General features: G+C 51.5%; 12 protein-coding genes across 29 annotated transcripts; 6 read left to right on the forward strand and 6 right to left on the reverse strand.

Moving 5' to 3' along the window:
• Nucleotides 1-4,606: 4,606 nt before the first annotated feature.
• On the forward strand, nt 4,607-49,261 carry MEIOB (meiosis specific with OB-fold; the record flags this gene model as incomplete). 2 transcript variants are annotated; one of them, XM_080702582.1, is made up of 13 exons in its annotated part: nt 4,607-4,675; nt 5,934-5,991; nt 9,744-9,875; nt 13,406-13,478; nt 16,516-16,711; nt 28,849-28,949; nt 38,681-38,733; nt 38,817-38,912; nt 40,844-40,945; nt 41,522-41,675; nt 44,885-45,068; nt 46,008-46,094; nt 49,151-49,261. In XM_080702582.1, 13 exons carry the CDS (start codon nt 4,607-4,609, stop codon nt 49,259-49,261), a joined length of 1,416 nt encoding a protein of 471 aa, XP_080558708.1. The 2 variants fall into 2 exon arrangements, with proteins under 2 accessions (XP_080558708.1, XP_080558709.1); XM_080702583.1 differs by lacking the exon at nt 46,008-46,094.
• An 8,088-nt stretch (nt 49,262-57,349) lies between these two features.
• Nucleotides 57,350-58,015, reverse strand: FAHD1 (fumarylacetoacetate hydrolase domain containing 1; the record flags this gene model as incomplete). Its single annotated transcript, XM_080702584.1, has 1 exon — nt 57,350-58,015. The coding sequence occupies one exon, from the start codon at nt 58,013-58,015 to the stop codon at nt 57,350-57,352; it is 666 nt and encodes a 221-aa protein (XP_080558710.1).
• Nucleotides 58,016-58,547: 532 nt separating this feature from the next.
• HAGH (hydroxyacylglutathione hydrolase) lies at nt 58,548-67,978 on the forward strand (the record flags this gene model as incomplete). Of its 11 annotated transcripts, none has more annotated exons than XM_080703028.1 (9): nt 58,548-58,623; nt 60,833-61,008; nt 61,559-61,623; nt 63,766-63,883; nt 64,557-64,665; nt 66,326-66,429; nt 66,677-66,778; nt 67,634-67,737; nt 67,879-67,978. In XM_080703028.1, 9 exons carry the CDS (start codon nt 58,548-58,550, stop codon nt 67,976-67,978), a joined length of 954 nt encoding a protein of 317 aa, XP_080559154.1. The 11 variants fall into 11 exon arrangements, with proteins under 11 accessions (XP_080559154.1, XP_080559155.1, XP_080559156.1 ...); XM_080703029.1 differs by having other exon boundaries at nt 67,658-67,737; XM_080703030.1 differs by having other exon boundaries at nt 67,661-67,737.
• Nucleotides 67,979-73,064: 5,086 nt separating this feature from the next.
• On the forward strand, nt 73,065-77,337 carry IGFALS (insulin like growth factor binding protein acid labile subunit; the record flags this gene model as incomplete). The annotated part of the gene is made up of 5 exons (XM_080704008.1): nt 73,065-73,262; nt 73,529-73,721; nt 74,520-74,550; nt 74,943-75,049; nt 75,521-77,337. 5 exons carry the CDS (start codon nt 73,065-73,067, stop codon nt 77,335-77,337), a joined length of 2,346 nt encoding a protein of 781 aa, XP_080560134.1.
• Nucleotides 77,338-78,553: 1,216 nt separating this feature from the next.
• NUBP2 (NUBP iron-sulfur cluster assembly factor 2, cytosolic) lies at nt 78,554-82,167 on the reverse strand (the record flags this gene model as incomplete). Its single annotated transcript, XM_080704009.1, has 7 exons — nt 78,554-78,699; nt 79,082-79,151; nt 79,287-79,397; nt 79,511-79,665; nt 80,624-80,822; nt 80,908-81,030; nt 82,072-82,167. 7 exons carry the CDS (start codon nt 82,165-82,167, stop codon nt 78,554-78,556), a joined length of 900 nt encoding a protein of 299 aa, XP_080560135.1.
• Nucleotides 82,168-83,709: 1,542 nt separating this feature from the next.
• On the forward strand, nt 83,710-87,487 carry SPSB3 (splA/ryanodine receptor domain and SOCS box containing 3; the record flags this gene model as incomplete). 2 transcript variants are annotated; one of them, XM_080704105.1, is made up of 7 exons in its annotated part: nt 83,710-83,778; nt 83,910-84,080; nt 86,086-86,263; nt 86,348-86,535; nt 86,602-86,704; nt 86,789-86,914; nt 87,144-87,487. In XM_080704105.1, 7 exons carry the CDS (start codon nt 83,710-83,712, stop codon nt 87,485-87,487), a joined length of 1,179 nt encoding a protein of 392 aa, XP_080560231.1. The 2 variants fall into 2 exon arrangements, with proteins under 2 accessions (XP_080560231.1, XP_080560232.1); XM_080704106.1 differs by having other exon boundaries at nt 83,943-84,080.
• An 811-nt stretch (nt 87,488-88,298) lies between these two features.
• On the reverse strand, nt 88,299-90,968 carry EME2 (essential meiotic structure-specific endonuclease subunit 2; the record flags this gene model as incomplete). The annotated part of the gene is given in 9 exon segments (XM_080704010.1): nt 88,299-88,469; nt 88,546-88,735; nt 88,857-88,972; nt 89,071-89,149; nt 89,327-89,427; nt 90,027-90,110; nt 90,469-90,545; nt 90,548-90,607; nt 90,743-90,968. Coding segments are annotated over 9 exon segments (1,104 nt in total).
• Nucleotides 90,969-91,091: 123 nt separating this feature from the next.
• Nucleotides 91,092-91,907, forward strand: MRPS34 (mitochondrial ribosomal protein S34; the record flags this gene model as incomplete). The annotated part of the gene is made up of 3 exons (XM_080704011.1): nt 91,092-91,412; nt 91,492-91,534; nt 91,600-91,907. The coding sequence occupies 3 exons, from the start codon at nt 91,092-91,094 to the stop codon at nt 91,905-91,907; spliced, it is 672 nt and encodes a 223-aa protein (XP_080560137.1).
• Nucleotides 91,908-92,119: 212 nt separating this feature from the next.
• NME3 (NME/NM23 nucleoside diphosphate kinase 3) lies at nt 92,120-92,961 on the forward strand (the record flags this gene model as incomplete). Its single annotated transcript, XM_080704470.1, has 5 exons — nt 92,120-92,177; nt 92,258-92,388; nt 92,471-92,572; nt 92,652-92,764; nt 92,844-92,961. Exons 1-5 carry the CDS (start codon nt 92,132-92,134, stop codon nt 92,959-92,961), a joined length of 510 nt encoding a protein of 169 aa, XP_080560596.1. The 5' UTR covers nt 92,120-92,131.
• Nucleotides 92,962-94,643: 1,682 nt separating this feature from the next.
• MAPK8IP3 (mitogen-activated protein kinase 8 interacting protein 3) lies at nt 94,644-140,142 on the reverse strand (the record flags this gene model as incomplete). 6 transcript variants are annotated; one of them, XM_080702694.1, is made up of 31 exons in its annotated part: nt 94,644-94,765; nt 94,840-94,989; nt 95,068-95,247; nt 95,347-95,385; nt 95,512-95,625; nt 95,705-95,876; nt 96,152-96,300; nt 96,445-96,512; nt 96,599-96,679; nt 96,755-96,874; nt 96,985-97,174; nt 97,252-97,434; nt 100,031-100,196; nt 100,668-100,826; nt 100,916-101,011; nt 101,404-101,530; nt 102,067-102,237; nt 102,317-102,373; nt 102,611-102,741; nt 103,833-103,914; nt 104,539-104,691; nt 105,066-105,150; nt 113,122-113,240; nt 113,564-113,666; nt 114,730-114,976; nt 118,470-118,521; nt 120,971-120,994; nt 125,654-125,745; nt 125,946-126,016; nt 127,606-127,726; nt 139,825-140,142. In XM_080702694.1, the coding sequence occupies 31 exons, from the start codon at nt 140,140-140,142 to the stop codon at nt 94,644-94,646; spliced, it is 3,942 nt and encodes a 1,313-aa protein (XP_080558820.1). The 6 variants fall into 6 exon arrangements, with proteins under 6 accessions (XP_080558820.1, XP_080558822.1, XP_080558818.1 ...); XM_080702696.1 differs by lacking the exon at nt 120,971-120,994 and having other exon boundaries at nt 118,470-118,518; XM_080702692.1 differs by lacking the exon at nt 120,971-120,994 and having other exon boundaries at nt 118,377-118,518.
• Nucleotides 140,143-147,665: 7,523 nt separating this feature from the next.
• JPT2 (Jupiter microtubule associated homolog 2) lies at nt 147,666-162,245 on the reverse strand (the record flags this gene model as incomplete). The annotated part of the gene is made up of 5 exons (XM_080702585.1): nt 147,666-147,844; nt 148,674-148,722; nt 150,198-150,340; nt 156,199-156,347; nt 162,202-162,245. 5 exons carry the CDS (start codon nt 162,243-162,245, stop codon nt 147,666-147,668), a joined length of 564 nt encoding a protein of 187 aa, XP_080558711.1.
• Nucleotides 162,246-166,148: 3,903 nt separating this feature from the next.
• Nucleotides 166,149-230,870, reverse strand: CRAMP1 (cramped chromatin regulator homolog 1; the record flags this gene model as incomplete). The annotated part of the gene is made up of 20 exons (XM_080704746.1): nt 166,149-166,310; nt 168,939-169,084; nt 170,072-170,236; nt 171,249-171,480; nt 171,936-172,004; nt 173,988-174,166; nt 174,402-174,506; nt 175,582-175,663; nt 178,843-178,917; nt 179,011-179,192; nt 182,859-183,036; nt 184,329-185,465; nt 185,960-186,041; nt 187,689-187,812; nt 189,808-189,893; nt 197,398-197,446; nt 203,571-203,654; nt 207,307-207,460; nt 216,794-216,987; nt 230,546-230,870. The coding sequence occupies 20 exons, from the start codon at nt 230,868-230,870 to the stop codon at nt 166,149-166,151; spliced, it is 3,810 nt and encodes a 1,269-aa protein (XP_080560872.1).
• Between the last annotated feature and the right edge of the window lie 3,952 nt (nt 230,871-234,822).

Raw genomic sequence — 234,822 nt, forward strand, 5'->3', positions numbered from 1 at the left:
CTGGCCGGCCGCTCCTCCTGGAGCCGGCCTAAAGGGGGCGCCCCGGAGGGCAGCCGGCCACCGCGAGCGCCAAGCTGGGTGGCCGGCGAAGGGCCCGGCGGGGAAGGGCGGGGCCGGCGGGGCGGGCTCTCGGAGGGCGGGGCCACCTCCGCGGGCGGGCGGGGCCGGCGGGGCGAGCTCTCGGAGGGCGGGGTCACCCCCGCGGGTGGGCGGGGCCGGCGGGGCGAGCTCTCGGAGGGCGGGGTCACCCCCGCGGGTGGGCGGGGCCGGCGGGGCGAGCTCTCGGAGGGCGGGGCCACCTCCGCGGGTGGGCGGGGCCGGTGGGCGGGCCGACCTCTCGGAGGGCGGGGCCACCCTGCGGGTGGGCGGGGCCTGCGCGGCGGGGCGGGGCCTCCCGTCAACGGTCGCGAGCCGGGCGCGCGGCCGGCGGAGGTGCGGCGAGCGCGCTGTGGAGAGGCGGCGGCCCGGGAGCCGCGGGGGCACAGGTGAGCCGCGCGCCGGCGCCCGCGGGCCGCTCGCTGCTCTGAGGACTGGGCCCGCCGCCAAAGGCGCCCTGGGAGCCGCGCGGGCGGGCGCGCCGGGTCCCCGAGGTCCTCGCGGCGCGCGGACCCTCAGGCCGGCGCCTCTCGTCAGGGCCCCCGAGGTCCCAGCTCGAGCCCGTCCCCGCCGGCCTCCCTCGGTCCCTTCTCCTGGCACCCCCGAGCCGCTCTTCTTGGAACCTCCTTCTGGGGCCCCTCCTTCTGGGGTCCCTCCTTCTGGGGTTCCTCCTTCTGGGGTTCCTCCTTCTGGGGTCCCCTCCTTCTGGGGTCCCTCCATCTGGAGTTTCTCCTTCTGGGGTCCCTCCTTCTGGGGTTCCTCCTTCTGGGGTTCCTCCTTCTGGAGTCCCCTCCTTCTGGGGCCCCTCCTTCTGGGGTTCCTCCTTCTGGGGTTCCTCCTTCTGGAGTCCCCTCCTTCTGGGGTTCCTCCTTCTGGGGTTCCTCCTTCTGGGGTCCCCTCCTTCTGGGGTCCCTCCATCTGGAGTTTCTCATTCTGGGGTCCCTCCTGGAGTTTCTCCTTCTGGGGTCCCCTCCTTCTGGGGTTCCTCCTTCTGGGGCCCCTCCTTCTGGGGTTCCTCCTTCTGGGGCCCCTCCTTCTGGGGTCCCTCTCTTCAGTCCTGCCTCCTCGGCCCCTCCCTCCTCTGGGGTTCCTCCTGCGGGTCCTTCCTCTCTAATCTCTCCCATGGGTCTCACTCCCTAGAAATCCTTGTGCTCTGATGGTCTTCCTTTCCATCTACGCACCCTCACTCCCTGGTAACCTTGGATCTTTTTGCTATATGCACAGTGTTGCCTTTTTCAGGATGTCATGCAGTTGGGATTATCAAAATACTCATTAAGACCGGGGTGTGGTAGCGCACGTTTATAAACCCAGCATTCAGGAAGCTGAGTCAGGAGGATCGCTGTTTGCAGACAGCCTCAGCTACTTAGTGAGGCCTTTTGCAATTCAGTGAGACCCCGTTTCAAAATAAAGAGTAAGCCGGGCGTGGTGGCGCACGCTTGTAATCCCCGCGCTTGGGAGGCAGAGACAGGAGGATCGCGCAGGTTCGAAGCCAGCCCCGCGCGCTAGTTTAGGAGATCCTGTTTCCAAATAAAAATGTAAAAATAGGTCTGGGAGTGTAGCCCGGAGGTAGAAGGGCTTCCAGGAACCCCAGTACCACAAAAAAAAAAAAAAAAAACAAAAACAAAAACAAAAACAAAATAAAGAGTAAAAAGCCAGGTGTGGTGGCACACGCTTGTAATCCCAGCACTTGGGAGGCAGAGACAGGAGGATCGCACAGGTTGGAAGCCAGCCTCAGCTACTTAGTGAGGCTCTCAGCAATTTAATGAGACCCTGTTTCCAAATAAAATAGAAAATAGGTCTGGGAGTATAGCCTGGAGGTAGAAAGCCTCTGGGTTCTACCCCCAGTATGAAAGAAAGAAAGAAAGGAAGGAAGGAAGGAAGAAAGAAAGAAAGAAAGAAAGAAAGAAAGAAAGAAAGAAAGAAAGAAAGAAAAAGAAAAAAAATTAGGGCTGGGGGTGTAGCTCAGAGGTAGAATGCCCTGGGTTCCATCCCCAGTATCACTAAAAGGAAACGAAAAAAAAAAGTTCAAACACTGAGTGAACAGAGAACATCACATTTCACCAGAGTTTAAAACAGACCAACACTTTAGATCCCTGTCTTAAAAAATTCCAAGCCCTGGGTTTGTCAGCTACCAGATGCCAATATATAAGGAGAGCCTAAGAGGATAAGTTGTTGGAAATGGTATTTGAATACATAGCATACATTTTTAATTTTTAATTTTTTTATTTTTTTGGTGGTACTGGGGGTGGAACCCAGAGGCTTTCTACCTCTAAGCTATACTCCCAGACCCCCTTTTTTAAAAAATATTTTTAAATTTGGAAACAGGGTCTCACTAAGTTGCTGAAAGCCTCACTAAATAGCTGAGGCTGGCTTTGAACCCGTGTGATCCTCCTGTCTCAGCCTCCCAAGCGCAGGGATTACAAGTGTGCGCCACCACGCCCCGCATTACATTTTTAATTTTTTAAAAGCAATGTTAAAATTTTTGAAACTATCATGAAAGATTACTAATAGAAACATACACACATACACACAAATATATGACACCATCTCAGTCCTCATAGAGTTTAACATCTAGAGGTGTGTTTATTTTTATTTTATTTATTTTGGTGGTACTGGGGTTCCTGGAAGCCCTTCTACCTCCGGGCTACACTCCCAGACCTATTTTATACTTTTTATTTGGAAACAAGGTTTCTTAAGCCAGCAAGGCTGGCTTCCAACCTGTGTGATCTTCCTGTCTCCGCCTCCCAAGTGCGGGGATTACAAGTGTGCGCCACCACTCCCGGCTAGAGGTGTGTTTAAAAATCAATACCTAAGCCCTGTTTCCAAAGAAAAAGTATAAAATAGGTCTGGTAGTGTAGCCCAGAGGTAGAAGGGCTTCCAGGAACCCCAGTAACACACACACACACACACACACACACACACACACACACACACAAAAGCAATACCTAGCTGGGCTTGGTGGTGGTGCACACTTGTAACCCCAGCATTTGGGAGGCTGAGACAGAAGGATTGTAGTTCACAGATTGCCTCAACTACTTAGGCCCTTTGCATCTCAGTGAGACCCTGTTTCAAAACAAAGAATAAAAAATAGGGCTGGGGGTATAGCTCAGAGATAGAATGCCCCTGGGTTCCATCTCCATTACCGCAAATAAGTAAAAATAACTAGCCAGTTGTGTTGGCACATGCTGTAATTCCAGCATTTGGGAGAATGAGGAGGCTGGTGGTTCTAAGACAGCCTCAGCTACTTAGTGAGGCCCTTTGCAACTTAGTGAGACCCTGTTTCAAAATAGAGAATAAAAAATAGAGCAGGGGTGTAGCTCAGAGATAGAATGTTCCTGTGTTCCATCCCCAGTACCAATAAAATAAAATAAAAATCACTACCTTTACCTGGGTATAGTGGCACAGACCTGTAATTCTAGTACTGGAAGGCTGAGACAGGAGGATCACAGCTTCGAAGTCAGCCTTGAAAACTTAGTGAGACCCTGTTTCCAAATACAAACTAAGGCTGGGAGGAGGCAATAGCTCAAAGGTTGAATACCCCTGGGTTCACTCCCCAGTACCAAAAGTAAAATAAAATCACTACCCTTCCCTACACACAGTGCAACCAAATGCATGATTTGAGATACTTAAAGCTTGCTTTATTTATTTTTTTCAATACTGGGGATGGAACCCAAGGGCATTCTAACTCTGAGCTACACCCCTAGCCCTAATTTTTATTCTTTATTTTTGAAACAGAGTCTCACTAAATTGCAGAGGGCCTCAGTAGCTGAAGCTGTCTGCAAACCTGAATCCTGTCTCAGCCTCCCAATTGTTGGGATTACAAGTGTGCACCACCATGCTTGGCTTTATTTTTATTTTAAAACAGGGTCTTGCTATGTTGATAAAAGTCTCAGTACTTGCTGAGACTGCTCTCAAACCTGCAATCCTTTCTCAGCCTCCCAAGTACCGAGATTACAAGCATGTGCCACCATGCCTGGATTTTTTTTAACTCGAGACATTATACTTCTGTGCTACACCCCAGCCCTATTTTATTTATTATTATGAAACAGGGTCTCACTAAATGACAGAAGGCCTCTCTAAGTTGCTGAGCCTAACTGTGCGCCTGCAGTCTCCCATCGCAGCCTCCCAAGTACTGAGATTGCAAGAGTGTGCCACGAAGCCTGGTCTAGTTTACTTTAAACTATTTGTTCATTGCTTCTTCATTAGAAAGTTTTACTTACCATTTCCATTAGTTGAATTTCTCCAACATAATGCAATGAAATGTACAAGAATATGGATATTACCTGGCTATGTCCTTCAAAATAATGAAAGGATATTTTGAACGTATTTTGTATAGGTTAAACCTGTGTTAATTAACATTTAACTATTACAATAAAATTTTTCCAAAGAATGAGTAAAATATCCAGTGCTTTTCTCTTTTTGTGTGTATTTAATTTTGGAATTTTTATGGTTTATTTTAGATTTTTAATTTATACATGTAAATTATATTTTCTAAAATCCAGATTAAAAAATGGCGAACTCTTTTGCATCAAAGACCCTCACTGCACTTTCAGATCTGCATCCAAATATGGCTAATCTGGTAGGTTTCAATGGAGTTGTAGTTTGATTATTCTCTAAGGAAACTTGATATGGTAACATTATGTTAGCACTATTGATTGGTTGGACATATGCTTGCATAATAGACAACTACATAGATACTCATTGCATTAATATAGTTGTTAGATATTAGGACTCCTTAAGCTTTGTATTTATGTCAGCTAAATATAATACTTTTTTGTCTATAAATTAGGAGACATATGACTAGATATGACTAGCAATTATTTATTTATTTATTGATTGGTGGTACTGGGGGTGGAACCCAGAGGCTTTCTACCTCCGGGCTATACCTCAGACCTTTTTTATACTTTATTTGGAAACAGGGTCTTACTAGGTTGCTGAGAGCCTCACTAAGTAGCTGAGGCTGGCTTCGAACCCGTGTGATCCTCCTGTCTCAGCCTCCCAAGTGCGGGGATTACAAGCGTGCACCACCACGCCCGGCTGACTAACAATTATTTAAATTGATCAAAATTGCCAGTGGTGCGTGCCTGTAATACCAGTACTTGGGAGGCTGAGACAAGAGGATCTAAGGCTTGAGGCCAGCCTTGGCAATTTAGTGAGACTCTGTTTCAAAATAAATAAATTGGGAGCTAGATGTTTTGGGCATGCTTGTAATCCCAGTATTTGGGAGGCTGAGGCAGGAGGATTTGGTTTACAGACAGCCTCAGCTACTTAGTGAGGCCCCCTGCAATTCAATGAGATACTGTTTCAAAATAAACAATAAAAAAATTAGGCTGAGAGTGTAGCTGAGAGTTAGAATGCCCCTGGGTTCAATCCCTATTACCGCCAATATAAAATGAAAGAACGAGAGAGAGGGAGAGGGAGAGGAGAGAGAGAGAGAGAGAGAGAGAGAGAGAGAGAGAGAGAGAGAGAGAGAGAGAGAAGGAGAGGGGAGAGGGGAGGGGGAGGGAAGGGAGGGAGGGAGGGAGGGAGGGAGGGAGGGAGGGTCAAACTGCATCAGAGTGTGCTTGGATGAAGTCAGCCAGGGCCACCCGCACTGGGCAGTTGCTGGCCCCCTCTGGTGGCTGAGAGAGGAGAAACAGGGCTGTCTTAATTGTGCCTTTCCTAGTAGAGTTGACCAGTTATGACATTCCTTTAGATGTTTGTCTGGAATAAATACATTTAATTGGTTCCTACTAAAAAATGTTTGCTAGGGCCAGTAAAATATAGTAAGTCTATGAAATTAAATTTACCTTCTACATCTGTGTTTAATATTATTTTTCTATACTCTTGTTTTTCAGAAAATAATCGGTATAGTTATTGGGAAAACAGATGTCAAAGGCTTTCCAGACAGAAAAAGCTGAGTCCTATTTAACTCTTTATTTAATTTTTCGTCAAGTGTAGCTTATGACTACAACAAAGAATATTTAACTGATTAATTGTTCATGCCTGTTTGACTCCTTAGGAGCAATGGTTATGTCCTCTGTTGTACGGTCAGATACTCAATCCAAGGCCATACATGTGAGGACAAGTCACATTTTTAATGATTTATTTGACATTTATCAAAAGTTTTGGTATACAATACTAAAGTAATTAAATTAGTCAGCTTAGAGCCAGCGTAGTGGCATACGCTTGTAATCCCAGCATCTGGGAGGCTGAGACAGGAGGATCACAGTTCACAGACAGCCTCAGCTACTTAGTGAGGCTCTTTCAATTCAGTGAGACCCTGTTTCAAAATAAAGAATAAAAAATAGGGCTAGGGGTATAGCTCAGAGGTAGAATGCCCCTGGGTTCTATCCCTAGTACTGCAAATATATATAATAAAAATAATTTTAGCCGGGTGTGGTGGCGCACGCTTGTAATCCCTGCGCTTGGGAGGCTGAGACAGGAGGATCGCACAGATTCGAAGCCAGCCTCAGCTACTTAGCGAGGCTCTCAGCAACTTAGTGAGACCCTGTTTCCAAATAAAATATAAAAAAAGGTCTGGGAGTATAGCCCGGAGTTAGAAAGACTCTGGGTTCTACCCCCAGTACCACCAATAAATAAATAAATAGATAAATAATAAAAATAATTTTTGTGGTACTTATTTTATTTTATTATGTATGTAAGTATATAATAAAATAATTTTTGCAGTACTTATATTTATTTATTTATTTATTTATTTATTTATTTATTTTTGGTGGTACTGGGGATGGAACCCAGGGGCCTTCTACCTCCGGTGTACACTCCCAGACCTATTTTATGTTTTTTATTTGGAAACAGGGTCTCTTAAGCCAGCAGAGGCTGGCTTCGAACCTGCGCAGTCCTCCTGTCTCAGCCTCTGAAGCACGAGGATTACAAGCGTGCACCACCACACCTGGATATATATATGTACATATATATATATATATATATATATATATACACACACACACACACACATACATATATACATATAATAAAATAATTTTTGTGGTAATATATATATATATAATTTTTAACAGTACTAGGGATAGAACCCAGGGGCATTCTACCTCTGAGGTACACCCCCAGCCCTATTTTGTATTCCTTATTTTGAAATAGGGTCTCATTGAGTTGCAAAGGGCCACCCTTAGTAGCTGAGGCTATCTGTGAACCGTGATCCTCTTGTCTCAGCCTCCTGAATGCCGGGATTACAAGTGTGCACCACCATGCCCGGCTTAAAAAAAAATAAAATTTTGAATTGATATGAAAGATGCAATATGGTGTGCCAAAACTAGCATAACACACACACACACACACACACACACACACACACACACACACACGGGCTGGGGGTGCAGCTCAAAGGTTGAATGCTACTGGTTCCAGTTGCAAAAATAAATAAAAGTGTCAGTACAGCCAGGCGTGGTAGCGCACGCTTGTAATCCCCACACTTGGGAGGCAGAGACAGGAGGATCGCGCAGGTTTGAAGCCAGCCGCACTGGCTTAAGAGATCCTGTTTCCAAATAAAAAATATAAAAATAGGTCTGGGAGTGTGGCCCAGAGGTAGAAGGGTTTCCAGGAACCCCAGTACCACCAAAAAAAAAAGCGCATCATTACAGTCAGGTGTAGGGGCACGTGCTTGCAACCCCTGTACTTGGGAAGCTGAGACAGGAAGATCACAGGTTCAAAGCCAGCCTCAGCAACTTAGGCTCTTGGAAACCTAGTGAGACCCTGTTTCCAAATAAGAAATAAAATCAAGCTGGGAGTGTATCCTTGAAGGTAGAATGCCTCTGGGTTAAATCCCCAGTAGCCCTCCCCCACCCCGAAAAAAAGTGTCAGTGCTAGCAGGACACTGGTGTGCTCCTACAATCCAGTACTTAGGAGGCTGGAGCAGGAGGGTCACGGAGTAGACAAGGGCCTCAGCAATGCAGTGAGACTCGACAACCCCCTGAGATTCAGTCTCAGACAAAAAATGAAAAAGGAACGGGAGAATAGCTGCACACACACACGCACGCACGCACGCACGCACGCAGAAAAGTGTCAGTGTTTTTTATTAAAAGGTACAGTACTTGGGAGTCTGAGACAGGAGAATCACAGGTTTGATGCCAGAGCATAGTAACTTTGTGATGTCTTGTTTCAAAATAAAAATAAAAATGCTCCTGAGGCTTAACGTGGTAGTACATACTTGCAATCTAAGTACTTGCTGAGACAGCAATTCTCCTGTCTCAGCCTCCCAAATGCTGGGATTATAAGCATGTGCCACCATGCCTGGCTCAAGACCGTGTGTGTGTGGTGTGTGTGTGTGGTACTGGGGGTGGAACCCAGAGGCTTTCTATTTCCAGGCTATACTCCCAGACCTATTTTATACTTTATTTGGAAACAGGGTCTCACTAAGTTGCTGAGAGCCTCACTAAGTAGCTGAGGCTGGCTTTGAACTTGTGGGATACTCCTGTCTCAGCCTCCCAAGCTTTGGGATTACAAGCGTGTGCCACCATGCCTGGCAAGACCCTGTCCTAAAATAAAAATAAAATAGGGTTGGGGGTATAGTTCAGAGGTAGAAAGCCCCTGGGTTAAATCTCCAGTAACACACACACCACACATACACAGAAATGCCCCTGGGTCCAATCTCTAGTACAATAAATAATAAATAAATAAATAAATAAATAAATAAATAAATAGCTGGGCGTGATGGCACACACATGTAATCCTAGTACTTGAGAGGATGAGACAGGAGGATTACACAGATTCAAAGCCAGCCTCAGCTACTTAGGCTCTCAGCAACTTAGTGAGACCCTGTTTCCAAATAAAATATAAAATAGGTCTGGGAGGGTAGCCTGGAGGTAAAAAGCCCCTGGGTTCCATCCCCAGTACCACAAAATAAAATAATTAAAAGTAAAAATATGGGAGACTGAGACAGAAGGATTGTGGTTCACATCCAGCCTCAGGTACTTAGTGGGGTCCTCTGCAACTCAGTGAGACCCTGTTTCAAAAAATAAAGATTAGAGCCGGGCGTGGTGGCGCACGCTTGTAATCCCCGCACTTGGGAGGCTGAGACAGGAGGATCACACAGGTTTGAAGCCAGCCTCAGCTACTTAGTGAGGCTCTCAGCAACTTAGTGAGACCCTGTTTCCAAATAAAATATAAAATAGGTCTGGGAGTATAGCCCAGAAGTAGAAAGCCTCTGGGTTCCACCCCCAGTACCACCAAAAATAAAAAATAAATAAATAAAGATTAATAAATAGGGCTGTGGGTGTAACTCAGAGGTAGAATGACCCTGGGTTTCATCCTAGTATCACACAAATATAAATAATAATAATAATAATAATAATAATAATACAGAAAGAAGTGGAGAATCTAAGCTAATATCTGTCAATTCAAGTCTACATGTAAGCTCCCTCCAAAGCACAGGTAAGGGGAAAAGGGGGCAAAAGGGCCAGTCCATTGTAAGGTGAGCTAGCTACACTGGCAGCTTGTTACCACTTCACCTTGAAACTCATGAAAACTTATTATAAAAACTTATTCTATAACTTATTATAGAATGTACATCTGAAATGACACTTTCTGCCATATGTTTGAATATTTTTATCATAATAATCATTTGATTAAGTAATAATTTGTTCAAAATAAAAACTTTCCACTTAAAAATAAAATGGCTGATTTCCCTTTAGATATTGGATCAGAAAGGTACACTTTCAGTTTCACCATTCGGGATTCACCAGCCCATTTTGTAAATGCAACATCCTGGGGCAATGAAGATTACATCAGATCACTTTCCGACAGCTTTAGGGTTGGTGAGTGTGGTAAGTTGGCATCAATTCCTAAACTGTGTTCTACAGTATTATTCCTGTGCTATGCTGTGGCAAATGCTCTGAGGGAGACACAATGAAACAAGACACAGTTGAGTTTCACTACTTGCTGAGACTGACTTTGAATCTGGGACCCTCCCATCTCAGCCTCCCAAGTCCTGGATTACAAGTGTGTACCACCATGTCCGGCTTTTTCTTTTTTTTCTTCCCAGTACTGGGGATGGAACCCAGGGGCATTCTACCTTTGAATTACAATCCCAGCCCTATTTTTTATTCTTTATTTTGAAACAGGGTCTCACTGAGTTGTAAAGGAGCTCACTAAGTAAGTAGCTGAGGCTGGCCATGAACCACAATCCTCCTGTTTTAGCCTCCCAAATGCTGGGATTACAAGCCTGTGCCACCATGCCCGGCTCCAAAGCTATTTTCAAATACATTTTGAAGTCCTTTCCCAATACTGGCACATTATTTATTTATTTACTCATTTATTTTTGTGGTACTGGGGATGAAACCCAGGGGCATTCTACCTCTGAACTATACCCCCAGCCCTATCCTATTTTCTATTCTTTATTTTGAAACAGGGTCTCACTAAGTTGTAAAGGGACTCACTAAGTAGCTGAGGCTGTCCTCAAACTGCAATCCTCCTGTCTCAGCCTCCCAAATGCTGGGATTACAAGCATTTGGGATTACAAACTGGGTGTGTGCACCACCACATCGGCTCAAGATACAGGATTTTAAAAACTAAAATCAATGATAATTAAGATGTAAGTAGGATTTTAGTGTGATGGAGTGATTTGACGACAGCCTCAGGTACTACATAGTGAGGCCTTTTGCAACTCAGTGAGACCTTGTTTCAAAATAAAGAATAAAAACTAGGAGCCAGGCCTGGTGGCGCACTCTTGTAATCCCAACATTCTGGAGGCTGAGACTGAAGGATCGCAGTTTGCAGACAGCCTCAGCTACTTAGTGAGGCCCTCCACAACTTAATGAGATCCTGTTGCAAAATAAAGAATAAAAAATATGGCAGGGGGTGTAGCTCAGAGGTCGAATGCCCCTGGGTTCCATATCCAGACCTGAAAAAAAAAAAAAAAAAAAAGCCAGGTGTAGTGGTACACTTGTAATCCCAGCATTTGGGAGGCTGAGACCTGAGGATCACAGTTCATGTACAGCCTCAGTTATTAGTGAGGCCCTCTTAAACTCAGTGAGACCCTGTTTCAAAATAAAGAATAAAAAAAAAATAGGGCAGGAGGTGTAGCATGGATGTCGAATGCACCTAGGCTCTTTCCCAGACACACACACACACACACACACACACACACACACACACACACACTATAGATAGATAGACAGATATAGATATATGGCTTAGGGGTGTAACTCAGAGGTTCAATCCCCAGTGCTGAGAAAAAAAAAAAAAAAAGAATTCCAATTCTAGCACTATTCCTTTCTAGATTTAAAACTTCAAGAAAAGAGCCAGGCGTGGTAGCACACACTTGTAATCCCAGCATTCGGGAGGCTGAGACAGGAGGACCAAGGTTCACAGACAGCCTCAGCTATTTAGTGAAGCTCATTGCAAATCTGTGAGACCATTTCAAAATAAAGAATAAAAAATAGGGCTGGGGGAGGTAGAATGCCCCTGGGTTCCATCCTAGTACCGAAAAAAATAAAAATAAAAAAGAAAAGAAAAGAAAAACCAGCCGAGCGTGGTGGCGCACACTTGTAATCCCTGCACTTGGGAGGCAGAGACAGGCGGATCGCGCAGGTTCAAAGCCAGCCACGCTGGTTTAAGAGACCCTGTTTCCAAATAAAAATATAAAATAGGCCTGGGAATGTAGCCCAGAGGTAGAAGGGTTTCCAGGAACCCCAGTACCACCAAACAAACAACCACCTCAAGAAAGGTATTTCCGCTCTGAGCTTCAGTTTCCTTGCAAGATGTGAGGAGACACAGGTGATGAAAGCCCCAGGGAAAATGAAGCCCTGAAGGGCTGCGGTCACCGCCCACAGCTCACTCAGCTGGCCGCTTGCTCAGTCTCTCATTGCGTTCTGCCTCCCACTGTTGTTTCCCAGGTGGGTGTGAGGCGAGCAGAGGTCAGTTGAATGTTTGTTTTACTGAAGGGCATGTTGTAACAAATCAAATACTGAGTGAAACTCAATGAGGTAATGTTTGCATTAGTTCCACGTTGAGACTCAAGCATAAGGCATTGGGAATGTCATCTAGGGTCACACTGATGGCGGTACCCCAAGATCCCATACTTCACAGTGACATGAGAAGGTACTTGTGAAGGATGTCTGAGCCACACTTAGAAATTAGAACTACTCACGCTGGGCGTGGTGGCGCAGGTTTGTAATCCCGGCGCTTGGGAGGCGGAGACAGGAGGAGTGTGCAGGTTCGAAGCCAGCCTCACTGGCTTAAGAGACCCTGTTTCCAAATAAAATGTAAAATAGGTCTGGGAGTGTAGCCCGGAGGTAGAAGGGTTCCATCCCCAGTACCACCAAAAAAAAAAAAAAAAAAAAAAAAAAGAAAGAAAATAAAAAAAGAAAGAAAGAAAGAAAAATTAGAACTACTGTGGTGCATGCCTGGAATGCCAGTACTTGGAAAGCTGAGATAGGAGGATTGAAAGTTAAAGGCCAGATTTAGCAACTTAGTGAGACCCTAAGTTTTTTTTTTGTTTTGTTTTGTGTGTGTGGTACTGGGGATGGAACCCAGGAACGTCCTACCTCCAAGCTACACTTCTGCCCTATTTTTTTTTTTCTTAATTTTGAAACAGTGTCTAAGTTGCTAAGTAGCTGAGGCTGGCCTAGAACCAGGATCCTCCCATCTCAGCCTCCCGAATGCTGGGATTACAAGCCTGTGCCACCACACCCGGCAAGTGAGACCCTATTTTAAAATAAAAAATAAGCTGGGTGTGGTGGGTGCATGCTTGCAATCCCAGTACTTGGGAGCCTGAAACAGGAGGATCGCGCAAGTTCAGCTACTTAGTGGGGTTCTCAGCAAATTAGTGAGACCCTGTTTACAAATAAATTATAAAATAGGTCTGGGAGTATAGCCCAGAGGTAGAAAGCTCCTGGGTTCAATCCCCAGTACCACAATAAAATAAAATAAAATAAAATAGGCCTGGTGTAGTGGTGCACACATTTAATCCAGTACTCAGGAGGCTGAGACAGGAGGATTATACAGGTTTGAGGCCAGCCTCAGATACATAGTGAGGCTCTCAACAATTTAGTGAGACCCTGTTTCCATATAAAATATAAAACAGGTCTGGGGGTATAGCCTGGATGTAGAAGGCCCCTGAGTTCCATCCCCAGTACCCCTAAATAAATAATAAATAAATAAATAAATAAATAAATAAATATAAACAAATAATAAAGTAGGGCTGGCAGTCTATCTTGGAGGTAGAATGGCCCTGGATTCCATCCCCAATGTCCCTCCAAATTAGAACCAATGTTAGGTTCATTGTTATGACACTTGTTTATGATTAATCTTGTTATTACTGTGTGAAGCCAACATACTTTGCTCTCTGTTTTAGTGATAATTGATAATCCCCTGATCCAAAGAAAGGACATAGAAAGAGAAGAAAAGTACAGCCCTGCCACTCCTAGGTAAGTATCTGATGAGGACAGAGATCAACAATCTTTGTGTTAGGAGAATCATTACTAACGATCCTGTATCAGATTAGCAGAGCAATGACTAAAGAAGCTCTACTTCAATCAGAAATTTAGGAGGAGCCGGGCGTGGCAGTGCACGGTTTGTAATCCCAGCATTTGGGAGGCTGAGACAGGAGGATGGTGGTTTGTAGGCAGCTTCAACTACTTAGTGAGGCCTTTTGCAACTCAGTGAGACCCTGTTTCAAAAGAAAGAATAACCAGGCCGGGCGTGGTGGCACATCCCTGTGCTTGGAATCCCTGTGCTTGGGAGGTGGAGACAGGAGGATCACATAGGTTCGAAGCCAGACTTGCTGGCTTAAAAGACCCTGTTTCCAAATAAAATATAAAATAGGCCTGGGAATGTAGCCTGGAGGTAGAAGGGTTCCATCCCCAGTACCACCAAAAAAAAAAAAAAAAAAAAAAGGAATATCCAGGCATGGTGGCACATGCTTGTAATCCCTGTGCTTGGGAGGCTGAAACAGGAGGATTGCAGGTTCAAAGCCAGTCTCAGCAGCTTAGTGAGGCTGTCAGCAACTTAGTGAGACCCTGTTTCCAAATAAAATATGAAAATAGGTCTGGGGGTGTAGCCCGGAGGTAGAAGGCCTGTGGGTTCCACCCCCATACCAAAAATAAATAAATAAATAAAACAAAGAATAAAAAATATGGCTTAGTGATTATTGATAGTTTCCTTTGATGAGAAGAAACTTTTTAGTTTGATGTTATCCCACTTGTTTATTCTTGCTTTAATTTCCTGAGCTTTGGAGGTTTTGTTGAGAAAGTTACTGCCTGTGCCAATATGTTGTAGTGTTGAACCTATGCTTTCCTCTACTAGCTTCACAGTCTCAGGTTCCTCTAATATGCCCAAACTAGGAAACACAAAGAATACCAGAGGGACTCCAGATATTGAAGGGGAAATACTAGCTAAGTTTGGATGGTAAGATAGGAGAGGAGGAAGGCCGGTCTCGATTGATGGGGGTCTACACTTGAACATGTGTAAGATTATGAATAAGACATGGTTAACCTGGACAACCATTGGTGTGTGTGTGGGGGGAAATGTGGGCGGGGGGGGGAGGGCACCAAATATAGTGTAAATGTATACTATTTATGTTCAATAAAAAAATTGTTATATATAAAAAAAATTAAAAAAAATAAAATAAAATTGTTTAGAAATATAAAAAAAATATGGCTTAGTGAGGCTCTTTGCAACTCAGTGACACCTTGTTTCAAAATAAAGAATAGAAAAATAGGGTTAGGGGTATAGCTGGGAGGTAGAATACCCCTGGGTTTCATCCCAAGTACCAAAAAAAAAAAAAAAAAGTGGGGAGCCAGGTTAGTTGGCACATGCTTGTAATCCCAGCATTTGAGAGTCTGAGACAGGAGGATCCAGATTTGTGGACAGCCTCAACCACTTAGGCCCTTTGCAACTCAGTGAGACCCTGTTTCAAAATAAAGAAAAAAAAGTAGGGCTGGGTGCCGGGCGTGGTGGCACTTGCTTGTTATCCCTGTGCTTGGGAGGCTGAGACAGGAGGATCACGCAGGTTCAAAGCCAGCTGCACTGGCTTAAGAGACCCTGTTTCAAAAAAAAAAAAAAAGTATAAAAATAGGTCTGAGAGTGTAGCCTGGAGGTAGAAGGGTTTCCAGGAACCCCAGTACCACCAAAAAAGAAGAAGAAGAAGAAGAAGAAGAAGAAGAAGAAGAAGAAGAAGAAGAAGAGGAGGAGGAGGAGGAGGAGGAGGAGGAGGAGGAGGAGGAGGAGGAGGAGGAGGAGGAAAGAAAGAAAGAAAGAAAGAAAGAAAGAAAGAAAGAAAGAAAGAAAGAAAGAGGAAAAATAGGGCTGGGGGTGTAGCTCTGAGGTAGAATGTCCCTGGGTTCAATCCCCAGTACCAAAAATAAAGTAAAATAAAAGAGTCAGTTTTATAACTTAATAATCCCACACGGCTGGAGTATAGGCCGAGCGCAAGAGCCAGCAAGCTGGAGGGAGAAGCAGCAACACTCTGCTGGCAGCATGCCTGTCACCCAAGTTCATTCCTTGGTGAGAGCCACATAAGATCTTTGAGCTGGGAGATAACATTTTCATATTTGTGGTTTAGAAAGATCACTTTGCATGTGAGGAAGGATTACATGCAGGCCGTAGTTGGGCAGAGATGTGTTGAGGTGAGTCACTAAGGCAATGGCAGTGGAAAGGAGGAGGGTCGCGTCCAGAGCTGTGGGAGCTGGCCATCACTTGGGATGAGCAAGGAGGATCTCTGGAGCTGAAATTGACTCTCCAGACACTGCTCAAAAGAAAAAGTGTTGGCATAGTGGCACACACTTGTAATCCCAGGACCTGGGGGCTGAGACAGGAGGATCACAGGTTTGTGGCCAGCCTCGGAAACTTAGTGAGGTCCTCTGCAACTTAGTGAGACCCTGTTTCAAAATAAAGAATAAAAAATAGAAAGTCGGGTGTGGTGGCACACGCTTGTAATCCCTGCATTTGGGAGGCTGAGACAGGAGGATCGTAGTTTGCAGACAGCCTCAGCTACTTGATGAGGCCCTTTGCAACTCAGTGAGACCCTGTTTCAAAATAAAGAATAAAAAAAAAAAAAAAAACAGGGCTGGGGGTTTAGCTCAGAGGTAGAATTCCCCTGGGTTCAATCCCTAGTTCCAAAAAAAAAAAAAAAAAAAAACATATTTTACTGAGGATGGAACCCAGGGGCATTCTACCTCTGAACTACACTACCAGCCCCATTTTCTATTCTTTATTTTGAAACAGGGTTTCACTAAATTGTGGAGGATCCCCTGTCTCAGCCTCCCAAGTACTGGAATTTCAAGTGTACGCTACCATATATTTTAGACAAAAATATTTTGCAATATTACTCATTGTTTCTAAGAGTAGAAGTATAAATTGTTTTAGTATAGTCTAAATTGCATCAAAAAAGGAATTGAACTGTGAACCTGGAAGTATTTTTCTATTAAAAATTGATAGGAGCTTTTTTGTGTGTTTTTGCATTAGCAACTGTAAACTATTGCTCAGTGAGAATCACTCCTTGGTAAAAGTTTGCTCCAGTTATGAAGTGGATACCAAGTTACTCTCTTTGATACATTTACCTGTTAAAGACTCTCGCGATTATTATTCATTGGGTGACATTGTTGCAAATGGACACAGTCTTCAAGGGAGGACCATCAATGTGCTTGCAGCTGTAAAATTGGTAAGTTAAAACTCCAACAAAACCAAGCGTAATTTGGTTGAGTCTGTGACCTAATTTGTATTTAGAATGTAGTGGTCAGGACCAGCTGGGGGGGGGGGTTTCTCTTTCTTTCTCTCTCTCTCTCTATATATTTGTATTTAAATAAATTCTATTTATAATATATAAACATAATATATAAATTATAAGTATGTATTATATTTACAATATACACAATTAAATATTTCATATTAAAATATTTATGTATATATATATATATATATATATATATATATATATATATATATATTTGCAGTACTGGGGATGGAACCCAGGGGCATTCTACCTCTGAGCTGTACCCTCAGCCCTATTTTTAATTCTTTATTTTGAAACAGGGTCTCACTGAGTTGCAAAGGGCCTCACTAAGTAGCTGAGGCTGTCCACAAATGGTGATCCTCCTGTCTCAGCTTCCCAAATGCTGGGATCACAAGCGTGCACCATCACACCCGGCTTGGCTTTTTTTCTATATATTTTAGTAGTAAATTCAGAAAACAGCTGAGTGTGGTGGTGCACATTTGTAATCCCAGTATTTAGGAGGCTGAAACAGGAAGATCACAGGTTCAAGACCAGCCTCAGCAATTTTTTTTTTTTTTTTTTTTTGCATACTGGGGATGGAACTTAGGGGCATTCTACCTCCGAGCTACATCCCCCAGCCCTACTTTTTGTTTTGAAACAGGGTCTCACAGAGTTGCAAAGGGCCTCACTAAGTAGCTGAGGCTGTCTGTGAGCCGTGATCCTCCTGTCTCAGCCTCCCAAATGCTGGAATTACAAGTGTATACCACTACATCTGACTCAGCCTCAGCAATTTAGTGAGGCTGTCAGCAACCTAGAGAGGCCCTGTTTCAAAACAAAAGAGCCAGGCATGGTGGCACACTCTTGTAATCCCTGCACTTGGGAGGCTGAGACAGGAGGATCGCACAGATTCGAAGCCAGCCTCAGCTACTTAGTGAGGCTCTCAGTAACTTAGTGAGACTCTGTTTCCAAATAAAATATAAAAAAGGTCTGGGAGTATAGCCCGGAGGTAGAAAGCCTCTGGGTTCCACCTCCAGTACCACCAAAACAAAAACAAAAACAAAAACAAAAAAAACAGAACTAGGTGCATAACTGTAATCCTAGTACTGAGGAGACTGAAAGAGGAGGATTGCAGGTTTGCAGCCAGCCTAAACAATGCAGGGAGGCCCTCTGCAACTTAGTGAGATGCTATTTCAAAATAAAAAATATCCGGGCGTGGTGGCACACACTTGTAATCCCCGCGCTTGGGAGGTGGAGACAGGAGGATCATGCAGGTTCGAAGCCAGCCGCACTGGCTTAAGAGACCCTGTTTCTAAATTTTAAAAAGTATAAAATAGGTCTGGGAGTGTAGCCCGGAGTAGAAGGGCTTCCAGGAACCCCAGTACCACCAAATAAATAAATAAACAATAATAAATAAAAAAATAAAGCCAGGTGTGGTGGCACATGCTTGTAATCCCAGCATTCAGAAGGCCAAGACTGGAGGATCACGGTTCATAGACAGCCTCAGCTACTTAGTGAAGCCGTCTGCAGCTTAGTGAAACCCTGTTACAAAATAAAGAATAAAAAATAGGGCAGGGGCAGTAGCTCAGAGGTCGAATGCGTGTGCGCCACCACGCCCGGCTGTTTGATACTTTTTTTAAACAAAGATAAACACAGAAAGGATAAACTTGTGAACTTGAAGAGCCATAGTCTTGATGTCCCTTGGAGAGAGAAGTTACTTAAATCAAGGAATCAGCTCTGTGTGGTGTCCTCAGAGCTGCCCAGAAATTGAGGAGTGAGAGTAGCCACTGTGCTGCCCTGGAGCTGCAGCGGCTCCTGCGGCTGGCTCGGAGTGTGCTGCCTCCTGATCATCTCCACTGCTGCTGCAAGTTCTGCGCTCTCTAGTTTGACACAGTAAGGAACTGTGCAAAGTTTAAGGTGGGCAAGGTGGCCCACACCTGTAATCCCAGTACTTGGGAGACTGAAACAGGAAAATTGCAGGTTCAAGGCCAGCCTCAGCAACTTACTGAGCCCTTGTCTTAAAATTAAAAATAGCGCACACTTGTAATCCCAGAACTTGGGAGGCTGAGACAGGTTCACAGCCAGCCTCAACTACTTAGTGAAGCCCTTTGTAACTTAGTGAGACCTGAAATGTTGAAAATAGAGCTTGGGAGTAGTGAAGGAGGTAAAATACCAGCCAGGTTATCAAAGCTGCTGCTTTATTTGGACCCGGCACCCTTGGGGAGTCAGCAGGCCATGGGGGAAGGGACCAATGAGCTACACATTTGGAGAGTTGCACGTAGTCTCAATTGGCCGGCTGAGTCACGTGGTGGATCGGAAGCACTGATGTTTTATTTTTTTATTTTTTTTTGTGGTACTGGGGTTCCTGGAAGCCCTTCTACCTCCGGGCTACACTCCCAGACCTATTTTTACATTTTTATTTGGAAACAGGGTCTCCTAAGCCAGCGCACACGGCTGGCTTCGAACCTGCGCGATCCTCCTGTCTCTGCCTCCCAAGCACGGGGATTACAAGCGTGCGCCACCACGCCTGGCAGCACTGATGTTTTATAGGCATGCTGATTCTCTCGCGACATCTGGAGTCTCGTGACTTTTGTAGTCTGTCTGGTAATGTTTGGAGTCTTGTGACACCTGGAATCTCGAGATATCTCCACTTCTGACATCAAGGATTTTGCCTCCTGTCCCCGCTGAGGGGTCAAGTGGGGAAAGGGGAGGGGAGACCCGACCTATCATCCTGGCCTTTTGGTGATAATGGGTGGAGACAGAGTCCAAGCTACTTCTTGCTGTCAGGGGGTGTCGTAGGGGCCCCTTGGCCAGGAGAGGTCGAGTCCTTTGGAAGTGGGCAGGTGGGAGTATGGCTGCAGCAGGAGTTGGAGGTTACCCTGGACAACTTGGTAATGTGCGTTCAAATAGACTTTAACAGATGAGGAGCTATTAAAAGAAAAGGCAAATCATGAGAGCGGGTCCCGGGAAAGACAGGAGCCCATCAACTACTGGCCCTTGCCTGGAAGGGAAGGAGCCCAGCAGCTGCTGGCCCTTGGAGCCCTTCCAGATATGAGGTAGACTGTAGATGTTCTGGTTGAAGCGACTTGAGGAGGACGTGATCCCCTGGCTTAAGGGCTTTGACTGTTGGGGGTGGAGCTGCTTCTTCAGTCCCAGGTTGGGGAAGATATTGGTCAGCATGTTCCCTAAGAAGGTGCCTTTCCTGATGACTGTGGTCAATATGGTATGTGGAGCTTCCAAGAAATGCCAAGGGCTTGTGCCACCTGTTGAGTAACCTTGGAAATAAAAGCTGGTCCATTATCAGACTGTAAGGAATGAGGGAGTCCAAACCGAGGGATGATGTCCAAGCATAGAACATTGGCCACCATGCTGGCAGTCTCGTCCTTTGAGGGAAAAGTTTCTACCCAACCTGTTAAGGTGTTGACCATGGTAAGAAGATATTTAGTTTTTTGTGAGACAACATATGGGTGAAGTCAATTTGCCAGTCCTGTCCTGGCAAGTGTCCTCTCATTTGGTAGGTAAGAAAAGAGGAGCGGAGGCTTCCTTGGGGAGAAATAGCAGCACAAGTAGAATAGGAGGCAAGAGAGGAGAATAAGGGATTTAGGAAAAGCTTAAGTGCCTTAGGTCCCCTGTGTAGGGAATTATGTATTAGACTAATGACCTCTTCAGCCTGAGCCTCAGGCAGGGCAGTTTTGTAATAGAGACCCTGTAGTATGTGATGATTGGCTTACCCTCTACCTTGAGAGTTACCCTGGGCTGGCAAGGAGGATCAAGTTTGAGGAGTCCAGGAGCCATCAGTCTTCGGCCAGGCCAAGTAGGGTCAGTGGTGGGGCCTAGTCTGGAAGGGTGGTCTCCCTGTGTTGAGGCACCTGGGGCTCACCGCTTTTCCAACGGCAATTACTTTTACAGTGGCCCTCCTGGCCGCACGCCGGGCATGTTCTGGTTGGTGGGCATGGCCGTGCTGCACTTGAAGCAGGTTCCTGGAGGTAGTTGTCATTGCTGTCCTCCACCCCTAGGTGGCGCTTCAGAGGGCTGAGCTGCCACCGCTGACCACAGGGCAGCTACCAGGGATCTGCCTTTTGGTGAAGTTGGAGTGTACACTCCATCTCCACCTGTTCTTCTTGGGAATTAAAGACTTTAAATGCCATGTTTACCAAATCTCAAATAGGGGTTTGAGGACCATCCTCAGGCTTTTTAAATTTTTTCTGGGGACCCCCGGAATGACCGGAGGCCCTGGGCTCCGGGAGGGGGTCGCGTGGGGCACACCTGCCCCCCAGAAGGACCGGAGGCCCGGGCCACAAAGCCCTGGGCCCCGGGCAGGGATTGTGCGTGGCACGCCGGACCTCCCCCCCCCCCGAAGGACTGGAGGCCCTGGGCCCTGGGCAGGAGTCGCATGGGGCACGCACGCCCCCCGGAAAGACTGGAGGTGCGGGCCACAAGGTCCTGGGCCCTGGGCAGGGGTTGCACGGGGCATGCCAGACCTCTGGAAGGACCAGAGGCTCGGGCCACAAGGCCTTGGGCCCCAGACGGGTGTTGTGTGGGGCAAGCCGAACCCCCCGGAAAAACTGGAGGCCTGGGCCGCAAGGCCCCGGGCCCCGGGTGGGGGTCGTGTAGGGCATGCACGGCCCCAGAAGGTCTGGAGGCCTGGGCCACAAGTCACTGGGCTCTGGGCGGGGGTCGCATGGTGCACGCAGGATCCCCTGAAGGTCTGGAGGCCTTGTGGCCTGGGGCCCCAGGTGGCGGTCACGCGGGGCACTCCAGCTCCCTGAAAGTCCGGAGGCCTGGGCCGGAAGGTCCAGTGCCCCGGGTAGGAGCGGGCGGCCCACTCTACCCCCGGAAAGGCATGGTGCCAGGCAGGAGGCCGATCCCGAGTTCCGGGAGGCCCGGTACCAAACAGGAGGCCCAGCTGCAGGTACAGAGGAACCCAGCACTGCTGTGCTGCACCAGGCCGTGGTGCGCTTAGAACAGCAGATTCTGCTCTGCGTGGTGAGGCTGTTGGACTCCACTCTTGGGAGGAAAGAAAAAAATTCATTGCTACCGAGTGCCTGATCCCACAACCTCCTCAAACCACACATACTGTCTTCTCTTATTTAAAAAAAAAAAAAAGGAAGAGAAAAAAGAAAAATATTGGAGAGGGGTTAAGATGGCCTCAGCAGCAGCCAGGATACTAGAGATGCAGACAAAACATATCCAACTGAACTGGAACTTTTGGAAAAATTCCCCGCAAAGGAGGACTGCTTCTTCTCTACATCCTTAAGAATCCTGGACATCACCTGTAAGGAGAGAGTTTAGCGGAGACCTAGGAGGAAGGCGGTGTTAGCAGTGGTTGCCGCGATGGTGGTGGAAGCTGGTATTTGGGAGAGGCAGAAATCTGATCCTACCAACCTTATCTTCTGGAGAAATTACCCCAATGGTCGAATGCTACCTTCGCACATGCTTAGGAACACTGGACAACATGCAGTGTGGGAAAAGAGCTTGGTAAAGATTTGAAATGGTGGAGGCAGTAGCAATGGCAGTGGCCAGTACTCAGGGGAGGCAGAGATCTTATGCAATACACCTGGAACTTTTGAAGAAATAACCCCAGAGGTAGAATGCTACCACCACACACCCTCGGGAACGTGGGACAACCTGCTGGGTGAAGAGGGTGCTCAGATCAGAGCCTGCCGAGGGGTTAGGCCGGTGCAGGAACCAGCGAGGCCAGAATTAGAGCCTCCCGTGAGGCAAGGCCAGTGCTGGGGCCTCCGAGGCCGGGATAGGAGTCTGCCGAGGGGCTAGGTCAGTGCCGGGGCCAGCAAGGCCAGGATCGAAGCCTGCCGTGAGGTAAGGCCGGTGCTGGAACCTCCGAGGCCGGGATCGGAGCCTGCCGAGGGGCTAGGTCAGTGCCGGGGCCAGCAAGGCCAGGATCGAAGCCTGCCGTGAGGTAAGGCCGGTGCTGGAACCTCCGAGGCCGGGATCGGAGCCTGCCAAGGGGTTAGGCCAGTGCCGGGGCCAGTAAGGCCAGGATGGGAGCCTGCCAAGGGGTAAGGCCAGTGCCAGGGCCACTGAGGCCAGGATTGGAGCCTGCCGTGAGGCAAGGCCAGTGCTGGGGCCTCCAAGGCCGGGATCGGAGCCTTCCGAGGGGCTAGGTCGGTGCCAGGACCAGCGAGGCAGGGAAAGGAGCCTGTCATGAGGCCAGGCCGGTGTTGGGGCCTCCAAAGCCAGGATAGGAGTCTGCCAAGGGGTTAGGCCAGTGCCAGGATCAGTGAGGCCGGAATCGGAGCCTGCCATTAGGCAAGGCCAGTGCTGGGGCCTCCGAGGCCGGGATCGGAGCCAGCCGAGGGGTTAGGCCAGTGCGGGGGTCAGCGAGGCTAGGATTGGGGCCTCCCATGAGGCAAGGCCAGTGCTGGAGCCAGTGAGGTCGGGATCAGAGTGGCCAGGCCACTACTGGGGCCGTCAAGATGAGATCGTCAAGATGAGATCGGAACTTGCAATGCAGCATGCACAGAGAAATATCACAGAAAATAAAAACCAGATGCTTCCCCTAATTAGCAAAAACTAGGAGGAAAGGGGTATAAGGAGGAGGTTGAGTTGTAGAAAGGGCCCTATAGAGAAGCAGTTAAGTTGACTGATCAGAGGGGGTGGGATGGGGGAGGATGGAACCTCTTTAAAACTCAGGATGTATGTAAACAAATGTATCAAAGATAATCACCAATCAAGCATGGGATCAAGGGAGGGGGAGGGAGTGGGATGGGGACTGTATGAGGGCTAATTGGATGATGTGTGCTTGTATATCCTCTCAAGTCTTGTATTCCAATGTGATGTATGATTACAATGCACCAATAAAAAAAAATAAACCTGAAAATAATTTTTTTTCTGAATATCGGGTTGATTTCCCAATAAAATGAGTTGCCAGTACCATAGATCCTACCTCACTACATGGATCTAAGAGGGTAAAGCGGGTAAAAGCCTCCTGAGTTGGTTTTTTAAGGGAGGATGGTGAAGCGGGATAGAGTGGGAGGCTGTCCTGGAATAGGATGGTGGCCGGGGTGGTGAGGAGAGATGCTGTGGATCAGGGTCCTCAGAAAGTGACGCCTGTAACCCAGCCGGGTCAGACAATGGCATCCATGTGTCTCCACAAAACCTCGACTGTGCCTGTGACTCAGCAAAATTTTAGGCTGGCCTCGAGTTAGCCTGTAACCCAGAAAGACCACCAGGTGGCATCTGTGCACTGCCACATGGTGACCAAGATGGAGACTGTGACTTCACAAGGTAGCAACAATGTGCCAACACAAAATGGTGGCTGATGGGAAAATGGCAGCTGACAGGGAAGAGTGGTCGGAGCGATGGAGTGCAAAAAAAAAAAAAGGCCTGGACATAAAGGACTTCCAACCATGTACCGGACCACTTACGAAAGTTGCTAACCATTCTTGGGCCACCGCAACCCATTATCCAAATCATATTGAGGCCAGGGCATAAGTCCTCCACTAGTTTGGAGATTTGGCTTCCCATAATTGGTTCGTGGGTGAAAACGAAGAACAGGAAACAAGGGTCCCCATTTTCCTGATCAATCGTTCAGAAACGGGAGTTAAGAGATCGGGAAAAATGTCTCAATCCCTTCTCAGACCTGGAGGACTACCTGGTCATCTGGAGGGAGGTCCCAGTGGACCAGGGGACAGTGGATCACCAAGCGCTTGGATTTTGGGGTCCCAGTGGACTGGCAGAAAGGGAGGATCCAAGTCCAGAGAGGCAAAAAGCTGTAACCTGCTGACCAAGAGAAGGGGAGTGAGCTTACCCTGTTTGAAAAACCTCTGCCGTGTGCGGGAATGCTGAGCCGGAATGGTGGCGGTGGGCGTGCAGAGAGGCCTGAGTAGCTGCAGGGGCTGGAGCGGCAGCACCAGAGTGCAGTGGCAGCGGCCGAGCGCAGCAGCAGTGGGCAGAAAGAGTGGGGGCGGCGCTGGTGCATGGCAGGGCCTGGGCAGCTGCAGGGCACACAGCAGCTGCAAGGCCCAAGTGGCAGGCGGCGCAGGCGGCTGTGGCAGTGCTGGTGGCAGCGGCAGCTGTGCACCGCCCAGTAAGCCTGGTGCGAGGCGGGTAGAGGTGCCTGTGGCGGGTGGCACTGGTGGCTGGCGGCTGGTTGGGTGGAGGTGTTTGCTGCGGCCGCAGGCAGAGGTTCCGGCGGCAACCGCAGGGCATGGAGCCCAAACGTGGCAGTGGTCTGCACTTGGTGGCAGTGGTCTGCACTTGGTGGCAGCGGGCAGAGCCATGGCTGTGGGCTGAGCACTGGCGTGGGACCTTGCAGTCAAGCAGCTGGTGGGTTGGAGATCCGGGGCTCAAAAAGAGAGAAAGAAAAAAAAAAAAAGGAAAACAAAATACAAAAAAATCGTCCACACATCCCGGGTTTTGGTACCAATTGAATGAATGAAACTAGAGCTTGGGAGTTGCGAAGGAGGTAAAATAGCAGCCAGGTTATCAAAACTGCTGCTTTATTTGGACTAGGCACCTTCGGGGAGTCAGCAGGTCATTGGGGAAGGGACCAACGAGCTATGTGTTTGGAGAGTTGCGCATAGTCCCAATCCCCGGCTGAGTCACGTGGCAGATTGGAAGCACCGATGTTTTATAGGGATGCCGATTCTCTCGCGACCTCTGTAGTCTCGCGCCCTCTGTAGTCTGTCTCGCAATATTCGGAGTCTCGTGACACCTGGAGTCTCCGTGATATCTCCACTTCTGGCTTCCGAGGTTTTGCCTCCTGTCCCCGCTGAGGCGTCAAGTGGGAGAAGGAGAGGGGAGGCCCAACCTATTGAGACCCTATTTCAAAATGAAAAATAAAGGCCGGGCATGGTGGCACACGCTTGTAATCCCAGCATTTGGGAGGCTGAGACCGAAGGTTCACAGACGCTCAGCTGCTTAGTGAGGCCCTCTGCAACTTAGTGAGACTGTTTCAAAATAAAGAATAAAAATAGGGCTAGGGGTATAGCTCAGAGATAAAATGTCCCTGGGTTCCATCCCCAGTACTGCAAAACAAAACAAAACAAAACAAATATAAGACTAAAAGCAGGTGTGGTGGTGCACACTTTTTATCCCAGCCTTTGGGAGGCCAAGATAGAAGGATCATAGGTTCCTGGACAGCCTCAGCTACTTAGTGAGGCTCCCTGCAATCACGGCTGACTGTCCTGGCCTGGCTGTGAGGCCATCAGAGGCGCCTGCTGTTGCCACAGGAGAAACCACCGGCTGCAGTTACGGCCCCTGAGTTGGCCTCTTCTTTTGGACAGAATCAGACATCAAGTCAAAGTGCTTTCCTATATGCATATAGGAACACCTTCCTCTTGTGAAGAAGGCAAAGAAGGTGCCCTATTCAGGGTGCGAGTGCATCTCATCATGGGACTGCATACGTGGCTCTATGTTAGGCATGGGGGACAGATGCTGACGGCGCACTTCGCACCCTTGAGGGGCCCACCCCAGTGCCATGGAACATTTGTCCTGGCATGCTGAAAAGACTCACAGTCTTAGCTTTTTTTTTTTTTTAAGATTTAAAAAAGTTTATTAGAAAGATAGAAATACAGAAAATAGAAATACAGCTCCGTACCAGACTGGCATGGAGGGGTGACTCGAAATGAATACACCTGACTCACAGTCTTAACTTGAAGCACAATGTCTGTGTGTCTTTTCTTTTCTTTTTTTTTTTTTTTTTTTTTTTTTTTTTTGCGGGTCTGGGGATGGAACCCAGGGGCATTCAACCTCTGAGCTACACCCCCTGCCCTATTTTTTATTCTTTATTTTGAAACCAGGTCTCACTGAGTTGCAGAGGGCCTCACTAAGTAGCTGAGGTTGTCCACGAACCGCGATCCTCAGGCCTCAGCCTCTCAAATGCTGGGATTACAAGTGTGTGCCACCACGCCCGGCGTCTGTGTGTCTTTTCAAAGTGTGTGTAACTTGCCGGGCGTGGTGGTGCACACTTGTAATCCCAGCACTTGGGAGGTGGAGACAGGAGGATCGCGCTGGTTCGAAGCCAGCCATGCTGGCTTAAGAGACCATGTTTCCAAATAAAAAAGTATAAAATAGGTCTGGGAGTGTAACCTGGAGGTATAAGGGCTTCCAGGAACGCCAGTACCACAAAAAAAAAAAAAAAAAAAAAGTGTGTGTAACTTACAGTTGAACACATTTAGTTTATATAGAAGGTGCCTTAAAATTGTCAAATACATATTAATATTAATGGTTCTTGTGATTTTAATGTCCAATTTGATACTTAAAAAGTAAACATTAAGCCGGGCGTGGTGGCGCACGCTTGTAATCCCTGTCCTTGGGAGGCAGAGACAGGAGGATCCCACAGGTTCGAAGCCAGCTGTGCTGGCTTAAGAGACCCTGTTTCCAAATAAAAATATAAAATAGGTCTGGGAGTGTAGCCCTGAGGTAGAAGGGTTTCCAGGAAACCCAGTACTACCCCCCAAAAAAAAAGTAAACATTAGCCGGGTGTGGTGGCATACCACCCTTGTAATCCCCTTGCATGAGAGGCTGAGACAGGAGGATCCCACAGGTTCGAAGCCAGCCTCAGCTACTTAGTGAGGCCCTCCGCAACTTAGTGAGACCCTGTTTCAAAATAAAGAATAAAAAATAGGGCAGGGGGTATAGCTCAGAGGTCGAATGCCCCTGGGTTCCATCCCCAGACCTGTCAAAAAAAAAAAAAAAAAAAAGTAGCCGGGCGTGGTGGCGCACGCTTGTAATCCCCGCGCTTGGGAGGCGGAGACAGGAGGATCGCGCAGGTTCGAAGCCAGCAGTGCTGGCGTAAGAGACCCTGTTTCAAAAATATAAAATAGGTCTGGGAGTGTAGCCCGGAGGTAGAAGGGCTTCCAGGAACCCAGTACCACCAAAAAAAAAAAAAAAAAAAGAGTAAACATTTAGCTGGGCATGGTGGCACATGCTTGTCATCCCAGCATTTGGGAGGCTGAGACAGGAGGATCTCAGGTTCACAGCCAGCCTCAGCTACTTAGTGAGGCCCTCCTCAACTTAGTGAGACCCTGTTTCAAAATAAAGAATAAAAAAATCAGGCTAGAAGTGTAGCTCGGAAGTAGAAAACCCCTGGGTTGTTCCATCCTCAGTACCAGAGGAAAAAAAGGAAAGTAGAGAGAGAGAGAGAGAGAGAGAGGAGAGGAGAGGAGAGGAGAGGAGAGACCAAAAAGTAAAAATATTTAAGCCAGGTATGATTGCCCACTCTTCTTCTTTTTTTTTTTTTTGTGGTACTGGGGGTGGAACCCAGAGGCTTTCTACCTCTGATTTTCCACTCTTCTAATCCCAATACTTGGATGACTGAAACAAGAGGATTGCAGGTTCGAAGCCAGCCTTGGCAACTTGGCGAGGCCCTCCACAATTTAGTGAGACCCTGTTTCCAAATAAGAAATAAAATCAGGCTGAGGGCATAACTTGGAGATAGAATGCCTCTGATTCAATCCCCAGTACCAAAAAATAAATAAATAAACATTTATCTGGGTATGGTAGCACAAAAACCTGTAATCCCAGTACTCAGGAGGCAGAGACAGGAGGATTGCAGTTCGCTAACAGCCTTAGCTACTTAGTGAGGCCCTTTGCAACTCAAACCCTGTTTCAAAAAATAAAAAGACTAGCCAGGCATGGTGGCACACACTTGTAATCCCTTGCTTGGGAGGCTGAGACAGGAGAATCACACAGGTTCAATGCCAGCCTCGGCTAGTTAGTGAGGCTCTCAGCAACTCAGCAACTTAGTGAGACCCTGCTTCCAAATAAAATATAAAATAGGGCTGGAGTATAGCCCAGTACCATACACACAAAAATAAATAAATAAGATAAAATAAAATAGCTAAAAAGACTAAAATACAGGACTGGGAATGTATAGCTCAGAGGTAGAATGCCCCTGGGTTCCATCCCCAGTACTGCAAAAAAAAAAAAAAAAAAAAAAAAAAAAGGTCTGGGGTAGAGCTTTGAGGTAGAATTCCCTGGGTTCAATTCCCAGAAACACACACACACACACACACACACACACACACACACACACACGTAAATATTTGAGTATTTCTATCAACAAATATTTAAATGTGTCTACCTCTATCAGTGAAGAATAATGATTTCCTTTCATTTTTAAGGTTGGAGAACCAAAATATTTTACAACTTCAGACCGAAGAAAAGGCCAGAGATGTGAAGTTAAGCTCTATGATGAAACGGAGTCTTCTTTTGCAATGACCTGGTAACCTCCCACATTTATTCCAACCTGTGACATCCTGCTGTTATCACAAAGTCAGAATGCTTTCCTTATGTCACTGGGTGGGGTCCTGAGAAGGTCCTCCAAAAGGGAAGGGGCCTCACCTCTGGCTCGGAGCATTGCTGTCATCAGAGAAGGATGCAAGGTCAGGTCACAGGGAGGCACATTGATTTCAGTGAGCGAAGAGAGAAGTGTACCGGGGACTGAACACAGTGCCTCATGGCTGCTACACATATGCCCTACCACTAAGCTAGGTCTCCAGTCCAATTAGGCACATTATTTATTTGTTTATTGGGGATTGAACCCAGGGAAGTTCTACCTCTGAGCTACACCCCCAGCCCTATTTTTTATTCTTTACTTTGAAACAAGGTCTCACTGAGTTGCAAAGGGCCTCACTAAGTAGCTGGGGCGGGCCACACACTGCGATCCTCCTGTCTCAGCCTCCCAAGTACTGAGATTACAAGTGTGCACCACCACGCCCAGCAATTAAAAAAAAAATTTTTTTTTTGTAGTACTGGGGATTGAATTCAGGGGCATTCTACCTCTGAACTATACCTCAACCCTATTTTGTTTTATTTTGTTTATTTATTTGCTTGTTTATTTTGTGTGTGTGGTACTGGGTCTTGAACCCAAGGGCATTCTACCTGTCAGCTCTACCCCCAATCGTGTGTGTGTGTGTGTGTGTGTGTGTGTGTGTGTGTGTTTTATTGGGAATTGAACTGAAAGGTATTCTACCTCTGAGCTATCCCTCCAGTCCTATTTTACTATTTATTTTGAAACAGGGTCTCACTAAGTTGCAGTGGCCTCGTGTTGCTGAACCTGGCTGTGACCTGAGCTCTTCCTGTCTCAGCTTCCCAAGTACTGGGATTTCAAAAGTGTGCCACCAACACCTGGCTCTCAGTTCTATTTTATTATTTTGAAACAAGGTCTCACTAAATTGCTGAGACTGAGGCTGGCCGTGGTGGCACACGCTTGTAATCCCCGAGCTTGGGAGGCGGAGACAGGAGGATTGCGCAGGTTTGAAGCCAGCTGCACTGGCTTAAGAGACACTGTTTCCAAATAAAAAAATAAAAAATAGGTGTCTGGGAGTGTAGCCCGGAGGTAGAAGGATTTCCAGGAACCCCAGTACCACCAAAAAAAAAAAAAAAAAAAAAAGCTGAGACTGTCTTCAAACCTGCAATCATTTTGTCTCAGTCTCCTAAATACTGAGATTATAGGCATGCATCACCATGCCCAGCTTATTATTTTGTTGTTATTTTGTGGTCCTGGAGATGGAACCAGGGGCATTCTACCTCTGAGCTACATCCTCAGCTCTATTTTGAAACATCATCTCACTAAGTTGCAGAGGGCCTAAGTTGAGGCTGGCTGTGAAGAACCTAATATCCTCCTGTCTAAGCCTTTCAAGTACGGTAATTTTAAGTGTACACCACTATGATCAGCACATAAATGTTTACTTTTTTTGTGGTACTAGGGACACAACCCAGGGACATTCTACCTCTGAGCTAAATCCCCAGCCCTAATTTTTATTCTTTATTTTGAAACAGGGTCTTACTGAGTTTCAGAGGGCCTCACTAAGTAGCTGAGGATGTCCACGAACCACTATCCTCCTGTCTCAGCCTCCTGAATGCAATTTATTATTTATTATTATTATTATTTATTTATTTATTTATTTATTTATTTATTTTTGTGTGTATGGTACTGGGCTATACTCCAGCCCTATTTTATATTTTATTTGGAAGCAGGGTCTCACTAAGTTGCTGTGTTGCTGAGAGCCTCACTAACTAGCCGAGGCTGGCATTGAACCTGTGTGATTCTCCTGTCTCAGCCTCCCAAGCAAGGGATTACAAGTGTGTGCCACCATGCCTGGCTAGTCTTTTTATTTTTTGAAACAGGGTTTGAGTTGCAAAGGGCCTCGCTAAGTAGCTAAGGCTGTCAGCGAACTGCAATCCTCCTGTCTCTGCCTCCTGAGTACTGGGATTACAGGTGTGTGCTACCATACCCAGATAAATGTTTATTTATTTATTTTTTGGTACTGGGGATTGAATCAGAGGCATTCTATCTCCAAGTTATGCCCTCAGCCTGATTTTATTTCTTATTTGGAAACAGGGTCTCACTAAATTGTGGAAAAATAGACAAGCCAGCCCGGCTTGTCTATTTTCTATTCTTTATTTTGGAACAGGCCCTCACTGAGTTGCAAATGGCCTCACTAAGTAACTAAGGCTGTCTGTGAACTGCAATCCTCCTGTTTCAGCCTCCCAAGTGCTGGGATTACAAGCATGCGCCACCATGCCCTATTTATTTATTTATTTATTTTTATTTATTTATTTATTTTTGGTGATATTGGGGTTCTTGGAAACCCTTCTACCTCCGGGCTATACTATCAGACCTATTTTATATTTTTATTTGGAAACAGGGTCTCTTAAACCAGCGAGGCTGGCTTCAAACCTGCACGATACTCCTGTCTGCACCTCCCAAGCGCGGGGATTACAAGTGTGCACCACCATGCCCGGTGTAAATGTTTACTTTTTAAGCATCAAATTAAACATTAAAATCACACGAATCATAAATATATATTTGATATGTCTAGAGGGACCAAGAACTGGGAAAATAGAGTTAGTCAAGAGCTTGATAGACATGAGTGTATTAAAAGAATCAGGCTGGGTGTGGTGGTGCATGCCTGTAATCCCAGTATTTAGGAGGCTGAGACAGAAGGATCGCAGGTTTGTGGCCAGCTTCAGCTACTTAGTGAAGCCCTGCACAACTCAGTGAGACCCTGTTTCAAAATAAAAATAAAATATAGGGCTAGGGATATAGCTCAGAGGTAGAATGTGCCTGAGTTTAATCCCTAGTATTGCAAAATAAAATAATCAATTAAATAAAGCTTAAAAATGATTCACCATACAGATATTTTAAGTGTTCTGTAAACCCCACAAGAAGAACTCCACCTTTTACTTCTCCGGGGTATTGCTAATCCCAGCCACTGAGAAAGGTTGTTGTTTTTGTTTTTGTTTTTTTTCCTGTACATAATTTGTCGCCATCAGATTTTTTTAAAACAAATTTTTTATTGAACATAAATGGTATACATTTAAACTATATTTGGTGCCCTCTCTCCCTACCCCCGTTCTCTTTTCCCCCTCCCACCAATGGTTGTCCAGGATAACCATGTCATATTCATAATTTTACACATATTCAGATGTAGACCCTCATTAATCAAGATCAGCCTTCCTCCTCTCCTATCTTTCCATTCTAACTTTGCTGATATTTCCCCTCCATTATCTGGAGTCCCACTGGTATCCTCTGTATTTCCTAGTTTGGGCATATTAGAGGAAACATATGTACTTTCTCCTTCTGTGCTTGGCTGATCTCACTTAACATAATGTTCTCCAGGACTTTTCATCTTCTTGCAACTGATATAATTTTGTTCTTCTTTATGTCTGAATAGAATTCCATTGTGTGTATTTCCCAAAGTTTTGCTATCCATTCATCTGTTGATGGAGATCTGGGTTGGTTCCATATTTTGGCTATTACGAATTGCGCTGCTATGAACATAGGTATGCATATGTGTTGCTGTAGTTCTCTGAATTCAACCCCTTAGGAAAGATACCCAGGAGTGGTATAGCTGGATCATATGGTGGATCTATTCCTAGCTTTCTTAGGAATCTCCACACAGATCTCCATAGTGGCTGAACTAGTTTGCATTCCCACCAACAGTGTAAAAGAGTTCCTCTTTCCCCACATCCTCACCAGCATTTCTTGTTATTTGATTTCTTTATGCTTGCCACTCTGACTGGGGTTAGATGGAATCTCAGTGTGGTTTTCATTTGTATCTCCCTGATGGCCAGTGATGTAGAACATCTTTTCATGTATCTCTTGGCCCTTTGTATCTCTTCTTTTGTGAAGTGTCTATTCAGTTCATTTGCCCATTTCTTGATTGGGTTGTTTGTTTTGCTAGTGTAGAGTCTTTTGAGCTCTTTGTATATTCTGGATATTAGCCCCCTATCAGAGTGGTAAAGATCTTTTTTCATTCTGTAGGCTTCCTCTTTAGGTTACTGATGGTTTCCTTTGATGAAAGGAAACTTTTTAGTTTGATGCTATCCCACTTGTTAATTCTTGCTTTAATTTCCTGAGCTTTGGAGGTTTTATTGAGAAAGTTACTGCCTGTGCCAATATATTGTAGTGTTGAACCTATGCTCTCCTCTAATAACTTCACAGTCTCAGGTCTAATTTCCAAATCTTTGATCCATCTTGAGTTGATTCCTGTGCATGGTGAGATAGAGGGGTTTAGTTCCATCTTTCTACAAATGGATAGCCAGTTCTCCCAGCACCATTTGTTGAAAAGGCTATCTTTTCTCCAGCGTATGTGTTTGGCCCCTTTGTCAAAGATTAATTGACTAAAGATGTGTGGGTTTGTTTCTGTATCTTCTATTCTAATCCACTGGTCAGTATATCTGTTACTGTGCCAGTACCATGCTGTTTTTACTACTATTGCTCTATAGTATAATTTGAAGTCTGGGATTGTGATGCCTCCTGCATGTTTCTTATTGCTGAGAATTGCTTTGGCTATTCTGGGTCTTTTCTTTCTCCATATAAAGTTCATGATTGATTTTTCTAGGTCTCTGAAGAATGTCGCTGGTATTTTAATGGGAATTGCATTGAATCTATAGGTCAGTTTTGGCGAATGGCCATTTTGATGATATTTATTCTACCTATGCATGAGCACAGGAGGTCTTTCCATCTTCCACGGTCTTCTTCAATTTCTTTCTTTAATGTTTTATAGTTTTTGCTGTAGAGGTCTTTTACATCTTGGGTTAGGTTTATTCCTAGGTATTTTATTGGTTTTGAGGTTATAGTGAATAGAATTGCTTTCTTTGTTTCTTTCATTGTGCATTTATTGTTGGCGTAAAGAAAAGCCATTGATTTCTTTAGGTTGATTTTGTATCCTGCGACTTTGCTGAATTTGTCAATCAGCTCCAGAAGTCTTTTGGTTGAGTTCTTTGGGTCTTCCAGATAAAGGATCATGCCATCTGCGAATAAGGATAATTTTAATTCCTCTCTTCCTATGTGGATTCCTTTGATTTCTTTCTCTTGTCTGATTGCTGCAGCAAGAGTCTCAAGCACTATATTGAAAAGGAGTGGTGATAGTGGGCATCCTTGTCTTGTTCCTGACTGTAGCGGAAATTCTTGCAGTTTTTCCCCATTCAATATAATGTTGGCTTTGGGTTTACAGTATATTGCCTTAATGATGAGGTACGTTCCTTCTATCCCAATTTTCTGCAGTGTTTTTAACATAAATGGGTGTTGGATTTTGTCGAATGCTTTTTCAGCATCTATTGCTATGAAGATGTGGTTTTTGTTCTTGGATCTATTTATGTGGTGAATAACATGTATTGATTTGCATATGTTGAACCAGCCTTGTTTTTCTGGGATGAAACCAACTTGGTCATGATGTATTATTCTCTTGATATAGTTTTGAATGCGTATGGCTAGTATTTTGTTTAGAATTTTTGCATCTATGTTCATTAAGGATATTGGTCTGTAGTTTTCCTTTCTTGAGGTATCTTTATTTGTTTTGGGGATTAATGTGATACTGGCCTCATAGAAGGAATTTGGGAAAGTTCCATCTCTTTCAATTTCTCAGAACAAGTTCTGAAGTATTGGTATTAGTTGTTCACTGAAGGTTTTGTAAAATTCAGCTGGAAACCCATCTGGGCCTGGGCTTTTCTTTGGTGGAAGAATTTTTATTGCCATTTCTATTTCTTTCATTGCTATTGGTTGGCTTAGGCTTGCTATGTCCTCTTGGTTGAGTGTAGGAAGGTTAACTGTGCTTAGAAATCTATCAATTTCTTCCATGTTTCTAGTCTATTGGAGTATAAATTTTTAAAATAGTTTCTGATAATCTTTTGAATTTCTTCACTATCTATGGTGATATCTCCTTTTTCATTTCTAATTTTGATAATTTGAGTTGATTCTCTTTTTCTTTTGGTTAGGTTGGCCAGGGGTTTATTAATTCTATTAATCTTTTCAAAGAACCAGCTTTTTGTTTTATCGATTCTTTGAATTGTTTTTTTGTTCTCTATTTCATTTATTTCTGCTCTAATTTTAATAATTTCTTGCCTTCGGCTGGCTTTGGGAATAGACTGTTGCAGTCTTTCTAGGTCCTGGAGTTGTGTCATTAGGTTCTTTACCTGGTGATTCTCTGTCCTTCTTATGTGGGTACTCAATGCAATAAACTTTCCTCTTAATACTGCCTTCATAGTGTCCCATAGATTTTGGTAGGTTGTGTCTCTGTTTTCATTTGTTTCCATAAATTTCTTTATTTCTTCCCTAATTTCCACTCTTACCCATTCATCATTCAATAGTGTATCATTCAATCTCCATATATTTGAATAATTTCTTTTGAGTTTCCTGTTGTTGATTTCTACTTTTATTCCATTATGGTCTGAAAAGATGCAAGGAATTATATTACATTTTTTGAATTTGCAGGCACTTTCTTTGTGACTCAGGATGTGTTCTATTTTGGAGAAGGTTCCATGGGCTGCTGAGAAGAATGTGTATTCTGTAGTTCCTGGCTGAAATATTCTGTAAATGTCTATTAGGTCCATTTGGTTTATGGTTTTCTTTAGTTCTAAGGAGTCTTTACTCATCTTTTGCCTTGAAGATCGATCCAGTGGTGTGAGAGGCATATTAAAGTCTCCCAGAATTATTGTATTTGGTTCTATTTGGGATCTGATGTCCAGAAGGGTTTGTTTTATAAACATGGTTGCACCCACGTTTGAGGCATAAATATTTACTATCATTATATCTTCTTGGTTTATTGATCCTTTCAATAAAAAGAAGTGTACTGATTTGTCTCTTCTGATGTGTTTTAGTTTAAAGTTTGTTTTGTTGGATATCAGGGTTGCTACCCCTGCTCTTTTTTGGTCTCCAGTAGCACGGTATATCTTTTTCCATCCTTTCACTTTCAGTCTGTGAATGTCTTTGGCTATAAGTTGGGTTTCTTGCAGGCAGCATATATTTGGATTATGTTTTTTAATCCACATTGCCAGTCTATGTCTTTTTATTGGTGAGTTAAGTCCTTTGATATTAAGAGATATTATTGAAATATGATTTTTGTTTTCGGCCATTTTGTGTTCTGTCTACTATTGGGTGGTTTTGTCTTTCTTCTTTACTTAAATGGCCCACTTACGAACTTCCTCTCTTCTCTGGTTCTGAAGTCTGCTTCTTTTTTCTTCTTTATGGTTTATTTCTTTAAGAATTTTCTCTAGTGTCGGCTTTGAGTTCATGAATTTTTTAAGATTCTGTTTATCCCGAAATACTTTTGTTTCCCCGTTGATTTTGAATAGTAGTTTTGCTGGCTAGAGTAGTTTTGGTTGGAAGTTATTTTCTTCCAGGGTCTGAATCACATCATACCAGTCTCTCCTAGCATTCCTGACCTGGGTTGAATAGTCTGGGGTGATTCTTATTGTTTTGCCTCTATATGTCACCCGTCCTTTTTTTTTTTTTGTGGTACTGGGGTTCCTGGAAGCCCTGCTACCTCTGGGCTACACTCCCAGACCTATTTTTACATTTTTATTTGGAAACAGGGTCTCTTAAGCCAGTGCGCGCAGCTGGCTTCGAACCTGCGCGATCCTCCTGTCTCTGCCTCCCAAGCGCGGGGATGACAAGCGTGCGCCACCACGCCCGGTGTCACCCGTCCTTTTGTTCTCACTGCTTTTAAGATTCCTTCCTTGGCCTCTATATTGGTCATTTTGGCTATTATGTGGTTTGCGGAGGTCCTTCTTTGGTCCTGTCTCAATGGTGTTCTGTATGCCTCTTGGACATGAAGATCCAAATCTCTTTCCATGTTTGGAAAATTCTCTGAGATTATTTCTTTGAAGAGATTACAGATGCCCTTGGTCTGTACCTCTATCCCTTCTTCAATGCCTATTATCTGTAAGTTAGGACGCTTCATATTATCCCATATTTGCTGGATGTTTAGATTTTGTTGCTGTAAAGATTTCTGTACATCGCTGACAATATTTTCGGTTTTGGATGTACTGTCTTCTAACATTGATATTCTGTTTTCCATTTCATCTAATCTTCCAGAATTTCTTTCTATTCCTGCCTTCATTTTACTTATTGACTCTTTCATTTCATTCCAGACCTCTTTCTGATTCTTTCTTAGTGTTTCCAACTCATCTTTCATCTCCTCTAGACTTGTTTTAAATCCTTTCATCATATTGTAAATCAAGATTCTGAACTCCCCTTCTTGCATTTCTTGTAGGTCAGTATTCTTGATTTCTCTCATTTCTCCGCTATTCCTGGTTCTCATATTTTCAACGTTCTCAGGCCTGTTCTTCTGTTGTCTTCCCATCGATTGTGGGTATTGTGTATAGTCCAGTCTTAGTAATATGGATTTAGAAGAGTTAACAGGTAAAGAGTACTTTTCTGGGTGGTGGGGGTTGGGTGATGGTGGAGTAGCAGGGGTCAGAAGTCAGGAACCATGAACACCCAAATTTTGTTTCTCTGCTTTACAAAATGACAATGAACAGTAACTCGCTGCCACCACTGAAGGCAATATGGCGCCGATGCCACACCCTCGGGCATGAGGCTGGCATATTTCTTTTCTGGTTTTGAGCTCCACTCTGAGTCCCTGGAGGGCGTGCTGAGCCTGGCCCCTGGGAGCTTTAGACGCTCCTTGCACCGAAAAAACTGCTGAATTACACCCGGTGTTCCGCAGCTGCTCACCTCTGCTCGCTGTCTGCCCCTCCTCTCTGGAGCCTGGTGGCTGGTTGAGTGCGCTGGTCTGGAGCCGTCCGGCAAATTCTCCGATGCCAGCAGCAGTATGGCGCTGCTGCCATGTCCAGGCCATGAGGCCAACATATCTCCTCTCCGGGTCTGAGCTCCATTCTGAGTCCCCCTCCTCTCTGGAGCCCAGCGCTGTGAGGAAAGATGGTGCCGGCGGCGCAGCTCCGCCGCCGCTGGAATGCGGGCTGGTTTCCTCTCTGGCATTGGCCGTTCTTCTAACCTGCCTTCTCTCTGTTCCTTGTACTTGCAGTTTTTATTTCTCTGCTGGTGGTGTTTTCTGGCTATGAAAAGCGCTGATTTTGTAGTAATAAAGATGGATTGTTAGCGGGATTCGTAAACGCTGCTTTACTCGGTCACCATCTTCCCGGAAGTCTGCCATCAGATTTTTCTAATGTTTTATTTATTTATTTATTTATTTATTTATTTATTTATTTATTTATTTATTTATTTATTTTGTGGTACTGGGGATGGAACCCAAGGACATTCTACCTCCAAGCTACACCTCCAAGCCTATTTTTTATCTTCATTTTGAAACAGGGTCTCATGAAGTTGCAGAGGGCCTCACTAAGTAACTGAGGCTGTCCATAAACCACGATCCTCCTGTCTTAGTCTCCCAATGCTGGGATTGCAAGTGTGCGCCACTACGCTCGGCTCTAATGTAATGTATTCTTTTTTTTTTTTTTCTTGGTGTTACTGGGGGTGGAACCCAGCGGCTTTCTACCTCCAGGCTATACTCCCAGACCTATTTTATAATTTATTTGGAAACAGAGTCTTACTAAGTTGCTGAGAGCCTCACTAAGTAGCTGAGGCTGGCTTTGAACCGGTGCGATCCTCCTATATCAGCCTCTCAAGAACAGGGATTACAAGTGTGTACCACCACGCCCAGCTTCTAATGTATTCTTGTGTCACTTCTTTTTAAACAAATACAGTTGGGATAATGAATCCATTCTACTTGCACAGAGCTGGATGCCCCGAGAAACAGGTATCTTAGTTTTATGATTGCATTAAATAGTTATCATTTATTCTCCCCTGTAATAATTTTGAAATGGCTTTTCCCCAAAACAGTAATATTTGCCTCAGATATAAGAATCAATTTCGACAAATTTCGGAACTGCATGACAGCAACTGTAATCTCAAAAACTATTATTACGACTAACCCAGGTAAAAAGCTTCTGAAGTTTTTCACCTCTTTGGAAACGACCATGCACATATTCCAGTATTTGTGTGGTGTATTTAAGAATAAAATGCATGTTGAGTTTGTTTGTTTGTTTGTTTATTATTTGTGGTGCTGAGGATTGAACCCAGGGCATTCTAACTCCAAGCTATACCCCCAATCCTAGGTTATTTGGAAGCAGGTCTCACTAAATGCTGGTCTTGAACCTGCAAACCTCTGGCCTCAGCTTCCCAAGTACTGGGATTACAGGCATGCACCACCAGCCCAGCTCTTGGTTTAATTTAACTGAAAAGGGAAAACTGATTTATATGACTTTAAAAAAATTAGAATGAAGCCAGGCGTGGTGGCGCACGCTTGTAATCCCAGCATTCGGGAGGCTGAGACCAGAGGATCGCAGTTCACGGACAGCCTCAGCTACTTAGTGAGGCCCTCTGCAACTCAGTGAGACCCGGTTTCAGAATAAAGAATAAAAAATAGGGCAGGGGGTGTAGCTCAGAGGTCGAATGCCCCTGGGTTCCATCCCCAGACCTGCAAAAAAAAAAAAAATCAGAATGAGCTTTTTTATATTTTTATTTTAAAAAATGTATAAAAATTGTGTGTGTGGGGTGATGGGGATTAAACCCAGGTCTACCTCTCAGCTACATCCTAGTCTTATTTATTTATTTATTTATTTATTTATTTATTTATTTATTTATTGGTACTGGGGATTGAACCCAGGGGCATTCTACCTCTGGGCTATACCCCTAGCCCAACTTTTTATTCTTTATTTTGAAACAGGGTCTCACTGAGTTGCAATGGGCCTCAGTAAGTAATACCCGTGAGATTCTCAACAACCTAGTGAGACCCTGTTTCAAAATAAAAATAGCAACAGGGCATGGTGGCACACACTTGTAATTCCAGCATTTGGGAGGCTGAGACTGGCAGATTGCAGTTCGAGTACAACCTCAGCTACTTAGTGAGGCCTTTTGCAACTCAGTGAAACCCAGTTTCAAAATAAGAAAATAAAAACAGGGCTGGGGGTATAGCTTGGAGGTAGAATGCCCCCTGGGTTCCATTCCCAGTATGAAAAAAAGAAAAAAAGAAAAAAATAGCCAGGTGTGGTGGTGCATGCTTGTAATACCAGTGTTTGGGAGGCTGCGACAGGAGGATCACAAGTTCACAGCCAGCCTTAGCAACTTAGGCCCTTAGCAACTTACTGAGACCCTGTTTCAAAATAAAAAATAAAATAGCGCTGGGGGTGTCACTCAGGTAGAATGCCCCTGATCCAATCCCCAGTACCATACACAAAATAAATAAATAAATAAATAAATAAATAAATAAATAAATAAATAAATAAATAAATGGAGCCAGGTTTGGTGGCACATACTTATAATCCTACTACTGGGGAGGCTGCAACAGGAGGATTATAGGTACACAACCAGCCTCCGCTACTTAGTGAGGCCCTCTGCAACTCAGTGAGACCTTATTTCAAAATAAAAGATAAAATAGGTTTGGGAGCTGGGTGTGGTAGTGCATGCTTGTAATCCCAGCATTTGGGAGGCTGAGACAGGAGGATTGCAGTTCGCAGACAGCCTCAGCTACTTAGTTAGTCCCTTTACAACTCAGTGAGACCCTGTTTCAAAATAAAGAATAAAAAATAGGGCAGGGGGTGTAGCTTGGAGGTAGAATGCCCCTGGGTTCCATCCCCAGTACTCAAAAAAAGGAAAAAAATAAGTCTGGGTATGTAGCTCAGAGGTTCAATTCCCAGTACAATCAGTCAATCAATCAATCAATCAATTAGTGGGGTATAGCTCAGATGTAGAATACCTTTGGGTTCAGTCCCCAAGACAAAAAAGAAAACATGATCATTCTGGATCCTTCACAGTGATTTAAAAGACAACCAATTTGCCTTTTCCTTATTATTCATTTTCAATTCAAGATACACCAGAAGCTAATGTCCTACTGAAGTTTATAAGAGAAAATAAAGAAACAAGTGTCCCGATTGATGAAATTGAGAGTTATTTGAAAGAATCTATAAATTGTAAGTGATACTTTATCATTTGACTTTTTGTGTGTGTAGTACTGGGGATTGGAACCCAGGGGCATTCTACTTGGATCTGTATCCCTTGGCTTGTAATCCCAGTACTCGGGAGGCTGAGACAGGAGGATCCCCGGCCAGCCTCAGCTACTTAGTGGGGCCCTCCACAACTTAGTGAGACTCTGTTTCAAATAAAGAATGAATAATAGGACTGGGGTATAGCTTGGACGTAGAATGCCCCTGGGTTTAATCCCCAATTCTGCAAAAATAAAATATAAAGATAAAATAGGGCTTTGGGTGTAGCTCAGAGGAAAAATATCCCTGGGTTTAATCCCGAGTGCCACAAAAAAAAAAAAAAAAGAAGAAAGAAAGAAGAAAGAAAGAAAAAGAAAAAAAGAAAGAAAGAAAGAAAGAAAGAAAGAAAGAAAGAAAGAAAGAGATAGAGAAAAAAATAATATAGCAAATATAACACTTTTTCTTTAAATGTTCTCTTGTGAACTTTATAGCTTTCTATTTGGATATAGTCCTTTCTAGTTCTTAGAATATATATGGAACTATAATGCTTTTCTTTATTTTTAGTAAATACAATAGTTGATATCTATACAGTCGAGCAGCTAAAGGTAAAAGCAGTGAAGAATGACAGGAAAGCCGATCCTGTCTGTGGCATTCTTTACGCTTACATTTCCACCCTGGACATTGACGATGAAACCATCAAAGTAGTTCGAAATAGATGGTAAGGAGAAAAATTATTTATGTAAGAAATAATTACTGTTAATAAATTTTAGACTCTATCAAAGTTAAAGCTATCCTTTGACAGTGTTTATTTATATGAGAGAAGTACATAAATAGAACTAGCCAGGCATGGTGGTCCATGCAGTAATACAGTGGAGCTCAGAGGTAGAATGCCCCTGGGTTCAATCCCCAGTATAACACAAGCACAAAATAAACAAACTAATAAAAAGTTTCCTCAGCAAAATTATTTATTTATTGTGGTACTAGGTTTAAGGTGATCCGCAGGCCCACGAGACTAGAGAGCTGGTGGCTAGTCCAGTTAGGGAAAGTCTATTGCAGGCGAGATTAGCTGCTGAGCTGTCTCAGAGAGCAGCAGTGCTAAGGGGAAGCGAGACGCTTTTACATCAGGGAGCAGAGCGGGAGCGCCTGGTTTAGGAGTAGCCAGCTGCTCATGGGTGGTGAGGGCTGACCTTCATGGTCAAGGTCAGAATTTTACAGTCAAGGTTGGAATACTCTCCCTGTGACTCTTTTCTTGTTTTTGTTAATACTCCTTACTGCATCAGACTGCCCTGTGTTATTTTGGTACAGCTGTGGTTGTGGAACCCACAGAGTAGTGGCTATGAAACCCGCCAGGCTTCAAGCAGCCTCTGACCTAACACTCAGGACTGAACCCAAGGTGTTCTACCTCTGAGCTATGTCCCTAGCCCTATATAATTAATTAATTAATTAATTAATTAATATTTAGTGGTACTAGGGATGGAAACCAGGGGCATTCTACCTCCAAGCTACACACCCACCCCAATTTTATTCTATTATTTTATTATTTATTTATTTATTTTTGTGGTACTGAGGATGGAACCCAGGGGCATTCTACTTTTGAGCTACACCCCAGCCCTATTGTGTGTGTGTGTGTGTGTGTGTGTGTGTGTGTGTGTGTTACTGGGGATGGAACCCAAGGGCATTGTACCTTCGAACTACACCCCCGGCCCTATTTTTTTTTTAATTCTTTATTTTGAAACAGGGTCTCATTGAGTTGCAAGGGCCTAAGTAGCTGATGCTGTCTGCGAACTACAATCCTCCTGTCTCAGCCTCTCTAATGCTGGGATTGCAAACATGTGCCACCATGTCTGGCTCCCCAGCCCTATTTTTATTTATTTTGCGGTATTGGGGATGGAACCCAGGGGCATTCTACCTCCAAGCGACACTCACAGCCCTATTTTTTATTCTTTATTTTGAAACAGGGTCTCACTGAGTTGCAAAGGCCTCACTAAGTAGCTGAGGGTGGCTTTGAACCTACACAGTCCTCCTGTCTCAGCCTCCCAAATGCTGGAATTACAAGTGTGCACCATAACACCCAGCTCCCAGCCCTATTTTTAATTTTTAATTCTTTCTTTTCTTTTCCTTTTCCTTTTCTTTTTTTTTTTTTTTTTCAGTACTGGTGATAGAACCCAGGGGGCATTCTACCTCTGAGATACACCCAGACTTGTTTTTTATTCCTTATTTTGAAACAAGGTCTCACTAAGTTGCAGAGTCTCACTAAGTTGTGGAGGCTGGCCAAGAACCCTGATCCTCCTGTCTTAGCCTCCCAAGTACTGGGATTACAAGCATGCGGCAATATGCCCAACTTTTTGTTCTTTATTTTGAAACAGGTTCTTACTGAATTGCAAAGGGCTAAGTAGCAGGGGCTGTCTGTGAACTATGATCCTCCTGTCTCAGTTTATTCTTTAATTTTGAAACAGGGTCGCACTAAATTGCAGAGTGCCACACTAAGTTACTAAGGCTGGCCATGAACCTGTGATCCTCGTCTCAGCCTCCCAAGTAGTAGGTTTACAGGCATGTGCCACCATCTCCTAATCACAGCAAACTATTTAGATTCAAAGATAATAACTAACTTTTAACATAAAATATATTTCACCCCTAAAAGATAAATATATAATACTGCCCTAAAATTTTACCAGGGATGACAAACTTTTCTTATAAATCGGTAGAAAACTGTGTTGGTAGCCAGGACTGGTGGCACACACTTGTAATCTAGTACTTGGGAGGCTGAGACAGAAGGATTACAGTTTGTGGCCAGCCTCAGCTACTTAGTTAGACGGCCTCAACTTAGTGAGGCCCTGTTTCAAAATAAAGAATAAAAACCAGGGCTGGGGGTGTAGCTTGGAGGTAGAATGCCCCTGGGTTCTATTCCCAGTACTGAAAAAAAAATAAAGAAAAAGAAAAAGAAAACAGTCTATGCTGTTGTCATGTCTTCCAGCTCTATGATGCTAGCCGTTACAAACATTATCCTCCACTGCATGAAGCATACGCCCTCCAGGCTCTCCTAGGTCAAGGCTCGTATTTGTTTGCAGAGAAAGTAAGCTCTAGTAGACTTAGCAACCATGGCCAAAGGACACCGCTTGACAAGAAATGTCTAAAATGATACTTAGACAGTTGCCCTATGGATTTTGTAATTGATTTTTTTCTTTTCTTTTTTTTTGGTGGTGCTGGTATTGGGGATTGAATCCAGGGGCATTCTACCTCAGAGCCATACTCAAGTCCTTTTTATTTTTTACTTTATTTTATTTTATTTTTGCAGCACTGGGGGTTGAACCCAGGGGTGATCTACCACTGAGCTACACCCATAACCCTACTTTTTATTCTTTATTTTGAAACAGGCTCTGCGTTGCAAAGGGCCTCATTTAAATTTAATATGAAATTGATTGTGGCTACACAAAAACCTACTTAAAATGCTAAAGTAAGGCCTCCTTCAGAAATAAGGAGTAGCATATAACCATCACTGACGAGAGGATGTGTCACTAGCAGTTCTAATAGCATTAAGATGCGAGCCTGCCTAGCCCTGTGGGGTTTTGCACATGTGCAGGACGATCATCGGGTGAGCAGTTTCTCCCCTCAACTCCCAGTGAGGAGATGGAATGACGCACTCCACCCAGGAGCAGACGTGCCCACCGTCTCTACATGTCAGCTCTTCTGGGAAGGGAAGGGGTGTGGACTGGGGAGCAGGAGAGGAAGTCTGGCTGGAAGGGAGGGACGGAAGGAGAGAGGGGGACAGGCCCCAGCCTCAGATGACCCCAAGTGCAGGGACTGAGGTGGACCGCAGAGGAAGTTTGTTTGGTTCTCTTAAGAATGCACAGGTCCTGCACTGTGCACTGCGCAGCTAGAGGTCAAATCCCTAGGACAGCAGTTTGTCATCTCTCTGTTTCTTTCCAGCTCCGGCTGTGGTTATATTGTCAATGAAGCGTCCAACACTTGTACAACTTGCAACAAAGATTCTTTGGGATTTAAATCTGTTTTTCCCAGCTTCCATATGCTGGTTGATTTTACTGACCACACTGGTACCCTCCATTCCTGCAGTCTCACAGGAAATACTGCTGAGGAGACTTTGGGCTGTACGGTAAATAACAAATAGAAAGAAATATATATGTATTGCAGTACTGGGGATTGAACCCAGGGACATTCTACCTCCAAGCTACACTCCCAGCCCCGTGTGTGTGTGTGTGTGTGTGTGTGTGTGTGTGTGTGTGTGTGTGTGACTAGAGGTGTAACCCAGGGGCATTCGACCTCTAAGCTATACCCCCTGCCCTATTTTGTATTCTTTATTTTGAAACAGGGTCTCACCAAGTAGCTGAGGTTGTCCAAGAACCACAATCCTCCTGTCTCAGCCTCCCGAATGCTGGGATTACAAGCGTGCACTACCATGCCCTGCCCCCAGCCCTATTTTTTATTCTTTTTTTTTTTTTTTTTTTTTTTTTTTTGGTGGTACTGGGGGTGGAATCCAGAGGCTTTCTACCTCCAGGCTATACTCCCAGACCTATTTTCTATTTTGTTTGGAAACAGGGTCTTACTAAGTTGCTGAGAGCCTCACTAAGTAGTTGAGGCTGGCTTCGAATCTGTGTGATTCCTCCTGTCTCAGCCTCCCAAATGCTGGGATTACAAGCATGCGACACCAGGTCTGGCTCCCAGCCCTATTTTTATTTTTTATTTTGAAACAGCGTCTCACTAAGTTGCAGGGGTCCTCATTAAGTAGCTAAGGCTGACCAAAAACCTGTGATCCTCCTATCTCAGCCTCCCAAGTACTGAGATTACAAGTCTGTGCTACCACACCTATAATCTAGAAATATTTTCAAATTGAATTATTTTCCTCAAACATAGAGTTTTATGCCAGGTGCAGTGGCATGAAACAGTGAGGCACTTTTTCAAAATAAAATAAAATAGAGCTGGGGGTTTTAGCTCAGGAGTAGAATGCCCTTGGGTTCAATTCCCCATATCCCCCCAAAAAAATAGAAGAAAGAAAAAAAGAATATGTTTGATCTTATTTATTTATTTTACCCAGGTAAATGAGTTCCTTGCCATGTCAGATGAACAGAAAACAGCACTGAAGTGGCGATTTCTTTTGGAAAGAAGCAAAATTTATTTAAAAGTTAGTGTATTTTGCAGTAATATATTCCATATATTTATACAATATGATCCAATAAGTGTGTGTGTGTGTGTGTGCGCGCGCGTGTGTATGTGATGCTGAGGATTGAACCCGGGGCCCTGCTCATACTAAGCAAATGTTCTGCCACTGAGCTATTCCCCAGCCCAGGCATTATTGTTAATAATGCCCAATTCCCAAATGTGCAGAAGGACTGGCTATCCGAGAAACAATGGAAATACTCAGATTTCTTTATATAGTGTAAAGGGAGTCTCAGACGATGCAGAAGAAATAGACCAACAAAGAAAGTATCCTTGAAGCTGGGCCTGGTGGTGCACGCTTGTGATCCTAGCATTCGGGAGGCGGAGACTGGAGGATCACGATTCACGGACAACCTCAGCTACTTAGCAAGGCTCTTCATAATTCAAAAGACCCTGTTTCAAAAATAAAAAGATTTAAAAAAAGGGCTGGGCTGTAGCTTGGAGGTACAATGCCCCTGGGTTCCATCCCCAGTACCGTGAAAGAAAGAAAGGGCCAGGCCTGGTGGCGCACGCTTGTAATCCCCGCGCTTGGGAGGTGGAGACAGGAGGATCACGCTGGTTCGAAGCCAGTGTTGCTGGCTTAAGAGACCCTGTTTCCAAATAAAAAATATAAAATAGGTCTGGGAGTGTAGCCAGGAGGTAGAAGGGTTTCCAGGAACCTCATTACCACCAAAAAAAAAAAAAAAAAAGATGGAAGGAAGGAAGGAAGGAAGGAAGGAAGGAAAAGAAAGAAAGAGAGAAAGAGAGAAAGAAAGAAAGGAAGGAGACTATCCTCCAGGTGTGGTGGCACACACTTGTAATCCCAGCATTTGGAAGCCTCCCAGAGCCCTCCCTGCAGTGCAGAGCTGCTCCTGGCTCAGTGAGGTGGTGAGTAGCGTGGGCAGTGATTAGCTTCTGGGATGAATCCCAGTCTCACCACTCATCAGCCTGCATGATGCCGGAGCTTGGTTAACCTCACGAAGCCTGTGACGGCCTATGACTGGAGAACTCTGAAGGCCCTGCCGAGCGCACACAGCGCAATGTGAGAGGATCGTAGGATCTTAGTGTAAAGGTGTGGAAAGGGATGAGAGGGATGGGAGAGAAACTCCCCTTGCTCAAGTGAGGAGAGTGAGACCAAACAGGGTCGCCATCCCCCCAACCCGGTCACATGGGGGACCGCAGCATGTGTATCTCTTCCTTCCCATGTTCACACTCCTAAAGGTTGTTGTGCTGTGGTTTATGTGAGGTGTACCTACAGATATTTACTGTCTTAGGACTTAATATTGAGAATTTATTTATTTATTTATTGGTACTGGAGATGGAACCCAGGGGCATTCTACCTCCAAGTGACACTCCCAGCCCTATTTTTTAAAATTCTTTATTTGTTTTTTGTTTGTTTGTTTGTTTTTTGGTGGTACTGGGGATGGAACCCAGGGGCCTTCTACCTCCGGGCTACACTCCCAAACCTATTTTATATTTTATTTGAAAACAGGGTCTCTTAAACCAGGTGAGGCTGGCTTTGAACCTGTGCGATCCTCCTGTCTCAGCCTTCCAAACGTGGGGAATTACAAGCGTGTGCCACCACACCCGGCTTAATTCTTTATTTTGAAACAGGGATCTCACCAAGTTGCAAAGGGCTTTGCTAAGTAGCTGAGGCTGTCCTTCAACCACGATACTCCTGTCTCAGCCTCCTGAATGCTGGGATTACAAGCATGATGTGCCACCACGCCTGGAAAAGTTTAAAACATACTGTGAGCACACGCCGTCAGTGGCCAGAACAATGTCATTTCCTGCCATGTAGCCTCAAGAAAACCACAGTATGCTGGTGAGAAAATAGAAACAAAAAGGCAAACATTGTCTGGACATGGTGGCGCACACTTGTAGCCCCAGTACTTGGGAGGCTGAGACAGGAGGATCGCAGGTTCGTAGCCAGCATCAGCTACTTTCTGAGGTCCTCCACAACTCAGTGAGACCCTGTTTCAGAATAAAACGGTAAAGTAGGCTGGGGGTGTATCTCTGAATTAGAATGCCCCTGGGTTTCATCCCCAGTACCAAAATAAATTAAATAAGTATATAATGCAAGCACTGATCAGGGCATGGTGGTGCACACCTGTATTCCTAGAACCTGGGAGGCTGAGACAGGAGGATCACAGGTTTGTGGCCAGCCTCAGCAAATAGTGAGATTCTCAGCAATCTAGTGAGACCTTGTTTCAAAATAAAGAGTAAAAAATAGGGCTAGGGGTGTAGCTTGGAGGTAGAATGCCCCTCGGTTCAATTCCTAATACAAAAAGTAAAAATAGATAAATAAATAAATGTACAAATAAATAAAAATAAGATAGGGCTGGATTATAGCTTAGATGTAGAATGCCTTTGGGTTCAATCCAAGTACCACACACAAATCAATACATAAATACATAAACAAAATAAGACTATTATTAAACCACTCTCCATTTCCCTGTGGTCCAACAGACTGCATCAGTGCTGCATGCTAACCTGGCACCCTTCATGCTTTAAGACACAGTAAACCTTCACGTTGTGGGACTTGTAATCCCAGCTTTCCCCCCCTGAGAGAAGCTTCATGAAATGTGGCGTGGATTTTTACAGAATCCCTGCAGAAGGCAGACCTGTAGTTCTGACTGCTCTGCCTGGGTCTGGACTTTCCGCTACTGCCGCTTTAATTGAAGTTTATGGTTTTTTGTTTGTTTGTTTGTTTGTTTACAGGTCTAGGGATGGAACCCAGGGGCGTGCAACCTCCGCGCTGCACCCCCTGCCCTATTTTTATTCTTTATTTTGAAACAGGGTCTCACTAAATTGCAGAGGGCCTCACTAAGTAGCTGAGGCTGTCCACGAACCGCCATCCTCCAGTCTCAGCCTCCCGAATGCTGGGATGACAAGCGTGCGCCACCACGCCCAGCTGGAAGTTTATGTCAGCCTTGTAAAAGCTCCACTGCAGCTCTCACTTTGTAGTTACTGGCTTTCAACTTCACACGCGAGGCGGTGTTTGAAGCTAACCCTCTGTCTCCTTTTACTTTCTCCCTCCAGCTTGTTTCGTCACCCAGAGCGAAGGCTGGACTGAGAATTAGCGTGCTCTCGTGTAAGCTGGCAGATCCTGCTGAAGCAAGTAGGAGTCTGTCTGTACAAGGACACGTCTAACACCGAGTATCATTCTTTTGTGTGTGTGTGTGTGTGTGTGTGTGGTACTGGGGGTGGAATCTAGGGGCTTTTCTACCTCCGGGCTGTACTCGCAGACCTATTTTATACTTTGTTTGGAAACAGGGCTCACTAAGTTGCTGAGAGCCTCACTAAGTAGCTGAGGCTGGCTTCGAAACTGTGTGATCCTCTTGTCTCAGCCTCCCAAGCGCAGGGATTACAAGCGTGCGCCACCACGCCTGGCAAACTGAGTATCATTCTAAAACCTCAAAAATACAAGTGTTAGCTCCTTTAAAATGGAATGTCAGCGTGATCATTACAGATAAATTTTATTTTGTTTAAATGTGGTAAAAATATTCTGTAAGCTGTCACTACATTTCCTTCCAGTTGGTCTGGGGCGGCCTGAACACCCATCTGTGCTCCCCGCTGGGAAGGCTGTCCCTACTGGCTGTTCCTTCTCTCTGCCCAAGCTGCAAAATGTTTACACAGATTAATAAACAAGTTTAATTTTCTCCACAGATGTGAGTGATTTCTTTTCTTAGGTTGCCTTACCTTATCTTGCTTTCTGGAAAAAGCTTAGAACCTCTGAAAACCTCTCTCCTGGAGTGTGGCAGAGGCCACCCCTGACAGCACACAGTGTGGCGGCCTGGAGCTGGAGCTGGGGAGCAGCGGGAGTCATAGGCAAGATTGTGCAAGTGCTTTGCTCTCCACAAGCTTCTCTACACCCTTCCTCCTGGGACGACACAGGAACCCGGCGCCTTCGGGTAGCCCTGATGAGCTGGGAGGAGGCTGGCTTCAAAAGCCTCAGGGGCAGCGCCCGTCCTGGGGATGTTGAGGGAGGTGCTCGGGACACCAGGGCAGCAGCCACCTTTCATCCCGGCCTTCCCTGCAGCAGCCCCGGAGCGCACTGCCCACCGCCGGTGGAGCTGCTGCTCAGGCTCTGGCCTGCCACACCCACCCTCGATCTGAGGCACTTGCAGTCGGCACGTTGTCTGACCCTCCGGAAGTGGACACGTCCAGCGCAGGACTGAATAAAAAGGACAGAAGTGAGTAACATGGCACTCACAGAGCTGGTGTGGGGGGATACACTCGTCTGTAACCTTTTCTCTGGCCTTTACTGTGCGCAGTCACAGAGGATTTGAGTTAACCGTGTTATGTCGACATTGAGGCAATAAACTAAGTCTGCGGAGGATTGACCTCGTCATCCACAGTGGCCGGATGAGGAAGCGCCTCCTGTTCTCTGGGAGGGAAATGTGGGCTGGTTATGCAGGGTGAATTGGGAGGTGGACAGGGAAGGCGGGGTGAAGACTGGTAGAGGAAGCCAGCGTGGTGCCGCTCGCCTATAATCCCAGTGCTAGGGAGGAGGCTGAGGTGGAGGATGGTGGCAGGTCCGAGGCCAGTCTCGGGCACTTAGCAAGACTGGGGTTGTAGCTCAGCAATAGAACCCTCCCCTTGGGTTCAATCTCCTAGTACCAAAAAAAAAAAAAAAAAAAAGATGGGTAGGGGAGGTGAGGGAAGAGGGTGCTAGTGCAGAGCTTGAGCCCACTGCTGATTGAGCAAGAGTGGGTATGGTGTCCCTCCAGCGAGCTTAGGAAACCGAGGAAGGCATCAGGAACTGCTGTCCCAGGCCCTGCTGCCCTGACGCACCAGCAGCAGGTCCAGAAGTACCAGACCTGGCTTCACCGCGACACCCATGCCCTCGGCCGCCCGGGCTGTCCCGCCACTGGCTTTCATTGCATTATCATCTCTGTTGAGGTGTTCTCACCAGCCACGCACAGGCTGTTCTCACCAGTCCCAGCCCAGCTGAGCCCCAGCATGGCCAGCAGAGGGCTCTGGACGGCTGTCTCGCTGCCATCAAGACCTTATCTCTCAAGGGCACCCAGCTAGGAAAGCCCTTGACCAGTCACTCAAGGGGCAGTCAGATTGCTTTTCATGGATGAGGTAGCAATCTTCAGGGTAAAGAGTCACAGTGAATCAGAGGTGCTTGCAAAGTTTAACTTACACATTTACATAATCATGAATACAAATCAGTCAATATCTGAAATTCAGTTGTAGATTAGTCAGAAATAAGCACCCCTGAACTGGGCATGGTGGCGCCCGCTTCTAGTTCTAGTACTTGGGAGGCTGAGACAGAGGATTGCAGGTTTGAGGACAGCCTTAGCAAGTAGTGAGACTCTCATCAACCTAGCGAGACCCTGTTTCCAAATAAGAAATTAAAAATCAGTCTTGGGGTGTAGCTTGGAGATGGAGTGCCCCTGGACTTAATCTCCTCAGTACAAAAAGAAAAAAAGAAATAAGCACGCCCACATCAACACAAGTTACACCCGTCTCATCACCATTTCCTTCTGCCCTCCGTGGGCTTCTTTCCTAGCATTGGCTTTTTATTTGTTTATTTATTTATTTATTTATTTATTTATTTATTTTTGCAGTACTAGAGATTGAACCCAGGGGGCTTCTACCTCCTAGCTACACCCTCAGCCCTATATTTTATTCTTCACTTTAAGTAAGGTCTCACTAGGTTGCAGCGGGCCTCACTAAGTAGCTCAGCCTCCCGAGTACTGGGATCAGCAGTGTGCGCCACCACGCGCGGCTTTGGCCTCTTTGATCTACAGCTTTCTTTTTTTTGGTGGTACTGGGGTTCCTGGAAGCCCTTCTACCTCGGGGCTCCACTCCCAGACCTATTTTTACATTTTCATTTTGGAAACAGGGTCTCCTAAGCCAGCGCGCGGCTGGCTTCGAACCTGCGCGATCCTCCTGTCTCCGCCTCCCAAGCGCGGGGATGACAAGCGTGCCCACCACGCCCGGCTGATCTACAGCTTTCATATTGCTCTTGTTTGTTTTCGGCAGCACTGGGGATGGAACCCAGGGTCTCCATCCCCAGTACTGCCGAAACTATACAAGTACAAGTACTATACAGACAAGTACGGACCTGCACCTCCGACTCTGTTTTAAGTTCTGAGATGGGATCTCACTAAATTAGGAGGGTTTGTCTGGAATTTGCAATCCTATTCAGCCTACGAAGTAGCTGGGATTATAGGCATATGCCACTGCACCCAGCTCATATTGCTTTGTATAAATAGTTGAGTGACAGCTGGCCGTGGTGGCGCACGCTTGTAATCCCAGCATTTGGGAGGCTGAGACCGGAGGATCGCGGTTTGTGGACAGCCTCAGCTACTTAGTGAGGCCCTCTGCAAGTTAGTGAGACCCTGTTTCCAAATAAAGAATTAAAAATAGGGCAGGGGGTGTAGCTCAGAGGTCAAATGCCCCTGGGTTTCATCCCCAAACCCTCAAAAAAAAAAAAAAAAAAAGTTGAATGACTATTAGGTATTTCCTAATCTTTTTTTTTTTCTTTTGGTACTGGGGATGGAACCCAGGGACAGTCTACACCCCCAGCCCTATTTTTATTCATCATTTTGAAACAGGGTCTTTGCACAAGGCCTCACAAAGTTGCGGCGGCTGGCCATGAACCTAGATCCTCGTATCTCAGCCTCTCAAGTACTGGGATTACAAACATGCACCACCATGCTCAGCTATTTTTGTTTGTTTGTTTGTGGTACTGGGGATAGAACCAAGGAGTATCATACTTCTTTTCCCTTTCTTTCTTTCTTTCTTTCTTTCTTTCTTTCTTTCTTTCTTTCTTTCTTTCGTGGTACTGGGGTTCCTGGAAACTGTTCTACCTCTGGGCTACATTCCCAGACCTATTTTTATACTTTTTAAAATTTGGAAACAGGGTCTCTTAAACCAGCGAGGCCTCAGCTACTTAGTGAGGCTCTCAGCAACTTAGTGACACCCTGTTTCCAAATAAAATATAAAATAGGTCTGGGATTATAGCCTGGAAGTAGAAAGCCCCTGGGTTCCACCCCCAGTACCAAAAAAAAGAAAAAAAAAAAGCAAAATAATAAAATTGAAATAGGGCCTCACTGAGTTGTGAAGGGCCTTTGCTAAGTAGCTGAGGCTGTCCACAAACCGCAATCCTCGTCTCCACTTCCCCAATCCTGGACAAGCGTGTGCCACCACACCAGGCTTCACCAGGCCTATTTTTTATTTTTTATTTTGAAACAGAGCCTAAGTTGTTGAGGCCGGCTGTGAACCTGCAATCCTCCTGTCTCAGCCTCCCAAGTACTAGGATTTTAGGCATGTGCCACCATGCCCAGCTAAATTTTTCAACTTCTTTGTAGGTTTAAATTTACTCAAGCCAGGCATAGTGGCACACTCCTGTTAAAGCAGTATGTGGGAGGCTGACAGGAAGACTGCAGATTTGAGGACAGCTTTAAGCAATGTAGCAAAGCACTCAGCAACCTAGAGACTGTTTCCAAATAAAAAATAAGGCTGGAGTTGTAGCCTGGAGGTAGAATGCCTCTGGGTTCAATCCCCAATGCCACAATAAATAAATAATTTTATTCAAAGTAAGTCAGAGAAAAATGTACCTTCTGGGTGCTAGGATTCCTTTAGAAACCTCAGGACTTATGGGACTTGGCCACCCCATTTGATTTCTGTCCCCAAGGACTTTGTGTGCTACAGTAGCGCCCAGTGCTGATGTCAGATGTTTGTGACAGAGCTTTCTCCACCACTTGGTGTACCTTGGCCCCAGGGGCACTGTGCACTCCAGGTGCTGGCCCTGCCATCCCTGGAGGTACTTGTGAGCACTGTGCCTCCCTCACGCACGTCTGCTAAGCTGGTGCGCGTGTCAGCCAGACCTTGTGGCTGCTAGACAGGCTGACAGTGTACTTCCAATATGAGTACACCTTTGAGCCAACTCTTCCAGTTACGGCACTTAGCCACAGGAATTGCTGATCATCACTGATCACAAAATCCCCATGTCCCAAACAGGAAGACCCACCTCAGAATCCTACCTCATCAATGAGTACAGTATTGCAGGAAGGTTTTGACTGATAGGGAAAAGGATGGTCATAATATGCACTGTGAAAATTAAGTTTAAAATCATATGACATGAGCAAATTCTTTTTTTTCTTTTTCTGCGGTATACTGGAGACGAAACCCAGGGGGATCGTACCGTTATGCTACACCACCAGCCCTTTTAGTCTTTATTTTTGAAACAGAGTCTCACTGAGTTGCAAAGGGCCTTGCTAAGTAGCTGAGGCTGTCCATGAACTGTGATCCTCCGGTCTCAGCCTCGTGAATGCTGGGATTACAAGCGTGCCCACCATGCCTGGCTAGTAAATTCTATTTTAAAAAGTACATTCATAGTTGGGCATGGTGGTAAACACCTGCAATTCTAGTACGTGGGATTCTGAGACAGGAGAATCTCAGGTTCATAGACAGTCTCAGCAAGCAGTGGGGCTCCGATCAACCGATTAAGACCCTTTTCAAACTAAAAATAGGGCTGGGGTGTACCTCTGAGGTAGAATGACACTGGGTTCAATCCCCAGTATCACACACACACACACACACACACACACACACACACACACTTCACATGTGAAAGTATAGCAAACATTTAACTGTCTAGATGAAATTTTAGGTGTTTTACACTTTCTGCTTATCCTTGTTTTCTTGACTCTTCTGTAATAAACATATATTTCTAATCAGTTTTAAAAAACTATTAAAGCTGGGCGTGGTGGCACACGCTTGTAATCCCAGCATTTGAGAGACTGAGACAGGAGGATCCTGGTTTTCGGCCAGCCTCAGCTACTTAGTGAGGCTCTTTGCAACTCACTGAGACCTTGTTTCAAAATAGAGTAAATAATAGGGCTGTCAGGTGTGGTGGCACATGCTTGTAATTCCAGTACTTGGGAGGCTGAGACAGGAGGATCCAGGTTCCTGACCAGCCTCAGCTACTTAGTGAGGCCCTCCACAGCTTAGTGAGACCTGGTTTCAAAATAAAGAATAAAAAATTGGGCTGGGAGCCAGGCATGGTGGTGCACACTTGTAATCCCAGCATTCTGGAGGCTGAGACCGGAAGATTGTGGTTCGTGGACAGCCTCAGCTACTTAGTGAGACCCTTTATTTTCAAAATAAAGAATAAAAAAAACAACAACAGGGCAGTGGGTATAGCTCAGAGGTCAAATGCCCCAGGGTTTCATCCTCAGACCCACAAAATAAATTAAATTTAATTTAAAAAATAAAAATTGGGCTGGGGATATAGCTCAGAGGTAATATGCCCCTGGGTTCAATCTTCAGTACTTAAAAAAAAAAAAAATTGGGTGATGAATGATACAAGCTTGTAATTCCAGTACTTGGGAGGCTGAAACAGGAGGATCCCAGGCTCCTGGCCGGCCTTGGAGGTCATATAATACCTAACAGTTTAATCTACTTCTAAGATGCAACCTGAACTGTGGTCAAAACTCAGGCTCTGGGTTGGAGGCAGCGGGGCTAGCCTGGCTCTGCTGCTTGGCTGTGGCCCTGCTCAGGCTTCCTAGCCTTTGCCTCTGCATCTGCAACGTGAGTGCGGTAATACCAACCTCACAGCTTTGTTGAGGGCTACAAAATACGTGGGGATATGGGGAAAAAAAACCACTGCTTGGCACAATGCTCAGCAACACTGAGTTCTCAATAAATTATTACACAGGTGCGGTGGCACACGCCGGTAATCCTGGTACTTAGCAGGCCGAGACAGGAGGAGCACAGGTTCAAGGCCAGCCTCAGCAACTTAGTGAGGATCTGTTTCAAAATAAAAATAGGACTGGGTGTAGCACAGAGGTAGAATACCACTGGGTTTAGCCCCTAGTGCGAGAGAGAGAGAGAGAGAGAGAGAGAGAGAGAGAGAGAGAGGGAGAGAGAGAGTGTGTGTGTGTGTGTGTGTGTGTGTGTGTGTGTGTGTGTGTAGCAGAGTGAGCGCGCACACGCAGGCGATGTGTGTGCAGGCAAGAGCATTTAACTTCCTGGGCCCCTTTCTCTGGTTGGGAGATGGAGGTGCTGGTTAACGCTCGTCAGTTACAGCACAGTGCTCAAGAGGCCAAAGGTAAAGACCCAGGTCTGAGGTCCCACAAGGAGGAAATATGCCTCCTCACCCTACTGAGGAAAGTACACTTTTAGTTCACACATAATCCAGCATATTTATTTGGAAGAAACAGTCATTTCAAATTATCTCCCAAACTCAGAATCTACATGTCACTATATACAGCCTAAGTAAGTAGGAAAGGTCTTTAACAATTGCTCACTTTAACAAAATAAACTTTATTTAAATTTCTGGTTACATGGAGTGGTATTTTCACACATTTCTCTAATAAGAATCATTTGGAAGCCAGGCATGGTGGCGCATCCTTGTAATCCCAGTACTTGGGAGGCTGAAACAGGTTTGCAGGTTTGAAGACAGCCTTGGACACTTAGCAAGGCCCTCTGCAACTTACTAAGACCCTGTTTCCAAATTAGAAAATCAGGCCGGAGGTGTAGCTCAGAGGTAGAATGCCTCTGGGTTCCCCAGTGTGACAAAAAAAAAAAGAAAAAAACCCCAGCTTCTCTGGAGACTAAATCCATTAATTCAATTGTCCACAGACAGGCCAGTAATTTGGAAATTTATATACTTACAAATGTTTCCAGATGATTATCATGTCCAAAAAGTTTGGGAAACACTAATACAGAATATGACTTTCAGTTTCCTTTGCAGTGTTTAAATATTGAACTACTGATCCAGAATGAAAAGTTTTATTCAGTTCAATTTTAGAAAACTAAGACTTCTGAAGGTTTGGTTCAATACATTCTCCTTTTGAGAAATATTTTATTCTGGGCCGGCATGGTGCTGTATGTTTTTAATTCCAGTTCATGAGAGGCTGAGACAGGAAGATCCAGGTTCCCGACCAGCCTCAGCTACTTAGGCCCTCCGCAAATTAGTGAGACGCTGTTTCAAAATAAAGAATAAAATCGGGCTGGGGGTGTAGCTCAGAGGTAACATGCCCCTGGGTTCAATCTTCAGGACCGAAAAAAAAAAAAACAAAACAAAACAAAAAAAAAAACCTGGTGGTTCCTAATTCTGTCCCAGCTCTTCCTAAAGGGCCCAACTTCCTCGACCAAGGCCTAGCAACCCAAACAATTATTTTTGGAAGTGGTTTCTATTATAAGATGGTTTCATTTAATAACATTTAGTCTTGTCCCCTGCTGTCCTCACACTTAAGTTACGGGTGCTTGGTATACTCAATATTCTGACCGTTCCACCTTAAATCTCATACTGACCACCCCGTCTATCCCGGCCTCAATTACATCGTCTTCTTTAACAGGCCCGACTCCCTTGGGTGTTCCGGTCAAGATAAGGTCTCCTTCTTCCAAGGTCATAATCTTCGAAATGTAGCTGATGATATAGGGGATGGAAAAGATCATGGAGGACGTCTCTCCCTCCTGCCTGAGCTCACCGTTGACCTTGAGCCACAGCCTGAGGGCGTGAGGGTCAGGGATCTTCTCTTTGGGCACGAAGGCACTGACCGGGCAGGAGGCCGTGAAGCTCTTGGCCAGGGTCCAGGGCAGCCCCTTCTTCTTGCACTCGTCCTGCACGTCCCTGGCCGTCATGTCCAGGCACAGGGCATAGCCAGCCACGTAGTCCATGGCTGCGGCCTCGGGCACCGCGCGCCCGCGCCGGCCCATGAGCACGCCCAGCTCCAGCTCGTGGTGCAGACTGCGGCAGTAGGAGGGCACGAGGACCGGCGAGCCCTCGGGCGCGTACGCGGAGGACGGCTTCAGGAAGAGCAGCGGCTCGCCCGGCACCGTGCCGCGCATCTCCTTGACGTGGTCCGCGTAGTTCCTCCCCACGCAGACGATATTCTTCCCCCATTCCCAGAAGCGGGACAACGGCCTGGGGGCCGCCATGGCCCAGCCCTGGGTCACGTGCGGGCTCCCGCGCCTACGGCGGCTCGGAGAGGACGCGCTGCCTTGAGACGCGGCGTCCTCGGCCACCGGCCGCCCCACCTGCGCAGTTCCCGGGGGCCGCTCTCTGGTGGCTGCCTAGGGCGCCGGCCCGGGCTGGGGGACACGCGGAGGCTGGGAGGCCAACTTCCCGGCCTGTCCTCCACCGGCTACCAGACTGGACGCTCACCAGTGGCGTTAAACGCGAGCGCGCTGATTGGCTCGGGTGTTGTGAAACGGGGGCTGGCTGGCTAGGAGTGATAGGGAGGTGTCAGATGGGAGCTGGTTGGCTGGGGCGGTGCGGCCCAAGGCGTGCTCTGGTTGGCTGGGGGCGGGGCGGGGCGGCTCGAGGCGGGCGCTGGTTGGGTGGGACGGCACTGGGCGGGCACTGGTTGGTTAGGGGCGGGGCGACACTGGAGGCGCAGCCCGGCGCCGATTGGCTGCAGCCACCGACGCCGGCGCCGGTCCCGTGCCCGGCAGTGCAGCCCCGCGGGTCATGGTGCTCGGCCGCGGTCTGCTCTGCCCCCGTAGCCTGTCCGCGCTGGGAGCCGCCTTCGCGCGCCGCGGCCTGGGTAGGTGGGCCGGGGCGCCGCCGGGCCGGGCGTCGGTTGGGCGCCGACGCCGTCCCTGGGGCGCGGGCCGAGGCCGAGGCCGAGGTCCGGGCGAGGAGCGGGCACCGCCGCCAGGCCTCGGCGGGGCCGGGCGCTCGGCGGGCGGGCGGGCGGCGGCCGCGGCGCCGCGCCCTCGATCCCTTCCTGCCGGAGTCAGCCCGCGGCGGCCGCAGACCACCGCGCCCGGGGCCGGCTCCGAGCCCGCCAAGCCCCGCGCCTCGCCGCGGCGCCCCGGGCCAGGAGCGCGGCGGGCCCTGGCCGAGGAACGAGCCCGCCGCCGAGCCCGAGCGCGGCCGCTCAGGGGCCGCGGGCCGCGCCTCGGAGAACCGTCTTGATTTTAAAGTGTGTTTGTGGGCCACACAAAACATGTCTGCGCGCTTGGCCCAGACGCAGCCCGCAGCCCGCGACGCCGCGCGGAGTGCGGTGCCGAGCGGGGAGCGGGGAGCGCTTTCCAGGCAGCTGGTGCTGGGCGGCCCTTACGGAGGAAGCCGGTTGCCGGTGGCGGCACCTGCTGTATCCGTTCTTAGGAATAAACGCACGTTCTTCAGGGTGCCAGCAGGGCTTACGTGCCTAGAGCCGGATGAACACGGGTTATAAATGCTGTTGCCTTCGCCTGGGCAGTGTTTTTGTTTGTAATGTTCTGCCAGGAATGATGTAAAAAGACCCCTTGTTCGGGTTGGGGAGCACCCAGTCCTCTCTTCACCCTCTGTTCTCCTGGGCCTGAATGATGCCAGGGCTTAGGGGAGGTAGGATATCACTGAGACCTCAGACAGAAATGTTTATTTTGCTGAGCATGAAGCAAAGAGTTTAGAAAATGCCCCGCTAGTGTGTGAAAAAGGGAGCTGGGGAGCTGGAACTGGAACTCAGAGAACACCTGCCCAGCACACACAGGTTCTGAGTTTGCCCCTCCAAAAAAACGGGGCAAAGTAGAGTTTGGGCGATTTCCTTTGTTGCAGATAAGGCTGATCCCACATTTACACATCCGCCATCTGCCTGTGGGCTGGTGCTGCCACTTTTTGGACTCCTTTTGGGAGAGGTCCCCAGCCTGGCACCTACCCCAGAATTTCACTGTCTTCTGCCTCCTGCAGTTGGCCTCCTTTAAGACTTAGACCTAAAAGTGTCGTTTGGGGCCCCTGTACTTTTCTACTTGGTGGGGTTCATCGCCAGCAGCCTTTTCTGACCTGTCACCTGGGTGGAGGATGCTTCTGTCCCCACTCCTAGCCACCTCTTGGTCCAGCTGGGCAGAGCCTCCATGGCCCCGCTCGGTCCTGAGTGGCCCTCCCTTTCCCAGGAACTGGTGCTTCGGGCATTCTCCACATCTCAAATGCCTGCCCCTTGGGAGCACATACTCCTCTCTGGCTGAAGGACTGAGGAGGGCTGTGGGTGGCTGCGGAAGACTCAGTTCTGTCAGCCCAGAGGTGGCCTGGCGTGCTGCGCACAGCTCATCTCCAGGCCCCAGGCCCAGCAGCAGTCCTGTCTGATGGTGGTGTGCTCCACACCACAAGCTGGCAATTCTGTCTTCTTAAAACCCCTGAGAGAAAATAAAGGTCCTAAGTCAGAGACAGTTGATTACTACAAATGTGGGCAGGAGTCATTCTCTGCACTTTCCTTATGGATGTGGCTAAATGAGGGCATTTTCTGTCGGAGGAACTTAGGACCCGGACATGGTGGCGCATGCCTGTAATCCAGCACCTGGGAGGCTGAGACCGGAAGGTCGAAGGTTCACAGCCAGCCTCAGCAACTTAGCAAGACTCTCTGCAACTTAATGCGACCCTATTTCCAAACTAAAAACTAAAATAAGGCCTGGGGGTGTAACACAGAGGTACAATGCTGGAGTCAATCTCCAGCACACACCACACACACACCACCAACAACAATAAAAACAAGAAAAGCCGGAAAGAGCCAGGCACGGTCCTTGCTCAGGAGCCTGAGGCAGGAGGATCACAAGTACAGGCCACCCCGGACAACTTAGCAAGACTCTGTTGCAAAATAAAAAGGGCTGGGGTGTAGCTCCGTGTGTGCCTGGCGAAGCCCTTACTTCAATCCCCAGTCCTGCTGAAACACAACACCCAGGAAGGCAGGCCACAGAATGGGCGCAGCTAGATCAGTTGAAGTCTCTGGTATGGCTGCCCTTAGGCCACAGAACTGACATTGCACCCTGTGTCTTCAGGCCCAGCCCTGCTGGGGGTCCTCCCACATCACACCGATATAAGAAAGAGCTCGATTGTGGAACAGGGCGCCATGAAGGTTGAGCTCCTGCCTGCCCTGACTGATAACTACATGTACCTGGTCATCGATGAGGATACCAAGGAGGCTGCCATCGTCGACCCGGTGCAGCCCCAGAAGGTGTGAGGCTCTGCCCGGCCCCGCACCCTGTCCATCCCCATGGTTAAAACCATGGTGTCCATGTGGCGCTGAGAAAGTAGGAATTAGTCCACAGAGGTTTTAAAAGGCACTCTGGTGTCTAGCTGCCCTGTTTAGGGGCAGTGAGGGGGAGACTTCAGGCCCCTGTGACAGGCACAGTGCACCTTCAAATCCCTGCACGGAGACTCAGCAGCTCGGGGAGACCCTGTCCCCAAATAAAAACAATAGGTTTGGGGCTGTAGCCTGGAGGTAGAAGGCCCCTGGGATCCCACCCCAGAACCACCCACGCAACACAACTCTGCCAGGACACTTGGGCCTTTGCACGGGCTCTTGCTCCAGGCTGCTGCCCCTCGGTGCTGTGCTGTCCAGGAGGCTGACCTCAGAGAGGCAGGGGCTCGTGGAGGTTGAGAGTGGGACCTGCCAGGTGGATCAAGAGAAGTCGGCCTTTCCTGGGGTGGCGGGTGTGCAGGGCAGGATGGGAACCTGGGGAGGGTGATGACGGGCCTTTGTCCTGCCTCCCGTGTGGCTGTAGGTCATAGAGTCGGTGAGAAAGCATGGCGTGAAGCTGACCACAGTGCTCACCACCCACCACCACTGGTAAGTGCGGGCTGGCTCCCCAGGCCCTCTGGAGTGCCACGGGGAGGATTCTGAGAAAGCAGCAGGGCTGCCGCCTCTGGGGCTCAGGAGCGACTCCCTGGGGAGAGACCTGCAGCCTTTGAAGAGGGGAGCAGAGGGCGGGGCCAGTCCTCTGGGATGTCCTCCAGGAACTTCTAGAACCAGCCGCTCCTGCCTCCCCTGTCTCTTGGGCTGGTGAAATGACACATTGGCCACTGGTCTCCATGTCACGGAAGAGTCTAGATATCAGTTAAAAGAAAAAAAAAACAGCCTATTTTCAGAGGTGGTTTCTTTTTGCTTTTCTGGTTTTTGTTTTGCTTTTTGAATGCTTGGAGCTGGGCGTGGGGCACACCCTTGTAATCCCAGCACTTGGGAGGCTGAGACAGGGAGATCGCAGGTTTGCGGCCATTAGCAACTTAGTGAGAACTTCTACAACTTGGTGAGACTGTTACCAAATAAAGAATAAAATAGGGCTGGGGTGTAGCTTGGAGGTAGAAGGCCCTGGGTTCCATCCCCAGTACTGCAAACCAGCAAGCAAACAACTTGGAAGCTTACATCTGGGGAGACCTATTGAGTCTGGGTCTTTGGGTAGGGCTGCTTCCTAAAGCCTTCCTTTTTGGGGGGAAGGGGAGGTACTGGGGATTGAACCTAGGGGTATTTTATCTCTGAGCTGTACCCCCATTATTTGTTTTGAAACAGGGTCTTCCTAGGTTCTGAGAATCTTGCTAAGTTGCTGAGGCTATCCTTGAACCTGTAATATTTCTGTCTTAGCTTCCCAGCCCAAGTACTGGAATTACAGTTCTAAGGCCAGCTTCAAAACCCTCCTTTTGGTGTTTTTTGTGTGTGGTACTGGGGATGGAACCCGGGGCCTTCTGTCTCCATGCTCTACCTCCAGACTTACTTTATATTTTAGTTGGAAACAGGGCCTCACTAAGCTGCTGAGGCTGGCTTCGAACCTGAGGTCCTCCTGTCTCAGCCCCCCAAGTACTGGGATTACAAGAGTGCATCACCATGCCCAGCTCCTTTTAGCCTTCTGAACTTTAAAAAAAATTTTTTTTAAATTTTTTGCGGTTCTAGGGATGGAACCCAGGGGCATTCTACCTTTGAGCTACACCCCCAGCCCTATTTTTTATTCTTTATTTTGAAACAGGGTCTCACTGAGTTCCAAAGGGTCTAAGTAGCCGAGGCTGTCCTCGAACCACAGTCCTCCTGTCTCAGCCTCCTGAATGCTGAGATGACAAGCGAGTGCCACTGCACCTGGCTGGGCCTTCTGAACTTTTGAGGCCTTTCACCTTCGTGAGTGTGACCTGAGGCTCCTGAGGAGCCCCAGGTAGACATGGAGCGAGGTGGGGTATGCCTGTCAGATCATCAGGATGCAGACATTCCCTCCCATAATGCCTCCTGGTGTGGGGTCAGGTGTGGAGCTGTTCCCAGCCCCACCTGACCCCAGGGCTCCCAGGAGTGGAACTGCCCTGCCCGCTTGCTCCGAGGCGCGGCTGGCCTGCAGGTGCGCCCCAGGAGACGCTCGGCCTCCTGAGCTGCAATCACACCCAGCCTGCCCCAGCCTCTGCAACAGTGAGGCCCTGTTTAATGGGGCGGCGTATAGCTCGGAGGTTAGATCGGCCCTGGGCTCAACCCCAGCTCCAGCATCCGGGGCAGGAGCGGGTGTGGGCTGGAGATCTCCAGGAGAGCCCCAGGGCTCCAGGATCATCGCAGCGCGCGACTTGCTCCTGCTGCTGCAGAGGCGCAGGCGCCTCGCTCAGGAGTCGGGCATCTGACATCGCTATTATGTTGGTGCCAAGTGACACCCAGTGCGGCCAGGCCAGGCCCGGGAGGCCTGCAAACTTAAGGCCAGCCTCAGTGCTGAGTGAGACACTGCTTCAAAATAAAAAACTAAAAAGGGCTGAGCGTGTAACTCTGCTTAGATGCCCTTGGGTTCAGTCCCTAGTACTGCACACACAGGGAAGAGAGAAAAAGAAGCCGCAGCAGAGGCCCTTCTGTGTGGGAAGAGGTGTGTCTCTGCCTAACAGGACTGCACAGGGCACGGTGACGCTCCGCGTGAGGGCGTGAAGGCCGTGAGCAGACCCCGCAGCGGGCAGCCCGGGTCTCCTGTTTGACTTCCAGGGACCACGCTGGTGGGAATGAGAAGCTGGTCAAGCTGGAGCCGGGGCTGAAGGTGTACGGGGGCGATGAGCGGATCGGGGCCCTGACCAGCACAGTCGCACACCTGTCCACACTGCAGGTAGGGTGCGGGCCAGCGGGGAGGAGTCAGGGCCCGCCTGGCCGGGAGGTCCTGGGCGCGGCTCGGGAAAGCAGTGTGGTGGGCGAGGGGCCTCCTGCCTCAGTGGCCACTTGGAGACGCCTCTGTTGAGAATGGATGAAAGCAGTGTATAAAACACAGCTGCGTGCTGGGGGCCGTGGAGCGCGCTCTGAGGGACCAGGGATTTTACACAGGGACCCGGACAGTACTGACTTCTGGGCTGGACGCAGTGGGGTCCGCACCCTTAGGAGGTGCAGCTGGAGACTGTGGGACGACTGGCAGGGCGTGTGGCTCGTAACCACCCAGCAAAGGCTCACACGGCTGCCGAAGGCGAGCGTGGTCGGCTCCCGTCAGAGCTGCCAGGCGCTGTGCTGCAGGGGTGGGGCGTGTTTGCATTTGGCCTCGCTTTGAAGGCATGCACAAAACAAGCCCGTTGCTCCAGAGAAAGATGTCCAGAATGGTCCCTGCAGCCAGGGCCGTGCCTGGGGGAGCCCCGTCGCCACCCCACCCAGAAGTGGGCATCTCTGCAGGTGTCTGAGGCCACAGGGTCCACGCAGGCCGGTGCTGGGCCTCTCATGGGACTGGCCGCCGCACGCCCGCGAGCCCCGGGAGGCCTGCCTGGCTGCGGGCTCACGCGGGCGCTGCTTCGCCTCAGGTGGGGTCTCTCAGCGTCAAATGCCTGGCGACTCCTTGCCACACTTCGGGACACATCTGCTACTTTGTGAGCAAGCCTGGCAGCTCAGAGCCGCCTGCCGTGTTCACAGGTGAGCGGGGTGCTGCGCAGAGGGAAGCAATCTTTCAAGGCCTCTTGGCGTCGGGAGCCTGGAGAACACCTCCAGGGAAGTGGGCGTCTCCTGCCAGGCCAACTCGCAGGGGCCCTTCCCTCCTCTGGCCTAAATCCCTTGTATGGAGGGCCACAGCTGTCAGGTAGAGCCCGGGTCTTGGCTTCAAACATGCTCTGGGCCACCAGGGAGGATAGGGTTAGTGGGGTGCCCCCTGAGCCAGCCCCCCAGCACGCGTCAGCTGCTGCCGGTGCCCCGGGGGACAGCCTCCCTTTAAGAAGGCCACCGTCCAGGAGGGATGCAGCCCGCTGGGTGTGGCCAGGAGCTCAGGCTGGAGGCACTGGGTGTACCCAGAGCCACCCGCACCCACTGGGAAGTGCGGGACCCGCCCCGGCCAGGTGCTCGCGCCTCGCGAGTGCGCCTCGCAAGTGCGCAACACGGGTGCTGGGGTCTCTTGAGCCAGTGCTGATGAGATCAAGTCAGGTGGATGAGCAAGCAGCACAGGTTTTGCACTTCCACCTGGAAAGGAAGGAGACAGCGCAAACAAGATGACGGAGCCAGGCGCGGTGGCAGTGCGCCCCTGCGATCCCAGCAACTCAGGAGGCTGAGGCAGGAAGAGTCCGAATGCAAGGCCAGCCTTGGCGACTTAGCAAGGCCCCGTCTGCAAGTTTAAATACGTGAATGGAAAGGGCTGCTGTGCAGCTCAGTGGTAGAACACGCGCCTCGCCTGCAGGAGGCCCCGTGCCAAGCCTCAGTACGGTGGGAAAAAGAGATGTTCGCTGGGAGTGGTGGCACATGCCTGTAACCCCTGCACTTGGGAGGCCAAGACAGGAGGATCACAGGTTCAAGGACAGCCTCAGCAAGTAGTGAGACTCATCAGCCTAGCAAGACCCTGTTTCCAAATAAGAAATAAAGTCAGGCTGTGGGTGTAGCTGGAAGGTAGAATGCTCTGGGATCATCCCCAGAACCACACACACACAAAGACGCGGCGGCTTGCTGGATGAAGGGCTGGTCTCTCTGCTACGTGGTGGGCCTGCTCACTGTCCTCGGCTGATCTTGCTGAAGACCGGCTGCTGCAGCTGCTCGGGGAGCACAGGCGGGTGCCCGGCCTGGGCAGGCCGCCCAGGGGAAGGGGCCGATGGGGACAAGCGACCTGTCCAGGGCCCTGGGTCCTGAGCCCGGGCCTCGCCCTGCCCCCCAAGGAGCCGAGGGGCGGCAGCCTGCACAGGGAAGGGCGTGGGGCCCGGCAGTGCAGGTGCAGAGGGAGATAATGCACTTCCAGGCGGGGCCGGGCGGCAAGGCTGGGGAGGAGGGTGTGCTGGGGCAGCCCTGGAATCCCATCTCTGGGCAGCGCAACCACAGCACCAGGGGCAGCGGGTGCTGAACCGTGGTGTCCACACAGGCAGCCAGCCTGAGCGCAGGGTCCAGGGCACACAAACGAGACGTGGCTGGGCTGGGGCCGGGCAGCTGCCCCAGCCGCTCTGGGCGGCAGAGGGGACAGCAGGAAGCTGCCAGGGCTGAGGGGGCTTCAGCTTCAGCGAGTTGGTGGCTGGGTGGGACTTGGGACAGGGGTTCTGGGTCACCTGTGCTCTGCGGGCAGTGGGCTCTCAGCAAGCCCACTGGGGCTGCCCTGGCCTTTTAGGCGACACCTTGTTTGTGGCTGGCTGCGGAAAGTTCTATGAAGGGACTGCAGATGAGATGTACAAGGCGCTGATCGAGGTCTTGGGCCGGCTCCCTCCAGACACGGTAGGCAGCGGCCCGTCCTGGGGCCCACGTTCAGCACCCCCGAGCTGCCCACCGCGCGCGGGCAGGGCCTCGCCTGCCAGCTGGGGTGGGCAGCTCCTTAAGGCAGTTTCTGTTGTATTTATTGGACGTGCAGGAAGCGTCCAGCCCTGAGGCTGCAGGGCCGGGTGGGGACGTGATGGGGCCTGCCCGGGAGTCCCGGGTGGGTCCATTAGTCTCCTTGGAGCTCACAGGCTGGTTCTCCCCACAGAAAGTCTACTGTGGCCACGAGTACACCATCAACAACCTCAAGTTCGCGCGCCACGTGGAACCCAACAACGCCGCCATTCAGGAGAAGCTGGCCTGGGCCAAGGTGAGCAGGCTGTGCCGGGCAGTGGCTCCCGGGCTCCTCCAGCCCCGGCACTGTCGCGGTCCAGTGCGCGTCCAGAGCTGTTGACTGGCGCTGCTTGGGGGCCCCGCAGGGCCTTGGGTTCTGCGGCTCTAACAGGCACCCGGGGGTGGGTGAGGCGGCAGCTCTGGCCCAGTCCCATGTTCAGAGCGGAGGAGTCAGGCGAAGTCTGGGCAGCTGGGTCAAGGACGCCAGCAACGGGGCTGGGAGCGGGGCTGATGGCCCACACCTGAAACCCCAGTACTTGGGAGGCTAAGATGAGGGGCCATAGGTTCTAGGCCAGCCTCAGCATTTGTTTTTTTTTTTTTTTGGTACTAGGGATTGAACTCAGACACATTCTGCCTCTGAGCTACACTTAGCCCTGTTTTGAGTTTTGAAACGTCTTGCTGGGCTGCTGACTCACCAAGTCCCTGAGGCTGGTCTCAGCCCGTGATCCTCCTCTCTCAGCCTCCAAAGTACTGGGATTATGAGCCATGTACCACCATGCCTGAGACTCTGTTTCAAAATGAAAAATAAAAAGGGCTGGAAGCGTATCTCCGAGGTAGAATGCCCCTGGGTTCAATCCCTAGTACAAAAATAAAAGCCACACTGTGTACCTACTCTGTGCACGCGGTGACCTTTTCACACACACACACACACACACACACACACACACACACACACACGCCAGGACTCCCACTGCAGAGGCGCGGCGCCGGGGGCTGTCGCGGTTTGCTTTCTTCTTTTGCTCATAACTGCTGCTGTGTGAAACACCTCACGGTGGCCAAGGGCACGCGTGCCTCCTGCCCGGCGGTGCGGCCCTTGCCCCGCCGTCCCCAGGCCCACGTGATGTGTCTCTTGCAGGAGAAGTATGCCATCGGGGAGCCGACGGTGCCGTCCACCCTGGCGGAGGAGTTCACCTACAACCCCTTCATGAGAGTGCGGTGAGGCCCGCGCGTCCCCCAGGCCAGGGTGCGGGTCCCCGAGTGGGCGGGTGGCTCGTCCCCTCAGCTAAGCAATCCCAGCCTGACCCCCTGCTGTTTCCTCAGCGGGTGTCCCAACCCTCCTGCCCTCTTTCCTGGCAGGGAGAAAGCCGTGCAGGAGCACGCGGGCGAGACTGACCCGGTGACCACCATGCGCGCCATCCGCCGGGAGAAGGACCAGTTCAAGGTGCCGCGGGACTAGGCGGCTCTGCCTCCCGCGTGGGGGGGGGGGGTTCTAGGTAATTGACGGTGATTGTGTGGGAAATCGTCTTGGCTTGATTTTAAATTAATTCCAGAGCCCTTGGCTGTGCTATCAAATGTCCTAATGCATATTTATATGAGAAAAGTTTAAAGTATTTATTCCCGTAACCTGTTTGTGGATCTGCCTGTGTTATCTCTGGCCTTCACACAGCCTCCTCTGGCCCGCCCAGCCAGATGCCAGCCCCAGCCCAGCTTCGCAGGGTGGCTCTGGACATGTGCGAGGCAGGTCCTCCTGGCGGCCCCAGGCCTGCGCTTGGTGCTGTCTTGGCACTGGGGCAGCGCCACCCCTGCCTGCCCTGCCACCCTGGGAGCCGAGCCCCTTGGGTCACGACTCCCAGCCCGGAGCCGCCTCCTGGAATCACACAGCCTAAGCCTCGGGTGAGGAGCCCCCACCAGCCTTGGCATCCCGCCTCTACCTGGCTCCGCAGTGGCCGGCCACTGGAGCGGACTGTCTGCAGCTGCTGCCCTCCCCAGGTCAGGCCGCAGTGGCTCTTCCTGCTCAGCAGCCCTGTCCCGGGCCGCCACCGAGTGGCAGAGACATGGCGTTTTGGGGGTGTGGTGCCCCTCCTAGGAACAGGGGAGCCCAGGGATCGTTGGCACCGCAGAGGCTGTCCATCACAGCCTGCTCCCGACGGGCCTCTCCAGCGGCCTCTGAGTCCGCAGTCCTGACGGAGGCCAGGGCAGGACCACCAGCGGTGCAGGAAGTCCACCAGCCCGCGCTACGCCGGAGTGCAGCAGCCCTGGGCCTGGGCTTCGAGCCCCTCCCAGGGGACGAGAAGGCACGCGGCTGTGGGCTTGATAGATGTGGAGGATGGGTCCGTGGTGGACGCTGAGGTGCCCTGGGATTAATAGGCAGCAGTTACCTGGTAGAGGTGGTGGAGTGCGTGGTATCGGACCTGGAGAGGATGGGTGCTGCTGGGATTGAGCCTGGCGCATCCGCCTCTGAACTACACCCCCGGCCCTATTTTATTATCATTTTAAATTTGCTTTAACTAGGGGCATTTCACTTCTGAGCTACAACCCCAACCCTATTTTTATTTTTTTTATAAATTTGGAAACAGGGTCTCAAGTTGCTGAGGCTGGCTTTGAACCTGCGATCCTCCTGTCTCAGCCTCCCAAGTACTGGGATTGCAGGAATGCTTCAGGAGCCCGGCTCTTTATTTTATTTTTAAATTTTGAAACAGTGTCTCACTAAATTGTTAAGGCTGGCCTCAAATCTGTCTTATCCTCCCAAGTACTGAGATTACAGTTGTGTGCCACCACACATAGCTTAACTGATATTTTAGACCATTTCAACAAATAGAAATACCCAAGCCGGGCGTGGTGGCGCACGCTTGTAATCCCAGCATTCGGGAGGCTGAGACCTGGAGGATCGCGGTTCGCAGACAGCCTCGGCTACTTAGTGAGGCCCTCTGCAACTCAGTGAGACCCGGTTTCAAAATAAAGAATGAAAAGTAGGGCAGGGGGTGTAGCTCGGAGGTAGAATGCCCCTGGGTTCCATCCCCAGACCCGCAAAAAAAAAAGGAAAAAGAAATACCCAACGAACATTCTTCAGGATAGACCATATCTTAGAGCATAAACCAAGTCATATGTACGTATGTATGTATGTATGTATGTATGTATGTATATTGGTACTGGGGTTTCTGGAAGCCCTTCTACCTCCGGGTTACACTCCTAGACCTATTTTATATTTTTATTTGGAAATAGGGTCTCTTAAGCCAGCACGGCTGGCTTCAAACCTGCGTGATCTTCCTGTCTCCGCCTCCCAAGCGCGGGGATTACAAGTGTGCGCCACCATGCTCGGCAAGTCACAAATTTTTTTTTTTTTTTTTTTTTTTTTGCGGGTCTGGGGATGGAACCCAGGGGCATTCGACCTCTGAGCTACACCCCCTGCCCTATTTTTTATTCTTTATTTTGAAACCGGGTCTCACCGAGTTGCAGAGGGCCTCACTAAGTAGCTGAGGCTGTCCGCGAACAGGGATCCTCCAGGTCTCAGCCTCCCGAATGCTGGGATTACAAGTGTGCGCCACCACACCCGGCAAGTCACAAAATTTAAGACTGAAAGTATACAAAAATGTGTTCTCTAAGCCCAGCAGAACTAGAGATTCACAATAGAAATGTTGAGAAAAACCCCAAATACTTAGGAGTTAAATAAAATTTCTAAATAGCAGATGGATCAAAGAGAAGTGAAAATAAAAAGACAAAATATCAAAACTTAAGCCAGGCGTGGTGGTGCAATTTGTAATCCCAGCATTTGGGAGGCTGAGACTGGAGGATTGCAGTTTGTGGACAGCCTCAGCTACTTAGGCCCTTCACGACTCATGAGACCCTGTTTCAAAATAAAGAATAAAAAATAGGGCAGGGGGTGTAGCTCGGAGAATACCCCTGGGTTCCATCCCCAGACCCTCCCCCTAAAATATATATATATATATATATTCAAAACTCTTGAGAGAAGCTGGGCATTGTGGTGCCCGAATATAAATGTAATTGTACTTGGGGTGTTTAGACAGGAGGATCACAGTTGGAGGACAGCCTCAGCTACTTAGTGAGGCCCTCTGCAACTCAGTGAAACACTGTTTCAAAACAAAGAATAAAAAATAGGGCTGTGGGTGTAGCTAGCTTGGAGGTAGAAGGCCCTGGGTTCCATCCCCAGCACCACAACAAACAAACAAAAAACTTGTGGGATGCAGCTAAAACAGGGCTCAGCTGGGCGTGGTGGCGCACACTTGTAGTCCCAGCGCTTGGGAGGCTGAGACAGGAAGATCACACGGGTTCGAAGCCAGCCTCAGCTACTTAGTGAGGCTCTCAGCAACTTAGTGAGACCCTGTTTCCAAATAAAATATAAAAATAGGTCTGGGAGGATAGCCCAGAGGTAGAAAGCCTCTGGGTTCCACCTCCAGTACCACCAAAAAAAAAAAAAAAAACAAAAAAAAAAACTTGAGACAAAGACATAAGAACTGGCCAATAAATAGCACACGAGAAGGTCCTCATCGGCACTAGATTCCAGAGAGAGGGAGAAACATGATCAGAATGGCTAGAAAACCAGCAGAGAGGTACGCGGCCCATGTGGAGCGACCGTCACTTAAACTCAGAGTCGCCACTGCTACAGAAAACAACTGTTTGCACAGATGCCCGCAGGTCTGAGACAGACGCATGTCCACACGGCCCGCACGCCCTCTGCGGCCTGTGCGCTCACCGCCCAGCCAGGGTCTGCAGGTGCCCGCCCCCCAGAGAGAACCCTCAGTGTGCAAGGCCGCATGCCCCCACCCAAATCTACTTTGAGAGAATGAGGTTGAGGGGGAGAGTGAACCAGGAGGGTCGCAGGGTCGGGGCCAGCCTCGGCTCCTTAGGCCCTGCACAACCTCGTGAGACCTGCTTCCAATAAAGAATAAGCGGGGTGCACGCTGGGACTCCCAGTCCTTGGGGGGCTGAGGCAGGGACTGCAGGCTCCTGGGCAGCCTCAGCGGCCTCGTGAGGCCCTCCACAACTTGGTGAGACTCTGTTTCAAACTAAAAAAATAAAAGTTTTGTGGTTGTAGCTTGGAGGTAGAACACCTCTGGGTTCCATCCCCAGCAACACACACACACACACACACACACACACACACACACACACACACACACACACTCCTAGTGCACCAGAGCACAGCGCACGCCTGGGGGCTTCCGCTGGGGCTGAGCATGGGCCTCCGCTTGGAGCTTCACCCAGACCCGCCTTCTTATTACCTTCTATTTTGCAGTACTAGAGATTAAACCCAGGGGCACTGTGCCTCCAAGCTACACCCTCAGGTTCCCCCTTTTTTGTGTGTGGTGCTGGGGATTAAACTCAGGGCCTTCTATCTCTGAGCTACCCCCCAATCCTATTTTATTTTTTATTTGGAACCAGGGCCTCACTAAATTGCTGACAGCCTTGTTAAGCTGCTGTGGCTCCGCTGGCCATGGCGGCCCAGGCTTGTGATCCCAGGACTTCAGAAGCCAAGACAGGAGGATCGCAGGTTCATGGCCAGCCTCAGCAACTTAGTGAGACCCCTCCCCCAATCCCTCCCTTCCTTCCCTCTCTCCCGTGGTACACGGGATGGAACCCAAGGGGCATTCTACCTCTGAGCTACACCCCCAGCCCTATTCTTTATTTTGAAGCAGGGTCTCACTGAGTTGCAAAGGGCCTTTGTAAATAGTAGCTGAGGCTGTCTGCAAACTGCAATCCTCCTGTCTCAGCCTCTCAAATGCTGGGATGACAAGCGTGCATCACCAGGCCTGGCTAAGACCCTATACAGGCAGGTCCACCACACCTGGCTCCTTTTAAAATTTTATTTAAGCCGGGTGTGGTGGCGTATGCTTATAATTCCCACACTTGGGAGGCTGAGACAGGAGGATCGCACAGGTTTGAAGTCAGCCTCAGCAACTTAGTGAGACCCTGTTTCCAAATAAAGTATAAAATAGGTCTGTCTGGGAGTATAGCCTGGAGGTAGAAAAGCCCCTGGGTTCTACCCCCAGTACCACCAAAATAAATAAAAATTTAAATTTTTATTTTAATTTTTTTGTGGTACTGGGGATGGATCCCAGGGGCATTCTACATCCAACCTATATCCCCAATCCTATTTTTATTTTTTATTTTGAAACAGGGTCTAAGTTGCAGAAGATCTCACTAAGCAGCTGAGGGTGTCCACGAACCTCGATCCTCCTGTCTCAGCCTCCTACAGTGAGTGCCACCACGCCTGGCCTTTTAACTTTTTTGAAACAGGGCCTTGCTACTTTGCAGCCCTGTTTCAAAAAAGTTGCTGAGGCCGGCTGTGAACCTGCGATCCTCCTGTCTCGGCCTCCCAGTTACTAGCATTACAGGTGTGAGCCACTGTGCCTGGCCAGGATTTTTTTTTTTTTTATAGCTCAAAAGTCACACTGAGAGACAACAGAAACTGTCAAGAGACTTAAACCCAGACTTGCCAAACAGCACAATCCCAGGCCAGCCAGCCTCTGGAAAGGTGCCCACTGGGGCTGAGAAGACACTAAAACCACACTTCATCGCTGGCCATGGGCAAAACAGAAGTGTTGCCGACCGCCTGGCAAGTCCAGCCCACGCTGATGCCCGTGCACACCCGGCAGGGCCGCGCACTGCTGGACCCTGTGCAGCGAGGGCAGAGCGCGGCCCAGGATGGGCGTGAGGGGTCACACACCTGGCAGCAGCTGCCTCTTGCTCCAACGACGCCGGGCCCCACGCACCCGTGTCTTGTGGGCCTGAGGCTAAGCGCAGCTCCTTGGCGATGTTCCGGTGGCCATGCTGGACAGAAAGGCGGGCCCGGGCTGCCGGCGCAGGGTCGTTAGAACTCGGTGGTTGAGCGTCTCCAAATCCCAGTAGGAGTCTCTCCCCCAAAGGAACCGGGAGACTGCGCCACGTGCCCCTGGGGGCGCCTTCCTGGCCCTGGCGCCCTGCTGAGGCCGCACTTTCCCGCTGTGTAAACTGCTCTGTGGCTCTGGGTGTGGACTTTCTCCTGCAGATCTATAATTTCTCAGAAGAGAGGCTGAGGCCTGACCTGGATATCCCCCTGGAGACAGGCAGTGCTGGCGGGGACTGCGCACCCCGCTCCCAGCCTCTGCCCTCGCACCTGCCCTGCCTGCCCAGCCCCTCTGTGCACTGCACCCTGCCACCTCGGGGTGCGACCAAGCCCACCAGGCCCGGGGCAGGAGCTGGTATGGCAGGGCTCGGGGGAGCCCCATGGCAGCGGCTTCTCCTGCCTGGCCCAGGGGTGGCCTCCAGCAGGCCAGACCCATGCACCTTTGGCCCCCACACACAGTGGGGTGACTGAGGAGTGGCCAGGCCCTTGCTGGACCCTGGGCAGCGCAGGACAGCTGGAGATTGGCTGATGGGCCCCAGGACCCCGTTTGGAGGCCAGGCCGTCTGCTGCCTGCTACTGCCTTCTGGGGGACGGTGCCCAGGAGAGCAAACACGTGGGAGCAGTGGCCCTGCCAGGGGTTCCTAGAAGAGGTGGTGGGGGAGGGGTAGCCAGACATCAGCTGACCTTGAGGTCACAGGACGGGCAGGGGCTGGGCCTGGGCCCACACAGCCCCAACCAGGAGTGCGAATGGCGGCCACCACTCATGCTGTTAGGCCAGCTCGAACCATGTGCCAGCAGACGGGTGCACTGGGAAATGGGTGGCACCTCCTCTACCCAACACAGTCACCTGCCTCACTGGAGGACCCCCAGGGCCCCACAAGCTGCACAAGGGACCCTCTGTGACGGGCTGGCTGCACGAGGGCCCAGCCCTTCAAAGGCAGCTGCGGGGTGTCCCTGCCCTGCTGCCCGTGGCTGCCCACCTGCAGGGAGCAGGCCTCTGGGCTGGCCAGGCCCAGCCCTCTCCTCCCCGCTGTTCCCACACTGGCCCCGGCAGGAGGGGGTTAACAGGGCTGGGCGGGGCTGCCCAGCGGTGGGGCAATAGAGGGGGCAGGAGCTGCTGGCCGCTGACTGCTGCCTCGCTGCCTGCCTGCAGCCTGCCTGCACAGGGATGGCCTGGAGGGAAGGTGAGGCCCCAGCGCCGTAACACCACCTGCCAACCCCACCGCCGATGTTGGGGGCTCAGCTCGGGCGGGCTTGACACACCGCGGGGCCTGGTACCCAGGGCCTTGCTAAGCCCTTACCTGGTGGTGGCACCAGGGAGGGAGGAAGACGAGCACTGTGCCCTGGGCACAACACAGCAGAGCCAGGCCAAGGCGCTGCTCCAGCCCACCCAGGCCTCCCCTCCTCTCCGGGCCTCAACCTAGGGGCTGTACTTGGCTCCTGCCAGCTCTGCAGGGTGCCACCCTACACCTGGGCCAGGGCTGCAGTTGGCACCTGGGGCAGAGCCCCGACATGCAGCGGGGCAGCAGGTGGGGTCCGGTCTCTCAGGGCAGGGACGGTCGGGCCCTGCTGCCAGGGGAGCTGCCAGCCACGCCAGTGGGGCCGATGCCCAGCGAGCGGATGGCCCGGGCTCACCCTCTGCCCTGAAGCCTGTGCCCCACTCTGCAGGGGGCAGAGGCCCAGGTGTGAGCTACACACTGGGGAGCAGGTGGTCAGGGCCGCCCAAGCTGGGGGGCATCACCTAGCTCACCCTCCAGCTACAAAAAGCAATAGGTGGACACCCCATCATCCAAACTCGGCCAGATCCTAGCCAAGGCCGGGTTCCCTCTCCTCCAGGCCAACGTGGCAGCTCAAGTGAACGCCTCAGTGGACGTTGCCCACGTGGCCTGATGGCGGGGGCTCCAGCTGCCTGTGCCCATGGGCCTGGCACAGCCCAGGCGCCGGGCCCTGGAGCTCCTGTGGGAGGACAGGGGCCGCCCCCTGCTGGTCCCTCGGGCGGCGGGCGCGTTCAGCTACTGGCTGGTTGTCGGCCGGCTGGCGCGGCCTCTGCTTGGGATTTCAGTGGGGATCAAGCGTCTCAGCGCAGAGACTCGCGCTTGCTAAGCTGAGGCACGGCATGTCGGGGTCCTGCTCGGCTCCCGGGGACCCTGCCAGAGCTCCCTCTTCCTGCAGGAGGCCTGGCCCTGGCGGCGCTGCTGATCTCCTGGGCAGCACTGGGCGTGTGTGGCCTGGAGGGAGCAGTGCCTGAAGCAGAGGTGGATGCGGAGGGCCCACAGTGCCCGGCCATCTGCACCTGCAGCTACGCCGACTACACGGACGAGCTCAACGTCTTCTGCAGCGCGAGGAACCTCACAAGGCCGCCCGACAGCATCCCGGCCGGCACCAGGGCGCTGTGGCTGGATGGCAACAACCTGTCCTCCATCCCTCCGGCAGCCTTCAGGAACCTCTCCAGCCTGGACTTCCTCAACCTGCAGGGCAGCCGGCTGGGCAGTCTGGAGCCTCAGGCGCTGCTGGGGCTGCAGAACCTGTACCACCTGCACCTGGAGCGGAACCGGCTGCGGGGCCTGGCCGCCGGCACGTTCACGCACACGCCCAGCCTGGCCTCGCTCAGCCTCAGCAACAACCTGCTCGGCAGGCTGGAGGAGGGCCTCTTCCGGGGCCTCAGCCACCTCTGGGACCTCAACCTGGGCTGGAATGGCTTGGTGGTGCTGCCCGACGCCGCCTTCCACGGCCTGGGCAACCTGCGCGAGCTGGTACTGGCTGGCAACAAGCTGGCCTACCTGCAGCCGGCGCTCTTCTGCGGGCTGGGCGAGCTGCGGGAGCTGGACCTGAGCAGGAATGCGCTGCGAAGCGTCAAGGCCAACGTCTTCGTACAGCTTCCCCGGCTGCAGAAGCTCTACCTGGACCGCAACCTCATCACAGCGGTGGCCCCGGGCGCCTTCCTGGGCATGAAGGCGCTGCGCTGGCTGGATCTGTCGCACAACCGGGTGGCCAGCCTCCTGGACGACACCTTCCCGGGCTTGCTGGGGCTGCACGTCCTGCGCCTGGCGCACAACGCCATCGCCAGCCTGCGGCCCCGCACCTTCAAGGACCTGCACTTCCTGGAAGAGCTGCAACTCGGCCACAACCGCATCCGGCAGCTGGCGGAGAAGACGTTCGAGGGCCTGGGGCAGCTGGAGGTGCTCACGCTCAATGATAACCAGATCCAGGAGGTCAAGGCGGGCGCCTTCCACGGCCTCTTCAACGTGGCTGTCATGAACCTCTCCAGGAACTGCCTCCGACACCTCCCGGAGCAGGTGTTCCAGGGCCTGGGCAGGCTGCACAGCCTGCACCTGGAGGGCAGCTGCCTGGGCCGCGTCCGCCCGCACACATTCACCGGCCTCTCGGGGCTGCGCAGGCTCTTCCTCAAGGACAGTGGCATCTCCAGTATGGAGGAGCAGAGCCTGGCCGGGCTGCCCCAGCTCCTGGAGCTTGACCTCACCGCCAACCAGCTCACACACCTGCCCCGCCGGCTCTTCCAGGGCCTCGGCCAGCTGGAGTACCTCCTCCTCTCGCACAACCGGCTGTCGGCGCTTCCTGCAGACGTCCTGCGCCCCCTGCAGCGGGCCTTCTGGCTGGACATCTCGCACAACCGTCTGGAGGCGCTGGCCGAGGGCCTCTTCTCGCCGCTGGAGCGGCTGCGCTACCTAAGCCTTGGGAACAACTCGCTACAGACCTTCGTGCCGCCGCCCCTGGGCCTGGACCGCCTGTGGCTAGACGGCAACCCCTGGGCCTGCCACTGCCCCCTCAAGGGGCTGTGGGACTTCGCTCTGCAGAACCCCAGCGTTGTGCCCCGTTACGTACAGGCCGTCTGCGAGGGGGACGACTGCCAGCCTATGTACACCTACAACAACATCACCTGTGCCAGCCCCGCCAACGTCTCGGGCCTCGACTTGCGGGATGTGGGTGAGGTGCACTTCGCGCACTGTTGACCGAGCTCCTGGCTTGGCGCTCCTGCCTGGCCAGGCACACAGCCTCCAGGTCTTGGGGAACAGGTCCTGGGCTGTGTGCTCCTGGGGGACAGTGGTCCTGGCAGCTCGGGCTCAGGACAGGTGGACACAGGCCAGTGTCCAAGGGCCCGCCTGGGGGTGGGAGCACGGCAACCTGTCCCCACTGTCAACAATTAAAGTCAATTAACAAACAGCAGCATGTGACCCTGTGAGTTAAAGGGGGGCGTTACCTGCAGCTCCCTCTGCCCTGTCTGGGCAGCCCTGGCTCGCTGGTCCCAGGTGCCACCATCTCACCCCTGGCACACCCTTTCTTCACTCTGCCCCTTCTGACCCTAGAGTCCTCATGGGGCCTGAGGATGAAGGACCTTGGCACCTAAGTCCTCCCAAAACCCCAGCAGTGTCCCTGTAGGCCTTCATCCCAGGCAGCCAGAGAACAGCCATGGTGGGCCAGTCTGCGGCTCCAGCCAGGAGGTGGGCAGAACCCCGGCCCCGCGTCCTCAGGCCCCCTGGAAGGAGCACGCATCCCACGCTGTCCTGCTTTCCAGAACAATGCCCTTCCTGGCCTTACCAGAAGAGTGAGGAAAGGCCCCGGACCCTTGGCTCACCCAACTCCTTGGCCCTGCTTTGGGTCTCCTGTGGGTGCCCGTGGAGGTGCCCACCACAGCTTTCTGAGACCACATAATCTCTCCAAACTTCCCCAAAACAAGACGCAGGCACATCCTGGACAGTGCTGGGAGCCATGCGGGCCAGCCCTGACACTGCAGAAGAAAGCGAGAGCTCTTACCAAGGAGCACAGAGGGCCTGGGGCCCAGGGGCCAGGCAGGTTTAATGGGCGGTTCCCTGGAAGTCACTGGGCGCTGCTCAGCAGCGCTCCAGGAGCAGACAGTGCTCCTGGGCCCTCAGCTGAGGACAGGAGAAGCAACAGTGTCTGTCTGGGCAGGAAGGTCCAGAGCGGGGAGGCAGCCTGAGGCCGGCAGCTGAGACGCTGTTGTTCCCAGGTTCCGGGACCTGGGCTGTCCACAGCTAAGCTGGGCGGGGCGTGGCGAGCAAGCTCCACCCAGAATGCCCCCCAAATGCTGAAACACCTGAGGGCAGGTGGATGTCTGCACAGCAATGGCCGCCTGGACGCTAGGTCCAGGAACTGTCCCCCCAGTTGTGAGAGGCCGCGAGCAGAGCCACGGCAGGCAGCGGGCCGGTGTCAGGAGAGCGGAGCGGGCGTTCCGTCCAGGATTTTCCGGGCTATGGAGGTGAGCGCGGCGAACACAGGGCTCTTGGGGAACTCCTGGATGAAGTCGCGGCCTTCCTCCAGGCTCCTGCTGAGTTCGGGATCCAGGGGCACAGACCCTGCGATGACAAAGGGGCAGGGAGAGGTGGGACCGACAGGCCGCAGGCAAGTCCTGCCTCTTGTGACTCCTGTCCAGAGCACGGGGTGAGCAGGGGCCCTCCCAGAGTGGAAGCTGAGTGACAGGCCGCGTCCTGCCTTGGGTCCTCTGGGGTCTCCGTGGATGTCAGCCCGACACGGCTGCAGACGGGGGCCATGTTTGTTGGCAGTCACCATGCTGGAGACAAGCAAGAGCCTGTCGCCAGCACCTACATCCGGCCCACAGGAAGGAGGCGTGGCTCCTGCTCGCTCCCCCCCCCGCACCCCCCCCCCCCCCCCCGCACCCAGCTGCAGCAGAGGCCGGGAGGGGAAGCTGGGAGCCCAGCTGTGGCCCCGGGTACTCACCCAGGAAGGGGACTCCAGTGAGCCGGGCCAGCTCCTCCCCGCCACCTCTGGAGAAGATGTTGGTGCACTCCTGGAGACAGAGGCCGTGTGGATTCAGCTGGGGCCAGGCACAGCCTGAGCAGGTCTGGGGAGCAGGCTTGGGTACAGATCTCAGCCTGTGAAGCTACTGGCTGCCCGGGAGGGGCGCCCACCCACCAGTACTCACAGCGCAGTGTGGACAGGCGAAGCCGCTCATGTTCTCCACGACCCCCAGCACCTGCAGCCCTGTCTTCCTGCAGAAGGTCAGCTCCCGTCTCACGTCCCCCACGGACACCGCCTGTACACCAAGGGAGACAACTGGACTGGTCAGCTGCAAGCAGCCAGGAGCTGTGGTGGGGGAGAAGGGGTCCATCCAGGGGAAGCCACGTGAGGGCTGGGGATGTGGTGTACCTGCGGTGTGGTGACCACAAGGGCCCCCAGGGGCCCCCAGGGGCGCAGGGCCTCCACGGCAGCCATGTGCTCATCAGAAGTCCCTGGGGGTGTGTCCACAACCAGGTAGTCCAGCTCCCCCCAGGCCACGTCAGACACAAACTGCTTTATCAGTGCTGCAAAGACCAGGGGCAGGGTAAGCCAGCCAGGCAGTGCTACACGGATCCCTCACCCAATCCAGAACAATGTGCCACCAGTCCCATCAGGCTCCTGACAGCTAGGGGTGCCCGCCATGGCATGAGGCAGTCAGGGCAAGAGCGGGGCCCCAGGAGGCAGCAGGAACTGTGCCGCCCCAGCCCCCACCCATAGCAGCCATCGCTCAGGGCTGGCAGCTGACTCCTGCTAAGGCCGGGACTCAAGAGGAGCCAAGATCCCGCTGGGGCGCTTGCACCCAGTCCTCCAGCTCCAGGCGGCAGTGGAGTGCCTGGCTGGCCGTCCAGGAGCCACTGCTGCCTGGCACTTGACGATCACCCCAGCAACTGTGATGAGGCCACTGAATGGTACCTGCTGCTCTGCCAACGCGGGGGCCGCCACATGCCCCCACCCCACACGCTGGGAGGCCTGGGAGGGTACTGGGGGCAGGAACAACAGAGCTGTCAGCTTCACCAGGGCACCCACTGGGGCCACGCACCGCACCTCATAGCATCGCGCCCCAGGACGGCCGGCTGGGTGCCCTGGATGCCGTGTGCCGACTGCTTGCCAGTGAGCAGTGGGAGCGGCTCAGGGAGAGGCCAAGTCTCCGGGCTGGAAAGGTTGGCTCTCCCGATTTACCCAAAAGCAGTGACTGTGGGCGTGGCGGGAAGACAGCCCCAGTGTCCTTGGGGGCTGTTTCTGGGGGGATGGAAGCTGAAACGAGGGGTGCTCTACCACTAAGCCACACCCCCATCCCTTTCCTTTTAATTTTTTTGAGACAGGATCTTGCCAAGTTGCCCAGGTTGGCCTCAAATTTGTGACCCTCTAGCTGGGGTCACAGGTGTGCAGCACCATGCTTGGCTCTGAAGCCTTCTCACGCGGTGCGCCGTGGGGCTGGCTGGGGAAGGCAGACAGCTGTTCCCGGCCCCTGCGAGGTGTTACCGTTCTTCTTGGGGCCTCTCCACACCACAGCCTCATCTGGGTTTTCAAGCAGGAAGCCCACGGACATGAGGGAGATGCTCTGCTCCTGATCCACAAAGACAGGCACCCAGCCGCGGTCACACTGGTGCACGGCCTTGCCCTGTGCTCGGAGCATGCGTGGGATGCTGGGGCCACACAGGTCCACATCGAGGACCCCCACCTGCAAGGAGGCGGGAGGCAAAGGCTTGGAGCCGGAGGCAGACAGGCCGGAGTGGAGTGTTACTGCCCGCGGGGGCAGGGCTCACCTTCTTGCCCTCATGGCGCAGAGCCAGGGCCAGCTCCGTGGAGATGGTGCTCTTCCCGACGCCCCCCTTTCCTGAGAGGACGAGGACGATGTGCCGCACACCCGCCAGATTCCCGGGGTCTAGTGAGGAACAGAAAGTTGGGGGTCAAGGACCCCCAGGACCCAGGAGACCTCACCACCCATTTACCTGGGGTTACTGAACATCTCCCTTGGCCAGAGTCCTGAAGCTGGGGCAGTAGCTAACCCTGCTCCACCCAGACTTGAGCAAGATTCCCAGGCACAAGTTCTAGCAGCCCCAGACCTGACCTATACCCACTCCTGCTTCAAGCAGAGCCACTGAAGGCGGAGGTACCCCAACCCCCCCACCCCGGGTGCTGGGGATGAATCCAAGAGTGTTTTATCTCTGAGCTACACTTCCAACTCTTTTTTTTTTCCTTCTTTTTTGTGGGACTGGGGATGAAACCCAGGGGCATCCTACCTCCAAGCTATATCCCCAGCCCTATTTTATTCTTTAATTTGAAACAGGGTCTAAGTTGTGGAGGGCCTCACAAGTTGCTGAGGCTGGCCAAGAACCTGCAATCCTGTCTCAGCCTCACAAGTACTGGGATTACAAGTCTGTGCCACCATGCCCAGCTCTCCAACAGAATCTTCCTAAGTGCTGAGACAAGCCCCGAGCCTGTGATCCTCCTATCTCAGACTCCTAAGTACTAGGATTACAAGATTGTGCACCTATGTCTGACTCTCGACTGTGTATGTGTGTGTTATTATGGATTGAATTGAAGGGTATTCTACTTCCGAGGTACACGTCTATTCCTAGGTTTTAGTCCTTTTATATTTTTAAAACAGGGTCTCACTGAGTTGCAAGGGCCTCCCTAAATAGCTGAGGCTGTCCCCGAACCGCGATCCTCTGGTCTCTGCCTCCGGAATGCTAGGATTACAAGCATGCGCCACCACGCCCACCCAGCCTTGTTATTTTTGTTTTGAAACAGGTCCTAAGTTGTTGAAGCTGGCCTCGAACCAGCGATCCTGTCTCATCCTCTCCAACTTCTCTTTATAGTACACGCACGTGTCAGAGCTTACATACTGGTGACAAAATCCTAAAACTGCTGCCTAAAACTGTCCCATTCCTATGGGACGCCGACGAAAGTAACAGGATTTTTGTTACTGTCACGTGGCACGGCGAGCTGAAGGCAGACCGCACACCCTCCCCTATCTCCTCTTCTGGGGTCTTGAGAGGCGGCCCTCGGTCCTGGGCCCCCATTTCTCAGGGGAAGGCAGCGTGCTCGGAGGACCAAGAGCAGCTACGACCCCGCGCGAGGGATCGGTCACATGACTGGCTCAGCCGCGCTCCCGGCCGCCGGAGGGGCGTGCCGCAAGAAACCGAGTGGGCCAGGGCGGCCACAGGATGCTCCGGGGTCCTCGGCCGCCGCCCAGCAGGGTGCAGGCAAGGAAGTCGCTGCACCGCACTACCAGGTGGCACAGGAACCCCTGGCCAGTTTGCCCCGTCCCACACTGGTATTCCAGCCGGCCAGCCGGCCGCTTCACGTTCGCTCACCCGCCACCTCCTCCATTCCGCCGTCAGCTGTGCCCGCGGGTTCCTTCGCTTCCTCCCGCGGGCCGTTTGCTTACATCTAGAGAGAGGAGCCTTTGAACCAATGGGCGGCGCGAACCCGCCCTCTAGTCCCTTTTGATAGGCTCAGATCCGTTAGCCGCAGCAAATCAGGTCGTCCGAGGAGTTCTCGAGCGAGGCCCGTAGGTTCCGGAGCAGATGACGTAACAGACCGGACCTACTTCCGTGTCTTCGCCCAATGAGCCTACGAGTCTCGCCTCTGGCTCAAGTCGCGACCAATGGGAAGGTCGTATCAAGACTGACAGGCCTTGCAACCTCTCGGCAACAGCCGTGTCTTCCGAGACCCGTCCCCTCGCGAAGCCGGGCCGGGCGTGCCCGCCGGGCCAATGCGGCGCAGGGGCGGGGATTGTTTACGTCCCGGCCCGAGCGGAAAGTGGGTCACGGCTGGCTGAGCGCGGCTGCGGCGGCGGCAGGTGAGCGGCGCCTGGCCGACTCGGCTCCGGTGGCGGCGTGCTGACCTTGCGGGCGGTCAGGCCTGCGGCCCTTTGTTCCCGAGGCGGAGCACCGAAGCCCCGGCTGGGGGCCGCAGGGTCTGGCACTGCCTGCAGCAACGCCCGGAGCCCCGAGCCGCGGGCGCGACGAGGCACCCTCCGCCTGGTTCCCGGGCAGCCCGCCGGGCCATTCATTCGGCGTACACTGTGTGCTTCTGTGCGGCTCGCAGCCAGGGCCAGGGCCGGGGACTGCGGTGCAGGCCCGGGCGCTCGGCCCTTTTGGGGTGGCCGGGACAGGTGGGGCAGTGCAGGAGGCAGCCTGGGGCTGAAAGTGGCGTCGGGAGGCATTCGGGCAAAAACCAGGACAAGAGCTGGCCGCTGGACCCAGGCAACGACTAGGGTTGTTCCTCGCAGAGGCTTACATTTTACTCCAAGAACAATGGCAAACCCTGAACAGACTTTAAGAATGTTTAGAAAAAGAGCTTGACTCGAACGTGGAGGAGCCGAGGCGGAAGAGGAGCTTGTGGTCCAGGAGATCATGAGTGGAGACGCCTCAGGTGTGATGGGAAGGAAGGAGTGCCAGGGATGGATGACTGCCGTGTTTCTGGCATGAGGAACCAGAGGTTGGAAATTCCATTTGTCAAAGTGGACAGTGGAGGAGGAGCAAGCCCGGTGTGAGGTGCCTGAGGGGCAGCTGGGCTCCCGTGCTGAACTCGAGATGGGCTGAGAGGTGTCTTCAGTCATGGGTGCCTGGGTGGTGTTCCACACCATCTCCCTTGGTTTGATCAGGGTGCTCAGATACTGGAGCCAGGTACAGGCTTGTGCTCAGTCCAGAGCCCTGCTCAGCCTGAGGCCACAAGACCCGCTCTGGGTGGCTGTGGCCAGCCTGTCAAGTTCCAGGGCAGGTGTGGGGAGCCCTGGGACAGGCTCTGGTGTGTTCAGTGTCTCTCTGGCTTAAAACCTGCTTTATTCCAGGTCCTCTCCAACATGGCCAGGCGGCCCCGGAGCAGCAGGGCATGGCGTTTCGTCCTGAGTGCAGCCCGCCGAGATGCAGATGCCAGGGCAGTGGCTCTGGCAGGTACTACTAACAGGGGCTACGACTCCGATGGGCAGGTAGGTCTCAGTGGCAAGGTGGATGTGGCTGGTCCGAGGGGTTGCTATGTTATGAAGATTCTTTGGGTTGCCAGGCGTGGTGGTGCACGCTTGTCATCCCAGCATTTGGGAAGTTGAGACAGAAGGATCGCGGTTCGTGGACAGCCTTAGCTACTTAGCGAGGCCCTTTGCAACTCAGTGAGACCCTGTTTTGAAATAAAGAATAAAAAACAGGGTTAAAGGTGTAGCTCAGAGGTAGAATGCCCCTGGATTCCACCCCCAGTACTGAAAAAAAAAATCTTTGGGTTAATAAGGTACACAGCCTGGGGTAACAGGAGTTTGGAACACACAAGAAGATAGCCTCCTTGTCTCAAGTGAAAGTGCCGTGTGGAGACTGTCCCTGGCTTGCCGCTTGCCCGCGGTATTCAGAGGTAGCTGCTGCTGTTTGTCCTCCTCAGTGCTTATTCTGTAGTATGAGGACTTGTCCCACATTGGTGTACGCGTGCAGAAGAGGAACTGTGGTTCTTTAAGGTTAAACTTCCCACGCCTTCCCCTGCTCAGGCTCCCTGAGAGGCCCAGGAAAGCCAGGGAGGACAGAAGAGGCTCAGCTGCTTCTGACAGACCTGTGCCCATCTCTGCAGTGACCAGTCCTTTGGGTGTGTGGCCTCCGTGCCTGATGGGGTGGCCGCTGTTACTGCCACCCCGTACTGTAGTGAGGCTCAGCCGCTGCCCGGCTCCCGTTGCGCTCACTGGCCTGCCTGGCGGCATCCGGAACCCTTCCTGGGCCTCCTGGGTTCGAGGCCACCTGCATTCCTGCCGTGTCTCTGGCTCTTGCTGACCACACGGTGTGTCCCTGTGTCCCTGCCCTCGGGCTCGCTGCTGTGGAGTCAGTGTGACGCATGCGTGCTGCGTGTCCTGTCACCTAATGGCCTGCAGCACGTGTGTGGGCAGGCGGTGGGTGTTAGTGAGCAGCTTGAGATGCTGAAGAACACACCTCCCTCCCTTCCACCCCAGTGCTCAGCTGCCAGCAGGGCAGGTTTGCTTCCCCTCAGCGTGCGTATCTGGCTCTTGACTCAGTGGGCCTGCCCTGGCTTTGGGGAATCCCCCCTTTTACACCAATGAAGTGTCCTCTGGGCACACCTGTCTCCAGGTAGAGCAGCTGTTCATGTTCCCCTTGAGGCTGACTGAATTTCCTCTTCTGGCTCCTGTTTTTGGACCCCCACCCCAGGCAACACCCAGGACATGAATTTATAGGGTGCTGGCCCGTGTCCCCTTGGGTGTGTCTGATGCAGATGAATGAATGCTTCAGCTACTGTAAGTCCACATGCCCTGGATGGCAGGAAAGAAACCTGGAGTAGGCCCCCTCTGGATCTCATGCTCTAGCAGGAGGGGGCAGAAATCAAATGTGAAAAACGTCCTGGAGGATGAAGGGACCTGGAAAGGCTCGTTGGGGGCCAACTGGATGCTTCCAGGGGAGGCGCAGCGAGTGAGCAGTGCCCACTGCAGGCTGTTGGACCACCAGGCCAACCTAGGGCCCCAGGACTCGAGCCACAGGGCCCTTTGCAGGCGGATGGAGTCCTGACTGATGCTGCTTTTAGCGCGGCAACACAAGTGTGCTGCACCTCTGCAGGAGAGTCTCCTGGGCCTTCTCCTGACGAAGATTTAAGCCACGGCAGGCATGGTGGCCCCACAAGGAGGAGCCTGTCTGTGGGGAGGCCCACTCAGTCTCCATTAGGATTGCCTCAGACCTTGCTATTGGGCCAGGCCTGTGGCTTCTCTGAGACCTAGGAGCTGCAGAGGCTGCAGGCTGCTGCTGATGCCTGCCCTAGACATTCAGAGCCCCTGGCTGTGCAGAAATGGGCGATAAGGCCCGACCAGGTCCTGTGCCAGGCTGTGTCAGCACTGAGAACTGCTGTGCGCTGGCTCCAGGGAGTCCTTGGAGCCCAGTCCTCCTCTGCTGGGACCAGTTGGGCTGACGGGGAAAGGGACAGCCCACTGGTGGGAACAGCCTGCCTTCCTCTCTCAGCACAGTGACTCAGACTCTGACCCCGAGTACTCGTCCTTGCCGCCGTCCATCCCCAGCGCCGTGCCTGTGACTGGAGAGTCCTTCTGTGACTGTGAGGGCCAGAGTGAGGCCACCTTCTGCAGCAGCCTACACACGGCCCACCGTGGCAAGGACTGCCGCTGCGGGGAGGAGGATGAGTGTGGGTGCTGCGTAGGCCTCTGGGGGAGGGCAGGTGAGGGAGGCCTTGGGTGCACAGGGTGAATCCGGTCTGTCCACCCTGCAGATTTCGACTGGGTCTGGGACGACCTGAATAAGTCCTCAGCCACCTTGCTGAGCTGTGACAACCGCAAGGTCAGCTTCCACATGGAGTACAGCTGTGGAACTGCGGCCATCCGGGGCACCAAGGAGCTGGGAGAGGGCCAGCACTTCTGGGAGATCAAGATGACCTCGCCTGTCTATGGCACCGACATGGTAAGTACACTGGCCTGAGGGCAGCCCCGGGCCCAGGCAGCCGTCTCCCAGCCCTGCTGTTTGCAGATGGTGGGCATCGGGACGTCTGATGTGGACCTGGACAAGTACCACCACACGTTCTGCAGCCTGCTAGGCAGGGATGAGGACAGCTGGGGCCTCTCCTACACAGGTACGTGTGGCCCAGGGGCCATGACGGCCAGGTGGGAAGGCACTGTGGCAGATGGCTCCTGGGCTCACCCAGTCTGCTCCGCAGGGCTCCTTCACCACAAGGGAGACAAAACAAGCTTCTCCTCGAGGTTCGGCCAGGGCTCCATCATCGGCGTGCACCTGGACACCTGGCACGGGACGCTGACCTTCTTCAAGAACAGGAAGTGCATAGGTGAGGGTCCTTCTGGGTGCAGCTCCCTCACCTCACCTGGTCAGAGAAGGGCGTCTACAGGCTGCAGCTGCCCCAGGTGGGCCACGTGGACCCGAGGTCCCGGGCCTTCAGAGGTGGGACAGTCAGAGGCCAGGCGGAAGTCTCCTGGCCAGCCGCCTGGGTTGCCCTGCGGCCGGGCCCTTTCCTGCTTTCGAGCCACCCACCCGGCGCTCGGTCTGTCTCCCTCCAGGCGTGGCGGCCACCCGGCTTCGCAATAGGAGGTTCTACCCGATGGTGTGCTCCACAGCAGCCAGGAGCAGCATGAAGGTGATCCGCGCCTGCGCCAGCGCCACCTCCCTGCAGTACCTCTGCTGCTCCCGCCTGCGCCAGCTGCGCCCACACTCCGGGGACACCCTCGAGGGCCTGCCCCTGCCGCCCGGCCTCAAGCAGGTGCTGCATGACAAGCTGGGCTGGGTCCTGAGCATGAACTGCAGCCGCCGCAAGTCCCCCGTGCCCTCCTCCAGGGCGGCCCCGGCCAGCTCCCACGGCCCTGAGGCCAGGCCCTGCCCCAGGAAGCGCTGCCGCAGGACCTGACTGGCTTCTCAGTGACAGCTGTCTCTGGCTGGGACTGCCACCTGCAGGCCAGCAGGAGGGAAGAGCTGGACCGAAGCCAGCTGGGCTGTCCATCTCTCCTGAGGCAGGATGGTCCTTTTGGCAAGGGCTCCAAGGCATAGGCCCCTCTACTGCTCGCCCTAGGCGGGGAAGCAGCCACGTCTGTCCTGAGTCTCCTTCCTAGTGTTCCAAGTGGTGGCCCGAGCACTGATGGACCTGCACTGTGGGCCTCTGCTGCCTGGAGGAGAGGGCCCTGGCGGACTCCGCTCTTCCGTCGGCAGGACCTTTGTTTTTCTTGACTTTGCATGTCGTCTGCTCCTGTCCTGTCAGAGGTGCTCCTAACTAGCACTTAGGATTTATGTCTTACGCACAGCATTAAGATTAAAGAGTCCACACTGATTAAAAAGGCCCAGGCTCCTGGCATCGTGCTTTCTTCCTGCAGAGTCTGGCTGTGCCCAGCAGCCTGGGAGGGCAGGCCTGGTTTCTCCCTGAGATTTGCTTCTTCCTGGGGGAGCGGCCCCCAGCTGTCGAGGTGCTGCCCTGTGGCCCTCCTGACCGCAGAGCTGGGCACACTGCCCTCCAGGCTTCCCTCCTGCCAGGGTGCCAAGAGTCTCTTCCCCAAGCCCTTCTGCTGCTTGCAGGCCCTGACTCTCCTGCTTGAACACCCTCCCCGAGCTCAGGCTTCACTGGCCAGGCTGAGGGAGAAGGCTGGGCTGGCCCTGCTCCCTTGCTAGCCCTCTGGTCAGTCCCTGTGGTGGGCAGGAGGGGAGCCTCTTGGGCCACTCAGGTGTGCTCAGCAGCCCAGGTCCAGCAGGAGGTCAGGGTTGGTGGTGGTCAGGAAGAGGCAGATGCGGCGGGAGAGGTCAGGCCCCACCCTGTGGGGCTGTCTGCCTTCACTGGCCTTCACAGGGAGGTCAGCCAGGAGGCCCAGGCGCTCCTGCTCCGTGCTGCAGGCCAGGAGTGCCTAGGGCAGGCATGGGCATGAGCAGGTGGACCTCAGGCCTGGCCTCCATGCCTGAGAGGAGGGGGTCAGGACTTACCTGCTGCAGGAGTCGGGGGGACGGGAAGGCGGCGACGACAGCATCTGCCACGGCAGGGCTGACCCGGTTAAACTGCCTGATCTGTCTCCACCACACTCCCCGCAGCCCGGAACCGTCTCTGGTCACCAGGCTGCCTGCAGCCCAGCGTCCTGCCGTGCAGAAGGGCAAGGCCCAGGGGTCCCGCTGCCACCTACAGGAGGAAAGGGCAGGGGGCCTTGTGGAGCCTCTGCCTCTCCTGCACCCCCTCAGCTCTGCTCCTGGGAGGTACCCAGGGGTCCCATCCCTCACACAGCCCTGGGCAGGGCACCTACTTGGAGGGGCGTTGGGCGAGGGCCTTGGTGAAGGCACACACGTGCTGACTCAGCTCCTGCCATGAGGCTGCCAGCAGCACATCCAGGTCTGCGCAGAGCTGCAGGAGCACCACAGCCTGGGAAGGGCAAGCGTGGTGTGGGCAGGAAAGAGGGCCCCTGGGGGACCCCTCGCCCAACCATGCCAGGAGCCATACCATCCCAGACCAGCTCTCACCTCCTCCACCTCGGGCCAGCTGAGGACCTCCTTGGCCCGGGCCGCTTCTGGATTCTCCATCTGTTGTATATCCTGGGCACTGGGTTGGCAAGACCTGAGTAGAGGTGACCAGCACCACTTCAGCCCCTCCCTCAAGTCTGCCTCTGCCTGGGCTGCCCAGGACAGTGGGATTAGCTGAGAAACAGTAGCCTCTCCAACCACCCCCTACCTTCCTTGGAAAACCCAGCTCAGCCAGCCCCACTAAGGGCGTTAGGGGAAATGGTACCACAGGTAGGCATCCAGCCCAATGACAGCCAGATGGAGGCGAGCAGGGTTCTCAGGAGAAATCCAGGGCACTGAAGAGTGTGGATCTGATGCCTGAAGACAAGAACATGGGGCACATCTGCTTACAGGAGCCGTGGCCATGGGGCCAAGGACCACCAGGCCACAGCCAGGTCGCAGAAAGAATAGCAGAGGAGAGCCAGCAAGCTCCTCCTCTGCCCAGCCAGCAGTCTTGAGAAAACCAGCTGGACGCCTCCACAGAGGGCTGAGGAGTACACCTGGTTTCTGGCCCACCTCTGTGCCCCAGCCTGACATTTACCTGGCACCCAGCAGGTGCTGGACAGATGCTGACCCTCTAGCACTAGAGCCCAGCAAAGGGGTGATTACGCTCTAGGCAAACATCAGTTGGGCGTTGTTTCTCCCCTAGCTTAGGCTGAGTAGCTGGGCATGGGCTGGGCCGCCAGCAACTCCAGGTACACCCCACAATCGGCCCAGCCCTACCTGGACAGTTTCAGCCCAAGCTCTCTCCTCAGTTCACTAGTCCTGACTCCCAGCTCTCCCAGGGGCCCTGTACATTCCCTCTGTGCCAGGAAAGCACCCAGCCAGATCATCCCACCCTGTGTCCCTCTCCTCTAGAGTGCCACTGGCTGGCAAACTCAGCCCCTCGGGATGAAGGAAGGAAGCTCTCCTGAGACCTGGGTCAGCTGGGCAGCGCCTTGCAGAAATTCCTCAGGCTCCAGCAGCAGCAGCAGTTCTTGTTCACCTGCAGCCCACAGCTCAGCAGATGCCTATGGGGACACCGGGTGCTGCGGGCTTTCTCGACAACACTGAGAGGTCCAGCGGCCCTAAGGCTCCCACCACAGCCAAGTCCCGACCCCAACAGCACAGCTCTCCAGAAGCCCACGAGGCCGGGGCCAGCACCGACATAGGAAGCTTGACTGGTGGCAGGAAACTGACTCCAGCCTCAGTGGGGACAGAACATTCTTGGACAGCAGCTGGATTCTGGCTTCATGCCGGCAGACTGGCTTAACGTTCCCCCCACACTTGCACGCCCGGGCATCTGTTTTTCCAGACCGCTGTACCAGTGAACTCTAGGACCAGGGCTGGGAATCAGGGCCAGGGCTGAGCGGGCATGACGGGGCCACTCGCACAGCGGGGAAGAGGGTCGGACCTCACCCCGCTCCACTGCAGGCTGCGGGCCAGGCGCTGCGGCACTCACAGCCCAGGGTGCCCAGCGCCTCCATCAGGATGTCCGCACCAGCATCTTCCAGCACGGCTGGGCAGCGGGGGACAGCTCGGTCACGCCTCCCTTCCCCGCGAGGCCCCGGGGCGCCAGCCGCACGACTCGGCGCCGGCACCTCGCCGGGCTCCCGCCCGAGCCCGCCCGTCCCTCCGCCCGCGTCCCGGGCACCTGGGTCCACGCACACCGCCAGGCACTTCAGAACCCGCTCGGGTCTCCGGGCCTCGGCCACCGCCCTGCGCGCCCGCGCCGCGTCCCGGGCCCTGGCGCCGGCCTCCGCGGCGGCGGCGGCGTCCTCGGCATCCGAGTCCGAGACCTCCCAGGTCGGAGGCCGCCGCGGGTTCCGGCCTCGACCCCGGCGCGCACCGGCGGCCCTCCCGGGCCCTGCCCCTGCCATGGCCCGGCCTCCCCTCCACTTCCGCTCACACCCGGACACCTTTGCCACGCGCACCGGCGACTTCCGGCGAGCCGGACTCGGGGCGCGCTGGCTTCCGGCCGGGCGGGCGGCGCGGGCTCGACCATGGCGCGGAAGAAGGTGCGGCCGCGGCTGATCGCCGAGCTGGCCCGCCGCGTGCGCGCCCTGCGCGAGCAGCGGGAGCGGCCGCGCGACTCGCAGCTGTACGCCCTGGACTACGAGAGCCTGACGCGGCCGCGCTCGGGCCGCCAGCTGCCGGTGCGCGCCTGGGCCGACGCGCGCCGCGAGAGCCGCCTGCTGCAGCTGCTCGCCCGCCTCCCGCTCTTCGGCCTGGGCCGCCTCGTCACGCGCAAGTCCTGGTTGTGGCAGCACGACGAGCCGTGCTACTGGCGCCTGACGCGCGTGCGGCCCGACTACACGGCGCAGGTGCGCGCCCCCCCCGCCCGCCCCCGCCCCCCGCGCGCGCGGCGAGCCCCTTTGCGCTGACCTCCCCTTTGCTCCCCAGAGCCTGGACCACGGGAAAGCCTGGGGCCTCCTGACCTTCAGAGGTAAGGCTGGGGCGGGCGGCGGCGGGGGCCCCGCCGCGGGCGCGGCAACCTGCCTGCCTCCGCAGGGAGGACGGAGCGGGAGCCCCGCGAGATCGAGCACGCCATGCACCACGACTGGCGGCTGGTGCCCCGGCACGAGGAGGAGGCCTTCGCCGCGTTCGCGCCCGGCCCGGAGCCCGGCCCGCGCCCCGTGCCCTACCCGCCGCTGCTCCGGGCCATGATCCTCGCCCAGCGACGGAAGGACGGGGACGCCAGCGCCGCGGAGCCCGAGCTGAGCCTGCAGCGGGCCCAGGAGCAGCCCTGGGACTACCCCGCGAAGCGGGGGCCCCGGAGGAGCCCCGAGGCGCGCAGGCCGCCCGCGGGGCCGCGCTGAGGGCGAGCGGCCCGGGAGGCCCCGCGGCCGCAGCCCCGGCTGCCCTCCTCCCCGTTCTGTGCCTGGGAATAAACTCTGCAAGTAGCTCGCGCGTGGCTTCTTTGCGCGCGGCGGCGGCTGTGCAGGGGCGGGCGGCGGCCGCGGGGAGGCGTCCGGGCCCCAGCGCGCCCGCGCGGCTCCGAAGCGCAGGCCCCGCCCCCGCCCTCTCCGGCCAGGCCGCCGCCATGATCTGCCTGGCGCTGACCATCTTCGCCCACCTCTTCCCGGCGGGTGAGCGCGGGCCCGCGCCGGGCGGGCGGGCGGGCGGGCGGGCGGGCGGGGCGCCGCGGCCGAGCTGACCTGGCCCGCAGCCTGCAGCGGCGTGCACGAGCGCACCTTCCTGGCGGTGAAGCCGGACGGCGTGCAGCGGCGGCTGGTGGGCGAGATCGTGCGGCGTTTCGAGAGGAAGGGCTTCAAGCTGGTGGCGCTCAAGCTGGTGCAGGTGCGAGGGTGCGGGGCGGAGCGGGGCGCGGCCGGCGGGCGGGCGGGCGAGGCCCAGCGCCGGCCGCCGTCCTGTCCCCCAGGCCTCCGAGGAGCTGCTGCGCGAGCACTACGCCGAGTTGCGCGGGCGCCCCTTCTACGGCCGCCTGATCAAGTACATGGGCTCGGGGCCCGTGGTGGCCATGGTGAGTGCGGGCCGGCCGGCCGGCGGGCGGGCCGCGGCGGGCGCGCCCCTGCGCTGACCGGCCCGCTTCCCGCGCCCAGGTGTGGCAGGGGCTGGATGTCGTGCGCGCTTCGCGGGCCCTCATCGGGGCCACCGACCCGGTGGACGCCCCGCCTGGCACCATCCGCGGGGACTTTTGCGTGGAAGTTGGCAAGTAAGGGCCGCGTGCGCCCACCTCCCTGCCCGTGCTGCGGCCTCAGCCCCGGGCGCCCGCTCACGCGCTGGTCCCGCAGGAACGTGATTCACGGCAGCGACTCGGTGGAGAGCGCCCGCCGAGAGATCGCGCTGTGGTTCCGCGCCGACGAGCTCCTGTGCTGGGAGGACAGCGCGGGGCACTGGCTGTATGAGTAGCCAGCCTGAGGTGGTGAGCCGATGGGTGCCCCGCTGAGCTGGCCTCTGCACAGGGCCGTGGGTACAAGCAAGCCAACCAGCCTGGCATGGACCTGGAGACATCTACTACTGAGGGAAGCTGCCTCCGCAGCCCACCCAGTTTGTGTGGAAGGACACCCCCAGCTCCCTTGCCTTTTTTAAAAAATTAAACTGAAGAAAACCCAAGTGTGCTTTGGCTTGGACCCAAGGACACAGTTACGTACACAGAGGTGTTAAGACGTTTATTACATACAGAGCGGGTATGTGGGTTCACTTGCAGGGCCAAAGCCTGAGGAGAAGCGTGCCCGGCCCCGTCCTCCTGTTGCACCCACCCAGCTAACCCGTCACTTCAAGCTCCAGTGGGAACAGACAAGGGACATACATCACAGTGGACGGGTGGCAGCGTGATGAGGCTGCGGTGGCCAGCTGGGCTCTGGGACAGCTCCCCAGATCTGTGCTTCTCTGGTGGGAGGGGTGGGCAGCGGGGCCCGGCTGCCCTGGTCAGTGCCTCTGGGAGCAGGAGTAAGGCCTGGGCTCGGGAAGGCGGGGGTAGGCCAGCGAGGGCAGCCCAGGGTGGTGCCCACCCACCACAGGCCTTCTGGCTTCCGCTTGGCAGCCTCTTAGCCTCTTGTCGATTGCTCTCCAGGGAACAGGCCACAGCGGGCAGCCCTAGGCACTTGGTACACGTCTGGGATCTGGGCTCCTGGGAGCCCTGTGCAGGAGACAGGCCCCAGGAGCACACCATCCCCCATCAACCTGAGGCTGAACCTGCATCCTAGGACTGACCCCAGGAGAGGCCAAAAGGCCTCCCCTTCCTGAGGCCTGGGCCTGCCCTGGCAGCCTGAGAAATTCCACCCTAAGGGCTTCCAGGAGAGGAGGACTACAGGGTCCTGCTTCTCCAAGCTAAGTCTTGGGCCCAGTGAGCCTGGAGTAATGGGTCAGTAAGGGGCTGGGTGACCTTGGGCTCCAGGTTAAGGAGCACCTGGCTTGTTGAGGGCATCGGAAGGTACTGGCCCAGGGAGCCTGGCCCCAAGCTTTCATGCCAGATCCTGGGGGAGGTTTGGTGGGGACGGGGGACAGAGTTCGGGGTTGGGGGAGTCTAGACAGGGCCGGCTGGAGCCCAGGCAGCCTGAACCCGCGTCCCTGGGCACAGGGTGGTCACTGGGCCTGGCTCCCTCATGGAGAGGAGGGGCCTGGGAGACAGGAGCCCACCCCTACAGGCAGCATGCAAAGCAAGTGGACTCAGGGCGGGAAGACTTGGCAGTATGAAGCCCCTGCTCCTGCTCTGGGGTGCCAGGGCCGCCTGCAGAGGCTGCCCACGGACACCTGGATCCTGCCTTGTTCCAGCCCTGAGGTGCCCCTGGGATTTGAGGATGCTGGGCTGGGTACTGGCCAGGAGATGCTGGGGGAGGGTGTTTTCAGAGGTCCTTCCCCTCCCTGGTGGGAATGTCACCCGTTCCCTGTGTCCCTCCCAGCGACCCTTATCACCCACATCAGCAGGGGTGCTTTCCTTGCCACTTGGGGGCCTGGACCTCAGGTGAAAGCTGCAAGTTGAGAGGTTAGAGGGGCAGGTGGGTGCCTGGCTGCCCGGGGAACAGGCAGAGGGCAGGCCGGCAGGGGTCCTATGTACACACTGGCATCAGGCAGGGTGGGGAGGGGTGGCCTCACTCTGGGGTGTAGGACACCTGCCACACGATGATGTGGCTGCGCTCCGCCTTGGACAGCATGGGCTTCACCTGGCTCATGTCCCCCGCGCCTTCCTCTGTCTCATCGTCCTCTCCATCCCCTGGGGAGTTCGCAGCCGTGAGAGGGAGCTCCTGCCTGCCACCCCCGGGGCCTGTCCCCAGCAGATGCCCTCACCAATGCGGAAGTCGATGTAGCCTTCCCCGCCGCTCAGCACCAGCGCGTTCTTCAGCTTCTGGCCCTCTGTGTCGGTGGCAGGCACAGCAGGCCCGGGGCCCTCGGACGGGCTGTCCAGCACACTGCCATTGAGGGTGGCCAGCACGTTCCCTGTCACAGGGCAGAGGGGCCTCAGGACAGCTGCCTCCCTGCAGGGCTCTGACAGGCGGAGGTGGGGCAGGCCCTCACCTGGCACTGAGACAAAGAACTTGACGGCATCACGGTGCCCGTGGAAGCAGAGCTGGGCCTGGGCCATGGAGCAGTAGGGGATGAAGCTGCTGGCTGACTTGTCGCTGCTGTCGTCCCCGTACACGTGAATGACGCCCCCTGGGCGGGCCCCCTCCCCTCCAGTCGGGGATGTCTTGTTGGCTAGAGACAGGGGGCCAGAGATGGTTGAGCAACCTTGCTTCCTGCAGGCTAGGGAGGGCAGGACAGTGCCGCCTAGGCTGCGTCTGTGCTTGGACTTACCTCGGAGCCCCAGGAGCTGGCCTCGGTGCAGGACCACGGCTGGGGAAGGAGAGGCAGGAGGCTGTCTGGGTGTCGCCAGGGTGTTCCAGGCCCTCCTGGCTGTGGCCTTTCTGAGCCCACCCTCCCTGAGAACCCGAGGGGTCGGCAGGGGCAGACCTCACTCACTCTCAGTCAGGGGGATGGAGATGACGACTCCGTTGCCGGTGCCCACCCAGAGGCGGTTGCCCGCAATGAGGAGGGCCGTGATGCGCACGAAGGAGAAGCCCAGCTTGCCGGTTCCTGCAGGGGGACGGGAGAGGAGGGTCGGCATGGCCCTCGCTGGGTGTCTCCATGGCTCCCAACCTGGCCAGCCCCTTACCCAGCATCTTGCTGACATAGGGCTCGATGTCCACATCCTGTAGGTGCTGGTGGGTGTGGGCGTGGTAGAGCCGCAGGGTGGAGTCCAAGCGGATGGACACCCACACCCCGTCGCCAATCCAGGCCAGCTGCCGTACCTGACTCTCCCGCCTCGGGTGGGCGTCGAATGACTTCTGCAGGGCCATGGCAGCCCATCAACAGAGGCGGGCGGGGGGCAGAAGAGAAGAGGGAAGGGAGCTTGACTAGCCACGGCCCCCTAGCCACCATGCCAGCCTCTCATCTAGCACCTGGGAGAAGGCAGAGCTGCAGGGCAGCGGGGAGGCGTGTTCTCGGCTTCTGTTTCAAGGATGCACATTAGAGGCAGGCTGCCCTTCCTTCACCTACCCCGTGGCCTGTGCAAAGGTAACTCCCCTTCCCTCCCTGGAGCCCCAGGCTGGCCAGCACTTGCCTCGATCTGCATCGTCTTGGGCTGGATGACGTGCACCTTGTTCTTGTAGCCGCACCACACACGGTCGTATACCACAGCCATGCAGCGGATGGAGTGGTGTGGATGACCCAGGTCCATTAAGTGATAGTTGCTCAGGTCCCACTGGCCATCTGGAGAGAGCCCGTGACACCTTTAGGCCGGCCCAGTCTACCTCTGCTCACAGGGTGGGGCTGGAGGGCCCACTGCCAGGCTAAGGATGGCCTGGGATACAGAAAGCCTTTTTAGCCAGTCCTGATAGGACTGCCAGGCCTTACCTTCACCACGGTGGAAGATGGCCAGAGTCCCGTCTGCCAGAGCCACCAGCACGCGGCCTTTGACATGCCTGGAATGGGACGAGGGTGAGCCAGGCTCAGATGGCCAGGCCACGAGCACCCACCCTCCCGAAGGCCCCTGGCTGGGCTCACATACACTAAGCTCAGCACCGAGTCCTTCAGCTTGATGGAGTGCAGACACTTCTTCCAGTTGGCCACAGCAGAGTGCACGTAGAGCCTGTGGGAGGCGGCCACCGTGGGAAGCAGCTCCTGAGGGTGGACCCACCCTGACCCCGGGCCCCAGCCAGCTTACCAGCCATTCTGGGTCCCCAGCCACATGGTAGGTGCGGCACTGGTGCTTGCCACCGAGGGGTCCCCACTGGGCTCCGGCTGGGGCTGCACGCTGCTGTGGTCAGGCTCTGGCCCGTCTTCACTGGGGGAAGGATTCTGGCTCCAGGGTGGCCTGTAGAAGCCCGTGCCTGCCCCCTACCCCGAGGCCCTGCCCTCCCTCACCAGTCTCCTCTCCAACCAGAGAGAGCTCACCTGCCAGGTGGGGTGCAGGACGGCGGGGCAGGGGCTGGGTCAGTGAAGACATGCTCTGTGAGGGGCCCGGGCCTCACTGTAGCTGCCTCCGGCTCGCTGGGCGCAGGGTCTGGCACCTCCGTAGCTTCTGTGGCCTCCTCTGTGGACTGGGATGAGTTGACCTTCCCGTTGGCAGTGGCAGCCACCTCTCCTATGGAAGAAGTGAGCTCGGCTGGGCCAAGATGGAGGATTGCAGAGGACCGAGAGGAGAAAGTGCCCAAGACTCACCCTGCCCCTTGTCCAGCACTGGGGTGTCCCCTCGGGAGGAGCAGTTGCTCCGTGGCACATTGCAGCGGGTAGCACAGCCCACCAAGGTGATGCCTGCCAGCACACCATCAGTGCTGGGGTCCTCAGGGTTCATGTCACTGTCCAGGAACATCTCACCGGGGGGATAGTCACTGTCACTGGCAGCTGGGGAGAAGAGTTACAGCTCATCAGCCCATGCTGAGGAACCCCATATTGCAAGGCCGCACCAGAGCTCGTTCCCGGTGGAGGCTGGGGAGGGCCACTCCACGGCCAAGACCCGCTTCTGCTGCCTCCCAGCTGCCCCAGCTCTGCTCGCAGCCAGCCCAGCCTGCACACGCAGCAGCACCTGGCCCCTGACACCCCTTAGCCTGGGAGGCCAACAAGCTCCTGTTGGTGGGCTCCTAGGTTGAGGGGGCAGTAGTGAGGCTCTGGTCCTTGGAGCATTCAACTCCTAATCTTGTGACAGACCCCAGTGAACTCTAAGGAGTTAAGGACATCTCAGCAAATGGCCCCGATGCTACAGACCAGAGACCCGCCAGGCCCTCATCACCCTTCTTCCTCACGGTGCTATGGCTGGTCCAGGAAGTCAGAGGCTGGTGCAGCCAGCCCCGCACCCAACCCCAGGCATCCCTCAGCCAGGCAGTGGTATCTGGGCCCAACTAGAGGTTTACGTTCTGTACAAGGAAATGTTTTCTTTTTCCTTTTTTTTTTTTTTTTTTTTTTTTGTGGTACTAGGGATGGAACCCAGGGGCTTTTCCACCTCCAGGCTATACTCCCAGACCTACATTTTTATACTTTATTTGGAAACAGGGTCTCACTAAGTTGCTGAGAGCCTCACTAAGTCTCACTGAGACTGGCTTGAGTGATGTTTCCATCTGGCCCATGCTGTGGCTACCCAATGCTTCTGTTTTTGTTTTTGCAGTGCTAGAGATGGAACCCATGGCCCGTGTATGCAAGGCAAGCACCTGCCCCTTGATCCATTCATGGCATCCCCACTGTCGCTGTTTTTTTTTTTTTTTTTTGGTACTGGGGACTGAACCCAGGGACATTCTACCTCTGAGCCACACCCCAGCCCTATTTTATTTTTTGTGGTACTGGGTATGAAATACAGGGTATTTGACCTCCAAGCTATACCCTCAGCCCTATTTTTTTTTTTTTTTTTTGTGGCATTGGGGGTGGAACCCAGAGGCTTTCTACCTCCAGGCTAAGTAATATAATAAAGTATAAAATATTTTATACTTTATTTGGAAACAGGGTCTCACTAAGTTGCTGAGAGCCTCACTAAGCAGCTGAGGCTAGCTTCAAACCTGTGTGATCCTCCTGTAGCAGCCTCCCAAGCGCGGGGATTACAAGTGTATGCCACCACGCCCGGGTCTCACTGAGTTGCAGAGGGCCTCACTAAGTAGCTAAGGCTAGCTGTAAACCATGATCCTCCTGTTTCAGCCTCCCAAGTACTGGGATTACAAGCATGCACACCATGCCCGGCTAGCCCTATTTTATTTTGAAACAGGGTCTAAGTTGTGAAGGGCCTAGCTAAGTGGCTGAGGCTGGCCTTGAACCTGTAATCCTCCTTTCTCAGCCTCTCACACTCCCACTTCCAATTAGCTGGGCGTGACCTAGAGCTCTCCTATCACTCAGAACCAGCACTTAGCAGAACACACCACTGGCAAGCTTCCTCCTTTTTTTTTTTTTTTTTTTTTTTTTGGTAATAGATATTGAACCCAGGGGTATTCTACCTCTAAGCCACACCCCAGGCTTATTTATTTTTTGGTGGTACTGGGTTTCCTGGAAGCCCTTCTACCTCCGAGCTCCCAGACCTATTTTATACTTTTTATTTGGAAATAGGGTCTTGTAAGCCAGTGCAGCTGGCTTCGAACCTGCGCGATCCTCCTCCTGTTTCCACCTCCCAGATCCTCCTCCTGTTTCCACCTCCCAAGTGGGATTACAAGTGTGTGCCACCACGCCCGGCTTATTTTTTAATCTTTTTTTTTTTTTTTTTTTTGCGGGTCTGGGGATGGAATCCAGAGGCATTTGACGCATTTGACCTCCAAGCTACACCCTCTGCCCTATTTTTTATTCTTTATTTTGAAACAGGTCTCACTGAGTTGCAAAGGTCCTCACTAAGTAGCTGAGGCTGTCTGCGAACCGCGATCCTCCAGGCTCAACCTCCCAAATGCTGGGATTACAAGTGTGCGCCACCACGCCCGGCTTTTTAAATCTTGAAACAGGGTCTCACTAAGTTGCTGAGGCTGTCTTTGAACCTGAGATCCTCCTGGCTCAGCCTCCCAAGTACTGGGATTACAGGTATATGCCATGTTCCTGGTATGGTGTGTGATTGTGTCTGTGTGTGTGATTGTGTCTGTGTGTGTGTGTGTGAGTGTTTTGCTGGGGATTAAATCCAGGAAATTCTATCTCCAAGCTAACCCTCAGCCCTATTTTCATTTTTTATTTGGACACAGCTAGGTTGCTGAGGCTGGCCTTGAACTTGCTGAGACCCTGGGTGTCAACACCACCATGCCCAGCTCCCCTTCACTCCCATCCTCCTGTCTTAGCCTCTGGAGTACGAGTACCGGGATGATTAGAGGCATGCACCACTCCTACCAGCACCAGCCTCTAGGCATTTGCCTGGCCACTCACATTCCCTACAGTCTTCTCATCCCTGCTTACTTATCTCGTAGTCACCCCTTGTAAACAGGAAGAGCCACCCCCTTGAGTGCCATCCCAGCTGGGCAGTGCCCAGCAGAGCAGGGCCAGGGCTCACCGGGGATGCTGGAGATACACAGGACATGGGCATTGCAGACGGTGAACTGGTCCACAACAGTGCCCGGCTGGTTGGCGTCGATGATCACCACCTTGCTGGTGGTCAGGGTGCTGGTGAGGATCCACACCCGGCTGGAGGTGGCGTCCGTCTCAGGGGTCTCCTTTGCCTGTTCAGAGCACAGGAAATCAGGGCTTGCGCCACCCCGAAAGCAACAGCAGGTCATGGGAGTCTCCCAGGATCTGGCAAGGTCTAGCCTGGACCACCTTCAGGCTACACAGCTGTCCTGTGGTGTAGAACCACATCTAGACTTTCAAGAGGCCGACCATGAGCGCTGAGGGTTAACACCACTGATGCTCAAGTCAAGCGTGGACGGGACGCAGAACTACACCTTGGACTCCAGTGTGAAGCTCTCCACCTTCCTCCCGTGCTCAGCAGCCCCTCCCCCAGCTCCAAGCATCTTCCTGGGGGCCCGTGAGAGCCAGGAGGGAGCATGGCCAGGCCTGCCCATGGCGGGGATCTTGGCACCCAGCCTCACCGGTGGCACCACCCTGGCTGCCCCCTAGTTCTGTCACTTCGGGCTAGCCCGCAGTGGGTGCCTGGTGGGGAGACAGGACCACGCCTTGGCCACCATGCTCACCTTCTTCTTCTCAGGAGATGAATGGTTGCTCTTGGGCTCGCCCTCCACTTCCCGGTCACAGGTCAGGGGGTCGCGGCCTGGCGCTGGCTTGACTCCACTGCCAGAGTCTTCCTCACTCGGTTTCCACCCACTCAGGTTGACCCCAGCGGCGCACCACAGCTGTAAAGACAGGGTGCTGGGGTTGAGTGTGCCGCTCCGCCACCAGCCTCCTGGGCCCCATTTAATCTGGCGGGGTCTTCCAGGCTCACCTTCATGGTGGGGTCCTTTTCCACCAGAGGGCGGCAATACACTGGGACAGGCACATTCTTCATCCTTGTGTCCTCCTGGCCCCCGCTGGGGCTCAGCTGCAATCAAGTAGGGAGGCTGTGGGCACCAGGCTCAGGTTCCCATCCTGGTAACCTGGATGGGCCTAGAGTGCACTGCGAAGCAGGAGCTGCAGGCTCCTCCTAATAGCTCCAGATCTGTCCAGGTCTGGCCAAGGGGATGGGCGCCAAACCAGCCCATGCCATGTGCCCTCTGCCCCTGGCTCTGCCCTGCTCCACTGTGGCGCTGCCTGGCACCCTCTGATCACTGCTCACCAGACCCCTCCCCCAGCCCCGCCTGCACACGGCACTGCGCCCTCCGCACCTGCTTGTATTTGGCGGGCAGGCTCCAGCCACAGGCCTGCCACCCTCTGATCACTGCTCACCAGACCCCTCCCCAGCCCCGCCTGCACACGGCGCTGCGCGCTCCGCACCTGCTTGTATTTGGCGGGCAGGCTCCAGCCACAGGCCTGCAGCCTCCCGTCGTCGTTGCGGACGTGCTCGCGCACCTGGCGGTACTGCTCCCGCTTCTGCTCCCGCCGGGCAGAAGACGTGCAGTCGCTGGGGGGGAGGAATGGCAGGTCATGCTTCTGTCCGAGATGAGCAGCCTGTGTGAGGCCTGCAAACCCACTGCCCCACAGGGAGCCACCATGCCTGTGAACCTTCCCGGGTCTGCCCTGGCCTTTTCTGGGCCACTGGGTGTCCATCAGGCAGTAGGATGGCTTTCCTCGGCATGGGGTGTGACCTTTTCCTGTCCTGGAATCTGTTCTGCTGCCTGGGGCGCTGGGGCTCAGCTGGCAGAGCCCTACACTTCAGGTGGGGGCAGAGGCCTGGTCAGTGGGTCTCTACTGTAGATGAGCTCGAGATGGCTAGAGACACTCATGAGCCTGGGCACAGCCAAAGGCAACAGCCACCAAGGAGCAAGTTTCTGCCACGGATTTGCTGGAATACAGCACTGAGAGTAAATCAGCAAAACACACCGGGGGCGGGACCCGGCGCCTGGAGGCCCCTCTCCAGAGAAGCCAGTAGGGGCCTGCCCAGGACACACTGGCCCCTGCCTCACAGGCCATGGGGCAGTGGAGGCCAGGGACACTCACTCGTCAGGAAAGAACTCCAGAGGCCGGCTGCCTGCCGAGATCTGGTACATGGCATGGCTACGGCGCTGGCTGAAGCCGGCGGTGGTGGGCGACTTGTAATGGATGTTCACAGAGGGGTAGGACCGCTTGGCTGGAGGAGGGCTGGAGGAAGAGCTGAAGAGGCGGCTGAAGCTGCCAGTGGAGACACGGTGGGTGAGCAGTAGTGGCGGCAGGGAGCCTGCCAGCCCCCTCCCCAGGGCGCCCCACTCACAACTGCCAGATGGTGGACTTCTTTTTTTCCTGGACAGATGGGTGCTCTCGGGATGCTCTGCGGGGAGAATGTGGAGAGGAGCTCGCTGGGCCTCTTGTTTTCCTAGCCTGAGACCCTACAGGCTGCCACAGGGAGCACCAGGGTCCTTCCCACCTCTCACGGGAGAGTGGTGCAGCGGGGGTCACCCCAAGCCCACCCTGCAGGATAGTCGCATGTGCTTCCTTCAGAGACTACAGCTAAAAGTGGAGCTGGGGGCTTCTCTGGGAACTGTGGGGAGGCGGCAACAGGACCCACCTGATCATCTCAGTCCACCGCACAGCCTCTTGCAGTTCCATCAGCCGCTCCTTGTACTGGTTCCGCTCCATGAGCACACGGGCCATCTCCACACGCGTGAAGCGGCGGCGCTGGGCCATGGGGATTTTGTCCTGCAGAAGGGAGAGGCACCATGGTTCAGCAAGGAGGGAGGGCCAGGGGTTGGTCGAGCACACCTCGCTTCCTCCTTGGGGTGCCTGCCACCTGGGTGGGGGACCCAGCCTCCAGGTGTGGGCAGATTCAAGTGCCAAATCCTGCTGATCTTTGGGCAGTGATGCAGGAGTGTGAGCCGGGGAGAGAGGGACAGTGAGTCTACCCAGGCCCCACCATGGATGACTTTTCCCCAGAACGACACATAATACTTGAGGACTGGTGACCTTTCTTACAAGCCCCTGGGCACCTGGGACAATCTCTGATACCACAGGGAGAGTACAGGGAGCCCAGTCCAAGGTAAAATACAAGAAGAAAAAGTCTAGGGGAGGTACAGCCAGTAGGACACCTTAGGTCATGGAGACGTGAGTGGGTTCTATGCTCAGCTCCCTGCAACTGTGGCCTGGGCTGTGTCAGGATATGCTGGGAGGCCCAGCCAAGCTGCAGGAGCAGGGAGTCAGCACAGTAATGGGTCCTCCTGTGCGCGTGGCCCTCTCATTTAGCACTGCTGTGACAGGTGCATTTCCCTTCACTCAAGGTGTGAGGAGGTTTCTTGATCCCTGGACACACAAGCTCACTTTATCCTGGCCATGCCCCCAAGCGACTGAGCCCAGAATTGGTGAGGCTACAGGGCCAGTGTGACTCCAGGGCCCCAACAGCTCTCCAAAGGTGGGGGGCAGGCCACGCTCACCCAGGTGTTAGGGGTTTGCCAGCGGGGACCGTTAGCTGAGGCCTGCCACCGCCCAGGTTGCAGAGGGCTTTTCCCTGCACACCCACGCCTGGGCTGAGTGGGCCTAGAGAAGCACAGCTGGTGGCACTGCGTCTGTGGCCCCACCTGGAGGCAGGACGGGGCTGAAGGGCTGGGCTGTCTCCCTCTAGGGTGACACCTGCCAAGGGGTGGCTGATGCCCTCAAGTCACAGGGGTAGGTGTGGGCGAAGGCAGCACCAGGTTCAGAACCACAGAAGAGGTGAGGAGGGCCCAGAAGAACCACCAAGCCCCAGGGAGTCTGCCCGCGCCCCCCACCCGTGCCCGCAGGTTAATAGTGGAATATACCAATTCTGTACAGAGATAGCTGCTTACATCCTCCACCTCTTCTCTGGGCTCGCAGCGGGCGATAACGGCTTCTGACTTCACTCTGTAGGGGCGGGAGGAAGCAGGCGGGTTGAGGGTCCGACCAGGGCCTCAGAATGCTCAGGCTCATCCCACAGAGGGTGCTGGACTCTCCAGCCAGTTCACCCAAGTACACCCTGAAGTCCAGACTGAGCTTGGCCAAGGGAGAGGTGAATGAAGGCAAGGGTCAAGTCGAGGGACACTCTGGGCAGGCAGTCTGTGGCTGACCTGATCCCACGCCATGCTCATACCACCCCTCCTACATAGAAGGGTTGGGGCCCAGGTCCAGGACTCCCAGCTGACTGTGCAGTTTGACCTTGCCTGATCAGAGGGCTGTGGAGTGAAGGGTTTATAGGGTACTGGGGCAGCCGAAGGATCCTGCTCCCTGCCTGGATTCTTCTGAGTGGAGGAATGGGGTGAGAGCTGCAGCCAGGCTGTGCCACCATCTACAGAAGGGGCATACTGGACAGGACCCTGTTGTCCCGGTGGGCCTGGGAGGGGGCAGACAATCGGTCCCACCTAGTGCCTGGGTCTGGAGCTAGAGCCCACAAAGCCTACAGGGAAGGAAGGGCCTGTGGGAAGGTTACAGCTGGAGGGGGCTCAGGGAGAGCAGGGGCGGCGCAGTCTTGCGAGGCCTCGCAGCCCTCACCTCTTCAGCTCTTCCTCCAGCTCCTTGATCCGGTTCTCCAGCTTGGCTTTGGCCTGCTTGGCAGCCTCCAACTCCCCCTTCAGCACCTCCTGCTCCCCTGACAACTGGTCGACCTTGGCAATGAGGTCATTCTTTACCACATTCAGAGCATTTCTGTAAGTCAGCAAGGAGGAGGCTTCACACAAGTCCACGTGCACAGTATGTGATGGGGACTTCTGGTGGGGGCTGTCAGCCTGGACTTTACTGGGAAGGTACGTCCCAGTCAAGAATGAGACTGAGGATGGGTAACCACCTGTCCAGCCTGAGTCCTGAATTGTAGCGTCACAATGACCAAAGGTTCCCAGAGATAAGCTTTCTATAGAAATCACTTGGGAGAGCTGCTGGGTCCCTCCCACTAGACATGCTGACCATGGTCCCAAGCAAGCATGGAACCCTAGCGGGGCAGGCCCAGCCTCGTGGGTCAGAGCCCTGCCAGGTGGCTCTCCACTGCCTGGTGAGGGCTGCCGGCTATGACAGAGGCTGCTTACTTGGTTTCTAGGAGCTGTGAGTTTTCCAGCAGCAGGTTCCCCACTTCTTTGCCCATTCCTGAAATGACAGGTGCAGAGGTTTTCCCTGTGCCCTCCAAGGCACTGCACCTGCCTCAGGGTGACAAGCTGTCCTGAGGGCCCTGTGCCTTGAGGGATGATGGGAGGGGTGAGGACCCCCAGGCCCCAGCCTCTCCAGCCAGCCTTGTGGGCAGAAGGGCCTGCTCTCGACAGGCCCACAGTCTGCATACACCGCGCAGGGTCCCACACAGGGTAGTGGCCCGAGATTGCCCTCCAGGGCCTTGGCAGCTCAATGGCTGCTCCCAGTGGGGAGCTACTGCCTTGGAGGGCCTGGAGTGGCCTCAGTCCATCCCCAGCTCTGCGGTGTCGAGGCCCATTGTGAAGCAGGGGCCTTTCAGAGCCACCCTGAGTGAATGGATATTGAAGCAGTGGTGACAGGGACAGAGAGAGCATAGACTCAGAGAAAAGCCTCGGCTCAGGAGATGGGATGGCCATGGCAGGTATAGCTGCCCACTGTGGCTCTGTGCAGGCCAGCAGGACCTGGCCATGGTGGTGGGGTCAGCAGATGGCAGGGGGAGTGGACATGAGGAAGAAAGGGCTCCCTGGTGCCTTACTACCAAGAAACTAACCCAGTCCCTCTGCTACCAGGCCCAAAATGGACCCTATAGGCTGAGTTCCCTGCAGGCATATCCCACACACCCCAAAAGTCCCAAGTCTGATCCTTTAGGATAGTCCCGAAGCAGAGACCTGCAGACACACAGGGGCTTGAGCCAGGGGTCCCGCCTACTGTCCATTCTGACCTCCCTTGCCTCCAACATGGGCTTGCCTCCCACTTGGACATGGTGCAGCAGGCATTGGACCCCTCCCCCCAACAGCAGGCTTGGGGAAGGCCCAGGGTGATGATCTGCTCTGGGAGGGTGGGGCTCAGGGAGACTGGGGGCTGCCCCCTCAGGCTGATGAGGAGGGCGGCAGTGGATAAAGGGCACCTCATCCCTGGCCTGTGGGGCATGGCCCCCCTGTCCCACCATGCAGAACAAAGCAAACGGCTCATGAAGCATGAGAAGATGTCAGGTAGAGAGAGGAAGCCAGAAAGAGGAAAAACACACACTGAAGCAGGGCCTTGGCCTTACCAAAAAAATCATCGCGCACTACGGGAGCGTCCCAGTCCCACAGGAGATGGGCAACAGGGTGGGGAGGAGGGAGAGAAAAGAAGCGCATTAAGCCTGTGTAGACAGGAGGGTGGAAGGCACTTCAGGGCCACTCTGGCTGGGTCAGGGTGAACACAGGAAGGGACAGGGAGGGCAGGGCTTGGGATGGAGCCAGCCATACTTCTGGAAAGTCTAGCCTTGGGCTGCATAGCAGACTGCTGGGCAAGAACTGCCTGTGGGGAGTACAGCAACATCTCAGTCCTAAATGCTGGGTTGGGGGGCAGGGTAAGGGAACCAGACAGGGTGGGGGGCTGTGTCTGGGAGCATCACCTCTGAGCATACTGGGAGGCTGCTCAGAGGGGCAGGTGGTCTCACAGCAAGACAGCTTAGTCCAGCTACCATGTGGGGAGAGGGCCCTACCTGGGCTGCGCTGGGCAGGGCCTCACAGGATGCTTGATTTTGGGGTGTACCTGACAGGGGGATCAACTGTCCTGCATTCCTAGTGGCCTTGCCGACCCTCCAGAAATGGCCCTCGGGGGCTTTCTCAGTCTTGAAGAAGGGAGTCAGATAGTAAAAGTCTGTCAGTGGCCAGTGGAGCAAACCCAAATTGGCTACTGGGCAGCAGTAGGCTGGTGAGCGAAGCACAGGGCTTTGGTGCTGGGCGGCCGGGAGCAGCTACCCGGGAGCAGCTACCCGGGATCCAGGGGCGTGCGCAGCCCTCCGTGCGACAGCAGCAGGGGAGCATCCCATGTGCACACCCACACCAGCTGCTCTCTACAGTGGGAAGAGGGCCACATGGAGACAGACGGGAGATACACACCTGAGAACTCCCCTGGGCCACGTCCAGCGAAGCACAGAGAGACGGGGAAGGAAGCGACAAAGGTCAATTGGTAACTGGAACCAACAAATAAAAAAAATTCTTATTAAATAAAAAGCAAAATGACTCAGCCATTCCCATGTTGAAGGGCATGAAAAGCAGTAACTTCAGCAGGCCAGGGAGAACTGCCCCATGGGATGGAACCCCTGGAGGGAAGGGAGGCCAGAACAGACGCACTTTAGTCCTTGAGGGACTCTGCCAGGCGGCCACCGCCCACTCCACGTACTCCCTCACCCACCCAGAGGAAGCTGGCTCTCTGCAGACCCCTACAGCCAAGGCCTGCATAGGAAGGTGTGAGTGGGGGGCAGTGGGCTGCCTAGGGGTCCACCTCCGAGAAGCCCCTTAGACTGAGCAGCTGTGTGCGTCTGTGCACCCTGGAGCTGCTCCCACACCACAGATGCGTGCACGGACTGGAATGGTGGGCTTCCTTGGTTCTATGGGGGTGGGGCAAGGACTGTGGGCAAGGGACAACCAGAGAGTAAAGGAGCATGGACTCTACTGAGGAGGGAGGAAAGATGAGCCAAAGAGCAGAGTGGGTAGGGAGTGAGGGTGGTGCCATGCTCGCTGGGCATAGACTCTCTAGAGTGCAAGGGAGGCGGCCGAGGACAAGGAACCTGGGCACAGAGCACAGCTTTCTCCAACAGAAATGTGACCAAATAACTTCTACTTCTTCTCCCCCCAATCCCGGGTCTGAGGATGGAATCCAGGGGCATTCCACCTCCGAGCTACACCCCCTGCCCTTTTATTGTTTCTTTCTTTTTTTTTTGCGGTACTAGAGATGGAACCCAGGGGCATTCTTTCTCCGAGCAACAGCCCCAGCCCCATCCTTTATCCTTTATCCTTTATCACTGAGTTGCAGAGGGCCTCACTAAGTAGCTGAGGCTGTCCACGAACTGCGATCCTCCAGTCTCAGCCTCCCGAATGCTGGGATGACAAGTGTGCGCCACCACGCCCAGCTTAAACTTCTACTTCTTGCATTTCACAAGGAAGAAAGATATTAAAAATGCAGTTGACTTACATAACAAAATATGTGATTTATTGTAGAAATTCAAGTAATAAAGCAGTATACCAAGTCAAATGCCACTGGGGCACCTGCTGGGAGCATGGTATCCTCCTTCTCAAGTCTCTTTAGATACACATCTACCTATCCTTTGTTGTACTAGGGAGGGACCCAGGGTGTTCTACCTCTTCACTACATCCCTTGTCCTAGTTTTCAATTCTGAAACAGGTCTTACTAAGTTGCCGAGGGTCTTGCCACGTTGCTGTGGGTGTCCTTGAACCTGCGATCTTCCTGTCTGAGCCTCCCAAGGACTGGAATCTCAGGCATGTGCCACCATACTTAGCTTCTTTTCTTTTCATTTTTTTCTTTTTCTTTTCTTTTCTTTCTTTCTTTCTTTCTTTCTTTCTTTCTTTCTTTCTTTTGTGTGTGTGTGTGTGTGTGTGTGTGTGTGTGTGTGTGGTATAAAGAATTGAACCCAGGGAGCCAGAGTGATGGCACACATTTGTAATCCCAGTACTTGGGAGGCTGAGACAGGAGGATTGCAGGTTCACAGCCAGCCTCAGCAACCCGTGAGACCCTCTGCAAGTGAGACCTTGTTTCAAAATAAAGAATAAAAAATAGGGCTGGGGGTATAGCTCGGAGGTAGAATGCCCCTGGGTTCCATCCCCAGTACTGGGGGAAAAAAAAAAAAAAAAACAGGGGTATTCTACACTGAGCTATACCCCAGCCTTTTTTTTTCCCCCCTTGGGGGAGGAACCTAGGGGCATTCTACCTCTGAGCTACACCCCCAGCCCAATTTTTTTTATTTTTTTATTTTTTGCAGTACTAGAGGTGGAACCCAGGGGCATTCTACCTCTAAGCAACACCTCCAGCCCTATTTTTCTTAATTTTTTATTTTTTTTAAGATTTAAAGAAGTTTATTAAAAGATAGAAATACAGCCGGGCATGGTGGCGCACGCTTGTAATCCCTGCGCTTGGGAGGCTGAGACAGGAGGATCGCACAGGTTCGAAGCCAGCCTCAGCTACTTAGTGAGGCTTTCAGAAACCTAGTGAGTCTCTGTTTCCAAATAAAATATAAAAAAGGTCTGGGAGTATAGCCCGGAGGCAGAAAGCCTCTGGGTTCCACCCCCAGTACCACAAGAAAAAAAAAAAAAGGAAAAAAAAAAGATAGAAATACAGAGGATAGAGGTACAGCTCCATACCAGACTGGCATGGAGGGGTGACTCAAATGAATACACCCTAATTCTTTATTTTGAAACAGGGTCTCACTGAATTGCAAAGGGCCTCACTAAGTAGCTGAGGCTGGCCTCGAACTGCAATCCCCGTCTCAGCCTCTGGAATGTTGGGATTACAAGCATACACCACCATGCCCGGCTCCCAATTTTTTTTCTTTTTTTTTTTTTGAGGGTCTAGGGATGGAACCCAGGGGCATTCGACCTCTGAGCTACACCTCCTGCCCTATTTTTTTTTTTAAATTTTTATTCTTTGAAACAGGATCTCATTAAGTTGCGGAGGTCCTCACTAAGTAGCTGAGGGTGTCTGCGAACTGCAATTCTCTGGTCTCAGCCTCCTGAATATTGGGATTACAAGTGTGAGCCACCATGCCTGGCTCCCAGCCCAATTTTTTATTCTTTATTTTGAAACAGGATCTCAAGTTGCAGAGGGCCTAAGTAGCTGAGGATGGTAGTGAACCTGCAATCCTTCTATCTCAGTCTCCCAAGTACTGGAATTACAAGCATGTGCCACCATGCCTGGCCACCCCAGCCTTTTTCATTTTTTATTTTGAAACAGGGTCTTACTGAGTTGCTGAGGCTGGCCTCAAATCTGCATTATATTGGTTTTCACACAATCACACCTGTTGATATTTTTCTTTTATAAGATCTGGTCATGCAGAGACCCAGATTATGAAAACATTCTCTACTCTTTGCTTCCAATTCTATTGCCCTGATATTTTATGTTTAGATCTTTAATCCACCTAGAGATCACTTGTTTGTGGTGTGAAATCAGATCCACACTGCACTACAGTAGAGGGTCAAACTTCACTTTAGCCCCAGCAGTTGTGACCCAGAACCTTTGCTGACAAAACTGCCCACTCTCCAGGGCTGGAGATGTGCATTCACCACAGGAGCCCACAGGTGGCTCGGGTCTGTGCTCAGCCTCGTGCTTACAGGCTCCCCCAGCAGGGCTCACTGCGCTGGCCCCAGTCCTCCACTTTACTTCCCCTCGCTCCTCATGTATATGCTGCATGGAGCAGGGGTATTGCTGCCTGGGACCAGGGGGCAGCAATGACTACATGGCATCTGACAGCCCTGAGGCTCCCTGACAGGCAGGAGGGAACAGTCACATGAAGAAAGCAGGCTCTCAGCTGGCACTGTTCAGGTGGGATGGCAGGAGGGGGTTATGGGGGCTGTGGCCACGATGGACAGAGGGATGAGCCACCCAGGCTACCAGCTGATGTGGAGGCTGGTGGAGCCTGGCAATCTTGCAGAGCCAGAAGGTCAATGTGCCAGCAGGTGGTCAGCAAACACAGGCAGACTGCTTGCCCACAGGAAGGACTGGACCAGGAGATGCAGCAAATGAAAGACACTGGACAGAAGGGCTCACTGCTAGGGAAAGTCCAGAATAGAAAGTTCAGAGACTAAATGCAGACTAGTGTTGCCAGGGCTGGGAGGGCAAGAATGTGGCTGCTTACAGCACCACAAAAAAAAAAAAAAAAAAAAAGAAAGAAAGAAAAAAGTCCTGCCAAAGATGACACCCTTGTCTTGCTATCTTTGAGGGAAAGCTTTCAGGCAATCAGTGCCGCAGTGCCTTGCCATTGAGTGTGAACAAATCCAACTCTTATTCAACTCTCCTGAATCAAGCACATAGAAAGTTTAGGATGCTCAGTTCTGTCTTAAGTATTCTGGCACAATAAGATAACAGAGGCACTTTTATTTTTATTTTTATTTTTTTGTGGTACTGGGATTAAACCCAAGGGCAGTCTACCTCTGACCTAAACCCCCAGCCTGATTTTATTTTTATTTTGAAGCAGAGTCTCTCTGAGTCTTATTACATGCTGAGGCTGTCCTCAAACCTGTGATTCTTTTGTCTGAGCCTCTAAAGTACTGGGATTATAGGCCTGCACCACCACACCCAGATACACATGGGCATTTATTTTTATTTTATTTTTTTACGGTAATAGGGATGGAACCCAGGGGACTTTTACCTCCGAGCTATACCCCCAGCCCTATTTTTTTATTCTTTGTTTTGAAACAGGGTCTGAGTTGTAAGGAGTCTAAGTAGCTGAGGCTGTCTGCAAACTGTGATCCTCCTGTCTCGGCCTCCCAAATGCTGGGATTACAAGCGTGCACCACCACACCTGGCCACAAGGGCATTTCTGACTCAAGCCTGGCTGAAACAAACTTCTGCTTCAAACAGCAGGCCAAGTGGTGTTGAACACTGAGAGAGTTCTCCCTGGAGGTACCCTGCCCCAGGTGAGGTCCCAAGAATCAGGGCCCAAAGCACCTGAAACAAGGACAGGCCACACTGAAAAGCCCCCACCCCAATTTGTGCAGACCCTGTACGTCTGTGGCTGAAAAGCTGCCTAGCTGCTGGGATACCTGAAGCCCTGACAGTGATGTGATGGGCTGGGCAGAAGATGACTAGACACTGCAGCAGCATCACCTGTGTGTGTGAGGCTCTGGCTACAGCCCCCTCCAGAACAGTGAGAAGGAACAAGGAGTGTCCCATGAGGTCACCTCCCACTGGAGACTGGGTGAGGGAGAAAACTTCCCTTCCCCAGTAAGCAGACATGCTGGCCGTGAAGCCTGTCTAGCAACAGGCTGCTGAGGCAAGAGGTGCCGGAGCCATAGTCCCAGGGACCCAAAAGCGGAGCAAGACTACAGGCAGCCTCCCTAGTGGAGGCTGACCACAGACGCCCTGGGGACATGGTGGCTGGTGGGGGGCCACAGTGAGCACCGGGTTTTCTTTCTGGGGTGACTATATGACAACACACACACACACACACACACACACAAATACATATATGTACACACACACATATACATATTTATATAGTGGTATTGGAGATGGAACCCAGAGGCTTTCTGGGCTATACCCCCAAACCTATTTTATTTCTTTTTCTCTTTCTTTCTTTCCTCCTTTCTCTCTCTCTCTCTCTCTCTCTCTCTCTCTCTCTCTCTCTCTCTCTCTCTCTCTCTCTCTCTCTCTCTCTCTTTCTTTCTTTTTTTGGTTGTACTGGGGTTCCTGGAAACCCTTCTACCTCCAGGCTACACTCACAGACCTATTTGATTTTTTTATTTGGAAACAGGGTCTCTCTTAAGCCAGCGCAGCTGACTTCGAAACTGTGCGATCCTCCTGTCTCCGCTTCCCAAGCGCGGGGATTACAAGCGTGCGCCCCCATGCCCGTCACCTATTTTATTTATTTGGAAAGAAAGTTTTGCAAGTTGCTGAGAGCCTCACTAAATTGCTGAGGCTAGCTTCAAAACTTTGATCCTCCAGTCTCAGCCTCCTAGATACTGAGATTACAAGTAGGTGCCACCATGCCAGGCACAACGAGATATTCTAAACTTAGTGGCAATGGTTGCATAAAGTGATGAGTACACTAGAGACGTGTGTGTGTGTGTGTGTGTGTGTGTGTGTGTGTGTGTGTGTGTGTGGTACAGGGGATGGAACCCAGGGGCATTCTACCTCCCAGCTACACCCTCAGCCCTATTTTTTATTTTTTGTTTTGAAACAGGGTTGCAGAGGGCCTCACTAAGTAGCTGAGGCTGGCTGTGAACCTGTGATCCTCCTGTCTCAGTCTCCCAAGTACTGGAATTACAAGTGTGCATGACCACACCGGGCCTTACACTAGAGATTTTAAGGGGTGAAGTTTGTGGTCATGAGGAATCTAACTTAATAAAACCCTAAACGAATACTCGTGGCTCACGGAAACAGAATTTCCTCTCACCACAGAATGACAGCCAGAAAGCACCAGAGCCATGGATCACAGCTAGGGCTGCTTATGCTTACCTAGGAGGTCGGCCCCTTCGTCCACATCCCCGATGACCTCAGAGCCCGCCGTCGACAGCTCATGGTACAGGGAGTCGGTATTGATACCAAAGGCTTTGTTCACGATGCCCTGGGTTGGGCTGGGCACAGGCAGGAGACAGTCAGTGGAGCGGCTCTCCCCGCCATAGCTGCCGGGGTTGGGATCTGGAGAGTCCCCAAAGTACCCTGTGCTGCAGCTCGGTCTCCAGCCTGTGGCACTACTGGGAGGAGGGGTCATGGAAGGTGAGGCCACAGAGGCATGCTCTTGGAGGGACAGTGGGACCCAGGCCCTTCCTCTCTGTTTCCTGGCTGCCAGAAAGCAAGTGGCGTCCACCACCACAGGTCCTGCCGTGATATTCTGGGTATGGCGTGGACAGGAAGCCACCCTGACCAAGGGGACAGACCCGGGCCTGCCCATGAGCACCTGCTTCCTGTGCGGTCCAGGAGGGTCTCGGGACACATGTCCAGCTCCGGCGTGGAGTCGATAATGTCCTGAACATCAGACCACTCGTCACTACTGCCCATGCCTGGGGAGAGTACAGGGACAGGGGTGAGAGGACAATCTGACAACTCTGGTCTGCTCGCAGTGGCCCTCTGGGCCCATGTCTGAGGACTCCAGGCTTGCCCATCACCAGGCATGGACCATCAGAGAAGGGTCAGCCCATGGAGGCTGAGATAGGAGGGTCGCAGGTATGAGGCCAGCCCCGAGTAGCTTGGTGAGACCCTGTTCCTCCCCCCACAAAAATTAATAAAATGGGCCTGGGATGTTGCTTAGAGGTAGAACGCCCCTGGGTTCAATTCCCACTACCATAACCCCAGCACATGGGAAGTCCTGGGGGAAGGAATGCCCACAGCGGAAATCCTCATCCCCTTATGATCCATGTCTCAGCATGCCATGAACTTCCTAGTCATGATCAGCTAGAGAAAGCCCAGTGTCCTCATCTTCCTCCTCTCTGGTTACATGATGCTGGGCTTCTCTAGGCTGAGGAGTGTCCCGAGTTCATGTGCTCAAGTCCTGACCCTAGTGTGATGTAGCTGCATGTGGACACAGGTATTTATTTATTTATTTATTTATTTATTTATTTATTTATTTATTTTGTGGTACTGGGGATGAAACCCAGGGGCATTCTACCTGAGCTACACCCCCAGCCCTATTTTTTATTCTTTATTTTGAAACAGGGTCTCACTGACTTGCAAAGGGCCTCACTAAGTAGCTGAGGCTGTCTGCGAACCGTGATCCTCCAGTCTCAGCCTCCCAAATGCTGGGATTACGAGTGTGCACCACCATGCCTAGCCATCTTTTTATTTTTGAAACACGGTCTCACTGAGTTGCAAAGGGCCTAAGTAGCTGAGACGGGCTGCGAACCTGTGATCCTCTTGTCTCAGCCTCCCACGTACTGGGATTACAGGTATGTTCTACCACGCCCAGTATAACTTCTGCTGTTTAAGCTACCCTGTTTGTGATATTTGTTATGGAAGCCTGAGCTATTAAATTTGACAAAACTAAAATCCAAAGAGGAAGAGAAGCCTCCCTGGAGCAGGCAGGAGGTGGTGGGTTGCTCAGCCTCCGCTCCAGGGCCGGTGGCATACCTATGCTGACGTTCCGCATCTCCTGGGTGACCTGGACTTCCATGTTGCGGCTGTTGCGTTTCTCCCGGGTTCGCTTGCTGTTCTTGGTGCTGCTGCCATAGTCCCCGAGGGGCTGCAGGCTCTCATGAAGTGGGGTGACTGCAGCCGAGGGCACAGAAGATGTGGGTGTATTGGACTTGGTCCCTGTGGTGCTGGGTGTGGCAGCAGCGGAGGACTGGCCCGATTCGGACATCTCATCATGTGGACACTAGGGCCAAACACAGGGAGGAGGGAACCATGTTACCACGGGCCATAGCCCATAGCTCCAGAGTGGCCACCGGGGCCATCGCTCCAATTCTCTGCCACAGAGAGAGCACCACAGCAGTCTGCAGGGCGGGAGTTTACTCTTGGACACCCAGGTAGTTCTAGTTCTCTCAGCCGCGTCACTCCCAAATGGCTTCGCTCATCTGCCCGCTGCCTCGGGCTACCTGCCAGCAGCTGCTGACCTACTAGATGGTCTGGAATAGGGCTTCCAGCATGCATCCTGCCCAGGACAGTCCAACGACAATGTGGTGTGAGTGTGATGGTACACAGAGGACACGGCAGGAGGCCCAGGTGTAGGCTTGGGGTGGCGCACAGGAGCACCAGACGAGAGACGACAGGGCCACACTGCAGAGCTGTGCACACTACTTCTTCCTCCACTGCCTGCAGGACATGCCCGCTCAGCCCTGGCCAAAGTCGGGCTGGGAAGTGGCTGTGACCTCCCGCAGCTCAATGGACCAGAGTGTAGCTCTGAGCAACAGCACAATTTGAATGGCTTAAAATCCCATCTTGGCAAGATGAGACAATGCCAGTTACAACTGCGAAGAGCTACTTACCTTAAGATCTCGTTAGGGAGGAAGACATTCTATTTGAATGGTATGGGACATGAAATAAACATTCTTTTCCTATGGTCTTTCCTGATGAAAATATGGGACAGTTTCAGTACAAGTAGCTTCCAAACGGTCTCCTATTAACTAATAGGTAATAACCGCAAACCCTGAGCAGGTGCTTGGCCTTTCCAAACAGCCTGCATTTCCCCTGGTCTCCCCGGATGACATGCCTTCAGAGGTATTTTCTCCTGGTAAGGATGCTCATTCAGGAGAGGGGTGCATGAAAGGTGGAGGTGTGTAGTCTGCCTACACTGGTGAATGCAGGGATCTGAACTAACAGGTACACCCTGGGCCCCAAGCCGGATCTGGTCCCGCAGTGTGCCTGTGCTGACCCACTGGGTCGCCACCAGGCATGGGAAAGGCCTTTCAGGCCTAGATACTGCTACTTGTTCAGAGGAGAGGTTGCTGGCTTCATCTGTCAGGCTCTGCAATTTCTATACTAGGATTTTAAAATCCCACATCTAGCCGGACATCATGGTGTGTGCCTATAAACCAGCCTAGGCAACTCAGAGATCCTGTCTCCAAATAAAATAATCAAGGGCTGGGGATATAGCTCAGTGGTAAGGTGCTTTGCCTAGCAGGTGCAGGACCCTAGGTTCAATTCCACATCTTCCTGTCCAGCAGTGGCTCTCAACTGAGGGCAATTGTGACCTCCAGGGATGCTGCTGAGAGGAGTGGTCCTGGTGTAGAGGGTGTAGAAGCCAAGGATGCCGCTAACATCCTACCATGTCCAGGACGGCTCCAAAACCAAGCACCATCCAGCCCCAAGCACCAGAACTGCCAGGTAGGAAACCTTTGGCTGTACCTCGTCTAGCTTCTCTGCAGTGCCTTGGCATTAACAATTTAGACTTGGACTTGAACTTCGGCATACAGCTTATGCCCGACAAGAGAAGGAGAAACCTTCGGCTTCACATCCCCACTGGCACTGAAAGAGGTGAGTGTAGCTCCCGGGGAGTCTGCGGTATGTCTCTCAAAGAACCTGGGTCTGCCCCACATCAGAGCACTGGTGCCTGCTGGACTAGCCCCCTGCTACCACCCAGCAAAAGGCAATCAGGGGTGCCACACAGGCCAGGCAGAAGCTGGGGCACGAGCCACTCACATTCCTCCAGGCTGTTCACCACCTTCCGTGATCCCTCCTGGTCACTGGGGGCATTCTGCCCTCTGGCTGTGTCACCCCAGGGCCCCAGTTCTGTCACCCTACAGGGTCACCACTTACCCAGGGTTACACCCCCTGGTCACCACTTACCTAGGGCAAACCTCTCAACCTCCTAAACATCAACGTGGAGCAGTGACCTCCAAATGTATTGCAAAGAACCCACACTCTTAGCGGTCATTCCTCACCATGAGTAGTCACAATTGTTTGGTTAAAACACTACAGTACATAAAAACAAAAAACAAAACAAAAAAACAAAAAAATTAAGAAATTAGGAAAACCTTAAAACCTTGAGCATGAGATAAAAAGAACTTAAACATAATTACTTTAAAAAAAGAAAAATCAAACAGAACACACTATAAACTAAAACATAAAACACTACAACTTATGGAAAGAAAGACTGGTTCGGACAACATGGCAGAGAAGGAGAGACAGTGTGAGAGGAGAAGCTGGCAGGTGCGGCAAGAGCGGGCGCCCGGGGGCCGGAGAGGGCCGAGCAAGGTCCCCAGGTGGGAGGAGCAGGCGAGCTGGAGTAGGTGGTGCACACAGCAGGGCCACACCCAGGTGGCCAGGGATAGCCAGGTCCCTCGCCTCACTGCCCCTCCCCAGGGCACAGACACTGGCAGGAGTAAGAACCGGTTGTGCCTATGCATGACCCTGTCTCAGAGACACACGAACTCCTCAGAATGGAAGCAGAAGCAGTGGTGTCTCCTTCTGACGGCCGGCAGAGTGCAGTAGCCCCACAGGCAGCAGGACGGCGCCCGGAGGAACAGCAGGGAGGAGACTTGGGAACCCCAGGCCCCAGCCTCCAGCCCCCACCCAGTGGCTTGGCCTTTGCAGGCGTCCTCTGTGGGAAATCTTTCCAGGTTCATTTCAGACCCAGGGTCACCTCTTCTGCCCCAGAAAGGCAGCCCTCCTTACCTGGCAATATGGCCAGTGTCCTGTCCCGCTATAGCTGCCTTCCAGACAGTCTGAGTATAGATCCCCACTAGATCAAGGGACCCCAGCCCTGAACGAGCAACCTGGCACTGCTTAATCCTGTGTTTTGCCCTCTGTCTGGCCATGTACAACTGGGGCATCTACTTTCTGTACTCAACAGCTGAGGGGCTACTGCCAGGGACAGGAGGGCCCAGGGAGGGGACCTCTCTCTTTGCCTTTGAGTTCGCTCCAGCTGAAGACAAGCCTTAGACTCTATACTAAGTGTCCACGAAAGCAGAGACAGCTCTCTGGAGCAATAGGTACTCTGGGTGGCGTATGGTCTGCATGCTGGGGTGTGGTCTGGCAGAGGACTGCTAAGCTCTGCTCTAACAGACATAGCACCTTCAACTCAACTGCAGAGCAGTCTATCTGATCAACACAGAGGTCTAGCCTGGACTAGCAGGTGCTAGAACAAGGCCACACTGGAGCTGTGGCTCTCAGGCCCATAATCACAACACCCCGGCTCGGGTTCTCTGCCTCCGCCCCACACTGAGGGGACTGACTCAGGGAGAGCTGCATGGGGCTGCATGCAAAGACCAGGCTCCCCTAAGAGGATGTGGGGTGCCAGAGGCGGGGAACCCTTACTGCACGCACGGCTACAAAACCTGGTAGCTGGAGCTGGACTGCAGCTGGCCGAGGTCGCTCAGGTGCCAGTGGTCCCCCGCAGGCACAAGCTTGCCCCCCATCTGTGCACGTACCATGCCGTCAGCCAGGGGGAAGACGTTCAGAGAGGTGGGGCGCTCCTTCCTGCTGAGATGTGAGGGAGAGAGGGCAGAAAGTGTGTGGTTAGATGGTGGCTGAGAAAGAAAACTGAAATCTTCTGCAGCCTGATCAGAGGCACACGACTGGCTGGGCAGCCTGCCTCTGCATGTTTGAGAAGTCTCTACCTAACCATTTGGTAAAACCCTCTGTCGTGTGTGTGTGTGTGTGTGTGTGTGTGTGTGTGTGTGTGTGTGTGTGTGTGTTTTGGGTATGTGGTGTTAGGAATTGAACCCAGGGGCATTCTACCTCCGAGCTACAACCCCAGCCCTGTTTCCTTATTTTTATTTTGAAACAGGGTCTCACTAGGTTGCTGAGAGCCTCACTAAGTTACTGAGGCTGGCCTTCAAACTGCAATCTTCCCAAGTACTGGGATTCCAGGCACGCACCCCCACACCCAGTGTGGCTTTCACTTTTACTTAGTTCAGTTTTAAACAGATACCTGTGGGGTCGGCACTAGTCATCCTGCAGCAGCAGTAACAGGAAAGGTTGACTTTTATTATGACAACACTTAGACCTGCTTCCTCATGACCATGACCATCAGCCCTGCTGCTGCCTTCTGGGCCAAGAGAGGACCCAAACCATCCTGTCCTTTGTTCCTTGACTCTACCAATCTTGATTTTTTCCACAGGGCCTCTCACTGTAAATTATTTGAATGGGACATGTCTAGAGCAAAGAGCACCACTGTCCTGTCTGCTGAAGCTATGCAGGAGGGCCTCTCTCTTCTCTGGATGCACCTCTTCCAGCTATCAGGAAGGTGGGCCACTGAGGTTGTACTAGCATCCAGGAGTACCAGGTAGATTGGAGTTGTGAGAGCAAAGCTCATGGTCTCTGCTGAAGCTCAGTCCTAGAGACCTTCTGTGGACTGAAAACAGCACTAAGGACAGAAGCCTATAACCACATCCTCGCTCCAATCAGGCAAGCCTCAACTGCACGGAGGCCTGGGCAGTGCTGGCCTCCCTCAGGCACTGTGTTCCTGCTGCCTGGACCTATTAGGCTGAGGCTTAGCACCAGCTCATGGATCAGCCCCCAGAAACAGGGCATCTTCAAGGGTGCTGGAGCCCACTCTAGTGGCTCTCAAGGTGGATGTGGGCTTCTCCTAGGTGCTTGGAGGAAACAGAGGACAAGTACAGAGGAGAGTGGAACTCCCTGCAGTTGAGTAGGTAGCTTTATGAAGCATGATTCTGGGGAGGGGTCTTTTGCTGGGGTACACATGCAGTTCTGGGGACTGGTCAGCTGGCTTGTACTAGTCAAGACAGCTATTTTCTGTAGCGAGATGGCCCCTGGCACATGCTGCGACCTGACTCTTCCACCCTGGCTTCTGGTATGGCAGGCAAAACCAGAGAGCTAGTGCACTCTATATGGGGCCGGGGGGGGGGGCAGAGAGGCATCCTTGGGGCTGAGGCCACTCTGGAAGGGATTTCCCTGTGGCTGGCTCTCTTGACAGAGGACATGTCTGGACTTGTCAATATTAAAGAGTCAAAGACACTCAGATACTGAGAAGACACCAGAGTTGGAGCTCTGAATCTGCCAATTCACCAGAACCCCCAACTCAGCCCCACTGAGCTGCTCCCTGAAAAACAGCCAGTGAATGAAGCACAGTCCCCTGGGGTCAGTACCTGGTGTTCCCACAGGCTTTTGGCCTCTCTTGGGGCCCTCATTCCAGTATAGGGAACACCTAGAGCTTAGTTCTGACCCCAGCAAGCACCTGAGTTTAGGACCCCAGCTGAAAGCTCACGTGTCCCGCAGCCGCACAGCAACATCACTCTAGCATCACCAGATGCTTCAGGGCGATGGCAGGGAGTGCAGGGTGGCTCCTGCTTCAGGACGGGGTGACAAACACGCTTCACACCACCAACTTCTACAGCAGAGGTGGAGCACTGCTGACCGGGAATCACCCCTTATCCTTCTTACAGAATCACGCCTGGGCCTGCTCTCAGAGCCGTATGGGCATTTGGTGACTCGGGCTTGGGGTCCTCGCATGCTATCCTCACTGCTCCCAGGGAGATGTGACCACCTGCTCACATCACGGGCCTCCAGGCTCACAGCGAGGCTACCCACTCTACATGCAGAACTAACTGTGCGAGATGTGAGTCCGGAACCGCCGGAGCATGGGGACATCTCCACCAGCCCCTGCCCCTCGACTCAGTGCAGTTGGTGCTTTGGCCTCTGGCTGCTCACTGGAGGGAGTCACTGCCATAATTTTGTCTGTGGCAAGGGCAGACATTTGCTGAGCATGGGGCAGGGCAGAGGGAGGCCTGGATGGCAGAGGCAGCTCCTGCGCAGCCACCTGCTCTGTGCCATCTCCTCAGTCACTGTTCTGTGCATATGCCTGGCAGGTGCTTCTGATGAAGGCAGTGGCCGTGCTACCCCTTCCCTGGACACCCTGAGCCCAAGGCATCCAGCACCATGGTGGACAAAGACCCACAGGCTAATTTACCTTTTCCTCCATGACTGGCGAGGACTGCAGGCAGCGACAGACACAACGGCAGCACACAGCAGCGACAGCACAGAGGGCAGGACAAGAAGACGACGTTAGAGAACGAAGGTCAGACCAGGGTCCACCAGTGCACATGCTTACAGGGAGAAGCGTGTGGAAGACGACAGAGACCACTGGTGCCTGCCCTGCGCTCCCCTCTACACAGATGACAGTGGTCACACACAGACATCTGTAAGAACACACACATGACGCAAACTCTCTTGACTTTGACAAGAGGCCCTGGATGGGGCCTGGGCAGTGGGTCAGGAGTACAGTACAGTGGGTGCATGTCCTGTTACAGAAGCATTAAACACACGTGTGCACACGAACGTGGTGACAGAGCACACACAGAGACACACATGCACCTGCTTATGCCCCTGTCTGCAGTGATGGCCCAAGCAGAGCTGGTGTATGAACTCCTACTGAGTTCACTCTAGAGACAAACAGACTCGGAAAGCCACGCCAGGAGTGCAGGAGAAGGCCATGTGGGTCAGGAGTAGTCAGCAGCTGCAAGGAGTGAGGGCCTCATGGGGAGCTGGTGGAGTCTGAGTTCAGAGGGATGGACCTGGATAGCTGCCACACAGGACAGAGGCTGTGGCAGGAGAGCGTGCCAGAGAATGTGCTGGGTCCTCCACCTCAACTGCCCAACAGCGGGGCACAACAGCTGGGAAGCAATGTCCCCGTCCTGAACCCCACGAAAGCATGTGCCCCGTCAGATAAAAGGGGGCCGTGCCTTCTTCACTTTAGCCAGTTGTTCCCTCTGGACACATCAGGCAGTAGCTGCTGGCCATGTCGAGGGGCCCCACGTGCTGTGGCAGGAAAGGCACAGGCTCAGAGGAAGCTCCTTACAACAGCTGCAGTAATGAGTAATGGCAGTGAAACCGAGTCTGTGGCCTGGGGAGGGTAATGGGGACCACTCAGATCTGGGGGACTGCCCCTTCTGCTTCCGCTCACTCCAACCACAGGGGGCTGCAGCTGGCAGTGGGCACCCTTCTCATGTGCTGAGGAGACTTGAGCGTGGGGAAGTCCAGCAACAGAGATCACAGGTCTGGAGAGCAGGGTGACATGGCAGCTCACACCTTGGCCTTGAGGAGCTTTGTTGGTGGATCAGATGGGGGCTGGCAGTTGGTGCTTGTATGAACAAGACACCCCTCCTAGACAGGCTACAGGGTCTCATTTGGTGAACAGAGGAGCTCCCGGGACTTCTGCCAGGCATGGAGAAAGCCCCTCCAGGGCAGCCACTTGCTGCGGGCACAACTCTCACCACAGGGCACCAAAGGCCCTGTGCTGCCTGACACAGAGGGCCAGTGGTAGGACCTGGTCACAGCAGCACAGGCAGTACCCTGTGTGACAGGTCAAGGAGCTTTTGGGCCCCTGAGGGAACAGGAAGAACGGTGGCAGTGAGGACTCAGAAACAAGGTCCAGATGTGTCCTTTGGTCCTCACAATGGAGACAAGCTCCAGGCATGCTCAGACTGCTCAGGACTACGGGTCCCACAGCGATGCCTTGGTAACAGATTCCTAGGCAAGACCTTCCTCCCCACACCATGGAGACACCACAGCAATGCTCATATGCCTTAGCTATAGCTCCTCTTCTACGCAGAGGAGGAAGAATAGATCTGGCCTGGCCTGTAGTGCTGACAGAAGCTTTAGGAGCTGGCTCTGGAGCATGGGAGGCTGGGGTGCCGGCCGGTTCCGTAGCTCTGGGCTCAGATCACATTGCCTAGCTCCTGGGATGCACCGGGCCTGCTCTCCTGGCACTCGCTACTGTGGCTTCTGAGCTGCTCCTCTCTAGAAAGAGGCGCTGGCAGGACACAGCCAGAAGGCTCTGGAGGCTGCAGCTCTCACAGAAGATGCCAAACTGCCTGACCTCTGCTCTAGCCTGGATTGCCTTGCCCAGCTCCCCACAAAAACAACAAAAAGACCCTTGATCCAGGTGAGAAATCAAGTCCAGTTACTTGGAAAGCCTTTTGGTCCATTTGAGGGCCAAAAGTTAAAATTTTAAAGTGTGTAGAGGAAAAAACTTCTTAGCTTGGAATTTTTGTATTTCCACCTTTCAGATATAATAATTAACTGTAGAGCCAGGCAAGGTGGCGCAGGCTTGTAATCTCAGCATTTGGGAGGCTGAGACTGGAGGATTGCAGTTTGTGGGCAGCCTCAGCTACTTAGTGAGGCCCTCCACAACTTAGTGACACCCTGTTTCAAAATAAAGAATAAAAAGTAGGGCAGAGGGTGTATCTCAGAAGTTGAATGCCCGAGTTTCATCCTTAGACACACACACACACACGCACACACACTAACTGTACGGGTTATAGATTGCTCAACTCTCTCACCTACACTACTCTGCTGACTGATGTGGTGCCTTGGGTCTGCTGACACAGCCCAAGCCATGTCCAGGGTACCAGCACTGACCTCGTGTGGCGCAGACCCTTCCCCCGCCAGGGATACTCATATCGTGTATGAAAAGAACTGCCAGCCCCAGGGCCTCCCCAGTCCTTCAAGGCCTTTGCACACATGTGCATTTCTGTTTCTAGGTGTAAGACTCGGGGATAGAAGTAGACGGCTTTGCCCATTCACCCAGAAAGTGTCCAACACCTCAGGCCCAGAGCTGCGGGTCCTAAACCTTCTAGCTTGCATATATTACCCACAAAACAGGCAGGCACAGAGGAAAATGCAGGCAAGAATCTGCATGTGCCATGACTAGAGGCATTCTCTGGCCTAGTGCAGGCTTCAGAAAGTTTGGCCAGAGCCGGGCGTGGTGGCGCACGCTTGTAATCCCCGCGCTTGGGAGGCAGAGACAGGAGGGTCGCGCAGGTTCGAAGCCAGCCGCGTGCGCTGGCTTAGGAGACCCTGTTTCCAAAAATGAAAATGTAAAAATAGGTCTGGGAGTGTAGCCCGGAGGTAGAAGGGCTTCCAGGAACCCCAGTACCACCAAAAAAAAAAAAAAGAAAGAAAGTTTAGCCAGAGAAGCCAGCAGGGACCATGGGTGCCAGGATGTCACTTGGATCAGTCTGAGAGAATGGTGCGCTGGCTTCAGGCCCTTTCCCGATTCAACCTGCAGACTTAGAATCACTTGGCTCAGGCCTTTGTCACTGGCCACCCTCTCATGCTGGTAACATCTGGATAAGACCTTTCATCTCTGTTCGTTGGGGCCTGTGGTCCAGCTTCATATTGACTCCAGAGGCACAGAAAGCAGAAGAGGGCCTGGCCTCTACTGTCCAAGCAAAGCAGTGCTGAGTTTTGAGTTTGGGCCTCCCAGGAACCTGCCCTGCAGAGGGAGTGAGGCCCAGTGGGGAGCTGGACAGGGTGGCCTGGTCTCCTTCCATCCACAGTTAGTTAGCAGTAGTACGTTCCGGCCTTGAACATGGATTAGCAAATAATAAGCTGCTGCCCACAAGGAAAAATGTGCTCATATTTCATACAGATCCTAATCTTAACCCTACAACAATCATACTTGGTCAACTCTATCTTCTCCTTTTTTTTTTTTTTTGGTGGTACTGGGGTTTCTGGAAACCCTTCTACCTCTGGGCTACACTCTCAGACCTATTTTTTAATATTTTTATTTGGAAACAGGGTCTCTTAAGCCAGCACAGCTGGCTTCGAACCTCCACGATCCTCCTGTCTCTGCCTCCCAAGCGTGGGGATTACAAGCATGTGCCACCATGCCTGGCTTCTCCATTTTTTTTGAGGGAGTACTGGGGATGGAACCCAGGAGCATTCTACCTCCAAGCTACATCCCCAGCCCTATTTTTTTTTTTTTTTTGGGGTGGTACTGGGGTTGGAACCCAGAGACTCTTCTACCTCTGGGGTATGCTCCTATTTTCTATTTTATTTGGAAACAGGGTGTCACTAAGTTGCTGAGAGCCTCACTAAGTAGCTGAGGCTGGCTTTGAACCCGTGCGATCCTCCTGTCTCTGCCTCCCAAGCACGGGGATTACAATCATGCGCCACCACGCCCGGCCCCAGCCCTATTTTTTATTCTTAATTTGAAACAGGGTCTCACTGAGTTGCAGGGCCTAAGTAGCTGAGGTTGTCTGCAAACCACGATCCTCCTGTCTTAACCTCCCAAATGCTGGGATTGCAAGCATGTGCCTCCACACCCAGCTATCTTTTCCATTTTATAAGTGAGAAAACGAGGTCAGAAATGTTAGGTGATTGGCTGAGGCCTCCACTACCAAGTGCCAAGAGCTCGGCTTCAAGGCCCCCACTCGGGAAAGGTCTTTATGTGCTTCACGTAGGACACTGTGCAGCCTCCCCAGCCCTCCCCTGGCACTGTGGTATGAGGTTCAGTCAGGAGGCCAGAGTGCCCAGAGTATCACTTGGTTCCAATTTGGCCAGGGGTCAGGAGCTTGCATGTTAATTTATGTCCACCTTCCTACCACGTCTGCAAATGGCCTCAAAATAACCATGAGTATTGATTTTGAAGTTTCAAACATATTTTAGTCAGTAGGAAAATTTGTGAATATGGAATCTGTGAAGAGTAAGGATGACCATGTGCAATTCTGCTGGGCCTCTGAGCCTGACCTGAGACTGAGCAGAAAGCACAGGCCTGGCTATTTGCAAGACCTCCACACACATTTCTGCCCAGTCACCCTCTGCTGCTCCCCCCTCCCGCTGGGACCCCTGCCCGTCTGAGCCCACCTACCTCCGCCCTGGCAGGCTGCTCTCCGTCTGGCTGCTGCCCCCAACCTGCTGCATCTTGGACCTCTCAATGTGCTCCACGTAGGTCTGAATCATCTGTCGAGAGGGGCCTCTTGTTAGTGCTGCCTACGTGCCCTATGCTGGGATTCAGACAGTGCCATGCTCAGATGCAGAGAGACAAGCTGAGGGGAAGGGACCTCACTGGCTCAAGGACAGCCTTCCAGAAGACAAAGGACGACCAAAGGCCAGGGCAGCTGCTCGCCCCGCTCTTGCCCGCGTGGCGCCGATGTGCTCACCTCCGTGTGCCGCTGGTGCAGGGCGTTGTACTCTTTCTTCATCTCGGATTCCCGCTCCTCCAGCCGGGAGACTAGAACACACAACGTCGGTGGCTCAGCCGCACAGCCCGCCCTGCAAGGCCCGTATCTTTCTCCTGTGCCAAAATCCGACTCAGGCACCTGGTGTGGGCTGGCACAGTGCCTCCTGCTCAGAAGGGTCACGGCTACCTGGAGCGCTAGAATGCAGACTGACGGGCTGTTTTAGGTGGTGCATGTGAGTGCTCCACTCTGCTCTAAAGAAGTCCCAGATGAGTGGGACTCACAAAAGTGACCTCTAGTCAGGTCTGCTAGGAGTTTTTGCAATGCAGGCAAAACTCACAGCATGTGTCAAGCGCAGATGAAAAGTGAGCACATGCCTGTGATCCCAGTACTTGGAAGGAAGGCTGAGATAGGGTCGCAGGTTCAAAACCATCCTCAGCAACTCAGTGAGACCGTTTCAAATAAAAAATAAAAAGGGCTGGGGATGTAGTTCAGAGGTAGAATACCCTTGAGTTCAACACCCAGTATCACAAACACATAAAAAAAGGAGTGAGTAGCTTGGTAGTAGAGCATATGCCGAACACGTGCAAGGTCTGGAGTCTAATCCTCAACACCACACACACACACAAAGAAAGTGGATGAGAAACTGTGGAAAGAGACAAGAATTTAAAGTGAGTGACCTCTTAGATGTATTAAAAAGTGACAGTTTGGGCATGGTGGGACACTGTGTACTTAGGAGGCCGAGAGAGGAGGACCAGAGGTTCAAGGCCAGTATATAGTAACTCAGCAAGACCCTGTTTCAAAACTAAAATAGAGCTGGGGTATAGCTCACAGGTAGAGTGCTCCCTAATAAAAAAACAACAAAACAACAAAAACCCAAAACAAAAAAGTGACAGAACATCAGAAGAGTGTCACAGACAAACAGCAGTGCCACTTGGACACGTCGAAGGCTGGGAAGACCAAGTTATGACTATGTCCCTTTTCACACGGATAGCCAGGCTAAACTAGTGGCCCCTGGTGACACCTGAGATAGTCCCTTTTTGGCCCCCTATGTGCCTGCCCAAGCAGCACAAGTGCCGGGCAGGCTAACTGGCCCCATGTCCCACCACCACAGCCAGCCTGTCACCAGCCTTGGACGCCTTCCTCTGCGTCTCTGTCCAACCCTTTGTCTTTGTACCACTGAGTGGGGAAGGCTGCCAGCTTTCAGCTCATTTGCCTCCACACAGTGGCCTCTGAATCTTGGTCTAGGGTAGAGACAGGACCGCGGAGTTGTCACTTCAGGTCAGCACATTTAGGTAAGCTTCACTGTTTTCCTCGTTTCCACAAGATCTGAGGCTGATTACAGAAATGCCCAGTCGTGTGAAGGGGTGAAACACGCAGCGGAGTGGAGAGAATCACAGTGGAAGACAGGGGGCGCCATGCGCTTCCTCTATCCCCCAACCCCGCAGTCCTGGGGACTGAACAAGGGCCACTCTGGCTGGAGCTACACCCCAGCCCTATTTTCTCTGTATTTTGAAACAAGGTCTTGTTAAGTTCTAATCTCCTTTTATCCAAGGCTCTTGAGTCCCTCCTGGCCAGATCTGTCTCAGAACAAAACGCACATTCAATTTCAAGTCATCTCTCTTTTTTCCCAGCCACTTACTCTGATCTGCATAGTTTCTGGCCTTTAGTTCCAGCTGGCGTGTCTGAAACTCATAGTGTTCCACTTGGATCTGGAGCTCTTTCTTTTCTTGTTCCAAGGCATCTTCAAACTCAATGAATTTCTATGCATAAAAAGAGAAGAACAGCAGGTGTGCTGAGAATGTGATGGCCAAAGGTGACAAGACCCCTTTCTCACCTGCAGGGCCAAGGTCTGGTGCCATGAGGTCTGAGACCATGAGCTGGACAGAGGCAGGTCTAGAGTGGGGGTTCCCTTCTTCCAGACCACATCTGTCACCCTGCCCATGCCCTTCTCGAGGCAAACCTCAGCACAGACAAGCCCTGTGATCCTCCTGTCTCAGCCTCCTAGCTACTGAAATTACAGACATGAGCCATTGCACCTGGCTAAGTTTTAGTAACTTTTGGACACAGGGCTCCACACTCATGTAGTTGGTCCTGTTTGCAAGGAAGTATGATTATTTCTGTCAGCTATAGGCCTCTAGACAAGGTAAAACCCACTTTTCTCTTAGTTTAACAGTGCTGGGGATAGAACCCAGGGCCCATTGTACCTCTGAGCTATACCCCCAACACTATTTTTTATTCTTTATGTTTTTATGCTTTTATTTTTTGTGGTACTGGGGTGGAACCCAGGGGCTTTTCTACCTCCAGGCTAAACCCCCAGACCTATTTTATACTTTATTTGGAAACAGGGTCTCACTAAGTAGCTGAGGCTGGCTTGAAATCTGTGTGATCCTCCTGTCTCAGCCTCCCAAACACTGGGATTATAAGCGTACATCACTACACCCGGCTTTTATTTTTTGATTTTTTACTTTATTTTTATTCTTTATTTTGAAACAGGGTCTCACTGGGTTGCAAAGGGCCTCACTAAGTGGCTGAGGCTGTCTGTGAACCTCAATCCTCCTGTCTCAGCCTCCTAAATGCTGGGATTACAAGTGTGTACCACCACAACCATCTCAGTCAGTATTTTAATCAAAGTTCAGTTTAGGACTAAGAAACAACAGTAAAGAATGCATCTAGCATCTAGCTGGGTGTGGTGACGTACTCTTGTAATCTTAGCATTCGGGAGGCAGAGACCAGAGGATCACGGTTTGTGGACAGGCTAAGCTATTTAGTGAGGCCCTTTGCAACTCAGTGAGACCCTATTTCAAAAAATAAAAAAATACCAGCCGGGCGTGGTGGCGCAGCTTGTAATCCCCCCCCCCCCCCCCCCCCGCTTGGGAGGCAGAGACAGGAGGATCGCACAGGTTCGAAGCCAGCCACACCAGCTTAAGAGACCCTGTTTCCAAATAAAAATATAAAATAGGTCTGGGAGTGTAGCCCGGAGGTAGAAGGGTTCCATCCCCAGTACCACCAATAAACAAACAAACAAACAAACAAACAAACAATACAATGCCCCTGGACTCCATCCCCAGCACCACACAAAATAATAATAGTAAAATAAACAAATAAAAAGACTACAAACTAGGACTGGGGGTGTAGCTTGGAGGTACAATGCCCCTGGGCTCCATCCCCAGTATCGTAAAACAAACAAACAAACATATATACATAACTGTTAAGGACTGTGCGGGATCCACATGTCCCTAAAAACTTGCATTTCTTTAGGACAAGATTCATCCCTCACTGACCAGAATGTGTTCTCAGGACAACCCAGTCTTTCTTTTTTCTTTTCTTTTTTCTTTTTTCTGTACTGAGGATGGAACCTAGAGGCATTGTGCCTTCGAGCTATTTCCCCAGCCCTATTTTGTATTCTTTATTTTAAAACAAGGTCTCACTGAGTTGTGAAGGGCCTCACTAAGTAGTTGAGGCTGTCCTCAAACCATGATTCTCTGGTATCCGCCTCCTGAATGCTGGGATTACAAGCCTGCGCCACCATGCCCGGCCTCCCAGTCCTTTTCTGAACCCAGTTGTTTCTTTCTTTCTTTTTTTTTTTTGGTGATACTGGGGACGGAACCCAGGGGCCTTCTACCTCCGGGCTACACTCCCAGACTATATACATACATACATACATACATACATACATACATACATACCAGTATTGGGAAGAGGCATCAAAATGTATTAATGTGCTGGTATTGGAAAATTGCTTTGGTAATTTCCAAAGTGTAAAATCTAGTCAGAGCTTAGGTGCTGTGTAAGTACTTAGGCAGGGAGGGGGCTGCAGCGATTACAATGCAGAGTTCCTCTCGGTCTTTGCCCTTCATTCTAATCATTAACCTATTGTAAAAGCCTTAAGAGTCAACTGAAGCCATTAGCCCTAAAACTACAATAGAGGCAGCCGGTGCCTCTGTTTACCTCCTAGCAACCAATACTGCCCAGTACAATAGAGCGGGGGCCTGGTAGATTCTTGACCCTGCACTTAGTAAATGCACTGTCCGGAGACAAAGGCACCACCTGGCTAAGGAATAAGTAACCAGCCCATCGCCTCGGTAACACTGATGAGGAAGATACCAATACAACATCTATTTAAGGGTTGAGGTCCCCAAAAGGGGCCGGAGTTGCATTTTCGGGCTCCCCAGCATGCAGGTCAGCATGCTGCTTTTTTCTCTTCTGTATTTCCTACTAATTTTGTAATGAAGATTTGTTAAAGCTGCACTGAGCTGCCCGTTAATTTTTCTATTCAACCAACCTTAGTTGAATAAGAAAAAAGAAAAAGAACCCTACCATTTCAAACCGTAACAGTGTGTGTGTGTGTGTGTGTGTGTGTGTGTGTGTGTGTGTAATTTCTTTTCTTTTTCTTTTTTTTTTTTTTTTTGCGGGTTTAGGGATGAAACCCAGAGGCATTCTACCTCCGAGCTACACCCCCTGCCCAATTTTTTATTCCTTATTTTGAAATAGGGTCTCACTGAGTTGCAAAGGACCTCACTAAGTAGCTGAGGCTGTCTGCGAACCGTGATTCTCTGGTTTCAGCCTCCCGAATGCTGGGATTACAATCGTGCGCCACCACCATGCCCGGTTTTTTTTTTTTTTTTTTTTTTTGAAACAGGGTCTCTTAAGCCAGTGGAGGCTGGCTGCGAACCTGCGGGATCCTTCTGTCTCCGCCTCCTAAGCGCGGGGATTACAAGCATATGCCACCACACCCAGAATCCCAGTTGTTTCTGAACCCAGAATTCAGAAACAACTCTGGCCTGTTGGCTTCCTGTGGCAGTCCTGCACATGCTCATGGAGTAGCTGCTGGCATGTATATGCCTGCCTCTGTGCAACGCCTGTTTCAAGATCCTACAAACGAGCAATTGGTAAATGTGTCAGACCATGTAAAGGCCAAGCCCCGGCTCCATCGGTAGGTAGGCAGACAAATCCCCACAAACCAGAATGCTGCTCAGCAGATAAGGGTGACATGCGACAAACTGGGGGAGTCTCGAAGCCATGATGCCAGGTGAAATAAGCCAGACTAAAAAGGGTCTATGTTGAACAATTCCATTTATACGCCGTCTATAAAGTGCAAATTAATCCACAGGGCAGAAAGCAGATCAGTGGTCTCCTGGGGATGAGTGAGGCAGGGAAGAACAAGACTGCAAAAAGGAGCTCCAGGGCAGTGGGCACCGTCACTCACTCACTGTGGGGACCGCTCATGGGTTAAGACAAATGCCAAAATGCATCAAATTACGCTGGCACAGTAGTGCACCCGAATACTGGGAAATTATGGGGTGGAGACAGGTGGATTATAAATTTGAGGCCTTGTAGGCAACTTGAGACACTGTCTCAAAAGAAAACTCCACAATTTATTGAGACCTTGCTTCAAAATAAAGAATAAAAATGGAGCTGGGGGTGTATCTCTGAGATAGAATGCCCCTAGGTTCAATCCTCAGTACCTGCAACCCCCCCAAAAAAAATACAAAACGAAAAACATAACTGGGTGTGCACTGTAATATCAGTGCTTGGGAGGTTGTGACAGGAGGATCACAGGTTTGTGGCCAGCCTCAGCAACTTAGTGAGGTCTTTTGGGATAGGAAAAGCAAAGGAAAGGAAAACAGGCCAGTATGTGGAACTCCTCAGTGGAAGAGTAGCCCTGTGTTTAATCCTAGGTACCCAAGGTGGGCAGAGAGTTCATCAAACTGTACACTGAGACAAGCCGGGCATGGTGGTGCACGCTTGTAATCCCAGCATTTGGGAGGCTGAGACAGGAAGATCACGATTTGAGAACAGCCTCGGCTACTTAGGCCCTTTGCAACTCAGTGAGACCCTGTTTCAAAATAAAGAATAAAAGGCCAGGTGTGTGGCGCACACTTGTAATCCCAGTGCTTGGGAGGCTGAGACAGGTGGTTTGCACAGGTTCTAAGCCAACTTCAGCTACTCAGTGAGACCCTGTTTCAAAATAAAGTATAAAATGGAGGCATAGCTCAGAGGTAGAATGTCCCTGGGTTCCATCCCCAGTACTGCAAAAAAAAAAAAAAAAAAAAAGTACACTGAGCATGTGCATTTCAGGGTATATCAATGATATTTCAGTAAAATTATTAATCCCTCCCCCTAAAAAGAATAGAAAAAAATGAAGCCCAAGGTAAAAGATGCAATCCTGAAGCCACCAGCACAGACAACTTGTAGGTTCCAGGGATTTCTCAGCAGACCTCTTCTCAGCCCTGGAGAATTTCATCATCTCCTGTTGTTTCCTAGACAGCTGGCACTCCCTGCCCCAACTCAGTCCCACAACATTTTCCTCTACCTCATCTCCTGTATCATAAACCCACTGCTTTGCAATGTTCTTTCTTTCTGGAACACATTCACTGAAAAATTCCAAATCACCTTCTAGGCACCTTCCTTTCCTGCCTGAAGCTAACTTGGAAACATTCACTAGCAGCCCTCCTGTGAGAGCGACTCAGCCAGAACATTCACAGCTGCACTGTCTGGTGTGGCCGCCCTGGCCACAAGATACAAGGAAAACCTGAGGCTGGCTGTGGCTCAGTGGCAAAGCTCCTGCCTAGTGCGTTTGAGGCCTTGGAGTCCAGTCCCAGCACCAGCAAAGAAAAAAAGAAAAAAGGGGCTGGGCATGGTGATATACGCCTATAATCCCAGTAGTTGGGAGGCTGAGACAGGTGTGCAGCCCCTGACAGGGTTGGCACCCAAGCTGGTGTCTACAGAATCCATGGCTTAGGCCTTGCCCTTCCTGGACCCCAGAGAACCAGCCCCTCGGTATCAAAACACACCAGGAGGCGGGCAGGTTCAAGAATAGCCTCAGCAATGTACTGAGATTCTCAGCAACCCAGTGTGACCCTGTCTCAAAAATAAAATGGGTTGGGGATGTAGCTTGGAGATAGACTGTACCTTGGTCCAATCTCTAGTAAAAGATGCATGTGCGCGTGCGCGCGCGCACACACACACACACACACACACACATAAATAAAATTAAAAAGGAAAAAATAATAAAAACTCCGTTCCATCAGTTACATCGGAAGTGCTCAAGGGTCCTTTGTGCCATGGCTACTGAATCAAACCACACAAATAGAGTGTGCCCATCATCACAGATGGACACAAGGGCTGTTTTGCCCAGGACCATCCTAGACCTTCAGAAATAGAGGCATGAGTGTGGAGAGATGTGCACAGAGGCATGAAGCCAGCTCCCCTTCTCATCCATCCACACAGGGCCAGCATCTCCTCAGCTGTGCAGTGAGGGAGAAGAGAACAGCCCAGGCACTGCATTAACTGGAGGATCCAGCCTCCCTTCTAATTCAACTTGGGGAAGCCAGGGTGAGAGGTAGAGCAAGTGAATGGGGGGATCATTCTCCCTCCAGGACATTGTCAGATGCTAGGAACTCTGGCGGGGATGGGACAGGGACGGGCTGGGTAAAACCCTGCAGGGGTCTAGGCAATGGGGAAACACACATGGGGGAGGAGGGGGAGGACCAGGCTTGGTCACCCTAACAGTATGCAGGAACCTGAAGAAAGGGAGCCATCCTACATCTTCTGGCCCTCCTGCCCACCCACCATGCATACATTCAAGAGGTCGCAGACTTAGTGGCTCTGGGTATTCCTGTAGAAGATGAGTCTGGTCACCAGGTCACATGAAAGTCAGCCCAGAGTACTGCAAAAAGTGACTGACCTGAGCTGCCACATGTCAAGATGACACTAAAGACTACAGGGCCATGCAGAAGATTGAGGCTTAGTAAAGTGAGTGAGAGAAGAGCAGCGTAGACAAACGATTACACTAGGAATTGGGTGAGGCACGTTACTTTTGCAACCTTTATCTTATTTCAAAATAGGTTTTATTTTATTTTGTGGTGCTGGGGATTAAAGACAGGGGCATTCTACCTCTGAGCTACACCCCCAGCCCAATTTTTTATTCTTTATTTTGAAACAGAGTCTCATTAAGTTGCGAAGGGCTGCACTAAGTAGCTGAGGCTGGCCTCAAACCGGATTCTCCTATCTCAGCCTCCCAAGTACTGGGATTACAAACATGCACCACCACACCCAGCTTAAAAATTCTTTTTTTTTTTTTTTTTTTGCGGTACCAGGGATAGAATCGAGGGGAATTATACCTCTGATCTACACCCCCGGTCCTATTTTTTAGTATTTTTAATTTTGAAACAGGGTTTCGCTGAGTTGTGAAGGGCCTCGCTAAATAGCTGAGGCTGTCTGTGAACTGCAATCCTCCGGTCTCTGCCTCCTGAATGCTGGGATTACAAGCATGTGCCGCCACACCTGGCCCAAGTTTTTAAAAAGCAGGTTATATTTAACTTACAGATCTTGATTTGGGAGGCACTGACTTCCACCAGTCAGTCCCCACTGTCTACCTGCTGCCACAATGGCCCACAGGATTCCTACCACAGGGAGATGTCACAAAGAGGCAGGCTCCTGGCCAGGCATCTCCAGACCACAGCTGGCTCCCTGACACCCATGTTCTTTCTGGCTGGGGAGAACCTCTTTTTGCTCATGGCTTCTGCATCTGTTTCCATCTTTTAGAGTGATTCTGTTTGGGGCAGGGGAGATAGCTCAGGGGCAAAGCCTATCATGTATGAGGTCCTGGATCCAATTCCTAGTAGCATGAGAAAAGAATCTAAAACAACTGTTTTACTCCTGGTGACTTTGGTACTACCACCTTGGACCAACCTTTGGAAGCAACGAGGAAAGACTGCTGGCAACTACATCTCAACAGCTTCATCTAGAACAAGAATGTTAAAAACTTCTCTTCTGTGTGATAGAGTGCTTGCCTAGCATGCATGAGGCCCGAGATTCTACCCTTGAACAGCAGGGGGGAAGTGCCCTTAATATTACAACATGGTAGAAAAAATTGCATGCTCTGTTCAAGTAGTGGTGAATTTACTATTCGTAACACAGGAAACAAGAGCAAGAAATTTGGGATGGGAGGTTAAACTGGGGACTGAACCCAGGGGTGCTCTAACTCTGAGCTACAACCCCAGCCCTTTTATTTCTCAACCAGGTATTGCTGAGTTGTTGCAGCTGGCCTTGAACCTGTGATCCTCCTGTCAGCCTCCCAAGTACTGGAAGTCCAAGGTACACCTCTGCATCAGGCAAGTGTAAAAACTTGTGATTCAATATATTAATTCGTTTATGAAAGAGCATCTCACAGAGAAACATTACAGTGCTTGCCTTCCCCTCCTACTTTAATCCTACCTGAGTGTTCTATAAAATAGATTCCTTTTGTCTAACTAGAAAAAACAAGTCTTGGATGAAACCCTCCTCCGTTTGGACGCTTTCTTCACTCAGCACAAAACACATTCATCAGAAAACATCCACACACGCTTCTTGTGGACAGAGTCCTCACCTTAGTTACTAAGATGACCTGAGGGAGGTGACTAGCAGGCTCCTCAGGATTAAAGAGTTTAAAGCAAATAATGACTACTAATACGTGTCTCTCAAACATCATTTTCCTTTCATAAGCCACGTGATTACTGCAAGGAAAAGATCTCTGCTCCCCGAGCAAGCACAGTACACATGGCCACTCCACTCGACCCTCAGTTCAAGCTCGGGCCAGATCCGGTACACCCCAGCACACAGCCAGCTGCCCCCTTCCGACCCTCTTCTCTTCTAGTGGGAAAGAAACAAGGGATTTAAAAATACTCGATCAAACCCTGAAGAATCTGAAACTTCAGTGATGCGCAGGGCTTGCTGTTCAAAGTCACCCCAAGATTCCACCAAGGGTTCTACCTTGACTCTGTTCAAGACACCTTCCTGCAATTCTCCAGGCCACCAACAGTAACACTGAGCCCCTGAGATGGAACTGGTTTGCCATGTCTGGTGTCCCATTCATTTTGCAGGCTAGAGAGGGGGTGATGCTGGGCAGAGTGTGTGGCTCCTGAGGGCAGGGTTGGTGCCCAAGCTGCTATTGACAGAATCCATGGCTTGGGCCTCCCTCCCTGAACCCCAGTCACAGAGAACCAGCCACTCAGAACACAGCAAAGCCAGGCATGGTGGCGCATGCTTGTAATCCCAGCATTTGGGAGGCTGAGACTGGAGGATCATGGTCTCTACCTCTGCAGAGTGAGGCCCTCCGCAACTTAGTGAGACCCTGTTTTAAAATAAAGAATAAAAAACAGGACAGGGCGTGTAGCATGGAGGTTGAATGCCCCTGGCTTCCATCCCCAGAGTGGCAAAAAAAAAAAAAAAAAAAAAAAAAAAATTGAACACAGCCGAAATCTATTGCTGTAGTTATTACAGGTCAAGAAGTAGAGGTCAGGGATGTATGCTCACTTAAGGCTTAAAAACAAAACAAAATAAAATAAAATAATCCTGCAGCTGGGCATGAGGCATATGCCTATAATCATAGTACTTGGGAGGCTGAGTCAGGAAGATCACAGGTTCGAGGCAAGCATCAGCAACTTAGTGAGGCCCTCAGCAACTTAGTGAGAACCTGTTTCAACCTAAAATAGGGCTGGGGCCAGACGTGGTGGCACATGCTTGTAATCCCAGCATTTGGGAGGCTGAGACCAAAGGGTGACGGTTCGCAGTCAGCCTCAGCTACTTAGTGAGGCCCTTCGAAACTCAGTAAGACCCTGTTTCAAAAATTTTAAAAAGCCGGGCGTGGTGGCACACACTTGTAATCCCCGTGCTTGGGAGGCGGAGACAGGAGGATCGCCCAGGTTCGAAGCCAGCCACGCTGGCTTAAGAGACCCTGTTTCCAAATAAAGTATAAAAATAGGTCTGGGAGTGTAGCCTGGAAGTAGAAGGGTTTCCAGGAACCCCAGTACCACAAAAAAAAAAAAAAAAAAAAAAATTTTAAATTAAAAACAGACTAAAAACTAGGGTTGGGGTGTAGCTCAGAGGCATAATGCCCCTGGGTTCTATTCCCAGTACCACAAAAATAAACAAACAAACAAACAAACAAAAAAGGGCTAGGATGTAGCTAAGAGGTGGAATATCCCTTGGTTTGATCCCTAGTACCACACACACAAAACTAAACAACAACAATAAAAAAAAACCCTGCAGATTCTGTCTGCTTACAGGCTGCAGTCGGCTCAGGTTACCCATCTCTGACTAAGCCTAATGAGCAGAGTGGCTGGGAAAGCATCTGCTGACAGCTCACTCCAGCTCCTCTGCACCACAACAGGCCTGCAGCCCATGAGGTCCAGCTCCTGGGCTATCACACACATCTGTAATCACTAGTCCTGGCGTAGAATAAGAAGCTGGCCCACTGTACACAGAGATCTTTTCCACAGGCCTAAAGTGAATACTTGATTTCATAAAGGAGATAGAATAGCCAGGCATGGTGGTACACACTTGTAATCCCAGTGCGGGATGGGGCCAGCATTTGGGAGGCTGAAATTGGAGGATCGCGGTTCGCGGACAGCCTCAGCTACTTAAGTTCTTTGCAACTCAGTGAGACCCTGTTTCAAAAATAAAGAATAAAAGCTGGGCGTGGTGGCGCATGCTTTTAATCCCAGTGCTTGGGATACTGAGGTTCGAAGCCAGCCTCAGCTACTTAGTGAGGCTCTCAGCAACTTAGTGAGACCCTGTTTCCAAATAAAATATAAAATAGGTCTGGGAGTATAGCCCAGAGGTAGAAGTGTCTCTGGGTTCCACCCCCAGTACCACACACACAAAATAAGAATAAGAATAAGAATAAAGAATAAAAAAGCCGGGTGTGGTGGCGCATGCTTGTAATCCCAGTATTTGGGAGGCTGAGACGGGAGGATTGTGCAGGTTTGAAGCCAGCCTGTTACTTAGTGAGACCCTTTGCAACTCAGTGAGACCCAGTTTCAAAATAAATAATAAAAAATAGGGCTGGAATGTCACTTGGAGGTAGAATGCCCCTGGTTTCCAACCCCAGTACCTAAAAAAATAAAAAAATAAATAGAATGTCTGATATCTATAGTATTTCACCTCTTTTTGTGTGGTATTGAAGATTGAACCCAGGAGCACTCTACCTCTGAGCTCTACTCTGGGTTCTCAAGCCCTATTTTTTATTCTTTTAGTGTGTGTGTGTGTATGTGTGTGTGTGTGGTACTGGGGATAAAACCCAGGGGCATTCTACCTCCTAGCTACACCCTCAGCCCTATTTTTTGTTTTATTTTGAAACAAGGTCTCGCTAAGTTGTGGAGGGCCTAAGTAGCTGAGACTGTTCGAGAATCCGCAATATCTGTGATCCTCTTGTCTCAGCCTCCCAAGGAATGGGATTACTACCATGCACCACCACGCCTGGTTCCTATTTTTTTTTTGGGGGGGGGGGTCTGGGGATGGAGCCCAGGGGCATTTGACCCCCGAGCCACATCCCCTGCCCTATTTTTATTCTTTATTTTGAAACAGGGTCTCACAAAGTTGCAGAGGGCCTAAGTAACTGAGGCTGTCCACGAGCCGCGATCCTTCAGTTCCAGCATCCCGAATGCTGGGATTACAAGCGTGCGCCACCACGCCCAGCTTTAATTCGTTATTTTGAAACGGCCTCACTAAGTAGCTGAGGCTGGCGGTGAACCGGTGATCTTCCTGTCTCAGCGTCCCAAGTACTGGGATTACAAGCGTGCACCACCATACTCAGCCTTTTCTTTAATTGCAAGAACACCTGTGTCTTTCCAAGGACATACTATTCCCATTTAACCACGGCCTCCAATGGGCCAACCTAGGGTGTTTGCTTTCCGCTCTGCTCAATGCAGCTCTCTCTACAGCTTGTTTAAATAGATGGGGAAGCAGGGCGTGGTGGCGCACGCTTGTAATCCCCGCGCTTGGGAGGCAGAGACAGGAGGATCGCGCAGGTTCGAAGCCAGCCGCGCGCGCTGGCTTAGGAGACCCTGTTTCCAAATAAAAATATAAAATAGGTCTGGGAGTGTAGCCCAGAGGTAGAAGGGCTTCCAGGAACCCCAGTACCACCAAAAAAATAATAATAATAATAATAAAAATAAATAAATAGATGGGGAATTGGTGGGTCTCGGCATTGCAGCAATCTCTGTAAACCACGCGCACACCCACTGCTCTGGGTCCCGCTAGAGTCTAAGTAGGAGGGCAAAGGCATCTGGCCAGAGGCAGTCACTCTGCTGCAGAGCAGGGTGTCTGATCTAGGCAGCACCATGTCACCTGCTTTAGGCTACAAGGTTACAACTCAGCCTTAAAGCTGTCCATCTTGACTTTCTCCTTTTGGATTCTCAACTACTACTTGACCACATAGGTACAGGATAAAGGAAAAGAAAAAAATCCCCACTGGAAACCTCTGTCAAGCAACAAAAGGCCCCAGAAAGCGGTCAAAGCAGTGGCGGGTGGTGTCCTGCGTAAGGGAGGCAGTCACAGCTTCAAGGCTGGACCAGGGGAGCCCCAGCACTCCAGGCTTCTGGGGAGCAGCCCTCTGATGCCCTGCTGCAGGGTGACCTGGAAGGAAGAGCCTAGGTCAGGCGTCAGGGTCCACTCTGAATCTTGGCCTGGTGCATGTGACCTTGGTCCAGCCTCTCCACATCTCTGGGCCAGTTTTCTGCCAAACGTCTCGGGTCTCTCAAATCCTAGGGGCTCTGGAACCCTCTTTTTGTTGAGGACCTGAGGCCAGTTTGGCAAGGCCTGAGCATCCCAATCAACAAGCAGCAGCCAAGAGAAAGCGCACCGCAAGACCGACTCCAGATTAACACGCTTCTAGCCAGGGGGCACAAATCGCCCAGGTTTAAGAAAAGGCCAGAACAGCGAAACGTTTTTTTAGTCCCTAAGACGGTGCGAGGCCAACTTCACCGAGAAGGAACGGAACCTCATTCCGGAACGCATGCCCATCACAAAGACGCCGCGCGTCCCTGCGGCCCGCCAAGGGCGCCGGGCCGGGGCGCGGCGGGCGGCGCGCACGCACCTCCTCCGCCTGCTTGCGCAGCGCCTTCTCGCGCTCGTACTGCGTGAGCAGCTGCTCGTTGTCCTCGCGCAGCAGCTCCAGCTCCACCTCGTGCTCCTGGTTCTCGCTCAGCACCGAGTCCAGGTTCTCCAGCACGTTCACCACCAGCGGCATGAGCTCCTTGACCACCTCCTCGTCGTAGCAGTGGATGAGGCGCTCGAACTCGCGGTAGATGGAGCCCGCCAGGCCCGACACGCGCTCGGACATCACGGAGCCCGAGCAGTAGTCGTCCTGGTACACCACCACGCCGCCGCCCTCGTCCATCTGGATCTCCATCATCGCGGCCACGGCCGCCGCCAGCGCGGCGCGCTCCGCTGCCGGGTCGGCAGGCCGCGGCGTCGCCTCGGGCCCGCTGTCACCTCAGGCCGCCGCCGCCGCCGCCGCCGCCGCCGCTGCCCAGGCCGCGCCCGTCACTCGCCCGCCGGAAGTCCCGCCCACCGCCCGGGGCGGGCCGCGTCGTGACGTCACGCGGGGCGGGCGCTTCCGGCCGCGTCGCTGCCCCGCGCGAGGACTGCGCCGCCCGCGCGCCTCGGAGGCGGCTGGGCCGGAGGGAGGCCCGGGACCCGGCGCGGCTGCGGCGGCCCGAGAGCCGCCCGGGCAGCTGTCCCGGAGCCCCAAGGGGAGCGCCCGGGCGGTGTTCACCCATCACAAAGATGCGTGGTCCGGAGTGTCAGTTCCACGTCGTCTGGGTTCTACCCTAGCAAAGTGACGTTTTTCTTTATTTTGTAATGGAAATGGAACCCAGAGACATTCTACCCCCAGGCTACACCCTATCCCGATTTTCATTTTGAAACAGGTGCTAAATTTTTGAGGCTGGTCTCGAACCTGTCTCGGCTTCACAAGTACTAGGATTACAGGGGTGAGCCACCATCCCCAGCAAATGAATTACTCTTGGTGTACGTTTCCAAGCCTACCCAGAGCTCAGCCTGCACAGGATCAACCTATTAGGAAAGCCAGAATCTCCATCCAGGAAATAGAACTTGCAAGGAATGTTTTTGTTTTGTTTTATACTGAGGAGTGAACCCAGGGGCAGTCTACCTCCTAAATATACACACGCAGCCCTTTTTATTTAGAAACGGTCTTGCTAAGTTACCGTGGCTAGCCTTGAATCCTCTTGGCTCACTCCCAAGTTCTGGATTACAGGAGTGCGACACCATGCCCGGCTCCTACTATTTTGTCAAAATTGAGACAGGACCAACAGATGAAATGTGTAATTCTTCCCACTGAATAGATTACAAAGCAAACTTGTGTTCTGGGGAATGTTTTAAGCTCTACTTTGGGCCTTTTCCAGACGTGAGACCTGTGTGAATTCCTAAAGTTGTATATGGAGCCGGGCACTGTGGTACACACTTGTAATCCCAGCGCTTGGGAGGCTGAGACAGGAGGATTGAGGAGGTTAGAATCCAGTCTCAGCTACTTAGTGAGGCTCTCAGCAACTAGTGAGGCTCTGTTTCCAAATAAAATATAAAATAGGTCTGGGAGTATAGCCCGGGGGTAGAAAAGCCCCTGGGTTCAATCCACGTTACTACACACACACAAAAAGAAAATAAATATTTTTTTGTTTTGTTTTGGGGATTGAACTCAAGGGCATTTTACCTTTGAGCTAACCCTCAGCCTACTTTTATACTTTTTTTTTCTGGTCTGGGGGTGAAACCCAGGGGTATTCAACCTCCAAGCTACACCCCCTGCCCTATTTTTTAGTCTTTATTTTGAAACCGGGTCTCACTGAGTTGCAGAGGGCCTCGCTAAGTAGCTGAGGCTGTCCGCGAACCCTGATCCTCTGGTCTCAGCCTCCCCAATGCTGGGATTACAAGTGTGGCCACCACGCCCGGCCCTATTTTTATACTTTTGAAACAGGGTCTCACTAGGTTGCTAAGAGTATTACTTGCTGAGGCTGTCCTCAAACCTGTGATTCTCCTGTCTCAGCCTCACCTCCCAAGTACTGAGAATACAGGCATGCTCTATCATACCCAACTACAAAATGAAAATTGTTATTTTTGGTGGCACATGGGTTGACCCCAGGGAAGTCTACCTCTAAGGTACACGCCCCCAGCCCTATTTTATTCTTTATTTTTAAAACAGGGTCTCACTAACTTGTGGAGAGCATTACTAAGTAGCTGAGGCTGGCCTTGAACCCAGATCCTCCTGTCTCAGTCTCCCAAGTACTGGGATTACAAGTGTGCACAACCATGTCTGGCTTAAAAAAATTTTTTTTTGTACTGAGGATGGAACCCAGGAACATTCTACCTCCGAGCTATACCCCTATATCCCCAGCCCTACTTTTAACTCTTTATTTGTGGTGGTACTGGAGATGGAACCCAGAGGCCTTCGGGCTACACTCCCAGACCTTTTTTTTTTAATATTTTTATTTGGAAACAGGGTCTTGCTAAGTTGCTGAGATCCTCACTACATAGCTGAGGCTGGCTTCGAACCTGCACAATCCTCCTGTCTCAGCCTCCCAAGCGCAGGGATTACAAGCGTGTGCCACCACGCCCGGCTTTTTAACTATTTGTAACAGGGCCTCACTAAGTAGCTGAGGCTGTCCATAAAACACAATCTGCCTGTCTCAGCCTCCCAAATGCCGGGCATGGTGGCGCACGCTTGTAATCCCCGCACTTGTGAGGCTGAGACAGGAGGATCGCACAGGTTCGAAGCCAGCCTCAGCTACTCAGTGAGGCTCTCAGCAACTTAGTGAGACGCTGTTCCCAAATAATGTATAAAATAGGTCTGGGAGTATATCCCAGAGGTAGAAAAGCCCCTGGGTTCCACCCCCAGTACCGCTAAAAAAAAAAAAAATATATATATATATATATATATATATGTATGTATATATATACGTATGTATACATGTGTATATATACATATGTGTATACATGTATATATACACGTATATGTGTATATACATGTATATATATACACACATATATATATCGAACCGTGATCCTCCTTGTGTTTAGTCATCACACTCAGCTTCAAAATAAAATGTTGACAGATAACATTTTGAATTATTATTATTTTTTTGGTGGTACTGGGGTTCCTGGAAGCCCTTCTCCCTCCGGGCTATACTCCCACGCCTATTTTATATTTTTATCTGGAAACAGGGTCTCTTAAGCCAGTGAGGCTGGCTTTGAACTAGCGTGATCCTCCTGTCTCCGCTTCCCAAGCATGGGGATGACAAGCGTGCGCCACCACGCCCGGCCATTTTGAATAATTCTTGTTGCTCACTAAATATAAAATAATTCTCGCCAGGCGTGGTGGCGCACGCTTGTCATCCCCGTGCTTGGGAGGCGGAGACAGGAGGATCACGCAGGTTCGAAGCCAGCCGCGCGCGCTGGCTTAGGAGACCCTGTTTCCAAAATGAAAATATAAAAATAGGTCTGGGAGTGTAGCCCTGAGGTAGAAGGGCTTCCAGGAACCCCAGTACCACAAAATAAATAAATAAATAAATAAATAAATAAATAAAATAAATAAATAAAATAATTCTCAAAGTTGAAGCTAACTAACCCAGGCGTGGTGGCACGTGCTTGCAACGCCAGCATTCGGGCGGCTGAGACTGAAGGATGGCAGTTCACCGCCAGCCTCAGCTACTTAGTGAGGTCCCTTGCAACTCAGTAAGATCTGGTTTCAAAATAAAGAATAAAAAAAAAAAAAAAAAAAAAAGAAAGAAAAAAGAAAGTTGAAGCTAACTGAAATAGAACTTCTTTTCAGGGCTGGCATACCTTTTCTTGCTGAAAGACTCTAAAATGTAAGATGGGCACATTTGTCTCTAAAGTTCTATTTTAATTTTCTCCTTTATGTTTTGGTACTGGAGATTGAACGTAGAGGCATTCTTCCTCAAGCCCTATTTATTTATTCACTTATTTATTGTGGTTCTGGGGATTGAACCCAGGGGCATTCTACCTCTGAGCTACATCCCTAGCCCTTTTAAAACAGGGCCTAAGTAGCCAAGGCTGTCTGTGAACTATGATCCTCCTGTCTCAGACTTCCAAGTACTGGGATTACAAGTGTGCACCACCAAGCCCAGCTTGATTTATTTTTTGGAAACACGGCCTCACTGGGTTGCTGAGTCTAAATTGCCGGAGGCTGGCTTTGAACTTGTGACCCTCCTGTTGCAGCTCTGATGTCTTTCATTTCTTCATGAACTAAATTTCAAGTAACTTTGTGGTCACATAAAACGCATATTTCACTAATATCTAGGAATGCTAAGGAGTAAATTAAGTTCAGAAAGGAGGAACACAGCAGCTAACGCAGAGGTCCTGCGCATGCCGGCACGGTCTGACTCACGAGGTGTGATGTCAAGACGGTGTACCTGAGCTGGGCAAGGGGTGGGGGGATGGGGCCTGCTGCCTGCCCCAGGAAGAAGTGCTCAGACTTGGAGTTCAGCACTTGCCTGGAACTTGAGCAGTTGCTAATAGGTTAACTTAGCACCGTCAGTGCCTCAGTACTTGGTGCTAACTCTACACTTAGTGTATGGACAAGATGATGTTTCAGGTAACCCACATTAGCTTTCTTTGTGAAGGGCCTGTCCCCTCTTCTTCCTGAAGCCTTGGTGTTCACCTGAAGTCCTGATGGGGCAGGCAGAATGATGCGGATGTGCCACTGAGCTACTACCTCAGTCCCCTCTCTCCCCATCTTCAATTTTTTTTTTTTTTTTGGTGGTACTGGGGGTGAAAACCAGGGGCTTTCTACCTTTGGGCTATACTTGCAGACCTATTTTATATTTTATTTGGAAACAGGGTCTCACTAATTTGCTGAGAGCCTAAGTAGCTGAGGCTGGCTTTGAACCCGTGCGATCCTCCATCTCAGCTTCCCAAGCGTGGGGATTATAAGCGTGCGCCACCATGCCCGGCCCCATCTTGAATTTTGAGACAGGATGACTGGCCATGAATTTGCAATCTTCTTGCTTCAGCTTCTCAAGTAGTGAGGATTCCAGACACGCAGGAGCACACCTGGCCTGCACAAGGCTTTGAGAAAGGAGGGGGTTGGTAGTGGTAAGGCAGAACTCCTTCACCAATGAAAAACTGGGGGGATGAATGTCCAGGCATTTTGTTATCAGAATGGACCACTGAAGAGCACACGCACACACACAACAGGCAAAGGCTCTTAGTACATGTTTACTGAGTTTAATTCAAGTGTTATAGCTAATTCTGCCTTGTAAAAATAACAAAAGGTTCCTATCAAAATTGCATTGTGATTAGGACAGGTTTCTTGTTTTGCTACAGCTCTAGAAAAATGTTGGCACCAAATGCAGTTAAGAGCAATTTTAAGGCTTAAACTAGACTAGTAACTCCTCAGTGCAGCTGAGTTCTACAACAGAATGTGTTCAAAGGCAATTCCTGATGCAGATAGCATCTTCCTAATGCAAATGGCGGCCACACCCACTGCAGGGCTCTCCAGGGCCAGTCGTCCAGTTCCCAGCAGTGAACACACAGCCCAGGACCTCAGCCTCAGGAGGGCCAGTGGAGGAGTGCCCGAGGGACACTGCTACAGGTTGCATTTTGCACCCTGAAACCCCTGCTGGTGGGTGGAACAAGGCGGACAGCAGGACCAGGAGAATAACCTCAGATTTCTCTTTGGCCATCCAATTTGGAATCCTTCTCAAGAAAACAAACGGGTAGTGGTGGTGCATATTTGTAATCTAAGCATTTGGGAGGCTGAGACAGGAGGAATCATTCGCGGACAGCCTCTGCTTAGTGAGGCCCTTTGCAACTCAGTGAGACCCTGTTTCGAAATAAAGAATAAAACATAGGGCTGGGGTGTAGCTTGGAGATAGAATGCCCCTGGGCTCCATTCCCAGTACTGCAACAACAACAATCACACACACAAAACATAAAAAAAAAAAAGCTAGTCGTGGTTCACTTCTATTCGACTATTTCCTTACCATTATGAGTTAAACAAGTTAGTGGCTTTCAGCTTAACAAGCTAAGCGTAACTTATGGTAGTTGGGTTTTTTTTTTTGGTATTGGGTATTAAACCCAGGAGTGTCCCACCTCCAAGCTACGCCCTTGGCCCTTTCTTTTGGTTTTGTTTTCTTTGCGGTACTGGGGATGAAACCCAGGGGCAATATACCTTCGAGCCACCCCCAGCCCTACTTTTTGTTTTGAAACTAGTCTCACTAGGTTGGTGAGTCTCTTTGCCTCCCAAGTCCTTGGATTACAAGTATGTCACCACACTCAGCTCCAGCTGGCATTTTTTAACAGGGGGAAAATGAACCCCAATCAACCCAGAATACCACAACACGTTCATAAATGACTTTGAACCACAACTCATTTGAATTCTTAGGGTCTTGCATGGACAAAATGTTTTTTTGGCTCCAATATCTGCAGAAGGAGAACTCTTTGGTTGACAAAGCCACATTAGACCCCTCACTGTACCAGGAGTAGGAAGCAGCTCCTGCAGGCACTTAAGCAGCTAGGTCAGTTCAAATGTGACTATTGAGCTGTTGGTTTCCCAAAGTGTGATAACAATAGAGATAATTCTAGCACCTGGTGTGAGTCTGTGGGCACTCAAAGCAATAGCCACACCACGGAGGTGTTGGATAACAGATGCTCACCGAGGCAAGCAGGTACCTGAGGTTACATCTTTTGGGGTGACTGGGAGAGGGACCTCTGCCTGAGAGATGAAGTGGCAGGACCCATGCCAGTCCAGTGTTTGCTGGCAAATAATAGTTACGACTTTGCCGACAAACTACTTAACCTCCTGGCCCAGGGAAAGCTTTCTAAAGGTGGCCTAAGCAGCTCTTCTTCCTCTTTGGTGTGGCTGAGCAATAGACATGTTTCTGCGAGGTGGCAAACCAAGGCCAGAGGCATTTCTGTGACGCTGATTCTTAACCCTGAGAATTCAAGGTTCTCAAGCATGGTTTCTCCCCACCAACCAACTGCACCCACAAATTAAAACACAAGAAGGATGTGATAAGCCCAGTACCCAGATAGAGATCTGAACAGATTTTAACTCCTGCAGTGGTCAGCAGCCTCGGGTATGGGGAGAAATAGGTATGGCGTGGACATGCACTTCACAGCATCACTGAAGATGAGAGGGACAAAGGAAGAAGCCCTAAGCGGACGCAACACGTGGAGGACCACGGCAGTCCCTGCAAGAAAGGCAGATGCCTACGGAGCTGTGGCCAAACGGCTTCTGTGACAGGAACTAGCAACACAGGATCACAGTAGAACCTTCCCTAAAGACAAGACTGAGGACAACTGCTTGGTCTTGGCTGAATGCTGCCGAGGAAGGGCAATCAAGATGTTTCAAGAGAAGGAAGGATGACAGGCTGGGGATGTAATGAAAAGGAGCCAGCAGGCTCAGTGGCAATCTTGAAGCGGCCATTCTAGTGATGACACGGGTCTGAAGTGAGGCGCTTTATGAATCTCCCACCACCTTCTTAGTGTTTTGGCTTATGCCTCGCTCCTCTATCCCATGGCAAACGATAGGCTGTTTGGGTTTTCTTTCAGCTGTTTGGAGAGACCTCATCAGAGTGGACGGCTGGCACAAGGACAGGGAAGATGTACCGAGCCTGCGGCTCCGCACCATCTCCCTGCCCTTGCCCACCTCAGCCCTCTGCTTCATTCGGAACGACCAATGAGCAGTCACCAGGAAGTCCCCTGTCATCCCCACAGATGGTCTCGGCAGTCTTGAAGGCAGTCCTCTAGGCGGCTCTTGTGATGGCAACGGAGCCCCCGAGCAGTCAGCCTCGTGCTTCCTTGACCCTCTCCCACCCCTGCTTGTGGGGCTAAAGAAAATGACAACATCTGATACTCTATCTCTTGAGTTTCTGGTCTGGCTACAGGCGAAGCAGTGGCCTCTTAGTAGAAGGAGATGCTGGATTTGCCTCCCGGCGGGTTCAGGACCTTGTTGTGAGAGCGAGGCCGCGGCCCCAGCCTGGGCTCATGGCTGTCAACCGTAGGCGTGGGCTCAGGAACTTGGGCGTGGGCCGCTTCTCTTGCGCTGCCCTTCTCTTCTGGGGATGAGGTACTTGTAGCAGCTGTGGGACAAAGTCAGCACATTGTCCATTAGAGACAGCCAGGCCACCCGAACAGTAAGTGCCACGGAGCAGCCCTCAGAAGTCTGCACGGCAGCGGGGAAAGGGGAGGTCCCGAGGCCTGGACCCATCGGCACCAAGACAGCCCAGTTTAAGGAGCAGACGCAGCTCTGGAATGACCATAAAGCTGCAGCTGGGAGCTGAACACATCTTGACTCTCTCCTAACAACTCATTTCCTGATTCCCTTGCTCCACTGCATTCCCATTTCCTCCACCCAGCATAACATCCAACATCCTCAGAGCGTGTGCAAAGAGCAGATGCGCCGGCCACTCCGCTCTAAAGGAGGGGTGGCCATGCACAGATCTTGGCCAGCAGCCGAGGGCATGGTAATGGAGGCGGAAGCCAAGGCCTGGCAGCTAGAGCAGCATGGCGCACGCCAGGTCCCTCCAGGCCGGGTGGCCCGGCCCCGTGCTCCTCTCCTGCTCTTCTCTGGTGTCAGCTCTGCCAGCCTACCCTGGTCACAAGCTCTTCAGGGGATTTGAACCCTGCACTTTAGGACGCTGCTGAGCTGATGAACTTTTAGGAAAATGACCCTCACTCCCTGCTCTAGGCTGACTAGCAATGACAATAAGGGGAGCAAACCGAAAGGTTACGAAGTACCTGTGCCCACTGCCCCAGCCTTCTGCAAAAGCTAACTCCAGCCACACACGCCTGCATTGGTTGTGGCCAGCTGCCACGGGAGCACAGAGGAATAGTCACTTTTTGTCCCATGAGGTACATTGGCTACCCTTCCAGAGTGAACCCCAAGAGAGGAAGCAGGAAACAGCTCACCTGTAAGGCCTGGTTTTGGGTCTTCTCCTTCACACAGGAGGACATGGTCCTGCAACAACACAAACCATTGGGTCAGGACTTGATTCAACCCTTTCTGCCCTCACTCCACTGGACAGAATGACAGCTTATTTTTAACCTTTGCTTTTTGCAGTACTGGGGATGGAACCCAGGGGGATTGTACCTTTGAGCTACACCCCCAACCTAATTTTTTATTCTTTATTTTGAAACAGGGTCTCACTGAGTTGCAAAGGGCCTCACTAAGTAGCTGAGGCTGTCCGCAAACCGCCATACTCCTACCAAATGCTGGATTACAAGTGTGTGCCACCACTCTCGGCTAATACATGGTTTTTACCATAGACAACTTTACCAGAGGCAAAGCAAAGGACTAGGGTACAGATCAGGAGCAAAGCATTTGCCTCGCACAAGTGTGCCCCTGGGTTCGATCCTCAGCATGCCACAAGGAAAAACAAGACACCAGTAGAATAGCACAGTGGGCTGTGTAACCTGCTGCATCACAGCAACGACCTCGGCACACAGCCGTGCTGGTCTAACCACACCAATCACCCTCACCCAGCCCTGCCAGTCCCTCCTAGGATTACTCTACAGCAAATCCCAGCCGGGCGTGGTGACCACACTTGTAATCCCAGCATCCGGGAGGCTTGAGACAGTAGGATTGCGTTCGCGGACAGCCTTAGCTACTTAGTGAGACCCGGTTTCAAAATAAGGAATAAAAACTAGGGCAGGGGGTGTAGCTCGGAGGTCGAATGCCCCTGGTTCCACCCCCAGTACTGCAAAAAAATAAAATAAAATAAATAAAAAATAAAGTCAATCCCTGATACGTCATTTGTCCACAAATATTTCATATAAGGCTTTTAAAAATGTCCTTTAAAAAAGTAACCACAGGCTGGCATGGTGGCACACTCCTGTAGTCCCAGTGCTTGGGAGGCGGAGACTAGAGGATCGTAGGTTTGAGGACAGTCTCCGCAAGTAGTGAGACTCTTATCAACCTAGCGAGACCTTGTTTCAAAATAAAAATAAAATAGGGCTAGGGGTGTATCTCAGAGGTAGAACGCTCCCAGGTTCAATCCCTAACACTATACACATACAAAAAAGTAACCACAGCCAGGTGTGGTGGTGCATACAAAGCTGAGGCAGGAGGACGACAGGCTGAAGCCGGCCTCAGCAACGTAGTGAGATCCCCGACTCAAAACAAAAAATAAAAATGTCTGGGGGCTGTAGCTCAGCACCCCTGGTTCAATCCCTAGTATCTACCCTGAAACATATATATATATATATATATATATGTATTTCAAATACTTATTATAATTTTTTGTGTGTGGTAATAGGGATAGAACCCAGAGGAATTCTACCTATGAGCTGTATCCCAGCTGTTTGTTTGATCCTCCAGTTTTAGCCTTCAGACTACTGGGATTACCTGGCGTGGGTGCACGCCACCACGCCAGGCAAGAGCGGTCGGCGTAGCTTTGGTCTCTTTCCTGTCTGCTCCCTGAATGCAGCCCATACCTTGGGTTTGTTTGGATGTGCCAAAGGTGAAGTAGCAGTGACTGGGGATCCAAAGATGTCGCTGGTTTTCCCACCAGGCGGGTTCAGACGTTGCCGGGTCTGCACAGGAGTCGATTCATCAAAGATACCACTTCCTTTGCCCCCTGCAGAGAGTCACAGAACGCTGAGCACCAGGACACCACGGGACTCTAGCCCACACATTGATGACTTCGGAGACCTCTTCTTGCCAATAGCCTGGTGGAGTCCCGAGTTCCAGGCCGGCAGGGCGGCAAGATTAGACTCGAAATCCTCCAACTCCAATGCTCCGCCAGCCCCTTCCCCGGGCCCACTGCAGCCAGCACGCCTCGGCCCGAGCTGGCCTCTAGAGAGCGAAGCACATTTCCCCTCCGGAGTCTCCGAGTTTAGCCCTGAAGAGTTCATGCTTTCCTAATGAAGAGTCTCCTTCATTAAACTCAGGAAAAGTACCTTAGCAAATTAAAGGCAAACAGCTAAATGTTTAGCTCTCAGAGTTCTGAAGTTAGTAACATGTCCTGCTCGAGGCAAACCTAGAATCTGGAAAATAACAGTAGTCATTCTGACCTCATTCCGGCTGGAACTTCCAGAGATGACTAGACATGCCAGCAATGTGAGAGACAAATAACATCTTTTCTGCCAACTGTGAGTTGACGAGATGTCATGAAAATATATGCCTCAGACGGACTCCTTATGAGCAAATGGCTGAGGCCTGGACGCGATACGCAAATGCCTGGTGTGCACCCTAGGCAGAAAGACGCAGTGTATGAACCAACCGGTCCCGTGTTCCACGAGCAGACGCAAGCATCCACCTTCCATAAGGCACTATGCTAAGCGGAGGCAGGCATCATTTAAGTCAAGACCACACTAACAGAAGCATGACTGTATCAAAGTAACCTGGTCTTTCTGTGCACCCAAGTCTTCATCTGCAGAATAAAGACAACAGAAGGACCTCCTTGGGCTGCATGAAGATTCACTGAGTTGTTAAAGCTCCAAGGTCAAATGCTTACAACCGCGTCCAGGATAAACAATCAGGAAACACCAGCTGTGTTTTTTTTTTTTTTTTTTTTTTTTGGTGGTACCGGGGTTCCTGGAAGCCCTTCTTCCTCCGGGCTACACTCCCAGACCTATTTTATATTTTTGAAACAGGGTCTCTTACGCCAGCGCGGCTGGCTTCGAACCTGCGCGATCCTCCTGTCTCCGCCTCCCAAGCGCAGGGATGACAAGCGTGCGCCACCACGCCCGGCATCCAGCTGTGTTTTTTACATGGATAAAGAGACATCTTTTGGACTATTGTTCCCTGAATAAAGAAAGCTGCAAAGTAATCTATACAGCATGCAACCTGTTTTTTTGTGGGGTTTCTTGGTACTGAGGATTGAACCCAGGGGTATTCTACCTCTGAATTATACCTCCAGCCCTATTTTTTTATTTTATTTTGAAACAGGGTCTCACAAGTTGCTGTCCTCCTGTCTCAGCCTCCCAGGTACTGGAATTACAAGTGTGCACCACTTTGCCTGGCTAGCATGCAACATCTTAATGGAAAAAGGGGATATTCGTATTGCTTTCATCTGAATAAGTGAAAAGTGATTAATTCACTCCACATTCCCCCATATACAAAGTGGTTATCCTCTTTTTGAGGTACTAGGGATTGAACCTAGGGGTCCACTACCACTGAACTATCCCCAGCTCTTTTTATTTATTTATTTTTGTGGTACTGGGGATGGAACCTGGGGTTTCTACTTCCAGGCTACACTCCCAGACCTATTTAAAAAAAAAATTTTGCCGGGCGTGGTGGCGCACGCTTGTAATCCCCACACTTGGGAGGCAGAGACAGGAGGATCGTGCAGGTTCGAAGCCAGCTGTGCGCGCTGGCTTAGGAGACCCTGTTTCCAAATAAAAATGTAAAAATAGGTCTGGGAGTGTAGCCCGGAGGTAGAAGGGCTTCCAGGAACCCAGTACCACCACCACCACCACCACCACCACCACCAACAACAACAACAAAAAAAAAAAAAAAAAAAAAAAAAAAAATTTTTTTTTAACCAGGGGAGTGTGCGAATGCAGTTGCCCACTATCACAAATTATGCACTAACTTTCCCACTTTTGGGGAAATCGCAGGGGTCAGCACATCCACAGTGCAAATGGATTAGCCTTGCCCTGGAAAAACCACCTTCGTGATCATGGTGTCTCCCAAACCAGGCATTATTTTTATTTTTTTGTTTGGAAGCAGGGTCTCACTAAGTTGCTGAGAGCCTAAGTAGCTGAGGCTGGCTTCAAACCTACGTGATCCTCTTGTTTCAGCCTCCCAAGTGCTGGGATTTCAATTGTGTGGCACCACGCCTGGCTAGCTCTTTTTAAGACAACATCTTGCTAAATTGTCCAGGCTGGTCTCCAACTTTTGATCCTCCTACTTCAGCCTCCCGAGTTGCTGGGATTGTACATTTGCACCTCTGTGGCAGGCAGCAACATATTCTTATTTGCGGTACTAGGAATGGAACCCAGAGGTATTCTACCTCTGAGCTGCACCTCCAGCCCTATTTTCTAACCCTTTATTTTTATTTATTTTTTTTTTTTGTGGGTCTGGGGGTGGAACCCAGGGCATTTGACCTCCGAGCCACACCTCCTGCCCTATTTTTCTTCTTTATTTTGAAACAGGGTCTCACTATACTGTGGAGGGACTAAGTAGCTGAGGCTGTCTGTGAACCATGATCCTCCAGTCTCAGCCTCCCGAATGCTGGGATTACAAGAGTGAGCCACCATGCCTGGCTACCAACATTTTTTTTTTGTCTTTTTGGAGCCAGCATTGAACCCGAGTGCCACACCTGCAAAGCAGAAGCTTTGCCATTGAGCTACATCCCAGCCCCCCAACACATTCTTTTTTTTTTTTTTTTTGGTGGTACTGGAGATGGAACCCAGGGGCCTTATACCTCCAGGCTACACTCCCAGACCTATTTTGTATATATTTGGAAACAGGGTCTCTTAAACCAGCTGAGGCTGGCTTCAAACCTGCATGATCCACCTGTCTCAGCCTCCCAAGCCCGGGGATTACTAGTGTGCACCACCACGACTGGCCCCCCAACACATTCTTTTCAAAGAGCTTTGGCCGGGCATGGTGGTGTACGCTTGTAATCCCCGAGCTTGGGAGGCTGAGACAGGAGGATTGCATAGGTTCGAAGTCAGCCTCAGCTACTGAGTGAGGCTCTCAGCAACTTAGTGAGACCCTGTTTCCAAATAAAGTATAAAATAGGTCTGGGAGTATAGCCCGGAGGTAGAAAGCCTCTGGGTTCCACCCCAGTACCCCCCCCACACACACACACACAAAGTTTTGATCTTTTTGTTCTGCCTTAAAAAAAAAAATTTTTTTTTTTTTTTGGTTTGTGTGGCACTGGGGATAGAACCCAGGGGCATTTTACCTCTGGGCTATACTCCCAGACCTATTTTATACTTTATTTGGAAACGGTCTCACTAGGTTGCCGAGAGCCTCACTCAGTAGCTGAGGCTGGCTTCGAACATGTGCGATCCTCCTGTCTCAGCCTCCCAAGCGCGGGGATTACAAGCATGTGCCACCACGTCCATCTTTCAAAAAATTTTTAAAGTTACTTCTTAGCTGAGATAACCATGCTGCCACCACAGGCCCTGGCAGTGCATGACAACCTGAGGATGAGAAGCCAGGGCGCTTTGAGCTCTCAGAAGAGTGCTCCTCCAGGCCTGCTCTCTTACTGCCTTGGACCTGCCTTAAGGGCCTGCTCTCTTACTGCCTTGGACCTGCCTTAAGGGCCCGCTCCTCCAGGCCCGCTCTCTTACTGCCTTGGACCTGCCTTAAGGGCCCGCTGCTCCAAAGCACAGCGCTCCCTGGAAGGCATCAGCTTCTCAGGGCACCGGGTCCAGCACTGCAGAACCGTCAGCAGTGCTGAGCCAGTGCACTCGGCCAGGGCCTCTTCCTTCTGGAGACATGCACTGTTCCCTTGCGTACCTTCAGGATGATTATAGACCTCTGCCCCAGCCACAGCCGTCCCAGGGGTTCAGCCCCACACCTGACCCTTGGACAGGAGAAGCCAGCGCAGCATGGCACTGAGGACTGGCACTCTGGCCAGGATGCCGGGTCAGAGTCCCTGTTTGTTACTTTTTTTTAAAGTTACTTCACCTTGTATCTCTACATTTTCAACTTTAAAAGGTAAATAATATTGCCCGACGTGGTGGCACACGCTTGTAATCCCAGAACTCGGGAGGCTGAGACAGGAACATCGAAGCCAGCCTCAGCTACTTAGTGAGGCTCTCAGCAACTTAGTGATACCATTTCCAAATATAATATAAAATAGTTATGAGAAAGCAGGGCATGACGGCGCACGCTTATAATCCCAACATTTGGGAGGCGGATACCGGAGGATCGAGGTTCGCGGACAGCCTGTTACTTAGTGAGGCCCTCCACAACTTAGTGAGACCCTGTTTCAAAATAAAGAATAAAAAATAGGGCAGGGGGTATATCTCGGAGGTGAAATGCCCCTGGGTTCCCAGACACCCCACCACGCACACACACAAAACAGTCTGAGAGTGTAGCCCACAGGTCATTCCCAGTATCACAAAAATAAGTAAGTAAATAAAAAGGTAAATAATGTCTACTGTGTGTGTGTGTGTGTTAGTGGGGATTGAACCCAGGGGCATTCTGCCTCTGGGCTATGACCCCAGTCCTATTTATTTTGAAACAGGGTCTCACTAAGTTGCAGAGGATGTTGCTAAGTTTCTGAGGTTGTCCTTGAACCAGTGAACGTCTTGTCTTAACCTCCCAAGTACTAGGATTACAAGCGTGTGCCACCACACCCAGCTTTATTTTTATTTATTTATTTTTTTTGGTGGTATTGGGGATAGAACCCTTCTACCTCTGGGCTACACTCCCAGGCCTATTTTATATTTTTTATTTGGAAACAGGGTCTCTTAAGCCAGCATGGCTGGCTTTGAACCTGTGCGATCCTCCTGTCTCCGCCTCCCATGTGCGGGGATTATAAGCGTGCACCACTACAGCCAGCCACCCATCTTTAAATAATGTTTTAAAATGTGCATTCAACTTTTTGGAAAAAAATGGAAAAGTAACTCAATTTGAAGTTCTTGGTCAAGGACATCCTTCACTTAAGAAAAAGTCTGAATTACAAAAGAGAACACAGAAGATTTTACCACAGATAAATTACAAAGGGCTGGGAGTGTAGCTAAAGAAATAGAAACCCTTGGGTTTAATCCTAAATTTAAAACAAAAACAAAAATATACATTTTCAAAAGAACAGACAATAAAGTCAGGTGTGGTGGCACACGCTTGTAATCCCAACATTCAGGAGGATGAGACTGGAAGATTGTGGTTTGGGGATAGCCTCAGCTACTTAGTGAGGCCCTCCACAACTCAGTGAGACCCTGTTTCAAAATAAAGAATAAGAGCCAGGTGTGGTGGCACACACTTATAATCCCCGCGCTTGGGAGGCTGAGACAGGAGGATCACACAGGCTCGAAGCCAGCCTCAGCTACTTAGTGAGGCTCTCAGCAACTTAGTGAGACCCTGTTTCCAAATAAAATATAAAATAGGTCTGGGAGTATAGCCCGGAGGTAGAAAGCCTCTGGGTTCCACCCCCAGTACCACCAAAACAAAACAAAACAAAAGAATAAGCCTGGCGTGGTGGTGCACACTTGGAATTCCAGTATTCGGGAGGCTGAGATCGGAGGACTGCAGTTCACGGACAGCCTCAGCTACTTAGTGAGGCCCTCTGCAACTTACTGAGACCCTGTTTCAAAATAAAGAATTAAAAAAAAAAAAAAATAGGGCAGGGGGTGTAGCTCAGAGGTCGAATGCCCCTGGGTTCCACCCCCAGACCTGCAAAACAAAACAAAACAAAACAAAGGCAGGGGGTGTAGCTCAGAGGCCAAATTCCCAGACCACCCCCCCAACACACACCAGAAAATAGAAACTAAATAGAGGCCAAAAAAGTCTAGCATTCACAAAGGCTCATACCAGGCGGATTTGTTCTCTTGGGTATATTCTGAGGTTCTTCAGTTGGTCCAAAAATATTAGATGCCATCCTATTAGGCCTGCTTGAAGGAACAGCTTCTTCTGGAGTTCCAAAAAGATTACTCGATTCTCCTCCTGGTGGCTTCATGGCCCTATATAAGCAAAGAGAATCGAAGGTAACTATTAACTGACCTGAAAGTGCGGAAACATGGCATAACTAGACAGGACAGAAGTATTTCTTCAAAGTCAATTTAGCTGGTATGAAGTTTATGGAGTCATATGGCAAACATCTTTTATGTCCCTAAAGTTCCCTTAAAAGTTTTTTTTTTTTTGCTGATCATAGTAGTGTATACTTATAATCCCAGCTAGTTGGGAGGTCAAGGCAGCAAGATTGCAGGTTTGAGGCCAACCTCAGCAACTTACTAAGACTCTGTTTCAACAAAACAAAAGGCCGAAGGTGTAGCTTAGCTGTAGAATACCCTTGGGTTCAATCCTCAGTACTACAAAAATAAATAGATAATACAAGGGTTGAGGGTGTAGCTCAATGGTAGCATGCCCTTGGATTCTATCCCCAGTTCTGCAAAAAAAAATTTTTTTGCTAGGTATGGCAAGCCTCCTCAGCTATTCAAGAGACTAAGACAAGTCAGGTGTGGTGGTGCACACTTGTATTCCCAGTACTTGGGAGGCTGATACAGGAGGACCACAGGTTCGTGGCCAGCTTCAGATATTTAGTGAGGCCTTCTGCAACTTAGTGAGACCCTGTTCCCAAATAAAGAGTAAGACAGGACTGTAAGGGTCTGTCTCAAAATAAAATAAAAGGGGCTAGGGTTTTTGCTCAGTGGGAAAGCATTTTCCTAGTATGTATAAGGCCCTGGGTTCATCCCTGGTACTGGAAAAAAAAAAAAAAGTCCTTAGAAGATGAACTAGGCACCCACTGTTTACTCACAGAGCAGGCCTCTCAGGGCAGAATCTGTGTGCTCCAGCAGCAGAGCTCCCAGCCACATGGCTACAGAACATGGAGAAATGTAAAAGAATCCACATACCAGATTCTTTTTTTTTTTTTGGGTTCCTGGAAACCCTTCTACCTCCGGGCTACACTCCCAGACCTATTTTCAGATAGATATTTATTTATTTGGAAACAGGTCTCTTAAGCCAGCGCGGCTGGTTTTGAACCAGCGCGATCCTCCTGTCTCCGCCTCCCAAGCGCAGGGATTATACACCCGGCCACATACCAGATTCTAAGGAGAACAAAACATCTTTTTAGATGGGTGTGGTGGTACACACCTGTAAACTTGGGAGGCAGTAACACAGGAGGATCACAGGATGAGGCCAACCTCAGCAACTCAGCAAGAGCCTGTTTCAAAATAAAGAATAAAATAAGGCTGGGAGTGTAACTCAAAGGTAGAACACCTCTGGATTCAATCCCTACTATCACTCAGCCGGGTGTGGTGGCGCACACTTGTAATCCCAGCATTCGGGAGGCCGAGACAGGAGGATTCCAGTTCAGTCAGCCTCAGCTACTTATTGAGGCCCTCCTAACTCAGTGAGACCCTGTTTCAAAATAAAGAATTAAAAAAATAGGGCAAGGGGTGTAGCTTGGAGGTCAAATGCCCGTGGGTTCCATCCCCAGACCCACACACAGAAAAAAGAAATAATCCCTAGTACCACTAAATAAATAAATATAAAAAGGGATAAGGGTGTAGCTTGAAGGTAGAACATCCCTGGGTTCAATCCCCATTACCAATAAACAAATAAATAAATAAATAAATAAATAAATAAATAAGGTAAAAAATAAGTAGGACTGGGGGTGTAGCTCTGGGTGTAATTCCCTGTTCCAAAGATAATGAAACAAAAACAGCTCTTTAATAATATCTTCTATACTGATTACACTCTGAAAAAAATATTTTGCACATACTACGTTGATTAAAGCCCATTAGAATTAATTTCTGGTACTTAAAATGTGGCTTCTAAAAAATATAAGATTCCATATGCAGCTCCCATGGCTACTGCACCAGGGGAAAGGCCGTCAACCCCCATCCAAGCGCACCCCAGGAACCCGCACTGGGTGGTTCTCTGTTCTGCAGGTCTGTTAACCAGAGAAATGCCCCAGAGTGGAAAATAAAAAACTACCCAGTACCATACTTTTCATTTAGATCAAGAAAAATGGAGTGAACATGGCCTCTAATAATTCTCTGAATACTGATTTGACCCCATCACATGAGAAATGTGGTTTCCATTTTTCAGTCACAAGCAACAGTATCTACCTGAAATCCCACTCTGGGAAACTACAAGATCACAGCCTCCAATCACTTTGCTATTGTTACAGTCCTGGGGACTGAACCCAGGGGCCTCCACCTCTGGGCTACAAACCCCAGCCCTGTTCTTATTTTTGCGGGTCTGGGGATGGAACCCAGGGGCATTCGACCTCCGAGCTACACCCCCTGCCTTGCTTTTTACTCTTTATTGTAAAACAGGGCCTCACGGAGTTGCAGAGGGCCTCACTAAGTAGCTGAGGCTGTCCGCGAACCGCGATTCTCTGGTCTCGGCCTTCCAAATGCTGGGATTACAAGTGTGCACCACCAGGCCTGGCTCCTATTTTTATAAATTTTAAGAGAGGATCTAAGTTGCCCAGGCTGCCACTTCAGACCCTTTGGCCTCAGCATGGCCAGTCATGGGAAAGCTGGGATCACAGGTGTGGCCAGGGCACCTGGCTTCCAGTCACCTTTACTGCAACAACTGAAGACCTCCACAGTGACCTGCCCTAACCCAGCACCGCCTCAGAACAGTGGCAATGAATTAATATGCATCTTTCCAGAAACCTGGGAGCTTCGGAAATGCATTTCAGAGTGACAGGCCGTCTGAAAATGAGTTTTAAACCAGTTTAGTGGCCCATGCTCGTTCACCAGGCCTTATGCAATGGGACTGTCTGATCCAAGACATTTGGAAATACTTGAATTAGAGGACTGAACATCACATACAAGCTCAGAGCTGAGGAAAGCTATGCAAATACTGACTGCTCAAGGTTTGTTAGCAAAAAGAGCAGGATATTTAAAATGATTTTGTTTCTCTGCTGTAACAATGTTCTCGGGGTTGGAGTTCTCAGGTCCTCTGCTAGGAGGCAGGACAATAGAAGGGAAGAACTCCTGCTCTACAGAGTGCGGATAACGAGCCAGCTTCTGCTGAAGAGATCCAGACAGATGCCAGGCACACACTGGTAGGCCTCTGAACTGGTGCAGTGTCTCTCTGCTTGGGAGGAAAGAGAGAGCGGATGTGCCAAACCTGCCTGTTCAGCAGTTAGCACTTCCTGAAGAAGGATCTGAGTAAGAGGGAAAATCAGTTAAAAAAAAAATTCTTTTTTTTTTTTGGTACTGGGGTTCCTGGAAGCCCTTCTACCTCTGGGCTACACTCCCAGACCTATTTTTTATATTTTTATTTGGAAACATGGTCTCTTAAGCCCGTGAGGCTGGCTTTGAACCTGCGCACTCCTCCTGTCTCCGCCTCCCAAGAGCGGGGATTACAAGCGTGTGCCACCACGCCTGGCAAAAATTTTTTTTAAAGTAACCAGGCTTAAGTTAGAAAGTGCTTAACAAAATCTTAGGTCAATTCAAACACATATTGATGGGTAACTTCTGAGCCCATTTAGAAGCCACACAGCCTTGGTCATTCTGCATGCTTTTCTTGGCTGGTGACAGTTAACATGCTGGGGTCTCCAGTCATCTCTTTGAGAAAAAGTGGCAGAGATCTGCAATCTTTAAAAATGAACTGCATTCAACGCCACAGTTCATGCCAACATAAGTTAAAAGTCCCATTTTACTGACTTATTTGAAAGACAGCTGTCTTCCAAACCCTCAGGGTCCTGCAGGATGTCAGACTAGACCAGGACTCTGCCTCATTCAGGTTCGACGGGAAAGGCAGATCTATGTGTGGTGGTTTCAGTGTTCCCTGTGAGCAACCTGGCAGTGGCACTGAGTGTTCCCAGAACTCCAAAGCTGACTCTGGAGGAGGTACAGCCCAAACCAAATCAGTTGTAGGGCCACAGAAGGCTAAGTGATAGTTACTTGAAATGTTAATAAAGGAGCCAGGTGTGGTGGCGCATGCTTGTAATCCCAGCATTCGGGAGGCTGAGACCTGGAGGATCGCGGTTCACGGACAGCCTCAGCTACTTAGTGAGGCCCTCTGCAACTCAGTGAGACCCGGTTTCAAAATAAAGAATAAAAAATAGGGCAGGGGGTGTAGCACAGAGGTCAAATGCCCCTGGGTTCCATCCCCAGACCCGCAAAAAAAAAAAAAAAAAAAAAAAAAAAAAAAAAGTTAATAAAGGGGAGATGGAAACACAGAACTTCACATTGCCCTGCATACTTCTTTGCACTTGTAAACTAGCACAGAAAAGGACACAGTGGTACCACAGAAAGTTTTGGTAAAGATTAGGGTGCAGATGCCTGGCCACTTGGGAAGGGGTAGTGGCAATCTCCATTACAAAGAACAACAGATTTTGCAGCCCTGCAAGGAACAAAAAACAAAGCACCCAGAGGGTCTCACATAAATGGGGCTGAGAGTTCAATAGGTCTTTTAAACAAAAAACAGGGCCCACAACAATGGCACAGTGTGGCTGGTCTTCTGGAAGCTACAAACAGCAATTTTCATAGTCACATTAATTCCAGCTCAAGATACTTGAGAACAAATTCACCATGTGGCTGTATCCCAGTTACATTTCCTTTTGGAGTACTTCTTCAATATTTTTCAGTAAAGACATCCAAAATACACAAGATAAAGGGCATGTGTGGAGAGGAAAAGCCTGCTGCTCAGGTGCACCTAGGCCCTGAAGAGGCAAAAAAGCTAAAAGCAGCTCTTATTGGAGGTGGTCCCAGTCTTCTGGCCCTTCCTCCCTCCCATATGGGGTCCAGATTTTCAAAAGCGTTTTTGGGGCATGATCAGGCTTGGGGGAAAAGTTGTGAGAAACAGACTTGAACGAAAGTTTTCACAAATATCAACCATACGGTTTAAAATGACTTTAACGATGGATAAAGAAAAACGCTTTTACAGTTCAAATTCCCTTATCACAGTTGGTTGTGGTGGCACACGACTGTAATCCTATGGGAGGCCGCAACAGAAGGATCACAGGTTTGAGGCCAATCTCAGCAGCTTTACCAGATCCTGACAACTGGGCAAGAAGACCCGGTGTCTTAAAAACGAAAAGGCCTTGGGGGTGTAGCTCGGAGGAAGAATGCCCCTGGGCTCAGCCTCGAGTATCTTCCCTCCCCACAAAAAAGTCCTTTAGCACAATATAGGCCCTCAGGAAGAACACAAGAGCTGTAAGGTCAGAAGAGAGGAAAACCGGGAAGGGGTGATCTTACAGCTGCAGCGGCAAAATCGAGAGTGACTCTCAAGGCACGGATCTGGCAAGGAGCTAAGATGCCCACCAGCGCACAGAATCTAGGGGTCCCGGGCAGAGGATCCGCAGCACACGCCACCATTCAACTGAGAAGGCTACTTTTCCTTCTCCAACAACCGAAAGATTTTCTTCTCCTTTTTACGATAGCCTCTACAGAGGGCGCCCATTCTGCAGCTAACTTCGGCATCTCCGGCAGTCACTCACGTGAGTATCAACAGGCAGCTCGGCTCGGGGTGCGCGGTAAGGGCGCGACTGCGGCAGGGCCGGGGAGGGGCCCGGGGAGGGGCCCGGCGGCCGGGCGGTGGCCCGGGCCGGGCCGCGTTGTTGGGCACCGCAGCGCGGTTCTGCCCTCCCAAGCCGACTCGAGCAAATCCCGTCCGGAGACCGCAGTTCGCGCTCCCAGGACGGCCGCGGGCGGCAGGGTCGGCGGTGCGGTCCGCGCTCGGGGACGTCAGCCTCCGGGGAGGCCGAGGCTCGGCGGCGCCCGACCCGGCGGCCGCGCTCAGGCCCCGCGCCCCGCCTCCCGGGCGCGCTCCGCGCTCGGGGCCCGCGCGTCTGTGAGGTCGCCCGCCACGTGGCTACGGCTCCGCGCCCACCCCGGGGCGCCCCGGTACCTGGAGCTCGGCCGCCCGGCCTCGCCGTCCGCGCCCTGAAACATGTCCGCCGCCTCCTCCCGCCTGCCTAGCGCCGCGCCGCAGTTCCCGCCGGCCAGGCGCAGGTACCTAGGCCCGCCCCTGGCCATTGGACGCTTTCCGCGCTAATCACGACCCCGCAGCCTATCGCATCCCGAGACCCGCCCCTCCAATCAGAGGGAAGCCCAGGCAGTCCGTTGTCGCGCTAGCAGACGTTTGGTTAGAGCTGGTGCCACTCACGGCGTCCGGCGCGGGTATTGGCCCAAAGCCCGGTCCGCCCCTAGAGCTGTTCCCCAATTCTGGGCTGCTAGGGCGGGGCGAGCTTTTGAGGCCCTTGGCCGCCTGAGTCGCTTGAACTGAGTATGGCGCCCTCCGGAGGAAGCTGGGGCTCCGCGCAGCATCCGCCCCGCCCAGAGCAGATCCCCTGGGCTTCCTTGGAGCCTCACCTGTTGGGTCTCCAAGACCTAGGGGACTTTCATTGTACATGGACCTACCTGTCCACCCCAAGGCTCACTAGGGCACACTGTCTTTGAAAACAGGAGCAAGACAATCGTTAGATCAAGTGTTAGTATGTATTTATGCACAATAGAAACATTTACAAGTTAAACTGGAAATTTAAACAGAAGTTTAACAGCTTTCCTTTATTATATTAAATAACCAAAACACCTTTTATTCCCAAAATTGGTAAAGAATAAATAATATAATTTACAATATGGTACAAAAAATAATCAGGAAGGACCAGCATTCTGCTTTATACATACACTGTATATTTATAATCTATAAAACAAATTCACATCTCAAGCCGGAAACCTTGGATATGGCTTAACAATTATTAAAGCGAACAGCACTGAGTTCTGCAGCCCAGGCCCCGTGCTTCAGCCAGTGACCCCATCTGACACAGGGGTGAGCTGGTGTAGTGCTTCTGAGACTGGACTGACCTCAAGTGGCCTACAAATTACTGGAGTATTGGGAGAGCTCCAATGGATGGGAAAGGTGTACTGCGAACTTCTGTGAGCTTTTAACTAGGGTTAGGGGGCCTGGATCCTGAGGTATTTTACCTCCAAGCTACACTCCAGCCCTTTTTAATTTTGAAACAGGGTCTTGCTAAGGCTACCCTGGCACCTGTGATCCTCCTGTCTCAGCCTCCCAAGCATTGAGATTACAGCTGTGTGCCACCACGCCTGGCTTTCTTTTTGGCTTTTAACCCCCCCCCCCCAAGACAAAGTGCTGTAGTTCCTCACGAATGCAGCTGATAGACTTGGGTGTTTTAAGAGTGGATGTAGCTTTTTCCTCAGCTGTTTCCGGTACCTTGCAGAGCAAAACTGGACACAATGGTGTGGTCTAAAGATACCAGTAAACTGAAAAGGGCCTCTCCAGCAGCAAAGCCACGAGGACCGGGAGATGCGGGAAAGCAGACCTGATGAACTGTCCCCAAAGATCCTTGCTTCCTGAGCAAGCGCCCTCTTCCCTACAGGATACAGAAAGATGAACTATGACTGCCAACCAGCCCCTGCATCTTCGTGAGGATGGAATGCCCTCCACGCTGTACTCACAACAGAGGCCACACACTAACTTCCCTGATAGCAGAGACTGTCCATCTTCAGAAACGCTCCTAGTCGACACGATGACTAGGGAAAGATTTAAGAAATGATCGTGGCTCAATGGAGGTGCCTGAATGTGTGACGGGAATGCCCAGGTGCATGCTGGACTGTGGTGAACCCACTAGAGGCTGAGGAGGACGCATGGCCAGGGAGGCTTCTTGGCTGAGCGCTTTGGAAATCCCAGCCTTTTTAACAGTTGCCTGTCTTTACTGTAAACATTCATTTAGGCTAGGAGAAAGGCATCTGTTGTTTCTCTGCTACAAATGACACCTCTCCTCCCTTAACATGGCAAGGGAATGTTTAAACATGTCTGGCTGCTGGAGAGCGGCAGAATGCTGTCGGCGTCACAGCAGGAGACAAGTCTCCCACCCCACCTGCCACCAGGTGACAATGCTGTATTCAGTAGCTCCAGATGTAGTCTCTACCCAGATGGGTGGCGCTGCCACCCAAGAGCCTGCGAAGTTGACCTTAATCTCGAGTTCTTCTAGATGTCACAGGAATGGCTGCCAAGGTGTCCTCTGGTGGGAGCTCAGGGCCTGGTCTGTCCAGCACAGTAAACATGGCCACTGGCATCTCTGGCCCCAGCCTGTGGGGATGTGAGGAAGCTAGTGGCGGCCTGAGCTCTGCCTGGAGTCCTAACCTACTACAGCTCAGGGACCACCGCATGCTCAGCTCTGAGGTGCTAACGTCAGGAAGCTAACAGATCGAACACAAAACTCCAGCTAGAGTTCAACAATGTAGACACCGGTTCTAACACTGTTGTCTATCTGCTAATAAAGGAGAGTCCTGAGTGTCCAGAGTGTAAGAACTGTTGAGCTCAGCCTGTGCCTCCTCACAGGCACCAGTGCAGGGGGAGCCTGGGCAGAGTAGGGAAGCTGCTGTCAAGAGCCACTGTCCTCCTGTTTCCCCCGCGGGCCCTGCAGCACTGGCAAGGCCCCAGGACCCAGTGTCCACACCACGAGTCTTTCCTGCCCCTCTGCACTCTGGCCCCCTTCTTTACTGCAGACGGAGAAGCCAGTGGGGAGCTAGGCTTGGCCTGGAGCGATACTGCACAGTGGGGGAGAGGAGAGGTTGGAGCAGAGACAGAAGGAGGCTCAGGTGGGTGAGAAAGGACAAATGACCCCGGTTTGCTAGGCAGGTGTAAGAGCAGCACAGGCATCGCCTGGCTAGCACCATGCCACATCAGATATGACTAGATGATTTGTGTGCTTCGACCTCCTGAGGCCGAGAAAGCAAAGCCCTTGTGTGAGCCCCATTCTGCAACTGGGGAGACTGATGAACCACCCACAGTACTAACTACTGACCACTGTGGGGCTCCAGGAAAGAGTCACCAGAAGGCCATGGAGTGGTGAGCTCTGAGTATACCCGACTGTCTAAATCCAGCCCAGATTCCCTCAGTAGGCGGCCTCGGAGCAAGGGGGTACACGGGGGCCTAAACACAGGCTGTGGGTACACCCTGTGCCAAAGCCAGCTAGAAGTCTCTACAAAGGCAGATCTGTCTCAGATGCCAAACAGTACTACTGGGAAGCCCAAGAAGTATGGGGAACGTCTTATCTGTAGTCATGTTAGTGCCTGGGGATGAGTCCAGTAGAAAGAAGTGTTTTAGAGCACCGAGAACTAACTTGCAGTGGGGCACGGGAAGGAAGCCTGCTACACAGGGTACCCTGTTCTGTCTCAGCTGTGTCACCGAGTTCAAACACAAGAAAAGCATTTTCAACCAACTTGGCAGGATCCTCTAGAATATCCACAAGAGCTATGCCTGACATGATTCCTTCCCCTTCCTGCTCTGCCAGTCAGAACAAGTCTGATGGGGGAAGCACTAGGCAAGTACTGTGGGAGATGGCACTAGTCACACTGCCTGTTGGTCAGAGCATCCCTTCAAGTGTTCCCAGTCTTGGGGAGCTCGGGCTGTGCCCACTGTTCCCTTCAGCATTACAAGACAGAGCAGCCAAGCAGGGCAACGGGGTGTCAGAAAGACAGCAGCAGTGGCCTGGAGCCTCCCTGCTGACAGGACCTGCGGCTCCCACGACCCAGGGACAGTGCCAAGGCATGCCCACATCACACTGCAGGCAAGCCTGCTGGGTCCAAGATGGTGGGGAGCGGCTGCCACACCACGGCAGTTCTGATGTTGGCCCTTAGCGCTCGTCCTGGCCTTTTGGGACACTGAGCCTCAGTGACCAGCTGCCCCATGTGCTATGCATCTGTCTCCTGGGGATTCTGGGCTTGACGAGCTTCTTCTAGTTGGGAGGTTTCATTTGCCACAGATCAGGACAGAGCCCCACTGGCCCTCGTCTGTGGCCTTCAGGGTGCCCTCAACACCAAGCATGATCACTGGGAGAGGTCCCCGACAGGGGGGCCACCTCCACTGTCAAACAGGGCCTCTCGGCGGCCAGGCTCGGTGACGGACAGCTCCTGGGCCAGGTCATTGAAGCGGGATATGTAATCAATGCTGTTCTCATTCATCATGCACACCAGCTGGGAGTCCACCACCTGCAGAACAGAGGGAACAGGGGAAGACCAAGTCAGCAAGAGGGTAGCTTGCCGCTGGCGTGGAGGCCACTGGCTCCAAGGTGGAAGAGGCCTCATGTGTGTGGGATTTCAGGATACCTCTGTGTTCTGAGCACACCCTCTTTCTGCAAGGTTTCCTGGAGAATGCACGGAAAGCTTGGCACATCTGGCTGCTGGTAGAGCAGAGCTCCCCTGCCTCCCACTGAGGTTCACAGCAGGGAGACATCCACAGAGAGGCAAAGAGTACACAAGGGAAGGTAGAAATCCAGGAGGAGCCTGAAAACAATAAAGGCAAAGCCCGGGAGAATGCATGGGGTGGAGTAGAGGAAGGCTCTTCCAAACGGCAGACGCTGCAGCAGGTGCAAAGGTCCTGAGCTGGGCACAGACTGTGGCTGTTCGAGAAAGACGACAGCAAGCGAGGCAGGGCAGAAGACCGGCCAGGACACAGGCTCTGGAGACCACTTAGGCTCAGTCTTCAACCTTGTGGGCAGAAGCCTTGTGAGGACGGGGCCTTTGTTTTGTGCTCTTGGTGACAGTAGCAGTGCCCGCCACAAAAGAGGCTCTGAACAAATATTCACTAATGACACAGTAAATGAATGAGAAGCCTTTGGAAAATTCTGAGTACAGCTATAGCATGAATTGAACTTTAATCTTTTTATTGTGGAAAATGTGAAAAATCTGTTTTCTTTTTTTTGTGGTATTGCATATTGAACCGAGGGGCATTCTACCTCCAGTGACACTCCCAGCCCTATCGTCTTTTTATTTGAAAATACGGTCTCACTAAATTGCTGAGAGCCTTGCTAAGTTGCTGAGGCTGGTTGCAATCCTGTGATCCACCTGTTTCAGCCTCCTAAGTATTGGGATTACAGGTGTGTGTCACCACACCCAGCAAAATGGTGTTTTTAGGAGTTCTCAGGAATATGATTTGCTAGACACTCACAAACTTCTGCAGATTAATGTGTAGTTATGTTACTTGCTATGGATACAATGTTTTATGAGGCTGTCTTGTGGCACTGTGCTGCCAGAAAGATGCAAACTGTGACTTCTGCATTCCCACTCCAAATTCTCCCTGCAGGACCCATCTCCGCAGAAGCCAATGAGGTGAGCTTCCGCACCACCACAGAGGGAAAAAGACCAGTTCTATGGCAGCACTGGTGCGGCAAGTGTTCTGTGAAGAAACATTCTGTGGCCAAGTGGGTTTGAGAAATGCTATGCCTGTGCCAGGGAGAACTGTAATATTATTGCATCTATGTTTATATTGGTTGAAATTTCCAGTCAAGCCATGGTTTGGCCTAGAAGTCTCCAAAGCTTCTCGTAAGTTCACTATCTCAAGATTTACATTAGGATATTGAGAAGCTGAGGGGGTCTGTGGGAAACAGCTGTTTGGAATTTCATTGGACTCAAGGTTTTCCTCAAGTGTCTAGCTACAGAATCCTCAGGGAATATCTGATGAGGTCCCTGTGTTCCAAAACCAGTTTGGGGACTTGGAGGTCCCTGTGTTCCAAAACCAGGACTTGGAGAGGAACAAGCCCATCCAAATGGCTTTTTAATTTAGGGTCCACCCCTCTTTGGCAGTGCTTCCTCCAGTTTCTTCAGTGGTCCTGCAGCACTGCGTTTTGCATGTACGTGAAGCGGTCTTCACTTGTCCCACCACCTCTACCTCTGTGGGCCTGCCCAGCCAGACATAGGACAAGAGGAAGACTGCACTGGCAAAAGAGGGTCACAGATGGAATCTGGCCTCCACATCAAGCGCATGCCGTAATGGGACTCCAACTATGGAGAAAGGATGCCCATTCCCAGGCTCCACTAGGCTGCAGCTGAGACACAGGCAGGAGGCACTGCTCAAAAGGTCCTCCCTGCTGGGAAGGGCCCGGCGATGACTCAGCTGCTGACAAATGTCACCACGCCACACAAATCAGGAACCTAGGCAGCCTGAGCTCACACTGCTAGTGGACATGATGACACCAGGGAGCTCGCTCTGGAGACCCCAATGCTCCACTTGGGCCAGCCGTTAGAGAGGGTCTGTTTGTCACCAGTGCCCAGTGTTGCCAGATCTGAGGTTAGGTAACTAGATAAGTTGTCTCCTGGTGTCACTTGTTGGCAAGGGGTTCTTTTTTTTTGCAGTACAGACTGAACCCAGGGGCATTCTACTTCTGAGCTACATTCTCTGCCCTGTTTTTGATTCTTTTTTTTTGGTGGTACCAGGGGTGGAACCCAAGGGCTTTCTATCTCCAGGCTATACTACCAGACCTATTTTATATTTTATTTGGAAACAGGGTCTCACTAAGTAGCTGAGACTGGCTTTGAACCTGTGCGATCCTCCTGTCTCAGCCTCCCAAGTGCGGGGATTACAAGCATGCACCACCACGCCTGGCCTGCTTTTATTCTTTATTCTGAAACAGAGTCTCACTAAGTTGTGGAGGGCCTCACTAAGTAGCTGAGGCTGGCCATGAACCTGCAGTCCTCCTGTCTCAGCCTCCCAAGTACTGAGATTACAAGCGTGTGCCACTGCACCTGGCTGGCAAGGAGCTCTTACAACCCACACATCTTGGGAAGGAGCAGGGAGCCCCTGTGGGGCCTGGGTGGCCAAGTCAGGGATGACACACTCACCTCTGCAACATCCGCCAGGGACCTAGACACAAAGGAGTCCCGGGAGTTCCCATCCAACAAGCTGGGACCAAGCAAGGAAGTGCCGCTGGTGGCCCCAGGGGGGGTTGGCAGGAGCCTCCGGCTCTTCTCTGGGGAGACGAAGCTGGCTGCAGAGAGAAGGCCGGGGAAAACACCTAAGTCCAGGGAAAGAGTCCTGAGACTGCGGTGGCAGCGGGCATGGCCATGTCCGGCCTCCACCTTGCACTTGCGGGATGGGCTTGGGGCACCGCCAAACCATTCTAGCCTTTTTCATAGAATGACCTGGGAACACAAACATGGCTATCATTTTCTAGGGGGCCCACAGTGCTACACTGTCTAGTTCATTGTGCCCCAAAACACAAAAATCTTAATCTATGTGACCTGTCTCTCACTGATGGGTGCTGAATTTGCTCCTAACTTTCCATGATTTTCAGGTGACTCTGCACCTGTGTACTCAATTATATATGACAAAGGGGAACCATTCATGGGGGTTGACTTCCTCAGCATCTGTAGACCGAGGTCCCCATTCTTCTGGAACACCAGGCACGGTAGCCCAGCTCTTGGGGTGCATGGCACACCCTTTCCTAAGGCTGCTTGTCACACGGATCAGCGGCACTGCTCACTGTCCTGTCAAGTCTTTCCTGGGACACCCTTCCCCTCATACTAATTTCCCGGACCCCAGAACAAATAGATGTAGGCAGGACCGACATGTCCTGTGACTCTCCTGTGTGGACTGAGGACATGCCAAATGATGGCTGCAGTGCCCACTTCAGAGTGTATTACTGACATTGAAAGAAAGATGCTGAGAGCTCAATCAAGCCGATTTCTTCTTTCTGGCCTGAGTCAGGACCTGCAGGGCCCAGTGGGGAAGGACTGGCGGGTGGGCTGGCTGGAGGGACTGAAGGGGCACTGAGAACCACGTGGGTGAGGGGGTTGCTTGGTGTCCATCAAGCTGTGGGCTATCAGGATGTGCACACTTGTCAAAGCTTGGAGAACCGCATGGTCCTACAGGAAGTAGGTCCTACAGGAGGTAGGCCTACACGCCTGAGAACACGCCATCTTCCCAACTGCAGGCCTGGCTGGCCTGGGAGAGGAGACATTTCCCAGTCACTCACCAAACAAGCTGCTGAGTGAGGAGTCTGTGGAGTCACTGGGGTACCACTGTGGGTCGTGGGGAGGAGAGGCGATCCAGTTGGGCTGGGGGCTGCTGGACGGGGAGGGGAGGCTCTTGGAGCTGTCGCTGCCATTCAGCTTTGCTGGAGAAAGAGGAACTCCTTCCCCTGCCAACCAAAACTCCAGGTCAGAGATGCTTTCCCAGCCCTCCAACCAGGAGGCAGTGGGGGAGGGGCTGAGCAATGGTGAACAGAGGACAGCTAGGACCTACTACACCCCACAGCAAGAGGGACGACAGTAGTCTATAGACAAGAACCACAGTCTTCAGGATGGCTCTGTGCTGCAGGAAGAACTCGACACACAATACGATGGCAGTGTCCCCAGATGTGGACCCAGGCCTCCGCCCAGAGTGCAGGGCTAACCATCTCCACAGTGCCCGCATAGCTCTGCAAGACGCACTCTGTTCCTAGTCTGTTGCTGGGAACACAAGGCCCAAATATCTTGGTGCTGCCCAAGACCATGGGCTAAAAAGGTATAAACTCAAAGCCTGAGTAACATCACTGTCTCCAGGACCACCATCCCACAGAATGAGCATGCCAAAGCCTTGATGGCTAACAGTCCAGTTCCCTCCTCAGCACTGTGTCTGGTTATGTGCCAGATCTCCAAACAAAGTACCCCAAGCTGCAAAGGGCCTGTTGGGCCATCCACTCTAGTCCCAAGGTCAGCAGCAACCCAAAGCCCACTGACAGCCTTAGGTCCCCTGCACACCTCCTCTATGGGCTGCCCCTGCCAAAGCCTGGCAGCAGCTCCTGCGGGTGGCAAATATTTGGTGCTCAAAGATGGTTGCTGTGCCAGGCGTGGCGGCACATGCTTGTAATCCCAGCACTTGGGAGGCTGAGACAGGATGATCGAAGGTTTGAAGCCAGCCTTGGCAACTTATCAAGGCCTTCGGCAAGGTGGTGAGACTGTTTCCAAATAAATAAAAAAAACTGGGCTGGGAATATAACTTGGAAGTAGAATCCTCTCGGTTCAATCCCCAGTACCAGGTTATTGGACTGGAACATTCCACGCAAGTCTGGCAGGATGCTTGGGTAGGTCAGGACCCCTCTGGGGGAGTCCCACTGCCTGGCCAGGTGGGGACCTGGGCTGGGGAGGGCGTGAGAGGCCACCTGCTCTTACCATACTGGCCAGAGCTGATGGCGATCTCAATGATGGAGTCACTGATCTGCGTTGCGGGCTCTCCCTGTGACAGCACATCCTCAGGCGGGCCAGGGAGGGAGATGTCCAGCAGGGCAGAGACGTTGGGCGGGGAGAGCCGGGTGCTGGCGCCCTCTGACAAGGGCAGAGGTGTAGAGAGGCCGTTCTGGAGAGCCATCTTGGGCAGCTCGGGTAAGGACAGAACAGGCGAACCCTGAGGGAAGACAGGTAGTCACTCAGACACAACAGCCAATCTGAACCCAAAACAAGGCACAAGCACAACCTCCGCCTCACAGCTGGCAGCCTTGATGAATGCAGTGGCCTCCCTCATCCTCCCGCGAGTACGGAGCGCACTCAAACTGATACCACCCACGCCGCCAGAAAAGGCAGGTCACAAGGCCAGGCCCAGGTGGCGGGGACCTAGGTCAGCTGGTGACGCAAAGGCAGAGAGGGTGTCAGGGTCACCCTCAGCTGACAGCCTCCTCCTCCGTCCTCATTCCTTCCATAACTGGGTCAGAAGGAAGGGAATCAGATCTGGGAGACAGCCGGGTTCATTCATCCACCAGGCAGCAGGCAAGGTGGGCGGAAGCGCAACAAAGCTGCCGAGTGCCTTGGTCTGGTCTGTGGCAGGAACGGTGCACTCAGTGCTGTGGGGTGCAGTGCCCTCACCTGGAAACTGTCTGCCACTGGCTCCTGCTCTGACCTCGGGGGGATGCTGATAAACGGGTCTCTCGTGCGCTGTGAATAAACCAGGAGCGTCAGTGGTGTGTCAGGCAGTGTGCCAGGACACCACACATTTATTTGGCGGAGCTCCAGAGGAAAAAGCCATGCATGACTGCCCTGAATCCCCGAAAGGCAGAGGTGAAGGCAACAAGCTGTGCTCTGGGCTGGGACCATGCACAGGCACTTGTAGCATTTGGGCCCTGCACTTAAACATCTTGAAGTTTCAAACAATGATTTCAAGTCCCATTAAAAAGTGAACCTCAGAGCTGGGCGTGGTGGCGCACACTTGTAATCCCAGCATTCGGGAGGCTGAGACAGGAGGATCGCAGTTCGTGGCCAGCCTCAGCTACTTAGTGAGGCCCTCTGCAACTCAGTGAGACCCGGTTTCAAAATAAAGAATAAGCTGGGCGTGGTTGCACACGCTTGTAATCCCTGCACTTGGGAGGCAGAGACAGGAGGATCGCCCAGGTTCAAAGCCAGCCTCACTGGCTTAAGAGACCTTGTTTCCAAATAAAAATACAAAATAGGTCTGGGAGGGTAGTCTGGAGGTAGAAGGATTCCATCCCCAGAACCACCCAAAAAAAGTGAACCTCAGCTGGGCGTGGTGGCTCACGCTTGTAATCCCAGCATTTAGGAGGCTGAGACCGGAGGATTGCGGTTTGCAGACAGCCTCAGCTACTTAGTGAGGCTCTCTGCAACTCAGTGAGACCCTGTTTCAAAATAAAGAATAAAAAATTGGCCGGGCGTGGTGGCGCACACTTGTAATCCCTGTGCTTGGGAGGCGGAGACAGGGGGATTGCGCAGGTTCGAAGCCAGCTGTGCTGGCTTAAGAGACCCTGTTTCCAAATAAAAAGTATAAAAATAGGTCTGGGAGTGCAGCACGGAGGTAGAGGGTTTCCAGGAACCCCAGTACCACCAAATAAATAAATAAATAAATAAAATAAAAAACTGGGCAGGGGGTATAGCTTGGAGGTCAAATGCCTCTGGGTTTCATCCTTAAAAAGAAAAAAAAAAAAAAGAAGTGAACCTCAAGCCAGGCATGGTGGCGCACGCTTGTAATCCCAGCATTTGGGAGGCTGAGACCAGAGGAATGCGGTTCGCGGATAGCGTCAGCTACTTAGTGAGGCCCTCTGCAACTCAGTGAGACCCTGTTTCAAAATAAAGAATAGGCTGGATGTGGGGCAGCACACTTGTAATCCCCGTGCTTGGGAGGCTGAGACAGGAGGATCACACAGGTTCGAAGCCAGACTCGGCTACTTAGTGAGGCTCTCAGCAACTTAGTGAGACCCTGTTTCCAAATAAAATATTAAAAAAATAGGTCTGGGAAAATAGCCCAGAGGAAGAAAGCCTCTGGGTTCCACCCCCAGTACCACACACACACAAAAAAAAAGTATAAAAAGAATAAAGCTGGGTGTGGTGGCACATGGTTGTAATCCCAGCATTCAGGAGGTGGAGACCGAAGGATCATAGTTTGCGGACAGCCTCAGATACTTAGTGAAGCCCTCCACAACTAAGTGAGACCCTGCTTCAAAATAAAGAATAAAAAATAGAGCACGGGGTATAGTTTGGAGGTTGAATGCCCCTGGGTTCTATCCCCAGACTCGCAAAAAAAAAAAAAAAAAAAAAAAAAAAGTGAACCCCAATCTCCGGCAGGCTGGCTCCGTGAAGCCCCAGAGTCAACCAACCTGCCCTCCTGGGGCAGCTCTCAATATGGCCAAGGAAGCAGAGCTCATAAAGAATTGGGGAGCGCCATGCCCACCAGATGCAGGGAGAGCCTCAAGGCCTAGTGGGCAACCCTAGGTCCAGAGCCACAGAGCAAGCCCGCCCTGCCTCTCCCACGCTGCGTGCCACGGGGCAGTGCTGGTCCCTCAGCCTCTTTGGTTCAGTGGCTCCTCCAGTCCGTGGGCCTGACCCCATCAAAGGCAGAGCTGGGGTCCAGAAAGGCCCTGGGCCCATGGCCTGGCAGTAACTCTGAACAGCACTTCTCAACACACTCACCCCCATGGTGGGGATGGGGTTCCCATTCTGGTGGGGTCTGCTGGAGTCCTGATCCGAGATGGCAGCTGTCACCTCATCTGAAGGCAGTGGGGAGATGCCAGACAAACCCTCAGTATCCAAGACAGGCAGGGGGCTCCCAGGGATGATGCCGGCACTCTGCGCTGCTAGGTCGATCGCACCTGGTATCAAGGGAAGAACACTATAAACCTCTGTTGTGTGACACCCACGACACGTACCAAAAGTGAAAGTGCTCAGAACAGCTTCTCCTGCACACCATGCTTCAGGGCAAAGGCCTTACTGTTCCCTCGAAGGTAATGAAACATTATAGGCTTGGAGAAAATCAAAAACGTTGAAAAGTCTGGTGACAAAACATCACCTCACAAAGTGGCTGTCACTGTGCATCTATGGACTTACTGGCCAGGTGACTTGCAGACTGGGATGGAAGGACCTTGGGCACAATCGGTCGAGACAAAGCTGCTTTGGTCAGCGAAGACTGGATGGGCCGGAACGAGCCTCTCCCTGTGAGGGGGAAGAAAAAGGCACAACATCAACCTGCCTGCCCATGCTTCCGGCACTCATGAGGGCTGGCCAGGGATTCCTTCACAGACACGGTGGGTTCATGGGAAGCCACTCCGCATCCAAACACTTGCTAACTTGAGAGCCAGGGGTTACACAGTGGAAGAGAAGCTCTAGGACCTGCCTTGGTGGCACCACCATGTCTCCCTGGAGCTGCGGAGAGACTGCAATCACTACTGTTGTCCCATGGGAATGGCCCTTTATGGATGAGGCCCCTAAAATGAGCTACAGGCTCCCACGAGGCAGTCTAAACATCAGATCTTTGATTAAGATTCTGCCACCACAATTTGGTTGTACCTTGGTGGGTCTTTTACAGTTGAAAAGCAAGCATGAAAAATACGAACAACAGCTAATGGGTTGCAGAAGTACACGTGAAATGTGATCATCAAGAAGACTAGTAAAAAAGGCAAAGCACACAGCTTGGGCTTCCCTAGATTTCTGTGTAGGTCTTGTTTCCAACGCCAAGGCCCTCACTGTAGTTGCAACAAGAGAAGAGCATAACCCGCGCTCCCAAGAACACTTCTAAAAACACCTGTGTTCGTGTGTGTGTGTGTCTGGGTGTGCGTGTGTGCTGCTGCAGACTGTCTCTTTACACCTTGACTGTATTTTATTGTTTATTTTTCAAACAGTATGTTACTAAATTGTGGAGGCCCTCACTAAATTGCTGAGGCTGGCCACAAACCTGAAGTCCTCCTGTCTCAGCCTCCCAAGTACTGGGATTACAGGCGTGTACCACCATGCCTGGCTAAAACACTTCTAAAAACCATGACTCGATACCCTGAAGATGGGACAGCAGATTCTCTCCTGAACTGTCCTGAGTACACTGCCACCAAGGCCATTGCTGGGCTGTTTCCAAAGGAAGCGCCCTGCAACCACCAGCGGGGTCTGGGCCTTGCCTACCACCGAGCGCATGCTTAGCACGTGCTTATGGCACGAACACAAATAACTTGCAAAGCAAAAGAGGGCCAGGCCACAGACACGTGAGGGGCAGAGCCACCCGCGATCCCCAGGCCCTTACCCGCTACGGGAGAGTTGGACAGGATGGAGAAGGAGCACACGTTGTGGGACTGGCTCTCAGACGGTCTGGGGAGCAGTGTTCTCTGTGAGGAGAAAACAAAAATGTGATACACAAATGCCAGGACTGAAAAAGATCACTCCAGAAACTGCATTATAAAAGAATTTTCTTTTGTGTGTGTGTGGTATTGATGATTGAGCCCCAGGGCATTCTGCCTCTGAGCTATACGCCCAGCCCTATTTTATTTTTATTTTGAAACAGTCTCACTAGGTTGCTGAGAGTCTCACTACTTGCTGAGGCTAGCCTCAAAATTGCAATCCTCCTGTCTCAGCCTCTCAAGTACTGTGATTACTGGTATGCATCACCATGCCTGGCTTATAAGGGAATTTTCAAAATAAGAGAGCCAAGTGTCACTGGACAAGGGAGTCTGCTCCAGAGTTGATGGCTCACGGACACCAGGGACAGAGTGAAGACATTACAGCCTATGGATACAAGCCCACCCTAGGTCCGCTGAAAGAAATCCAGGGAATTAGCCCACTCCCAGGAAAACTGGAAGAGTTCGACGATCATCTGCTGTCCATCCCAAAGGTGCTTCTGATTTTGGCTGGAATGCAGCAGGGCATGCACCTATTTGTCAATGAGGCTATGGACTGAGATGGCATCTTACCCTGGGCTTCTTCACAGTCGGGGTGAAGAAAGCAAGGACACTCTTTGTGCTGAGGCAAGAAGGACAAGAAATGTCCCTCCCCACAGGGCTCCCCTGAGCGAGCAACCAGGCTCCAGTGCACTCGTGGTACCTTTGAGTGATGTCAGCCAACTGAGAAGAAATTATATTAACCACCAAAATGTACCAACCACCCAAACTGGCAGTGCTCACAAACATTTACAAAAACTGCTGAGGCGGGCATGGTGATGCACACCTGTAATCCCAGCTACGGGAGGCTGAGGCGAGGACAACGCAAGACCTGAGGTCAGCCTTAAAGCCGGGCTTGACGGCGCACACTTCCAATCCCCGCGCTTGGGAGGCTGAGACAGGAGGATCGTGCAGGTGCAAAGCCAGCCTCAGCTACAGTGAGGCTCTCCACAACATACTGAGACCCTGTTTCCAAATAAAAAAAATATAATATAGGTCTGGGAGTATAGTCTGGAGGTAGAAGGCCCCTGGATTTCATCCCCAGCACCACACACACACACACACACAAAAAAAAAAAAAAAAAAAAAAGAAAGAAATAAAAAGAAGCTGGGTGTGGTGGCACATGCCTATAATCTCAGTACTTTTGAGGATGAGAGAGAAGAGGATCACAGGTTCAAGGACAGCCTCAGAAAATTGTGAGACTCTCATCAACCTGGTTAAACCTTATTCCCAAATATAAAATGAAATACAGCTGGCGATGTAGCTCAGAGGTAGAATGCTCCTGGGTTCCACCCCCAGTACCAACAAAAATAAACAAACAAATTGGGCTGGGGAACTTCATGGTAAAGCACCCTGGGTTAAAAAGTATCTGTCAACCCAAAGTGTCTGGAGACACTTCAGTCTGCTGCACACTGCCACTCTGCTGCAAGAGACGAGAGAAGCAAGGTCAATGGCTTTATGCACGTTCTATGCCCGTCACCCCACATTTCTGTAAGGGGCCAGGCAAGAAGTGTTTTAGGCTTTGAAAGCACACTTGTACCTTGTAATGGGAAAATAGCCACAGAGAGCACAGACATGAATGATGGTGGCTATGTGTTAACAAGGCTTTACTTGCAAAAATAATATAAGTGGAAAAGATCATATAATATATGGTCCCATGTTAGGAAAAACTCAGGGCAGGCAAATCCAGAGACAAAAATTGGAATAGTGGTTGCCAGGGACTGAAGGGAAGGCAGAGTTCACAGGCACAGGGTCTCTTCTGGAAGATGATGGTGATGGCTGTACCACCCCATAATGTGCACTTTAAATGGTTGAACTTGATGGTATGTGGATTATATTTAATAAATCTATTTAAAAAACAACAATAAGCTGGGCGTGGTGGCGCACGCTTGTAATCCCAGCATTTGGGAGGCTGAGACCGGAGGATCATGGTTCACAGACAGCCTCAGCTACTCAGGGAGGCCCTTTGAAACTCAGTGAGACCCGGTTTCAAAATAAAGAATAAAAAATGGGCTGGAGGTGCAGCTCGGAGGTAGAATGCCCCTGGGTTCCATCTCCAGTACCGCAGAAACAAGCAAACAAACAAAACAAAACTGAAACAGTAATAGCTGGGCTGGATTTGGCCCAAAGAGTAGTTTTGGACACTGAAATCAAGAGCCACAGTGCTCATGCCCAGCCAGAGAATGCTTTCCCACCACTTCCAGTGAAAATAGTTAAAAAGCTAAAGGCATGCCGGGCGTGGTGGGCACGTTTGTAATCCCCGCGCTTGGGAGGCCGAGACAGGAGGATCGCGCAGGTTCGGAGCCAGCCTCACTGGCTTAAGAGACTCTGTTTCCACATAAAAATGTTAAAAAATAGTTCTGGGAGTGTAGCCCGTGGGAGTGTATACCGGAGGTAGAAGGGCTTCCAGGAACCCCAGTACCACCAAAAAAAAAACAAAACAAAAAAAAACAACAACAACAAAAAAAAAACTAAAGGCAAATGCACTAAGATAAATTAACATGAACTGAAATCTTCTAAGATTTAGAATGCATCTTTTCTCCTAAGACCTTTCTTGTAACTCTCATTTCTAATTTTCTCTCATAAACTAATAGCGAGAGAAAATCTCAAGACTGACAGAAGGACTCTTGATCTCCCGGACACATGTGTAAACTTCTGAGGCCACGGTTCGCAGATTTGCAGCCTTACTTCCTTGGTCCTTTTGCCTTGAAGCGACACTGCCCTGCGTGTCCCGGCTGCACACGGCGTCCATGGGTCCTCCCTGCACTCGCTACTAGTACCCAGCAGAGGCCAGGCCTGCCTACGCATTCCTGCCCAGTCTCCCACCAACTGAGTGTGTCGTCCTCACAGCCCTCCAAGAGATCCAGCCTAGACCTTCTTGGGACCTGGATCCCAGAACTTTCTGACTTTTCTGTGGGCAATTTTCAGTGCTATTCAAAGACTATCTTTACTTAGGGCACCATTAAGTTCATTGTTATTACTTTCATCTTCCTATTCACAAGGAAGGAGCAAGGATTTTCCCCATTTTACATTCTGAAAACCTGAGAAACAGAAGAGATCAAGTGTGCCCTGGCCAGCTGGACTGGTAGGAAAGCTGGGGGCATGTGTGGACTAGAGCGAGGCTCCCTCACCTGGACCACCAATGGCTTCCGCAGGTGCCGGTTCCGCAGTTTCCTGGGCTTTGGCAAGAAGAAGTCCGACTGCATCTGTAAGGGAAACCCAAAGGAAGCCCTGAGGTCACACCTGCCACTGGCACAGCGCCCCGGCGTGGCAGGCAGGCGCCCCGGCCCAGCGCTCACGCTGATGGAGTTCAGGTGCTGCCGGAAAGTCAGCTCTGCTTCCTTGCTGGGAGAGAAGAGCTTCCCATGTCGGCTGTTGGGTGGCAAGGTCGTCGGGACGGCAAAGAGGCCACCATCTGCATCACTGCTTCCTGTGCTGGAGGGACCGGCCACCAAAAGGGGCCTTGGGGGGTTTCTCATGCCTGGAAGGGAGAAGGGAGGGTCACGTGCCCATGCTCACCCAGTCTCCAGGGTGAAGAAAGCTCTGCTGGGAGGAACTATCTCTGATGGTGCTGCAGCTGTCTCTCTCACCCCCTCAAACGTGGCCTTCCTTTCTTGCTCACTAAGATTCTGGTCCCCACTGAGTAGCCTTGGGTCTCTTGGGGAAGACGAATATGTCACTGCTGGATGATGCTGGATGGGCAGGACAGAGCCACCTGCCATCAGGCAGTTCAGAACTAGAAGGGCTTTCAGGGATTGCGTGTAGACACAAAGCCAGCAGACCTTCTCTACAAAGGGTCCGTGGCAACGCTGTCTCTGAGGTGACTCAACCCCACGCGGCAGCAGGAAAGTGGCCACGGTGCTGGTACCGTTATTTACCGAGGGGTACAGTGGGGTGGATTTAGACTGCATTGTCATTGTTGGCCCCTTGTCTACATTTCCAATTTTATGGACAACAGACCCAGAGACACAAAGACAGAAAATATTTCAGAACTACACTTCTGAGATTCTGGCAGCTCTTTCTATGGAGGTAGGTGCTGCTGCAAAGTCACCTTAGAGTTCATGCTTAAGTCCAGATTTCCTGCTCTCTCTATAAGCCTGTGAGATTGAACTGACACTCAGAGCCTACCCTGTAAGAACTGTGTGGATTTCCAGAAATGCAGGCCCCTTGTTCTATACGCACCCTTAATTCAAAAAGAGGAAATTAAAATCCCAATACTTGGGAGGCTGAGACAGGAAGACCACGTGTTTGGAGCCAGCCTCAGCAAAACCTTCAGCAACTTACTGAGACCCTGTCATAAAATAAAAAATAAAAAGGACTAGGCTATAGCTCAGAGGTAGAATGCCCCTGAATTTGACAAGGCCAGGCGTGGTGGCCACGCTTGTAATCCCCGCACTTGGGAGGCTAAGACAGGAGGATCACACAGGTTCAAAGCCAGCCTCAGCTACTTAGTGAGGCTCTCAGTAACTTAGTGAGACCCTGTTTCCAAAAATAGGTCTGGGAGTATAGCCCGGAGGTAGAAAGCCTCTGGGTTCCACCCCCCAGTACCAAAATAAATAAATAAATAAATAAATAAATAAATAAATAAATAAGAATGCCCCTGGATTCAATCCCCAGTACCAGAAATAAGAGGACACAGAATTAAGGAATTAAAAAACAGAACATGAGGCAGGAGCAGCTAATATGAACTACCACTTGGTCCTCAGTGAATGGGCACTTGTTTTTTTTTGTGTGTGTGGCAATGGGGGAGCTACACCCAGCCTTATTATTATTTTTTTTAATCTTTATTTTGAAACAGGGTCTAAGTTGCAAATAGGCTACATTGCTGAGGCTGGCTGCGAACTTGTGATCTTCCTGCTGCAGCCTCCCAAGTACTGGGAGTACAGTGTGAACCATCATACTCGGCTGTGAAGAGGCATTTGACCCGGGGACAGGTGACTCTAGGTTTGCTACTACTTTCTGCAGCAGCCTTGGGAAGGAAACAGGAGAAAGGTGAAGGAGAGACAGAAAGTAAGCAACTGCTGGAAGATGCACCACTAACTCCACGGCAGCTCCGATCTCCTCAGAGAAGATCACCAGGAAGGGCTCACAGGGAAACAGCATCTTTATTTTCTCCCCCTTTGCTGCTGGGTATTGAACCCAGGGGCACGCTACCTCTGAGATTTATCCCCAGCCATTTTCTAAAATTTTTTTTTGAGCTAGGAACTTGCTAAGTTGCCCAGTTAACCATGAATTTGTGATCCTCCTGCCTCAGCTTCTTGAGTAGCAGAGATTACAGTTACATATTAACTAGGCCCAGCAGGAAATTTAAAAGGCAGGTCACAGCCAGACATGGTGCGCGCCTGTAATCCCAGTATTTGGGAGGCTGAGATAGGAGAATGGCAGGTTCATAGCCAGCCTTAGCAACTTGTGAAGCCCTTTGCAACGTAGTGAGACCCTGTTCAAAATAAAATATAAAAAAATCGGTCTGTGGGTAGAGTTCAGAATGCCCCTGGGTTCAGTCCCTATTAAAAAAAGAAAAAAAAAAAAAGAAAAAAAAAGGCAGGTCAGAGGCAGGCTATCTCTTGGAGGATGTGTGCCATCATTAGAGTAGACACTGAATAGGCATCTGCTCAGAACAACATTGAAAACACCTCATGCCAAAGCATGAGGAGGCCCGAGGGGCACCGGATGGAACAGGGGTGCCCCAGTTTTTACCGCCAAGCTAGTCCTGCTTCCCTGGCTGGGCTGATCCCATTGGGTCAGTCCTGGGAAGAGCTGCATGACTTCTCCTGGCCCTATACTCATTCAGACACTCAGCTCCATAACGGCAGGAGAGGGCACACATGCAAGACCCTATGGGCAGTTACAGTACTCATGTTTCTACACCTTTAATGTTCATTTTGAATTTACTACTCTAGCTGTGACAACTTGTTTCATTATACTAAAGTAAGACAAACTGATGCCCAGGAATTGGGTCATGATTATCTTGGGGTTTATGTACCCACTGACAGAATTTTGAACCTTGAATCTAAATGATTCCCTAAGGCTGAAGGCAAATCAGCGAGAGTGCTTGCTTAGCACGCATATGGTCCTGGGTTGAATCCCCAGTACCCCCCCCCCACAGACACAAATACACTTAAGTTATTTCTTAGAGACACCCGAAAGAGGGTATATGCTGTTTGAGTGGCAGATTACTTCATCTTTCTTCCAAGACTATGCTGAACTGCTGATATGTCCCTTAATAGAAATACACTTTAATATTTCAGATGTAAAGAAAATCAGCATGGATTTGGAGAGTACCAGCTCTCTTTAGGGGTGTAAGCCACTAACTGAGCATGTTACAGAGGCTTTTACAAGAACCCTAAAGTGACCAGAATGTAAGGCCATCCTGTTTTCTGTTTCCCGTGACTTCTGTATTCCATGACCCAGACACTGGATGACAGGCCCCTGCGATCACCCTCTCCAGGAGGAGGTGCCGCCGTGGCCCTGTACTGCCCACTAGATCACCCTCTCCAGGAGGAGGTGCCGCCGTGGCCCTGTACTGCCCACTAGATCACCCTCTCCAGGAGGAGGTGCCGCCGTGGCCCTGTACTGCCCACTAGATCACCCTCTCCAGGAGGAGGTGCCGCCGTGGCCCTGTACTGCCCACTAGATCACCCTGTCCAGGAGGAGGTGCCGCCGTGCCCTGTACTGCCCACTAGATCACCCTGTCCAGGAGGAGGTGCCGCCGTGCCCTGTGCTGCCCACTAGATCACCCTGTCCAGGAGGAGGTGCCGCCGTGCCCTGTGCTGTCCACTAGATCACCCTGTCCAGGAGGTGCCGCCGTGCCCTGTGCTGCCCACTAGATCACCCTGTCCAGGAGGAGGTGCCGCCGTGCCCTGTGCTGCCCACTAGATCACCCTGTCCAGGAGGAGGTGCCGCCGTGCCCTGTGCTGCCCACTAGATCACCCTGTCCAGGAGGAGGTGCCGCCGTGCCCTGTGCTGCCCACTAGATCACCCTGTCCAGGAGGAGGTGCCGCCGTGCCCTGTGCTGCCCACTAGATCACCCTGTCCAGGAGGAGGTGCCGCCGTGCCCTGTGCTGCCCACTAGATCCTAGCCGGCCTCAGACGCCTGCGCTCTCAGCTCCGGCACAGCCTTTGTTGCCCCTGGCGACCCGAACTTCACCTGGGGAGCAAGGTGCAGAACCACATGGGAAGGCTTTGCTGCCGCGGAGGCCAGACTGGTTCCGAGGGCAGCGGGGACTCCGGGAGCTGATGGCCCCCACCTTCCCTGGGGGCGTCACTGACTGCTCCTCCTGGGCAGGCCTCGCAGCAGCCATGGAAACGGCGTTTGCTTCTGGAGCCTGGAGAGAAATGAACCCAAACCATGTAAATTCAGCATAAGAGAAAAGACTCCAACAGAAGTGTCTGGAGGGGGAGGCATGACCATGCCCCGAGAATCTGGGGGATGGGCACAAGGGTCAGAGCCTGATCTCCACCATGGTGAAGGGAAGGGGCCAAAGACACGGACTCTGGCATTCCCCAAGGTCACTCAGCACCTTAGCGATTTCAAAAGCCACCACTGTATGCTCCCCAAGAGAAAAGTATAGACCAGGCATGGTGGTGCACGCCTGTAATCCCAGCACTTAGGGGGCCGAGGCAGGAAGAGGACAGCTTTGAGGCCAGCCTCAGCAACTTAGCAAGTATTGACCCCTAACTCCTGGGGTCAATACTCCTCCATACACAAAGAAGTATAAGCCCTATTTTTTTTATCTTATATTCTGAAACAGGGTCTAAGATGCGGAGGGTCTAAGTAGCAGAGGCTGGCTATAAAACTGTGATCCTCCTGTCTCAGCCCAAGTACTGGGATTAAAATCATGGGCCACCACACCCAGCAGTAGCTTGCATTTTGAAAAACCCACAGTAAAAAGCCAGCCTAAGACAATTACAGAACTCCCATCTGGTGTGCATCAAAGGGAGAAAGCAGATTTACTGTGGAGAACCATATGCAATTACATCTCCCACAGCACCACCAGCCCCGCATCCGGCCTCCCGTGCCTTTCTGGGCAGCCCAGGAGCCTCCATGTCTCTTCCAACTTCTATTTCCAAATCAGCGTTTCCGCCAACTCCGGACAATCTCCCATCCCAGGCCCCTTGGGGCGCCACCAGGGGATAAGGAGTTGCAGCAGAGGGGAAGGCACAGGACAGGTGCCCACCTCTCGCCCAAGGTCTCCATTTCAGTGGGCCTCTGGCCAGTGGGTCCACACCTCTCTGCGTCAAGTCACCCTGGGACTCAGGGCTCATCCATATGAATTTGCATTCCTGGCAAGTTTCAGGAGGTGCCGAGGCTTCTGGGTGCTGAGGCTGAGGTCTTGTTTCTCATGCACCCTGCTCTTCCTGTTGAGGCCACCTCCACTGAGCCCCAGCCCTCCTGCTGGCTCACGGGCTTGCTCTGGGGCCTCCTCTAGGGCAGGCATCCAGGCCCCATCTCCTCACAAAAAGCCAGACTTCAGAATGTCATTTAAACTCATCAGTCTGGGCACAACTCACTTGCTCCCAAGAGCCCTGAGGCAGGGCCTGCCCAGGAGTCACCTCACCATGTTAAATCCACAGCCGCTTTCACTGGCAGGCCAGGCTGCCGCGGAAAACCACTCACCAGCTTCGGGTTGACCTCCGTGGAGATGAGCTTCAGGAGGCAGCTTAGGAGGCGCTGCTGGTGGAGAGCAGCGGGCGGGGAGCCGGGCCGAGCGGCCTGGCCCTCAGGTCCCAGCACTGCCAGCCAGTCGTACTCCAGCTGCAGCTTGCTTGGCTTGCCCATCATGAGGTAGACTTCGGCCAGGGTCAGGCTCTCGGAGGTCTGCAGGCTCCAACCCTCCTCGCGCAGTTGCTGGGCCAGCTGGCTCGCCGGGACCTCCTTTGGGGGCCTGGCGGCAGGTTGTCCCTGAGGCAGCAGAGGCTCTGAGGGGCTCCCCTTCTCCTGGGGCTCCTCTGCAGGTGCATCTGCTGGGTCTTTAGTGCAAGTATCTGGTGGGAGCTGGTCAGGACCGGGCTGAGGGTCTGGGCCAGGCGGGGCGAGGTCCGTAGCCTCCCTGCTGCTGGGAGCTAGAGCCTCTGGGGAGGCGGCCCTTCCAGGAGGATGCTCTCTCCCTGGCCGCGTGTCTGTGCAGCGGCACCGCTCTGGGATGATGAGGTCCTGGCAGGACTTCAGGTAGCGGGGGAAGGGGTCAAGAAGTGACAGCTCATCCTCCAGGTCTGGGAGCTGGCCGCAGGCACACAGCAAGGCCCCCGGCTCCTGGGGAAGGCAGTCCCCGCCCTCAGCAGGAGCTACTGCAGGGCTATTCTCGAGGCGTGGCCCAGGGTCCTGGTGCTCAGGGGGAGGCCGGTCAGGAGCGTCCGGGCTGCTCAGGCCTGGGGGAGGGCCTTCCCCAGAGGTGCTCTCAGGAGAGCTCTCCCCAGAACTCTGCGAAGTGTCAGCAGTAGGAGGTTGCCGTCCCCCACCCTTGCCCTCTGTGTTGCCCCTTGGGCACTTCACTTGGCCCCGGGCTGTGCCCTGTCCACTCTGGATGCCCAGGATCTGGGCGGGGGGCAGTGAGTAGGCATCCTTGGTGCTCTGCTTGCACCGGCCCCCCTCCTGCCAGTGCACCGTGCAGAAGGCCTTGGAGTGCACCACACGGGCCACGCCTGGCAGTGGTGTCAGTGTGCAGTTCTCACCCGGGAACAGGTGCAGTGCCACCTTCTCCTGTGTCTGCACAGTGCTTGGGCCTTGTAGCTGCCGCTCCTCCAATGTCTTGCGCTGGTCACAGTGTCAAGGAGCAACCCCGCCAGCTGCGTGGTCAGAATGTGTACCAGGTACAGGGCTGGAGCCCTGCTAGAACCACATCTGCACCCTGGCATCAGGGGCCTCAGAGTTTTCTCAGCTAGAGACTTCACTCAAGCCACTACTAAAGAGCACTGGCCCCGGCACTAAGTGTCCAGCAAACTGACACCTTACGTTCAACCTAGGCAACGGGCACAGCCAACAGCCAGCAAGGAAACAAAGGAGGCCGGGCTGGCCTGCCTCGCACCACAGTCTGTGGTGGGGTCCTGTGGCCTTAGCCAGTGTGCACAGCTGGCTGTGATCAATCACCACCCCTGAAAGGAGGTCAGAGGAGGCTCCATAACCCAAAACCCAGGGGCAAAGGCTCCCCATGGCCCTGCAGCACGAACGAGGACCAGAGAGAGGGACCTCATTCCTAAGCAATGGGAGCCACCAAGATTGGAGGGTTGGTTTTAGACAGAAAAAGATACAATTCGCACTTCATGGAGCGCCCACTTCTGCTTCAAGAACTCGATGAGACTGGAGACCTTTCGATGTAGTTCTACAATCATCCTAGAGGAGAGAAGGGAGAGTATCACAGCATACAGAGACCATGCAGCAAAGAAAAGCAGGGACTTGGGGGAGATGAGCAGGAACCTCAGCTCTTTCTCTAGAAATCAACCCTCTCCACTGAAATCACAGTAGATCCACAGGAGCAAAGACACAGAGAAGCCTGTGCAGCCTTTGCCAGGTCAGCAGTCAGCCAGGCTGTGGACGCAGGTCCCATCACCACCCAGCCTACTGTGTCTTTGGAGCTCAAGGAAGGAAGTGGTAAGAAAACAAAGGCACATCTGGGCCGGGAACGGTGGCACATGCCTACAATTGCAGTACTTGGGAGGCTGAGGTAGGAGGATTGTAGGTTCATGGCCAGCCTCAGCAACTTAGTGAGACTCTGTCAAAATAAAGAATAAAATAGAGGCCTGGGTGTAGCTTGGAGGTAGAATATCTCTGGGTTCCATCCCTAGTATCTATCTCTCTTTCTCTTTCTTTCACAAACACAGCACACGGGGACAGGGACGGACAGGATGAAGCAGTAACGTGCTCCAATGTAGGGGATCAAAAGCAAGGCCAGACACTGCTGGCTCCACAGTCCAGCTGGCGTGCTGCACCTAGAGAGGCGCATCCGCCGAGACAGGAAACAGACCAGCAGATGGCAGGCCGCCGGCCTGGGGAGCAGCCGCACAACACTATGAACATGCGCAACTGAACATACTAAAGCCACTCAATCAGAAACTTTATTTTATTAAAAAATTTTTTTGTGTGTGTGAGTCTGAGGATGAAACCCAGGGGTATTCGATGCCCGGCTTCAATCAGAAACTTTAAAATGGCTGATAGTTCAAGCTGAGCATGGTGGCACACGCTTGTAATCCCAGTATTTGGAGGCTGAGACTGGAGGATCACGGTATAAGGACAGCCTCAGCTACTTAGTGAGGCCCTCTGCAACTCAGTGAGACCTGGTTTCAAAATAAAGAATAAAAGTTAGGGCAGGGGGTCGGAGGTTGAATGCCCCTGGGTTCCATCCCCAGACCAGCAAAAAAAAAAAAGCTGATAGTTCATTTTATGTTGTATGAACTTTGCTTCAATAAAAAAAAAAAAAATATATATATATATATATATATAAAAGATAGGCTGGGCGTGGTGGCACGCAGTTGTTAATCCCCGCGCTTGGAAGGCAGAGACAGGAGGATCGCGCAGGTTCGAAGCCACCCTCGCTGGCTTAAAAGACCCTGTTTCCAAATAAGGAAAGTATAAAAATAGGTCTGGGAGTGTACCCGGAGGCAGAAGGGTTTCCAGGAACCCCAGTACCACCAAAAAAAAAAAAAAAAAAAAAAAAAAAAAAAAAAAAAAATATATATATATATATATATATATATATATAAAACAAAACAGTCCATACCCATGATGGTCCCTTGTGCATACTTTTTTGTGGTAACAGGGATGGAACCCAGAGGTATTCTACCTCCGAGCTACACCCCCTGTCCTATTTTTCATTCTTTATTTTGAAACCAGGTCTCACCAAGTTGCAGAGGGCCTCACTAGGTAGCTGAGGCCGGCCACAATCCTGCGATCCTGTCTCAGCCTCCCGAATGTTGGGATTGCAAGTGTGCGCCACCATGTCCAGCTTCAAGAGGAGCTTTTTAAATGTTGAAGCCAAGTTACCTTAGGCGTGGGTTCTGGGCAAGGCTCTGTACCCGGGCCCAGGCATGGTTGTTTCGCGGTTGTAGCTCTACAGGGACTTTTAGGGGCAGGCGCACTGGCTTCTGGTCCTCCTCGTCACTCAGACCTGAAAAAGGAAGTGTGTGAAATTGCAGCACCGAATAACCTTGAAGCAGAAAGCAAGGGTCTGAGGCCAGGCATGGCGGTGCAGAAAGCAAGGGTCTGAGGCCAGGCATGGCGGTGCAGAAAGCAAGGGTCTGAGGCCAGGCATGGCGGTGCAGAAAGCAAGGGTCTGAGGCCAGCCATGGCGGTGCAGAAAGCAAGGGTCTGAGGCCAGGCATGGCGGTGCAGAAAGCAAGGGTCTGAGGCCAGGCAAGGCGATGCAAGCTTGTAATTCCAGTACTTAGAAGGGTGGGACAAGAAGAATCTCAGGTTTGTTGCCAGCCTCAGCAACTTGTGAGGCCCTCTACAACTTCACCACCAAACTGAAAGGATTGCCAGGTGAGAGGGCACATGCCTGTAATACCAGTACCTGGAAGGCTGAGACAGGAGGGTCACAGATTCAAAGCCTGCCCCAGCAATATAATGAGCTCTCAGCAACTTAGCAAGGTCCTGTTTCCAAATAAAAGTAAAACAGGGCTAGGGGTGTAGCTCTGAGATAACATATCTCTGGGTTCAATCCCTGGCACTACACACAAAAGAATATAAGAGAGATTTGGGTGTGGTGGTACAAACCTGCAATCCCAGTACTTGGGAGGCTGAGACAGGAGAACTGCAGGTTTGAGGATAGCCTTAGAAAGCAGTGAAACTCACATCAACCTAGCAAGACCCTGTTTCAAAATAAAAATAAGAGCCGGTCGTGGTGGAGCACGCTTGTAATCCCTGTACTTGGGAGGCTGAGACAGGAGGATCGCGCAGGTTCGAAGCCAGCCTCAGCTACTTAGTGAGGCTCTCAGCAACTTTGTGAGACCCTGTTTCCAAATAAAATATGAAATGGGTCTGGGAGTATAGCCCGGAAGCGGAAGGCCTCTGGGTTCCACCCCCAGGACCACACACACAAAAAGAGCTTGGAATAGTGTTATACATTTTGAGACCCTATTTTATTTTACTTTTTATTTTGGTGCTACTGGGGATGGAACCCAGGGGCCTTCTACCTCCAGGCTACACTCTCAGACCTATTTTCATATTTTTTTATTTGGAAACAGGGTCTCTTAAGCCAGCTGAGGCTGGTTTCGAACCTGTGCGATCCTCCTGTCTCAGCCTCCCAAGCATGGGGATTACAAGCGTGCACCACCATGCCCAGCTGAGACCCTATTTTAAAATAAAGAATAAACTGGGTGTAGTGGCACACACTTCTAATCCTTGGGAGGCTGAGACAGGAAGATCTGGGTTCACGGCCAGCCTCAGCTTATTTAGTGAGGTCCTCCGTAACTTAATGAGACCCTGTTTCAAAATAAAGAATAAAACAATAGGACTGGTGGTATAGCTCAGAGGTAGAATGCCTCTGGGTTCCATCCCCAGCACCACCAAAAAATAAAAAAATAAAAAACAGGGCTGGGGTATAGCTCAGAGGTAGAATGCCCCTGGGTTGAATCCTGAGTACCACAAATAAATAAAAACAGGGCTAAGGGTGTAGCTCAGATATAGAATGCCCCTGGGTTCAATCTTCAGTACGACAGAAAAAAATTAAAATAAAAATGGGGGAGAAAGACAGACAGACAGATGGACATGGGGAGCAGAAGAGAGGGAAAAGAAAACTAATAGGATCAAAGAACCGCCAGAAACTCGTTGGGGCCAGAGGCAAAGATGGCAGTGAGACCCTGGTAAGGGAGAAGCTCAGGGTAGATGGCAGGGCACTGGCAAAGGCCACGAGAGCTGCTCCTAACAGTGCTGGTACATCCATCTGAATGTTGCCTTGGCTTCTGAGCTACACTTGACCTACTAAGTTGATAAACTGCTGCAACAGGAGAATTTCAGTTAAATTCTGTCCACTCGCAGGGATTAAGCAGGGCCAGGCACAAATCAACTGCAGCAGAAAGACTTCTAGCTCAGCCAGGCTATCAGGAAGCGGAAACAACCACGTCAATTCCAAGACCTTCTGGCCCCTCCCCTGGCCACCTACCATCGGGATCACAGAGCTTCTTCAGGGCCCGGCACATGGGTGCTTTGATGCGCAGGTTCCTCCCTTTGTAGCGCACGGTGGTGGCCCTGGGAAAAGAGTTTGCAAGAAGTGCTGAGGCCTCCAACTGAACGGCAGCGAGGAAGGGCCAGTGTGCCAAGGCACACTCAATGGAGCAGGAGGGCCGAGCTCCCATGCTGACCCCACTCAGCCTCACAGCAGAGGCAGGGCTGAGCGAGGCTGCAGCCTGCAACATCCGCTCCTCTCAGGGCCAGGGGACACCATCTACAGAACACCTGCTGCCCCCCACCCTCGCAAGGTACGTGGCACACGCTGCTGTCTCATACCCTTAAGCCCACCACTCGGCAGCTGGGCAAATGGCCACCTTTTCCTCTGCGCATCTGCATGCGCTCCTCATCCGTGGGGGCCTCAGAGCAGAAGCTATCGAGCCACCTGTAGGGAAGCTCCACGAGACCTTGTCATGCTGCCCTGCTGCATCAGTGCCATCCCATTCCGGCAGGGCCGAGGTACAAGCAGCCAGAGAGCAGGGCCGTGCTCAGAGTCCTAGGCTGGCCCCACGTTTGCCGGAGCTGCGGTGGGGTAGAGGTACATGAATTAAAGAGATACTACAGGACCACTGAAACGGACATGAAGGCAGAGGAAGGGTGCCTTCAACACACAGCTGGAATACTTTTTGGGTTTTTTTGCTCACCTGATGCTCGGTCCTGCACATGTGCAAAACCCCACAGGGCTAGGCAGGCTCGCATCTTAATGCTATTAGAACTGCTAGTGACACATCCTCTCGTCAGTGATGGTTATATGCTACTCCTTATTTCTGAAGGAGGCCTTACTTTAGCATTTTAAGTAGATTTTTGTGTAGCCACAATCAATTTCATATTAAATTTATTTTATTTTTTATTTTTTTGGTGGTACTGGGATTCTTGGAAACCCTTCTACCTCCGGGTTACACTCCCAGACCTATTTTTATATTTTTATTTGGAAACAGGGTCTCTTAAGCCAGCGCGGCTGGCTTCGAACCTGCGCGATCCTCCCGTCTCCGCCTCCCAAGTGCGGGGATTACAAGTGTGCACCACCATGCCCGGCTGGAATGCTTTCCAAACACTCAGGAAAGGGAGGCTGTTTAAAAACCAGCATTCAAATGTGTGGACAAGGCAGCTAAGACCAGCCCGCATCAGTCTCTGAAGTTACATCACTTCAGGCCCCAGAGGCCCCGAAAACTAAGAACCTGAAAGCGAAAACACATGCTCCAGGTGTATGTCTACTGTTTGATGACTTTCTGCTTTAACTAACTTTTTTGACCAATCTGCTCCCAGGCAATCATGCCAATGAAGAGAGCTGCTTTTGTACTTGCTACTCAATTTCTGAGATGTATTCCGTGAAAGAGTGGGCAGCATACACATGGCATGTCGCTAAAGATGTGCAAAAAACTACATGTTCACATCTATATACATCTATATTTGTATGTGTACATTTATGCAAGTGAATTCCCAGAGGAAAATTTTTATTAGTAGACACATGAAGTAAGTTTTTGGCAAAGGAAATGGAATGGGGTAACTGGCTCTTTTTTTGGGGGGGTCTGGGGATGGAACCCAGGGGCATTCGACCTCCATGCTACACCCCCTTCCCTATATTTTATTCTTTATTTTGAAACAGTGTCTCACTAAGTTACAGAGGTCCTTACTAAGTAGCTAAGGCTGTCTGCAAACTGTGACCCTCCAGTCTCAGCCTCCCCAATGCTGGAATAACAAGTGTGCGCCACCATGCCTAGCTGGTAATTGGCCATTTTATGTTTCTGCTGTTTAAAGATTTTATGAGAAAAAAAAAATATATATATACACACACACACATATATACACATATACACACACATATATATTTGTGGAGCTGGGGATTGAACCCAGAGGCAGTCTATCTCCAAGATACACCCCCAGTCTGATTTTATTTCTTATTCGGAAACAAGTCTTGCTAGGTTGCTAAGTCTCATTAAGTTGCTGAGGCTGGCTTTGAACCTGTGATCCTCCTGTCTCAGCCTACCAAGGACTGGGATTATAGGTGTGTACCACCACGCCTGGCTATGAGAACTTACTTAAGCAATACCTGTGTGTAACTTTTATGGAGATTCGAATATGAATGCTAGCTTCAAACAGAATGAGGACCAGGGGTACTCTGTGGATTCCCCATTTGACTAAAACAGTAGCTCAAGTGAAGAAGACATCCGACGTGACAGCCTCAAACAGGAGGAAAGGGCCACGCCACAACTTCCACCTCTCAGCAAACAAAGCTGTGCTCCCTTCCTGAGAAGGGACTCGGCTCTACTTAAGGAATTATGGAGGATTATTACCCTTCGTGGTGGATTTTAATGCTGCCTCCAAAACCTTTAATGCTTTAAGCAAATGTTTATAAGGCCAGTCAAATAGTAACGTCTGGAGATGGAGCGTGGGAGGGGCAGCAGCACGGTTCCATCATTGAACACAGGAAGTTCAAGGATTAGCCGGGCGTGGTGGCACAGGCCACAGTATCAGTACTTGGGAGGCTGGGGAAGGAGGAGAGTCGGCAGCACCTTAGGGCACTGGCTTCTCTGGTGAATCACAGACAAAAGACAGTAACGCGTGTCCCTCTGCATGTGGGGGCCTGGCTTTACTTTCCTTCTCTACAAAGCTACTTGATAAATCTAATGGGCGTAAGTGCTGTATTTTGGCTTTGGACCTATGAACGTAATAGAATTTCACGTTTGTTTAGAGCTTTTCTCAATTCATTCATCGCTTAACTGAAATTTCTAATATATAATTGAAAGAAGAGTCTATTAACTGGAAATGGTTTGCATGGAAAGTATGGAGAGAAATTTAAGCACTCCAATGACTTCTGGTCTTAAATAAAGAATTTTCCCACACAAACCTTAATTATTTTTCTCTATTTCACCTTCATAGGTCTTTTTGTCATTAAAAACTAAAATCAGCTGAACATACAATCCCAGAACATGCTTTTAATCCCAGTACTTGGGAGGCTGAGACAGGAGGGTCACAGGTTTGCGGCCAGTCTCAGCTACTTAGTGAGGCTCTCGGCAACTTAGCGAGACTCTGTTTCAAAGTAAAAATTAAAATATGGCTGGGAGTGTAGCTCAGAGGTAGAATGCCCCTAGGTTCAATCCCTGTAACCCCCACACAAGAAAACTAAAAAGCTTGTGGGGGAAATAATGGACAAATCAATTGGTAGGATTATATAGAAGGTCCAGAAATAGAGCTGCAGTACAGTCCTCGGCTTCTGGCAGGGCACAAGCACTCACCAGAGGGAAGGAGCTCTTTCAGATGGTGCTCGAACAACTCAATAACATCCACAGGCAAACAAACAAACCAGGGCCTAAATTTTAGTGGTACTGGGGGTGGAACCCAGAGGCTTTCTACCTCTGGGCTATACTCCCAGACCTTTTTTTTTTTTTTTTTTAATTTGGAAACAGGATCTCACTAAGTTGCTGAGAGCCTCACTAAGTAGCTGAGGCTGGCTTTGAACCTGTGCTCAGCCTCCCAAGCGCAGGGATTACAAGCATGCGCCACCACGCCCGGCTTCTAAATTTTATACTGTATACAAAAGTTAAATCAAAGTTGATCATGGACTTGCATGTAAAAGTATAAACCCCCTGGAAGAACATATACGGGAAAAATCTCTGTAGTTAGGCTGAGTACTTAAATACCACACTGAGAGCATCAACCACGTAAGATGGTAACAAAATTTCATCAGACTGAAGACCTCTCTGCTCTGGGAAAGACACGAGCAATGAGAGTGAAAGTCAGAGAGAAAACATTTGCAGATGGCATATCTGACGAAGAGTTAAATGTAGACTATACAAAGAAGCCACTAATTTAATAATAAAAAAGCGAACAGCCAGGCAAGGTGGCATACTACTGTTATTACAGTACTTAGGAGGCTGGGACAGGAGGATCAGGTTTGAGGCTAGCCTCAGTAACATAGTGAGGCTGTCGGCATTATTTAATGAGACCCTGTTTCAAAATAAAAAATAGGGCTGGGAGTGTAGCTCAGAGGGTCCAATCTCCGCGCGCACACACACACACACACACACACACACACACACACGCACAAGCTTTGAAGAGACACTTTACCCAAGAAGAAAGCAAAAAAGTACCAACACGTCAGTATCACTGACCGTCAGGGAAAGCCACGAGAAGCCACTTTACAGCACTGGAGTGGCTCAGAACACACGCCAGGAATGCCGGGGTCCAAGAGCGTGGGGCAATGGGGCGGGCTGGGCGAGGCAGGCTGGCAGCTCCTTGTGAGTTCTACACGCTCCCACATCCTTCCTTCTGCTGAAATGAGCTCACAAAACACCCCCGTGGCAAACCCGGCTTAGCAGTGGTGGCATAAGCACTGGAAAGCCCTGAATGCCGTGGCCCGCTGCAGGGAAGGAGCAACGCGTAGGCACGTCCACGCTGCAGCTCCGTGTGACGACACCTGAGTGCCCCGGCACACTGCTGGGTGGAGGGGGCACCTCAGAGGCTCCACAATGGTTCTATCAGGCAAGCTTCTGGAAAAGGCAGAACTACAGAGTATAGAGAACAGCGCCATATGCAGGAAGCTGGACCTGCCCTTGGTCTGCATGGCGGCGGTGGCTCCATGACTCCGTGCATTTGTTAAACTCACAGCTGTGAGTGGAAGAGGCCAAACCGAACAGGCTGTATGCCGAGTGAGTCCAGCCAGACGACACTCAGGAAAAGGCAGAACTACAGAAACAGCAAAGGACCAAGGGTCACCAGGGGTTGGGGGAGGAAGGGTGAACAGGCAGTACATGGGAGATTCAGGCAGGGAAGCGGGAGGGAAAGAATTCCGTAAGAGCTGGGCGTGGTGGCGTACGCTTGTAATCCCCGCGCTTGGGAGGCGGAGACAGGAGGATGTGCTGGTTCGGAGCCAGCTGCGCTGGCTTAAGAAACCCTCTTTCTAAATTAAAAAAAATATATAAAATAGGTCTGGGAGTGTAGCCTGGAGGTAGAAGGGCTTCCAGGAAACCCAGTACCACCAAAAAAAAAAAAAAAAAAAAGAATTCTGTAAGAGAATGTAGTGGTAAAAGATGAAAAAGAGACAGCCAGACAGACTGTAATGGTGGAGACAGGCCACTGTACATCTGTTCAAACTTGCTCTCTAATGCAAGCTCTGCACGCTGGGACTCTGGTGATAACCTACGTCAACAGAGACTCATCAACTGTGACATGTACTGCATAAACACAAGATAATAACAGCGAAGTGAGAGAAGGTGGTGCTGAACTCTACTCTCTACACAATTTTTTTGTAAACTTAAAAGTGCTCTGAACAATAAAATCTGCTAGGTGTGGTGGTACATGCTTGTATTCCCAGTACTTGAGAAACGGAGACGGGAAGATTGAAGTTCAAGAACAGACTCAACAATCAGTAACACTCCCATCAACCTAGGAGATCCGGGTTTTAAATAAAAATAAAAAGGGCTGTGAGTGTAGGTTGGAGGTAGAATGGCCCCGGTTCAATTCCTAGCACCATTAAATAAGTAAAAAATAAAGCCAAGTGTGTGGCGCACACCTGTGATCCCAGCATTTGGGAAGCTGAGACAGAAAGATCGCAGTTCAAAGACAGCCTTAGCTACTACTTAGGACCTTTGCAACTCAGTGAGACCCAGTTTCAAAATAAAGAATAAGAAAATAGGGCCAGGGTGTAGCTCAAAGGTAGATTGCCCCTGGGCTCCATCCCCAGCACTGCAAAAGCAAACAAACAAACAAATGAACAAACAAATCTGCTTTAAAAATATCAAACTCTTACAACTATATAACATAAAGTAAAAAACACATAAACTTAAGTACTAAGATAAAAAAAGGATGTCTGTGCACTAGCCTTGGCTCCCTCCTCCCTTGAGGTTTCTATGCCCTCAGCCTAAACGCCATCCATCACCTGGGAAAGCCTGCCTGACACTCAGGGCAGAGTCCTCACCCAGTTCACTTCACTGCTGTGTTCATCCCAGGTTCCTGCCCTGTCATCGATGCCTCCACTGCACTCCAGCACCCATCCCTGTGCCCATGTTCAGGCACTCAGACACTTCTTGGCGCATGAACCACCATGCAGTCCTCTGCTGCAGCTCCAGCACTGCAGACAGAACCCTCTCGAGGAGCTGCTGAGCACCACTGCACTGTGCCGTCAGCATCTCAACGTACCCAGTGAGGTGCTGAGCCCAGGAGCAGGTGAGCAGCATGAGCTGGCTGCATGCTCCCCACGCCTTACCTGGCCAGAATTGAGTGCTGACTCTCCCTGCCATTTGCTGACACTGGCCACTACCTGTCATCACCCACGGCCCTCCAGACACCTCCTCAGTCTTTTTTGGACAGGTGCTACGGCAGGGCCAGGGAAGCCTCTCAGACACTGGCCTCATTAGGGAAAAGGACAATCCATCTCTAATTTGCCAGTGCGCCACCTTCTTGCTGCCTTCATGTTAGTGCACTGGGGACACAGCTGACCTCAACAAGCAAAGCCAGGTGGGGCTGTCACTTGCCCAGCAACTCAGGTACATGAGGCCCGAAGCACCAGGGGAAACTGAGGCTCCACGGCTGCTACCATTTCTCATACGATTCTGGCAGAATGAGCCTGCGCCTAAGTTGCACCCAAAAGGGGTCTCATTCATGGCACACTTCAAGGCATCCGTGAGCACAAGCCAGTCTAATGTCAGCTGCATCCAAGCTCAGGAACACTGTGGATGAAGCTGAGGTCCCAGGCTGCTCCGCGTCCCTCATGAAGCTGAAACCCTGCAGGTTGCCGAGGCCAGGACATCTATCACCCCAAATGCTCCAGCAGGGTCTTAGGCCCTCTAGGACCATAGCTCACGGTCACTCAGGCAAGTTGACGCTGTAACAACACCACCACCCAGCACTGCGGTCCAAAATCAAGCTGGCCATGCATCCTGCAATACCCTTTGCACCCATTTCTGTCTTTTCCTTTTATCCTTGTTACAGATCCAGAATCGAAGCCTTGTTCCCTGCATTTGGCTTTCAAGGGTACTCAGTCTCTGAGAGCGAGTCACTTGATACAGAGTGAGCACCTGCGTGTGGCAGGGAGGGTCCGCTGCTTCGAGAAGCTCTCATGGGCTCTGCATGGTATTGGTACACAAGCTGGTCCACTTACTGCCAGGCCTGGCGGCCAACTGGGTGCTGAGTACAAATGGAGCCTCAAGAATCCAAACTCGGCCTCTCTCACTTTTGAGGTGGTTATATTCTCCCTTGGATTGTGTGTTTCTTACCTAAGTATATCTCTATGTCTCAAAAAAAAAAAAAAAAATTCTGCACAGTTAAACTCTAGACACTGACTCTACAAGACAAAGCTCCTAGAAGTCAGACTCCAGGCCCATGAGGAAGAGAACAGGGGTGAGGGCTGCTGAGCATTGCAGGGAGGCAGAGGCCAATGTCCAGACAGCCCAGAGGAGTCTGGGCACAGACCAAACACTCAGGGAAGAGGAAGGGCTGGTGGAGTGGGAGCACTGAGGGGTACGGAGTCACCAATGAGCTGGCAGTCATGGAATCCTCACTGTGCGGCAGGCAGACGTGTACTTACCCCACCTGGATGAGCTCATTCAATTTCGTGGCATTCTTGTCATCCATACCTTTAAACAGAAAGAAACAAATGAGGCCATGGTGGATCAGAACCTACAGCGTTTCATGTAATTACAGCCCACACAGACGCCAAGACTTGTTACAGAATATGCGAGAGCTTCTAAAAGAAAACTTCTGTAGGACCCGCAGCCCCTTCCCCAGGACTGACTACTGTGCTGGGTCATCTAAGTGGCCTCTGCCCTCCCTCTGTCTCGAGGGTACTCCACGTTCCCTGCACTGAGGACCTCTCCTTCCAGAGTGCTACCTAGCCCTCTGCTGCTGCTACACTGCTGCCTCGCCTAGACCGCTCGTCCCAACAGCTCTGCTTTCCCTGCAGTGCATCCTCAGGCATACAGTTTAGAAGCCCCACGATCCCAGACCCTGCTGAAGGATGAACGGAGGCCCCACTTTCTCCAGCCTCACCACTGTCTTCAAGATGTGCAGGAAAGCAAGGCAGGGAGAAGGTGAATTGAGGCAGCCCTGTAATAAAATTCACTCACTGTAAAACGCATTTAGCTCCCCAAATGGTAGGGGAGCGGAGGCCCACAAACACACAGGCTGAAAACCAAAGAAAAAGACAAAACCCTAAAAAGAGCCAGAGCCAGACTGCATCTTACACAGAGGAAGAGGACCCAGTGGCCACTGGTCCCTCATCTGAAACAATGCAAGACACAAATACTACATGACAGCTTTACTCAAATCAGAGAAAACATATCCATCATCATCATCAGCTTCTTCTTCTTCTTTTTTTTTTTTTGCGATACTTGGGACGGAACCCAGAAGCATTCTACCTCTGAGTTCCACCCCCAGCCCTATTTTCTATTCTTTACTTTGAAACAGGGTCTCACTGAGTTGTGAAGAGCCTCACTAAGTAGCTGAGGCTGTCTTCCTGTCTCAGCCTCCCAAATGCTAGGATTACAAGTGTACACCACGATGACCAGCTACACAATAGCTTTAATGTGATGAAAGAATCAATTTGTTACAACAGAATTATACATCCAGCAAAAATATGTTTAAAGATTGATGACAGCTAGCCAGGCGTGATGGTGTATGCTTATAATCCCAGCATTTGGGAGGCTGAGACCAGAGGATTGCAGTTTGGGGTCTCAGCCTACTTAGCAAGGCGCTAAGTAAGGGCCTACTCAGCAAAGCCCTTCACAACTCAGTGAGACCCTGTTTTAAAAATAAAAAAGACACCGGGTATGGTGGCACACATTTGTAATTCCTGTGCTTGGCTTAAGAGACCCTGTTTCCAAATAAAAAATGTAAAATAGGTCTGGGAGTGTAGCTCAGAGGTAAAAGGGCTCCCAGGAACCCCAGTACCACAAATAAATAAATAAATAAATAAATGACTAGCCGGGCGTGATGATGCACACTTGTAATCCCTGCGCTTGGGAGGCGGAGGCAGGAGGATCATGCAGGTTCGAAGCCAGCCTTGCTGGCTTAAGAGACCCTGTTTCCAAATAAAAATATAAAAATAAACCTGGGATTGTAGCCCAGAGATAGGAGGGTTTCCAGGAACCCCAGTACCACCACCACCACCAAAAAAAAAAAAAAAAAAAAAAAAGACCGCTGGGCGTGGTGGCCCATGCTTGTAATCCCTGTGCTTGGGAGGTGGAGACAGGAGGATCATGTGGGTTCAAAACCAGTATCTCTGGTTTAAGAGACCCTGTTTCCAAATAAAATATAAATAGGTCTGGGAGTGTAGCCCAGAGGTAGAAGGGTTCCATCCCCAATACCATCAATAAATAAATAAATAAATAAATAAATAATAAACAAATGACTAAAGAATAGAGCTGGAAGTGTAGCTTGAAGGTAGAATGCCCCTGGATTCCATCTCCAGTACAACAAGAAAAATTAAAATAAAATAGGGCTGGGGGTGTAGCTCAGAGGTAGAATGCCCCTGGGTACAATCCTCAGTACTATGAAAAAGAATAAAAACAAAATGAAGGCTTTCAGCTGGGCGTGGTGGCGCACGCTTGTAATCCCCGCGGCTTGGGAGGCAGAGACAGGAGGACCGCGCAGGTTCAAAGCCAGCTGCGCGGACTGGCTTAAGAGACCCTGTTTCCAAATAAAAATGTAAAAATAGGTCTGGGAGTGTAGCCCAGAGGTAGAAGGGCTTCCAGGAACCCCAGTACCACACACACAAAAAAGAAGGCTTTCAGATAAATAAAAGAATTCATAAGCTAGGCATGGTGGCACAAGCCTGTAATCCCAGTACTAGGGGTTTGAGACGAGAATCTAAGGTTCAGAGGACAGGCTTAGCAACAACCTAGCAAGGCCCTGTTTCCAAACAGAAAACAAAAAGAGTTGGAGAGGGTGTAGCTGTGACGTAGAATACCCTGGGTTTAATCCCCAGTACAAAAAAAAAAAAAAAAAAAAAGGGAGAGAAGAGAATTCATAGATGGTATAACTGCACAGTAAGAAACAATGTAAGTTTTTCAGCCTGAAGGAAAAGGGCTCAGGTGATAAGGGTCTTTCGGAAAAGAGAAATAAGGTGACCATTGGGCAAATACAAGTGCGCTCTTGAGAAAGCAGCCGGATATAACACTGCCCCAAGACGGCCGCACACCAGGCCCTCGGGAACCCGGAGAGGCGAGTGGATGAGATTAGGACAAGTAGACCCAGGGTAGCCGAGATCTGAAGGAGGTTGCATGCAGTGGAGAGGGAGTGAGTGGGCAGACAGGAGCCTGTGTCTGGCAGGTTATACAGAGAAAGGCCTGGGGAATAAGCCTGAGGGGAGGAGGCTTGTGGGCCAGGTGGGCCACATGGAACCTTGTCTTGGGAAGAAACAGAAAGAGGGAAGGGAAGAGACTAAGGCAAGGAGGAAAGCTTATCTATTCTTCAGTGACATGCAACTCTCCAGCCCCAGGCTGAGTGGTCTCTCAGCAGAGGACACTGGCGCTGATGACCCTGCACCTCAGCAGACCCACCCTAGATCCCATTCTCCAGCCTGCTGGCTCCTACAGCTGGACCACGCACCAAGCAAACAACCGTGGCCCAGAACCGGTGTGCTCAAGATGGTAAGGCCAGGTGAGCCATGCCATCCAGTGCTGTGCCACCTGAACCCTTCAAGCCTGCTGCTTGCTTTGCTAAGCCCTGGGCATATCATTTCCTTCAAGCCTGTGCATTCTTGAGTCCTTCTCTGTTAGCTAACACATGAGAGTCAGCATGTAGGCGCCCCAGGACAGGGCAAAGACCCAACCTGGCTGTGTTGGGACTCACATCTGTCTGGAGCCCTCAGGGAGAATGAGCCACGTCGAGTCAAAGCCTGCTCCAACTGCCAGCTCTCAGCTCATTTTCCAGTGGTCCAGAGAAAGTGGCCCAAGTGCAGGTAATCAGAGGAATGCTAACAGGTCTGAGAACGTGCTTCCCCAAAGAGACAGGAAGGGACATGACAAAGTGGTCGGAGCAAGGCGGCCCGAGGGAGAAACCCCAGTGTGAAGGACTGAGAGCTCCACGAGTCAAGAGCCAAGAGCCCGCGTCAGCTCCAGATGTGTGCGAGCAAGACAACAAGTTTGCATTAGACTGTGACCCACAGTGGGGCCTGCGGGCCCGCTCTGCACACCTGGCAGGCCTGGGGGCAGCACCAGCTAGCCAAGGGGGCAGGGAGAAGCCTACTGGGACTGAGGGGGCCACTCAGTGGAACAGAGTGGTGTGGCTAGGAAGAGGGTCTGGTCTGGGGCCTTGGTAGGGCAAGTGAAAGCAGCCCAAGGCCACAGAGCAGGAAGAGATATGAGGATATGGCCAAAGACTCGCGTGGACCCTAAGATGGCCTTGGGAGGGCCACAGCAGTCTGCCCACAAGAGGTGGCACCCAATCTGCTGACATGGCGAGAAGCCTTAAAGGGGGACAGAGCATATGGAGTGACTGGTGGTAGGGGGGCCAGGAGCCTTGCCTTAGCGCCAGGAAATGGTGCAGACCACGCATAGCAGAAATCTGGGGATAGAAAATGCAGCACCCTGGCTTCAGGGAGGGAAAGACCGGTGAGGAAGAGTGTGCGCTTCCTAGTCCACTCATGGATGAAGGGACAGGAGGGAAGGTAGCCATGGGCTGTTGGAGAAGCAAGTAACGGGCAGGTGAGGCCGGCTCCAGACACCCCTCCAGTGGCTGCCTCTGGCTGGAGCCCTGGCTGAGATCAGGATGAGCGGCCCAAGGCAGGTGGGGGAAGGGCAAGTGCAGGTTCTGGCCTTGCCAGGCTGAGGATCCAGTCACGCATGGCTCAGGTGGGCAGGCTCAGCAGGAGCAGTGGGATGGGACCACTTGGTGGACAGATGGTCTGGAGCCTTAGGGCTAGGGAAGCTGGCTGAAGGACCAAGATTCAGAAACAAGGGGAGGTCAGCCTGAGGGAAGAGGACTCCAGGGCTTGGAGGTCACAGATGTCTCTGACAGAAGGACACCAGGTGGGGAAAGGCAGCTGACCAGCGTGAGCTGGGAAAAATAGACATAACTCCTTCCAGAAGGTCCTGTGGCAGGAATGGGAAAGAGGTGGGTGTGCGGGTCCATGCAGTGGGAACACGTGGTCAAGATGGGGTTTTCTTTTCTCTCTGGAAGACTGGAGAACAGAAGTTGAAGCTACTATGTGCCTGGAGATAGGGACTGACACCCCAGGCCCCACCTCTCAGTAGGTAGAGGCAAGGGGCAGGTGAGGAGAGACAGGCTAGAGGAGGGGAAAGGCCTATGGGGAGTGCAGAGAAAGGCAGAGCCTCCCACAGAGACAGTGAGTGGTCAGGACACAGCCTAAGTGGCCACGCAGAGTAACCAGTAAGTATCTGTCCTCTCTTCTGCTTGCCCAGAGCTGTGACACTTTAGGGAACCAGGGAGGCCTGCTCCCCCCATCTGGAGGCATACAGGAAGCACATGCAGGGCTGGGACATGCGGGAAACAGCATAGGCAAAGGAACGCCTGGACTCTCCCAAAATACTAGGGTCATCAAAGATCAAAATACACAGTAGTTCAAGGTCCAAGGGACACAGGGAGAAGCCACAGACACATGCAGGTGACAGCCTCAAGAGGAGACCTGCCTGACATATAGGAATGTTCTGAGTAATCTCAACATGGGTAGGATGTCAGGCAGTTCACTTCACCTGTTATGCAGATGTGAAAGGTCTCTGTGTAACCATGGGATGTGGCAATGCAGGAAAATCTACGTCCTCGAGGGACTGGGGTCTCTAGAGTATGGGGTGAGGGCAGAAGCCATGTGTCATGGCACACACTTATAATTCCAGTACAGGTGGATTGCAGGCTCACGGCCAACCGCAACTACTTAGTGAGGTCCTCAGCAACTTAGTGAGACCTTGTTTCAACAACAAAAAAATAGGGTTGGGGGTATACCTCGGAGGTAGAATGGCCTGGGTTCAATTCCCAGTACCACAAAAATAAATAAAAATTTTAAAAAGTAAGCCAGGCGTGGTGGCGCACACTTATAATCCCAGCATTTGGAGGCTGAGACAGGAGGATCACGGTTCATGAACAGCCTCAGCTACTTAGTGAGGCCCTTTGCAACTTAGTTGAGACCTGTTTAAAAATAAAGAATAAAAAATAAGGCAGGGAGTGTAGCTCAGAGTTTGAATGCCCCTGGGTTCCATACCCAGACACGCAAATAAATAAATGAGTGGCAGAGCAAGAAAAAAATGCATGTGTGCATGGACACATGTACATATGCCTAGAGAGAGAGGGCGTGCAAACACAGCTAACCCTAGTGGCTGGTAAAAACAAGTGAGGGCGAGAGGGCATGATCATCGTACTCTTTTCCAGTTTTTCTCTTGGTACTGTGTGTGTGTGTGTGTGCGCGTGCATGCACACACGTTTCTGGAGATTTAACTCAGGGGTGTTCTACCTCCAAAGCTACACTTCTAGCCCTGTTTTATTTTTATTTTGAAACAGGGTTTCACTAGGTTGATGAGAGTTTTACTACTTGCTGAGGTTGTCCTCGAACCTGCGACCCTCCTGTCTCAGCCTCCTGAGTACTGAGATTACAAGTGTACGTCACCACGTCCAACTTTCACTCAAGTTTTTCAAGATAAAAGTAGGAGGAAAAACAGAGGCCCTTGGTTCTAAGAACCAGGGGTGACAAGGACAACAGCGCTCTGGGAGGAGCCGCAGGGCAACCTGAGCACAGGCAATGGTACTCACAGCCCCCGATCTTCTTGCGCAGCTCGCCATAGCAGATGAGGCCGTACAGCTCCTGGGATGACTTCTTCAGCCCTCGAGAGAACACTGGAAGATGAGAGGAGGACAGAGCTCAGGGAAGGGACACAGGTCCGCAGGGGAGCCTATGTGTGCGGGACGATCCTCAGGGGACGTTTCTGAGCATACCCAGGCTGCTTTCCTGTGCTGATCACACAGCACTGTGTTCACACACAACACTAGCCTCAGGGGAAACTGCCAAAGGGCACAAAAGGACACAGTGCTGTGTGTGCAATTTTCAAGATAAAATCTAAAAAATGAAGGGTAGGGTTTAAAAATTACTGACAGGGTTAGCAAGTATCCCTGGAGGAGAAAATGGGCCCTGTAGCACAGAGGGTCATCACCAAGGAGGAGAAGCTCTGCGGTCCACCGCTGTGTACAGTCCCGCAGGCACAGATGAGGCCAGAGGCCTGAGCTTGGGGCGCTCTCCTGCCCATTTGCCTGGGCCTCCCCAGCTGACCATGGGCCCACACACCTCCAACACTGCCAACCTCCACCTGTCTTCAGTAAACAGGCTGGAGGGGAGGGGAAGGGTGGCTCAACAAGTGGCCCACCAAATTCTAATCCGTAGATAGGGAAGTGTGGTAGAAGCTCCAGGAGGCTCTTTCGAGCGGCTGGGTTGGGCAGCGCCTGCCCCTTTTGCCCACCCCTCTCCTCTCAGGTGCTGCTGCTTGAAGCCATCCTGGACACCAGCAGCACCTGAGAACCAAGCATCCTGGACGCCTTTCTGGACTAGACTGGATGATCATGAATGCTTCTGATTCCACGAAGCTGAACCCATGCTGTCAGACACCAAACTACCACAACAGCCTAGGAGCCACAGGTATCTCAAAGAGCTCTGGTCCTTGCTTCTCTGAACTAGCCTTGCTGGTTGTCTCTGCAGACACCTCTTTGCAAGGCCCTGACATTCAACTCTGTGTGTTTATGGTACAGGAATGGAAATAAAAATGTTAGTAAGCATCAAATAATGTTTTGAAGATGTAATGCAAAACAAAGTTCTAGACCCTGGGTTGGTTCAAAAAATTTGACTCTGCCGACATCAGCCATTCTGGAGGTTTTCTTGAAAGACCCAAGATCTCATCAGACTCTCAAGGAGACCAGGCTCAGGAAACATTAGGACCCTCTACTTGACAGACTACAAAAATGTGGTCTGTGCGGACAACTGAATGCTACTCAGCCATAAAAAGAAGTAAGATTCTGATATACATGAATGAACCTTCAACATGCTTAGTGAAAGAAGTCAGACACAAAAGATTGCAGAGTATTATCCACACAAAACATCCAGAACAGGCAAGTCAAGAGACAGAAAACAGAGGGGGCTGCATGGGCTGGGAGTCAGTGCTAATGGGCATGGGGTCTCCTTTGGGTATTTGAGATATTTTGCAACTAGATAGAGGTGGTGGTTGCAGAATATTATAAATGTACAAAATACCACTGAATTGTACACTTTATCCTTTACTTTCTTGTCTTTTTGGTACTGGAGATTGATTCTATCTCTGAACTACATCACAGCCCTTTTTATTTTTTCTTTTGCTGTATTACTCTGTGTGTGTATGTGTGTGTGTGTGTGTGTGTGTGTGTGTGTGTGTGAGAGAGAGAGAGAGAGAGAGAGAGCGAGCGCGCGCGCGCGAGCGAGCGAGCGGACAGAAGATTGAACTTCTGAACTTACTCCCCAGTCCTATCTTTTAAATTTTTGAAACAGGGTCTCACTAAGTTGCAGAAGGCCCACTAAGTTGCTGGTTCTCTCGTCTCAGCCTCCCAAGTACTGGGATTACAAGCAGGTGCCATAATGCCCAGCTTTTACTCTTTTTTTTTTTTTCCCCAGTACGGGAGATGGAACCCAGGGGCATCCTACCTTCGAGCTACATCCCAGCTCTATTTATTATTTATTTTACTTAATTACTATTATTATTTTTTGCAGTACTGGGGTTGGAACCCAGGAGCATTCTACCTCCGAGCTATGCCCTAGCCCTATTTTTTATTCTTTATTTTGAAACAGGGTCTCACTAAGATGTGGAGGGCCTAAGTAACTGAGGCTGTCCATGAACTGTGATCCTCCCGTCTCAGCCTCCCAAATGCTTGGATTACAAGCGTGCGCCACCAGGCCCAGCTCCGGCTTTTATTCTTAATTTTCAAACAGAATCTTGCAACGATGCTGAAACTGGCCTCAAATCTGCCCTCTTCCTTTCTCAGCATCCCAAGTACTGAGATTAGCAGCATGTGCCACCATGCCCGGCACAACTGTACACTTCAGAGAGCAAATTGTAGGCACGTAAACTCTATTTCAACAAAAATATTTTTAAAGAAAGCTCAGTATTTGAAATAGCAAAGAGAAAAATGTCCTCATACAGAGACAGAGACAGAAGAAAACAGCAATAAGAACAAGGAAGTGAAGAAAAGTAGCCCATAGGATGGTGAACCAAAGGGCAGGGTCAAGAACCACTGAGGCTCTGAGACGCCCTCTGCCACAACGCTATCGCCCCTGTGCTCCCTTCTAGACTCAGGACAGACAAGGCAGCCCATCCAAAAAGTCAAGAATGTTTGCTGCAACTCAATCACCCCAGCCTTGGACCCCAGGGGACCAGCCAGGGCGGGAATACGCAAATGAACCAGTGAAGTGGAAAAAGAACATGGCGGTGTTCTTGTTCATCAGCAAGTCTTACGTTGATGGTCACAGGATGCTGAAAGAAGCTAACAAGTCACTAGGGCGCCCCCAGCTTGTAGAACTTGATGACCCAACTCCATGCGTCTTTAGAGATGGACAAATGAGGAGGGAGTGCTTCCCCCAGATGTTGCCCTACTCTATTGTCAGCTGAGGAGCCAGAAGTCACCTTCCCCTAAAACCACAGTAACATGATGCATATCACATTGAAGACACAGCAACCAGGCACGAGGGCACCACAGGAATAGTGAGGGAAGTCAAGGAAAGATGAGAGGCCTCAGAGGCTGACCCGAGCGCAGGTGAAGCTGGCAAGGAGGAGCAACAGGGCCCGGGTCAGAAAGTATACTATTTGGAGAGAAGAAAGGCTGGAAGCCAGTGTGTGTGGTAGAAGGGAGTGTCTAGACCAAGGTCCCTGCGCATGAAGATGCAGAGACGCAGAGAACGGGGGAGCAAGCACAGGGCGAGGCAGCTCTCCACAGAGACAGAAGACGGCAAAACCACAAAGACAGGCACGGCGATTAGGACGACCAAGTGCCATCAAAGTAGCCAGAGCCAGAAGCCAGAGCCACACCCAGAGGTGATCTAGTCATGTGGCTAAAGACAGACTGCACAAATCTCGATTCCAATACTGTCCATGTTGACAAACCTAGCATGCACTCCAGTAGGCCAGCACCTGGCCCTGCATAGCTCTCGCTCTCACATGGGAGGGAAGGGCTGGCAAGGGAGAGGCCCAGGTCTGGCCTGCCGCTGCCACTGCCCGAGGCCCCCAGTGGACCTCAGTGCCCTCACCATCAGGGGACCCAGAACCCACACACACTTTGAGCTTCCAAACACAAAACGCAACTTGGAAAGGCAGCAGTGAGATCCCAGAGCAATGCAGTTTGACCCATAGGCACAGGGCATGCTGCCAGGAACAAGTACCAGGCCAAGCAAGGGGCTGGTTGTGTGAGGGCAATGCCAGCAAGTGTGTCCGGCAATGAAGCTGGCCTGGCCCTGGAAACGAGCCTGCGGCACACTCACCATTGTCAAAGTCAATGTACTTGGTGATCTTGTGCCAGGTGCGGTAGTAGAAGTGGCGGACCTGCTCCTTATTCTTCACCATGCTTGCGGGCTTGCCCTTCTTCTTGTACTTCAGAGCAATGTTGTTCTGAATCGCTTCAAAGTCTTTCCCATGCTGGAAAACAAAGTGCATAATAAAAGACCAGCGGTCAAACACAACAGCTTTCTTTGATGTGGGCACTGCAGAGAAAGGGGAGGGAACCAGCTGCAGGTGAGCAGGGTATCCTCCCAGCTCCTAGCTGCGTACAAACCTCAACTTTGTTTCCCTAGAACCTCTGGTTTTAGTCAAAATAAAGCAGCAACAGGAACAGGTGATAAAACCATCACAGTCTGTGGATACCAAAGAGGCAAGGACCCTGCCAAGGCTTGAATGTGTCCCTTCAAAATGGAGGTGTTGTCACCGGGCATGGTGGCGCACGCTTGTAATCCCCACGCTTGGGAGGCGGAGACAGGAGGATCGCGCAAGTTCGAAGCCAGCCACGCTGGCTTAAGAGACCCTGTTTCCAAATAAAAATATAAAAACTAGGTCTGGGAGTGTAGCCCAGAGGTAGAAGGGTTCCATCCCCAGTACCACCAAAAAATAAAATAAAATAAAAGCAGGTGTTGTCAATGGAATGGTATTGAGAGGCAGGGCCTACAAGAGCTGGTTAGACCATGAAGGCTCCTCCCTTGTGAATCAAGGTCCTTATAAAAGAGACCTCAAGCCAGGCATAGTGGCACACACTTGTAATCCCAGCATTTGGAAGGCTAAGAAAGGATCACGGTTCAGAGACAGCCTCAGCCACATAGTGAGGCCCTCTGCAACTCAGTGTGACCCTGTTTCAAAATAAAGAATAAAAAAAATGGGGCTGGGGAATAGCCTGAGGTAGAATGCCCCTGGGTTCCACCCCTAGTACCACCCCCCGAGAGAGAGAGAGAGAGAGAGAGAGAGAGAGAGAGAGAGAGAGAGAGAGAGAAACTTCAAGAGCACTCAGCTCATTTCCTTCTGCCTTCTGACTTGGGAGGACACAGCGTTTCTCCCCCCAGGAAAATACAGAAACAAGACACCATCTTGGAAGCAGAAAGCAGCGCTAACCACTGAATCTGTGACACCTTGATGTTGGACTTCCTGTCCTCCAGAACTGTGAGAAAAATAAAGTTCTATTTCTTATGAGTTGCCCAATGTCAAGTATTTTTGTGTAATAGCACAAAACAGGCTAAGACTGCCCCCAGAGCAGAAGAAACAGAAAATTTATCACTGGGACAAATAGCTTAGTCTCTGGAGATCTTTGGCAACCATGACTTAGGTACCTCAACAAGAACATCACTGGCAGACAGGGTAAGAGCCCAGGGTGCTGCCACCTGGCACCTTAAAACAACAACAAAAACATGGGTTGAACCAGGTGTGGTGGTGCATGCCTATAATCTTAGTACTAAGGAGGTTGAGTCAGGAGTATCACAGGTTTGAGGTTAGCTTCAGTAACTTAATAAGGGACTCAGCAATGTAGCAGGATCCTGTTTCAAAATAAAATGACTGAGAGCTGGGGATGTAGCTCAGTGGTAGAGCACTGCCTTGAATCCCTGAGGCCCTGGGTTCAACCCCCAGCACCACAAAATAAATTAATTAAATTAAAACAAAATAAAATGAAATAAATAAAATAAAATAAAATAAAAGGCATGGAGACGTATGCTTGTAATCCCACCATTTGGGAGGCTGAGACCGGAGGATCATGGTTTGTGGACAGCCTCATCTATTTAGTAAGGCCCTCCGCAACTTAGTGAGACCCTGTTTCAAAATAAAGACTAGCCGGATGTGGTGGCACATGCTTATAATCCCCGCGCTTGGGAGGCAGAGACAGGAGGATCACAACCTGTTTCCAAAAATAAAAAAAAAGTATAAAATAGGTCTGGGAGTGTAGCCCAGAGGTAGAAGAGCTTCCAGGAATCCCAGTACCACCACCAAAAAAACAAAAACAAAAACAAAAACAAAAAAAACTCAGAGGTCAAATGCCCCTGGGTTTCATTCCAGACCCGCAAAATAAGTAAATAATAAATAAAATAAATAAATGAGAAGTAGACTTCCTCTGAACTCAATCTCCAGTACTAAAATTAATTAATAAAAGCATGATTATTCTTCAGAAACTCATTTCTTTGATCAAAATATATTCCACATTCAAACAGGGCTAGCACATACAGATATTTAGGAAGAAAACCACACAGAACATGCTATGATCACACCTGGAGCTAAACCCCTCTTCCAATGCCTCCACGTAAAGGCTGGGTCTGCCTTTGACTTGAGAAGGGAACTTGTGTTCCAGCACTGTTTCAGGACTGGTAAAGAGAAGACAGCCTCATCAAACCACCCCAGAAGCACCCAGGCAAGGGTGAGGGTCCAGGCACCGAGCCCGGGGCAGGGTTCCTAAAGAGCACTTTCCAAAGAGAAATAGGGCTCCCTGGAGAGAGGGCTGACTCCAGAGCGGGGTGGGAGAGCACCAGTGAGGATGGAGCCCCTTCAGGTGCCAAAGGATCCAGAAGCGAAGAGTCAACTTGCAGAGGCTCCCACTGGCCAAATCTGCAACCATGTGGGTAAAAACCTGACAGTGACAGGAGTGCGCTATGACCCACTGCACACTGCGAGCCCACGTATGTTGGAGCAAGTAACTGAGAAGAACACCGACGGGGAAAGGGCAGGGCTCTGCCGTGCATGGCGTCTCCAAGTAGCAGGCAGAGGACAATGGCACAAGAGCATCGCTGTGGAGTGGCCACCGTTTCAGGCAAAAGCAGTGTAAAGAAAGACGATGAGAAGCAAGATATTTATAGTTTCAAAGACAAGTAAAAACAGAATGATGGGCCAGTGGAGAGACCTTGCAGATGCCACCTAAACACAGTGGTCCGGGCTGGCATAATAGGGACCAAGCCCAATCTCCTCACACACACTCCTGGCCCAGTGCACCAAGAACACAACACTGCAGTGAATTTTTTTTTTTTTTTTTCAGTTTTGACACTGGGGATTGAGCCCAGGAGCTTTCTATTACCAAGCTACACTTTATTTTTATTTATTTATTTTTGCGGGTCTGGGGATGGAACCCAGGGGCATTCGACCTCGGAGCTACACCCCTACCCTATTTTTTATTCTTTATTTTGAAACAGGGTCTCACTAAGTTGCGGTGGGCCTCACCGAGTAGCTGAGGATGTCTGCAAACCGTGATCCTCCGGTCTCAGCCTCCTGAATGCTGGGATTACAAGTGTGCGCCACCACGCCCAGCTTCCAAGCTCAACTTAAATTTTTAATTTTAAACCCTTTCTAATTTCTGTTTTGAAACAAGTGTTGCTAAATTGTGAACGACCTCACTAAGCTGCAATGGCTGGCTTGGAACCTGCTATCCTCCCAAATACTGGGATTTCAGTTGTGCCCAACCAAACCTGGGTACTGTCGTGGATTTTTGGAGGAAGAGGTACTAGGTATTGAACCCAGGGGTGTTCTACCTTTGAGATACACCCGCAGCCCTATTTTAATTTTGTAATAGGGTCTCTTTAAGTTGCTGAGGCTGACCCAGGACCAGAAATCCACTCAGTCTCCTCGGTAGTGGGATTACAAGTGTGTGTCACCCCGCTCAGCTCTGCCACAGATTCCCCCACCCCCCACCCCCGCTAACTGGGGATGGAACCCAGGGCATCTTACCTCTGAGTGAAACTCCAGACCAATTTTTTATTCTTTATTTTGAAACAGGATCTCACTGAGTTGCAAAGAGCCTCACTAAGTAGCTGAGGCTGGCTTCAAACCTGTGCAATCCTCCTTTCTCAGCCTCCCGAATGCTGGAATTACAGCGTGCGCCACCACGCCCAGCCTTGCCATGGATTTCTTAATAGAAATTTAATCAAGAGGAAACTGCAGGCAAAAGCAAGCTGAGGGACACTGTACCAACAGGCTGAGTCTTTAAAGGGCCAAGGTCATGAAAAACAAAGAGAGACTGAGGAAGTGCCCTAAATTGCAGAGATTAAGGAGCTATCAGCCAAGCAAACATGGGCATCTGCCCCAGAGCCAGAGGCCCGTGAGTGTGCCACTTGCCACCTCTGTATCAGGCCCGCAGGCGAGTGCCAGGAACCCTCCCACTCCTCTTGCCACTGCCACCCTGTAGGTATGCTAACACTAGGAAGCAAGATAAAGGCATATGGAAATTCTTTGTATTCTCTTTGTAACATTTTGTTAAGTTTGAAATTGTTTAAAAATGAAAAATTTTAGCCGGGTGTGGTGGCACACGCTTGTAATCCCCGCGCTTGGGAGGCGGAGACAGGAGGATCACGCAGGTTCGAAGCCAGCCGCGCTGGCTTAAGAGACCCTGTTTCCAAATAAAAAGGTATAAAAATAGGTCTGGGAGTGTAGCCTGGAGGTAGAAGGGTTTCCAGGAACCCCAGTACCATAAAATAAATAAGTAAAATATAAATGAAAAATTTAAAAATTAAAAACCAAAATAAAGCTTGCTTAATGTAAAAAATAGTGGAGCCAGGTAGAGTGGCATGTGCCTGTAATTATAGCTACTCAAGAGGCTAAGCCTGAAGGATCACCGGTTTGAGGCCAGCCTAGACAACGTAGAGACCGCTGCATAAGACAGGAAGAAGCAAAGCTGGATCACAAAAGCCTCCCTTCTGTGTTCAGCTCCGAGCTACCTCCTCCCTGACTGCCTCCTGCATAGAGGGAGTCAGGGAGGAAACAGGTGTAGATGCCCTGGGCCTCACTGTCCGTGGGGTGGGCTCTCAGCCTGTAACCCCCAAGCCCACGTTCTCAAACTGCACTGCTTGGAGAGTCTTGAGGCAGTTGGGCACACACCTCCCACAGTCAACTTCGTATGTGGCTACTATTTCCCTAATACAACAGTCAACTCTTTTTTTTTTTTTGGGGGGGGGCGGTACTGGGATCCCTGGAAACCTTCTTCTACCTCCGGGCTACACTCCCAGACCTATTTTATATTTTTATTTGGAAACAGGGTCTCTTAAGCCAGCACGTCTGACTTCGAACCTGCGTGATCCTCCTGTCTCCGCCTCTCACGCGTGGGGATTACAAGCGTGCCCACCACGCCCGGCCTCAACAGTCAACTCTTAAAGGGCAGGGCCCCCTCTGCCTTACTAGAACTGCGGTGGTCTCCTATACTTATTATAAACCCAATCAATAAATGGTGGTGGCAACAGCAATAATTATTCAAAGTTCAAAGTGAGAAAACAACCCAGAGTCATCGAGACAGAAACTCATAGGAATTATAGGGCCAAAAGCCAGAAACCCTGCTGCCACACCTGCAGGAGACTGGGCAGATGTGGGAAGGAAGGGAGAAGGGGGCATCGGGAAACATGAGAAACAAGGCTCTCGGCAGTTCTCTACATGGTGAAAATAAGCACAGGGGCTGGCCATGTGGCTGTAAGGGAGGACATCAAGAACTGTATACCAAAACCAAACACATACAGGTGGGCAGGACAAATGTAATACAGGAACTGAAAACTCAGCAGTGGGCTCTGTACAGAACCACCATCGAAATGGACTGGCACTAACAGGCATGTGGCCCAAAGGGGTCCAGGGTGCCATCTGTCCAGGTGTTCAACCTACTGGAGAGCTCCATTCCACTCAGGGGACTCATGTCCAACCACAGAGAGGCATCTGGGCGGGCCATCATTCAGGAGAGACCCATCTGAGCTGGGGCCCAGGGCTGTCCTAACTGGTCCCTGGAAGGAGGGGCATGGTGCCACTTGCCACTGCAGAGTATTTGAGGCACAAGAGAAGCCACAGGCTGAGACTGAGGACAAGGAGAACAGCAGAGTCTCTGCATCCCGTCGGCGGCTCCACCCCTCTTCATGAGGACGGCTGCTCCATTTCCTCTTCCCCCAGTGCTGTTCTGAGCAGGGTCTGAGCCATGGAAGCAGAACTTAGTCAGACATGTGTGCATCACCAAGGCAGCCAGGGAATGGGAAGGGATACTCAGCAGGAGAACACGCATGTGTAAGTCCCTTGGTATAATGCCCAGCACCAAAAAAGGAAAGCCCTCCTCCCAAAGGAACCCAGAAACAACACTCCTCAGAACAGAGGTCTGTGCTTCACCAAAGCAATCCTACAGCTCATGATTTCATTTTCCACCCCTGTAGCCACTGAAAAGCTCCACATCAAGGGCCTACCAGAACTGCAACTAGTTTTGGTCAGACAGAAAATGAGAGGCACACGTGCGCATGCGCGCACACATACACGCACACACAAGCTGAGACATACAATTCCAGAAGCAGAAACCATTAGTGACCAGAATAGCCAATTACTATTCCTACTCACCAAGAACATCAGAGAGCCCAAAAACACACCCGCCTGATACAAAAGGAAAGGCTAGCCCAATGAGAAGGGATGCAGGAAGGGCCTGTGGAAGGGCAGAGGCCCAGCCGTACAAGGAATCCTGCAGTTTTGGTCAGCAACCACAGCTGGGAATGGTGGCACACACCTACAATCCCAGTACTTGGGAGGCTGAGACAGGAAGATCACAGGTTGGAGGACAGACTCAGCAAGTAGTTGAGATTCATGAACCTAACAAGACCCTATTTCAAAATAAAAATAAAATAGAGCTGAGGGTGTCACTCAGGGGTAGATCCCTCTGTCTTTAATCGTCAGTACCATAAAACAAACAAATAAACAAACACATTATTAATAAACAAGCACATTGTCACTCCCTAGAAGAGGCCAGTCTCCTCGGAACAGAGGGCCCACCGTAGTAGTAATGGTTTCACGTGAGATTCAGCAGTGGTTGTGGCTTCTGCTCAACAAACAAAGTCATAATTTGGGGATATCATCTATACAAAAACAGTGTCTATATTTCATTCTAAATTAGAGAGGGAAAAGAACACTTTTGTATTTGTTTGAATGATTTTGCATCTACCAAAACAAGCCTCGTAGGCATACTTCAATCTTTCCTTGGGAACTAGAATCAAACCACAGACATAAGGGTCCCATCCAGCTGGGATGGGTAAAATTTAGCCACAGGCCTCAGGAGGGAGCAATAGCAGCCATGGGGAATACAGTAAAATCCACTCTGCTGCCCACATTTAGGAGTGTCTCTCTCTTTTTCTTTCTTTCTTTTTTTTGGTGGTACTGGGGATGGAAGTCAGGGACATTCTACCTCTGAGCTACACCCCCAGGCCTGTCTTTATTTTTCTTTTTTGAAACAGGTTCTCACTAAGTTGATGAGCCTCACTACTTGCTGTGGCTGTTCTTGAACTCAGCCTCCCAAGTACTGGGGTTACAGGCATGGACCACCACACCTGGCTGGGCACTTCCTTTTCGAACCTCTCTATAAACACTCCATTGTTTAGATTCCACAGCCTCATTCCTTGTTGACTTTTTGTTGTTGTTATTGAGACGCTAGAGTTGACCCAAGGGGCCTTCTACTGCAAAGCTAACCCCCAGCCCTATTTTATTTTTTATTTTCAAACAGGGTCTTACTAAGTTGCTGAGGCTGACCTCAAACGTTGAAATCTTTCTGTCTCAGTCTATCAAGTACATGATTACAGGCATGGCCACCATGCCCAGCTTATAGAAATAATCTGAAATAAGCTATATGCACAAAGATATTTACTGTTACATTATTATTATTATTATTATTATTGGTGGTACTGGGGTTCCTGGAAGCCCTTCTATCTCCGGGCTACACTCCCAGACCTATTTTTACATTTTTTTATTTGGAAACAGGGTCTCCTACGCCAGCGCGCGTGGCTGGCTTCGAACCTGCGCAATCCTCCTGTCTCTGCCTCCCAAGCGCGGGGATCACAAGCGTGCACCACCACGCCCGGCTCTGTTACATTATTTGTAACAACAGAATATGGAAGGAACCTCAGTAAATCACAATATAAAAGTAGTTAAGTAGAGCAGGGAATGGCCAGACTCTCAGGACTGTCAGTACATGCTGCAACTACTCAACTTTGCTACTAGATCAAAGCCCGTGCAGAGCTGGAAATATTAAGGCACCCATGTAATCCAGTACTTGGCAGGCTGAGACAGGAAGCTCACAGGTCAAGGCCAGCCTCAGCAACTATATAAGACCCTCTTTCAAAGTACAAAATAAAATAGAACTGGGGTGGTAGTTCAGTGGTAACATCCCTGGATTCAGTCCCCAATACTGCAAAAAGAAGTAGCACACACAGAACACCAAGGAATGGGTATGGCTATGTTCCAATAAAACTTTATTTATTTTTACAGAACAGGCAGCAGGTGCACAGCTAGTCTGTCTACCTCTGAGGTATACCCCCAGCCCTATTTTTTATTCTTTATTTTGAAACAGGGTCTTGCACAGGTTTTGTTAAAAAAAAAAAAAAAAAAAAGCCTATTTATAAGCTGGGCATGAACTAGGAATGGTGGTGCACACTTGTAATCCCAGACTTGGGAGGCTGAGACAGGAGGATCGCAGGTTTATGGCCAGCCTAAGCTATGTAGGCCCTCACAACTTAGTGAGACCTTGTTTCAAAATAAACAATAAAATAGGGCTGTAGTTCAGAGGTAGACTGCCCCCTGGATTCCATCCCAAGTACCACACACACACACACACACACAATCTGTGCAATCCAGCCATGATGGCACACGCCTGTAATTTCAGTAGTTGGGAGGCTGAGACAGGAGGATCGCAGGTTCAAGGACAGCCTCAGCAAGTAGTGAGACTCTCAGCTGCCTAGCAAGACCCTGTTTAAAATAAAAAATTAAACAGGGCTGGCGTGTAACTCAGAGATAGAATAACCCTAGGTTAAACCCCCAGTACCACACATACGAAAGGAACCTGTGCAAAGGAGCTATGATATACCATAAAAACATGCACTTCATGTTAATAAGAAGGTACATTCATGACTACTACAAAAGCTTTAAAAAGCAAACACTCGGCCAGGCATGATGGCACACACCTGCAACCCGTATTTGAGGCTGAGGCAGGAGGATCCCAAGTTCAAGGCCAGAGTAACCTGGGAAGACCACGTCTCAAAATTAAACTAAAAGGAAAAACCTGCCCAAGTGAGAGCAGCCAGGGGAGCATAGGGCCACTTCAGTGGCCTTGGTCTCAGAGGTGGCTTTGTAAGACCTTCCATTGATTCCAGGTCGGCTGCACGTCTCCTGGTGTCTAGCTGCTGCTGGTGCTGGGTCCTCCTCACTTGAGATGCTGCCCGCTTTAGCCGCTTGCAGCTAAGGGAAGGCCCAGGGGAAGCACACTCCAGTCAAGATGGTAGATGGCCAGAGGACAGCAAGTACGAGCCTTGGAAAGGAGCGCCAACGGCCTGAGAACCGCCTCCTAACCCCCTGCCTGGTGACAGCCTCCATGCCACGCGGCGGGAAGAGCAGCTCAGGCCCGGGCCAGGTGCCCACAGAGGCCCGACACGGGGCTGCCTGATGGCCCCTGCTCATCAGCAGCCACGGAGCAAGGGGAGCAACAGGGAGGAGGAGCCAGCGCCTTTCTCACAACTCACTCACCTCATACAGACCCTCGAAGAAGGTGTTCTTGTCCTCCGTGCTCCATGACTCCCACTGCCGCCGGACCTTCTTGCCCTCTTCCTTCTCAGCCCCTGAAGACCCTAAGTTCCTGGAGGAGGAGCGCGAGCCTCCTGCAGAAGCAGCAGGGGCAACCCCAGACACGTTTCCAGACGACGACCCGCCGCTGTCGCTTCCTTGGAGAGAAAGAAATATACAGTGACTTGTTCCAGAAAGCCAGGTGGCCAGACACAGCAGGCAGGCAGCGAGGGCGAAGGCCCATCTCACACCAGGTACTCAAGCAGCGATCCCAGCAGAGCAGTCTGGGACATACCACATATGGGACGACAGAGGCTTGGCCTGAGCTTGTGTGGACTGTTTAAATTGCACAGTGAAGCCGGGCGTGGTGGCACAAGCTTGTAATCCCAGCATTTGGGAGGCTGAGATGGGAGGATTGCGGTTCATGGACAGCCTCAGCTACTTAGTGAGGCCTTTTGCAACTTGGTGAGACCCTGTTTCAAAATAAAAAACAATAATAAAAAACAACAACCAGGGTCTCTCTAGGTTGATGACAATCTCACTAACTGAATGCCCCTAGACTCCATCCCCAGTACTGAAAAGAAAAAAAAAAAAAAAAGCAAGCAGCACAGCAGCTGGGAATGGTGGTGTACACTTGTGATCCCAGTACCTGGGAGGTTGGACAGGAGGATTGTAAGCCTGAGGCCAACCTCAGCAACTTAGCAGGAACCTATTTCAAAATAAGAAATAAAATAGGGGGAAGCCACACATCACATGCACATACCATTTCAAAGTCTCTCCTTCAAATGAGGTTTCAATTTAAATATTTTTCACATCTTTTTGCATGTGTGTGAGGGAGGGTACTGGGGACCGAACTGAGGGGCATTCAAGCCTCCAAGCCGCACCATCACTCCAACTTTATTTTTATTTTAAAACATGATCTCACGCCGGGCGTGGTGGCACACGCTTGTAATCCCCGCACTTGGGAGGCGGAGACAGGAGGATCTCACAGGTTCGAAGCCAGCTGTGCTGGCATAAGAGACCCTGTTTCCAAAAATAAAATAGGTCTGGGAGTGTAGCCCGGAGGTAGAAGGGCTTCCAGAAACCCCAGTACAAAAAAAAAAAAAAAAAAAAGGATCTCTCTCTAGGTTGATGACAATCAGCTGAGGCTGTCCTCGAACCTGCAATCCTCCTGTCTCAGCCTCCCAAGTACTGGGATTACAAGTGTGTGCCACCATACTGAACTTCAAGTACAAGAGGTATTTCTGAGTGTAAGACACCACCCTTTTAGATAAAATGAGTATTTCAGAATATGAAGCGTTTAATGCTAGAGGGACATTAGTCTTAAGACTCTTTATCCTTAACCCACTGCGGCAACCGTCTCTGGAGTCCTGAGAGTGCCAGCTTACCTTGCAAGTTCTCCTAGAGCATCAGCCCCTAATCTGCCGCGGAGTCCTTCAAAGCCATGCAGAAAAAAGGCAGCATAATAAAGCACAAGGGGGCATGGAGACAAACGTGAGGCAGAGTCACATATGGAGAACTTCCATGACCTCGCCTAATCCCCTGCCCGTTCCTCTCAGACAGAACAGGGCCTCACAGTATGGTCCTGTGAAAACCTGTGTTCTCTTTACAGGATTGCAAAACCAGAGTTCCCAGGAACCTTCCAACTCTGAAATAACCTTATGAGGATGAACATAAGATCACAGAAGTATAAGTGCTTTAAAAAGCAAACACCATGCTGGGCGTGGTGGTGCATACTTGTAATCCCAGTACTTGGGAGGTCAACACAGGAGCTTCAAAGGTTTGCAGCCAGCCTCAGCTACTTAGTGAGGCCATCTGCAACTCAGTGAGACCCTGTTTCAAAAAAGTAGTGGCGCACGCTTGTAATCCCCACGATTGGGAGGCGGAGACAGGAGGATCGCGCATGTTCGAACCCAGCCGCACTGGCTTGAGAGACCCAGTTTCCAAAATAAAAAAAAGTATAAAAAAATAGGTCTGGGAGTGTAGCCCAGAGGTAGAAAGGTTTCCAGGAACCCTAGTACCACCAAAATAAAGAATAAAAAATAGGGCTGGGGATGTAGCTCAGTGGTAGAATACCCCTGGGTTCCATCCCCAGTACCATACAAAAAATAAAAAATAAAAGGAAAGAAAGGAAGAAAACCAAAGAAAGAAAGAAAGAAAGAAAGAAAGAAAATAGGAAGCTGGGCATGGTGGTGCACATTTGTAATCCCGATACTTGGGAGGCTGAGACAGGAGAATGGCAGGTTCACAGCCAGCCTCAGCTACTTAGAGTGAGACCTTCCACAGCTCAGTGAAGCCCTGTTTAAAAATAAGGAATAAAAAAAATAAAACTAGGGTGTAGGTCAGAGGTAAAATGCCCCAGGGTTCCATCCCCAATAACGCAAAAAAATTTAAAAAAATTTAATTTAAAAAGCAAACACAAGTCGGGTGTGGTGGAACACACTTGTAATCCCTGAGCTTGAGAAGTGGAGACAGGAGGATCGCACAGGTTCGAAGCCAGCCATGCTGGCTTAAGAGACCTTGTTTCCAAATAAAAATATAAAAAATAGGTCTGGGAGTGTAGCCCGGAGGTAGAAGGGTTTCCAGGAACCCCAGTACCACACACACACAAAAAAGAAGCAAGCACAAATAAATGCAGACAATTGTTAAAATACTTTCCTAATGATTAGCCAGGCGTGGCGGCACCCGCTCGTCATCCCAGCATTCGGGAGGCTGAGACAGGAGGATCGCGGTTCACGGACAGCCTCAGCTACAACTTAGTGAGACCCTGTTTCAAAACAAAGAGTAAAAAATCGGGCAGGGGGTGCAGCTTGGAGGTAGAATGCCCCTGGGTTCAATCCCTGACCCACACCCACAAAAAAACTTTCCTAATGAGATAACTGTGTTTCTTTTTTTCCAGTAGAGATCCACCTCCTGGTCAGCCCAGCCAGGCTCCACCTGGGCAGCCACTGAGGCTCAAAATCTCCTTTCTCTTCCTTCTCCCCCAGGGACCTCCTTCCACAGCGGCATATAAAAGGAGGTTCCCAGAAGATCACAAAAGATACAAAAAGAGCAGTTAGCCAGGCTAGGTGTGCATGCACATAATCCTAGTATTGAAAGCTAAGACAGAAGGATTGCAGGTTAGAGGTCAGCCTCAGCAAGTAGTGAGACCCTCATCAACCTAGCAAGACCTCATCTCAAAATAAATAGGAAATAGGGTTAGGGGTGTAGCTCAGAGATGAATACCACTGGGTTAAATCCCTAGAACTCTCAAAAACTGAAAAGCTCAAAGTCTGATAATCCATATACACTTACTTGCAAAGACTATTTCTGGACAAAGCAGGAGAAAGTGGTACAGGGCTGCCTGGTAGCATAGAGAAAGCGGGACTCGATCCCCCTCAGCAGCAGCTTGTCCCTCCTGTTAAAGTGTCAGACATGGGCTGTGTCCCTGCAGATGGTTCCTACCTAAGGACAGTTCAACCTAGAATTCAAGTCTGTGATGGTGTCAAACTGTACCTCATAGTTTTATTTCTCCAAGGCGAGCAATATGCTAGCCAGCATCCTGTTGTAAAACTGAGCAGCAGCACAGAGCTGCAGATCCCAGTCAGCCACACGGCCAGGAAGGAAGAGATGACCCCACAGGGGACAGTGCTGCCAGGCTTCCACCAGATTAGGTTATTAAATGCACTTTCAACCTATGGTATTTTCAGCTTACAGTAAGTTTACTGGGACATAACCCCACGGTACATCAAGCGGTTTCTGTACTTCAAAATAGAGTATTTGAAAGCATCCATCAGTCAGCTATCAGAAAAGAATGTGTTTTCACACATGTAGAAAATATTCTGCAGCTGCGTGAAACAGGTCTGACGCTCTTGGAAAGGACTATCAGCTTAGTGGTCAGCTTACTTCATGAAGCAACATGATCAGGTACACAGAAACGATTGGTATGTCAGAGGTCAGCGGTGCTCTGCCCAGTTCCTAGCCACTAACCAGATGAGGCTAGTAAAATTTAAATACTGAAGTTAAAAAAAAAAGAAACCCAGTTCTTGCATTACACTAACCACCTCAGGTAGTCACCAGCCACGCGTGGCTCACGGTCACCATCCTGGATAGCTCACAACCCCGTTAGAGAATGTGCTGAAGGAGTTGGATATAGTGACGCATGCCTGTAATCCCAGTACTTGGGAGACTGAGATAGGAGGGCCACAGGTTCGAGGACAGCCTCAGCAACATAGTGAGACTCAGCACACAAGTGAGATTCTATTTCAAAAACAGAAAATATTCAAAAGGGCTGAGGGTATAGCTCAGAGGTAGAATGTACCTGGGTTTAATGCAAAGCAAGAAGGAAGATAGAAAGGAAGGGAGGGAGGGAGGGAGGCAACAAGCTCAGACACCCCTGGGCCACCACATGGACCAAGGAGTTCTGGACACATCCTGATTCTGCCCACTCCTCATCAACCCAAGCCTGACAACCCTGGAACCTGGCGTGTTCAGAGATGCTTTCAACAGATGGGGCAGCCTCCCAGCACACTTCCAGGAGGTTGGAGATGCTTCTGTTACAGGCGTTAGACTAGAGAGCATTTAAAACACCTCTCAAATACCAGATAATCGTGCTCATGCAAAGCCATAGTGCCTCATGTGCAGTCATTTGAGAAAGGGCCACCTGTCCACCTCGGCACCACCCACTGAGGGTTTCAGAGTCATCTGCAGTTTCTTAAGAAACACTCACTAAACTCTTTTCCCTAACAACAGCTTGCCAACCAGCCTACCAGCACTCTGGTAATTTCTGTCATTTGGACACGCCACACGCCTGAAATTAGCAGACAGCCCATGAAACTCCATAATCCACATCTGACTCGATTTCCTAAGACTGTGGGATCTGCTGCGGGATCCCTGCTGGCAAGCTGTGAAGGGAATGGGCGAAGCCCCCAGAGCTAGGCAGGGCCGCAGAGGCAGAGAAGGACAAAGCACTCTGGTGGGCACGGAGTGAGCTGTGCCAGCAAGTGTGGCTCTGAGGCGGCCCAGGCGCAGGCTGCTCTCAGGACCAGGCCACTCTGCACTGCCCTTGCTCCGAGGTTCAGAAGGGATAATCTCAGGAGAGGAACCCCAAGTGACATGAACATTCAAGTAAGGAATCACCCTGGGCCAACATCCCTAATCCATCATCCTAGACCTCAAAAGCTTTGTGAAAGAACACAATCACAACTTTGGGGAACAAAAACGTGGCATCTAGTCCACCCCCAGAACTTCAGAATAGGACATGGCTTCCTTGCTTAGCCTAGGCAGAGTAAAATAGGAAGCAGGACCAGAGATACTCTGGTAGAGCACAATGATGACCTCCTGGGAGAGGCCACCTCAGCCCAGAAAAACCCAGAGGAAAGCAAAAGGTGATGATGAAAAGGAAGAGCGTGTGTGTTGCTGGGGACTAAACCCGGGGCATTCTATCTCTGAGCTACACTCCCAGGCTGTATTATTTTTTAATTTTAAAATAAGGTCTAGCCAGGCTTGGTGGCGCACGCTTGTAATCCCAGCATTCGGGAGGCTAAGACCAGAGGAACGCAGTTTGCGGACAGCCTCAGCTACTTAGTGAGGCTCTCGGCAACTTAGTGAGACCCTGTTTCCAAATAAAGTATAAAATAGGTCTGAGAGTATAGCCTGGAGGTAGAAAAGACCCTGGGTTCCACCCCCAGTACCACCAAAACAAACAAACAAAAGCAATAGGCTGAAGAAAGCAAGAAAACACACCAAGAGTGATTGTTTCTGAGACCATGAAGGTGCTTAGCAATAGTTCCCACTGTAAGAAATTTGTACCCAGAAAACCTCAAGGGACCTGGCCACAGGGGCCTGTGCCTATAATCCCAGCTACTTGGGAGGCGATGGCAATACAGCTCACAGGTTCAAGGTCAGCACACAGTAACTTAGACAAAATAAAAACAGGCTGGAGTATAGCTCATAGACAGAATGCAGAATGCCTGCAGGCTCAATCCCCAGTATGTACACACACACACACACACACACACACACACACACACACACACACACACGGCTCCCCAGCACCCAGCTCTCTGAAAGCCAGGACTGTTTCTTGCTCTCCCAGGACCAACCCTGGCACCAGCCCTCACAGAGCAAAAGTTCAATGACAACTCAGGGGCCAATGGAGAATGATAAGGGACTTCTCGGTGGCCTCCCGGGGTTCCTTCTACTTCTCACTGGCTCCACACCAGCACATCCCCTGGGCCCATTGAACCCACCCCTCCCTCTCAGTCCAGGTGGGCCAACCCTCCAGCTGCCACACTGCCACCACGCTTCCCCCAGCCAGCTCCATCCAACCGGCTCCAAAAGCCTCCTCTCTGGCCTCCCAACCACCATCCATCCTACAGAACAATCTAGAGCTTAGCTCTGAGGGACACAGCCACGTGGCTTGTCTGCCTGCCTTCCCTGCTGCTGCCCCATGGCCCACCTCCTGAAAAGGAAGACAACCTGCACCTTCCGCATGTCTCAAACCCATCACTCACGCCCTCGTGCCTCCCTAGAAAGGAAAAATCACCCCAGCTTTCAACTGGGAGAGCTAAGGCACAGATGGAATAGCTCATCCGCCAGGCCACAGGGTTGCTCTGTGTCCAGCAGGCCCCCACAGAACACGTATTCCTACAACATCTTCAAAACTACAACATCTTCAAAACACGTAAAAGCAAGAGCTGGGCATGCTGAGACCAGAGGACTGTGGTTTGTGGACAGCCTCAGCTACTTAGTGAGGCCCTTCACAACTCAGTGATACTCTGTTTCAAAAATAAAGACTAAAAAATAGGGCTTGGGGTGCAGCTCAGAGGTACAATGCCCCTGGGTTCCATCCCCAGTAACACACACACACACACACACACACACACACACACACACACACACACAGCAAAAGCGTGGCTTTATGTCATCCTCACAGTGCAAGGTTACTGTCTCCATTTAAGAGGCTACCAAAGCGTGAAAGCCCTAAAGTCTCCAAGGAGCAAGAACCAAGCCGAAGCCCAGCCCTCACATTGTAAACCAGGCATCTCCCCACACGACACAGCCAGGCACCCCCACGCTGAGTGTACCACCAGGTTTCCCTCCGCCAACACAACGCCACAATGGCGGCTTCTTTATTACACCAAGGCTTCAGCACTTAGGTTGAAGTGGAGGAAACCTGACCGTAACACGCTCCCCTCAGTCTGCGGAAGAAGAGGAAATCGAGAGCCTATCTAACTTGCCCAAAGGCACATGCCCAATACATGGTAGAGTTAGGACTTTGGAGGTTTCCACCTCTTAAAAAAAATTATAATCCAGAGTAGCAGAGGTCAACTAAGCACTAGGGCTGCAACAAATAACATGAAATCTTGTATCCACTGGGCCTGTTCTCTGAAAGACATTTTGAAGCTCAGCTCCTAGAAGTATCCCAGGCTCCTCTGCTTCCAAATCAGCCACAGTGAAGTGTCCCATGGCCTTTGTGTGCAGCACAAGAAGGCAAGGAACCATCACAAGAACTGTAAACGGGGGGACAACAGAACGTGTCTCTACGACATCTTCAAAATATGCAAGATAGCCGGGCATGGTGGCGCATGCCTATAATCCTAGTACTGGGGAGGCTGAGACAGGAGGAATGCAGGTTCATGGCCAGCCTTGGCAACTTAGTGAGGCCCTCTTCAACTTAATGAGACCCTGTTTCAAAATAAAAAATAAAATAGGGCTGGGGGATAGAGCTCAGAGATAGAGCTCCTTGTAAGTTTCGTCCCCAGTACCACAATAAATAAAGAAAGATAAAAAGGGCTGGAAGGTATAGCTCAAAGGTAGATGCTTGGGTTCAATCTACAGTACCACCAATGAATAAATAAATAAATAAATAAATAAATAAATAAATAATCCAAGGGCAGCCAGGTGTAGTGGCACGTGCTTGTAATCCCAGAATTCCGGAGGCTGAGACCAGAGGATTGCGGTTCTCCGCAACTTAGTGAGACCCTGTTTCAAAATAAAGAGTACAAAATAGGGCAAGGTGTAGCTCAGAGGTTGAACGTGCCTGGGTTCCACCCCCAGACCAGCAAAAAAAATAAATAAATAAAAAATAAAAAATTCCAAGGGCACATCTCCCTCTTTTCTTCTGACATGTGGTTACTGTCCCCACTTTACAAAGAGGAAACCGAGGCTGCAAAAGCATGAGCCTCATGCTCTCCGGGCAGCCTGAGCCCAATCCTCAAACAGCCAAGGGCACTTGAGTCTATAATACGCTACAGGCGTGGCGGGGGGTCAAACGTCCAAGCAGGTCTCCCTAAGGTTTGCTGCCTCTCCCAACGCAGGACGCTCCCACTAGGAGCTGGCTCAAGCAGCTCTGCTTTCAGAGCCCTAGATGCAATGGAGGGGTAAATCTCTAAGAAAGTCACCCAGGGGATGCTTCAAGCAAGCCTACTCCCAGAGAATTTCACTTCAATGAATAAATGCACATGCCTTCCACTGGCAGAGCCCCGTCGTCATTCCTCACAATGCTGCCGGCCCCACCCCACATGGCAAGGGTTCAGTCGTCCAACAAGGACGCGAGCTCAGCATTCAACTGGTCTCTGGAGATGCCATCCCTATGCTCCAGCTTGCATGTGAGAGCCCGGTCCAAGCGTCGCCAGCCTCTGGCTCTGAAGCTGACCTGGAACCTCATGTTCTCGTCCCATGGTCTTCCACAACATCTCACGAGAATGCCTTCTTCCCACGGGGTGCCATCCTTGACACCTACAAGACTCAGCACCTAGGCCGGGCATGGCGGCGCACGCTTGGAATCCCCCGCTCGGGAGGCAGAGACAGGAGGATCGCGCAGGCTCAAAGCCAGCGCGCTGGCTTAAGAGACCCTGGTTCCAAAAAATAAAAAATAGGTCTGGGAGTGTAGCCCGCGGGTAGAAGGGTTTCCAGGAACCCAGTACCACCACCACAAAACAAACAAACAAACAAACAAACAAACTCATCATCCTCCTGACGTTCTGACCAGGCCTGGGCGTCCTTGTAAATTCTCCCACCCCTCTCCTAAGTACTTGGAAAACACAACTAAAATCCTGTTGTTTAGCTGGGAATAGCAGCACATGCTTGTAATCTCAGTACTGGGGAGGCTGAGACTGAAGGGTGGCAGGTTCAAAGCCAGCCTCAGCAACTTAGTGAGGCTCTCAGCCACTTAACAAGACCTTGTTTCCAAATAAAAAATAAAAATAAGTCTAGGGGTGTAGCCTGGAGGTAGAAGGCCCCTGGGTTTCATCCTCAAGTAGCGCGCGCGCGCGCACATGTGCATGCGCGCGCGCGCGCACACACACACACACACACACACACACACACACACACAATTCTGTTGTTCCCATAAAAACATACGCCTTTGTGAAATACTGTGAAGATTTTCTAATTATTTTTTACAGGTAACTCTTGCTATCCCAGTGAAACCACAAACTCTAGAAGGTATGTCTTCTTTCTTGCTATTTCTCATACTGTCCTTTAGTGCTAAGAACAATTACTACTAACTGTGACAAAAAACTTCTCATACCACCATAGGTGGCAAAACTTATTTTTTATGAGATCCAAGTTCCTTCTACATAGTTGAATCCTTCACTCCTTTTTTTCTTCTATTTCTGTGGTACTGGGGGTTGAGCCCAGAGGCGTTCTACCTGAGCTACAAGCCAACCCTTTTCTTTTTTTGTTTTGAGACAAAGTCTCACTAGGTTGTTGAGAGTCTCACCATGTTGCTAAGGCTGTCCTCCAACCTGTGAACCTCCTGTCTTAGCCTCCCACATATTGGGATTACTGGCATGTACATCACACCCAGCTCCATCTTTTTTGTGTGTGTGTGGGGGGGGGTACAGGGGGGGACTCAGGAGCATTCTACCTCCAAGCTACACCCCCAGCCCTACTTTTTATTCTTTATTTTGAAACAGGGTCTCACTGAGTTGCAAAGGGCCTCACTAAGTAGCTGAGGCTGTCTACGAACCAAGATCCTCCTGTCTCAGCCTCCGAAGCGCAGGGATTACAAGCGTGCGCCACCACGCCCGGCTTGCTCTTCATGGTTTAATGTTAAGGTAAGTGCACCTCTCAATCACAAACTCACCCAATTTTGTTTAAGGTAGTAGGAATTGAACCCTGGGGCATCCCACTTCCAAGCTCTACCGGCCCTTTATGTCTGTTTTGAAACAGGGTCTCTAGGTGGCGGAGAGTCTTGCTGAGGCTGTCCCCGAACCTTCTTTCCTCCTGTCGCAGCCCCCTAGTACCGGGACTAGAGGCCTGCACGACCATGCCCAGCTTACCTGACTCATTTAAAAGTAAAAAACCAGCTGGGTTTGGTGGCACACGCCTATAATGCCAGCACTTGGGATGCTGAGGAGGACCACAGGTTTGAGGCCAGCCTTAACAATTTAGTGAGACCCTATTTTGAAATAAAAAATAAAAAGTTAAAAAGTGCCAGGGGTAGTTTGGAGGCAGAATGTCCCTGGGTTCTATTTCCAGTACCAAAAACTAAAATAAAATGAAATCAAAGGAACCTAGGGCTCAGACATACTGAGCAACTTTCTCTCTACTACTGAAATGAAGAGTCTCGGGAGACTGGTATCATATTGGAAAGAGGTTTGAACCAGCAGTCGTGCAATAGCTCTGAGGTCAAAGCCTGGTCCTGACTGCTGGTTCACACCTCTTTTCAGCATGGCACCTGTCTCCCAAGGCCAACTGCACCAGGTGAGATATTTTAAAAGACATCATTTAAAGCCACCTAAAAGTTACAAATAGCCCATGCATTACTTAGGTGCTCACATTACCACCATTTGTAGGTAAAAAAATGAAGGATGAGATGGACTAGTATGCCCAAAGTCAGCCAAGCAATGAAGGGCACTGGGGACTCTTGTCTCCCAGCCCAGGTGCTTATGGGCATGGTCTTTAAAATCTGGTTTGGGTCTTAAATGTGTCTTTGAGTCACTCTAGCAATGTGACAGAACTGGAGGACTTGAGCAAATCCCCTGGCTTCTGGTCAGCAGCTCACCTTATTTAGGATGGATACAAGGTTTAAACAACAAACTTCAGTTTCTGTACCTGTTCAAAAGCAAATTATAGAGATGCAAAAATGCCTGGCCCACAGGTACTATGCCTTAGCTACAATCTTTTCACCAATTCAAAAACAATCTGGACTCACACTAGAAAAAAACTTTTTCATTAAAGTAAAAAAAAGAGTCTATTTTTATAAATTTAGAGAAAGCCGACTTGTGTGAAAATCAAAACAAGGAGATCCTCCATCTTCTCCACAAGTCCTTCCCCCATATGCCCATTAGGACCCAAATCCACATGGGAGGCAAACAACAAAGGGAGCTGCTCCCACTTAGAGCTCTGAGTTTTCCCTAGAAACGGAAGATACAGTTTTTCCAAGTGAGCTTTTCTTTTCTTATGTAATGAAGAGAAGTTACATTTTTTCCAAATGAAAGACTGAAAATGCAAGTATTGCTCACATTCTACTGGCCCATGTTCACCATCCTAGGTGGAGATTTCCACTCTGTAAAGGAAATGTCCTGTATGGTGCTACTTCCAAAGGCTGGCTGGACAAGGTGCACAGGACATGCCATCACACCTGAGATTTTTCTTTTCTTTTCTTTTCTTTTTTTTTTTTAATGGTACTAGGTACTGAATCCTGGGGCATTCTACCTCCGAGCTATCCCCCCAGCCCTATTTTTTATCCTTTACTTTAAAACAGGGTCTCACTGAGTTGCAGAGGGCCTAAGTAGCTGAGCGTGAACCTGCGATCCTCCTGTCTCGGCCTTCCAAGTACTGGGGTTACACGCGTGTGCCACCACGTCTGCTTACACCTGGCCATCTCTGCTGGTGGCTGATAAAGGCTCTGACTGAGCGGGGGTCTCCCTGAAGCCTGGCGGGGAGATCTAGGCTGGGATGAAGTACATTCAAAGGGTCCACGTCGCCCGCAAGCTGCGAGCAGCAAAGCAGGCCTAGACAGGAAGCTCGGAATAAAGGCTGCTTGGAAATTCTGAAAGCAGAGGAGACACGTGTCCTCTCCTGAAAGCGTGGTTACAGCTTAATTTTGTTTTACATTTTACAGATATTAAAACAGAATGAAGTCAGTCTCTGCTATAAGCCGCACGCGGGGACGCGGATCAGGAGGAGTACCACTGATCTGAGTGAGAGGTTAACCAAGAAGCCTTCACCTAAGCAAGCCTCTCAGCTGTGAGAACACAAGCAAACCCAACAAACCTTCCCATGTCACTTCAGTGCCCGGGGGCTCCTGCTCACTGAGGTTGTAGCACCTTTCACTGCACGTGTAGGAGCCAAGCCAAGTCAGCGCGTTCACACCAACACATCCAGCCCAGCAACCTTCCTGCGGACTCACTATTGTGAGCACTAGAACAGTCGCTACTGTTCCTCCTCTCAGAGGTGGGATCGCTAATGGAAAGGCAAACTCAAGAGGTCAAGCGAGCAGAGTAAAGTCAGAGAGCCACGGAGATGGGGCTGTGGACATCAGAAGGACTCCAGGTCCAGGATTTCTGAAACCACCACCGAGCGAAGGCGCCTAAGTGCTTAGGCACAAACCAGAGGAGCTGCGGCGTGCCTGCCTACACCTCTCCATGAAAAGCTGTTTTACAAAGCAAGCACAGCCAGTAAAGCAAACTAATATTTTCCTAACCAACTGGCAATTACCACTCCAAATAAACTTGTCTGGGGCAAGTTTTAACTTCTGAAAGATAAAGTTACCTTATACTTACACCTTAAACTGAGTGTACCTACTTTAAAATTCTTTACCAATTAGTTAAGGCCATGAGTACAAAGGCCAGCCCTCTTCAGGAGAGAATGAGGCAGGAGGTGAAGTTTAATGGGACACATTCGGGTCATATCTCCAAGATGGATCCTCTGTTAGGTCTTAAAATGGTTTCTCTTTAAAACTACCAGGACCACTTAATAAATTTAAATTAGCATTTCCCACAGAACTATGTAAACATATTTTTTGTTTGTTTCACATGAAATTCACTGGAAATACATGTCACATTTGTTATATATAAAAAAAATGCTGGAAGCTGGGTCTGAAAGGAAAAGAATTTAAGAGCAATTTACCTGCATAACTGAGAAAAAGGCCCCAAACTGAAATGTAGAGATGAAAAGAAGACAAGAAGGAAGTATGAAAACACTGCGAACAAAAATGCCATCTGCTTTCCTCATTACTCTGCTAAGGGTCCAGCAAAGGAAAGTAATATTCCCAACCACCAAGCACACAAGCACAAAGCGCAGCGCGGGCCTCCTGATGTCAGCCCCCGCTGCTCTCAGGCCCACCACCCCGGAGGTTGGCAAGGGCTCTGGCACCGAGTAAGCCTCCATGGAAACCCTCTCGGTGCCCTCCACACTTTCAAGCCAGGAACTCCTGAGTAGAGAACAAAGAGCCAAAGTTGGTCCTAGGAACATTCATTTTGGGCTTCTTACCCATCTTCCCCACGGCGTTTCAGAACAAAGCAATTCCGTTGTCACATTCCCACCACCTGACATCTGGGAAGGAGCTGCGGCAGGTACTTTTTCGAGTCCCATTTTTAAACCATTGTCCGAGTTTAAAAGAGCCAATAATAGAGTCGTCAGTGATCCTTCGGGGCTCTATTTCACTTGCTCAAAGGCCACTCGCTGCCTCTTGCCCCCCGTGTAAACGAGGGAACAGAGGTGACGCCGCGGGTCCTGGGCAGGCCAGGCCGGGTGCACCACCCGACCCCCGACCCCGCCTACCTTTTCCGCGGGGCACGGAGCCGCTGGCGCCGCCGCCCACGGCGCACGGCGGGTCCTTCCTGGGCCTCTTGCTCTGCGGCCGCACGCTGGACCGGAGGAAGTGGTGCTGGTCCTGGGGGCTGCCCTGCCGGGGGCCCGCCGCGGGCGGCGCAGGGACGCCCTCGGCCCGCGGGGTCGGCTCGTCCCTCTTTGTGCCGCTGCCGTCCTCGGCCGCGTCCACGCCGCCGGCCCCCTCTCCTTCCAGCGACTCCTCATCGGCCGACCTCTTGCCCAGCTTCTTGAGCCCTTCCTCTCCGCTACCGGCGTCGCCCAACTTCACTGTCATCCTGCGGCGGGGACAGGGCGAGGGGCGGTGAGGCGGCGCCAGGAGCAAGTTTACCGCCGGGCCGCAACATGGCGGACGCTGTTGTTCAGCGCCGCCGCCCGCCCGCCCCGCACCGCGCGGGCCCCGCACCGCACCCACCCCGGACCGCGGGCCCCGCCGCCACCCGCGAACCGCGACGCCCCCGGCCTCTCCGCGCGGGCTCGGCGCGCACCTGCCCGCAACCGCCCGCCCGCCGCCCGCACCGCGGGGCCGCCGCGCTGGCCCGGGCAGGCTCCGCGCCGGGACCTGCCCCTGGGTGGCGGGCCGCGGGCCGGGGTCTCGGACCAAACGCCTGTGCCACAAAGGCGCCTGTTGCACGAGACGGGGTGAGGACCCCGGGGAAAGTGACCGCAGTTATGCCCTGGTCGGAATTCTTCTCGGGGGAGAAGAATTGTGTGAACACTGCTAGTGACAATAAAGTTCTTTCATGAACTGCTACCCACTGCCATCTGAGATGTCAATAAAAACGCGACGAAACCCGTCTGCGGACCAGAAGGCACAGCCACTCGAAATCGACCAGGAATCAGGTGCAGGGCCACAGCTGGGCTCAGACTCAGGCTGCACCGTGCGGTGGAGCAAGAAGAAACATCGCACCCTGGGATGGATGCTGCGCTCCACGCCGCCGCGGAGGAGGCGCCTAAACACGTACGGCAGTGCGGGCCAGATCGCAAGAAATGGGGACGCGGCAGAACTCGCAACAACACCACGACTCCGACGCATCCGTCCCAAAATGGCAGAGGATACGCTTGAAAACAAACCCCGCCACGGAACAGAACCGGGGGGATACGCGCCGAAACCCCAAGGCTTCGTGGCTCCTGCCCTCTCGCCCCGTGCCTAGATCTGCCCCTTCCACCCGGCCCCGGCCCGGAGCCCACGAAGGCCCCCCGCCGGGGGAAGCGGCGGCCCGGGCCGGCCCCGGGGCTGCCGGCGGCGGCGGAGCGGGTCTCGAACCCCGTCACTTCCTGAGGCCCACGCCCTTTGTCCCGCCGCGGGCGGGGAGGCTCCCACTCGCCGGGGGAGGCCGCACGCGCGCGGCCCCGAGCGCAGCCCGCCGTCACCTTCGTCATCCACGCCTCGCGGCAGCCTGGCCCCCGGGTCCCCGGCCTCCGCGGGCGCCCGCGGAGCCGGCCGAGCTGGGCAGCGCCGGCCGCGGCGAGGCCGAGGCGCCGGGCTAAGGGTCGCCCGTCGGACGCGATCGCCGAGCGCCGCTCGCCCCAACCGTCCGCTCCGCGGGCCGCGCGCGGCTGACCCGGCTGCGGGCGCCGCTGCTGCCGCCGCTCGGCCTCCGAGGCCCGGCCCGCCGCGCTCCGCACAGTTCCGGCTACGGCGGCCGCCGGAGACGCGGAGACGGCGCCGGGGCGGGGCGGGCGTCGCGCGCGGGGACGAGCACGCACTAGCCTTCGGCGGGCGCGCCCCCTCAGGGGCGCTGCCATTGGCCCGAGGCGGGCGCGCTCGCTCCCACGCACGGCCTAGGGGGCGGGTCCAAGACGCGAGGCGTGTTGTGACGCCGGCCTCGCGCCCGGGCGGGCCGTGCGTCCTTTCGGATTGGCGGACCAACGGCCAATAAGATCAGAGGTCAGGCCGCGATTGGCCGTGGCCGTGTTGACGGATGCGTGAGAAGAAAACACCGCCTCGGCGTCGCGTCTTGAATCGCGCGCGAACTCGGGTGGGCAGAAGTTAGTGCGGGAGCGCCGAGCCTGCGGTGGCTGGTGCTCAGTGGGGTGACGAGAGTGTTTGGGGAACTCCAGTGTGTCGGAGCGGGTTGGAGCCAAAGGACCGCGTGCGAGGCCCTCACCTGGTCACTGCACCGTTCCCCAGCGAGGACACCGCTGCGGCGTCCGCTCCGGACGGCGCTGCCGGTGCCCAGGCCAGGCACCCGCTCGCCCGAGGCCGCGGCGCAGGCGCCCTGGGGGCACGGCACGGGAACCGCGTCGGCCGCAGACGCCGCCCAGGGAGGCCCTTGCGCAGGGTCCTCCGCCTGAGGCGACGGTAGCGGAGCCCATTTGCGGCTGGCCGGTAGCCCCTGCAGTGACCGGCCGGCGAGGAGGAGGAGGAGAGCCCTGAGCCGGCGCCGCGCCGAGTCGGAAATGCCCGCCTCGCCGCCTTGAGCCGAGCCCGGCCTGCCGGCGGCCCGCTGGCGCGGCGCGGGGCGGGGCGGCCGGCCGACCGCCTTCGGCAGTTTCCGCCGCGCGGGGCTCGGGCGGCCGGGCCGGCGCGGCGCCTCCCTCGGCGGTTCCCGCCCTCCCGGCGGCGTCGTCCCGGCAACGCGGCGGCGGCGGCCCTGCCAGGTGAGTGCGCTCGCGGCGGGGCGGGCGGCGGGCCCCGGGGGCGCCTTCCTCGCGGCCCCTCAGTCCAGACAGGCTTGTGACCTCCGGCCACGGCCCCAGGCCCTGCTGGCCCGAGCTGCGTGCGGCGGAAAGGCGGGCAGCGCCGTCCACCGAGACCTAGACAGAAAAACAAAAACACCCGGCGCTTTGGCGGCCGTCGGGTGCTTAGAGCGAGACCGACGGCCTGCGTGGACTGTGGACCACGGGCTTCTCCGTGTGTGCTCTAGACGCAGCCCGCGACCCTGCGCTTACCTGGAAAGCGAGACTCGGGGGTGGCCACTGCGCCTGTCCCTGAGAACTCCGTGCTGGAGCCCACACTTGCGTTCCTTTCCAGGTGTAACCCAGGAGTAATGCTTCTCAAAGCCTTACTACCTCCTACCCACTGGCTGAATGAACTTACCAAATCCCCAAAAGTTGGTCTAATGGAGCCCTCAGAGAGGCCCTGAAGATACGGGCCCTGCAGGTGGGGTAGTCAGTTGGCGTAGAATACGTGAAGTGCTTTTCTTTTTCCCCGAAGTTGTGCATTTTTTAGTAGTGCATCTCGCAGAAACATTTATTCATGCCACATAGACGTCAGTTATTCAGAGGTGTAGAGATGTTCCCTGTCCCATCGAACACAGCTTGTTTAAATTCACTGGCAGACTCCAGGCGTGGTGGAGCACGCTTGTAATCCCAGCGCCTGGGAGGCCGACACAGGAGGATCACACAAGGTCGAAGCCAGCCTCGGCTACTGAGTGAGGCTCTCAGCAACTTAGTGAGACTTTGTTTCCAAGTAAATTACAAAACAGGGCTGGGGGTATATCCCGGAGGTAGAAAGCCCCTGGGTCCCACCCCATAGTACTACAAAAATAAATAAAATAAATTTACTGGCCGACTTCAATATCCTCTCTTGCTTACTCAAATAAGCGGGTTAATGATCGGGAGCAGTCGTGGACACTTGAACCTTCCAAAAATTTACTTCTTTTATTAACATTCTTGATTTTATAAATAACGAAGCTGTTCAGTCCCATTCTATCCAAATCTGTTAAACCTGGGTATAGTAGGGCTTGCAAATTTTTTTATTTTTATTTGCTTATTTATATGGCGCTGGGGATTGAGCCCATAGGCATTCTACCTCTGAGCTATACCCCTAGGCCCCCCTTTTTTCTCTTCAGACAGGCCCTCACTAAGTGCTGAGAATCTAAGGTGCTGAGGCTGGCTGCAAACTTGGAATCCTTCAGTTTCAGCCTCTCAATACTGGGATTACAGTTGTGCACCACCATTAATAATGATTTGAAGCATCTCCAGCTTTGTAGTCTAGTTACCCCTCCAAGACTCAGACTTTTCAACCTAGAGGTCCAAGTTTCAATTTTTTTTTTTCAATTTTATATCCTAGATGCAGGTACCTTATTTTAGGGAAAGGAAATGTAACTATTTGTTTCTGAACTGAGGCCCCTAACAGATTATCACTAAGTATATTTTCTTGTTAGGCAAAAACCTTCTTTATTTTACTTGGGTAACTTTTCTTCTTAAACTAAACAAACAATCCTTTGTAGAAACTTGTTAAAATCTGGAAAAAAATTGTATAAAAATGGACTCCTTTAAAC

This window comes from Muscardinus avellanarius (assembly GCF_963383645.1).
Source record: "Muscardinus avellanarius genome assembly, chromosome: 10".
Taxonomy (NCBI): Eukaryota; Metazoa; Chordata; class Mammalia; order Rodentia; family Gliridae; genus Muscardinus; species Muscardinus avellanarius.